This window comes from Macrosteles quadrilineatus, unplaced genomic scaffold (genome assembly GCF_028750875.1).
Source record: "Macrosteles quadrilineatus isolate MER2022 unplaced genomic scaffold, UCM_ALF_1.0 Scaffold_6__1_contigs__length_79288215, whole genome shotgun sequence".
NCBI classification, from domain to species: Eukaryota; Metazoa; Arthropoda; class Insecta; order Hemiptera; family Cicadellidae; genus Macrosteles; species Macrosteles quadrilineatus.
This window is the reverse complement of record NW_026542599.1, coordinates 58,858,421-59,146,778: the sequence shown is the minus strand read 5'-3', so window position 1 is coordinate 59,146,778 and position 288,358 is coordinate 58,858,421. Positions and strand designations below refer to the sequence as shown.

At 31.3% G+C, this 288,358-nt stretch overlaps 1 protein-coding gene across 1 annotated transcript; it reads left to right on the top strand.

Moving 5' to 3' along the window:
* The first annotated feature begins 229,605 nt into the window (after window positions 1–229,605).
* Window positions 229,606–230,105, top strand: LOC128997353 (leupaxin-like). The gene has a single exon (XM_054422991.1). The coding sequence runs from the start codon at window positions 229,691–229,693 to the stop codon at window positions 230,078–230,080; it is 390 nt and encodes a 129-aa protein (XP_054278966.1). The 5' UTR covers window positions 229,606–229,690; the 3' UTR covers window positions 230,081–230,105.
* The last annotated feature ends 58,253 nt before the right edge of the window (window positions 230,106–288,358 follow it).

Genomic DNA, 288,358 nt, shown 5'->3' with positions numbered 1-288,358 from the left:
ATCGGAGAGCAAAACTGTTAGCAGAATTGTTATTTCTGCCAAATATATCAAATAATGTCAACTAACCTAATGTTATACGTAACATTTAGTCTGTGAACTTTATACTAAAAAAAAAATAGTGATGAGTAGAGGTTTTAACTCAAAGTGGTTCTGTTATTTTATAGATACTGAAACTAAGTTGTAATTAACCTTATTACAAGAGAGCGTTCGTTTATTCTGAGATAGTGTTACTTAATTAACCTTATTAAGGATGAGAGATATTATGAATACCTTTAGACATAAAGAGACTAATTCATTCCGGTATGTTTTTTTCTTGATGGTATTATTTATGTTAATCTTGATTTGTTGGCTACTCATCATATAAATAAATTTATACACAATTTACAAAAAATGTCTAGGTATATTTCGAGTTAACTTCTAAACCCATCGTCAGCCTCTGTTAACAACATAAGTCAAATATATCAAATATGTTATGTTGTTAACAGAGGCTGACGATGGGTTTAGAAGTAAACTCTAAATATACCTACACATTTTTTTGTAAATTGTGAATACATTTATTTATATGATGAGTAGCCAACAAATCAAGATTAACATAAAGAGACTAGTTTTAAAAGTCACAATGTAATAATTTACTTTGGAATCACTTTCGAGGTTCATCAAACTCAACGGAAGCATCGATTGACAAATGATATTGAACTAGTAAAACAAAGCCACAAACAATTAAGCACACATGCGCTTCTGATTGCTTTGAGGATTCAGCGATTAGTTGAATGTTTGCTAGTGATTATGTTTTAAACATTGACTACTGTATTTTTTGTAAATATTCCTTATTCATGAGAAATATTAAATTAAATGATTAGAGAGGAGGGAATCAGAGTGGTTTAGAATAAAATTTAGCACCAGGCTTGAGTAGTGCGTTTATGATATTTGTTAATAAAGAGATTGTACCTTAAACTATTTTATTTTTTTTATCTTTATGTGTCTTGAAGTTATATATTTTTAGTTATAGTGAGAAGAGAAAAAAAAATGTTACATACTTTGATGTATAATTACTAAATAATCAAGAACAAACATAATAATTATTTTGTTCTTGATTATTTAGTGGTTTTTCTAAAATTGTACTAAATTTAGTACAACAGAGTATATTTTATAAACATCAACACACAACATTAAAACCAACAATAATACAAAAGCACATGTTAATATTCAAAAACCCAAGACATGTGTTAGAGCCAGACCAGAGACAAAAAAAGTTTGAATGTTAAAATATATTGTGTCTTGGAGACAGACAAATGGCAAACAAATAAATCAAGAGAATACTTAACATTAAATCTTATGAAACTATTAAGGCATTTAGGACCAACTGGTTATGGCTGTGTCATACATAGCTGATTATTTATATAAATAAAAAAGGAAATGTTAGCAGTACGAATCAATTCTTTGAACTAAAGATGGTAGTTTAAATGTACCCAAAGTGACGTAAATTCTCTGTATTGCATGGAGTACCAAAATAAAAAACGCCTATAATTTTCTGCTATGCATATATAGAGATACAAATAACCCTTTTTAATACTGGCCTATCTGTAATGAGAATGGTCTATAAAATGGTCTGATCGCACACAATCTCTGCAATCAGTATAGGAAGCTTGATGATCGTTAAATTAAATTGATTGGAAATGGTTGTATTGATTACAGTCAATTAATGGGCATTGAAAGAGTTAAATTATGGTCGCAGAAAAGAGAGAGAAACTCGTCAAACTGGACTACAAGGCCGAATGAGCCGAATATATAATTTTCCCGTAACATGTAAAAACAAATTAATAACAATATATCAACGCTAAATAAATTTGTAATATGGATGTAAAATCAGCTAATAGGTAGTTTTAAAGGTGTTTTCCTATCAATTACATTACTAAACTGTGTTTAATGTTCTTACTATTTGTTTACCAGTGATTTATTTTAATCTCATAAACCAATAGTTTTAAGTACATTTTGTTGGTAAACTGCACTCATTGCAGTGTTATTTAATGGTAAATGTTAGTTAATCTTGATAGTGCCGAGATTACCGTCAGAGCTTTAGTAAACCAATAATAATTAATAAATAGCCATTTATGGAATAGCTGAGTATAAAACACCGTGCCAGATGTTTGAAGATATAACGTTGTTGTACAGGGTGAGTTTAAAGTACCTTCCCCCTTATTTTTTTTACAGTATAAGTTGTAATGTTTAAACTCTGCACATCTTTTAAGACCTAAATATCTTGTTTTCAATGGGTTCATTGACTCTACACCTCCGTTGGGGGACGGTCAACGGGGCGGAGCGGTAACGAGGATTAAGCCAAGATTATTAAAGGTAAACATAGGATGGCGACAACACCAAATTAAAGGTTTCTGTTAGTAGAATACAATGCCGTAAACCGGACCTCAAATTAACATTTGAGTAAAACATTACAGCTGTTCAAACATTCATTGAATTTGCATTGCTATTATTAGGAGGACACCCACTAGAAGACGGAAAATCATAAGTTAGAAAATCATAAATGTAAGTATAAGGTGATAAGTATATCAAATTAAAGGTATTTATTAGTAGAATACGTTGCCATAAATTAAAGCTCAAAAGAACTGAGTAAAAATTGACAGCTGTTTATAGATTCAAAATGGCAGATTCAAGATATTTTTGAACGGCTGCCTATTTTGACTTTGTTGCCCCTTTAAGTTCAAATTTGCGGCATTGTATTTTACCTTATAAAGACCTTTAATTTGATTTACATGTCAACCTATGCTCACATTTAAGGGTCTTGGCAATACCCCTCGTGGACTGTCACCCATTGGAGGTGGACAGTCAATGAACCCATGAAAAATTAGATATTTAGGTCTGACAAAGATGTGTGGAAGTTCATCATTCTAGCTTAAAATGGTTTAAAAAAAACAGGGGGTAAGGGACTTGTTAATTAATTAATTGACGCTATTACATTTACATCTAATTACATGAGTGTTTAGTTTCAAACTATTTTTCAAATTTGTTTTGTAAAAAATTTCAATGTTGATCTAATAGTTACTGATCCAATATATATATAGTAAAAATGAATCGTATAAAGTTCTCATAGTTTTCTCATATCTTTCTGGGAACGACACAAACATTTAATTATTACCGTTAAGGGAATAACAATTTAATAGATCGACATTAATACATAAGGCCAGTTATTATTTACCAAACTATCCAAACCTTATATTTTTGTATTTATAATTTCTTTTTGAAAATGTGTATTAAGTTTCAGGTTAGTTTAAACATATTATTTACATTCAAAATAAATGTAAAAACAAAAAAGACAATTATGCAGGTTTGCATATTATTCCAAGTAATACAGTTCTTTAATTTTCAAAACACAATGTTGATTGTTGATTGTGCGTTTTTCTTTAGTAATTTTTCTTCGGTCAAATTTCACTTAAAATCTAAACAATTAAAGTTTTACTACATCCAGATATCCTTAATAAGACATGTACGCAGCATTTCCGTTTATTCTAACCTCTTTTACATTCAAATAAAATATTATTAATAAATTTAAACAAGTAAATTTGCAATTTATCATTAATTTAGAAAATTAAGCTAGATACATTCAACAATTCCCTTCCATTTAACCTATAAAAATAAATATGGCTGATTAACAGGATTTTCCAATATTGCCACCACGTTGCCGTAATCTGTTGATTTAATTTTAACATCTTTTAAATATAATAAACCGAAATGCACTTTTTACTTACAATTTATTTTATAAATGTTTCTTCCTGGAATACTATGAAAACTAAGTAAACATAATCCTTACCTCATAAACGATGGTGAAATGTATACCATATGCTCTCGGCACAAGAATAGACAAAATGAGACCCATCCGGCTCATTCCACCTACACTTATAACCTCTCCCCCTTTCTGGAAGTTTCCTTACGTCAAACACGCATATCTTCGCATTGCTTGAGCAACAAATGGACAGCTGATCTAGTCCCCCACCTCTCTCTCAATGTCAAAACTTCTAGCCATTAAAATATCAAATAGATAATTTATATTTAAAAAAAAAGACGCTATTTTTTTCTCGTTATTTCATCACAACTGTGAAAACTTCATGATGAAAACATTTCAAATATTTACATGTAAATATTGCCTACTATTTTACAATGGAGATGAAACCTCTACACATCTGCTACCAACGACAGCTGTGTTATGTGATGCATTCAAATCAGCCTCATTCACTTACATATTGTGATTTATGCTGGGACGATCAGAAAATGTTAATTACCAAGTAAACGGCGTATATAATTTAATTAGTTTTAAAAACAGTTTCAAAGAGTTCTACTTGGTCCAATATCAATCAAGTTAATGGTACTACTTTTGATAGTATATGAAAAAGTACTGACGTTAGCTAATAATGCTCACTAAACAATACAATATATCTGTAACATTGTTAATTTTATTTGTTATTTGTAGTTTAAAAACGTTATTCATGTCAAAATTAACACACTAAATTTGCTTGAAGTAGGATAGCAAATAGGGAAATAGTTCCATAGGTATTTGCTGGATATCCTTAATAATTTTCAAGAGTCTACATGAAAAGCATAAAGTTTTAATAAGCAGGAAGTATTTCTAGAATGCCTTATGGGCCATCTCAAAGGAAGGAGGGAAGTATTCCTAAAGTTTCCTTACCCGCCGCTCATAATTATAGCGGTTAAATAAGGATAGTCTAGTTTATTGTCCGTCTTATCGTTTAAAATTCCCTTAGCCTTAAAAACCGTTCCATAAAATGTAATTACATAAGTTGTTTATCTAGAAAGTCTATGAAGACTTTGTACGTAAAAGTATTATTACATTATTATTACATTAATACATGTTTATATAACATACATGTTTAATTAACACTGTCTATTTAAACATTCATGTAAACCAATACAAATATGCACTATTTTGTTTTACATTCTTTTGTTTTTGTATTGTTAGGGTATTGTAGTAAATACCCCCAAATAACACCCAATTTTAATCTAATATCGTAAACAGTTTTAAAGAAATGAGATATTTTATATCACAGAACATACTTTAATTTAGATATTGTCAACTTTAAAGATTTTATGTTTTGGATATTAAAAAATTACGACTTATATAACTAATTCTCGTTGGTTGAAAAATACTTTTCATATCTGACGATTCTAACGAATATGTAGACATTCACAATGTATGGTAATCTCAGATGTATTTTCTTACGTTACCACAACATGTGGACAAGTTTTTAATACATTGAAGGATTGAAAAGTTAATAATTTACTTGAGTTCCGTTAGCATTTACAGGAAGACGTAAATATCTTAGCTATAGGCATTATACTTAAATATCACATTTATCTAGAACATTAGAAAGGATAATAGCCAATAAAGGAATGAAAGCTTTTGCATGTTAGTAGTAACATAGAATAACTGCCCAGTAAATCTTGTGTGATTCTTTGTGGGGTAACAGAAAATATCAAAATATCAATCCATTAGAATTTTGAGGGTTACAATAGAGTAAATATTGTAACAATTGAAAACCTTTAACGATAGAGGATCGAATATGCATTTATTGTAAGTTACATAGATAAAATCAAATGTTGGTGAAAAAACCTTTTTTTTAATTCTCTATTATGTGTTTATTTCTGTCATTTTGATCTATTTGTGGGCGATTTATAATAAGTTAGAGACCAAAATTATTGTTCGATAATATTTGATGAAAAATAAAGAATCTTACATCTTAGTAAAGAAACCTTAAACCAGAAAGTAATAAAGTTTACTTGCTGCAGGCAAATTTAAGAAATTACAGTAACCTATTAGTAATGTTTTTTTTCGTTGCATCTAGTGATGCAATGACAACGACGTTATCTAGTGATTTATTGAACAGTTATTTTTTACAATAAGATTATATTTTAACAGTAACAGTTAACCACAAAACTCAAATATAACGTCCATGATTCTTACACAAAAAAAATGTAATGTGGGAAAGAATTTTTAGCGATGAAAGACTTTGTATTCGAATCGAGTTTAACTTACAGAGCTCTTAATCCTAATACAATAATCTTACAGCCTCAATCATATTTCTTTGTTGCCCTCTGTTACGTATGGCGTTCCTAAAAATTTACCCCACTTAGTCACTGCAATATCTGTAAAACAGTTTGTAAGTGCCTTTTACTATATTTTAAACTAACAAACTACCTTAAGATTGAAATAAAGTAAAAGTGATAAATACCCCCGCCGCAGCAAACCTGCCGACTAAGCGAATTTCCATTTGTCTGAATTGATTTTCAGTTAAATATATTTTAATAACATTAGGTTTAACGAGTACCTAGGTTTGCTGCTACAAGGAGACTAATAACGTTTTTTTTTAGTAAAATATTGATAGCTTAGTACAAAATAAATAAATTTGCCAAGTTAGATCAAAATATATCCATAAACAAGCAAACTACAACATTTGACAATATTCTTTATAAGAATAACATGGGAATTTTAAATTGACAATTTTTTTAATTTTCTCCGTTACTTATAATCGAACGAAAATACTTTCATATACTAAATTATTTGTATTTTTAAGCTCTTTATGCAAGGTCTAAAGAGAAATCGGGAAATTTTGTGTTTTGAGGGTCAAAAGTGAGAAAAACCAATTTTTACCCCATAAAACCCCCCGTAAAGCCCCGATCCCATGGTCCGATCGTGCTGGTTCGCGAACTCATTCAAGTTTATCCTGCTTTACACCTTTAAACCAAATTTCATCAAAATCGGACAAAAATTACTCAAGTTATCGCGTTCACGGACGTATATATATATATATATATATATATATATATATATATATATATATATATTGCGAGTCCCATGAACTTTAAGTTTAAGTTTCCTAAAATGATTCACTCGCTTAGCTTAGTCAAGAGGTGTTAGGTTAATGAGACATAAGACTGCTTAAGGGTGTTACTCAACGTGTAATGAACAAAAATTTAAATTTAGAAAACAACAAAAGTTACTAAGTGATACAACAGCAAAAGAAAACTTGGAAAAGGCAAAAATCAACAATAATAAGATAAATTAATTTACGACGTTAAATTTACAAGAAAAGAAAATCAATTGAAAATTTAAAAGAATTAGTTACTGACAAATTACATGACTTGTATGTTTGACAAAGCTTTAGTTATATATTTTATTCTTTTTACATACTGTTAATTGTCCCAGAAGCACACGCACCGATACACGCACTCCCAAACTCCCGATCTTCTTTCTCCGGTGGCCCGTGGTGATCCCCTCGATGTTTTCCTTCAGATCCTCCAGCTCCAAGAGTCTTGACCCCTCCATCTTCTTCATTAGCCCTTCTCATTGGCTGATTACCGATAGGGTGTGTGGCTTATGGGTTAACGGTGTTTCTTGGAAGTCAGCCCTACCGGTCATCGCCTAGCTCACATCAGCTGGGAAAGGAATTTGTAAATCGATGCTCATGCTACTGTTCAACTCTGTTCACACCAACTGGTCGACTAAGTGTAATGTGAACAGAGTGTCTGCATAGATGAGCACCGTGGGTACGGGGTTAATCTCCTTTCTTACACCCCCCTGGTTAAAACGTCAACCTACCACCGGTTGACAATAAAAAGGAAAAAAAAACAACTTAAGGAGATACGCGGAAACATCAATCGCGAAGGTGGGGATCGAACGGATATCTTGATGTGCGTTCCGACTCTTCTTCCCCCCTTCCTGCGACGCGACGCGATCTTGAGGATCGGCGCATTTGCTTGTTTCGCGACCCTTCCAGCGACGCGGTAGAATGAGCTGGTGGTGTATAGCTCATAGTCGCTCACGTCTTCTTTCGCCCCATCGAGTCTCCTTAAGTTAATTGATTGTTTCATTAATTTTGAACTATTTAAATATTAGCTGTTTGTTAAGATGTTTTATTTTTTAAATTATTATTATGAATTATTTTTTGATGTTGAGATTATTAATGGTTTATTCTGGGTAACACTTTGTTACATTAATAGTCTTTTTGAGGGGTTTGAGGTTTTGTGATTAGATTTATTTTAATATTGAGTATGTGGATGAAATATGCTGAAATAATGAGTAAGATTGTTAATATTACAATCCAGACTAATAAAATGTTTGATGAGATTTAGGGATCGATTGGGTTATTTTAGTAGCGCGACAGAATGATATGTAGTTACGAATTATGAGACTTCATTAAATTATTCCGGTCACGATATGCGTTGGAATTTCCGCGCCAGCTGATAGAGTAGGTTGCCATATGAGAAGGATAGCAGCGAGCACAGCTGGGACGGTGAAATGGGCAGCATCACGGCGTCGGGGTTGAATGGACGGCGAGTGCTGACCATGCGATGACGATGAAGTCATGTAGTGTTGCGGTGACCTTGGACTTGGTGTTGGCTTCAGGGACTCTTTAACTGCTGAAACTTACTTAACAGTGGAATTATTACATGTTGTAATAGTTTTATTCACAAATGTTGGTACTTGGTAACATACAATTTTAATTGATTCATATGCTTTCCCTACTAACACTATCTATCTACTTATTGTAATGAATATTTAGTTGTTTGAAATTTATGTTACATGGAACTTAAAATATGACACTTATATGATACCTGATGTTGTTAGACACATTATGTTCAAAATGGTATTTGGTTCACAATTACTTTATGACGACACTTTGTTATAAGAGTTTTGAACATAAATGTTTTATTTTAATTATTTATTAATTATTTATGAATTCTTGCGTGAAAGTCCTTTCTTTCCTTAATAATCTAGAGAGTTGTAAAGAAAATTTTTTGAGTGAATAATTAAGGGTGATCAATCCTTAATAACTTTTCGTTGAGTGGAGTTTGTCCTTGTGCTGTACACCAAAGCAGCTTGTATGTCACTGAATGTCACTAACTATTATTCTTCTTACGCGCACTAGTAAAATCTCTAAGTGTCCAACGTGTAAGTTAGTTGCTCGTTACAAGAACTAAAAATTCAGTTACAATGGTAAACTTGATTACGATTGTCTGTGTGTGTCTGCGTGGCCACGCGATATCTTTGTATTAAAAGTCGACTTAACACTTGAGTTTTGTGTAGCTACACATTATTTACATAATATTTACACGAGTTTGCGGGAGTGCGTGTGCTTCGGGAATAGACGTACTAATTGTTTCTTAGAATACACATTGCGTACGTATGACTAACTAAACCTAAGTGAATACTAGCTAAGGTCAAAGCATATGAATCATATATGTATTGTGGTTAATTATTTTGTGTAGCAATAAATCAAAATCAGTTAAATAGGTAACTTGTGAAATATATTTATGAATTATTGTATGTTACCAAAATTATCTTATAAAATAAACATAGTATCTATTGACCTAAAGTAACTAAATATTTTTATTTTACAAGTCTTGTTTGAAAAACTTTCATTCGGGAGACATGAATTACTTCTTTGACAAGTTTTCCATTTTTTAAGATTTCCACTAGATATGAGACTGGTGTAACTTGTTTTAATACAGTATACGGACCTTTGTAGCGGTAAGAAAATTTGGTTTGATTTTCCCTCAAATTTTTAGGGTACCATATGAGAGCTTGGTCTCCTGGGTGTAAGATTAAGTCTCTCCTATTCCTATCGTAATACATTTTTTGTTTCTTTTGTTCACTAGCTATGATAGAAGGTATTGTGTCCCTAATTTCATTTACAATTCTTAAGTTTTCTAACAGGTCTTTTTCTACATTTGGATTTACAAACAAAGTATCACTTGGAAAGCTTGGCTCAAAGCCTAAAAATAAGTACGAAGGTTTGTACTTGGTTGTCTGGTGTTTACTGTTATTGTAAGCAAAAAGTACATAGTCAATGTATTGTGACCATGCGTTTGGTTTTTCAGCTACATAATGAGAAATCATATTTATCAACGTGTTATTAAAGTTTTCTACTTGTCCATTTACTTGTGGTGTGAAAGCACTACTTAGAATTTGGCATGTACCTATTGCTGTGGTTAAGTCACGAATAAAATTGTTGTTAAATTCAGTACCTCTATCTGATCGTATAATAGAAGGTGTTCCATAAGTACAAATTAGTTTTAAGAGACATTTTACGATTGATTTACCATCTGCAACTACAAGTGGGAAAGCAAATGCAAATCGACTACAGGCATCAGTTACTGTTAAAATGTATTTATATCTATTGCTAGGATTTAATGGACCAATTATGTCAAGTTGGATTCGTTCAAATATTTTGTTAGTGGGAGGGATAGGATTAAGGAAGCCATACTTCTTCTTCGGAGAGTTCTTTCTTTTCTGACAACTTTCGCAGGTTTTCACGTAGTTTTCGACATCTGTTGACATACCAATCCAATGATATCTTTCTTTGATTTTTCCGAGAGTCTTGAATGTACTTAGATGTCCTCCTGATAACGGTGAATTGTGGTACTCCTGAAGGATGTTGTTGACGAGTTTTCGTGGTATTGCTATAACATGTCTGTGAGGATCAGAATCGTTGTACATTCGGTAGAGTACACCATTCTCCGTCTTGTAATACGTGGCCATTTTCCTGTACTTTTGTTCCACAAGATCAGGATTTTCCAAAGCAAGTAAGATGCATTTTAGGTCATCGTCCTGAGCTTGCAATTTCATCAAGTCCACGAGATGAAGGGCATTTACTGAAGTAAGGTTGAAAGTGAAATCCTCTTCTATAGTCTTGTCAACCGGATTTCTGCTTAAGAAGTCAGGCAAGACTAAGGATTTACCTGCCTTGTGAGTAATTTCCAGGTCGTAGTCACATATTAAATTCGAGAGTCTGGTGAGTCTAGATGAAGCTCCTTTAAATGATTTATAATATTGCAATGCAGAATGATCAGTGAAAACCTTTACTTTTCTTCCAAATAAAAATTCTCTCCATTTTACCAATGCATAGACTAAGGATAAGAATTCTTTTTCTGAAACGCTGTAGTTAACTTCATTTGGTTTTAGTTTTCTACTTAAATACTGAATAGGATGTTCTGTAGATGTTTCTGGATCATACTGGGTCATTACTGCTCCTATAGCATAATTTGATGCGTCTGTGTACACTCTGGTCTCTCTGTGTTCTACGAAGTGGCTGAGAAGTGGCGGTGAGGTGAGAATCGTCTTGAGTTCCTGGAATGAAGTCTCACAGTCGTTTGTCCATTGAAACTTCTTCGTTGCGTTGAATTCCTTTATGAGTGTTGTTAAGGGCATGGCTATTTTTGCAAAGTTTTTAACAAATCTACGGAAGTAATTTGCAGCTCCAAGAAACGATCTTACTTGTTTAATGGTAGTTGGGGTTTTAAATTTAATTATGGATTCTATATTTGTTTTTAATGGCAAACAGCCTTTAGAACTTACTTCATGTCCAAGTATGTTTATTTTATCGTACATGAATTGACACTTTTTTGAGTTTAGCTTTAGGTTAACATTGTTTAGCTCTTGTAAAATAATTTCTATGTTTTCCAACTGTTCGTCAAATGATTTTCCTAACACGGTGATGTCATCAATGAATGGTATGCATCTGCTATACAAATGTTTTGCTAAAATTCTAGTTATGGCTCTTTGGAAAGCTACTGTAGCAATGGATAGCCCTTGTGGCATTCTTCTAAACTGATACTTTCCCGTTTGTGTGATAACGGTTAAATATTTTCTGTCTTCTGGGGCTATCTCTAACTGGAAGAATGCGTTTTTCAAATCAAAGTGAGTAAAATAAGTCATTTCAGATAAACAAGACAAGACCAAATCTACTGAGACTATGGGGAAATTTTGTTGTTCTAAACATTTGTTAACTGATCTCAAATCAGATATTACACGCGATGAGCTGTCAGAGTTGGTTATTACGAACATTGGGCTGGCGAACTCTGTGTATTCGGGCGATTCTTCGAGTATACCTGCCTTTGTTAGTTTTTCGATTTCTTCTTGAAGGATTTTGCGTTCTTTTAGGCTTTGCCTATAAGGAGGATGATATAACTGGTTTAGCATCTGATTTTAGGTTAAGTTTAACTGGTGGTAGTTTAGCTGGACCTAAATCTTCTGTCTTGTTAGTAAACATGTGGCTAAATTTAGATAATATTTCTGCTAACTTATTATGCTGATTGACTGTCAATTTTGGATTTATGTCAAGTGGGTTGCCATTTCTGTCAAGTGCAATTGTTTTAGAAGGATGAAGTGGTTTTATTTTAGGTGGATATGTGCATGTTCTTGTTTTTACTTCGGCATTTGGTTTTAAATAACCTAATATTACGTTTTGTTTTAACCATTTTGGAGATTTACTTGCATTGTAAGCGTAAATAAACTTTTGTGAATTTTCGTTTTCTGATGTGATATAAAAGTGGAGGTTCTTTTTGTCTCGGTAATTTAAATCTATATCAAGTTCATATTGATGATGTTCTGGCAAGATTTCCATTAATTTGTAGTGTTGTTGGGGAGCAATAACTGTGTCTGTAGGAACTTTAATTTCAACCATCTCATTACTAGACTCCGCTATTGTTGTTAGAACAAACGTTTTTAAATTAAGTAACCAAGATTTGTCCATTGTGATGCAATGAACTTTATCTTTATTCGTTAGTCTGATTTCCTGTTTCTTAAAATCCAATTCCATGCAGTTTTGGAATAAAAACCAATTTCCCAAGATTACGTCAGTTGCCAAATCTTCAATTACGTAAAAGTCGGTTGGATACACGTAGCCATTAATTGTTATTGGTAGTAAAAGTTTTCCTAATACTTTGACTGGTTGGTCGTTAGCAGCTACAATTAAGGGTAAGTTATCTGTTTGAAAGGATAGGTTATTTACAATTGATGATTTTATCAGGCAATAGTTGCAACCAGTATCTAAGGTAGCTGAATAAGTCTGTCCATTTTCTGGTATATCAATATTTAGTGTCAATGTAGGGAATGTTTTTGTTTGCTTAACATTAAAAATTAAGTCATAAATATCCGATAGTGTGCATTTAGATTGTCTTTTATTACATTTAATTAGGGTTCTCAAATTTAGGTGTTTTGAACTTTGTTGGAAAACTTCTTTGTCGATTTGATTCTGGAGGATTGTTGCTTCGCTAGCTGTTAAACAAACTCCTGCAGTTGATGAATCCACGTGTCTATCCGTAGAGGTTCCTGGAAGTGATGTACTCGTACTGAAGCTGTTGTTGTCATCCGACGTTGAAGGTCGTGAAGAGTTAACAGATGTACGTGCCACATCTTGAGTCTTGGGCTGATCAGCTGTGCGGTGCTGTGACGTCAGTTGCTGAGTCGGTGTTCCTAGGCAGCAGTGGGTCGACGCTTGTGACGTAGGCGTTTGTTGTGGTGCGTTATCTTCTCCATCAGCTGGCTGCAAGGTCGTCTTAGGTTCAGCCGTAGCTGTAGGAATGATGTTGGTCTGGTTCTCGAGTTGTGTGTGTTGAATATTTCTTGATGTTATTGTGGTTCTTGGAGGAAGTGATTTAGTTATTGGGGTTACTTTAACTTTATGTTTTACACGAAACGAATCCTCAATTGTTGGAAAGTTGTATTGGTATTGAGGGCTTAATGGTGAAAATATATTACATTTTGAATTATTGGATGCTTCTAAGATTGATGATTTGTTGAAATGTGGGAAACGTTTAGTTGTGTTCCAGAAATATCTCGTTTGTATTTGTTTATCTTGGGAAGCCAAATATCTATTTTGTGGTAGTTGACTTCCCTGCTTTAGAAGTTTTTTGAAAACTGTTCCCTTTTAGCAGGACGCCTAAAGCACTGGTCAATGGTGTGGTTATTTCTTTTGCAATATGCACAAAATTTGGAAGGTGTATTTGAGTATTTTGGATTCCTACGGTTAGCTTTAGCATTGTACCAACAATTTTCTGTGGCGTGATTGTTTATGTTACATATGTGACAAAAGAGTGGAGTGTTTTGTGATCGGTGTGGTGATCTATAATCTAATCTGGTTCTTGGGATAGGTTGTCTGTTGGAGTGATGTGAATTGTGAGGTGAAGAGCTTCTCGATAAATTTTGTGAGTTTCGAGAAGTGCTTCTGGGCCTATATTTTTCAGCTGACCTGTCATATCTGGGATGAGGGGAAATGTCTCTTCTTTGTGTGGATCTTGAACGATGATAAGTTTCTTTGTGTGGGTTGTCCCTAGGGTAGTTTGTTTCATCAGGTTTGACCTTGAGGCTTAATAATGTATCTTTTATGTCCCTAAGTTCTAATTTTAAGTTGTCTAATTCGTCAGTTTCATACGTTACCGATTTTGGTTTAGGTTTTATTAGGGTAACGCGTTCAGCTGAGGTTTGGTATTTTCTCTGATTTTTATTCCTAATAGCTCTTTGAGATTCAATTTTTAGCAGATTTTCGTTTAGCTGTTTATGTGAGTTGTTTTCCATTCTCACTAGGTCATTACAAATCTCCGGTTTTATTCCCTGAATTACGAATTTTATTATTTTTGCATCATTCATATTGGGATCTATTCTGTGGGAAAGGTGAATGATTTCGTATAGGAATTGCATTGGAGATTCATTTTCTCCTTGTGTTCGATTTTCAAGGACCGTCTGTAAGTCATCAATTAATGCAACTGGGCTGAATGCTTTAATAAATTCAGACTCTAGGTTTGCCCAACTAGTTTCATTGTTTTCATGTTTGTAGAGTGCAAACCATTTATACGGGGTAGACGTTAAGTGTGTGGGGAAAAGTTCAATTTTAGTTTTTTCGGACCAATGGTTGCACCTTGATGCAATATTGAATTTTTTAATAAATTCATGTACATCTTCTGAAGGAAGACCTGAGTATGTGCCTGCTTTTATTAGGGGAAGTTTCTCTTTTGACTCATCAGCCATGTTTTTGTTGGTTATATATGATTTAGGTTGAGATACGATTTGTGTTGATGTGTTAGGGGTTTCTGGTTGGTTGTGATTTTGATGGGTTTCTTGATTTAAGTTTAACGAATTAAAGCTATGTAACAATTGTTCGTGTTCTATTATTGACCTGTTTTCATAAAGGTTTTGTGAATGTTCAGGTTCAGGTTGTGTTTGGTCGTCAGAAGTGTTTATAGTGTCATATGTTGGTTCTTGAAGTATTTTCTTGAATTTTAGCAAATCTCTAAACTGTTCTTTTGTTTTGTCTTCTAGTATGTTGTTAAAGAACAAGTCTGTTAATGCTTCAGCAAAACTAGGATGTCTAAATGCAGTCTTGAAAACATCTTTGGTGAAAGCTAATTTTGTTCTTAGATTGGCTAGGGTTTCGGTTTCAGGGATGGGTGGGAGTTGTATTTTATATTGACAAGCTAGTTGTAAAGCCTCAGTTTTGTTTAAGCTATATATGTCAATGTTAACAATTTCAAAATCTAAATCCATAAATTATCTTTTAAGTTTTAGTAATGTGACAAACCTACATAAGCTATTGTTACATTAGGTGGTTTTATTAAGGTTATGGGCCTAGCTAAGCTACGTGTTTTTATTTGAGTTAGTGGCCTATATTGTTTTGTTTCATAATCTTAAACTAACACCCTATACATTTTACGATACGTGAGTCTGATATTAACTTAAGTGACTATAATTGACTATAAATAAACTAAAATAATTCACAAGTCACATAATTTGTTTCAAGATAATTTATTAAAATAAATGTAGGATCGTTACTGTTTAGTTAAAATGCAAAGACAGCCTTCGCCGTGCGGCTGCCTCCACCATGCGAGTCCCATGCCTCACTTTAAGTTTAAGTTTCCTAAAATGATTCACTCGCTTAGCTTAGTCAAGAGGTGTTAGGTTAATGAGACATAAGACTGCTTAAGGGTGTTACTCAACGTGTAATGAACAAAAATTTAAATTTAGAAAAACAACAAAAGTTACTAAGTGATACAACAGCAAAAGAAAACTTGGAAAAGGCAAAAATCAACAATAATAAGATAAATTAATTTACGACGTTAAATTTACAAGAAAAGAAAATCAATTGAAAATTTAAAAGAATTAGTTACTGACAAATTACATGACTTGTATGTTTGACAAAGCTTTAGTTATATATTTTATTCTTTTTACATACTGTTAATTGTCCCAGAAGCACACGCACCGATACACGCACTCCCAAACTCCCGATCTTCTTTCTCCGGTGGCCCGTGGTGATCCCCTCGATGTTTTCCTTCAGATCCTCCAGCTCCAAGAGTCTTGACCCCTCCATCTTCTTCATTAGCCCTTCTCATTGGCTGATTACCGATAGGGTGTGTGGCTTATGGGTTAACGGTGTTTCTTGGAAGTCAGCCCTACCGGTCATCGCCTAGCTCACATCAGCTGGGAAAGGAATTTGTAAATCGATGCTCATGCTACTGTTCAACTCTGTTCACACCAACTGGTCGACTAAGTGTAATGTGAACAGAGTGTCTGCATAGATGAGCACCGTGGGTACGGGGTTAATCTCCTTTCTTACAATATATATATATACATATATAAAAAATTTAACGAATGGTGTTTTTGGCCTCTGGGGACATCAAAATGAAAAAGTAAATTGGTCTCGGGTCTAGGTCTTACCGTGCCACCTACGGTAATAGCTACTTCCCTATAGGGAAATTCGCTAATAACAAAAATACAAAAAACTGCATAATGTTTTAGGAAGAATTTTCGCTATGAGTGGTTTTCAATTACGGTGGAATATTTTGAATTCACTAGTAAATGGGATGTAATAGTAAATAGTTTTAATTTAATTTTTGCTATGCCTATAATATTATATAACATTACAAGGTAAAGAGCTCATGCTTCATTGTTTTTCTAAATAAATAGATGCCAAGAGGAGCTTATAGTGCAAAAACATCACACTAACTTCAATCCAACCTAAACTAAGTCTGACAACTCATTCGGCCAAGAAATGAACCTTCCCTCGTAGTTACTTTATCTATTTTAAACCCTACGAGAGTATGTAAAAGCTATTAGTTATAGGAATAGAATATTTAAAGGGGTTTAACCCATAAATACGAAAAAAAAATAAAAATAAAAAGTAATCGCTGTACGTTCATTAGGAAGGTGTATCAATTTGTTTAGGGATTTCCATAATGACGACTATAAAGTTTAACATAATAATTTTTATAACCATTGAAGATTGAGGTCTATCATTTGAAGATGAGTTTTATTGTAATATATTTTTATGTAGATAAATTTATCAATTAGTTGTTACGTTTTAACTGTGTTATTTAAATGTTATTCTGATAAGACCCACTGAACAAAATGGTTCATTAAGATATCAAAAGTTAGATACACCAGTGATCATGCTGAGTTTTTTTCAGTCCTCTTGTCGATCACAAGGGCTCTAAAGTACTTTTTCAGGTTTGTTTTTGCAATGGCACCGTTAATATTTTTCAAAATATAATCTTATAAGCGCAAAAAAACTAACAAGAATTCTAACCAGTAAACTTATTCCATACACACATTGTCAAGAGTTACAGTGTATATTCGCCGTACCAAACGTTACATGTTGACATTTATTGTTCGTATTTTGCAAAGCAATGTATTTGATTTCCTTTTGTTTCCACTGACGCTCGTGAAAACGGCGTGACTTGTTTTAAAATTCTTTTATGCTATGCAAATACGTTTTCTAATAAATTTACAAAATATACATTAATTCAATGTTATGTATAATCCTCTTTTTTATGCGATTATTCTAAATATTGTGTTGGACACAAGAAAGTCAGTTGGGCCTCAAGGGGCAACCCCGTCACCATATTACAAGCCTCATGTATAATATAGTGCTGACCTTTATGACAGTGTAACAAATGTTTACATATTAATTAAAATACTATCGAAACGTTGATCCAAACACTTCATTCAAATACGGTACCTAATCAAAATGTTTATAAAAAGGCTTAAAACATCATTGTACATAATCTATATTCTTACGTAAGACGATCACGTTCACTTGAGACTCATTATAGTGAGGTGTTATTTAATTAAATCATAAACGGGGTTTTATTGAACTGAGGATCCCAACGATTTAAAATATTACGTTTTTGGTAAACGGGACAAAGGGACCAAAATATCAAAGGTTTTGTAAAATATTAGAGGTAATATTAATGTATGGTATTACTTTGGTATTATTAAGTAATTCCAAAATTTGTTTTACCTGTGCCAAATAAATCATCACCAATTCATAAAACTGTCTTACGCGTCTTGTAGCAATGAGTAAAATAACGTTTATTTATGTTTTGAACAAAAACGTTTGGGAAGTTTTAATTTGTTGACATTAAACAACTTTTGAAAGTTGATGTTTGGTAAAGAAACAGCAAACTTAAATATAACGAGGTAAAACTCTTGCTTTCATCAGAAGAGTGGAGAGTTAATTTAATCCCACTGTTGTTTATTATTTATCGACATCAGTGTACTCATCTCTACAAATTATAACCACAGTTTCATGGTCAATTACAGTTTAGTATTTTCAACTTTTTAAATACGGTGATTAATTTTTATAAATGACAATATTTTGCAACGCTATGTTTAGCTATCAAATAATAACTGTAACTTAGTAAAAGAGTCTATATAAATAACATTTTGAAGGAGTATTATTCGCAGTATAAAGATGATGGAAAATCGTTAGACTAAACAATAATTAAATTGGTTAACTTGGATTTATATAGGAGCATATTTAAACTTATTTCTTATTAACAGATGTGAAAGAATACATGAATAATACATTATGCACCAACAGAATAATTTCAGAAGGCTTTCATAGTAATAGTAATAGGTTAAAGTTAATTTAATTGTGTTAAACATTGAAAGAATAGTTTGTAGAAGGGAAAATCTGAAATAACAACACATACAGATATACAACTGATGGTGTATTAAACAGACACTACCGGATTATGGATAAAGCAAACCATATTTGTGTTTTAGATTTCCTTTGTTTGCTAAAACTTCATTTTACAATATGCTGCTCCCCATCGCTACAATCAATTTGCTTTGGTAACATTTGTTTTTAAGAGTCCTTGGATGCTAGGTGCCATCTTCAAAAATTTTAAACTGTTAGTTATTTAGTTATTAGTTAATTAAAGAGTTATGTAGTTCAATTTTTTTTATTGTATTTAATAGTATTTATTTATTTTTTTAATATGTTGGCAGCTTAACCATACATTTACCCATCCACATAGACTAACCACCCGTGCGTGGATCGTTTCCGGCAAATAAGGAGTGAGCCGGTACAGTACAAAGGTAAACTGTACTGCTAAAATGTTTTCGGCAGTGAACAGGATCCGAACCTATGACATCGCTGCCTTGGGCTACCGACTGAGTCACCGACTCACTATAATCCAATCTGAAGTCCAATGAAAATTTGTTCTCCAAAGTAATTAGAATATAAATATCTAGTAGCCTATACTGTGAGATTAGAATAATTGTTCTTTGTAGTTTTGAATTTGTTCTACAGGGGAGTCCATGGAAGCTAACGGCCATTTTGGGTTTGCCTGACATAAGAGCAATGTTAATTTTGTTAGTTTCAAACGGACGTGAAGAGTTATTCACCACCTCAAAATATGTTTTAAAACATCAGAGTGATTTTAAAATAAATATCTAGTATACTGTGAGATAGCAAGTTTTCTTTGTAGTTTTTTTTTTTTTTATTGTTTTACGAGTTAGAACGTCTAGGCTCCAAGGACTCTTTATTCATGTATATTTTTAAAGCATATTGATTAGTTAAAATTGAGAACAACAGGATCAAAGTAGGCTTACCTGTATATTGGATTTATTGGAAACAGTAATTTATATACATTTATTTATTGTACTTGTGTATACATATTGTAATATAAACACTACAATTTTGTTAAAGTAGAGTTTAGGATAGTTTTACGGTTGGAAAGAGTCACAAATTAACAGATCTGTTATCTTAACATCTCGCTCCAACATAACTTATGTTAAAGTTGATGCTGAGTTGGACATAAGCTTGTAAATAAGTTATGTTGATCCTCACCATAGTTTTGAGTAAATATTTTTTTAATGCTATTATTTGTGTGTGTCAAAATGTGTAATCTATTAATAACATACCCATTCTTGTGTTTTTACTAATGTGATCAACTCGTTTTTATTCAAAAAGTTACTCTCAAAAATGTTATAATACTTCGTGTTATTGCAAGGAATACGACATGTGTTACTGTATTGTACATTGATTAGAAACTGTCGTGGCGATCTAGCATTAGTTGAAACCAAGTATCTTATGCATAACCTTTATTCATAGACAAAACACTCTTTTCTTTTTTCTACTTTCTAACCTCAATCATTTTTCAGTCCTAGAAGGAAGTGCAGAGTCATCGATGCTCCAAACTAAAAAATATGCGACCCAAAATTGGAGGAGTCGCTCCTGTAATTACTATGCAGTTTTTAAAATATTTCACATTTCCTCTTAATATCTGGAATAACATAGAAACATATATCGATAGTTAAATGTAAACGTTAAATATAATTATTCTTCTTATTAAAGCTTCTATTATTTCTGGGTAGCGGAGAAGGCACAGGCTTCACATACAAATCTGAATATCCCTGATTTTGTTCCAAAAAAGATCTGTTACAGATCCTTAAACCGTTTATAATTGGTTATCAGATTGCAATGCTTTCTAACAAAAGGTCAATTTCACAAAGTTACAAGACTAGATTTTCCACTGTTTCTTCCAACAATCCGTTAACAAATTCCAATATTGTCTAAATACAAAAATGTCCCATAGTTGGTAAACCAACTCAAGCATTAATTTAGAGTGAACCAAAATGAAGAGGAGTGAAGAGGAGAAAAAGATTAAGCATGTGACTTTATGGTTCAGTTCATGGTGTTCGATATGAGTTAATTAAATGTTAATAAAATTAATGATTAATGATTAAACTACTAATTAACATATTTACAAAACCATACTGAACATCATGGTAATCAGCTATTGAAAGAAAGACGTTGAAATATGTTTGGTGTGGTGTGCGTGTGTGTATGTGTAATGGAAAATTAACAAGTTAGTTCCATCAAAATGCTAGTTTTTAACTTTTCGTTGTATGAAAGAATAATGTATGCGAACAGTGACGAAGTTTTTTCTCTGTTAGGCGATCACTGTAGCAGGAGTTGTTAAATAAAAAAACTGCTTTCTCGTTTCATCACTGTATTCTAAACTCAAATGTACAATGCGTCACACATAGGCCTCCAGATTATGTTGGCATTCAAGTTATATAAATATACTAAATACATTTTAATCAGGCTATATTATGCTTTCCAACGTGTTTATTACTATAAAAAAAACACATCTGCTTAAACTTTTTTGATCAAACAATTAAAATGATAATTATCAGGTAAGTATGAATGAATCGTATGATTAGTCTTATTGTGAAAAGGAATATAAATACAAATAGTGAACGATATTTACCTATTTTCTTTTCCTTTAGGATGTTGTCAAGATCAAACAATCGGTAACAAGTTCAGAACAAAAGCGTTCAATCAATAACTGAGTTAACCGAGAAGCTATTGTTTCCTGTTTATATCCAACTTCCTTGTTCTTTATATCGCTACTTTTGAGCAGCTAAGGTTTGAAATAACATTTGCCACCATTTTCACTATGGATAAACACTGTTGAGTTTTGAAGTATTACACAGTGTGTAAATTAAGTCTTGAAACAAATCTGTATTTTAAAATCCGAAATATATTAAAATAGTCTGTTTGTGGCATTGATTCTTAACAAAGGTCCAAAAATGGGTACAACAAAAATAGTTTAACCACCCTAACAGGGTAGGAGGTAGGTGGTGACTTATTTTTTCAAAAAAGCAACCCCTATTGAATGACCCCTCATTTCGAAGGGCTTGTCATAAAGAACACAATGACAACAACCCGAGGCGAATATCTCACCCATAGCCAAAATGGCTGGTATTCCAAAATAGGCGCTTTTTCACATAAATCAAATTTTGGAATACCCGCAATTTTGGCTAGGAATGAAATATCGGGTTTGCTTGATTTTCTTTCTTTTGACAAACCCTTCAAAATGATGGGTCGATCAATAGGGGTTGTTGATAAAGAATCACCTCCAACCCCTACCCTGTTAAAGGGGTTAACAAATATTGTTGATGTAAAAATTGCGGAACCTCATATGTTAACAATCAATTTAATAAATAGAATATTTCTATCTATTTTGGTTTTAAAAATACAGGTGTGATTCCATATTTGTGAAATTGGTGCTCTTTTACATACATACTTGCCATTTTGGTCAATGGTGAGAGATATGAACCTCGGGTTTGCGTTAATGTGTTTCTTTTGACAAATCATTCAGAATGAGGGGTCACTCAATAGGGGTTGATATTTGAAAAAAAAGTCACCCCCTACCCTCTGCCCTGTTTGGGAGGATAAAAAAAATTAAATATAAAAAATACCAAACCTTTGTTAACAATCAATAACTTCTTGATCAGCATTGTACGTGTTATTAAATTTACGGAAAGTAAATAAAAGAAACGTCTTATAACACTTAAAACATATATTTACGATTATACTGTTACTCACAAGACGGTAAATATACAAAAAAGATGGCAAGTGGTGATCAATTTAAATTGTACACTCCAATCATCATCAGACCCAATAGGCGAATGACGAAATCAATAGGTCATTCGCCTAGGTTAGATTTGGGTCTGATGATGATTGGAGTGTCCAATCGAAATCGATCACCACTTACCATCTTTTTTGTATATTTACCGTTTTGTGAGTAACAGTATAAGCGTAAATATATGTTTTAAGTGTTATAAGACGTTTCTTTTATTTACTTTACGTTAACAATCAACTCTACAAACAGAATATTTCTATCTGTTTTGGTTTAAAAAATACAGATTTGTGTCAAGACTTAATTTACACACTGTATTTAAATAGGGCATATTCCATTGGTCAACGCTGTAATTAATTTCTAAAAAGCGGATATATAATTTTTACACGTGATCAAGGTTATGATTCATGATACTATAGTTCCTAACATTTATCTAGTTTGTTTTAACTGTGACTTTGAGTTGAGTAATATTAACTTTTGTAGAATGGCTTATAAAACCACCTTTGTTGATTGGTTTACCACTTAGAAGGGACAGTTTATTTAATTCAAGGTATCTTATCGACGTATATTTGAGAAGAGTTACATACAAGAGAGTCTCCGAGGCAATAAAGCTCAGCCAATGTCCAATATTGCGGCTTGTGACACAGTTCGTTGACACTCTGTGTATTGTTTTTTTCCCAAATAACTGTACACTACTTTTTTAAGTAATCTTTTGAATGGATGTACCATAAAAAAACTTGCATTTCAGTGTTCTTTCTACATTCGTATATGTTTCCTGTAAAAATTACAAATCAACAAAGTTTTAAGGTGATAGACTGAATCGATCAGTTTGTGAAGCAATCAATTTTATCAGCCAACAAAATATGAATACAAGACCAATATGTATTGATTTAGTTCATTAGAAAACGTTATGCTTTATTTTGGAAATAAAACTTCCATTATATTTAACCTATAAATATTAAATAAATACCTTATTCAAACTAAAGCATTTAATCTCCAGCAGAACTTATAAATGAAGGACAACAAAGGTTAAATTAATAAAAGCACGCGTTTAAATGCATGAGAAGATGACTTTTCCCTTAGTAAATTTAAATAGGATTTTTCTTTTGAATTTCCCGTTAACGCGTTTGTTCTCCCGAAGATGGCCTCGCATACTAATAGAGTAGGCACAAGTCAAAAATCAATATTTTAAGAAAATAAATAAATACAATTTAAAGACATTTTTACTTGTTTTTTCCAGTTTTGTTATACATAAATAATATGTTTTAAGCAGTATTTTTCCAGTCATTGATAATCATTTAACCTAACCAAAGTGAAAATAAAAGCGCTTTCATCTAAGATATTATATTATTTTAACATTTTTGTTATCCATGACCTCCATGACCTTGTTGTTTACCATGATCAGTGTTAGGTTCTTGTAAACACAATGCGTTTAGTATAACAACTATTACTGCATACACAACCCTTAGTCTCTAGCGGGTTTTCTAACGACAGTTAAGACATTTGAGCTCTTTCCAATAAAAAAATGAAACCATTATGGTAATTCCATTCTAACAACTCAACTACTCTCTTACAGTATACATAATGGTCCTGTAGGAACTCTAACAACAGTTGTTAGCTGCCGTAGAAATTGCAATTTGGAAATATTTTATCAGGGTTCATATGCATTTATTAAGACCACATTCTTTGTTGTAAAGTAATATTTATTGTAATTACAAATTAGCTTGGATGAAAAGTGTGTAAAGAACAAACTTAGTGTAATATATTGCGAGCTCCTGTCTTTATTTTTAGCCCTTCCCCTAAAAACAATGACCCTCAGAAATGAGTAATCTTAGACCCGTGTGCGTGCTTAAGCCTTGGTCTCGTCGTGCCTCGTTACTCTTCAAGCTGCAACTTATACATTCATTGAGTACAAAAACCAACCTCTTCAGATTTTTGTTCTATGAATATTTATTATAAAAAGTGCAATGTTAATTAAATGCAATAGTAATAGTAATACAGTGCAAAGGTAATGGTATACAAATATTAATGTCGTCAAACAAATATTAAAGTAATCGTTGGTTATATGAACGATTATACAGGTTAGGCAAAGTCTGGAACCCCCCAGTTAATTTTTTAACGCGTTGCAGTAGGAAGACCAAACTCGGCAGATATTTACTACATGAGGAATTGCACTTTTTCATCAAAGTTACAGCTTTGCCCCAGCCCCCAAAATGGGGTATTTTGGGGGGCAGCCATGAATCTTCAAATAAAATCCTTATCATGTGACACCCCATTTTAAAGGGTTTATCAAGAGAAATCAAATGGTGCATACTAGAGATCAATATCGCACCACTAATTAAAATTGCAGCCATTTTAATTATTTAAGATGAGCAATAATTCTACTAACGTTTAAATATATTTGTTTAAATCACCTCTCCAATAAACATCCCTTTTATTGACATTCTGTAAGTTTAAAAAATCCAAAATCGTGCAACGTAAAGCATTTCAGTAATGCTTTATGGGTCGCTCACCCCTTTTGAGCCAAAGCATTCTTTTTCAGATCTCGAACATTCAGCTTTTAAAAAGGTGTCACACTAAAGAATTCCGGAGGAATGACGTATAGAAGACAAAGCCAAAAGACTTAAGGATATTTTGTTATAATCTGTGCTATGAAAGTTACACAAAAAATGAAATAATGAGTAAATGCAGCATATATGATGACAAAATGTGGTTTAGGATATAAGTCTTGGAATAATTTTCAAGCAACAATCACTGAGATTTCAAAAAATGTTACACACATGTCGCACGAAAGAAATTGAAAGTTTATTGTAACATAACTAAAACGGTTTGGGTTGAAATATCTTTTGGCATTTTTTAGGGGTTCATAATAAATAAAGTGTGAATGTGGTACAAACTAAATGTGGTAGCTTTATAGAGTTTAGTGAGAAAGTAATAAAGTATATAAACTGACTAAATACTGTAGTTTTTTTATTTCACAAATCTATACAACCTCTCTCTTTTTGTTTTAATTATATTTTAGCGATTTAAACACGATTTAAAACAATTTTAAATCACGAAACATTAATTTATACATTTAAAAAGATGTGAATAGTTGCAAAATTATAGGTTCAATAGTCATAAGTAGACAATTATTGTTAAGAAATACTTTTAGATCAGTAAGATCAGTCTATGACTATTTCAGTGTTTTTCAGTTCCAATTTTAAAATTAATGTTTGTAAAAAAAGTTTATAGTATATATATTATAAATAAATAACGTTAAAACCTGCAATATTCATGTATTTTGTAGATTGAAGTCTATTTTGGGTTTTCTCTCGTCTTGTAAAGCTTTTTGTAAGACTCTCGCAGAAGAACTTGAATGCTCTTGAAGGGTTGTTGGAGAGATTTACTGCAGATACCCAAGAGTTGTTTAACCAAGTTTTGAACAATCTCTCCACTAACATCTTGAAGAGTGTTTAAAGAAACATTATTTGCGTAACGTTTTAACTGAAAACGAATACAACATGGATTGGGAAAACTATATTTTATATATAAGCGTTGCTTGTGAGGTCTTATTCCTCTGAGATTTCGGAGTGTTTTTTAATATATTAATTATATTAATTTTGTATTTTTGATACTTTAAAAATCTATCAGATTGTAGGGCCTAATAAATAAACAATTTACTGTAAAACGTTAAAGTTTATCCATGGTCAACAATGAATCATTGTTTTATAAGCTTAAATTTTGTTTGTTGCCTAGGGTTACAAGCGTCAATTTCGGCTTAAAATTTAAGGAAAATCTATCAATATTAAGTAATTCTATTACTTATATGCTTTATAATTACGTAGGATGGCTTCGTCCAACAATTAGTCAGAACTTTATTTTGCTGAAATATATGTAAATTGTAAGTATATATAATAATTTGTGTTTTTTGTGTTTTATAAAGATAATTGTTGGTTAAGATAATTATCGAAGCGTTGAGGCTACTAATTGTAAATGATTTTCAATGGTTATTACTCTTTGTACTTTAATTAATACTGTCAAAGAATATATCCTCACTATTATATACGCAAAATAGCGTTAGAATATAAAATAAATCTTTATAAATAAATAGAATATGGAAAGTCGAAAAATTACATACATGGTGTTACTATGGTGTTATATGTATGGTACATAGGCTTTGCCTATGTAGGGATCATCCATTTTCAGAATTATTATAATTTCTGTAAATCATTAAATGTTCATGGAATAAATTATATTTGATTTGATTTGACTGCTCATTGTTATAAGTGGAATAGTAATGTTAAATCTTTTACTATTGATTTATTTTGTAATTTTACCCAAATAGTAGTATGCTATATTTCAATAATTTTCTATACATTTTCCATCTAAACATCTCAAAGTATTTAATCACCACTTTTGGAACGAACAACATCCAAGCTGATGTGGTAGCCATTGTTTGTCTACGTCATCAGTTAGTCTGTTTGAACAGCTGACATGTTTGGTACACCCATCACGAGGATAAATATATCCGAGGAATGGCATCTTTATCTTACATTCGATCTTGATATACATAACCACGTTGATATTATAATATTTATGCTAGTTTATAAATATTTTTAAATATTTCAGTTTTTTTAGAAAGTACATAGAATATGTTGATGATTTACAATGCTTTTATGTATCTTTAAAAGATAATTTAAATATGTATTGCTTCTATTATTCTATTACTGTCGGTGATAACTACAACAAAAAAAGCAATAACAAACAATAAATTACAAATACGAACGAGTACGATGCCTCAAAACAACAAGGCGGACAAATTAAAATATAATTTTAATTAATCAATTAAACAGGAAATTAAGTTTTAAATAATGACGTAAATGTAAACAAAACAAAGAATCATAGCATATTATGTTAAAATATAGACACAAAATAAAAATAGTAGAAGGGGAATTCCATAAAAATTCGTATAATAACCACTTATCAAATTAAACATACATTTAAGTCGTAATGTGGAAACGACCATTGGTCGAATGGATACAGTATTTTACAGATTAGATTTACGTAGCTAAATAAGATTATAACAGATAACATTTATCTTATGTTATTGGGAATCAAAACAACTACATGATTCTGCAGTTTTAAATAACTAGATAGTCTCAAATCAATATTAATATTTAAATAGACTATTATGAACATACTTTCTTATTATTCACTTTGAAATATTTTTTGACGATATTATCGTGTTGGCGACACACTAGTTGTATTGATTGTTGTGTTGGCAACGACTTGGCCAAGAAGGGTAGCTCGATTGCAAGAAGTATTTTTTTGCCTTTTTGTTTTACTAGAAAATACCATATTCACATAAGAGTGTAATATAACAGAAAATGTCAGAAAGCATTCTTAAAAAAAAAAAAAAAACTGCCTGATATTTGTAGAAAATGAAGACGAGCTATACTTACAAACAAATACTTCTGGCAATGTTTTTGGATAGTTCAATGTAGAACACTTGCTCGAAAACAATGCTTTTTATAATTATGTCAAATGTACAAAATTTAAGAAAAAAGCTCATAAGGTATGGTCATCTATTTGTGCAATTTTCTCAAAGCAGGCAAGTCTTTTAAGTTCACATCTGGTAATCGTATGGATCCATGCAAGATAATTTCTGCCTGAATTGCAAAATCTGGTAAATATTGAGAAAATGTTGATTGGTTAAGGTTCAAGGTCAGGTTCAACCAGAACTGAGGGTTAACTAGATGGCATTAGCATGCAAACACAGGAAAAATACCGATACAAAGGATATGTATGTAATGTTTACAACTTATGTAACTTTTTATAGATGTTGATAGTGGAACTGAAAAGGTAAATTGATGAAATAGTTGTACTCGTTGTACTTTCTTTTATATTCTTAAACATTTATGTAGTTATTGCTTTACTAAAAACTATAAAACCTGATCGCTCCGTCCAACTGCCTTTCATTGTTATGAAAGCAATCCTAGTGTCATAATGTGCAATTATGTAATACTAAATAACAATACCTTTTGACAACGTGATTACGTTGTGTAGGGAAAAGAACAAACAAATAGTAATGCTTGAAATTATTTTAAAACATGGTTCATTGCTATCCTATAATCGACTCTTTATGGAACAAATAATAATAGTTTGAATGGAAGAAAACGTTTAAAGCTACAACAGTTTTTCTTTGAGGAAAGACTTCAACACGATGTCCTAAGAAACCTGGTTATTTTTTCATTTAATTTCGTGTTAATTCTGTTGAAAGTGTTGATGGAAACATGTCTTTAATTATTATCGCATAACAGCATTGTATTAGGAGCCTGAATCAGCATAAAACTCGTATTTTATTGTCTAAAAAATGTAAACTATTTATGTAGCTTGTGATTGCCAACCACAATGATACCGTGGAGGAAAGGTAATCATGTGCAAAAACTGATTATTTTGTTTTTAAAACAATAATTTTTAGATAAAAAGGTAAGGGTTATAGTACAACCTATTAAAAACATTTTCTTGATACATTTGTATTAATTTAATTTCGTCTAAAAATACTGAACCCCATCTTCGATATATTGTAGTGCAGTGAAATAAATGAGTGTTGGCTGTGTAAGGGGTAGGCCTACTATTCAAAGATAATGTAAAAGGTCATAATGCCTTGAGATCCTGCACAGATATTGTAACGTTGCCTTTAAGTGATCGAGCTTGTTCGAAGATAGCAACGATTTACGACTCACAGTGATTAAGTGTTTTAATATCAGCAACAATAAAGATACATGCTTCATGGTAGGGTCTATTGTTTTGTGGTGCTTACTGTTACAACAGTTGATTTACGACGAGTTAGTTATTATTTTGTATTACACACAAATATCATGTATACCTCATAGATATACTTTTCGATTTGAGCTATACGTGTTTAGAATAACACTTTTAACATCATTTTAACACTGATAATACCTTATTACCTTACAAAACCAATTAAAAAGGAAAATAAAACACAATAATAGTGAATTTACATATAAAACCATTTGTAAAATTTTCCAAATCCGCTATCGTAAAGGTGCGTATAAAAACAAGTAATATCGACATTATCATCGTTGGGTGATACATACAAATCATCAATTTATATCACGCACTGTAATTTGTGTTGTGACTTGGTTGCAAAGTTATGATTGACGATTTTGATAACTCGTCTCAATACCCGTTTAAAAATACTATAAAAGTAAAATAAATTATGTTGTGGGATTTTTAAAGCTCACGTTAACCAATTTCAGTATGAAAATAATGCCAAATATTAAATTTGGTTTCAAGTATGTACCACATAATTTTACACAATAATATTTTGTTAACAAAGTCTTTTTGCTTTCACCTCACCTTGACAACATGACGACACAACATTGTGTGCAGTAAAGAAGTTCTTGGTCAATCAGTATTTTTCGTAAAAAGAAAGTATCTTTATAGAATATTTAACCTACTAACATTTTTTATTTTAGCGCAATAAAGTATATTTTTATTCAGATTATAATAGGTCTCTCTCCCCACTCTCCACCCCAAATTCACCGCAGATGTAGCACGGGTGGATTGAAGTTGATATCTAAGTACCTTACTTAAGCACGTGCATTTTCCCCCTTTGTTTTTAAAAAAGTAAAGAAGATTCTCTAGGTTACACAATCAAAAACATTTGTATCGTTACTTAAAATAGTAAACTATGATCTAGTTTAGATTGCAATTGTGAGACGTAAAATGTGGCTCAGTCTTAATGTTTCATTCGCGTTTTTATTATTTTTTATTTTTTTAGGTTTATTGGCAGTTTATGGGCTATTATTTCATACTGCAGTGGATCGGCATATACGAAATACACACTATAAAACTAAAAGTATGAGAGCGAAATGCTCACAAATCACATTACTTAAACAACGTCATATGCTAAGATCTAATTCACTTAGCCCAACACCTTTTGTGAAAATCATTACCAAGTTAACGTAATTATGCAAATGGGCCGCTGACAGCTAAGTTGTTTAACTACTTAACTTGTTCATGACACATTTTCAACAGTTTCTGAGTAATAACGATAGTTAATGTGGTTATGCTGGTATTCACGTAAGTCTCACCATCACATTAACATGTCGGATGATTATAAATAAAATTTTAACGGGTTTGTATCGTAAAACCCTATAATTTCTCAAACTTACATAAGTATATTGCTAGAGGCAACAACAGATATTTCTAGGTTCTATATAAAAGTAAGAGTTATAAAATTTTAAATCCCATGAACCAATAATATTTTTTGAATTCGTTTGTATTGCATTTTGTTTCTAAGTTTGTATTTAACTTCACCGCTTACTATACGTATACAAATCATACGTATTAATATCATATAACTTATTTTAAAAAGCTTAGTTAAACAATTCAAGTAATTTAAGAACATGTGGAATAGAACCACCAGTTTTATGATACATGAAATCTAATGAATAATTCTTTAAACTAATAATTTATAATTTCCGAAATGTATATATCCTCGCGTCATATAACATTAGTTATAAATTGAGGTCTTTACCATCATACTCCATTTATCTGAGCCATTATCCAAGATTACAGACAATAACAGTATGAAAGCTTCTGCATATCCGCAATAAACTAAGTAAACGTTTGTAATATATTGGTGGAATCCCTTAGACTGCTTCCTTAACCGCTATGTTGTCTTAAAATTAAAATATCTAGCCAACAATGAACGGAAATATCTTCCACTAATAAAAACTAATTATTTTGTCTACTAAAGATTTATACCCTGTAAAATAATTGTTTTTGCAAATAGTCCATAACTTGTTTGGATATGCTTAGGTTTAAATGTAACACACATGCATTACCTCAATAAAAATGTGGCTTCGCTCTATAATATTTTAGGATCGTTATGAACTTAAATATCATTGCCTAAAACGTTGCTTTTCATGAAAGTACTGCATAAGATGTTGTTGTACAATTTAATATTCCAATGCAATCACAAAAAAAGTATTTATTAATCTGTAAGTCCATAAAAATTTATGCTGTACTCAAAATATACTAGAACTATTATAAAACGTGTTTAGCTACACAATCTTGATACTAAAAACATTAATGTTAACATTTAGGTATGCTACATTATAATAAAAACTTATTTTTAAATTGACTGTATAATGTAACCATTAGAATACTATATGCTAAACATTTTCAATTCAAACTCTTCATTGCTGAGTAAACAAACTAGACTTTATAGAAAAAATTACAACTTTGGTACACAGTCTCTACGCTATTATTATCATTATCTGAATGGAAACTTAATTATGGTGTCGCTAGTTTTTTATGATAAAACTTGTAGTGATTACTTTGGTGAGATGCAGTCAGCACAATGTTCATCTCTGGTGTCTTCCAATATAAGTTATAGGAAGGTTCCGAAAACCAATTATGTGGTTCATCCCTCAGGCATTTCGCTGAGATATCTTTTTTACTTCTCTGTAGTTTATGTTACTTATTTAAAACCAAATATTAGTAATTTTATATGCGTTTATAAAATTTATTTTTGGACCCTCGTTTGTAGATATTTAAAAGTTGTATAGGCTACTACCACTTACGATTGTTGATTTTTTTCCGTGTAAGCAACGTAAACAAATATCAATTGTCTAAAAAAATAAATGATATAAATAATATACTACAGCATTAAAACAATTAAAAATTAGTATACAAATCATATGGATGTGTCTAATACATTTAGTGAACAGAATTAATTATGTGTTAAAAATTAAAAATGTGTTGAATGCGCACATATTTCTCTAGCATATCGTCGATTCTCATCGATATATTTTGAAATTAATTTCACCAATCGCTTAGTAACTAATATAAATACAAAAAAATATAGAAAGATTCTTCTGATTTTTTCACGTGGATAATTCTTCGCCTGTCTCAGTTGAATAAAACAGCATCATAATATCTTGAAACAAGTTCTGCAATTTGAAAACCTATAAAACCATCATCAGTCAAAGTTTTGCTTTCAGCTAGACAAGATTGTTATGTATGTTTTGAAACAATCTGTGCTATTATCAAATATAGACATTAAGTTTACTATTTAATTTTTAAATACGTATATTTTGGGACACAAGTGAATAACCAGTACCCAGTTCCTACTTAAAGTTGTATCCTTCCAATCGATGACAAGTTTAAAAAAGTATTGACCCTGAAGATTTAATGTAAGAAAAAGGCCTAGAAACATTCGAAGAAATTCCCCCTTCCCGGTGATTCAAATAACAAACAGGAAACCCCTAACCAATTGGATTTGTTGTACTCAGCGAGTTGCAAGAGAAATATAACAATGAAGAGTGGCCAAACACACATTGTATACGTCCTTTGTGCCCTCTTAAGGGCACAAGAGGCTCTCCTATTTGGCAAAGAGCCTTATGACATTGTTAACCTGTTTCGCATGCCCTTCACAACTAAGATTTGCTTTTCTAACACAGTAAAAAAGTTTGCTATGACTGACCAAAATTAGGTTTAAGATTTATTATTTTAAAGCATTTAAACTATTTGGAATTTGGTAATTGTATGTTTGAAAATGATCATTATCTTTGACGTTACGAGCTTTTGTCAAATTTTTACAATTTGAGCATTTGATTCGGATAAAACAAAAGAGTCTGATTTTTAAATTCATTAGAAAAACAAGATATAAACAATTAACTCAAATAAAACAAAACCTAAATTGTATAGGTTTTGATACTTTGTAGCACATCTTTTGTTTATTTTAGACTGATAAACGTTTCTAAAAAAAATATTTTGTATATGTCTGTATATACACGTGAGGCGTTAAGTATCACAGCTCTGAACCGTGATGATATATTTTAGTAACATAACGGTAAAATTAATATTTCCTCGTTTATAGTTATTTTTGCTTTGGGGCTTTCATACAGATACAAATTGTGTTGCTTTAATTATATTTTATAAATACATACAGTAATAATAATACGTAGTATACCACTGCTAACAAAATGCAGTTTTAGTTTGAAGGAAAATTGCGTTGTTAAATGTAATAACCATTTTGTGGCTACTCGATTGTGGATGGTATAGAGCGATTCGCGTTCAAAAACTTAAAAACAACCGTTGGAACTGTAATTAACAGCTTATGTTAAATAATAGTTGTTGTTTCGTAACAACTTAATATCCGTTTTTACTTTTATAAATCTACACGTGGAAGATGGGAGGTTCAACACCCCAGAGTAGCCTCATTCGTCGTTGTTTCTCTCTGATAACTCATCTGGTTCCAGGAAATGATTTCCCAGTTTTCATCTCCCGATGGTTAAAAGAAAAAAATACCATTGGTTTTTGTTTAGGGTAAAAATAATTTATTTCACTTTTTTATGCCGATCAGTATTAGTCTAAATGGAAGTAGGCCTAAACGATTCCAAAGAGTTATATTGGCTATTCATAAAAGGTAAAGTATATTTCACATGTGTTTTAATAAGCTATAAATCATTTATCACAGGTATAAATCAAAAAATATTTACACTATTAATTTAGTATACCAAATCATATTGATTAAATAGAGAACACTCTTATTAACCCTCAAAATATTACATTGAAACATAATATAAAAATCATACTTACGAATGGTTATAATGTTGAAGATTATATTTCTTTAACAACATATGCTGCACGTAGATTAATGTAATTTAAAGGTTTTATGATTTAGTGCAAATACATACCAGTATTTATTACATTACTAAATGCAGAAATTTAGCTTGGTTTCGCATTGTGAAAACCATACGAGAGTTTTAGTACAGACTTAATCAAATAAAACAACAGAAAACGTTTATAAAGAACATGATTTCATAACAGAAATGACAGTTAGAGTTTTTGGCCACATATAACACATGCAAGTTGATTAGGCATGATTATATGATTTTACATATTGTTTAGGAAGATATACAACATTTTACAACAATAATATAAACAAATGTAGTGTTTTATAAGCACTATACTACAAAATAAAAAGTTATAAACAACGTTTTTAAATAGGATTATTTTACAAAGTAAATTATAATGTAAAATTCAAATAACTTAATACTAAATTACATACCGTTTGAGTATTTCCACTCAAACCCCGTATATTTGACAGTTGTTTCCAGTTTCTCTGGTTAAGGTCGGTGACTTCCTGAAATTGAATTTCTTCGCCTTACATTTAAAGATGGGCCAGAAGATGCTTTTTAGATAGCGGAGCGATGTACGATGCCGCAAAAAATTTACTTTATTCCTATAAGAAACAAGGAGGTAACATAACGTGCGAATCATGAGGAAAATTCGTGATGTCCCTATTTTTATTGAAAAATTAAGTTCCCTATCCTTTGGGTTCTTGTTCAGTATGGACACTTTCAACATGCCTCGTACCGTTATGGCCAAATAAAGGATATATTTCGTTCTCAAATCCACAGCAGATTAATAAAATATATTTCAGTATGGCAAAAAAAACATTATTTAAAAACCATTGGTCATTTGGCCATTATTTTTTTTATATTGCAAAAGAAATACTTTTTTTACTATAGCTTATACTTAACACTTTTACTTATACTGTTTTACATAAAATTAACTTTTCACATTTATACATATATAACATTCAGCTAAATTTTGCTACGGTTTTTAAGAAACCTTTTCTATAAGAAATGCTGAAATTAGTAAGCCTTTACATTTGATTTTTTAAGGTTTGTTAGTACTATTTCATGATTTACATTTATTATGCAGGTCTATGTGCAGTTTTAAGTAATTACAAAATTGTTAGTCCCTTAACACAGAAAAACATGACATTTATTTTAAAATTAGTTTAAGGTAATCGAATCAACAACGTAAAACATATAGTTAACAGTAATTTGCTTAAGCTAGACCGTGATTAAATTCCTTAGATTATTCGAATTCCAATCTTGACATAAACCCTTGTTTGGTGTTTTAAATATATTCCTGTAAAGTGATAGTTTAAGGCGTTTTTATTCTCTTAATTAATTATGTTATTTATCAGCTTGGATATTTTTATTTACATGACCAACAAGTGAATGACATAGTTGTTGTTTTACGTCTACGATTTTTACTTTTGTAAAATATTACCTACTATGCATTTAACTGCTAATACCAATTGTACTATAAAACACATTAGAATTATAATTAAGAATATGTTATTTTGACAACCATATTTATAATGAATCCAAGCTCGTTAATTAAACAATAAGGTAAAATTGGAATAGCCCTGTTTATACATCACTAGATACAATTGCAGCATTGGAAAAATAATAGATGAGTAATTTAACAGTTTTACTGGCCTAAGTATAAATTATATCACGAGAACGTAACAATAACTTTACCTAACCTGTTGTGTGTAAATGTATATTTACCTGCACTGAGTCCGTTATAACCATGTAAAAATGAATATTTATATCTATTAAATAAACCTTAAACATGTTATATGATAAAAACATATGAGTTACAACTATAAGTTCTCCAAGATACATTTTATATTTTTTGTTTAAAATAAAAAAGCATAATACTTACTAGGGATAGGATATAACAAGATATATATTTATTTAAATTGAGAGGGCCAGCCTATACCAAACTTTTGCCAAAACAAAATATTCACAGTGAATTCGTTTGTACTTCGTTGAATATAACACGTACTGTATATTTGATTTCTTTCCCTCAATACTAAAGGTTCTTGAAGTATTTATGCCATGGAATCAAATCTACTAAATTACTGTATGTCGTTTTTTACATTTATTTCCCTAGAAAAAAAACCTGCAGCATATTTTGTAAATGCATTTTCGGAAAATAACTGGAACAGCCCAAAACACGAGATTGGAAAAGTTCGACGTGGTGATATTCCATTCCCCTAGCTAACAAAACGCATACAAGTTATGTGTGTTTTAACAAATAATTTTTTGCTTTTGACTTTCCTTCGTCAAAAGTGAGCGTTGTCACACACCATAAACTCTCATGTTTTAACTATAACTAGCAGGTAAGTAAGATGTTTGTTATGAAATTATAACTTTGTATAAGTTGCAATTGTCATTCTAATAACAATCAACGAAATAGTGAAATGCAATTTTATTATAATTTTACCCAAAAATGCTTATGTTTTGAATACCTAACCGTAAAGTTCTAAGAAATTATTTACTCGTTGTTTTCGGTGTTGGAGCCAACAGATGTCTTTGAACAACCCTATAACATTCTTTAGATTTATTAGAATTATTTTTCAATAAGAATTCGGTTCTTAACAGTGTAAAATAGTTTTTGTTACTTTTCCACCAGGTTAGTAAAAAATAATAATTTATAACTCAAGTTTTAGTAAAATTTTATGTTTTTTAAGATCAATGTATAAAATATTCTGACTAGAGATTACTTAACACCATTAATATGTTTTAGGATATGATAATTTGTAATGAACACAGTACTGTATGACTTTCGATTACTGGTGTAAATAAATGTATTACATTTGTTAATGACTAATAGACCTGGCTGTAATTTATGGTAGGGATGTTATTGCGTGCTTAAGTCGTCAGACAGACATCAAGTCAAATGGTATTACTAAAATTGTTTTTTTGTTTGAGACAAATTAAACTATGGTAATTGATAAAGTAACAAAAATCTTTGGAAAGACTTTTTAAATCATGGCAAAATAGTCAAATTCTTTATTAAACAATTATAACACGAAGCTGCTCTGCGCATAGTTCGATGTTCATTCCAACATTTCATTATGCACTTTGCCATATTTTACACAAAGTATATTTATTTCAAAATGATAATAATGTGTTGGTTTTTTAGATACTGACAATTATAGAATGTAGTTATTTAATTATATTTAAAAACTAAATATTATTTTGTATTAATTAACAGAGAAGTTAAGATCCTTTTATACTTTACGCATATAAAATATATTTACAAACTACAAACCTTCGGCATATAGCAAAATAAAAAAATAATATCACAGAATCTCTCAATTGTGGATTAGGATAGAATGATTTTGTACCAGTTTTCTTTACAGCTATAAGCTGGGTACCCGAGCCTTATCGATATACGATGTTGATAATATTAAAAATATTAAGCCTTTTCAAGCTCTCGCGTATTCCAGGTCGCTTAATGTTTGTCCTGTATTATTCCTTTTGTTTGTAGCCTGAGAGACAAAAGTCACACATTCTCTTCCTATACACAAGTCATTAAACTGGTTAATGTCCCGTGCTCAAACAATGCCATTTCTGCTCTCTTTGCTTGCATCTCACATTCATATACCACTTTAAGCTATAAAGTGGTACCTGATTTTGTTTGATGTTTAATAGTTTACTACAATATATTTGTTTATACAAACATAATAACATTAAACTAATAATGGAAAAATTGGGCTATAGTGATTCATTATGTTTTAGTATTTAAAAAACTAAAGCCGCATTAAATATAGGATGGTGAATGGTTAAACTAGTAGAAATGTCGAAACGCATAAAAAATTCACATGTAGTGTACGATACATGAAAATTTTTGCAAGGCTTTTAAAATTAAAAAGTCTTATGGACGGGAAAAATTTAGAATATACGTTCACAATGTCTTTGCCTTGTTAAATTTTACTCTAACCATGTTATCGGTTAATGGGTATGATCGCAAATGGTTTCTTAGACAAATATAATAATTGTTTTCAGTTGTTTTTTTCCTAACTTCAGTTATTAGTGCAAAATCCATTCTGTATACCACATAAGCTTCAAGATTTTGAATAAAACAAAGCTATGGAATATAACGCAGAGAATAATATGCAAGAATTTGCTCGGGAGCCACTCGTTTTAAAACGTTTTAAATACCAGCTTAAAGCACTCTCTAGTTTTTCAATTTATTAAGTTGAATTATATGAAATTTCCAAGAAGCAGATAACTAAGTTGAATGTTTTAAGTGACTCAAAGGAAGCGATTGATTAGGTTATCTCTTGTTTTGCTAGTCGTGCTTTGCAGCTGGCCTCGTTACTTAGGTCTGGTTTTATACGGGCTCCGTAATTATTGTTATTTCTACTTGGAAGAAATCATAATGTTAGTAGCTAAATGTGTCATTTACATGATAAAATACTCTGATTTAAATTATTGTAACTTACTAAAAAGAGCGTTCAGACTTTTAGTACAAGTGTAATGTCCGTACACGAAAAAATAATTTAAAATTAGGTTCACATTTCTTACAAGAAAATCATATAAGTATAAAAAGAATCTTTAATATAATGATATAAAACTAATTGATGACTTATGACCATCGATATATAACTAGTACATATCGATGCTTATGACTGTAAACATTATCGTTTAAGGTCACCCATATAAAGATTGAGACATTAACTATACAGTATTATTGGTAAAGTACTTTGATAAACAAAGCATCTGATAAATTACTTTAAAAAGGAACCACCTCAGGTGTTTCAATTAACGTTAAGTATGAATTTATATTGACTATAAAATGTATGATAATTCCCTATCAAGTTTTATTAAAAATAAAATACGATAGTTTTGAGCAGGATATTTTATAAAATAACTTAGTGACTAAGTGGCCTACATATGCACAAACTCCAACAATTTGTATATTACAAAGTTCGTGGCCCTTAAAGGGAAATTTATCGGTACCGAGAAACCACTTATATAAAAATCCACCACTATCGAGAGTGTTATTGCTAAAAATCTTACTTTTTAGTGTATTGGTATAGCCTCATAAATATTGTGTATCTTTACACACTTTCTTACACACCCAAAAAGTCAACAACAAGTAAAATTACGAAATAATGGTGGTTAAGTAAAAGTTACATGTATCGTTTATTATAAAGTAACAGCGTGTCTGAAAATAATATCGATTCAATATTACTTGGTAAGATGATGTGATGTTAAAGACCAAAACGTCACGTGATTTATTGACTATAACGTGGTTGGTTTCCGGGCATAAACTGAGGTCTAGAATATTTACAATACTAATTTAATAATTATAAAACTTTTCTTTGTGAGTTGAAAACAGTTTGAAAACTGTACAATCTAATACATATCAATATGTCTGTTACGAATAAAACTGACAAAAATATTGAGTATTCAGTGAAAGTAGTGAATAACAATATTTTATTTTAACCATTTAACATCTTCTTTAAAAAACGACATAAACCCTACTAACTTTTGTTAAAATTCTTTCATAAAAATTAATTAACATGTTTTTAATAATTATTATCAAGCATTCTAATACACATTAATATTAACATTTGCTAACAGCTAGCTGGCAATTTAAAACCAGTATAAGTTAGCCATAGATTAAAAGAAGTAACCAACTCAGCATATATAACAATGTTCTCAGATATGTTTACCAGGTGCATTTATATAATATAGAAGGATATAAAATTCATTCTATAACTGTTAATAAATCTTTAGCTTTCAACAGTGTATTGTTTTGATTCTTTGGTTGAAAAAAATGTCATTTACATTATTCAATGATGTTTTTTTTTTAAATTTGCTCAGTGCCATAAATGACGATTTGATGCAGGTTAAAGTGATAAAATTGTTATAGCAGTGAGTAAAAATGCCATTTAATTATTTAAGTATAATTTTTTATAGTGAAATATGTATATTTAAACTAAACTAGAACTATTATTTATAAATTTAAATTTTTTTTTACCGGTTAAACGATTTTTATTTTCTATTAATACATAGGTTTAAGTGCAAAAAGAAATATATATCGAAGCTTCTGTGAATTTGAAAAAAAATTCTATTGTGGTTGTTAAGGTGATCATTTTTTTCATAGGAAACTAACCTTCACATCAAAACGGACAAAGTAGATTCATTAATCAAACATAGCTTTTGATCGGAAAAGGGTAGATGTCGTTGGTTGATGAATTGGATGAATTTGGAATAGCTTTGCCTTTATATTGGATATGGAAATATTATGCAAATATGTATCCAATATTGCCTAAGATAATAATGGACTATACTGCTTTTTCATGCTTTGCTTAGGGAACTAAAATCCCATTATTGACATAAAATGCTATGGTTTTGATGAGATTTAAAAAAGACCTCAAACTTTGGTTCTTATTCAGACATATATTTTGCTAAGACCAATACTTAACTATTTTATTCTCGTATCTGCATTTCGCTAAATGTAAACCCAAAAGATTTTCCTCGCACACTAAAATGATCACGAAATAATTCCTATGTTGAGTATATTTTTACCACTATCCTCCAAAGAACCAGTAATATCTATGAGAAAATTCCTTAGATTTTATGAGTTGACACCATCAGATTACACAATCAACTCCTCATCCCGAGTTTGAACTCTCCTGATAGAATCTGTTTGAGTTGTCCAAGCACGGTCTTGCCATTAGCCAAGTTTGAGACAAGTACAACAATGGTCCTGGAGCAATCATGACTTCAACCTTAACTGTTGATGATTTGTTGGGCTGTATAGACATTTGAGATAATTTTTAATAATGGATTGTGTATTTTACAACTTGGTTTTAAAACCGCCTTCTAATATACAGTATATCTTGAAGCGTTAGCTAGTAATATTGTTTGTGAAAGAAATAGTAAGAACAATATCTCGATTTTTTCCCCAATCAAATCTACAGTCTTACAACTGTCTACGAATTTTTCTTGATAATTGTTATAACACATTTTATGATAATCCAATAACTCGTTTTAGGTAATTATTAATACCCTTTGAAACTATGGATTTAAAAACAAACTGTTTTTAGTATAGGTGAATGCTTGTTGAGTTTTATATTGTTTCGTTGTTAGTCAGCTTAACAAATAAATTAAATATTTAAATAATGTAAAATGAAAATAAAGATATTCATAATCGCATCATACAAGTGAACATGTTGCTCATTTTGAGTGGAAAGGCTTTGTTTATTTTAGCGTAATCGCAAGCTCGTGTTGGGATTATGCTATGTTTACACTTAAGAATAAATTAATACCTTGTTAGAATAGTTTTTTTACTAAACCACTATTTTACAATATACTAACATACTATGTATATCAGTTGGATAAGCTGTATTTGTCTTTAAAAATATGAAGAATATATAGGATAACTTTTGAAAAAAAAAACTAAAAACACGTTGTTTAAACCTATTTATAAATCATTCCGGCAAATAATATAAACTAACACCGTCTCGAACAAAAATTGTTCTCTTTATTAGACCTACAGAATATTTTTTTAACATATTTTTAAATTACTATATGATTTACTTTCTAGATTAAGGCTTGAATTATTTAACCAATTCACCTACAACAGTACAACATAAAATGAAAAGAAATGATAAGGTTGTATAATTGCAGATTAGGTCTGTAATAAATTGGAAGGAGACCTTAAAAAATCATTGCACAGAATTGAGCTAGAACATCCCGAAAATTATTATTATTATTTTAGTTTTCTACAAATATTCTTTTTACGGAAGAACAGACCACACAACATTTATGATTGATAAAATACATTTAGTTAACATAGTTAACATTTATCTCATTTACAACATAGACATGCATAACCTTTTTTATAAATTACTAATTTCAATTTATTTGTTCATGGACATACATTATATTTGTAATTTAAAGAAGCAAAGCATTATAAATGTAATAAAACTAAAATGTAAACTCTTAGCCAATCATCTTGTCTCGCTTGTTATATAATATTGACAAACATTTGAAATGTGAGTATTTTAACTTTTAAGAAGGAGTATAACCAAGTTTGCTGGTGCCAATTAGGAAGCTTACGTCGCATACATTTTTAAACTCCATTGGCTCAGTAAATTCGTCTGTTTAAAACATAAAATGTTAACACTAGATTTATATCAATATCAAAGGAACAGTCAATTATTCTAGTTATCTTTTTCTAAACCATTGAGTCTGCTTTTCCACCCCTTTCATTTATAATTTATAAAATTCAAGACAGAACATAATAGATTTTTGAGATCATTGGCAAACATGTTTATGATTTTGCAATAACTGTTCGATTGTGTCATACATCAAAAAAATATGCAAGTGCAGAAGTGTACGTTGCCAATATGACCTGTGTCTATGTTTTGGAGAATTAAATTTCCATTAATTTTGATTGAATACATTTTTATAATTTGTATTTATTTATATTTCCTTGCAGAACCGAGTACAGGATTTGGGAATGAAAGTGTCTTCAAGCAGAAAGGTTGCATTTTACTGAAGATTTCACGGGGCTTAAGCTGTATACAATCACCTTGATGAAAACATAAGCATACTTTGAGAATCTAAATCTCTTAGAGAACACAACATTTTAAATTTTATTTTAGAGTTCCAGTTCTTATTATATTAGATTAACACAAAAAGTAATGCCAAATTACTTTTTGGTAATGCATTACTCGAAAAACCCCAGTAACGGAATGTTTAAAAACATACGTTGAAAGTGTGTCTGGTAGCAAAAAAAAAAAAAAAAAAAATGTAATCTCACCTAGATAGGTATTTAAAAAATCTCAAACTCAAAAGGTTACTATGGTAAAGACCAGACCTACCAAACGTACTTGGATAGCGACATTTATAATATGTCATACAATGCTTTTTGGTCGATAGTTTCTTCTTCTTCTAATTCTAAAAAAGGTTATTGCTCCTATATGAACTCCTTTATAAAACTAAGGAAAGTAATGCTTCCTTGAAACACATCCCATCATCCCTTATTCGAGATTTTGATTAACAAAATCGTATCTAAACGTCGCTATCCATGTAAATTTTGGAAATGCAAAACTTTTATTGCATTTGCATAATTTTTGCCAACAAAGCTGTGGTACCCTTTAGGCATTGCCCCTTACAGTTCAAGATTAATTTTCTGGATTTGGTTCACTACAAGTACGATTCACTCCACTCAGAAAATACCAAAGATAAATTATATTCATAACTTTATGTAAGCAATAAAGTTGAGACAGCTAACATCCGCAATACGCATGTCATGGAATCTCAACTTAAACAGTAACTTCATGGCCAAATCTCACAAAATGGTACTAGAGGTTAATCCATTAACGCAGCAGAACAGGATTATGACTGAGGTGGAGAGGAAAGAAATCAAACTGTTAAAGATTGAGAGTAAACCTCTATTTGAAGTAAGGTTGCTACTGCTTCAGGGCAAACAGAAAAATTTGATCATGTATAAAGTAATTGAATCTGCCTACTTATATTAATTGTATTTACCAACAATGATGCTCCACCGTTATGATTCGAATACTATCTGAAGGATTTTCTAAAATGGGATTGAACCGCTGTATGATGATGCAATGCTGGAAATATTGTATGCCATGAAATGATCAACCACATTTTATGACCATTCCACGCAATGGTCGTTATTGTTCTACCATTTATTTTTACCCATTAAATAAATTTACTTTTTTATATTTTTATAATGTTGCTCTATTTAACTGAGTTAGTTGTATATCCATAAACTCTGAAAGAAACCATCGATTTCGATAGTGTTCACCTAATTTATTAAATCAGACTTGAATCATAAACTAGAACCAGGATATCAATAATATTATCGTAAATCCTCTTCTTGAAACTTCATAAAACTTGTTTTCATTGGAATATTATAATTCGTACTATTGCAGCATAGAGCGTTTCGATAAAATTATTTACTTGTGTTAAGTAGTAAATGTTATACCCTCGGTATGTATTTTTACTAAGCGACATGATATTTTTGTATATCATTTAGCACAAGTTAGTAGATACAATAGGACAATATGACCCCACTTTCGGCGTTTTAGAGGCACTTTTAGGGCACTTTTTATAAGGGAAAAATGAGAAAAAAATGGAAGAGCTTTTTTTGGCCACTTTTTTAAAGACCCAGCTCTCGACCTATACACCCCTATATAAATTTTCTACTTTTGTTAATACTAAAAATCACGTCTGGAATATGGCTCATTTTTTGGCCACTTTTTTAAAAGACCTGGATCTCGTCCAATACAAGCCTATATAAATGTTCAAACTCTATTAAAATTTCAAATCCACATCCATTCCCATGTATATTTTCAAAATCATGTGAGGTTTGTGCGTGAACTCGGGCATGCTCCCGGCTTATGACGTGCTCCCTTGGACATCCTTAGTGGAAATCCATGAGTTCTGGCTACTTGGGAACCCAAGCCATTTGACATACAACGAATCACCTTTTTTCCTAATTATCTTCTCTACCAAATACATGTCCTTATACTTGGTCTTTAACAACTCCTCTGTATAGAAGCCTCCCCTGATTATATTGCCATTTTCATCTTTCAAGATATAAGTCACAGGCTTTGTATTCTTAACTTCTGCTATTGTAAATAGTTCCCCTGTCCAATTTGGAGTATAACCTTTACTAAAAACATGTTTATACTTGGAAATCCTTACGCTATCACCTACCTTATATCTTGGCTTTTTAACTTGCTCTACTTTAGAAGTCAACCTCTCATGTACATATTTACTATTCTTAACATTTACTTGGTTAGGCTTCATTCCTATAGATCTATGCACTTTATTATTATATTTTCGAATTAACTTTGGAAGTAAATCCAACCATTTATAACTCCCCTGAGCACTAAATTCCCTATATAACCAATTCTTTAAAGTTCTCTGAAACCTCTCCACAATTGCAGCCTTAGTTGTAGAAAATGTGTGATAGTGATTAATATTTAATTTTTTCATTAGTTTGCTAAAATATTGATTAAAAAATTCTTTTCCATTGTCAGATTGAATGTTTTTAACCCCCTTTGGTAGAATGGTTTTAATGGCTTCTGTAACCACTAACCCTGTCTTATTCTTTAGTGGAGCAGCATAAGCTTTTTTAGAAAATGTATCTATTAAAGTTAAAATATATTTATTGCCAGAATTTTCTCTAGCATAGTTTTGCATATCAATTAAATCTATTTGTACGGTTTCATTTATACCTAATACTTTGAAAGACCTTCTAATGAAATTCTTTCTTGCAGGCTTATGAAGCTCGTATGCAATTTCATTCATTTTTTATAACATCATCCTTTCCTGTAACTCTAAATACATCACCATTAGCCCCAATCAATAGATTATCTTCCATTCTTTTAAATACATAGTTTTCTGGTATATATGGTCTATTATCTATATACTTAAATCCACTCAAAGATGTGGGGTCAGCAACTAATAAATCAGGATTATATTCCATCAAATTAAAATTTTTTTCTCCATATACAAATTTTGATCCATCGTAATGCATAGATTGTGACATTAGACAAATATCATCCAAATGTTCCCCCTCTGGTAGATTTCTTATAAATTGTTTTTTGGCATCCCAACATTTTTCTTTTTTATCAAAAGTTATAGTCTGTTCTTTTATAACACAGTCAGTGTCATCAATGGCAGGTTTAACACGTACTAACCTTTTACTATTAAAACTCCAATAGCCTGCTTCCATTTTTGGAACTTGTGAAACATTCACAGCATCTTTACTATCTGTACCTTCCATCAAATTACTAATTTTCTGTTTCTTTGCATTCCAAACACCATTCTCTGATTCTAAAAATTCATAATTATTATCGTCTTGTACAAATTTACCATCTTCTTTTCGTATTAAAGTCTGTTGTAAAGTGGGCACATCATCTAAACTTTCACCCTTTTCTACATTAGTAATTTTCCGTTTCTTAGCATTCCAAATACCATTCTCTGATTCTAAAAATTCATAATTATTATTGTCTTGTACAAATGTACCACCATCTGTTCGTATTAAAGTCTGTTGTAAAGTGGGCACATCATCTAAACTTTCACCCTTTTCCACATTAGTAATTTTCTGTTTTTTAGCATTCCAATTTTTATTCTTAGATTCTAAAAACTCATATTTAGTTCTACCTTGTAAGAAGACATCACCTTTTCTAGTTAATGTCTGTCCCAAAGTTGATACATCATCTACAAACTCCCCATCTTTAACGTTACCAATTTTACGGTTTAAACCATTCCAACTATCGTCTTGTAAATTTAAAGTAGGTTCACTACTAGCCCTGGGTTCTGCAGGCTTATTATATGGATTATATAAACGATAAAATTTATCTATAAACATATTTTTATTTAGTAAATAATTCCACTTTCTCTCAATTCCTCAATAATGGAATCTATTTCATTATCCACTCCTGAGTTACCGGCTTGGCGACTTAGCCAAAGAAGTCTTAACCTATCTACAAGCTCATTAGGATCATCCCAATAAATATAGTCTATTTTATTACCAGTCACTTGTCTCAAACCTTCACCAACAGACTTAAATAGAGGTTTAATTATATTAAGATATTTAGTATGTCTATTACTTGAAATTGGTGCACCATCTTTGTAACTCTTTAAATGTCCATTTGTAGCTTCCAAAATTTCTTTATAATTTTGCAAATCAGCCGGAGTATAATCCTCAGGTTCTTTTAAAGTTAACAATTGCCACAAACCTTTTGTCCCCTTGTAGGTTTTATTTGCAATTGTAACATCATCATTGGCAATGTCAACTTCCTTATTTCCAATAAAAAATTTATTTGCTTCTCGTCTAATACCATATGTAGTGTCTGTCATACTACTTTTACTGAGATAATTTCCTAAATAGTCTGATGCTAAAAGACCAAAATCTAATTTCTGTGGGGTGGATTGCTGTAATGGTTGTAATCTTGGTATTATTGGTATTCTAGATGGAGTCATTGGGAGAATCTCCATTCGAGGCCTCTCTGTTTTGGCGATTTTTTTTAATTCTTGTAATGGCTCTATTAAAGGTTGGAATGTTTGGAACCTCTCTTCAGCCTCTAGAAACTTGCCACGTTTTAAAGCTCTATATTTCTCTCGTATTTGATTTGCAGAGTCAACCAATTCTTGTTGAATGTTTTTCATCTTTTATTTACATTTTATTTATCTCATTTGACAAAGGATTGTACTCAAACACTTTATCATGTATTATCAAACAATATGCAGATGTATTTGCTGGCACATTTTCTGCAGTTTCAATCTCTAATTTAATATCAACAATTCCTTCCTTCACTGTTTCGTTCTGTCTAGAACAGTCTATTACAATTAGTGGATATTTCTTCATAAACTCAGCCCTACTAATCATAGGATCTGGGATAGTATTATAGTAAGTCTCTCTAAACCTCATAAACATCTCATAAGCTTTAGAGACATCTCCATTTTCAAAGTCGAGATTTAAATCACTATAAGGATAATATTCAGAGTTTAGAAATACTTTGAGATTTTTTAACTTACAGTGATCAAATTCATCAGTTCTTTTTCGTGCACTATTATCCCTAGCTGTTTGGAAACCAAATATAATATACCTAGGCTTCTCCAAACTTGAAGATGTCTTTACTGACCATGTATGTCTTGTAGTATTGGGATATGATGGAAGTTCATGCAGCTCTAAACTTCTAAATGCAATTTGCAAATTTTTATTTTGCAATAACATCTTTTGTAATTGTAACTTCTCCCCATCTGATGGTATCACATGTGGCATCACCCATTGAATTGAGTTAAGTGTAATTTTAGGAATCATATCAGCAGTACCACTGGCTGGAGCACTAGTGGTTGTTAATATACAATTCAAATCATTTTTGGATCTTTTCAACACCAATTCTTGTTTGACATTTACTAATACCTTATTAAAATCCTCAAATACACCCATTAACAGTTCTAATGGCAAACAAGTACTAAACTTGCCACTTTTATGGAACTCTTTTAAATTCGTGTCAGAATCAAATGCCACATTTGACAATTTAGTAGTTTTATTGTAAGAGCTCAATATTTTCATAAGACTAGAAATTCCTGGGTTTCTTACAATGTCTATTTCTTTACCTGCGACTTCATATCTAATTTCATCAAATAAGAATGCAAATGCATTATTTATAAAATGACCTTTATCATGATTTTCAATTTCTCCCTTAATATACAGATAACTCCTACACGGGAGAGTTAGCAAATCTTGATTATTAATACATATTCGAATTTCATCGGAATTATTTATTGCTAAAGTGTTGTGGGGAACATAGGAGTGATTTGTAATTTTAACCACACTATCGTCGAATTGGGATTTCCCTGTAACGTCTAGAAAATCTTCCATTTTTATTAATAGAAAATTTTAACTTTAGTCCTATTGATCGTAGGAACCTAGCATTTTGTACACTTATAGATAAATTCTTATAAATTCTCATATCTTTTTTATATGACAAGTAATTGTAGTTTCTTCTCCATTAAAGTCAATTGCCTTGTCATGCTGATCGGCAAATGTAATACTGACAACATCTAAACTTCTCTTATTTACAGGAAAATATATAATATTTCTTGGAACTTCAATAATTTTGTAGCCAGGAGGAGCTTCTGGATAAAAGCTATGTATGGTGTGTGATTTGTTTCCGTTTAAATAGGACCCGTTTGCAATATTACATTTTACTCTAATCACATTTACATTATTAATGTTTATTTTATTTGTAGATTCAAACTGAACACCAGGAGTAGAAACACCTTTAAATCCCAATAAAACAGACCCTAAACATGGTTTTGTAAAATCAAACACGTGGCTAGAAAGTAATGTCGCTTTCATAGTTTTATTATTAGCTGTAAGGAAAAAGTCTGGGATTTGCTTTTGAATTTCCTTTGCAAGCTCAACCACCTCATATGTTCCTTCAGAAATTTCTATTGTAACTGGAGCTTTGTGGTCATAATAGAAAACATCATCACCTTCTTCAATGGTTAATTTGTTGCCTTTAAGTTGATTTAATTTTGGAATAAGCCCTTTGAATAAAAGTTTGACTTTAGTATTAATTAATGCTTCTCCATTCTTATGTATTATAACTTTAAGTTTACCATCTAATAACTGGTTTAAATCATCAACTAAGATCTCTCCCTTTGGTAATGTTTTTTTCTCTACTTTGTAATATGTTAAAGTATTAAGTGGTTTTTTTACATTAAATATAGAATTATAACTTTGAAAATCTACTAATCCAATTACATAATCATCATTTAATTCTATGGGAGGAAAGAACACTGACTTTAGCTCTGGCTCTGTACCCGAAAATGTTATAGTAAATGAATCCATTTTTATAAACAAAAATTTTTTATGAATGATAAACATAAAATTCCACAAATAGAACTATTTAAATCTTGTATTTGATCGGTTGTATAGAATATTTTATGTCCCTCAAAATATTTAATTACTTCTTTTGGAGGTTGGATTCCAAATGGGTCAAAATAAATTACAATATCTTTATTTTTACGATATGCTGTCCAATGTGTGCCAGATGAACTGTCTAAATTAACTATTCCGCACTCTTTTACTTTTGGTGTTAGATTTTTTAGCTCGTTTTTTAGGTACACCCCCCGGAAGTGAGGCACGTCTTTTGCGGCCTCTAACAGCTGGTAGTTGTCCATCTTTTTTATTAAATTTTAATCCCATTCCCATTTTTGCTTTTGCCTTCATCAAATTTGTCACCGCATAAGCTGCAGCTCTTTCAGCAAGATTTGCGTCATTTGCCGTTACTCTAGTCCAAGCTAAGTCTGCTAATCTCATGTCTGCTTTGTTCCGAGCAGCGGTATCGGGATTATTCATGTAGAATATGTCATGCTCTTTACAATAAGAGTCTAGCTTATTTTTTGGAGGTACATTTTTGGCTAAATTTTGACGTATATTCGTTCCAGGTCCACAGTACCGATATGATGGTATGTGAAGTGGAAATGGAAGATTATTTATAAGAGTATTCAATAACCCTCGACCCCTGTAAGGCTTTAAGAATAAACCTTTGCCCTTTTTACATGTTTTCTTATTATTTTTCACCATTTTTATTATATAAAAAATGTCTTTTATTCAACAAAAACATAAATTTAAAATAGTACATACTAAGGAAAATATACCAAAGAAGTTGGGTCTATTTCCTACCAATATTCGATGTGTTATTTGTGGTCCAAGTGGAAGTGGGAAGACGGTTGTAATTTACAATTTAATTGTGAAAAAGGAAGGATTAAAATTTACAAACTTATATTTAATATCTAAATCTTTAGAACAAGAAAAATATAAAAAAATAATTGAAATATTTAGTTTGTGTGACGAAGTGAAATTACACACGTTTACTGACTGTGAAATCACACCAAATGATGTAAAATCACAGTCAGTTGTTGTATTTGATGACATAAATAGTCAAAATATTACACAATTTTTTTCAATGGGTCGACATAAAAATATTAACTGTTTTTACTTGTGTCAATCTTACAGCAAAGTACATAAACATTTACGTGATAATGTAAATTTCCTAATATTATTTAAACAAGATGATTTAAATTTAAAACATGTATATAACAATCATGTTGGTAATGACTTTTCATTTAACCAATTTAGAAATCTCTGTCATCAATGTTGGGATAAAACTAAATATGGCTTTTTTGTAATAGACAAAGAAAGGTCAAAGAATAATGGCAAATATAGATTTATGTTTGATCAATTTTATAATGACCAAGCGCAAGAGTATTGATGCCATCTTCCAGAATAAACCTCTTGTCATCGTCAAACGATAGTACTTTCTTATTCATAGTTAAGGTTTGAAGATGATGATTTGTAGATTTAATTCTTGTCACATTCTCATGATAATCTTGCCCAGTTGCAAGACAGTTTAAATAATGTTGATGTCTGAGGAGATGTTTAACTGTAGCACCATCAGCTCCTTTAGCTTTTTTGACCTCTAAAGCTTGCTTGTCTTCTTCATATAACCATTTTAGAGGAATATAAGAATATAACTTTGGTCTTAAACCACAATATTCATACATAATATGACCATCTAATTCGTCTTTAAACTTGCCAGTGACTTTTTTATTTTTATCAGAGTATAAGAAATGGTCTTTACTATATCCAGAGGTATCAAAAAAGTGCAAGTCACATTCTATTTCCTTGTAAAAGTCCTCTGTAACTATAGAATACATTAAAGAATCTGTATCTGTCATAAGAAATCTTTTGTTCTTAAATTTTGACATATAATTATAGTGGAAATCATACATTATTACTTTACTGATATCTAAAATGGTCATTCCTAAATATATCGGCTTATTAAACTTTACAACTAATTTATTTAAATGTATAGCATGTAAATTGTTATCGAACTTTTTGCTACAGTCGAACCTTGGATTAGTGACATATTTAGTTAATAGTGACTCATCCTTGAGATATATATCACGAAACTTGCGTTGGTTCATAATTGTTCGACCAAAGAGACTATTATTTAACAATTTGTAAAAGTCTTTTTCAAAATCATTTTTAGCACATTTGCGTTTTTCAATATTAAAATTAATATAGGGCGCAAGCCATTTAGACTGTCTAAATTTTAAAATTCTATGGTATTTTGTAACAATCAAACCCAATTCTTCATATTTTTGTAATGCTTTATAATGTAAAATATATTTAGTTTTGTCATTTAAATTAGGTATTAATTTGCCATTCATTTTCTCAGGTGCTAATGGATAGTCATTATGTAAATCATGTAAGCTTTTATCATATTTTAAATCAACTTCTAAAATGTATCCAAACTCATCATTTTGATTGTTTTTGTATATTTTGTAGTCTATCTCATTCGTCCAACGAAATCCATCCACGGGTAGTGTCTCACACATAGCTGTGGAGTATAGCGAGTTACAATCTAAATATACTAAATACACACTCTCTTGTTTGGGGTCATAATGTTCACCCATATATCTATTATTGGCTTTAGCGTAACGTGTGGAAATCATACTGACTCCTCCTCTGATTGCACTTTCTATGAACAAATGCATGTCAATATCTTGAAATAATTGTAATTTTATGCCAGTCATTCTAAGACAGGCTTCCCATGTTAGTCCTGGAAGTGAATACATGTGTACGGGGTCAAGTTTGTAATCCTTTAAACACAGGTCTCTAAATGTCTCAAACACATCAGCCAGTAGCAATACATCTGTTTTAAAATATAAATCATGATATTCTTGTAAATTATGTATATTAAAATGGGTCCAGATATGTTTTGCATGTTCATATTCGATGGGAGAGATATGTTCTTTAGTTAAAGTACTGTAAAATTTTTCAATTGGAGGTAGAGACTCTGCAAACTTATCTGGTCCTGTCATATATTCATAGGGAAATACGCCTTTGCGTTGTAGTAGTGGATTGTCTATAAATCTAAATGTATTTAAATTGGAAGCTAATTTGTATAATGGAAGGGACAGAAAGTTATAGGAATCTAAAAATACTAAATCATCAACAGAGAATGAAATGTACTTTTCCATATCTTTGGCTATGCAATTTAATTTACGATTATATTTTCCCAAGTGTTGCATTATTAAATGTCCATCGTAATTTTTCAAGTTATGGAAGAATACTGGTATTTTCTTTGTTACTTTATAGTTTAAATTACAATCATTGTGGGCAGCTCCACGGTATTGGCCATTTGAATGACAATGTTCTCGTACCCTATCAAAATATAGAGGCTTTTCACAAATATGACAATGTGTTGAGTTTTGGAAAGATGCCTCTTGCTCAGGAGTCATTACAAGGGGAATATATATCGCCATTTGACTTTTAATAAAATCATAAGTCTCAAATAATCTTTCAAAAAACACATCCATAACATTTGCACCACTATATAACTCTTCAGAAATAATCTTAGAATCTTTTACTACGACAAATGCAAATCCCGATGGAATATGTATATTGGAGTTTATAAAGCACTCAAAATCAGCATAAATCACAAATGGGGCTTTAAGTTGATATTTATAATTTTTAAATTGTAATGTATCTTGTTTAGACATTTCCACTCTTTGTGCATCAAAGTTCTTACAATATGTTATATGACATTCTAATTTATCTTTGGTGTAAAAATGTTGTAAACAAAACTTGCAAAAATACTTCTTGTGGTCTTGTTTCGTAGACCGTAGCATTAACCTATCAAAATCACGAATTAAACAGTAATGTGATTTACGACCTTGTAGTAATAATAATAGATCTATGTGAGCATTACTATTCAGTTTGGTTCTTCTTAATGGATATATAAATTTTTGGTCTTCAACTCCAAATACATTAACACTTATATTATTTTGTCTTTCAAATTTATCTATATCAGATATTTTAACAGGATACTTTATGTTTGTCATATTTAACTGATTTTCATAGGGTGCATATTTCGATACCCTTTCAGCATGTTTAGCATTCCTTGGATGTAAAGCTGCTAAAATTGACCAAAGGAAGCATTTATTATCAACATTCTTTATATTTAAAACTGCTTTTGTCAATTTAATACTTTTTGGTGTGGGGATATATGACTTTGGAGTTAGGGGCTTATACTTGTAAACGTGCAACTGCCAATATTTAGTATGGTCATAAATCCATCCACTGCCTTCGGCTTGATATTTGTGTATGGAAGCATCAATCTTTAAAAGAGCATTTTCAATTTGAGGCTTTAAATCTCTCTTCTCAATGGTTAAGGTAGTAAGGCTTCTAAAATCTGCAATACATTCTTTCTCATTAACTAATTTTCCATTTTGATCTATTGTATATTTTATAAATTTGATTCTCCTTACTAAAGTCCATTTTATCGGTAGAGGACAAGACTGAAGAGTACTTTTAAGTTCAGTTTTAATCGATTCACCAACAAATTTAATCATTGTATATGGACATTTGTTACAAGAATTGATGTGTCTTTTAAAATGACCAACAACATTTCTTTTACAGAAATTACAAGTCTTATGAGTTTGTAATATATGAGATTTTAGAGCCATGTTATTATCACAGATTATATCACAAACTTTGCACAGTTTCACCTTCATTTTATGTATTACCTTGTAGTGGCGAATCAGGTTGCTTTTTTTGGAGAGCGATGCAAAACAATGTTGACATGTAGTCTTCATTTTTATATATGTAATTAAAAAATAGGTTGGCATCTTCTATATAGTAGAAATTACATTTTGACAATTTCAATTAATGAGAAATAATAATTTGAATTAGAATTTTATATTTTAATATTCAAAACAATTTCATACAATAAGATTTGGCAATTGTAATTTTCTAAATCAAAACTAAATCCAAAATCTTAAATAAAAAATACTTTTTAGCAATTCAGATTGCTGAGTCTACATATATACAGAGTGAGTGTTACCTATTTTAAAGGGGACTTGACAAAATTATATAGTATAAATTCAGCTAAGTTTTTAAATAATAACTTGTACACACTTTAGACTCAAAGTCCCCCGGTGCATAAAATTTGGCTATGTTTTTAAATAATAACTTGTGCACACTTTTGACTCAAAGTCCCCCCGTGAGTGAGTTTGGCTAAGTTTTTAAATAATAACTTGTGCACACTTTTGACTCAAAGTTCCCCCCGTGAGTAAATTTGGCTAAGTTTTAAAAAAATAACGTGTACAAACTTTTGACTCAAAGTTCCCCCGTGAGTGAATTTGGCTAAGTTTTAAAAAATAACTTGTATATATTTTTGACTCACTTAAAAATAGTAATAACAAAATAAGTTACTTTTTTGGATAGAGAAGCAGCACACAGTTGACATGTAACTAAAAAAACTAAGTTAGCATGTTCTATATGGTGGAAATTACATTTTAGACAATTTCAATTAATGGGAAATAATAATTTAAATCAAAATTTTAAATTTTAATATTCAAAACAATTTAATACAATAAGATTTGGCAATTGTAATTTTCTAAATCAAAACTAAATCCAAAATCTTAAATAAAAATACTTTTTAGCAATTCAGAATACTGAGTCTACATATATACAGAGTGAGTGTTAGTTATAGAGAAGACTATGTTACCTATGTTAAAAGGGACTTGACAAAATTATATAGTGAGTATAATTCGGCTAAGTTTTTTAATAATAACTTGTACACATTTTGACTCAAAGTTCCCCAGTGCGTGAAGTTTGGCTAAGTTTTTAAATAATAACTTGTGCAAACTTTTGACTCAAAGTCCCCCTCATGAGTGAATTTGGCTAAGTTTTTTAAAATAGACTTATATACATTTTAAGTTCCTTAGTGACTGTTCAAAATACTCTAAGTGTTTAAAAATAGATTTATATACATTTTTATAAGTTCCTTAGTGACTCAATTCGGCTAAGTTTTTAAAAATGGACTCGGGAAATTAGCTACACTCCTAAGTTAAAAGAAATACAGAGTATGAGTAGCCTACAAGCATCAATTACATCACCAATTGATCCCATGACCCGACACGCGACAACATATTACATTAGTCTAGCTTAGATGTCAAAGACTTACCATAACAAGAAGATCCAGGTGGAAGAGTTAGTGATGATTCCGTAGAATGCCCCCCTTATATACCACAAAATTGTCTAAATTAATTTAGAACTTAACAATGGAAATTGAACAAACTGAAATTGAACAATTGAATAATTGAGGTCAATCAATCAAACATATTTGGCAATTGTCTAAACCTGCCCCAGACAGACTGGCGCCAGACAGGCAGAGAATGTTGACAATTGGTTTTGATTGGGGTCATTAGGTTACACTCACAGTCATTCATTTGAGTCAGGCATAGTTTACGCATAGCCATAAGCATGCCCGAGTTCACGCACAAACCTCACATGATTTTGAAAATATACATGGGAATGGATGTGGATTTGAAATTTTAATAGAGTTTGAACATTTATAGGCTTGTATTGGACGAGATCCAGGTCTTTTAAAAAAGTGGCCAAAAAATGAGCCATATTCCAGACGTGATTTTTAGTATTAACAAAAGTAGAAAATTTATATAGGGGTGTATAGGTCGAGAGCTGGATCTTTAAAAAAAGTGGCCAAAAAAAGCTCTTCCATTTTTTTCTCATTTTTCCCCTATAAAAAGTGCCCTAAAAGTGCCTCTAAAACGCCGAAAGTGGGGTCATATTGTCCTATTATATCTACTCAAGTTACCAAGTGGGTCGCTGTTGGTAAACATAAAATTCTTGACCTAGTTTTTGGCTTTTGTAACTTTACTGGTCTATAAAACAGAGCTCTTTAAATGTGATGGGTGAACACTTTGATCGTCATTATTTTACACTCCACAGCCTTAAATATTTTTTTTTTTTTTGATTTCTTTGTATAAGTTACAATAACCATTGGAAATAGGTAAAACATTGTAAATATTTTACAAAGATTACACGTTAGTATCTAGTTTGACGTAAATACTTATTAACCATTTTGCAAATTATGTATACACACTCTACTGTTTTCGTTTAAACTAAAAAAATGTGTAGCATTTAGTGAAAAAAAACCCAGTTTTTATTTATAATACATTAAAAGCAAAAATTGAATGGTAAAAATCCACCTTTTAAAAAATCATTAAGTGGCGTTCATTTAAATTTTCTTTGGGGGGGGGGGTGTTTTGATTTCAAAGTGTAATTTATCCATAATAACACATTTCATAGAGATAAAACTTATTTTCAAAAAGACCACTCGACCGATGATTTTTTTTTTTAGAAATTTGGTACCATTAAAGTACCAATTGTTAACCTTAACAAAAGCACTGCCCCCATTTCATTCGTATAGTTTTTGCCATGAAAACCATATCTTCACCACCTATAATATTGTTTTTCTCTTAAATGATTGATATATTTCTAATTTTGAATCTCATGTCCACGTCGTTACCGTTTGTTTATATTACAAAACTTGGGGTTTCAATATAAAAATGTTTGTAAATGAATATTTACGCTAATTGATTATTTAAGGCGTATAATGTCATAAAGGTCTGATTTTAAACTGAACCTGCCTCATCAATCTCTAATCTAGACCAACGGTGAACTCAAGTGAAAAATTAAACCGAGTAGCTTCGTTAAAACTCAATTTTTATCTCGTCCTAATTTAAACCTTTTATAGTTTTTTTTACGTTTTAAGGATAGACTCAGTAGTTTGTTAAGCAAAGTTACATTATAATGAGGCTAAACTGAAAATTAAAAACCCTGTTTATCTTGTTTTTACAGACAGCTTCGCCATAAAAAATCCTTAACTGTAATGTAAGTAACAACTTTCTGTGTATGTGTGTGTTTATGCTTATAGATGATTTTATATATCACTTTACAAGACATCTACCATCAATCTCATATTTAACCAGTTGATAGATAGATTATTAATAAGCTTTTTTATGTTAACAATTAAAGTATGTTTTCTGACTATACTGCTGATAATACTACCCCACGCAAAGCTCGTCATCATGTAGTTTTTTTTTTGTTTTTTTTTTTTGTAAACAGTAGGCTATATTGATGGTTTCGTAAAACAATTATAAAATTTTTTTTATTATTGTCATAAGAGTAATATGGTACACTTTTACAATTATATTTAAATTACAACGGTTTTATTCGACTGGACTAGACTGTAAAACCAACAACCAAACGAGGCATCGTTAAAAGCAACACTAACGATAACGATAACTACTATGTCTGAACTGACAACGTTTGAAGTCGTTAAGGTGCAATTTTAACACACTTACAAAACCTTGGTTAATTTGCTCCAAGTCTAAAACATGCAGTTCTATTGTCATATTAAATATTTATACCTCTGATTTTTTTTTATATACTTTAAAATTAATACATCCATAAAGGTAAAATATAAAATAATTAGGTAGATAAGTTGTGATTTAAATATATAAAAATACACACGTAAGGTTTTATGATTATTGTTCACGTTATAACGAATAACTAATGAAGAGCTTACGGTTGTACTAGATGGTGTTTAACAACATAGATACTGCCTGGACAACATACATTAGCTTGGTTAGTCCATGACTAGTGTTTGCAGAATCCAAAACCTCCACTTGAGCAAGTTCACCGTTGTTTTTTTTATTTGAAAAACCAGAATAATAACGAGTTGAAACTTTACAAAATGGTGAAGTGCATTTTGCCATAAGTTTTACTTTAACAGTTTAGTAAAGTTATTTACGTTGTTTCTAAAGTTTTTATGTCATCATTCCTATTTAGGAACAGTAATAGGACTTTTGGTAAACGGGTGTTTTTTTTTGTTTTTTTTTTTGTTTTTTTTTGTGGTTGGTGGCCTCTTTTAACCTTGCATTCCCCCGTCCACATAGACTACAGATCTGTGCGTGGAACGCATCCAGCAAAGCAAGGGGAAGAGCCGGTACAGTACAAATAAAAAAAAAACCAATTACACAACACAATTACAACAACAATTAAAACACAACAATTATTGGGTTGGAGTGTGGGGAGTTCTCCCTGGAACTTCAATTGAGCAAAGGGTGTCGCCACCTTTGGTGGATAGGTTCATCCGGGTGGGACCCACTTCTATTCCTGTCTCCTTTTGGGAAACCCTGATGACCTAGCAGTGATGTTGGGCTGGACGGGCAAACGAAGTAGATCGGGAACTGGGTTCAAGCCCGCTAGGGGTGTTCAGGGATCTATCGCCTTGGTCACCTCAGGTTTCCCAGCAACTGGGAAAGGCCTCGATCGGGTAGTGGTGTAAATAGGTGGTTGGGGTTCCCCCCATCAGCTTGCTGGTGGTCCCCTTCTTCCTGGCTTTGATGGCGGGCTCTGCCTGTCAGGGATTGGATAGGTCCAAAATGGCCTCAAAAATGGTACCAAAGGTTGGTGCATAAGCTTCGGCCTACATCATGGGGCCCGGGTATGTTTAATTATAGGTACCGGGCTTGCGGTCAGGGAGCTTCATGCTCTCATGACAAAACAAAAATGGAATGGAATGGAATGGTACAGTACAAAGGTAAACTGTACTGATTAACGTTTGTGGCAGTGACCAGGATCCGAACCCACGACACTACTGCATTGGGCCCGAAGTCCGCGACACTACCAACTGAGCCACCGACTCACCAATACGTTAAATACGTTATTCAAAAAGTACAATTGTTTATATGATGTTTAAGAGTTAATCAATCGTAAGTTCAATTTGCCTAGGCTATTCTAAACTTATTGGAAACAATAAAGTAGACCTATTATTTCAGTTTTAAGTGATTAAAGAAGATAATTAATACAAAACGGTTTCAATGTAACACTGTTTAGGTTGCGTATTAATAAAAAGGAAAAAATAAATAAATAATTACGTGCATTTGATATGTATCAAATATTATTTTATGGGCCAAGATTTTTTTAGGATTTTCCGCTTAAGTGTACAGTAAACTATATAGTGCCTTGTAATGATGGTATGGTAGTTGAAACAATACTTCTTAGAGAAAAAATTAGTTTAAAGTGAATATACTAAAAGAAGGATTTTGTATTCAACACATTATTCTATATCGCTGCATAAATCACAATGTGTAAGTGAATGTATATTGCCAGACAGCTGACGTTGGTAGCAGATGTGTAGAAATCTCATCTCCGTTGTAAAGTTTAAGATAAAATCATTTCTCACAGTCACTCTAGCATCATCACGATAATTGAATAATTATAATTGTATATAACATAATTGTATTTAGTAATCTTTACTAGCTACTTTTTTCATCTTCGGGTCATAAGACAACAAATATCAATTGTTTTTGTTTAATATTTAGCCCTTTCTTAAAAGAAAAAAAACATTTAATTTAACTTCATACACATGAGTTAATTGATCAATATACAACGATAATTTACACTTTTACATGTACTTTCATCCAAATCCTTAAAGAGAAGTAAGGACATTTGGGGTTTAATACAAATAACTCGGTAACATAATTATTTATATAAAAAATGTATTCCTGTGTAAAATATGTTTTGAGAATTTATAGTAAACTTCTATGGAAAACAACTGTTACGAAAGTAACACTCTTTTATTTTTAAAGCAAAGGTAGGTTAAAAAATAATTACAGTTATATTTATTGATCGTGTTCGAAGTTTTACGCTTGCGATATTTTTCTTGTTAATATGGAAAGTTAAAAAGCATTTCCTACAATGTCGTTTTACAATATATGTACTTCGATTGAGTTACGAGAATCCAAATATTTATTTTTCATAATTAAAATAGCTCAATCATTACAAGTTTATGTCAATTATTGTTTTAAAGTCAATTATTTAGTGTCATATAAATGGATGATTTTTTATGGAACTTCAAATCCTCATCGGCCTGAATGAAATTTACGTTTTATGAATCTTAATAAACCATTCAAGACAATGACTTAAAATTTTTAAATAAATCCAAGCGGACATTTTTTACCAACTCATCCATCATTTGTAGTTTGTCGATATTAACTAACCAGCCTAGTAAGTCTCATTTAAAGCAGTAAGATATATGTCAATGTATGAACATTAGGCCCAACTCTCCAGGTGTTACGCCCACCCTACGAGCGACTGGGCAAGTCAGTCGTCACTTATTCTTCCAGTATATTTTTTCAGTTAAGTCAAGTAAAAAAAACTATTTTAACAAAGTCAACTTCTAGTGGAGGACTATATTATACCTTGTACTTTGGTCGTATTAGAAATACAAAACACATTTCTGTAAACAGAGCTTTTTCAAAACGGTAACAAGTTCACATAGGGCTTTAAACAAGTTTCTAATGGGAATGGATTTTTATAATTATTTAGAAGAAAGGTTTTAAATTAAAAATATATATGCGGGTTGGCCTTTAGAGAGACTTGTTGAAAAGCTTAAATCGTGTCTAAACAAAATGTATTGTTGTTTTGACCAGTACGCAAATCTCACGTGTGCAGTTTTCGAAAAATACTGCAGACGTGGATGCCAAGAAGCATAAGAAAATAACTAACATTGCAAGATTATGACATACACAAAAAAAAATCATCAAAGAAAGTTTCCCATAATCACACAATCATAACACATTGCATAATGAACAGAAATGATGCAGTTAAAAGAGAAGGCGGTTAAAGAAGTTTATTGACAGTAAAAAACAACGAGTGTCAACGAACTGTGTCACAAGCCGCGATATTGGACATTGGCTGAGCTTTATTGCCTTAGAGACTCTCCGTCTTCTATTTAACTCTTCCGAATCATTGACTAAGAAGTAAAAGAGATTTTAGCCCCCTATGGAGAGAAAGTGTACTTAAGCCCCTCAACTCATTTACTGCAGGACGGAGAAAAGAATTAATAGTACTTAGGAAGTATAATTTTTATAGATATTAGTTATTAATCGAGACATATGCCTTGATATGTTCGTTCTTAAGTTCCGATGTATATATAAACATACATTTTAATAAATTACGGTGTTTTTACATGAATGTAACCGAAATAAAAGTAAGTCGCTATCAACAATTAACATTTATGTCATTAAAATGGGGTTGGGTTTAAATCATAGCAATATATCAAAAACACTCCCGTTTATTTGCATTTATGTGACAAATGTCATTGAACAATTTTGAAAATGTTAGTCCTTACCAAAGGATTCAAACTTCTTACACAGGTAGGGCCTATAACTTATAAGAATATTATAATTGATAAGAAAACTAGTCTTAATCCTGCAAGGATTATCGTAGGTTGTAATTCTTTAATTCCGGAATGATCTTAATTATATTTTCACTTTATTTACCGTACTTTTTCCACTGTGATCATAGATGGCCATAAAAACCTACTTTATTATGTTTGCTTGGTATTAGTAGGTGTTCAGTGTTACTGAAAAAAGTACAATATAGTTTAACGGCACAGTATAATGAAGATAACCAGGATTATATTTATATTAAAAGTTCAAATGTATATTTTTTAAATTTTTTTCCTAGAGGTGAAGGTACACATAAATTTAAAACAGTATGATTCAATTTATTAAACCGGGTGAAGCTAGAGCCGTGTCGGTTTATAAGCCTCCCAATCAAAGTAATTGAGGGATTTTGTGCCATGCTTGAATTAAATAAATACATATGAAAAATTACAAAATGGCTGATCGAGGTTATACCATAGACTCTTAAAAACACATTTGCGTTGATTAGTCTATGGTTAGCCATTGTTGTTACACTTAAAATAATTAATTAAGAACCTTTATATATTTACAATAGAATCTAAAGGAGTGTGTTTGATCTATGTTAGACTCTTCTTTATCTATCTAATCTTTCTTTTCCTATGCATTAAGTAATTTCACTTTTTTTATTTGACATGCACACCAGCCTATTCTAAGGCAATGTAATGGAGAAGGTATTGAATATATACTCCATGGTTTGAGGATGATTAACTCGCAATCTACATATAAAAAAAAATAATTTGCTATTAACAACATATTATCTTTAAAACATAATAGTTAGATATCTATATAGGCAAGGAATGGAGTTAAGACCAACTATCCTGACAGAGTCGTAGCACCAGGTTTTACTATCGTTACATTAATGTAGCCTAATCGTGATTAAAATTAGCAAGAAAAAGAAAAAAAATCTCACTAGGTAGCCTCAGCAGATTTCCTTTCCAGAATTACCTGTTAAATAGTCGTTATATATTTAAATACTTAAGTATATTTAGTTATTCTTAATCTTTACAAGAATAACTGAATGAAAAGTTAAGAAAACAAATTCTGGTGAAAAGAATATTTTTGGAGGCACTGTTTGTTACCAGTTTGATTATCAATTAGACTTCAATACACACACTGTAGTATCTAAATAGAACATGATAAGTAAAAGAGGGTTTTTTGTACATTGTACTGCGTTTTCACTCAAACCATCTAGCACGACTTCTCAATCTTGGGATGCACGAATCTATTTAACTATTTCTTAAATAACCTTCAGTAATGTTGCTAAATATTACTAAATTGATTAAAATTACTTTAACAATGCCCATGAATTGAACTCGCCCCCACCCCCGCCGCCCAACCAACAATATATAATCTTTAAAGCATAATAGTTTGCTATCTAAATAGAACATGACAAGTAAGAGGGCTTGTTGTACATTGTACTGCGTTTTCACTCAAACCATCTAGCACGACTTCTCAATCTTGGGATGCACAAATCTATTTAACTATTTCTTAAATAATACTTTTAAGAGGCGGTTCACGAGTACGGGGTTTCGTGGCCCGCGGTTATCGTTGATCTCGACCAATTTTAACCAACGGTCAAAAAATGGGTTCACGACATAGAGCGTTAGCCGAGATCAAGCTTAGCCGAGACCAACGCTGGCCGTCGATCAAGAGCAGGGATTAACTGGGAATTTTCGTTGGGAGGTTGGCAACAGCCACCTGCCGCGCCGCTGCTCGCGGTCGACGAGCCCCAAAACAAGAGGATGACATTGCGTCATAATGATTGGTTCATAAATTATTATAATTAAACAGAGTATTTACTGATATCGTATAAAAGGTTGTGGACTTGCACTTGAATTCATTATATACTAAAGTTTAAGGTTACTCAATTTATCATTGAATTATGAATAATACACTTTTACTGAATACATTGAATCGGGAAAATGCAATTATGTTTTTAAAAAAGTTTATACAAATCTTGGTAATGTTTGCAATAAAATTCGATTACCAATTATGATCAAAAATAAGACATACTTTATCAGGTTTGCAGTTGTATCCAAACGTTCAAATTATTTAATAGAATGACTGCTCTTTTCAAAGATTTATGAATATCTTTTATGTATCAGTAATTTGTATAAAAAATAAATTTCTAGCAACAACTGGCTATTATAGGAGCAGAGATGCCTTCATACGGACACAGTAACAAACGTAAATATAAAATGGCAAACCTACATAACATTTTATGACACCAAGATCTTTTAAATCGGTTCACAAAATTGGGGCTACAAACAGCACAGGCCTAAGAACTAAGCCCCTAAGAACATTTGCGCGTGCTAGACGGGCAGAGCGCAGCCCTAAGCATGAGAAAACAGGTTATAAACTAAAAAAAATATTTTGTTGTAATACAAAGTTTTGTATATTTAACTATATAATTTATCTTTTACCTCAGCAAACTGAAGCAATTTATTGTAAATCCCGATATGACAAATATTAAGACATTGTCAGATGAAAAGGTCTTTCTTTAACAAATCTAAAATCATAAACATCTTACTAATATTAGATAGTAGGTTTGCTGCGGCGGGGGTATTAAGTTAGAAGCTGAACCATAAAATTCTGACCATAAAATTTAGAATTAAAGTTAATCCCATTAACTATCCAAATATGTAAACATTATAAACCACTTATGTCAGCGAAAAAGTAATAAATGTAAAATCTGATCGAGTATTATTACACATTAAATATACTCCCTTATGTTTAATCTATGGTATTATTTAGTGGTTGAAAGTGGATTATTGAAAAACACGATGCCTATTTCTCGCACCATTCAAACGTTACCCTAGTATGGTTTCATTTGATACATCTGCTATTGGATTACATTAATAACTGGATTTAAATGAACTAATATTATTACCTTAAATCAAATAATCCTACACCGATATTTTAATGGATTTTTTATACGGCTAATCATTGAGTCGTGATATTTAATCACTTTTGTACTACTTGTGTACCGTAGACTTGCTCACTTGACCTGATAGTTTAAAAGTGAGTTTGGGTTCCTTGAGACCCATTCATAAACAGATTATTTTATGATACACATGCTAAGTCAAAGACGTAGGCTATGTTTTAAAAACAAATTTACATGGGTACGATTTTATCAATAAACGTAAATAACTGAAGCTTTTGTACTTGACTCTACGGTGTAAAAATTCACCCAAAACAAAAGAATCTAAAAACAAAAGAACGACTAAGAATACCCTAAGGTTGACCAGCTTAATTGGGACTTGTATTCTTAATTGGGTTATCACTCATTCTATGGACATCATCCTTTGTTTTAATTCAGGGATATTTTTATTTTTCGGTAAACAAGTATTATGAGTTCGAGGCATGAACTATACTTATATGGATTGCATTTACGACGAAACATGATTATACGTATTTGAGATATTTAATTAGAAATTATATATTTCCTGAAATTTCAAATTCTTTATGGTAGGAAAAAAATTAAAGTTAAATTGTGTGTGGGCAAACTCCAATGGTCGATATTTTTTGTAAACAAACAACTTGTAACATAATTATTTCAATGACAGTTTGGGACTATTTGTTTGTAAAACCAGCACTGAAATGGCTTTAAATTGTTAGCGTCGGCCACTGGACATTAAAAATATTAAAAATTAATTGCTAACAAATTAATTCCTGAACTAAAATTATTGCTAAGACCTCCTTGCTTTTCTTTCTTTCAAAATGATCTTTCTTTATACCCAAAAATCTGTCAAGTGGTTGATTCAGAGTCGTTAAAAATGTGAAAACATTCCGTATATGTGTGTATATATAAGAAGATTCGTGTTTGGAAAAATCTGTTTAATCTGAAGTAATTAAATTATTTTCTCAAAACTAAATAACAATAAACTTCAAATAACAGTAAATATTTCCCTTTGTTTACATTGTTTACTATAAATACGCTGTTTTAAAATAATATATAAGCAGCCCTATTTTGTGATAACAAAAATTAAACATAAGTAAGTAACCATACAAATATTAATATTTGTAATACCGGTATCTCAAATCATTAGTATTGTTGTTAATTAATTATTTATTATTGTTGTTAATTTAATTATTTATTATTGTTGTTCATTTCTTTATTATTACTGTTACGTATTTCATTGTCTATTATTGTTATCAATTTCGTTTTTATTATTGTTAATCTAGTCAAAAGCACATATATTCACTTTTGAACCTGTCAAACTACTGATTATCTTTGTAAATTGGTGTATTGCCGTTGGTAAATAAATAAATAAATAAATATTAAATATTAAGAAGAACTATCGGTATGAATACTGGAAAATGATCTTGATTGCTAATAAAATAAATTAACAAGAATAGCAGGTATTTCGTTAAGTAACGTTTAGTGCAAAAGCTGCCCACATGTCATAATCAATGACAAAGGGCTTGGTACGCTGGACAAGAATTAATCCAAACCAACTTTGAGTAAAAATACTTTACTGGTTGAGAAGCCCAGTTCTGAATGGGGAGTTTTCGAGGAAGTCCAACGTTTGGACAACCCATAACAAGGCTTCACTAACAATGCCATTGTTGAGAAGCTCAATTCTACATGTAGAGAAGTCGAGTTGGTCCGGAGTTTGGATAACTCGAATAAATATAACAAGGGCTCACTAACAATGTAATTTTTCCATAGATAAGTCCCATATGGGGATTGGTGAGTTGTTATAGGGTAAAAACATATTACGGTAAAAGTTCATGAAGTATGTGTTAAAGTAGGAGCAAAGTAGGAGCATTATGCCTGTATTACGTCCGAAACTTGCCAAGCGCTACTCTACCAGCAAAATATATACACGGTAAGTAAAATATAACGCATACATACATCCAATCAAAACACTATTGGTCCTCATGACGTTCATGCTCCTTTGAAAACATGGAATACTCCACTCTTTTTTTAGGGGATTTTTCTGTCCGTAAATGATCACACTAATCTACACAATGGCGTTCATCAAACGTCCTTGACTTAATTCATTTCGTTCCCTCGTTCCAATTGGAACATAGGAAATCCACAAAATGGTTCCACTTGGCAGAAGGCATACACGTTTAAACTAACAATAATATATTAGCATAATAATATATACGCATTGTCGTGGTGGAGGAGTCTATTACGGGAGGGGGGTGGTAGCTTCGAACAGACTTTTGCATAGTTGTAGCCCATTGTAAAACTGACCGAAAAATACTGGGTGTCCAAAAAAGAACTCCCTCGTTTTAAAAATACTTCACGATATAAACATCCCAAGAACGAAACAACCTGCGCAGAAACGAAAAGATCCCGTAAGATGGCGTACCCTTCAAACCTTTGCGGCGCTAGAAATGGCCCAGGGTTCTTTTGTTTCTGGGATGTCTATAGTATTAGTTTAAATGGATGAGTAGTAATCCTTTTCAGATTTAGAGTATACTTGTAAGTTTTAGTTTCGTACGTTAGTAATAAGTTCGGGACACCTGTTTGACTTTGAGCGTAGTTTTGGCAATAAAAAACTAGAAAAGAAATAAAAAATAATTATAAAAACTAGTGGAAATTGCTTGGATATCTACAGGGCTACAAATGGTACAATATCGAGGTGTACTAGTGTAAAAAAATTGGTATTTCATTTCAGTCATTGTAATTTGTACGTTGCAAAATAACTAAATATTTGAAACTAAGGAGTTTTTTCGGACACCCTGGTATACTACTCAAGCCGATGTTATTGTGTTCAAGCTGACTTTATCGATCCTTGTTTGTAAACAAAGATTTACTGGTCCAAAAAGAATACAGGGAGCAGAATGCTTATTGTGTAGTCCGGCGAAAATCCATTTCTTGTTCACGTCATTTATTCATTTAATTATCATATAAAACAAACTCTTTCATTATAAAATGGCTTTTCACCATGATAACGCTATCCTTGAATGTAAGTTAGTTGTGTATGTAAAGCTGACTAGTCAGGCTTGAGCTAAGTCATCCCAATTCCTGTATAACGAGGTTTTACTAACAATGCCTTTGTTGAGAAGCTCAGTATCCCATGTAGAGTTTGTGAGTTAGACCAGAGGTTGTTCAATGTTACTCTGCATAACAAGACTCCTATTAACGATGCCATTGTTGTTAGAAACAACCCTTAAACTGTCCAATCACTTGTTTGTTTTTCATTAGCTTAATAATAAGTAAAAAAAAAATAATAATAATAAAATATAATGTTATATGTTAAAATATCCCCCAAGGTACATTTATATTCGCACCTTGTTTACAATTTTGTATATTATTTTTGATGTTGCTAATATTCCACCAAACTTGTTTTTTTGTAAGTGACCCATATAGGGAATAATCTATAAACGTAGGTCTCATGGTAATCCCTAGGCTTGGGGCAGTTTTACCGTTTTACTCTTTCATTTAGATTTCTCCAGAAGTCAACAACACCATCCGCTTCAATTGATATGCATTTCATGTCATAATTGTTAAACAAATATTTATAAAACCACATATTAACGTTGATTGAATTATGCCTGTTTCGTTTGAGGTTCTCAACTCAAACAGTATGAGTGTAGAGATAAAATCAAGACAAAAAAGAAATAGTTGCCATTGTCATGAAAATGTTATATTGTCATCTACGAATGGCAATAATTGTCACATAATTTACAGTACGAAATGTACATAAACATTGGGCGTTGTATGAAATTATACTTTAATCGTAAACGTAACAAATTTTTACCGAAAACAACAAAATTCAAAAAATAGCAAGACTATTATTTATAAGCTGCAGAGTTATACTGAAGTATTAAAAGATTTTAGCAAAAGCTTTCTCGTCTAATAAGCTTCAAAACGATGTACAATGACAATGTAATTGCTGTTACATAGCGTAATTCAATTTAAACATAGTTATGAAAAAAATAGTCTTTATTTGTAAGATAATGATCGAATGACCAAACATGGGTTTGGGTTGCATGTAAATAGAGATATTTTTAGAATTTCCATTTGGTCAGAATAGAAGTACAAATGTAACGACTTGGAAAATGTTTGTAAGCTTAAAATCTACAATACAAATATCTGTAGTAGATTGCTATTGAACGACTCATAACGCATTTTAACACCTGGGTTCTTTACAAGAACCCATCATAATCAGTTGGATGGTAGACGGTTGTCATTACAAACATGTAGAAACTATTAGGTGTCAAAATAAAATAAAGTTATTAGTTATTGTAGTGTATTTGTTCTACTCTCACTTTTTCCCCATTAACTAACAATGGATGCTCCAAGTTGGAAGAAATTCCGCGTTTGGGATATTTTTCAAGTAAACATGATTCCCCTGACCATATTCGTGTTTAGCTTTATAAGCATTATTTGGATAAACAGCCTTGATTTCAGAATTATATGTTATAAGCAACAATAATCGTTACTTTATCTTTGGTTGGCAACCATTATCGCAGCATTTATGTAAACAGTAACCATGATTGTAGCATTATTTGTGGACACCAACAATGATTGCAGCACTATAAGTGACTAGCAGAAAATCCGCCCTTTGTACTGAGTTGGCGTATGTATAAAATGTTCATAGTAGTTATTTACGTGCTCTGCGTTTGTAATGTGGAGGATAAGGTTAAGAAAATTAGGTTTTTTTATTTATAGTATACTATTGCATAATGCATCTACCATAGCCATAATGTCCTACCACTGCACCTAAACAATAGAAAAAAGTAAATTATCAAACATTCGCACAATATCACAATAGTATATTTCGTACCTAGGGCCGAAAATGAGGTTTTGCCGGCTCGAGATAGTTTTTAAGTTCGAGACGAAGTCGAGAACTTAAATCGATCGAGAGCTGCAAAACCATTTCTGCCCGTGGTACGAACGCTATTTTTCACCACACTATACCCTATTACCACTATTCACCACTATAATAATGCACACTGATAGTCAACACAACTACAACATTAAAGTTATGTAAAGAAATAATTTGAGGAATCAGCAAAAATAAAAATAAATAGTTGCTAGGCAACGGTGACAATAACACAATTCTATTGCAATGCTATGGATTTTGATTGTGTATTTAAAATGCATTCATGTTTTAAGTAAGCAAGCGGACAGCTGATTTTGCGGCCCCGGCCTGTAAAAACCTGCTCGGTCCCCAAATTTCGATGACAGCTGGCATGGCCAGCAAAACGTAACTTTCACCCACCAATTGACGTATGTAATACAGCCAAAAACATCATAGTGTGGTGAAAATCATATTAAACCGTGACAGGTTTTTTTTTGTTTCACGATTCTGAAAAAGCCACTTGAAAGATTTTTATGAATTTTGTGTTGAAAGAAAGATGATTTTGAGAAGTAGGAAATTTCAAAGCCATATTTTTCAGTCTTATGTTTAGAGTTTCAGTTTTTAGAAATGAAGATTGTATTTTAAACAAGTCTAGCAGACAACGCTAACATTCTAGACAAGCCCTTGGTATAATACAATTTGCTTAACACGTATGTGACAAAAATTCAGCATTTTGAGAAAAATTAAGGGACAAACGTAGGACTTACTTATTTTTACAATGTGTAATGCTACAATCATTGATACGGCCATTTATTTGGTAAGAGCATGACAGATTTCTAAAATATACATAGTAAAATACTGGATGTTTAATTTATTTTTTAAAGCCGTCTTTAAAATCTTAGTTTTTTTTTGTGCAATACAGTTATATGTGCAATATAGTTTGTCTGGATGGATATAAAAATATTCTATAAAACTATGAGGTTATTTTATTTAGTCTATAATTATGTCATCGATTATAGGAAATAAGTAAGATAAACAGACCACAGAGATAAATAAGACTATTTATGTATACAAATCGGAGCTCTGACCACGAGTCTCCAAAGAAAATCCAATGCAAATTATTTTACTGCTTGACCTTTTGAGGAAAGAGTAGGATTCAAAACAACATGAGATATAAATATAAATAAAAACAATAAAAGTTATAGTAGTCACACTAACTTATACCTTATTCACGCTTATTATGTAGCTAACACACTGTCTGAATAAAATAAACGTAATGCATGTGCGTTTGCAGTGATAACTACAATGTAAATAAACTAAGTTGATCTGTTTGTATCAGACATTTCAAATTCCCTTTGACAACCTCCAGGATGACAGTAGGAGCAGACACTGCTGAAGCTAAATTATTTATAGTGAATCCAATCTAAACATCTCCTCACAGTTATAATCATCATGGATCAATTATTAAAGATAATGTAATTTTCACTCTGTTCTGGAAGGATGGTAGCGTGTTCAATATCGGCATACTAAAACAAACCAGAAATTAAACACTTCAAAGGCTCAATGGCTTTTGGGAAAAAACCGGATTGGTGTATTTGATCTTTTTTCATTATCCAAAGTAAAGTATTCTACTCCTACAGTGGTATTAAACAAATATGGAAATACTAATTGCAACATATTATTTACACAAGTAAGGTATACTACAGGATGGTCAATGTAAACATTAGACGCTAATACGTAATCGATTTAGATTGTACTTATAATCAATCATCATGATTCATAATCATATCACGTAGGAATAATCTTTTTCAGGAAATTCCCCGTCACGAAATACGCTATTACCGAAAGTCTCATTTGAAAAACCTAGACTCGGATCAGTTTAATTTAAGTCCCCCCCCTCCCCCGCGATAAAAAAACCCATCCAACCAAATACATATTAATTCTTTTTATTTGTAAGTTAGCACGATAACTTGACTAAATAACGTAAGTTTTTTTAGGAATTCGGTACAAACATGTAAACGTAACGATTTCGTGAAATGACCTTCACAATGACCTTCCCAATGACCTTAAATAAAATGAATAATTGAATAAATTGAAGCGTTTGGGGTACCTAAAGTTTGCGGAGCAATATACGCGATACTCTAAATTAAAATTAATATGTTATCTTTATGAATAAAAGCTGTTGTAGTTTGCTTGCTTATGATTATATTCCGAGAAAATGGCAAACTCATAAACGTTATCATAAGCACCATTAAAAAAACTCTTATTACTTTCCCAGTAGCAGGCAATCAGAGTACTCGTTTAACCAAATTTTATTTTAGTAGAAAATTAATCTGAGATGCATATGTCATTAAAGGAAAACTTCAAAAGACAAAATGGTAGTTTGCTTTGTCCGCAGGTTTCCTGTGGCGGGCTTATTGGAGTAAATGTCGTAAATACAACACCTCACCACACAGCTTAATTGGTGACGCTACTGTGTTATTTGCATTAGTTTATTATAGTCTTCATAACTAAGAGAAGATAAAAAAAAACAAGTATTCCAGCAGTAAAAAGGTATCATGAAGGAAATTAGTGATCTGTAATAAAATTGGTATACCGAATTAACATGAACTATTCTGTGTCATTTACAGTTTTTCAAGCTGAATAAAAAGATAATCTTATTTACCAGGAAAAGTCCTAGGTGTCGGAAAAAGAAACCAAATACTACAAATTCACGTGTTAGAGGGCGGTTTTAATGTATCATAGTAGCTTTGATGAGTCTAAGATCTATATGTTAAGAAATTAGAGAAGAGCGAACAGCTATATGGTTTGCAAAACAAACAAAACCACTACATGCGATTCCATTTACGTTTAAATCGTAGGTTCATTGATGAGGACGTATATAGTATATATTGTTCCTTTACAGCATAAAATAAAGGCCAAAAATAAAATAAAGAGAGCCTTGTTGTATTTAAATTGGGTTTTAAGGCACAACCTTAGTGCTAGTCAACGGTATTCTAGGCCTAAAACTAAAAGTCTATATACTAAAAGTGTAAAGTCCGCACAATGATTTTAAACACAACCTTGTTATTTAGAGTTTGTCATAATACGAGCGGTATTGAAAAATGCGGATTGTGGTTATAATCACTTAATCGGTTCAAATAAAACTATTTATATGAATATGGTTAACGATGAAACTTGTTACAAAATGTCAATTTAAACGTGGTTTAATCTTTGTGATGTGTATAACGTTTGCTTAATGTTTTAGAATTTTCCATACGAATAATATACAACAGTTTTGAATTTAAAGAAATTGAATGGATCGAAAACACGTTATTGTAGTTATTGTTATGTAGGCCCTAAATCCAAAAGTAATTGCTTATAAAATTTTAATAAGTTAAAAACAATAATAATTTACAATTCATAAGGTGTATGTAGTTGCAGGAAAATTGCAGTGTACAAAAATTAAACTTTTCTGTTATCAGAATGTGAGCAATGAGATATAGTCAACCTTTTCCCTGAACATCGTATGACCTAGAGTTTGTTTGTACTACAGTAATTAGTGAATCAAATACCAATCAGAACTCTGATCAAATCCGAGCCAACTTCACTTCCGAGCTTTCTATCACCAGGACATTCCGTTTGACTTTCCTCTTAGTTTATATCAATCTGTTATTTTGGTAAGTAGAACTAACTTTTCTCAATGGTTTGGCACTAAAATATGGTATGATTATTGTTCACAGGTAAACAAAGTTCTTGGTAATAAGAAAATTAAATTAAATCTTTCACCATTTTTATTTACCTAATCTTCGAAAATAAAAAGTATCAAAACGTTTGAGAATAAAACGGAATAGTTTAAAAATATTGTAGTTTAAACAGTATTTTATTTTAACCTATTTTTTATTTTTTTTATCCGTAACAGTAGGAGATAAAGATTATTTTAATTTAAATTAATCTCCTACTCTTACGGATTAAATTTAGCATGAAATTATTCAACCTCTTTGCGTAGAGTTACATCAATGTTATTGTCAAACATAAGACATACTGTATAAATGCTTAAAATATAAATGTAGATAACTATACGTGATCGGAATTGTTATAGGACAGCAATAATCTTAAGTGCTACTGAAATATTGAGCCGTCTTCTTCTGTGAATTATGGCTACCACGGATAAGTCCCTCGAACAGCGTAGATTATTGGTGTATTTACTTTAGAAGTAATTCAATGTGTTTCAGCTTTAGTGATGATAATACTACATCGTATGATACAACATGTAGTAATATAACTTTTTTTTATATCTGATACAGTTCTTAAGTAAACGTCAAGAAATGCCATATGAAATTATATGATAATTTTAGTAGACAAGTTTACATCATCCTCCTAAACATTATGCAGTATCATTAAAGCCGGCTCCACTAATACTGATGGTATTAATAATATTCAGATTCAAAATGTACGATTGTAACTAATCCGTTAAAATCTGAAACAGAAATTACTATTGCAAAGTGGTCTGATTGCAGCAGAGGTGTGATAGAGGAAAGTTAATTATCATTCCACAAAGGAAGCTTAACCATGTAGAAACCAGTGGTAGGCTATAGCTAAATCCATTCATAGTAAAGTATTCATAGTATAGTAACTAGATACTAATACTTAACTTAGTAAATTATTCAAAAATTTATTGCTAGTTTAAAATATTAAAAATACCTTACCTCGTGCTATTTTCATATTGAAATAATTAATTTTATCACAAACCTGATTATCACCCTGTTAACCCTGATCTGTTTATTTTTTAAAGAAACTATACCTTTATATTGGAAATATTGAAATTGAGTATGCTTAGCATTATAATTAAACATTATAATATTTTGAAATATGGTGCTCTATAAAAAAAAACAACATTGAAATAAGTAAGTCATTCTAGTAGTTCAGTCAGAATATCCCTAAGTAGGCAACTGCACAAAATTATTACACTACATTAACAACGACTCGCTGTACTCCAATAAACCTCATTCGAATAGTTAAACAAAATCTATAAGTCAATAGGCAATCTATAGTAGTAATGAAAATATTTGCGCTCAAAACGAAAGTGAGGCTCGATTAAAAAACATCTTAAGTCTCCCCATTCAACCTTGAATTCAACTAAAAGAGGACACTAATACCTTATGTAGCCTTTAGGTCACCATTCACAGAATTATGTCTCCAAATACAGGGTGATTCTAAATTATTGATACATTTTTGAAACTCTATAAATAAGAAAATTATTGAACGATCTATCATCACGCTATGAGAATCAATTGAAAGAGCAGATTCTTAAGATTTGTTAGGTACCACTCTGGTAACATAGTTGCAAAATTAGCCCCTACATACATTTTTAGATTTTAATTAAGTGTAATTTTGTTAACTAGTTTTTCATTAATAGAGTTTCAAAAGCGTAACAATAATTTAGAATCATCCTGTATATGGAGACATTATTCTGTGAATTGGGACCTTAAGGCTGGATAAGGTATTAGTGCATGCTTTCATTAGTATTCAAGGCTGAATTGGAAAACTTGAGATTTTCTTTTAAACGAGTCTCACTTGCGTTTTGAACGTAAATATTTTCATTATTACTATAGACTGCCTATTGACTTATAGATTTTGTTTAACTATTCGAATGAGGTTTATTGGAGTAGTATTTAAATATAATTAGAATTAAACAGTTTTAATGACTTAAATACACACTTGTACAAAGGTTTTCACCCAGTGAGAGTAAAGATTATTCTGACGAGATAAAACTTAGCATTTCAGCAGAAAGGTAAAAGTTATCGAAGTCTGCAACTTGTACTGCATTATTCATGGGCTACTGAGGCTGTTACGATTCCAATAATATTGGTCACCCAATCTCATTCTTAAAGTTTGCATTCACTTACACTCTATGTCGTTTAAACTAACTAATATCAGAATACAAGCTTGCTCAGGTGTAAAAAATGAAAAGTTTTTAACGAATTAATACTACCTTTAGTATCGAAAATTCAATGACACTACTCAAAAGATTTCTATTCTACCTAAATTGGCTTTTATGTAAATAATGGATATACTTTAACATAATATGTGCACTATAATACCATAGTATAATACCATACTCTGGATAATTAAATCAACATTTATTATGTTTACAAATATTGATATAATTGTTAAATGTAAAAATCATATTCAAAGTGTTTTTGTCAGATTTTCGTAGAGTTGGATTCACATATCCATTTAAAACAAATACATATCACGTATTTTACTAATAATACTAAAATAAATTCTAAATGATTATTTTGTTTACAAAATGTTTTACTTATCTTTATTTGTCTTAACCGAAAGTATAAGTAAATAATAGAATCACAGGCCGTAGAACATGTATTCAATGTTTTCTCAATCAATTCAATAATGGCTGTATATCAAGAAATCATAAGTATGATGCATCATTCATATTTGGTTACAGTCAAAGGTCATAACAATCAGGCAGAGACCGAAAAACGTATTTGACCTGGAAAAACCTCTTCGGCAACATTGTATACCAAACATGTTGTTACTGTTAAACATATTGCAATACCGTAAACATGTTTTATACCAAAAACAATGTTCATATAAAATAATACGTCATGGTAAATAATTAAATGCTGTAAAGGCTCAAAAAATTATTCAAATAAATAAATAATGTGGTCTAAATATAAAAGTAGCAAATATAGCAGAAATATAGAAAAATGTTAGTCAGGAAATGAATAAAAAAGTAAATAAATAAATTTTTTTGGAAGGTAATTTTTTTTTTTAAGTTGGCGGCCTCTTTAACCTTGCATTTGCCCGTCCACATAGACTAAGCGCCCGTGCGTGGATCGTTAACAGCAAAGCAAGGAGTGAGCCGATACAGTACAAAGGTGAACTGTACTGATAAATTTTAGTGGCAGTGACCAGGATCCGAACCCACGACATCGCTGCCTTGGGCCCGAAGTCCGCGACGCTACCGACTGAGCCACCGACTCATACTTTTTTGTAATTAACTACCAATTTGAAAATTTTCTCTGATAATGATAAATAAGGCTACGAATTATCTAACAGACTACTACTTTACTCATCTGTTTAGGTTTTATAAATTGTATATTAACACCTAACGTTCATCTGATCATTTTTATCTAAACGTGTTTAACAGATGGTATATGGAATGGGCACACGGAAGGGACTAAGGCTAAAGGTGTAGTGACGTCATATCTCTAGTGGTCAATGTCTTCTCTTGAGGCGACACGATTATCGTAACGAAATTATGTGATTTCAGCGGCATCCGTGGCATAGTTAGTAGCGACTCGGATTGGTATTCAAGAGGTGTGGGGTTCGAATATCGCTGGCAGCACTAACTTTTTGTCAACAAATTTTTCATATGAGCATGTTTGGTTGGTTAGGTTAGGTTATGACGGTTTAATTTTATAATACTAAATTTTAAAATTAATTTTATAATTAATTAAAAATTATAAGTAATCATTAATTAAATTTTTATCTTATATAGTTTTTATATTTATATTATCAGCAAGTCTGGTTGGTTAGGTTATGTTATGACAGTTTATTTTTAAAAATTAAAAATTTATTTTATAATTTTAAAACAATATTTTATAATTAAAAAGTTAATTTTATAACAAAAAATAAAGAATTAATTTAAATTTTTCAACTTAGCAGTCCTAGTGGCGAACGCTGACACTACAAGATATGTTAGCCTTAGTCCCTCCCGTGTGCCCCACCGGATAGTATATGACCTATATACTTATTATATTTATGACACTCTGTTTTTACTCTGCTTTCTTAGTATTTTTATTAAATGAAACTATTTTCTTTTTTAAGTTGATCTGAGTTTAATAAAATCATTACATGCCTAAAACTAATACAACGTAATGTCTTCTAGTTTTGGTTTACAGTATGATGGCTTCTAGTATGATATATAGTATTAGTGTAAAAATATTGATACATTATGAAAAAATATAATCGCCAGTGAGTGTTATTATGATGATCAAATGTTAGATAACAATCGCATCTCTAAGAAATGTTTGTCGTCTTGATGGGTCTACAAACCATGCCAGCTGTACAAACAGACTCATTGATGACGTAGACTAACACAGCCAACACCTTAGCTCAGATGTTTGTTACCAACGTGATGAATCAATACATCGAGATTTTGTGTTTGGCATGTTAGTTTCATGTAAACGAAAAATCTTAGTAATCACATGAAATGATGATCACCTGAAAAAATAAATATATATACGTCTAATACACTTGTAATGATACATTTACACTTATACGGTTAATTGGACGTATTCCTATTTATTTATATTTTTAGGTAATTTAATAACACGTGCGATGCTGATCAAGAAGTTTTTTCAATATAAAACAATAACGTTTGTTCCATAATATCAGACAAGTCAAAAATAGGTTTTAGAAACAATATATTGGTATTTGGTAATGTTAATAGAAAAATGATTACTTGGGGAGCTTGTAATATATTGCATGCATTTTAAAGATTGTATATTTATTCAACCACACTAAATAAAAAACATACTTACTCATAGTTAAAGTAGGGGGCTTCTGTTTTTAATTAAAATCCCACTAACCGGCGAAGACTTATTGTATATAATATTTTGTAGATATATTCATATATATTTTAATATTAGCAGAAATATTGTATTTACGTTCGCCAAACAATACGTGGAATTGATCCTATTTACAGACTGACTGTAACCACTGATCTGTTTGTAACATGTCAAGCTTTGACTGTGGTTTTGTATTCTCTTTGATACTGAGCTCAGCTTGTAGCGTTTGCGAAAACAATCGCTCGCATCCCCTCCCTTTTTACTTGATAGTGACCAAAAAGGCTATAAACAGACTGCATGGACTAAAATTTTAAGGATATAGACTTTGTAACTGTGCATTGTTGCAGTTGTAATTGAAGTTAAAACATTAACTACAGCTAACTCCAGGTATCATTAATGTTTTGTATTGCATATTAAATGCAATGCCTCATTATTCTCACAACATTTAGAAATACCTCAACTAGTTTTACATAGTAATTGCGGTTGCAATCCATTTCAATGGGATGCATTAAAAATTGATATTTTATCACCCTTGTACTGTGCTAGATTGATTTTTAGAATGTAAAAATGATATTGTTCATTGTTTGTTGATTCCTTTAATCTTGAATTATCTCAAATTTAACACATATTAACACATACAAACCAAATAAATATATCTTTACATGAAAAAGAGAGTTTTTTTACAGTACGAGTGTTGGAACTAATATTATTAAATAATATAACAAAATAAGGTAACTATAGAACAATGTAACTTGTTGGTTGAGTATAACAACCAAATCATCCTGATTTAATTATTAGGAGGATGATTTATTTGTTATTTTTTATATTACAATAACTGTCCTTGTTGCAACTTTATTGGGGTTTATTGATGTATATCGAAGTAATATCGATGTACCCATATATCCTTAGATTAGTTACAAAGATTTTGGTTACGTTAGTTAAAATATTGGTTACGAACGGAAAAATAGATGTAAAAAAGAAGACACTAAGCTATTAATATTTTATGAAAACACACTTTATTACCCTCCCTGTAGCAGTAAACCTTAATACCCATTAAACATAATTATATTGAATTATTTTAAGGTGAAAATACCATCAGGCAAATGGAAATTCGCTTAGTCTGCAGATTTGCTATGGTAATGTGTCATTGCTTTTAAAAATTTGAGTCCATATTTGCATAAATTTTGTTGCAGGGTATATAGTGTTACTTGGATAAATATATTATGCAGGAGTAGTCAAATCAATGCACAGGTAACTAAAACTTATTTCTTTTCTACAGGGCAGAACCTACTAAAATGGTAATACAAGCTTATAACGTTTTTTGATCAATATACACTTTGGCATACGATTTGCTAAACTAAGAGGAAAGTCAAACGGAATGCCCTGATGATAAAGTAGCTCCAAGTTAGCAGGGTTTGATTGCAGTCCTGATTTGTGTTTGAATTGGTAATTATGCTGGAACTCACTAACTGCACGTCTGATAATGTTTTGGGAAAGGGTTTTATCACTAATTTACTAAACACATTTGTTCAAGGAAATGTGAATTAATTTGTTAGGTCAAAATCCATCTAAAACCGCATATGTATATTGGTACATTTAAATAATATTTTTCATGTCTCCGCTGTAAAGTTTTCCTCTAAGTAAACATACCAAACTATGAATCTTTTCATTGAAATATAAATGCTAAATAACTCTTAACAAAGTATTCAATCTTTCGACGAGTAATTTAAATTTAAATCGCGACCTAGATTTGTTCTATAAGTATCCGATTATTGGAATGCATTGAAGCATATAATTGTCTTATATCTCCTCTAGTATTACTATTTGTATTCGTTCTTTTTGCATATAATGTAATAACGTAGCAAAATAGTTTCAATTTGTTTTCCCCCCATAGATCAATAAAATTAGAACGAATCAGTATGGCTAACACAATTTTTAGAGTGAGTTGGTAAAAAAAATATCTCGAAAAGTCAAGGTATGACTTTTTATTGAACTTTCTTATAAAAAATCTCTTAAAAGCATTAAAATGTTTATAGTACTTTTACATTTAACGCACTGCGCAACGTTACAAGGGAATTTTTTATTATATAATAATTCTTTGATACGATCAGAGAGAATATCCACCTTATAGACACCATCAATATTTCATGTTTTTTTTAATTAAAAGCAAAACTACGAAAATTAGAAAACCATATTAAAAGCTAAACTTGTTTAATGTTTGAAAAATGGGACGATTAATTAAATGATGCGATCCTTTGAACAAATGCAGGTTCTAATTAAAAAACTGGCCTTAGCGAACCGTTTAACTGTAGACTTCGTTTCTACATATACATTTATACAAGAGTAAAATAAGGTCTCCCCTAAATACTTTTTCGTTTAGCTCTATAGGCCTAAAATGATATTAAATGATTTTAATTTAGTAGTTTGCCTCGACAGAAGATAAACTGGCAGAAAATAATAGTGTTAAGATAATTATTAATTTACAGACTGATAATAAATATTTTAATGTTATTTTTGAATGAAAATATTCGATCTGATGAACTTTTTTGGAAACACTACATTTCCACAAATTAAACAAACTGTTTTTCACAGTTTTAAGATATTAATAGGGTTAGTATTTAAACCGTTACATTCGATTTAGATAAATTTAGTGAGACAATTGTGCAAAAACATACATTTTTGTTGAATATAATACATTTTCTTTGTATAAAAAGTCAAGAAAGAGTAAAGATTATTCCGATGAGATAAAGTTCTTTTGTTTTCAGCAGAAATGTAAAAGTTATCGAACTCTGCAATGAGTACTGCATTATTCATGCGATTCTGAATCTTTTTCGATTCCAATGATATTGGTTACCTCATCGATCATATTAAAATTGTATTTACTTACCAAAATTATTATTGAAATAAAATACTCCAAAGCAAAACGTTAAACGGGTTGATTCCATAAACATGTGGTTAGCATTTTCCGGAATCTCTTTTAGTTTAGCTATACCGAATACTAAAAGCTTGGTAATTAGTTTTATATTTTATAGTTAGCCTTGTGACGGTAATACAGTATACGTATTTTTTGTACACATTTATGGTGATTCGATTTGATAACTTAAAAAACTTTTTATAAACAACGTATTTAACGTTTAAGATAGTTTACTTTTTAGTCTATAAAAGTTTGATTACAATTTAAAATCAGATAATCTCGTGTAATAAAATATTGCTTACCTTTACTTATATTGTTGTGTGTACTTAAATTATATGTGTGTGAAAAATATGCTTACAATCGATTTATTATTTATAACTCGTATAAATTATTACTATCTTGCTGTATTAAGCACTTTTAAAATGCCACATTTTGCTTATACAATATTAAAAAGGTTAAAAAACACACGCTGTTGGGTTTTTACTCTAGACACGTATAATTTGCTGTCTGAGCAGTAACGAGGCACGACAAGACCAAGGCTTGAGCACGCACACAAGTATGAGATGACTTCATGTCTTGAGAGAACTCGCCGTCCAAGGGGGGAGGAATACAAAATATAGCTTTAACTGGGAATAGTTTTCACAAAAAAACTATAATCTGTGCAAAATACATGTAATTTTGGAGCCAAATTTGGAATTTAAATTATCGAGACACTAGATGGGATTTAATAATTCAAAATTCTTACAATGATGTTTTAGTACACCTTTTAATACCCACTAAAGACTAAGAACAACTGTTAAATTCCGATCGTATACCTCTCGCAAATTGTAACATGTTTGTTGTAGTTAGGCATTAGTTATTTAAATAAAACTTCCATACTATTTTAAATACCTTTTGATTACAAAGAGACTGAATGGAGAAAACATTTTTTTTTTCTTAAGACATGTGATATACCTTGGCCAAGGGTTGTGTTGCTTGGAATTAAATGACATAATTACATGTTTAATTTATTGAAGAATTGTGAACAATGATGGTTTATAATAAGCTAAAAAGAGTAAATAAAAAAAACAAAGTGATATCCAGTTCCTCAGGTGATTTTATTGCAAAATATACAATAAAATACTGGTCTCTAAAGGGGAAAAAACAAACCTCTTATTTTGGAGGGGTGAGTACTTAAGGTTAAAGGAATTGTGTAAACAGCTTATAAAACAACTTTAAAATTTAGAAGAAAACGAAAATGGCGGTAAAATCCAATTTATTGACTTTATAAAACCACTTCGTGACTCTTCCATCAGTGCGCAAGGCGGTCTTCGTGACAAGAAACGCGTTAACAGGACTAATGGAATTTTCAAATAATTACCTTCTTAAATTTACTTACGGAATGCTCTATTTTCTCAAAGATCACTTGTTAGTAACATTTCAACGGTGATATATGTTATATATATAATTAAATCACAAAATGAATGTAATATAGTTATCAGAAGATTTTTAAATTTGTTTTAGCAAAAAACTAATTAACTAAACTATAATTTTTTTTATTTACATTTCAGATTTTTAAACAATTAAATTTGGTTTAGTATATTTGTAATACACGTGTATAATTCTTTATATTCTTGTGTGTTATGTACGAGCATTGTAGAATTAAATAGGTATTTTTAATGCTATTATTTGTAGAAATGCATGTTTTGGCTGTATAAAGTTGTTTTATTCCGTATAAATAATTTAGTTCGATTAATTTATTTAATAACTACACAGACTCTTAAAACATTTTGATTTATAATATATAGATTTTGAAAATTCTATGCAAGAGTAGAAAATTAATACTGAACTACAGATTTGCTACCAAAATAATGGATGTTTCATTCCCATGTAACTCAACAATATTGCATGAGATAATAGTAAGAGAATAACTTTTGACAAAATATACAATAAACATAGGGTCACAAGGCGCAATATTGACGTTGGCTGGGCTTTATTACTTTAGAGACTCTCTATTCTGTATTAAGCTCTAAAAATAGTCTTAAAATCTAATGTTAAATTTTGTTTAGGTATTACACAATATTAATCAAGTAAAGATGTTTATTTGACAAAAAGAAGAATACGTTAGTTTTTTTTAAGAGGTTGGTGGCCTCTTTTAACCTTGCATTTGCCCGTCCACATAGACAACAGATCTGTGCGTGGAACGTATCTAGCAAAGCAAGGGGTGAGCCGGTACAGTACGAAGGTGAACTGTACTGATATATTTTAGTGGCAGTGACCAAGATCCGAACCCACGACATTGCTGCCTTGGGCCGAAGTCCGCGACGCTACCGACTCACCTAATGTCTTTTGAATAGACTTTGTCAATAGATCGAACCACATTTTAACATAAAGACAACACCTAGGTGGTTTTATATCACTCAAATAACTAATTTGGTTGCAAAAAGCAAGATTGAAGTAGCAAACAATAACAATAAGCATTTCAATATTTAGAACTACGGTTTATGGGATGGTTTGAATAATTATTTTCTTAAATAATTTGTAAATACCATAAAGTGGTTGTAATCGATATAGCCACCCATAATTTTTACTACATTTCTTTACCTATAATTATCCTTTATAATATGTCTTTTGGTAGTCCTGGTTAATTTGCTTGTTTTTTTTTTAAATTATACCTCTTAATTGTATATATTCAACCATCATTATGTAATTGACTTTTTCAAAATTGGATCTTAGCCCAAGACAAATAGGGCGCGAGCTGTTCAAGTGGTAAAGCTAGGGGCTTTGGTGCCCGAGGTCCCAGTCCCAAATCTCACCAATCACCAATGGAATCTATCTATGTGATAATACCGTGGCCCTCTATAACGAGCCTGAAGTAATTTTTGTAAATACTGTTAGATACTGTTCAATGAAATGGCGAACATACATAGTAGGTATTTAAGTATGAATGGAGATGAGTGTAGGATGAGTGTCGCGATCTTGTAGTCTTGTTAGTGACTAAGGCCGACATTCCTTAGACACAGCTGTTAATAAATAGCCCATACAGCTAATGGCAACTAAGGGACCTACAGTTTATAGTGTAATCCGAACCAAATTTTTCCTTGGTATATACGAATTGGTCTAATTATCATAATATGTACTGCGGATAGCCGTAGTACTCACTCGTGCGGACGTTAATCCACACCATGGAGTATCGCATCCACAGTGCATGCGTATAAATATCCACAATTCGTACTTCCTAGTAGCTGGATTATAGGACGACGCCACCCAACCCAGTCATTTTTCCTGCCTAGAACCTAGTGTACTGGACATATAACTACATATATATAGTGTACTGGATAGTGTGCTGGACACATGGGACATAAAAAAGTCTAAAACAAAATCCAACTTGGGATAGGTACAGTAACTACTAAGTTTTATAGCAAGGATTGTAACCACTACCAAGAAAATTCTGAATAGATGATTTTTTTATTTAAACCTGAAGGTTCTAAAAGTAGTAAAGTAAAGAACCAGAGAGGATCTAAACATAAAACAATGGCTTCTGCGGTTGACTGAGTCATTGATTGAACGCTTTTGTTCTTAACTTGTTACTGATTCTTTGATCTCTTACAACTTCTAGAAGTTAAAGAAAACAGATTAACGTCAGATTGTTTACCTCTTTACAAGAAAAAGCTGACTAAACTTAAAAATTTTTATCTTAAATATATCGATTATTTTGTTTGATATTTTAATAAAATTTCTTTGTTTTTTGTAATAATATAAATATTTGTTTCAATTGATCGTATTTGTAATTACTTTAAATAATAAGAAAGCAGACGCCTATTATTGTAAAGGCTATTGCTTCAAATGTAAAGCGAGTTATGGAGAAACTCCAACCGAATTTTCGAGTGTTATAAGTTTTCACAAATAGTAATGTTCCACAGTTAATAAAGAAACGTAGGACGAATACAGCAGAGAGCACTAAATAGAAAAAAAAAACACTGTGTATATTTGGCTAAGAAAATGGAGACTAGTCCTTACTGTATATGTAAGTATTCATCAAAAAGGGACTATGCCTTGTCTTACAGATTATAATTTGTAAATGTGACAACTAATTAAGAATTTAGAAAATTAAAATGTCCCATCCTTTATTCTAAAGAATGTCAATATTGTTAAATCAAAGGTAGAAGTAATTAGCATGGTAAATGTCTTGTTAAATTCGCTGATTAAATTGTATTGCACCTAATTAACCATAAATGGTTCTATTTTCAAAGACATGCAAATTGTGAAAACCATTAAAATATCATTATGAACTTTGTGAAAATATAATAAAGGCTCTAGAACTGCTATGATCTTTTTTCCCTTCGATGTATTGAAACAATTTTTAATGGTTGAACTATATTTAGTGAAGTGAATTCTTTAGTCTAAAATATATCCTTTTAAAATTATATAAAATTTATTTGATCCGTGCCCCAAGCTTGAAAGTCACAAGCATGTATAGAAATTAATACATATTTCAGCGCGTTAAGCTTATTATTACTCGTTAAGGTAGTTTACTCAAGTATGTGTAATATTAGAAACAGCCAGTTTTAATCACTATTAATCAAAAATAACTATATACATTTTTTTAATTATCTTCACTCAGATTTAAGGTAGAGGAAATGTGAGCGCTTTCAATTGTTCCATAGTAATTAAGAGATGGTCTTCTGGAATTGTGGGTCGCATCATTTCCGGTTTGGAGCAACAATGGCACTCCACTTCCTTCCGGGACTGAGAAAGGATTGAGCTTGGAACGTAGAAACAGGATGAAAACTTGTATTTACAGTATATTAGGCCTGAAAAATGTAGTTTTAACGAAATCTGGATGTATAATTTTCATTCTAATATCCCCTTGACTACGTAAATGTTACTTTGTTGGCTTACCTGAAGTCAGTAATCGAAATTGCGGGAAACTTCAATTATTTAAAGCTTAGTTTCGTTGCAATATCTTTGGAACTTAATACACGTCAAAAACATCAACATGTCATTTATACACAAAACAGCACATGCACAATAGACATTTATACACAAAACAACACGATAAAGTTATCTTCTTTGGACTAATGTATAAATAACGTTAAAAGTATTTCCATACTGCCATTCATTATATGTAATTGTACGATGGATTTGTTTATTGCTTTGGAATGAAACAACATAAGGCACAATATTAAAACAATTGAGTAAAACCTTATAAAATTATTGTTGAAAAATGTAAATATGTAAGTAAAATAATTAAATTACATTTATGTACAAAATATATTATTCTTATATTTTAAGTCAAAATATTTCTATATACATTATTTTTCTCAACCTATAAGAATTATTCAATGTTAAGTAATGTTAGACTAAAAATATGTATAACACTTTCGGGGAAAATATTATTGCAAATACATTTTAGCAAGATGAGGCAATATAGTGGAAAATGTTTGACAAACAAAGATAATCTAAAAGAAAACATGGTTTGCTACATCCAGAATCTGACAATAATATTTTGTTGTCAGTTGTTGTTTCCTTTAGTGTTTCCCGTTTTACTATTTATTCTAAGTTTCCCTAAACATTGTATTACTAATATCGCATTTAATAACATCTCTTTTATATTATTCGGTTTGAATAAATGTTTACGTATATATTCCTTCAGACTTGTTATGTAACAGTGTGTATACTTCTTTTGATGATTAAGTTAACCAACTTATACCCGTTTTTAGTTGGATGATTTATTATACATGTATGTTTTAAAATGAAACTATTACTATATCTAATTTATTATATTTTCCTAAAATATATTATTGACTTGTACTTTTCAGTGATTCCATGTTTTCAACATCAAACAATAAATTAACCTCTTCTAAAATAGTTATTTCTTAACAAAAATATTTTACACCATTAATACTATAATAACTTTGGGTAGTCATATTTGGATGACGTGTACTTAAGTGTTAACAAACTAAATAAATAACCATTCAACTAAGGATCTTAGGGTTCAAAACTCACATATATGAAACTTAGATTGTAATTATTAAATCGTATTCTTTATTCTAACAACTAATCATAGTGCTGCTAACCATGTGTTGTGAAATACAATTTTCTAAACGTAAAATATAAATAAAATTTACAATAAAACTATATTTACGATTTGATTATAAACTCTTGAAGTTGATGAATAATTGCCGACAATGATAAATAAACTATTGAAGGTCATAAATAAATTAAATTTGCTCTAGAAACCAAGAGTTTACCTCATTAAGTTTATCTTTACTCTTAACTAAACTTTGACTTGTAAAAGTTGTTAAATAACGAGAAATTTATTATTATCATACTCATCAAATTAGAACGTTTAAAACGCTAGCAATTATATGTTTTTTTTTTTTTTTACCAATAGCCTTAAATTTGGTACCAAGGATATCCTATCAAAAGTACAGTATTTGTATTTAAGCCTGTCCAGTGTCCAGCCCCTTTAAAGACGATCATATAAAACGGAAGGTGGTCATCAAAACTCTAATTGGTCATTTTCCTATTGAGTTCTTTTGAGAAAAACGGCATTAAATAACTTTTTTTAAGAGGGTAGCTATCAAAGACAATATTTACACATTGTTTGTCAAAATTTGGGAAGAAACTATATATCAAGGAAATGTAAATAACAAATAATAACTTGACACAAGTGTGTAAATGTTGATTAAATTGTGGTTGTTCATCACGTTGTATCTTGATGTATGTGTTCAGGGTGAAATCATATCATACAAATGCTGTTCTTATCACCAGAGGTTGAACGTGAAATAAAACTTTTTAATTAAATTAAAATAATAGTAAACAACGGGAAAGACCTATTTCCTAGTGGTTGGAAATTGTTACAGTGACAGGGTGGTAAAGTTTAATTTCCTGGTTGAATGCGCTGTCAGACTTAGTTTGGTTGGTCTGAAGTAAGTACGATTGTTTTTAATATGCTCTCATATACATTTAGCAATAAATGTTTTCAGTCCAGATAATGAGTAAAGCTACGCAATGTATGTTTTTCAAACGTATATGTAGTTATAGTATTAAAAAGAATAATTCGTTAAAGTAATAGAAAAGAATAAAACTAAATATAAAAAATTTCTAACCAAATTAAACGTACATATTGCATATGTAAATATTTACATATTATGACATAACTAATAATATTTACTGAATGATTACTTTATTGATATTAAAAAGTCATATTTATGTAAATTTGTTTTTAAATAATTTTTCTTACACAACTTTAAAGAAAATTTATTTTTTTGTTAATATGAAATTGTTTTGCATTTATAAGTTAAAGAATTTCTACATATTTTTTCTGTAACACCACTAAGATATTTACCAAATGTATTGGACAGTTATCGTAAGTAACTGCTTACATGCAAAAGCTTTTATTCTATTATTGGCTATTACCCTCGATAATGGCCAATATAAACGCGATATAAAACGAAACTTATGATATTTACGTTGCCCCTTGAATGTTTGACTAAAGTATTATTGAACATTTGCATTTCAATTCTTCAATGCGCTGAGAATAAGAACATGTGTTGCAGTGATGTAAGAAAATCTAAGTTCATCTAAAATTACCATTATTCTTTGTACTGTACTTTCAAAATACGTAAGAATTCTCATGTAAAATGTTTATATGTATATACACATGAAATTAAATATTTACTAATCAAAGTTTTTCATAAGTATAATTAATTGTTCATAACTACCTTTTTTATTACATCTAACTTGTCTTTTATTTCCCTATAACGTAAACATTAAAATCCATCTTATAAAACACGTATTGTTAACTTGGATTTGATATTTATTATCATAACAATGAGTAGTTTTATGAGTCAAAGTATTGATGAATACCACCAAGAAATAAATCTTCCCATGTTATACTCGAAGAGTTTTACTAACCCATAGTGTTATGTTACCATGATGTTTCAATGTTACATTTATGTTATAAATTCCTTTACAGTGTTGTAACATTTTAGTATACATAGTTAAACATAATTGTTGTGTTATAAGCCAGAATTTTAAATGATTGAACTCTGTTTACTGTAGACTGTAGAGATCCGCCACTAGAAGTTACGTCTGAATGCAAATCAAATTATAACTAATATTACTAATGTCTCTGAACTTCCCGGCAAAGTTTCGACCCAAATGATAGTTCAAATTTATGACTTAATATGCTAAAAGACAAGATCTATAAATTATATCGTTTATATTTGATCCCTTTCAGATTGTTAACTATAGTAAAGATAATTTTCAGGCTTATGTTTCATTATTGTCTATTAAGCAAAACGGGTTGTGAAACCCAGATTTTCTTCAGATTATATCTGTTTTTATGGCTATAAAAAAGAACCATTTTGAGATTCTATAGAGAATTTTAAATAAGATATATTATTTTTTGAATTCTTATTTGGTTGTACCGTTATAGTTTTCACCAAACCATCCCGTCTGTATTTTACCCAATACTAAGAAATACAAAAGGGTGACTAAAAATTAACTTACACCCACCCACTCTTAACGTGTTAACCTTGATTGAGCGGAGCGAGCGAAGCGAGCGAAGCTCTTATACGTCGACTTTTATGCATTTCGTAATACGCAAACTCCTCCTAGACGGCTGAATCAATCGTTTTCAAATTTTGGATGGTGATAAATACCATATCGGTGAGTGCCAACATCTATATGGCGTTAAAAATAACTCTCAGGAATCCGCCCCACTGGGTCTCAAAGTTTCAATGTAATCCTTATGGAAGCAGTATTTGACACATAAACAAAGACATATGATCAGCTGTTGACTTTTGAATGCAGCAGATGAAGAAATAGCTGATAGCATAATTCCACAGATATTAGAACAGAAACGGTATGAATCATAAATATAATCAAATGACGACACTAGCTTGAGGTCCGTGACGTAGGAAGTGCTAAAGGAAGTACTAAGGTGAGCAGTCTGGAGTGTGGAAACTGTTTATGACGATTAGATTTAGGTATCTGCATTTCTATAATTCTATGGGAAGGGAGAAAAACGGGTCCACGACGTAGGAAGTGGTGAAGGAAGTACGAAAGGTGAGCAGTCTGGAGTGTGGGAACTGTTTATGACCATTAGATTAAGGCATTTGCAATCATAAAATGTTATGGAAAGTGAGGGAAACAGGTCCGTGGCGTTAAAAGTGGCGAAGGAAGTAGTAAAGGTGAGCGGTCGGGAGTGTTGGAACTGTTTATGACCATTAGATTAAGGCATTTGCAATCCTATGATGCTATGGGAAGGGAGGGAAACAGGTCCGCTACGTAGGAAGTGGTAAAGGAAGTAGTAAATACGAGCTGTCCGGAGTGTGGGAACTGTTTATGACCATTAGATTAAGGTATCTGCAATCATAAAATGCTATGGGAAGGAAGGTAAACAGGTCTGTGACGTAGGAAGTGGTGAAGGAAGTAGTAAATGCGAGCAGTCCGGAGTGTGGGAACTGTTTATGACCATTAGATTAAGGCATTGCAATCCTATGATGCTATGGGAAGGGAGGGAAACAGGTCTGCTACGTAGGAAGTGGTGAAGGAAGTAGTAAAGGCGAGCAGTCCGGAGTGTGGGAACCGTTTATCACGATTAGATTTAGGTATCTGCATTCTAAATATTATAAGGGAAGGGAGGTAAACAGGGTTGTGGCGTAAGAAGTAGCGAAGGAAGTAGTAAAGGCGAGCAGTCCGGAGTGTTGGAACTGTTTATGACGATTAGATTAAGGTATCTGCAATCATAAAATGCTATGGGAAGGGAGGTAAACAGGTCCGTGACGTAGGAAGTGGTGAAGGAAGTAGTAAATACGAGTAGTCTGGAGAGTGGGAACTGTTTATGACCATTAGATTAAGGTATTTACAATCCTATGGTGCTATTGGTAGGGAGGGAAACAGGTCCGCGACGTCAGAAGTGGTGAAGGAAGTAGTAAAGGCGAGCAGTCCGGAGTGTGAAAACTGGTTAGGACGATTAGATTAAGGTATCTGCAATCTTAAAATGCTATTGGAAGGGAGGAAAACGGGTCCGCGACGTAGGAAGTGATGAAGGAACTAGTCAAGGCGAGCTGTCCGGAGTGTGGGAACTGGTTATGACGATTAGATTGAGGTATCTGCAATCATAAAATGCCATGGGAAGGGAGGAAAACAGGTCCACGATGTAGGAAGTGGTGAAGGAAGTAGTCAAGGCAAGCTGTCCGGAGTGTGGGAACTGTTTATGACCATTAGATTAAGGTATTTACAATCCTATGATGCTATGGGAACGGAGGGAAACAGGTCCGTGACGTCAGAAGTGGTGAAGGAAGTAGTAAAGGCGAGCAGTCCGGAGTGTGGGAACTGGAAACCGTTTGTAGCAGTTAGATTAACGTATCTGCAATGCTGAAATGCTATGAGAAGGGATGGAAGCATCCCCACGACATAGAAAATGGTGAAAGAAGTAGTAAAGGCTAGCAGTGCGGAGTGTGGGGAATGTTTGTGGCAATTAGATTAACGTATCTAAAACACTAAATTGCTATGGAAAGTGGTGAAAACAGGTCCACGATGTAGGAAATGGCTTAGAAAGTAGTAAAGTATGAGCATAGTGTGAAAACTGTCTGTGGTAGTTAGATTGATGGATCTTTAATCCAAAAATGCTATGAGAAGGGAAGGAAACAAGTCCACGACGTTGAGAGTGGTGAAGGAAGTAGTAAAGGTGAGCGTGTTGAGTGTGGGAATGGATTAATGTATCTGCAATGCTAAAAGGCTATGGGAAGAGACTGTAGACTGTAGGTTAAAATAACTACGAAGCACGAATCGATACATATTTCGATTCATGCAATCGTTTACAATATAGAAATTTACAACTGAGTTGACAACAGCTGATTTTTACTCCATAGAGGATACAATCTATTTTTACTTCCTAAAGAATAAAAATGCTACTTTAGACCCGCAACGCATGCTTTAAAAACAACTGGTATTACTGTAGTATGACCAAAACAATATAATATAAACTCTTGATGGCTCCGCTCAATTTTGTGGATGCCTCTGCAAACGCCACCTAGTATATTTGAATTCAGTTTAAATAAGAGAGGCCACAATTATGATGATTAATTTGGCCCTAAGGCTTTAGTTAACAATTCAAGTTTTATAAAAGGATTGTAATGTTTGCGTTTAGTAGGAAATGAAAGACCAGTTAGATGCAATTTAAATAAATTGTCTAGAACAATAAATTATTACTGTTAGGCGTCAGCTCAAAATGTTCAAATGGTAATTATGGTTTAGATTGGTATTATTTTATAGTTTATATTTTACAGTTATATTATATCATGTTATATGTTATGTTATATTTTAGTCTTGATAACACTAAACAATTGACATAAAGTAAAAAAAAATCAGCCCACTTATAACAAAATAGTGTTCTAAATATGATTCGCCATAAAACGGCATCATTGCTGATAACAGCAATTAATTATAGGGAATTAAGGATGGATGGTCAGATAGCTAAAAAAAATCGACAGATAATTAAGAATCTATTTTTTTTGTGTTCTAATAACAATTAATTTATTCAATAGACTAAGAAACATTCATGAATTAAGTAATTTAAGATAAATGTTGGTTTATCTTTTATAGTACTTTTAGATATTGTATTCCATGTCCAGATTAGTAGACATATTAGAGGTATTAGGTGTATCTGTTGTATTATGTTGAATTTAATATTTGTTGAATTTGTAGCAGCTAATTATGATTATTGTTTATGATTTTGATGCTAGGTTGAGAATCATTCTGAAAGTCAATTAATTCGTTTTACTGAATTTTTGCTTATTATTTGTTAAATAATTAACAGGGGGGCAGAATAACTTGTGAGATTGGATTGTAAACCTGCACCTCTTGATTTGTGTAATACATCCACAGCCAACGAAGAATGGAGAGTATTTATGAAGCAATGGGGAAAATACCTGGTACTAGCAGAGGCAGGAGCAGTATGTGGTACAATGCTTAGCACACTGACTCGCTCTACGGCTATCTCAGTCAGTGACGGGTCGTGATAGTACTGTACTTCACTTATAAACTGCACGTGACATGGACATTGATCGAATTAATTAACATGAAGAACAAATGCTTAATCAACTATCAGATTGCCTTGGACAATACGGTGAAGGATCGTAATTATATTCTCTGCGTTCTCTTCACGTGGCGAGGGACAAACAGAACAACTAGTTTTTAACAGAATAAATTTCTCACTACTCCCTTCGTCAACGGGAAAAGTTCAAATAAAAACATCCGCTAAATGAAGCTAAAAATAGCAATAGAATAACCAATTCATGGTCTATATACAAGATAAACTGCTTGAAGCGTCAACAGATTGGATCAATAATGGATATAGAAGTATGCCAGCCACGGGCTGATATAAATTTCCGCTCCATTAAGTTTTGTCTTTATCATACATTTTTATACGCAATTCTCTAGTTAAGCTCGTGTCTTAATGTGATCTCGACATTTAATTGGGTTTTAGTAGGAAACTCTTTTGAATACTCTTTGAAAACTCTTTTTTATATACGGGAAATCCGTACCCCTAAAACCTTTCCACCCTGAACATGGCCTACATGCACAATTACCAAAACAGCTCAATTCAATGTATGGCTTAGATCCTGCTTCTTTATTTATTCCGGGAAATGTAACCAGGAAGTGGTGTTTTGATTCTCCAGGGAAATTCCTTGGTTATAAAACACGTTTCTAATTAACAAACACACGTGACACTTAATACAATCCCGAAGGAAAACCAAAGGTTTTAAGCAAATCAAAAGTCAAAAAGTTACAAGAAAGAATGTGATGTAGTAGATATTGTTTCTCTGTATTCATAGCTCATTGAACTTAACTAAATACCAATTCCTCAAAACATAACAAAATAAAAAAAAAATCTAATCCTCAATAAAAAAAAACTTTAATTTTTTAACGCTTGCATCAAATAAAATCAACATACTAATTTATAAGCATGACATAAAAAAAACATGTCGCGACAATTTTATTGGCTGGCCGAAATTAGTCAAATTGTGTTACGTCTTTAATTTTGATCAGCACTCAATTGCATGTTATGTAATTCAATTAATTATATAACATATAATTTCTTGTCGATCAATGTCTTTTGTTTTAATTGCTCAATTTAGATAGTTTTTACTCATGAAAATAAGTAGAATTCGTTTAAGAAAACAAATATCTATTGTAAGCACAACTGGCGTGTACTGCAAAGTAGAAAATGCATTTAAATAATCTAAAACATTGCTAAAAAACTATAATTTGTCATATATTTAGCTGATCATTAGGTCTCTTTAAAAATATTCTTAATTAGTTAGTGAATGAAAATTATTTAAAGTAACTACTTATCAAATCTCAACCCTACTGTGCTAACTAAATTAAAATGTTCCATCCCATATTAGTGTAATGGGTTTGAAAGTAATCCTACTAGACGCTGAACTCAGAATAATAGCGTGATAAAGACGAAGCTCAAGATTTAATTTGACTTTCACCAGAGAAACTAATCCAAGCCTAAAGTCATTAGAAGACAGTTTACGAGCTTCCACATATTAAACTTGTAATTGTGTTGACTATTTTGAGTAAACTAAACATCATTCGAGGGTCTTAACATCGTATTCCAAACTTATATAGCTGTGTATTTTTACCTAATTGGGACATTTTATGTATGTAAACGAGTTAAATAATTGACATTTAACTTCTTTCTTAAAAGTTAAGAATGACATTAATATTCATTATAATTGTTTATAATTTTAAGTACGAAGTGGCCAAGATGATTATCTTTTTACAAAGCAATATGTGGCTTAATCCTTCATAGGTCTTAAATTCTGGACTAGAATGACAAAATGATATTTTAAATACAAAAGAAACATTTGATTTAATTCTCAAACACATCAACTTAAACGGAATATTTACTTTCAAACCCAATAATAATAAATCAGCTGATGAATTATTCACTTACAAGCCCTTAGCCATTTTTGGTCCTTCGACCTTTTTGGCCCTTAACCCGTTGTCCTTTTTAAACTTTCGCCCCTTTTTAAGCCCTTTGCCCCTTTTGTAGAAAGAAAGGGTAAAAGGAAAAAAGGGCGAAGGGCAAATTAAGGGCGAAGAGCAAATAAAGGGCGAAGGGCTAAAAAGGGCAAATGGCTAAAAGGGCAAAGGCCTTTAAAATGGCGAAGGGCTTAATAATGGGAAAGGAATAAATATGGCACAGGGCTAAAAAGGGCAAGGGACTTAAAAGGGCAAAGGGCTAAATAAGGGTAAAAAGTTAAAAAAGGGCGAAGCACCGGATTGTCCTTTTTAAGCTGTTCACCCTTTTGAGCCGTCGCCCATATTTGGCCTACCGCCCTTATTTGGCCTGTTGCCCTTCGTCCTTATTTGGCCCTTCACCTTTTTTAGCCCTTGGCCTTTTTTCATACCTACGCCCCTATTAAGCCATTCGTCTTTTTTTTAACTTCGCCCTTTTTTAGCCCTTTGACCTTATATGACTTATCGCCCTTTTTTACCCCATCACCCCTTTATTAGCCCCTTTCCCTTTTAGCAATTCGCCCTTTTTATCCTTCGCCCTTTTTTACCTAACCTAACATAACATAACATAACCTAACCCAACCAAACCTAACCTAACCTAGCCTTTGCCCTTATTTGGTCCTTCGCCCTTTTTAAGCCTTTCACCATTTTAGCCCTTTACCCTTGTTTAGCCCTATGACAATTTAGCCCTTTGCCCTTATTTGGCCCTTCGCCCTTTTTTAACCCTTCGCCGTTTTTAGCCCCTTGACCTTATTTGTCTTTCGCCCTTTATTAAATCTTCGCCTTTTTAACCCTTCGCCCTTTTTTGGCCGTTTGCCATTCATTAGCCCTTTGCCCTTTTTAGCCCTTCGCCCTTTTTTACCCTCTCGCCCTTTGCCCTTTTTTAGCTCTTTGCTCTTTGCTCTTGATCTCATCCTTCGCCCTTTTTAAACCTTTCGCCCTTTTTAACCCTTTGCCTTTTTTAGACTTTTGCCCTTTTTAGCAATTTGCACTTATTTGGCCCTTCCTTTTTTTAGCCTTTTGCTTGCAAAGTTTATGTGTAATTAGACTAGTTATGGTCCGTCCTCAATACAGCCTTACCAGGATAAACTTTATAAACTGATAATTTTTTTATTATTGATTTATTACCAAGTTGTAAGAATGAAACATTTTAAATAATCTAAATATCTAGTGCAAATATTCTATTCTCGATTATTGTTAGAAATAATATATCTTGTATATTTTGCTTATTTCTCCTTACTGCAATGAGCGTGATATCATACGTGTTTTACCATTTAGTTTAGGTAATTCATCAATCATGGGCAGTAAGAATTATATGTTTGCTTAGTGTTTGTAGCATAGTTTTACAAATTCATTGCTATATTTTTAACATAAAGTAACAGAAACCTCAATATATTTACGAAAGATATTATTACTTTATTAATTTTACAGCTACATTAATACGGTGTATTAAATTATTTCCATATAATGTAACTTGTATAAAAGAACAAGTTAAAACTCTTTTAAATTTGGACGAGTGTTCTTCTTTCCCAACAAGATTTAAGTAAACTTCGTTTCAGCATCTATCAAAAAGCTCCTCGCTTAGCGTTAAATGTTCCAATGAAAACTTTACTTCAACATATATTTATTAGGATAAATGTTACGTAAGCCAAGTGTCAATAGGTAGGATGGTATTGGTTTAATTTGGATAGCAGAACTAACAGTTCTACTGTCGAATGAATAATGTATGCAACTCTAGGGACTTTGCTAACTTTGCCTTACCTGACCTTTAATTAAACCACAATACAACTTCTCAACCGAATTGGTAAATCATAGATCATAAGCCATAAGTTATATTTCAAGGGTTTTCAGAAATATGGTGAGAGAAAGTATTTTATTAGTACAAATGTAATTATAACTTATTAGTATGAAAGATAATACAATAAAAACAGACATTTGTTTTATGAATATCAAAAGATAACTAATTTAGTTAAACGCATAATTATTTTGTAAAATTGTTTGGTACAAAAAACGTAAAAGTACGTAAATATTAACTAAGAAGGCAGTTCACAAATGGTAGGTAAAAATCTATCCTAAATATAAGGCATTGCCCAAAAGGTTTAAACGCGGTATAATAATGTTAGGATGTAACTTCGATTTAGTCATTATATATATAATTAAATTTTACTAAATAGATAAGTCTTGTGTAAATGGAATATTCAAAACATTGAAACAATCTCAATTTATAAATAATATTTTACAAAGAAAAATTAGTATTGAGTTGAAAAAATATTTTTAATAAAAAATATGTTTAATAGTATTTTTTTGACTGAGTTGTAGTGCTATAACGCTTTATGGTGTGGAAGATTGGTATAAAACATGTCTTGTGTTTGTGAATTTACGACCGACAACTCATTACTTTCAAAAGTGCAGAAGATAAAAGGAACAAAAGAGTTAACATTTTATTAATACGTTTAAACTAAATGACTGTCCTAAAAACCAACTCGTTGCTTCTTAAACTCTCGCAATTCTTCATACGTTTATTTACTGTACAATCTTGGGATAAAGTAAATATTAATCGGACTTGTTGTAGAATTACTATACACATTTTAATATTTTAATACCCTAAGCTATAACCTGCAAGTAAAAACATGCAAGTAAAAATATTCAAAGATTTTCTTGAAAACCAAAAGAAATAAGACTTTATTCAGTAAAAGGCTAGAAATGTTTTACCACGATAACACGTTTTATCAAAGAATCCCTTTAAAAATTTTTAACTAAAATAGATGACCTTGACTCAGTCCTTGATAAAATTTAAAGTGGCTTCTTTCTTTCTATTTCAAGCGATAACAGTAACGTTTGTATCATATGTTAAAGTCATAAGCAGTTTGTATTGAGGAATTTTAATTTTAATTTATCAACAATCCAATTCGGATATTGAGAACTATCGTACGACTCACGACATATCGAATCTTTGAATCAATATCGAGGTTGGTTATAGATGATTTACCAAAAATTAAGAATTAGGTAGTGACAAATGCTAAGATCATGGATTAGTAGTTGGTAACCCACTTAAATCATATAACTGGCGGAAATGAGTAGAAGATTGTTCATTCCTAAAAATAATTTAATGTAATAAACCAGTCCAAACCAGTGTAAAAAAACAGTCTCAAATGAGGTATGATTGGTTTGTTCAAAAACTGAACTTTTCATATAACATAAAATATAAAATTGAGAACTGATAAAACACATTTAAATTACAAACATTCAACAGTGCTATTCATAAACACTCTTTGATTATCTGTTCAAACAAGATATTCCATCACTAAAGTGATTTCACGAAAAAAACTTATATTTTTATATCTGCTTATCTAGCTATCAAAACATTTCGTGCCATACAAATAAACAACTGTTTTGGATGCATCCAACAAGTTTGTGTGATTTAGCCCCCAAAGAAATTTTAGATGCAACGTGTTAACTGCTAAAGCAATACACCATTTAGATAGTTAATTTGGTAATTTAACTTGTCAATCAGTTTTTTTAACTATTTAAGATGTTTTTGTTGAATGAAAATAAACCGCATGACGATAAATAGTTATTTGTTTAGTAAAAAGAGAAATGTCCATCATATTTTTACTTCAGTCACTATAATGTATATCAATTCTTTCAAACATTGTACACCACTTTTTTAGGTTAGGTTAAAATCAAGCGTTGAACGGAATGGGTAACACTGCCCGAGCTGATTGTATTCATAATATATTTAAGTGTTACTTATTATCAATAGTACAGGTATAAACAGTAATAATCGGTATGAACAGAATAAACAAGTATGTAAACATGTATTACTTAAAATAACTTCCTTATCATAACTTATAACTTGTTTTACTGACAATTTTGTAACTTTCTTACTTACGCACCAAGAGTAAAACAGTGCGTAAGCTCGTTTATACTTCTTTCTTGACTTTTAAGGTTTTAATGAAACATGTTTTGCAGTTTTTACTATTTCTTATAGTGTACACAAATATTCACAATCACTTTCACTGAGTTCATTATTTTGAAACATGTTAGGCCCACTATTCTTTCAAATACTACACATTTGGTTATGTTCAAACCAGGCGTTGAACAAAAATAGAATAAAAAGACGAAATGACAGGTTAAATATTGTAGTATCAATAGTCAATCATCTGATCATAAGTAGTAGTTGTTTGGTTGGAATACCGGTGTACGCCAATATATAAACGGTGTGACAAATTAAGAAAATGCATAAATTACAGCCTTCTGTATTATTATCAGTGCAAGGAAGCCAACTTTGTCGGGTGACTGTTGGTGAAAAGTACTTTTTACAAGGATGTGAATGTATTTAAAATATTCGATTAGATCACGTTAAAAATTTCCAGGCTATATATTCAAATCCCACTATATCCTTTTTCCCAAGTATATAAATATCAGCTTTAGCAACGCTTCTTATGTACTTGTTTTAATAGAATGGTTTTGCTGTAGTATGAAGCGAAAGTTTCAATATATTTTCAGAAACTTAGCCAGGGGTTATTGTTTCGAGAAAAATAAACTGCATGAACTTAACAGCCCTTGTAAGCTCTTCGGTAGGTAGTAAAGTTTTTGCAGTCGTCAACAGTTTCCTTAAGTTATGGGCTAAGTTTACAGACCCTTACAAAGTCTTGGGCTAGAAACGTGTTAATATAAACAGTTAAGTTTATGATTTAAAACTCAATAAACTCTTTAAGACCTAATCTTTAGTTGGAAATTGGAAAACTTCTTCCAGTTTAAATCAGCTGGAAAACCTACAACTAAGCGATAATTCTTTTATTTTCAATGCTATACTTGAAATCTTGAGTTCAGTTCAACTATGTATAGAGTATAGTTGATATGAAAGCTGTTCCTACGTTGTTTATTGATCTTCGATGTTTTGGGGGTCAAACATTAACTGTTTGAATCATAGTTGGTTCCATTTATGTCATATTAAGGATTTTGCATCAATGTTAGGATTTAAGGCCAGAATACATCATTATTTTAAGTATTTGGTTTTATTTTAATACGAATTTAAGTTAAGGATGTCAGGTCTTCCTGGTTAACGGTCTATAGCCATTGGCCCTAAATAGGTAATAACGAATGGATTTGAAAAACTACCTTAAACCTATGTTGGAAAAACTACCTGCTACCAATTGATCCGACTTCGTTTACAGCTCAAACTCTTAATGCATCATAGTTATTCATGATGAGATCCACACTGAGCTTTGCTCTTGTAAAAAATTTACCACCAAAGAAGGACGCACTGGACTGTACGCATCAAGAGCCTTCTACAGCTGGACCAAGAACCCACAAAATTAGCCACAAGCTCACTAATAACAGCAACACTTATAAACAGCCTTGTCCTCCATACGGAAGATCTGGACCCTCCAACGCAGCTTGTTGACAACCACGACACCAAGGTACTTGGCGGTTCACGTGGTTTGGACAACCACTAATTTCTCACTCGTGATGGAATGACTTTTCTGATATTTTTTCCTTAAGAATGATAATCTCTGTCTTCTTGAGCTCAGTTCTTTTAGGTGAGTGACAAACCCTAAACAGCCATCCAAGGTTTTCCTGCCCACATTACCTGGTTCAGTTTCTATAGGGCCAGATCAAAGTTATGTGCAGAAATGTCATGACATAACCCAAAAAAACGGTCTCTTTTGGCATCTCAGGTCCAAAGTAGTATAAAGACAGCGTTCCCTAAAATCTGGATTTAGTATAAAAACTTGCATGGCACCGGAAGTGACATACAACCAAGAGTGCGTCAATATGTCCGACATATTATCATAAATAAATGCATTTTTGGCATCTAGCGTTAGAACAAGTTAAACCTAACGAGATAAAACATCTAAGAATCTTCGACTACACGTTGCACCTCGGATATAATTTATTTTGTTGGTATTCACTTTCTGAGGCCGTTCAGACTCCGAGACTATAAGTCTCCACTCCGGCATAATAGTTAAGGTATTATTTTAAATATCTACCGTGCTTAGCACAAATGCTTATTACATCATATTTGGACAAATACTCTAGGTTTTGTAGCATACTATTCATTACATTATTCAAAATTAATTATAACAGATTTATTTGTCTCTGAAGTTCCATATAATAATAACAAACTAATAGGTAATCGACAAACTCAAAATAGTTAATCTTATACATACGCTTATGAGTATCATAAATATTTAAAAGCCGGAAAAATGACTTTGTGCATGTATAAGTTTAAGAGTTAAATAACGTGAAATGTTTTAATTTCTTCAGAGTAAAACAACGTTCGCTAACAGGGTTTTATTTCCAGTTTTAATATAGTAAAGAGACGCTAAGCCAAGGTTTTGATAGTTATAATTGCATAAATATTTTGCTTGTAAATATTAAATTATTAAATGGTTTCAAACATAATGAAAACGTTCAATTGTACTGATGTTTTGCTGTAAACAAAAGGTGATGTGCTTGAATTCTGACATTGATATTCTGGTATTCTTTGTAATACTTAGTACACAATTATTCCGTGTAATGTGGAACAAAGAGTTTTAAGAAATCGGAATGATAATTAAAAAGTTTTAATAAATGTTTATGCTGGTGAGTTGAAAACATAATTTCGAGTAATCTTCCAAAAAGAATTGACATAACGAAATCATATGGTCTTATTTTCTTCTTTGTTAAACCAAAAAGCATGGAATGAAATTTAATAAAAATAACAACAATGGACAATCTCCATAGAATGTGTAAGAGACCAATTAAAAATACAAGTCCCAATTAGACTTGTCAACCTTAGGGTATTTTTCACCGGGACTTTGTTTCAGGTTTCTTATTTTGCAAAAGTGGTTTCAAGATTTTGTAGCAGACATGTCAGAGTTGTTCAGGAGCTCAATTACTAAACATATATTTTTTTAACCATTTATCAGTGCATTTATAAATATAATATATTTATAAAGGTATACATTTTTACCGGAAGTTTACTCTGTATTATGATTTTTTTTGTTAAAAGTCCGATATAAAAAGGAGTATGTAGCAATAACACTATGTAACATTATCAACATAACAGCCTGCATAATGAAACAAAATGTTTATTTATTATTTAAACACCCCTTTGTAAAGGCACTGTCCGTTTATTGAACAAATTATTATCACATTATTCATATACCAAGTGATCAAATCAGTTGAGTATCGTTTGAAAAATTCTTGTTCTTACCACTGCATGGAAACTATCACTTTGCCGTACATACTTGTCTTGTGATGTTAAAAAAAGATGTTGAAGTACGTCTGTTTCCATGTTTGCTAATTCCTTTAGAAATGATTCATACATTTTTTTGCTGAATTACCTTGTATACTTTTTTAACCTTGATATTACACATTACATTTTTATTTTGATTGATGATGATTTTAATTTTTTTTTTTATTGATATTACATTTTTAGCTAAAATCCCGATGTTTCATTTTGACAAATATTTGTAAATATATCGAGGCTAATGTAATGTTTTTGTTGTAAATTTTATAATTTCAAATGGATAACGTTTAGGATAGTAGTGTTTATAAGATATAAATTGATCTTATCTTGTGTCATAATTAATTGTGTTGGCAATAGGACGAGACTGGAGGTTTCTTCGCTTGGTTGGTGTCCGGCTGGGTTTTGCCTATCTTGATGTGCCTGTGGAGGAATTGTCCATCAATCTGAACTTGTCACCTCTTGCCCTGCGACGTGACGTGGCTGATGTTGTTCTTCTCGAGAAGATAGTGAATGGTCACATGAACTGTCCAGATCTCCTAGCTGAAATCGACCTCAGTGTCCCTACAAACACAAGATCTCGAGATCTGCTGGGTCGAAGATGCCACTCAACCAACTTTGACTTCAACAGTCCTTTTGCAAGGTTTATTCGCCTGGGAAATCAAGTTGCGTCTGGGTGTGACCTGTTCTTCGATGGACTTCACCAGGTTCGTCGGCAGGCCTTCTTTCTTCTTCTCTCTGTGAAAGACTAGAAATTAAGGACTAGTTAGCTTTAAGCTGTGTTAAGTGCATGATCATTGTATTGTATGCTGTATTTATTGAATTTCTACTGTTATTTGTTAATTATTATATATTATATTTTAATTTATTATTCTACAGTTGTTGATATCTACCTATACTTTAGTTGTTTTTTATGTAAAGAACATTTTATTTAAATCAATTTTCTGAGTTGTCTCCATCTTTGAGTAATTATTGTTGTTTGTTAATCTTCATTTTTTGTTGTTGTTATGTTTTGGATATTTATAACTTGTTAAATCTTTGTAAACTTATTATTTATTATCAAATTTTTGTATACCTATTTTGTTACTTTATGTAGATTTTTTATCTGATTGTATTAATTTTAATTTTCCGCTGTATTCTACCATCTATGTTTGTCTTTGTAAATTGGCTGCTGCCGTTGGAAATAAATAAATAAATAATTGATATAATAACAAAAATACTTATATTTTTTACAGCTTAGTTAAAGTCTAGATTTTTACAGGGAACGTATCTGCCTTATGTCTGATTAGGTGTAAATAAAATTTCGAAATGGTTATCAGTAGTTAATAATAATGTAGTTATAACAGTGTGCATTGTTGCATATTTGATTTTGTCTTTTAATCCTAAACAGATGCATTTAGTACTGGTAAAAGAACAAAGAGTGTCATACATTTACTTTTACACATTTACTAATCTAGCTTTTTTTTAATTCAAACAAAATCACAGGATTAAATAAGATCTATGATTGATCTATGATCCATCTATGATGCATCTATGATCCATCTATGATGCATCTATGTTCCATCTATGATGCATCTACGACGCATCTATGATCCGTCTATGATCTATCTAGGATGCATCTATGATCCATCTAGGATGCATCTATGTTCCATCTATGATCCATCTATGATGTATCTATGATCCATCTATGGTTAATAGATGCATCTATGATCCATCGATGATGCATTTATTATGCATTTATGATGCATCTATAATCCATCTATGATCCATCTACCATGCATCTACGATCCATCTATGATGCATCTATGATGCATCTTTGATCCATCTAGGATGCATCTTTGATCCATCTAGGATGCATCTATGATCCATTAAGGATGCATCTATGATCCATCTATGATCCATCCATAATGCATCTATGATGCATCTTTGGTCCATCTATGATGCATATATGATGCATATATGATGCATATATGATGCATATATGATCCATATGTAATGCATCTATGATCCATCTATGATGCATCTATGACCCAACTATGATGCATCTATGATGCATCTATGATCCATATTTGATGAATCTATGATGCATCTATGATGCATTCTTGATGCATCTATGATCCATCTATGATGCATCTATGATCCATCTATGATGCATCTATGATCCATATTTGATGCATCTATGATCCATATTTGATGCATCTATGATCCATATTTGATGCATCTATGATTCATATTTGATGCATCTATGATCCATATTTGATGCATCTATGATCCATATTTGATGCATCTATGACCCAACTATGATGCATCTGTGATGCATCTATGATCCATATTTGATGAATCTATGATGCATCTATGATGCAATCTTGATGCATCTATGATCCATCTATGATGCATCTATGATCCATCTATGATGCATCTATGATCCATATTTGATGCATCTATGATCCATATTTGATGCTTCTATGATCCATATTTGATGCATCTATGATCCATATTTGATGCATCTATGATCCATCTATGATGCATCTATGATGCATTCTTGATGATCATGATGATCATTGATGATCATGATGCATCTATGATCCATAGATGCATAGATGCATCAAGAATGCATCACAGATGCATCAAGAATGCATCATAGATGCATCAAGAATGCATCATAGATGCATCAAGAATGCATCATAGATGCATCAAGAATGTATCATAGATGCATCAAGAATGCATCATAGATGCATCATAGATGGACCAAAGATGCATCATAGATGCATTATGGATGGATCATAGATGCATCCTAGATGGATCATAGATGCATCCTAGATGGATCAAAGATTCATCATAGATGCATCATAGATGGATCGTAGATGCATGGTAGATGGATTATAGATGCTCCATAAATGCATAATAAATGCATCATTAATGGATCATAGATGCATCATAGATGGATCATAGATGGAACATAGATGCATTCTAGATGAATCATTGATGCATCCTAGATGGATCATAGACGGATCATAGATGCATCCTAGATGCATCATAGACGGATCATAGATGCATCCTAGATGGATCAAAGATGCATACTAGATGGATCAAAGATGCATCATAGATGGATCGTAGATGCATGGTAGATGGATCATAGATGGATTATAGATGCATCAAATATGGATCATAGATGGATCATAGATGCATCAAATATGGATCAGGAATGCATCATAGATGCATCAAGAATGCATCATAGATGCATCATGGATGGATCATATATGCATCAAATATGGATCATAGATGCATCATAGATGGATCATAGATGCATCAAGAATGCATCATAGATGGATCATAGATGCATCAAGAATGCATCATAGATGCATCAAGAATGCATCATAGATGCATCAAGAATGCATCATAGATGCATTATAGATGCATCAAGAATGAATCATAGATGGATCATAGATGCATCAAGAATGCATCATAGATGGATCATAGATGCATCATAGATGCATCATATATGCATCATATATGCATCATATACGCATCATATGCGCATCATATGTGCATCATATATGCATCATAGAAGGACCAAAGATGCATCATAGATGCATTATGAATGGATCATAGATGGATCATAGATGCATCCTAGATGGATCAAAGATGCATCATAGATGCATCATGGATGGATCGTAGATGCATGGTAGATGGATCGTAGATGGATCATAGATGGATTATAGATGCATGGATCATAGACGCATCATAGAATAGATGCATCCTAGATGGATCAGAGATGCATGATAGATGGATAATAGATGCATGATAGATGGATCAAAGATGCATCATAGATGCATCATAGATGCATCATAGATGGATCGTAGATGCATGGTGGATGGATCGTAGATGGATCATAGATGGATTATAGATGCATGGATCATAGACGCATCATAGAATAGATGCATCCTAGATGGATCAGAGATGCATGATAGATGGATCAAAGATGCATCATAGATGGATTATAGATGCATGATTGATCATAGATGCATCAAGAATGCATCATAGATGCATCAAGAATGCATCATAGATGCATCAAGAATGCACAATAGATGGATCATAGATGCATCAAGAATGCATCATAGATGGATCATAGATGCATCAAGAATGCATCATAGATGCATCATAGATGGATCATAGATGGATCATAGATGCATCAAGAATGGATCATAGATGCATCAAGAATGGATCATAGATGCATCAAGAATGGATCATAGATGCATCAAGAATGGATCATAGATGCATCATAGATGGATCATAGATGCATCAAGAATGCATCATAGATGCATCATAGATGGATCATAGATGCATCAAATATGGATCAAAGATGCATCAAATATGGATCATAGATGCATCACAGATGGATCATAGATGCATCAAGAATGCATCATAGATGGAGCATAGATGCATCAAGAATGCATCATAGATGCATCAAGAATGCATCATAGATGCATCAAGAATGCATCTTAGATGCATCAAGAATGCATCATAGATGCATCAAGATTGCATCATAGATGCATCATAGATTCATCAAATATGGATCATAGATGCATCATGATCATCAAGAATGCATCATAGATGCATCATAGATGGATCATAGATGCATCAAATATGGATCATAGATGCATCAAATATGGATCATAGATGCATCATAGATGGATCATAGATGCATCAAGAATGCATCATAGATGCATTATAGATGGATCATAGATGCATCAATGATGCAATCTTGATGCATCTATGATCCATCTATGATGCATCTATGATGCATTCTTGATGCATCTATGATCCATCTATGATGCATCTATGATCCATCTATAATGCATCTATGATCCATATTTGATGCATCTATGATCCATATTTGATGCATCTATGATCCATATTTGATGCATCTATGATCCATATTTGATGCATCTATGATCCATATTTGATGCATTAATGATCCATCTATGATGCATCTATGATGCATTCTTGATGATCATGATGATCATTGATGATCATGATGCATCTATGATCCATATTTGATGAATCTATGATGCATCTATGATGCAATCTTGATGCATCTATGATGCATTCTTGATGCATCTATGCTCCATCTATGATGCATCTATGATGCATTCTTGATGCATCTATGATCCATCTATGATGCATCTATGATCCATATTTGATGCATCTATGATCCATATTTGATGCATCTATGATCCATATTTGATGCATCTATGATCCATATTTGATGCATCTATGATCCATATTTGATGCATCTATGATCCATCTATGATGCATCTATGATGCATCTATGATGCATCTATGATGCATCTATGATGCATCTATGATGCATTCTTGATGCATCTATGATCCATTCTTGATGCATCTATGATCCATTCTTGATGCATCTATGATCCATTCTTGATGCATCTATGATCCATTCTTGATGCATCTATGATCCATTCTTGATGCATCTATGATCCATTCTTGATGCATCTATGATCCATTCTTGATGCATCTATGATCCATTCTTGATGCATCTATGATCCATCTATGATCCATCTATGATGCATTCTTGATGCATCTATGATCCATCTATGGTGCATTCTTGATGCATCTATGATGCATTCTTGATGCATCTATGATGCATTCTTGATGCATCTATGATGCATTCTTGATGCATCTATGATCAATCATGCATCTATAATCCATCTATGATGCATCTATGATCCATCTATCATGCATCTCTGATCCATCTAGGATGCATCTATTCTATGATGCGTCTATGATCCATGCATCTATAATCCATCTATGATCCATCTACGATCCATCTACCATGCATCTACGATCCATCTATGATGCATCTATGATGCATCTTTGATCCATCTATGATGCATCTTTGATCCATCTATGATGCATCTTTGATCCATCTAGGATGCATCTATGATCCATCTATGATCCATTCATAATGCATCTATGATGCATTTTTGGTCCATCTATGATGCATATATGATGCACATATGATGCGCATATGATGCGTATATGATGCATATATGATGCATATATGATGCATCTATGATCCATCTATGATGCATTCTTGATGCATCTATGATCCATCTATGATGCATTCTTGATGCATCTATAATGAATCTATGATCCATCCATGATGCATTCTTGATGCATCTATAATGCATCTATGATCCATCTATGATGCATTCTTGATGCATCTATGATGCATTCTTGATGCATCTATGATCCATCTATGATGCATTCTTGATGCATCTATGATCCATCTATGATGCATCTATGATCCATATTTGATGCATATATGATCCATCCATGATGCATCTATGATGCATTCTTGATGCATCTATGATGCATTCCTGATCCATATTTGATGCATCTATGATCCATCTATGATCCATATTTGATGCATATATGATCCGTCTATGATGCATCTAGGATGCATCTATGATCCGTCTATGATCCATCTAGGATGCATCAATGATTCATCTAGAATGCATCTATGTTCCATCTATGATCCATCTATGATGCATCTATGATCCATTAATGATGCATTTATTATGCATTTATGGAGCATCTATAATCCATCTACCATGCATCTACGATCCATCTATGATGCATTCTTGATGCATCTATGATACATTCTTGATGCATCTATGATGCATTCTTGATGCATCTATGATGCATTCTTGATGCATCTGTGATGCATTCTTGATGCATCTGTGATGCATTCTTGATGCATCTATGATGCATTCTTGATGCATCTACGATGCATTCTTGATGCATTCTTGATGCATCTATGATGCATATTTGATGCATCTATGATCCATCTATGATCCATATTTGATGCATCTATGATCCATCTATGATATATATTTGATGTATCTATGATCCATCTATGATATATATTTGATGCATCTATGATCCATATATGATGCATATATGATGCAATCTTGATGCATCTATGATCCATCTATGATGCATCTATGATGCATTCTTGATGCATCTATGATCCATCTATGATTAATCTATGATCCATCTATGATGCATCTACGATCTATCTATGATGCATCTACGATGCTTCCATGATCCGTCTATGATGCATCTATGATCCATCTACGAGGCCTACATGATCCGTCTATGATGCATCTATGATCCATCATGCATCTATGATCCATCATGCGTCTATGATCCATCTATGATGCATCTATGATCCATCTATGATGCATCTATGATGCATCTATGATCCATCTATGATGCATCTATGATCCATCTATGATCCATCTATCATGTATCTATCATGCATCTACGATCCATCTATGATGCATCTCTGATCCATCTAGGATGCATCTCTGATCCATCTAGGATACATCTCTGATCCATCTACGATGCATCTATGATCCGTCTATGATCTATCTAGGATGCATCAATGATCCATCTAGGATGCATCTATGATCCATCTATGATGCATCTATGATCCATCTAGGATGCATCTATGATTCATCCAGGATGCATCTATGTTCCATCTATGATCCATCTATGATGTATCTATGATCCATCTATGATCCGTCTATGATCCATCTAGGATGCATCTATGATTCATCTAGGATGCATCTATGTTCCATCTATGATCCATCTATGATGTATCTATGATCCATCTATGGATAATAGATGCATCTATGATCCATTAATGATGCATTTATTATGCATTTATGGAGCATCTATAATCTATCTATGATCCATTTACCATGCATCTATGATCCATTTACCATGCATCTACGATCCATCTATGATGCATCTATGATGCATCTTTGATCCATCTAGGATGCATCTATAATGCATCTATGATGCATCTTTGGTCCATCTATGATGCATATATGATGCATCTTTGGTCCATCTATGATGCATATATGATGCATTTATGATGCATATATGATGCATATATGATGCATCTATGATGCATATATGATGCATCTATGATGCATATATGTTGCATATATGATCCATCTATGATGCATCTATGATCCATCTATGATGCATCTATGATCCATCTATGATCCATATTTGATGCATCTATGATCCATCTATGATGCATCTATGATGCAATCTTGATGCATCTATGATCCATCTATGATGCATCTATGATGCATTCTTGATGCATCTGTGATGCATCAATGATCTATCTATCATGCATCTATGATCCATCTATGATCCATCTATGATGCATCTATGATCCATCTATGATCCATCTATGATGCATCTATGATCCATCTATGATGCATCTATGATCCATCTATGATACACAACCACAGTTAAAGCTTTCTTTGTTACAAACAGATCAGTAGTCACAGTGAATCTGTAAATTGGATTTATTTCATAATTATTACGTTTTTTGTGAGTGCGAATAACATATCTCAGTTACAATATACATTTGAATCATTGCAGTTGCTCTATAGAACAGTTGTTTATCATAGTCAAATAGTAATATGCTGAAATATTTATTTTTGTTAACAAATAATTATAGTTTCCGCTTCTGGTATATTGGCTAGCATTAACAAGCTAGCATTTACTTCTACGGGTCAGCAGTTGGAACTTAAATAACGTGTTGAGAAAATAATGTTTTCATATTCTTCCATCTATGATGCATCTATGATGCATCCATGATGCATTCTTGATGCATTCTCGATGCATCTATGATGCATCATTTATGATGCAACACAGCCAACACCTTAGCTCAAATTTTTGTTACCAACGTGATGAATCAATACATCGAGATTTTGTGTTTGGCGTGTGAGCTTCGTGTAAACGAAAATCTTGGTAATCACATAAAATAATGAGAACTTTCAAAAATAAACACATATACGTCTAATAATATGCTTGTAATAATATATTTACACTTATACGTTAAATTGGACGTATTTCTATATATTTATAATTCCAGGTAATTTAATAACGCATACGATGCTGATCAAGAAGTTTTTCAATATAAAACAATAACTTTTGTTCCATAATATCAGACAAGCCTTAAATAGATTTTAGAAACAATATATTGGTATTTGGTAATGTTAATAGAAAAATGATTACTCGGGGTGCTTGTAATATATTGCATGCATTTTAGAGATTGTATATTTATTCAACCACACTAAATAAAAAACATAATTACTAGTAGTTAAAGTAGAGGGGTTCTGTTTTTTCATTAAAATCCCACTAACCGGCAATGACTTATAATTTATAAGGTATTGCATTTTCATAGCAGAATAGAACCCACATTAAGTTACTAAAATAAAATGGAGGTGTTCTCTGAACTTCAACTTTTATTGACAATCCATGCATTATTGTATTTTCAGTTAATAATTATAACATCAAATAACAATTCAAACGTGAATAAATCATCGGATAATAACTATTAGTTTAAGTTAGCGTTTGAGATCAATTACAGTGTACATTAAAGGACTACAAATAATTGAAGAGTATGAATATGCTATTATAGTAAATACGATATAAACTATGCCAACAGATTAATTTTCTCGCAACGGAACTTCAGATATAAGGGATTGGGGTAAGATAATGCTAAATAATGTCCATTAAAATATTGTATATCATATTTTGTAGTTATATTCATATATATATTTTAATATTAGCAGAAATATTGTATTTACGTTTGCCAAACAATACGTAGAAGTGATCCTATTTGAAGACTGACCTAAACTCTGCCCTTATTTGGTTCTTCGCCCTTTTTAAGCCCTTCACCATTTTTAGCCCTTTTCCCTTGTTTAGCCCTATGACCATTTAGCCCTTTGCCCTTATTTGGCCCTTCGCCCTTTTTTTAACCCTCCACCATTTTTAGCTGCTTGATCTTAATTGTCTATCGCCCTTTAATTAACCCTTCGCCTTTTTTTACCCTTCACCCTTTTTTGGCCGTTCGCCCTTTATTAGCCCTTTACCCTTTTTAGCCCTTAGCCCTTCTTAGCCCTTCGCCCTTTTTTACCCTCTCGCCCTTTTTAAGCCCTTTGCCCTTTTTAGCTCTTTACTCTTTGCTTTTGATCTCATCATTTGCCCTTTTTAAACCGTTCGTCCTTTTTAACCCTTTGCCCTTTTTTAGCCTTTTGCCCTTTTTAGTCCTTTGCAATTATTTGGCCCTTTCTTTTTTGAGCCTTTTGCTTGAAAAGTTTATGTGTAATTAGACTAACTTATGGTCCGCCCTCAATACAGCTTTACCATTTTTTGTATTATTGATTTATTACCAAGTTGTAAGAATGAAACATTTAAATAATCTAAATATCTAGCGCAAATATTCTATTCTCGATTATTGTTAGAAATAATATATCTTGTATTTTTTGCTTATTTCTCCTTACTGCAATGAGCGTGATATCATACGTGTTTTACCATTTAGTTTAGGTAATTCATCAATCATGGGGCAATAAGAATTTTATGTTTGCTTAGTGTTTGTAGCATAGTTTTACAAATTCATTGCTATGTTTTTAATATAAAGTAACAGAAACCTCAATATATTTACGAAAGATATTATTACTTTATAAATTTTACTGCTAAATTAGTACAGTGTATTAAATTATTTCCATACAATGTAACTTGTATAAAAGAACAAGATAAAACTCTTTTAAATTTGAACGAGTGCTCTTCTTTCCCATCAAGATTTAAGTAAACTTCGTTTCAGCATCTATCAAAAAAGCTCCTCGCTTAGCGTTAAATGTTCCATCAAATGAAAACTTTACTTCAAAATATATTTATTAGGATAAATGTTACGTAAGCTAAGTGTCAATAGGTAGGATGGTATTGGTTGAATTTAGATAGCAGAACTAACAGTTCTACTGTCGAATGAATAATGTATGCAACTCTAGGGACTTTACTAACTTTGCCTTACCTGACCTTTAATTAAACCACAATACAACTTATCAACCAAATTGGTAAATCATAGATTATAAGCTATAAGTTATATTTCAACAGTTTTCAGAAATTTGGTGAGAGAAAGTATTTCCGTACTACAAATGTAATTATAACGTATTAGTATGAACGATAATACAATAAAAACAGACATTTGTTTTATGCATATTAAAAGATAACTAATTTAGTTGAACGCATAATTATTTTGTAAAATGTTTGATACAAAAATAACGTATGAATACATAAATATTAACTAAGGAGGCAGTAAACAGATGGTAGGTAAAAACCAATCCTAAATATGAGGTATTGCCCAGGAGGTTTAAACGTGGTATAATAATGTAAGGATTTAACTTCGAATAAATCATTAAAGTTAACTTAATAGATAAGTCTTGTGTGAATGGAATACTCAAAACATAAAACAATTTCAACGTATAAATTATATTTTACAAAGAAACATTAATATTGAGTTGAAAAAATATTTTTTATAAAATATATGTTGAATAATATTTTTTGAGTGAGTTGTAGTGCTATAACGCTTTATGGTGCAGAAAATTTGTATAAAACATGTCTCGTGTTTGCGAATTTACGACCGACAACTCATTACTTTCAAAAGTGCAGAAGATAAAAGGAACAAAAGAGTAAACATTTTATTAAAACCTTTAAACTAAATGACTGTTCTACAAAATAACTCGTTGCTTCTTAAACTCTCGCAATTCTTCATAAGTTTTTTTACTGTACAACCTTGGGATAAAGTAAATAATAATCGGGCTTGTTGTAGAATTACTATACATATTTTGTTATTTTTTTACCCTAAGCTATAACCTGCAAGTAAAAAGATTCAAAAATTTTTTTGAAAACCAAAAGAAATAATCTTTTATTCAGCAAAAGGTTAAAAATGTTTTACCACCATAACACATTTTATCAAAGAATCAATTTAAAAAACGTTTAACTAAAATATATGACCTTGACTCAGTCCTTGATAAAATCTCAAGTGCCTTTTTGTTTTTATTTGAAGCAATAACAGTAACGTTTGTATCATATGTTAAAGTCATAAGCAGTTTGTATTGAGTAACTTTAATTTTAATTTATTAACAATCCAATTCGGATATTGAGAACTATCGTACGATTTAAGACGTATCGAATCTTTGAATCAAACATATCGAGACTGGTTATAGATGATTTACCAAAAATTAAGAATTAGGTAGTGACAAATGGTAAGATCATGGATTAGTAGTTGGTAACTCACTTTAATCATATAACTGGCGGAAATGAGTAGAAAATTGTTCATTCCTAAAAATAATTTAATGTAAAAAACCTCAGGGATAATTAATTTAAAAAACTTGTATAAAATAAGGTATGATTGGTTTGTTCAGAAATTAAACTTTTCATAAAATATAAAATTAAGAACTGATAAAAAATATTTAAATTAGAAACATTCAACAGCGCTATTCATTAACACTCTTTGATTACCTGTTCAAACAAGATATTCCATCATTAAAGCGATTTGACGAAAATAAATCTTATATTTTTCTAGTTAGCTATCAAAACAATTCGTACCATACAAATAAACAACTGTTTTGGATGCATCCAACAAATTCGTGTGATTTAGCCTCTAAAGAAATCTTAGGTGCAACGTGTTAACTGCTAAAGCAATACACCATTTCGATTGAAATATTTGGTAATTTAACTTGTCAATCAGTTTATTTTACTATATAAGATGTTTTTTTATGAAAATTAACCGCATGACGATAAATAGTTATTTGTGTAATAAGTGAGAAAGGGCCATTATATTTTTACTTCAGTCACTATAAAACATATAAATTCTTTCAAACACTATACAACACGTTTTTAGGTTAGGTTAAACAAACCCAAGCGTTGAACGGAACGGGAAACACTGCCCTAGCTGATCGTAGTCATAGTATATTTAAGTATCACTTATTATGAAGAGTACACGTATAAACAGTAATAATCGGTATAAACATAATAAACAAGTATGTAAACAGGTTATTACTTAAAATAACTTACTTATCATAACTTATAATTTGTTTTACTGACAATTTTGTAACTTTCTTACTTACGCACCAAGAGTAAAACAGTTCGTAAGCTCGTTTATACTTCTTTCTTGATTTTTCAGGTAACAGTTTTAATGAAACATGTTTTGCAGTTTTTGCTATTTCTTCTGGTGTACACAAAAATTCACAATCACTTTCACTGAGTTCATTATTTTCAAACATGTTAGGCCCACTATTCTTTCAAATACTACACATTTGGTTATGTTCAAACAAGGCGTTGAACTAAAATAGAATACAAAGACGAAATGACAGGTTAAATATTGTAGCATCAATAGTCAATCATCTGATCATAGTAGTTGTTTGGTTGGAATACTGGCGAGCGTCAATATATAAACGGTGCGACAGAGTAAGTAAATGCATAAATTAGCAGCTTTCTAAATTATTATCAATGCAAAGAAGCCAACTTTGTCGGGTGACTGTAGGGAAAAGTAATTTGTACAAGGATGTCATTGTATTTAAAATATTTGATTAGATCAGGATAAAAATTTCCAGGCTATATAATATATATATCTTTTATCCCAAGAATATAAATATCAGCTTTAGCCACGCTTCTTATGTACTTGTATTAATAGAATGGTTTTGCTGTAGTATGAAGCGAAAGTTTTAATTTAATTTCTGAAACTTAGCCAGGGGTTATTGTTTCCAGGAATTAAATAAACTGCACGAACTTAACGACCCTCGTAAGCTCTTCGAAAGGTAGTAAAATTTGTGTAGTCGTCAACAGTTTCTTTAAGTTATGGGCTAAGTTTACAGACCCTTAAAAAGTGTTGCACTAGAAGCGTGTTAATATAAACAGTTTGTGATTTAAAACTCAATAAACTCTATAAGACCCAATTTTAATCTTTAGTTGGAAATTGGAAAACCTAAAACTAAGCGATAATTTATTTTATTTTCAATGGTATACTTGAAAACTTGAGTTCAGTTCAACTATGTATAGAGTATAGTTGATATGAAAGCTACTCCTACGTTGTTTATTGATCTTCGATGTTTTGGGGGTCAAACATTAACTGTTTGAATCATAGTTGGTTCCATTTATGTCATATTAAGGATTTTGCATCAATGTTAGGATTTTGGTTTTATTTTAATACAAATTTAAGTTAAGGATGTCAGTTCTTCCTGGTTGACGGTCTATAGCCATTGGCCCTAACTAGGTAATAACGAATGGATTTGAAAAACTACCTTAAACCTATGTTGGAAAAACTACCTGCTACCAATTGATCCGACTTCGTTTACAGCTCAAACTCTTAATGCATCATAGTTATTCATGTTGAGATCCACACTGAGCTTTGCTCTAGTAAACAATTTACCACCATGTAAGATTGGTGAGAATTCTTGTGTGATAGAGAATCCTTGGCCTGCAAACTGCAACTCTTTTACTTTGTTGAGGTTTCTAGTTATCAGTCTACAGCTTGAGTTATGTCTCGAAATAATGCATCTTCATATCCACAGAGATATAGTAAATCACTGCTACAGATAGTTCACAATCTTGCCATTTAACAGTTCCACCCACAGTTGAACCTGTCTGATGATTCTGGCAGACCGTTGTCCTCGAGTCTCATATTCCAAACTCTGGACATATCTGGAAAGTGCGGTGTTCCATTCTTGAAGCGTCCTTACCAATGAAGCCTAGTCTTTGGTAGACTGCCTTACTTTCCGTTGCTAAGAGTTTGACAGAGACGACTCCAGCAATTAACAAAACATCCGTGGGGTTAAAATATAAAAATTAAATTGAAATTAAAATAATGCATGGGTCAGAAGTCAACCGTGCGATTCAGAAGTGTCCCTGAGTGCCGCCTGATTTGTTCAAGCGTCTGCCCACACCTCATAGTCGAAAAGAAGGACGTACTGGAGTGTACGCATCAAGAACCTTCTACAACTGGACTAAGAACCCACAAAATAAGCCACAAGCTCACTAATAACAGCAACACTTATAACAGCCTTGTCCTCCATACGGAAGATCTGGACCCTCCAACGCAGCTTGTTGACATCCATGACACCAAGGTACTTGGTGGTTCACGTGGTTTAGACAGCTACTAATTTCTCACTCGTAATTGAATGACGGTTCTGATCTTTCTTTCTTAAGGATGATGATCTCTGACTTCTTTGAGCATGAATCTTTAAGGCGAGGGACAATCCGTGAACAACCATCCAAGGTTTTCCATACCACATTATCTGGTTCAGTTTCTGTTGGGTTAGATCAAAGTTATGTGCGGAAATGTCATGACATCTTCCAACAAAAATGTCTCCTTTGGCATCTCAGGTCCAAAGCTGTATAAAGACAGCGTTCCCTAAAATATGAATTGAGTATAAAAACTTGCACGGCACCGGCATTGAAGTGACATACAATCAAAAACGCGTCAATGCGTAAAACATATTAGCATAACAAAATAAATGGAATTTTAAGCATCTAGCGTTACAATATGCAGAACCTGGCGGGATAAAACATCTAGGAATCTTCGACTACACGTTGTACATCGGATATCATGTCTATTGTTGGTATTCACTTTCTGAGGCCGTACAGACTATGTGACAAGTCTCTGGCAGCTTATAATTTCAAATATCTACCGCGCTTTGCACAAATTCTCATTGAATCGTATTTGGAAAACATACTTGTGCGGTTTGTAGCATACTATTCATTACATTATTCAAAACAAATTAAAAAAGATTTATTTGTGACTGAAATTTTCTTTATATTACTTATTATGTATAAGTTGAAGAGTTAAATAACGTAAAATGTTTTAATTTCTTTAGAGTAAAACTACGTTCAATAACAGGGTTTCATTTGCAGTTTTAATAAAGAAATGGGACGCTAAGCCAAGGTTTTGAAAGTTATGATTGCATAAATATTTTAAACAATTGCCTAAAATGTGGATTTTGCTTGTATATTTTAAAATATTTAATTGTTTCATGTTTCAAACATAATGAAAATGTTCAATTGTATCCGATGTTATGCTGTAAACAAAAGGTGATGTGCTTGAATTCTGACATTGATATTCTGGTATTCTTTGTAATTTATCGTTAATTCATTAGTTTTAGTTAGTACACAATTATTCCGTGTAATGTAGAGCAATCATTTTTGAGAGGTCGGAATGATAAATAAAAAGTTTTAATAAATGATTTATGCTAGTAAGTTGAAAACATAATTTTGAGTAATCTTCCAAAAAAAATTGGAACAACGAAATCATACGGTCTTATTTTCATCTTTGTTAAACCAAAAAGCATGGAATGAAATTTAATAAAAACAACAACAATGGACAATCTCCATAGAATGTGTAGGAGTCCAATTAAAAATACAAGTCCCAATTAGACTTGTTAACCTTAGGGTATTTTTCACCGGGACTTTGTTTCAGGTTTCTTATTTTGCAAAAGTGGTTTCAAGATTTTGTGGCAGACAAGTCAGAGTTGTTTAGGAGCTCAATTACTAAACATATATTTACAAATAATTTTTCAGTGCATTTAGAATTATAATGTATATATATATATATATATATATATATATTAAGGAATAGATTTTTACCAGAGGTTTGCCCGATATTATGGTTTTTTTAAGTTAAAAGTCCGATAAAAATAGGAGTAAGTGGCAATAACTATACATAGTGTTAATACTATGTAACATTGTCAAACTTGCATAGTGAAACAAAATGTCCATTTATTATTTAAACACCCCGTTGTAAAGCACTGTACGTTTATTCAACAAATTATTATCACATTCATATATCAAGGGATCGAATCAGTTGAGTATCGTTTGAAAAATTCTTGTTCTTACCACTGCATGGAAACTATTACATTTTTAGGTAAAATCCCAATGTTTCATTTTGACAAATATTTGAAAATATATCGATGCTAATGTAATGTTTTTGTTATAAATCTTATAATTTCAAATGGATTACGCTTACAATAGTAGTGTTTATAAGATATAAATTGATCTTAGCTTGTGTCATAATTGATATGATAAAAAAATAATTATATTTGTTACAGCTTAGTTAAAGTCTTGATTATTTATAGGTAACGTATCTGCCTTATGTCTGATTGGGTGGAAATAAAATGTCAAAATAGTTATCAGTAATTAATAATAGTTATAACAGAGTGCATTCTTGCATATTTGATTTTGTCTTTTAATTCTAAACAGATGCATTTAGTACTGGTAAAAGGACAAAGAGTGTTATACATTTACTTTTACATATTTACTAATCTAGCTTTTTTTAATCAAACAAAATCACAGGATCAAATAAAAACAGATAACATATTTTTAATCAGGGGTTGATATTTTCAGAGGTAGTTAGCAAATAGTAGTCAGATAAATTCGTGATAATAATCTTTCTACACTTTCTGTTTCGTCTTAAGGTATTTATAAGAGATTTCTTAAAAAAAGATTTTAAATTGTACTGTGCCGACTACACAGGCCATTAAAAGTCCAGACATAGTAGTTATCGTTATCGTTAGAGTTGCTGATAACGATGCCTCGTTTGGTGGTTGGTTCACCAGCCTGCTTCAGTTGTAAAAGAGGCTTGTGTAATTTAATTACAATTTTAAAGTTATTATCAATCGCTCTCATTTTAATCATTGAAATGCTTCACAAATATTTGTTTGTAAACCACCGGCATGCTGTTTAGCATTGAAATTTTGTGGAACCTGAGCTTTAATCATGAAAAGTTATTCGGCTAAAACAAATATTTGTTTAGTTATATTGATCCTACACTTCGTAGTAATTTATCTATAAACTGCTAGGATAGTAGACAGGTTTCCAGCCAATTCATTCCCGCGAACAGTTAGTTATAAGTCTTTTCTCACATATTTTAGCTTTTTTAGTCTAAGAAATTACTAATCATTATAGTTGTATATATTTTCGATAGCCTCAGATAATACGTTTCAAGCTAGTAGGCTTAACGTACATTTAAGCATTGACTTTATATCTTCACGGTTTAGATGTAAAGTCAATGATTTATTTGCCATGGTATACGATTACCACTTATTTTTTAACACTTTAATAATTTTATACTTTTATATTTTAATAAGATTAAAATAAAATTAACATTTATATTAGATACTTTATTAATATAATATCTACTGTAAAAATACAGAAATCAAATGCATTTTGTAAAAGAAATATGGAAAGATTATATTCTATAATATTTAAACTGTTGTCTAAACCTTTAATTATACTCTAAAAGAATTCATACAAATGCTAAAGGTGGTTAGATAATAATATGTGCTTTTAACAAATCCTCCAAATAATGCTTACATAATATTTAAGTTTCAGTTTAACCTATTAGTCAAGTATAAACTTAGTTAAGATTAATAAGTCTATTCCCATGACGTAAAAATAAACCAAAAGTGTATATAAATAAAAAATAAAAATTAGATTTCAACGAAGTAACAAGGTTTAATTTCTTGCTTGAGTTCACCGTTGGTCTATATTAGAGATTAATGAAGCAGCCTCAGGTTATAATCAGTGGCTATCTGACGTAATATGTCCACAGTAATCACTTGTGCTGATCTCTAGTGTCGGAATTGTGTAAACTCAACTATAGTTTTGTGAAAATTATTAGTTTTATGGTCTTTGTAGAGTTTGTGTACAGTTGAATGATGTTATAATGCTTACACCTCCCATTTTCATTATTAGATTGTTTTCGGTTAGATCATATACACAATAATATGAAATAATATTTGAACAATAGATTGACCGTAGTCCCGCCACCTAACCTCTGACATCAGCACGGCATTGCTTTGCAAACAGTTTAACTGGGTGACGTCAAACAGTAACATGGCAAAACACATACTATACAAAAACAACTTGAACACAGAAACAGAAAATGAGTCGTACATTCGTCGGCGGAAAGTAGTCACGGCTCAATCTCAACTAGCGATTTCAACGAAACAAGAGTCTTACTAAAAATATCTCTGCGATGTAAGCTTCTTAATTGGGACAAAGATTTTAACTAATTTTAGTAATTAAAATATTAACTTTCCAGACTATTCATGAATGTTTTAACGACCAAGGAAAAAAATAACCAACCAAAACTTAAATGTTTACGGGTCAAGACAGTGGTGACCTTTTGGTAAACCACCAGGAGAATGCCTTTTCATAGACAACTCATAATTTAAACAATTCATTATTGATAACATAAGTTACTAGTTTATTGTTATTAAGACATTGCGTGAGTGTACTATACCAATCATAGTTACCCTAGGATAATAAACGGTAAAAGTTACACACTTAACCAATGATATTTTTTTGTTTTATATTCATAAATCTTTGTCATAAGCATTTTGCAATTTTTTTTAAGAATATGCAATTAAAGAATTTAACTCCAAATGCATTATATTAAAGTTATATTACCCGTTTTCGTATACTTCGTGCCTAATTTTTCAATCGTATAGGGCCCTCTATCAGAGGATTACAAGCTTTAGCTGCAATAATAGATTCAGTTTCCCGTCTGGACAGATTTGGTTTGATTAGTTAGTTATACGTACTCTAAATTCAAAGCAATTTTTTTTTTAACTTCAAAGTTGTTGTTAGATTTTCAAATAAATTCCATGATAAAATATGAGTTTTACGCTTGGTGGTTTTTTGTTTTCAACGTGTTTCGTACATTTTTAACGAGGTGATAATTGTTACATCTATTTTGTATAAACATAAAATTTATTCTCGTATACATTAAGATACGGTAATTATTGTATTACACTGATTTATTACGGGTTACTTTGATATAGTGTTAGCAAGTTACCACCTTATAGTGTCAAGCAAATTATTTCACAAAATGCATTCTAAAACCTAAAAAATAATACAACATCAACAAAGCACGAGCCTGTCTCTGCACTAAAATAATTGAAGAATTTCGTCTCAAAATAAGCAACGTGTTCACTTGCAAGATTCTATTATGAAGAACTTAATTTTCACCTCTTATAAATTGATATAATGATTAATGAGCTAACTTGACTATGAACAAAGGTTTTATGAAACTTAATAATAAATTAAAATAAACTGCATTCTGTTTACCAATATTTACCTCAAATGTGTGTATGGCCGCACAAATAATAAACAGTTATAGCCTAAGTTGTGATTGTTCCAGAACCATTGTTGTACTTGCCTCAAACTTGTTTAATGTTAAGACGGTGCTTTGACAACTCTAACTGAGTCCATCAGGAGAGTTCAAGTTGTAAATGATGGTTGCGTGGCATATTGCTATTTACATTGAAAGTAACTCGAATACAATTCCCAATAGAATTAAAAACTTCCTTATCTCAAGGTTAGCGTAAAAATGTATTACTCAACATTCAGTAATTTATATTGTATGCCCTTTCAAGTGAATTATTACATGAATTCAACTCGAAATTGTTTTCCCTAAAGGCATTTATTTGAAAAACAATATTTGTAAATGTGTGAATTTTCTCATACCAATAGTATAAAACGAAATACGTTATACAATTGTTCGTTATAGTAAAGTCGGGTCGCCGGATGACTGCCCCCCGGAAAACTACCCCCCCAAGCAGGTTCCTACGTCATATTGACGTCAGAGACCGGGGGGGCAGTTTTCCAGTCACGGACACTCAAATTTAGTTGTCAAACAGTTCTAATCTAACCTAACCTAACCAACCAAACTTGGTGTAACATTTCGAAAATCTGTTTTATATTCACCACATGCCTTTTCTATTATCCAACGGAATTACTCGAATTAAAATTAAAATTACATAGCATGATTTGTCTAGGGGGGGGGGTAGTATTCCAGTCGCGGACACGGCTTCCATATTGGTTAGTTGGCCGATTTTGTGACGTCACGTTTCACCTGGGGGGGGTAGTTTTCCGGGGGATAGTATTCCGCATCCCCGTAAAGTCGTTGTCATTTGATATAAGCCAATGGCTAGATTATATAACAGTTATTGAATAACACTTGCTTGTTAGGAGATCTCCAAAACTTGATGAGATTATGTGATATTGGAGACTAACATCAAGTCACGAGTCTCTATAATGGTGCCCTATCCGTTAATTTGTCTTCAGTTGAGAGCTGGTTTTCGTAAAATTGATTGTAGGATTTACATTAAGGCCTGCGCCTTGCTCAATTATTATTAAATACAACCCAAGTTTATTGATTTTTTTAGGTTTTATATATTTATGTAAGAAACAAGTCCACAATAATTATGCTGGACATGTTTATAAGTCTTTGAACACCCAGACTAATGAAAGTTACCATGTTGCAATACATTAAGTAGTGAAATGTAAAATTTTCAAGAAGAAGGTAACAAAGTAATTTAAATGCCTCAAAGGGAGCGCACGGATCTGATATCTAATGTTTTGCTTCACGTACTTTGAAGCTGGCCTCATTAATTCAATTTATATCTGATGTACGGGTTTCTTAACTTTGTATATTTGACGAAATTAAATATTTCAGCTACATATGTCTTTTATGTGAAAGAAAGAAGTAACCAGTGTTTAAATAAAATTATAGCAATATTACAGCAATGTGTTTTTCAAATTTTGTTTTCAATTTCCATAATAATACAAGAGAAGATAAGTAGGCTTCATCGAAAAAACTCAAGCATGAATAAAAACAAAAAATTTAAAACAACAAATACCAATGTAAAATAAAAACTACGTCAAAATATGTGTAGGCCTACAGCTGTTCCAATATAACAGTAGAAAGGAGCGATAATTACAGTGTATGATATATTAAAAATTTCCTTTATGCCATTGGATATCTAGAATGAAAGCTAAGAACCTAAGCTAAGCTAGAAGGAAAGTTCGCGAACCAGCATGATCAGACCATGGGAGCGGATTTTTATGAGGTAAAAATTGGGCTTATTTTTGACAATCAAAACATAACATTTTCTCTAGACAATTTTCGAGAGTAAAATGCAGGTTCGCTATGGCGGAGGTAATGTGGGTGGATTAATCCATACATTCTACATTTTGTTTAAATATTTAAAGAATATCCTTATTACATCTAACCTTTTATAGCTCAAAGCTATTCATGAATGTGCGCTGTAACCAAAGAGAGCAGAAATTACGCTTTTTGCTCACGGAACATTAAGAGGATTAATGACTCGTGAAGAAAAAGGTAATGTGTTTGCCGCTTAAGCTAGAAAATTTTAACCATGGGGGGAAATGAGGGGACCTAGATACATAACATACTGTAAAAGTGGTGTACATTCTAAAAATTCATTTATAAAATAAAATAAAACCTATAGACTAATAAGGTATATGTTTTCCCTACAAAATACATTACATATTTAGGTAAATATGCAATTTCTATTGCAATTGTATCATTAGGCACATATCTGTAATGGAAACCCGTAACAAGGAAAGCAGTAAACAATTTGTAGTTTTTATAATGCATTTTAGATCATGGAGAATTCTGTTTAGCTTTGGTATGTAATGTAATTTAAGAAGATAAGGATTCATGACTAATATTTCTTTTAACATTAAAATATAATAGTATTTATAACAATACTTAGTTTTAAATATCCATAACGACTTGAAAATTAATACTAAACGGAGGTAATTGAATTCTTTATTCATCATAATCAAAAATAACATTATGGTGTAAAACTTTGCGATAACTTTGCTTTGTGTTCTAAATGAAGTTGTGAAATAAGAACAGTGTTTTTCCTGATTTCATTGTTGTAATGTATGTTAAAAAACCTTTCTCATAATTGTTAATATCTCAGTGATGATGGACTTTGATTTATATGCTTAGTTTTGCTTAGATGGAACTTTGACAAAGTAACTATTTAATTTTTAAGCATCAATAATTAATATCTATGAATACCAGCTGGGTTGATTAGTTTTTTATAATAAACAATGAAACAGTATATACAGGGTTATTACAAATGATGTTCCTGATTTTGATTATAAATATTAATGGGTTAATTTGTTTCAAGACTATTTTAGTTGGTACCATTGGAAAGAAAAACTCATAAATTTTCATTTACATTGGTTTAGGTGCATATCAGCTGTTTGTCAAGTCAATTGTTGTAAGTGTTGTGTAATGGCTGAATTTGAAGGCAGGAAAGCTTTTTGCCAGTTGGAATATTACATTAACCAATCTGTTATTAGTGTGCAACGACACTTTAGAACCAGGTTTAACGATTATCCTCCTAGTAACCACTATATTGGCAAGTGACAGTTGATATTTAAGAGAAATGGCTGCATTTGAATGTTACTTGTGGTAGGGCTGAACTTAACAATGTGCTGCCTGAGATATGGAACGAGCTCGGTGGTCCGAATAATGACACACCCCTGAACTTTCCTACAAGATCTCCGGACACCCCCTGATTTTTTTCTTGTGGGGACACATCAAAGATAAGGCGTACACACCACTATTATCAGATAGCATACTTGAGATCCAGCAACGGATTACCAATGCTATCGAAACAATAGACCTAGACACACTTTTCAAAGTCTAGCAAGAGCTTGACTACTTTATTGTCATCTGTCATCAGAAGGGGTTCCCGTATCGAGCATTTACAGTTCTGTGTATCTGTGTCGAAACTTTTTGAGTTTTTCAAAAGTTGTAACCATTTTATTTCTTTGTATAACAAATATAACTATATTTTATGTATGTATGAAATCATGAACATCATTTGTAATAACCCTGTGTAGTTTACACTTCTTATATATTCTGGATTTCAAAAAGAAGTACAAAACAGGATCACTTTTATAGGTTTATGCTAAAACACAGTCATCGAATTAAAAAACAAAATTGTATGAACCGTAGCTGCATAAAGAGTAAGGCCTGAAAGAACCACAATGAACCAGAATTATCTTAGGAATTCTTCATGGGTCTTTTCGGTATTGGAACCAATCATGGATTTTGGGCGACCCTTTAACATTCTTGAACTTTTCTTAAATAATGGCAGTTCTATATTATGATTGGTCCCTCAATTTTTTACAGTGTACAATTAAGGTGACTAAAACATTTGTTCTGACGTCGTTTTTTTTTATTAATAAAATAATTAACCTAGTTAAATTAATGATGTTCGTTTTAAAGTTGTATAAATAGAAATTACTAATGACAATGGCTTACTGAGTTATAAGGCGTCATTTGACTGGATTTTCCTATTAAAGAAACCCTAGCAGGAAGATAAAATAAAGACCAAATATTCGTTAAGAGTTTGCTAAGCCTACTTAGGTTGTATAGTGTGTATATCATTTTGTGGACGTTATTATTTTTAATAAGTTGATATTGCTACAGCAAACTTGATTGGGGATTATTCTTGTTAGAGCTAACTAACTGACTGGTAGGCCTACCTTTTATTATAGATCCATTTTACAACTAATCTTGTATTTATTCACAGAAATAATATATTTGTATTTATACAATTTATTTATAAACACGTAAAAACGTGTAAAAATGTATACATTTGTTTGGTGAACAATCGTACCAGAAGTAAAAGAAAGTTTTCAAAGGCAAAACGTTGTTTTAAAGGTTTTCAAGAATTAATAGACATTTCAAATTACTCTTTAAACTAGATCTAATGATAGCTGATGGCAGTATTTTTTCATTCAATTGAATTAAGTATACAATTAAGATGTTAACCAGCTGAAATATTAAATTTATAATCTTACTACACTGTCAACATCAGCAGTGAAGTTTAAATAGAAGAGAAATTATACATGAATTAAGAGTAATGGCTTCACCATGAAAAACTTAAATTGCATACAAGTGTATATCATCACATAAAAAATACAGGGCCATAATACCTGCAAAGAGTCTATGTATTCCTTAAGTCAAAATTAAAAAAAAAAACAACAACATATAAATTGGGGCTAAAATGCATAGTTTTCTGTCAGTGTGCATGATATAGTTACACATGTATGCATAGCTTTAGAATTCTTTAGGCGATTGACTTCAAACTTTCTACATACAGGGTGAGTTTTAATTGTCCCCCCCCCCCCCAACTTTTTTCTACATGTTTCAAAATATCAATGCCAGACCACTTCCAAACATTGTTGGGTAGTAAGTACTTCATTTTGACAAGGTGGCCATTTCCGGCCGCCATCTTGGATCCGCCATATTGGATGCAAAATTTTTTTTTCAAATGTAAAGGTAGGGTTGTGACCCATTATTTCGAACTAGATTTTTACCCTGATTTTAATGCCGCAAACTGTTTTTAAAATCTTGATTCATTCTAAAGTTATGAGGGCTTTTTAAAACTTTATTTTTGGCCCATTTTAACATTGCGCATTTACAAACTAATACCATAATCTCAAAATAGTGCCAGATAAAGATAAGTATACACTACCAGTAATTGTCGACCTATTTTCACTTGGTTATGACTGATGTATTGTTTTCGGCCGCCATCTTGGATCCGCCATTTTGAAATGTGATAAATTATTTTAAATATGAAGGGGGTGTTGTGACCCATCATATCGAACTACTTTTTTAAGTTAAACTCAATGCCGCAATCCGTTTTTTGTTATCAAGTTTTATTTATGAAATATTGCAATTTTTTTGTAAAAAATGTCAAAATTTAAAAATCAAAAAATGAAAATGAAAAACGAATTATGGAATTAAGTTCAGCTTAAAAAAGTAGTTAGAAATGATGGGTCACAACACCCCCTTCATATTTAAAATAATTTATCACATTTCAAAATGGCGGATCCAAGATGGTGGCCGAAAAAGATACATCAGTCATAACCAAGTGAAAATAGGTCGACAATTACTGGTAGTGTATACTTATCTTTATCTAGCACTATTTTGAGATTATGGTCTTATTTTGTAAATGCGCAATGTTAAAATGGGCCAAAAATAAAGTTTTAAAAAGCCCTCATAACTTTAGAATGAATCAAGATTTTTAAAAACAGTTTGCGGCATTGTAATCAGGGTAAAAATCTAGTTCGAAATAATGGGTCACAACCCCACCTTTACTTTAGAAAAAAAAATTTTGCATCCAATATGGCGGATCCAAGATGGCGGCCGGAAATGACCACCTTGTCAAAATGAAGTACTTACTACCCAACAATGTTTGGAAGTGGTCTGGGATTGATATTTGAAAAAATGTAGAAAAAAGTTGGGGGGGGGGGGACAATTAAAACTCACCCTGTATAAGACTAAACGTTTCACAAAGTATCAGATTTCTTCAATTTACTAATTTAAAATTTTAACGTTTAAGTTTCCACCTTAAATATCTTAAAATTAGCGACTTTTTAAAACTACTTGAAAAATAAATTGTTCTAACATTTTATATTTAACCCAACGATACCTTAATTGTAATAATTGTTTAATAAACAACTAGGATATTATTTATTTACCTTGCATGGCCCAGACCTAAGCCAAGTACCTCAACGACGAGACAGGTCACTTTGCAACAATGGGAAACATTTGAAACACCATCAAATTTATATACACGGTCTCACATAAAGGTAATGTCTTGGCTCTTTATCAAAGAGACCTTGGTACTATTAAATTTGCCATTGAGCTTGTTAAAATCAAATACTCCTAGTTGTTTTTAGTATAATCATTTGGTTAGAAGATATTTAAGAGAAACAACTTTATTGGCCACCAGTTTAAATTGCCAAAGTTAAGAAATTAAATATGTCATGCATAAATTGAGTATATTCGTTCTTAGGTATCATATACATACTTACGTACCAGGTTTGAAGTTAATCGCCTTAGGGATTTACAAGATATGAATACAATTTAAAATCACATACGCACAGACAGATGGAATACCATGCACTTTAGACCTATGTGTTTGTATTGTTTTCACCTAAGGGAAAAAATGCACAAAATCATTCCAGGGAGTTTGTATACACGCTGTATTATTACTTAGATTTACAACGTTATGTGGTTAATCTTCCAATATGAGCAACATTAAGGCATGTGCCTCATCTAAGCATCCATTGTCTAGAGTGTGTTATTGTTCAAATAAACAATAGGTTTGCACTAAGCTTCATTCAATTAAGTTCTAGGAGTATCATTAAACGAAAGTAGTTACCTCACACGAGCAAGTTATTCTATAAAGTTCTTTATCTTTTTACATCAAGGTAAGACTAAGAATCAAAAGCTGTATGCAGGAATTTTTTTTTACTCAATTATCGTAAGACATTTTGAAACTTAATCAAGAGAAAACCCTTATCTGCTCTAGTCAAGAGTAGTTAAATAAATATAAGCCATTTGCAAGGAAAAACAAAACACAAGAAAACCCTTTGATGTATACTATAAATGAGCGTTAAGAAATGTTGTATCATGTGTTTAAAATTATCGTTCACACAACAACTAAGATTTTTATGTAAAATACTGTGTGTCTTTTAAACAAAGTTAAATAATAAACAAAGAGAAAATTTTAGTTTCTTAAAAGCCCCTGAATAAATTACTCAGAGTAAAAATATTCTAGGAAAACAATGATTTTTCAACTTTGTAATTAAAACCTGTGTAAAATTCATTACTTGTAAAAATATATTTGTCATATAAATATAAAAATACACAGAAAAATTGCTACTCTAGATTTATATCTAGTGCTAAAAAAGAATCTTAAATTAATAGAGGTTTTTATAACTAGTGATACTAATATATTACGTATAGTGTCTTTGAAATATGCGATTAAAACGAATCAAAGACTTACTCTTATATACGTTTTGTTAGCTAGTGGAATGTAATGTCACCGCGTGTAACTTTTCCAATCTCGTTTTGGGCTGTTTCAGTTATTTCCCAATGTTGTTGTTTTTGGGGAGATTTTTTACAGCCGATTTAACATTGTACTTTTTTCATATTGTCTAGTTTTTTTTTTCAAATAGTGTTACAGTAGCACCAATCGATAGATCTGGAGTTAGTTTGATGAAATTAGCAACTGGGGTAGCAATTATCTGTTGTCGATATTGACGTACAAATTGTCTCCTTATTTGATGGACACTATGAGGAATCAAAAACTACTGACTTATAATTAATATTATGATTAAATTGTCACTAATTCTTAGGAGTCCAGGGTTTGACGTTCAACGCTGAGTATTTGGTACCTTTGGAACGGCTGTTGGAGGAAATTACTAAACTAGTATTATAAAATGATAACCTTGAAAACCTAAATAATATTTTGAATGCTGTTTTAATGGTAGTTGTGCAAACAATTATCTCTGCAATCTATTGTAACAATCAAAAAAATATTTCAAAATTGTTTCTAGTTGCTGTACAGGGAAGTAATGAACAACTAAAGTCTTTACGATGATACTAGTGAGGAAATCAGATCACCTGTCATTAAGTATTTTGTGAATGAGTTATAATTGGCTTTAAATAATTATAGGGCCACATAAGTGGTTAATCTTGGATGGATTTCATACAGGCCACTTTTTTTTATTTGACCTGTTTTCTTTTTTTTTAGTTCGAAAATAACATTTAGTTTGTTTCATTGCAGAGAAAACCAAATATTTTCCTAGCAAAGGAAAAATATATGTTTAAATAGGCAAATATATTACACATGTGCTAGTAATGCTTAGTTTGTCATCAATGTAAAACCGTTTGTGCCAATTGAATTTTAAATATATTTTTACAAAGTAGGTGACAGTTGGTAAGGTAAAGTCATGGAAACTCTCCAGAGAAATTAATAATTCATTGGCCATAGAAATCATTAGTTTTATCAGATTTTTTAAAGATGTTTACTACCTGTTGTTAAAGAAATATTGAAGGTTGTCAAATAGTAAGCTATGTTTTATGACAATAAAACATAATTATAAATAAAACCAAAACTTGCAAGCTAGTTGAAAATAAATATTTTTATACTTTGCCAAAAGTGAGTTCGTAAAAAATCATTTTTTTACTTTTTTTACTGATTATATTATTATTATTATATAAGGGAAAATATAGCGAAAGGCGTAAATAGCTTAAGTACTTAACATACTTGTAAACAGCCAAAAGTAAAAAAAAATGTCATTGGACATTTTTACGATTGCAAACATTTTCACTTAAGATACATTACTAAAGACTAATGATACATTTTGTTTCACTTTAAATTTATATGACAGTGTATTAAATGTAGGCTTTTAACCTGACATTTTTTTAAAACAGGTATCACATCAATACTTGTGATTTAATAAGATTCAGTCTGATATTCAATACCAAATTAAATGAATAAAAAAAAAACTCTGTCGTAATATAGCTTGAAAATCCTATTAAAACGTAAACATAAAAAATCATTTAGGTTTAAAAAAAAAAAATACAAAAGTTATAATCGTAAAAACTGGACTGAAGTGTGAGTATTAAATTCTGTGTTCTCAGTTCGGGAGATATTTTATATCCAGTGTTACTAGGTTTTAAAATAATAAATTATGGTGATAGTGTAATAAGTTCATGCATGACTTTACTTTCCAGGTGAACCTGTAAACCCCGGTCCCTGGTTTATTCTTGCTAAATAAGGGATTTAAAAGCTAATCCACAATATGCAAGTGTTTTTGTGAACCCTCGTCACCACTTGCACTTATATTTACATGCTTTACGTTCTTAAATAATATAACTTATCCATCATATGAACAGAGATAATAAACATTTTTACTTCGTTATAATCGGCAGACTTTTGTACGCATTTTAATCTTTGGCAACACCAAAACCAATAATTACTAAGTAAAGGTTAATATTATGGTTGCCTTATTAATATTAGGTTAAGCTAACTTCAAATTATATAAAATATAAGTTGTTATAAAAAATTATTATTTATATTTCAATTAGATAATAACACATTTTAAATTTAAATCGTACCTGTAACATACGAATCAACAGAAAACAATCAAAGAATAATGTCAAGAGTGGATATCGAATGGTCTTAGGAATTTAATCAAAGCCCAGCTTCAAAAAAATTCTTGAAACAATATTCTTTACTTTGTAGATACGATGAACTGAAACTGCTTTTAAAATAAATTTTAGGTTTATTTCGTAAGAAAAAACACGTGACATTATCGTCAAGTGAAAAACTTTTGAGGTTTGATATGAATAGGAAAATAGTACTAAGTTACGTCCTTAAAAAAAGTTAAGGTTTATTTAAATTTATTTTAATGTTTTCCTAAAATCAAGAAAGTTTTAAATAGTATATTTTAGGAACCGTGCTGTAACAAGTAAAATAAAGTAAGACTTGTGGTTTCAAATATTAAAAATTTTTACATGTACAAATAATGCTCCAACTTTCTAATTTGACAGTACAGTTTTTATAGGAAAATATGTTTACTATAACAATGTTATTGCAATGTTTTATTAATTAGCTGCACGTTAGAGAAAATACTTGCTTGTGTTGCCTTTACTTTATGAGGCTTGGTAAAGCTGTGTAGTTGACAGGTATAGTTTAGGTTTCAATCCAGGTTGGTTAACCTAACCTGCCAATACCAACAACACCATAGAGCTTTGGTGAACCAATGGGATACACAGAGCTTTTGGTGTACCAAAGGTAGTATTAGTAATACATCATGTGAATCACTAACGTATTTTCCATTTGGCACATACGGCAAACCATGTAAATATTTCTTATAAAAGCATCTTTTAGGCACAATAAATAATAGCGTTAAAAATTATTTTAAAAATCCTTACCAATGGCTTTTACAAAATGTGGTTTTTTATCAGATTAGTTTACAAATATCCGAGTTTAGTTGTATAGTGTTTTATTAGATCATCAAATAATATGTTTATTGTTGTATTAAGTCTGTTCTTAAAGTCATATGATTTATTTGTGTTTAAATATCTTTTGTTGACAGATGATTTTTGTAAACATGTTTTTGTAAACATTGGTTTAGTTTGGAAATAGAGTTTGTTGAAACAAGATGTGTGTTTAATATTCTTAAATTAGAAATAGAACACGGTGGCAGCTTAGTGGATTTTTATCGAACAAAGTCTAAAACCACACATAATGTCAAGTAAGGGCAGAAAAAAACGAAATACTCGGAGGCAAAGGTATGAGGACAACGGTGAGGACGACACCCAAAGTGAACTCAACTACGTTTCAGAAAGGAACTCTGGAAAGACTAAAGATGAGGCACGAGGATTTGCATTGGTACATACGAACTGAGAAAATAATGCAGTTATGTGTACTACTACTCCGATGATCAATATCACGTTACCAACTCCGGAAACGTTATCTTTTACTCCGAATGAGTGGCATTCCTGGAGGAATCGCTTTCAAAGGTACAGACGGGGCTGCAGTCTGGATAGCACTTCTGACGCTCGGCAAATCGATGTACTTTTGTTTACAATGGGTAGTATTAGTGAATATATTTTCGATTCGTTTTCACCAAAACCTAATACTTATGACGAGGCTCTTCGGGCCTTTGATGAATACTTTGTGCCAAGACGGAATATAATTTATGAGAGATCAAAATTTTTGAGACACAAACTTGCACACCGGGTTTATTCTTGCTGAATAAGGGATTCAAAAGCTAAATTACAATATGCAAGTGTTTTTGCGACCCTCGTCACCACTTGCACTTACTTGCTTAACGTTTGTAAATAATATTACTTATCCATCTTACGAACAGAGATAAAAAAACATTGTTACTTCCTTATAATCGGCAGTCTTTTGCACGCATTTTAATCTTTTTCAAAACCCAAACCAATAATTACTAAGTAAAGGTTAATATTGTGGTTGCCTTATTCATATTAGTTTAAGCTAACTTAAGACTATATAAAATATAAGTTGTTATATAAAATAATTATTTATATTTCAACTAAATAATAAAACATTTTAGTTTTAAATCATTACATACGAATCAAAAGAAAACAATCCAAGAATAATGTCAAGAGTGGATATCGAATGGTCTTAGGAATTTAATCAAAGCCCAGCTTAAAAAAAATACTGGAAACAAGATACTTTACTTTGTTGAGCTATGAACTGAAACTGCTTTCAAAATAAGTGTAATGTTTATTTTGTTAAGTTGGAAAGGAAACGTTTGTCATTATCGTAAAGTACAAAAATATTAAGGATCGATATGAATAGGAAAATAGTGTTAAGCTATGTGGATAAAAGAATTAATGTTTATTTTAATTTAAGTAGAGTATTTTTCTGTTTTCCTAAAATCAAGAAATTCTTTAGAAGTATATAAAGTAACCGTGCTATAACAAGGAAAATAAAGTGAGACTTGTTGTTTCAAATGTAAAAAAATTCACCATGCATAATCATGTTCCAGCTCTCTGGTTTGACAATAACAATTTGTATAGGAAATAGTTATTTGTGCAACTAGTGAGCAATTGCACTTTGCACTCGAGTTGCACATTATATTTTTCCTACAATTACCATAAAACAAATAAATTGGTAAAGAAACGTAGCATATTTCTACACAGAAGTGAACTTTTAATAATGACATTCAATGTGAAGTAACAAATACAACAGTACAACAGCTGACCAGCTGATTTACAGCCAGTGCTGCCAACGTATTTCGCGCGTATACGACCTTGTCTGCATGTTACGCGCTCACTATTTCGTGCCTTCACGTTGCAAATCTGGAGTGAGACAAAGTATTTAGAGTGAGACAATGTTAACATTGTCTCACTGATGAGCGAAATGGCCACTTTGCTTTCTTAAATCAGTGAGAGAACATGTACATTGTTAGGTAACTGTAGGAAAATATGTTTACTACAACATAGTTACAGCAATGATTTATTAATTAGCTGCACGTTAGAGGAAATACTAACTTGCTTGTGTGGCCTTTACTTTATGAGGCATGGTAAAGCTGTTTAGTTGACAGGTATAGTTTAGGTTTCAATCCAGGTTTGGTTAACCTAACCTGACCCACAATACCAACAACACCATAGAGATTTGGTGAACCAATGGGATACACAGAGCTTTTGGTAAACCAAAGATAGTATTAGTAATACATCATGTGAATCACTAACGTATTTTCCATTTGGCACATACGGCAAACCATGTATGTAACTCTTATAAAAGCATCTTATAGGCACAATAAATAATAGCGTTTAAATTGTTTATTTATTTTTATTCTTACCAATGGCTTTTACAAAATGTGGCTTTTTATCAGATTTTTTTACAAATCTCCCCGTTTATTTTTATAGTGTTTTATTAGATCATCCAATAATATGTATATATATAAAGTAGCACTTGAAAAGGTCTTTACAATGATTTATTAATAACATCTCAGTTGATGTTTTCAAAATAATTCCTATTATATAAAAATTATATTGTTTCACGTAAATAACATCATCCATAATTTGTAAACAAAATGAAGACTCTGTTTTCCTCAAAATTGTTTGAGTTATAAGATTATGTGATATTGTGAAAAAAAGTTTAGGTATTTCCATGAAATATAGCATAGGATTCTTCTTTCCAAGGTAACTGTCCAACTTGCAAACTGTTCCTTAAGTATTCACCGGATATCCCCAAACATTTTGCAAGAGCCTGAAAGCATGTAAATCGTAAAGTATGAAAGGGCAGGAAGTATTTCTGGAACGCCTTTTGACACATCTTTAAAAGGAAGAAATTCCTTTTCAGGAAGCCTTTGTTCTGGCCATAGCCACAGGGGTTACAAATAAAAGATTAATTTACAGTGTTTGGGGTTTCATAAGCCAATTTAATGATATACAGTAATAGTCTAAGGCTTGAATGTCCACTAACTGAGTGATTAAAATCTTACTCTTAACTTATGCATAGACAATTATAATAACTAATACCTTACTCTGATTTTGTTGTTGTTGTAATATGCATAAATCTGTAGAAATATATTTTAGGCATAATTTTCTATAAAGGCAATACTATTCCCGTAGGTTTCATGGTAAGATCTGGGACCGGGACCGGGACCGATTCACCTTTTCGTTTTGAGGTCCCTAGATGTCAAAAACGCCATCCTTTAATGACATTTGGTACAAACGTGTAAAATTTTACATTTACACTTACGAACTTACAGTGCGTGTCATATTCAATTTATTTTACGTATTGTCTGATGTCGGTGATTTAAAAGTCTGTGCATATTATTTCGTTAATTTATTTTATATGTATACATAATGTAAATAAATAAACATTTTTTTTATATTTTTCATCAAATAAAATGTAAATCCGTTTTATTTTTTTATACTTACAATGTACATACATATTAAACATGCGAAAAAATAGATCCGCTTAGTTCATGCAAGACCTGTGTGTGTAATGAAACTCGCGATTAAGCACGTTCTAATTATTTTTGGAAAATGCTTTTGTGTTTGAAAACGTGCTAGTGTGTATGTTACAGTATTGATATTCAATTCGTTATGTGCAGAATGTACAAAATGTACAGTTCGTACCGATGTGTTGCAGAATTTACCGAAGCACACTTTAAGTTTATGACTGTATTTTATGACTATACCGTAAAATAATGTAAAATTGTTACTTTGATTACTTTCAGCACTTTGCTCACTTAAATGAATAACTTAATGAATTACTCTTATGTTGGTGCTTAGTTAGGGAGTTCCTACAAATTGAGATTCCCTTAATATCAAAACTATCCATCATAATACTATATCTCCACTCACACGAAATACCACCAAACGTCTTATACTGTAGTACAAATTAGTATGGTGAAAAATTAAATTATTTTGTCGTCCCCTAGTTTTTAAGTATCCAAATAAACTAAACATACATACACTATTACCAAAAATATAGTTAGATTTTATCATGAAGGTTTTTGCTTGATCTTTTAATGAAATCCCATACATAAAACCGTAACAATAAAAAAAATATATTATTTCATATACTTCCTTTACAACGAGTTTATGGAAACTACCTGGTATTTTCAAAGGTAACAAAAATAAGATACGAACTCAATAACCCCTATATTCGTGTATACAAAAATATAAAATGCATATTAGCTAACTGATTATGAGGAAGCAGGGCTGCCAATGTGTAAGCTTCGTTTTACTGTAAAGAAGTATTCGTTTTTACTGTATAAGTATTTTGGGTGCTGTAAAAAAATCCAGCATAAAAAAATAAAACAGTTTGGAGATTAATAGGTTTGACCTTGATTTGATTGTAATATATGTAGGAAAAAGGTAGAAAATTTTGGTCTAGTAAATAACTTTTTCGGTAATTTAGTTACGTCACGTGAAACTGTATCCGCCGCCTCAAGAGACTCGTTTATCAATCTAATTATACTTGATACAAGACACCCCCTGCGAGATGAGGAAAAACATTGGAGTTTGAAATGACGCGTCGACCAGTTACTATTTTTACTTGTATTTGTTACCGGTGCGTATAATTTTCAATACCACACAATTCGCTCAGTATTCTTTCGCTTTTAAGCGTAGCAGCACATTTTTATATACCAAAGTAAAAGGTTGAGGTACCTAAGATGCTAAGTGCGTGAATATTATAAAGTAATTACATTTAGTTTATTTCTCCCTCACAGTTGAGTGCGGTAGTGAGTAAAGTAGAGCGCAAAGCAAAACATAGGTTTAGCAATTGGGCAGTAAGCTGTGTTGCAAACAAAGGAAAATCAGCTATTTTTCGAACTAATTTAAATTAACAAAATGCCTAGTACTCACATGAATGCTTTACCATAATGACTGTTTTTTATGTATGAAGAAAAACTGTATTACAAATAAATGGAAACATAAAATAGCTGAAAGTAATTTGTTTGTAGAAAAGTACATCTCAACGAATTTAAAATATATGTATCCTAAGAATCTGTCCATCCGAATGAAACTTTTTTTTAATAGTAGATTACTATAATGGTCAATAAAAGTGGAAGATTTGGTTGTCAAATAAGTTTATATGCATTTACATCCAGTAAACCTCCACTGCACAACGTCAACCGCTTTGTTGTAGTCTTACGGGCATAAGATAAAAAATTTTAGTTTTTTTTACTACCATTATTTATTAAGGGGTGAGCGGGTACAGTACAAGAGTGAACAGTACTGATAAAAAGCAGAAACAGGTACCAGGACTCCAGGAAGTTTTATAGATGATGAATTGTACTTTGTTTCAATCAGCAACCACTACTTTAACCAAATCATTGACAGAGTATGCAAAAGAAATTACATGAGACAAAACGAAAACCTAACATCTATATACTTATTTAATACGCAATCATGATTTTTGTGACAATTACTCCTCCGAAACTACTGAACCGATTGTCATAATTTTGGTGTCATTGGAAAGAGAGTAACGTGGAGTTGTGCTGGAAACTTTCTTTTTAGATAAAAGAGTAGAGAGCGAGCCCCTTGGGCCCTTTAAAGTTTCGTATTTCTCCATAAGATTAACATGGGAAACAAACATTGTTTTGAAACTCCAGCTGTTGACAGAAATTAAATATTTATAATTGGTCTCCATAGAAGCATGAGAAAATTTTCAATGTTTACATTTTGCTTTGACATTTAAAATTAAACAGCCAGAACTGTCAAATGCCTATTTCACAATTTCAGACAGCTGATCCAAAAAAATAAAACAACTATGTGGTAGGCTTATTATCTTAAACTTTATGATAGGTTATCTAAATATATTTAATTATAAATCTATTTCAATGATTATGAAACAGATTTTTCCCGTTGCGAAACAAAAATTAAAAGGTGAGAATAAGAACATAATATGTTAATTTTAAACAGTCAATGTGTAAATAATTATCTATGTTGTATTACAAATGTGTATAGTTTTGGATGTTGGTTCGTGTTTAGTGATATAAGTTATTAATAATTATTGAATTTTTATTTTAAGAATTTGCCATATGAGTATGCCTATGATAAATAACACAATTTTAGAGTTCTGCCAGTTTTTGCCTAACTCTGTTCTGTAGAGTTTAAAGTAGCCTACACCTTATTGTCTACAAATTGGCTAAATACCTTAGGTACGGTACTTTATAAAAGCTTACAGCATTTTTATGTTGACTTAAATTGTAAGCTTACCTTTTCCCGTCCATGGGCAGTTTGATTGTTATAAATTAACCCTTAAAACTGGAATAGGACTGTTATGTAAATTGTGAGTATTTCCATTATTTAATAATCTTTTAGTTGACTCTTTTAAAATCATCGGAAATTATGACTGTTATTAGTTTTTAAACACGTTACCGGTATTTGTTTATAAATAACTCCTGTACTTCTTTGCAATTGCTCGATTTCGAGCAACATGTACACTAGTTTTCTTTATTCCCACAACCATCAGTAGATCGAAAGACGAGAAACCATTTCCTAGAACCAGATGAGTTATCAGAGTGTAACGACGTAGAATGAGGCCCCTCTCAGCTGGTGAACCTGCTTTTTAGCCACGTGTTGATTTCACAATGTACCAAAAGAACCCTGTTTTAAATTTTTTGGTGTTTATTTACTACTACGGTTTTAAAGGTTGTAAAGGAAATGAGAATTGTATGTTCCATGTTAACCAAAAATATGTGTTCATACATATGTGATAAACAGTAACTAATATATTTACTCAAATGTGGCCAATTTATTTTAAAACCTCTCTTAATATGACTGATTATGTATACTGCCATTAATGTATACAGAAAATAATGTACATAATAATGTACATGTATAAGTAAGAATAATGTGTACAAGAATCAAGCTACTACGTTAGTGTATAAAGTTCAAAGTATAACCAATTAACTAAAAAAAAATACTTTGTAATCACAAATATTCTATACAAAAAAAATATTACAGATTTTGGCATCATTACGTTATATAAAAAGTAAAAATACCCCTTATAAAATAAAAACCTTTTTTTGTAAAAAAAAAACTCATCCTACCTCGACAATCATAAAGTCATCATACTTACTTAAGTATATATATCTGCTTCCTACATGGCATAACGTAAGGCAGTTTAATTTTATATCTCTAAGTTTATAAGCCATTAGGTAATATTATAGTCAATAACGGAAAAAGAGCTCTTACATAGGTAATAACCAGGATATCTGCGCAGTAAATCTTATGTTTATATCTTTGGAGCATAAATAAAATAAAGAAGTAGGTGTTTTATTCCCTCTTCACGCTGCATGGAGGTAACATTTTTCATTCTATATTATTATTTTATTTCATTATATTTATACAAGTATTTTAATGTCAAAATGTCATTTTTAAATATTAAAACTCCAACAAAAAATTAGTTTGCATTGGAAATAAATGTTTTCTTTTCAAGGATTCAAAAACATTTCAACTTCTATATGAATAAGAAATATGGATACGCCAGTTTTATAAGCACACATGATTTGCTTTTCACTTATTATTAGTCATGTAATACATTTTTTATTCCATACTAAACATAGATTAAAATAAGGTCTTGCATACAAGATAAAAGTATAAACAATTTTAACCAAGTATTTTACCATATATTGTTTTCGCGCTACAGCACTACCATATTGATGCTACCAAATAATAACAATTCGTTTAAAAAACAAAATCTCCTTAAACTAATCTAAAGTTCACCCTTAGGTTAGGTTGGATTATTAGGTATAGTCGGTATAATAGGCCTACTAAAGTACAAAATATTTAATTATTTATGTAAAATATAGTTATGTTAAGGTGAAAGTTCGTCTGCAAACAGCCTTAACATAAAGTTTCAAAACACAAAACGTAACTGCAATAAATCTTAAGTTAAAATATTATAAAGACGTAAAAATATACTAATTAATAAAGAAAAGCAGCAGCCAGGTAATGTAAATGTAACATGTTCACCATATACGTAGCGAATAAATTTTTTACATGTTAGTTTTACATGAAAACATCTATATTCGTTACATGACTTCATAACAACTCATTTCTATAGGAAATATGTGTTAAATTAAATTATTTACGACCTAAACATCAAAATATTCATTTAAAATTATTCATTATTTCAAACAATATTCTCCCCGGGTATAAGCAAAATGCACGTATTATTGTGGTGCTAGAAGAGACCAAATTAGTTTTGATTCACATGAGAGGCATAAAAACAGTATTAACATCCTTTGCCAAATAGGCTCTTGTAGTCTTAAGAAAGAGACACAGAGAACCATACAATATGTGTTTGGCTATTGCTTGTTGTTATATCTGTTTTATATCTCTTTAAGCACAGTAACTAAGCCCAATTGGTCAGTGTTTTACATGTTTGCTTGTATTGTAACAGTTGGGTCTATCTTCCCAAGGTCTTAGGTATTCCTTTAGATAAAAATCCTTCTAGATTCAATAAACTTTTATATTTAACACCGCATCGTTGTTAAAAGATGTAAAGCTTTAAAACATGTTTCTATACTGCAATTGTTAACTATTAAACTTGAATAACCACGATTTAGTGAATAATACCAAATTCATATAACTGTTAAGAAAAGTAAGACAATAAAAGTATATATGGATATATTTTGCCTTTACAATTCAAACAACAACTAACTTCTTAGCATTCTAATTGCTTATTTAACCTAACAGGCTATGCTATTGGATCAAATTATTTAGTAGTTAAAATCATATTGATAATTATGGCAACTAAGGGTGGTTTGTTAAGAAATTGTAAGACATTTTTATCTTAGTACATCATTGGGTTTAAGGCAGAAATGTATAGGGATTTTGCCAATTTATTACAAACATTTACTTGGATTATTGCGGAAATGCTGAAGTTTGCATACTGCTATTGTCTTTAATCTTGGCAAATGGCTCAGATAAATGAAATATGGTAGTTAAGACCTCTATTTATAAACATTGTTAAAATGAGATTACAATTAATTTACGTAAACTACAGTATATAATGGTAATAAATATACCTGATCTTATTGGACTTAACTTATTGGATTTGATGTCCACAACATGAATTGTAATAGACTATTCCACTTGTAACTATAGATTTGTTGTTAGTTACTACACACATGTTCTAGTGAAATAATAAACGTTGAATGTGAATGCTCTGTAAAGGTATAACGAAACGGTATGAACATCTAAAGCTAAACCTAAAAAAACTGGTTACATTAAAATAGTATGAACATATTTTTTCATTAAAAAGGTTTATTGTATTTGATTTGCCCTAACTCATCTTCTGTAAAAGCCTTGAGATATAATATTTCATGTTCAGCATCAGTTTAACATTTATAGTAAGAACTTTTTTTTTTAATCCATCGGTTATTCGGGTGGATGGAACTAAAAGATTTACTTGTTTTTTTAATTTAGTATAACCATGTTAACTTATCACATAAAGTATGTTCTAAAACATTTATTTCCATGACCATTTGCTATAATAATGTTAGCTTGTGAAAATTGTTTACGAATGCTTTAACACGTGACGTAATGGAGCGATAGTTCAAGAAAGATACCGTCTTGTAAAATCATGTCTACTTATTATAATTGATACTGAGTTAAAATTTGTAATTAGAGTAATTATTATGAGAGCATATTTATGTGTAAGCGGGGAGAACTCCAACCTCTCTAATGACTGAGGAAAAGAGAGGATGAGGAAAATACGGCGTGCTTAAGTAAGATGCTTATGTCCCAACACCACTCCGCCTGTACTCGATGCCTGTGGTAAGGGTGGGCTGGATGGATGGTGTAAAAAGTGATAAACCACCATCAAACACCTTACGCATATTATCACTATCACCATCTTATCATTATGTTATTGTGAGAAGACGGTACTTTATATCTACTGTGTGCAAATATACATTTGTATTATATCGTAAGGTTGTCAAAGCGCAGCAACAACTTACTAGAGAACCTTGATGTTTATATGTGTTTTCTTAATTCTAAAGTTTTAGTTTACGCAATGATCGCCTAAAGACTATTTACACGAGCTGCGTACACTACTTTACCTATGACCGTTATTTTAATTACTAAAAATCACTACACATAACTTCTAAGGGTTATTTTTTCGTTTATAATATCTCATTGCCACTGATAGTGATGCGACGACTCGTTGTACCAACCACTCATTGCACTCATGAACAATTAAATTGGTCTTGACAGCTGATAAATTAACATTCAAAGCATTACAAATCAACCTCTTTTCTCTCAATCCTTGTACCTCATTTGTCTATTGTTAGTAGTGTAAAGTTAAAAAAAAAAAAAAAAAAAAAAAAAAACGAATGCAGGGTCAATTACGAAGAATAGCCTCTTCAGATTGAATATTAAATTAAACAATAATGCCAAACCAATAATAATCTAAACAATTACTCAACCAATAATACTCTAAAAAGATACACAAGCAATAGGCCTAATACTCTAAAAAGATAGGGTGTATTTTATACAAATATACCTGCCGTAGCAAACTTCCAATCTACGTTAGTTCCTAGGTGCTTAATCTTTATTGAAATATGTCCTTAAACATATCAGGTCTATTCCCAATAAAAAAAATTAATTTAATGAATACAGTGGTGCTGCTACAGCAGAGAGTAAAAAGGTTGTACGCAAAACGTTATTAGTAAATAAAAATTATAAATGCAATTAATAAATATATTTAGTTGAATTGTATCGATAAACAAGCAAAATTTAATAGTTTTTTATTCGTAAGAATAAAATAGGTAGTTTAAATGTGCAGTTTTTCTATAATCGCCTTTGTTACATTTAATTATTTTACCAAGCTTCTTTTTAATAATATATTGGCTTATTTCAACTCTTTAATGTCAGTAATGCAAATTGGGATTTTTATTTTTAAAGATTAATGATTTTGTAACCGATAAAAAAAATATTTTTGTACACTGAACAATCAAATTGTAGACCCAATCCTGCTGCTTCGCAAACTCATTTAAGTGTGTATCCAGCCCTACATGTAAAGTATAATGTCATCAGAATTTACCGAAAATAGTTAGAGTAATCGTGTTTACTCGCACGCGCGTTTATGCACAAAGAGAGGGAGAAAGATTTCATGGAAATATTTCCTAATAATTTCATTTTAGTATTTTACTTTAATTTAGAAACTGTTGAAGGTAAAGTTTCCGGTGAATATCATACATGATAAAAAAAATCTACCATAACCATTATGAAATTTGATGTATCTAACATACACGATTTTAAAAGCGATTTCCTACAATTATTTTTATACACATTAATATATCTTAACATACAAAGAAAATGTATCATTGACATGATTTTTTTTTTTTAATTCGTAAATTAAAAAATATTATATAGGACACATAAATGTAAAAGTAAATCTTAATAAAAATTAAAATATTTATGCCAATCCAATACAAAAATTTCGTTTGTATTCATATTAAGAACTTTATTTAAATATAAACTTGAATATTTATAAATTAAATTCAGGAAAAACAATCAACATTTCAACGAAAACCTTGCAGGCCTCTGTCAAAACTCAAATTACGATGCTAAGCAAATTCCTATTTAAATGCATTGCTTGACGTAGATAACGTTAATATAATCTGTATGCTCAAACTCATCTGCATTTAAAAACAGTTGTGTAGCTAAAGCATAGTATAAAAAAAATTTTTTTTTGAAAATAGTTGTTAACATTAGATTGTTTAAAGTTTTACCAGTGTTTTATGGTTTATAGCTTTTTGATTGTTCGAACCTGGACCCAGCTGTCAGTTTGAGGTTGGTCGATAGTCTTTTACTAAGCAGTACTGGCTCATGAAACAGCTGATTTTAGTCATTCAAAACAATAATACTACAGTATAAGATAAGTAGATCCAAACGATGAATCAACAAAGTCTTATCAAGTAAAGCAACATTAGTGATACATGTATAAATATATGTCATGTTTAAGTGAAAAATTAACAGATTAATCAATGCGAAAGAACAATAAATCCCAATTCATTTAACCTATAGTTTCACCAGAGGAAATGAAATATACAAAGCAAGATAAATTAAAGACAGGTTTAATTGAACTTTAATAATACAAGAATTACATCTTAAATAAAAATATACAGTATCACCCAAGAATAAGTCTTAGGCGTACAGTAACTTGAGCTCACTTTAGGGTTTGCACTATTTCAGATTGAGCTCTTTAAAATTAATCAGAATGAGCTATTTAAAATAACACCAAAAATGTCAATATCGGTTAAGAACTCGAAGAGGAGCCCTAATCACATAATTGCCCATTTCATATGAATTATGTTTAGATGGATTTTTAATTTTGTTTTGTGGCAATTTAATTCGATGTTATTTGTTTTGACGTCCAGTGTATTTAAATTTGTTCTTTGTAATTTTAAAGGAACTAATCTATTTACATTTTTATTTTATTATTGCTAAACTACAAAATGAGACAATTAGTTTACACCTAAAACGTTTAAATTAGTCCATAAATAAGGAAGGAGTAGTGTTCACAAAAACGGCATCACGTATAATATAGATTTAAACTTTTTCATAAGTTATAATCAATAATATTGTTGGATAAAATTGTATTTTTTGCTTTACAAATAATAGGCTATGTAAAATGTTTTTATTTCCTGTAGGTAGCCAATTTTCTTTTTGTAGATTTAGTGCTCTAACATTTTATGGAGTAGATGTTTGGCCGAAACAATTTCTTGTATTTGTGGATTTACGACCGACAACTCATTACTTGCAAAATTGTCGAAGATAAAATGACGAAAGGAGTAAAAACTGTATTAAAACCCTTAAACTGGATAGCTGCCCTACAAAATAACTCGTTGTTAACACCTGAAACCTTCGCATTTCCTTATATTTTTTCCAGCATGAACCATATTGTAAAGATCGATATTAATTTAATGATTACCAGTCAGTCAGGTTTTCAGTACACGCATTACCATAAATGTAATTATTTTGTACCCTTCTCCAAAGCTAAACCTGCAGGTACAATAAACGAAACTATATTGTTAACAGCAAAAGACTTCAAGTGAAGGTAACACATTTCTTCAAGCAATCAATCTAACAAAGGGAAACTCAAATTAATGTTCTCGACTCAGTTCTTGATCAAATCTCAAGTTACTCCGATCACTCTTTTTGAAGACAGAAAAGTTCTGTTTGTTGCAATCCTTAGAGGTCTGAATCTCACCAAGTTAATTAGTATTTAGCTTGGTTTTTAACTTGAAAAGAATATTTTTACGAGTCTAATATTAAAAGTATTGAACAAAGCACGACTTATTAAAGTAAAATATAACTAGAAATTTTATTATTAGATTCTTGGTTTCGATGTACTGCAATGGATACGTGTAAAATGCGTGTCAATTGAACTAAAAAATTGTATAAGGGATATCTATTGTACCAAAATATAAATCGTAAAATGTTATTGGTAGAAATGATAAAAAGGTATTTGAACTATTAAATAACCGAGGTAGAATATGCTCTGGCAATATTCTCGTACCTATTTGATTTTAGGAATAAAGATATTATCAAATACTAAAGCCTTATTGCTGAAAAAATCTTTTTTCGCTAAAGTATAAAGAAAAAAGTTTTGATAAGTTTACATAAATAGAGCGACTGTTTATTGTTTTGAGTAAAATTAATAGAAATTAAAAGCCCTCGCGAGTTATTTTTGAAGCAGTAAAGTTTTGACGATGAAAAACTTTGTCGTCCACATTTTCTTTAAGTTATGGGCTAAATTTACAACCCTTTACAATGCATTACCCAAGAGAGTTATTATAAAGTTTTCATTCAAATATTTTATGGTTTATTTGTAGCTAAACAACTAGCAGTTTAATTAAATAGTCACTAAATAGAAGACAGCTTAAATTAGCTTGAATAACATATTTAAATATACTGTTGTCGAGGAATCATTTACAAAAAAAAAAAAAAAAATAAATAAATAAAAAAACAGTTAATTACTGTAAGCAAAATAAAAGTATGCTAATACTTTATGCAATGTTCATACGGTTAAGTAAGTTTGAGAAATTAGTAGGGCACAGCTTTTTACTATAAAATAATAATTTCTACACCATTATACTTGAAATAACAAATTTGTTGTGTGTAAGGGTCAAATATATAAATATTTGAAAACCATGCAAACTAAAATTAACCATATCAGCAAACCGACTGTAACCATCTCCTATCAGTTTAACATTAAAATAAACCATCCTACTACCTTTCTAAGCATTAAGTTAAAACAATTATATTGGAGGTGGTTTTAAGGAAGGACCACAAGAATTTAAATGACTTTTGAACCGAAATTTGTTCAGCATTTTTTCAAATTAAAGGGACTATAAATATAGTCTTCTACCGTATCCATGTCAGTGTCTAGGTTAAGCAAGCCTACAACAGCTTAAAGATTTTCATTAAACCAACCTGCATAGTGTTATTACGTACCAAAAAGGCATTGCTGAGTTGAGGATGTCTTAAGTTACTGAATGGTCTGAAATGTATGAAAATATATGGCCAGTACTAATTACCTTTGATTACCTTGTTTCTTCATAATATTGCCAAACGGCTTAATCATTTTCAAAATAAACTTATCACACACTTTTATAGAAATTTCTATATTTCGGCATTAGCCTTCTTCAGGAACAAACACAATAACAAATAGAAGTGTTTACCACTCTGAATCATATGGTTTTAGCAAAAATCCAAAATACATATAATTTATGAAGAAGTAAAAAAGAAAATGTTTTGATAGAAAGAAAGAAAAAATTATATATATATATATATATATATATATATGTATATATATACTATCTCAAATTTAGACCGGAAGGTGTTTTAGATTTAAGTATTAATTGATGAGCTTGCTCAAGCTGTCTTAATTTCAAGTCTGGTGCGTCTTTTGCCAATTTTCTTATTCCTTTTAATGAATAACATTGTTCAAAATTTTGAGAATGCTCTCTCGCATGAATAGCCACAGGTTTTTGTTTATCAGGATGGTTTACATCATATCTGTGGCCATTCATACGAACTCTTAGAGCATTGGTGGTTTTGCCAATGTAGTCTTTAGGACAATTTTTGCATGAAATTTGGTAAATTACATTAGTAGACTCACAGGTGATGTTACTATTTATGTTATAACATCTTTTTGTTTGCCTGCTTGTGAAAGTTTTTGATGGGATGATTAATTTGCAAGTGGCACATCGTGGTTTGTTGCATTGATTACAGCCCGAAGGTTTTGCTGAGGGTTGGGAAGTGGGAGGTAGTTTGGGTTTTGAAAGAATGTCTTTTAAGTTAGGAGCTTTTTTGTATATTAGTCTTGGGGGTTTGGAAAACAAATTATGGGTCAGAGGTGAATTTGAAAGAATATTATGTGCCACTCTTAAAACATTATTAACTTTGTAAAGGCCAGGAAAGTATTGGGTGATGAATTTTGGATCTTTTTTGAAATTATCTGTGTTAGGATTTTTTGAGCTTTTTATTTGACTGTCTATTAAATTTTTAGGATAACCTCTTCTGTTAAGTGAATTGCTGAGTTTTTCAATATAATTTTGGTAATCACGATTTTCAGAACAAAGGTTTTTTGCTCGTATTGATAGGCTTTTTGGTATGGATTTTTTAATGTGTGCAGGATGACAGCTTGAGTAAGTTAAGTAATCCATTGTATTCGTATCCTTTACATGGATTTTGGATTTTAATATACCATCTCTAACAAAAACGTCAACATCCAAAAAAGTAACAATATCTTCTGAGAAGTTCCAGGTAAATTTAAGGATTGAGAATTGATTTAGATTTTCAAGGAAAGTTTGCAGGTTTTCTAGTCCATGTTCCCAAACCATGAAAATGTCATCAATAAACCTATACCAAATTGAAGGTTTCAACATTTGTGAATTTAGAAAAAGTTCTTCAACATGCCCAACAAATAAGTTTGCAAAAGAAGGTGCCATACGTGTGCCCATAGCTGTCCCTTTCACTTGAAGGTAATTTTGATCAAGGAATTTAAAATTGTTCATGGTTAAAACAAAATGAATTAAGTTTATAATAAAATTTGCACTAGGTTTGGAGTTAACTGGACGTTTTTCTAGGTATTTCTTTACAGATTTTTCTCCTTCTTCATGTGGGATGTTAGTATATAGTGAAACTACATCAATTGTCACCAATATAGTATTGTCCGTTAGTGGGGTGTTTAAGTTCTTAATTTTATTAAGGAAGTCTTTGGAGTCTCTTATATATGACGGTAAAGTTTTCACTAATGGTTGGAGGGTGTCATCAACGAATGCCGAAATCCTTTCAGTGGGTGATCCATATCCAGATACGATAGGTCTTCCAGGTGGTGGTCGAATGGGTTTGTGGACTTTAGGTAAAAGATAAAAAATTGGTGTTCTTGGATTTAGAGGGCTCAAAAGTTTTATAGTTTCTTGACTTAGGTCTTCATTTGGTCCATATTTTTGCAAAAATTTAGAAATGTCATCATTGAAAGTTAAGGTAGGGTCATTTGGGATTTTTTTGTAGAATTCAGCGTCATTCAGTTGTCTTTCTGCTTCTTTTATATAATCTTCACGATTCAAGATTACTGTACTGTTGCCTTTATCTGCTTTTACAATTATTATGGAAGAATTTTCTTTCAATGAACGTATAGCTTTTCTTTCATTTTTTGTAAGATTATCCTTTGAATGTAGTGAGGATTCAAATTTAGGATCAGAAATGTTGGAGATTACAGTATTAATGAATTGCTCTACTGGATGGTCAGGAGGAAGAGGATCAGGTTCCCAATTTGATTTAGGTTTGAATTTATCCAAGCAATTGGGCGTTGAACAATTTGGACTGTGAATTTGGACTGTGTTTGGCTGTTGTTTAATATAATATTGTATTCTGACATTTCTAGCAAAAGAGAGACCATCTGCGACAAAATCAAAGTGATTAAACTTGGGACGTGGAGAGAAAGTGAGACCTTTATTGAGGACAGAGATTTCATCTACATTCAGAACATATTTAGATAGATTCATTACATTTCCCTCAGTTTTAATTTGTTCTTCATTTAGGTTAGGAGTACTGTTTATCTGTAGGTTGTTTACAAGTTCATTTTGGACAATGGGATGCTGAAAATTTGTTGTATTAGGTTGCTGGAAATTTGATTACCTTAATTAGTATTAATTAATTAATAACCTTTTAACCATTAATTACCTTTGGATTAATTACCTTTGTAACCCATATATTTTAATTAAATATTATAACGATTTACTGAGAATTTATTCCATACCAATCGATACAAATGCTGAAAAGCTTTATTTTAAGATAGAGATATTTATACGGTATCTTTTAGAAATGGTCAATTATCAATGATTTAAAATGGGGACTACACTAAGTGCGTTTTTTTTACCCAAATATGAGTGAATGATGAGTGTCTGATGAGTGGTAACAACTTATAACAACCAAGTTGCATTCTGAGCATAAAAACGTTAACACATTGAAATTAAACTTTCTGACAAATTTAAAGGTGTTTGAAAAGTGGGTGAACGTATAATCAGTTTCCTTTCTGTATTACGAAAATATGAATATAATCAAATACATTAGGATGTGATTATGACGATCAATAATTCGATGACATTTTGATTGGTGACGTCAAGTAAGGTTGACATAGGTTATGCATGATCGACAGATTTCAGTAGCAATCGGTAGACGTTATTTCCGATCGGAAAATGTTACGTATGTTTGACAGACGTGTTTTAAGATAGGATAACTTCAATTTATGGACGTAATTTTCTATCGGGAAACGTTGTTTGCAGACGGATGACGAGATTCTAGATCGGCAGACTTCGGGAGCAATCGGCTAACACCAACAGCGATCGGCAAACAACAGCCGATGTCGCCATGCGTAATTTTCTGTCGGAAAAGGCTTTGTCCTTTCAGAGTGCACCATTTAAGGTTGGCAGACTTTATGAGCAGCCTACATACTGCAAGTGCGGTCGGAAAACATTGGCAGAGGTTATGCATAGCTGGAGTATTCATAGAATTTGGAAGCAAACGGTATGTCATTTGGAATCAGCAAACAGTGGGTGACGTTATGCAGTGGGGGGAAGTATTTGGTTGCACTTGGGAGACGTCATCCATGATCCGCAGAATTAGTAGGAATCTGTTTCAAAAATTCGTTTTAATTTAGAAATATGATAATTTAATATATTACTGTACCCTAATAAAATAAATGTTGAGCTTAGCTTAAAGTATTTAGTGTTGCAGATTAAATTCAACTATGTCACGTTAAGTTTAAAATAAAGTTTGCAATGTCCATCCCCATCATTACCAGTTCAATGGAATATTCTTTGGGAAAGAAACTATAGCTATACCAATTTATTTAAGGCATGGAACTTAAGTTTACCGGCCATAGGATGTTTACTTTGCATGTCACAGGAAAATATCGCGCTATCCTTATCAGTTATGAAAATAAAGATCTATTTATGATAAATAGTTTGTCTAATATGTAAACAATCAATGTGTAAACAATCAATCCATATATATAAATATTTAATTTAACACGTTAAGGTAATACGTCATAATGAATAGTAAATTTTAAAACGTGGAATTTTTGCATTTAATTCGTACAGTTAAATTGTAAAAAAATAGTATTTTTTCATTTCTTATAAACCTATAGGATAGCGAAGAAGAAAGGGAGACAAAAGGCAATATCTTTAACTCAATCTATCTCTTGTGTTATGTTTGGCAGCATTGTATGTATAACAAGACTGTTATGTTGGCAACACTGCTTGTTATAACTTATCTCGAGGCGATAGTGAAGTATTCTTGAGAAAATTTCCGAGGCTTATATAATATAGCGTATACATTAAATCAAACTGTATATGTTCATAGATCAGATTCTGATGTGTATATTGTCTATCAAGTCACACTAAATACGGTGATTTTGATTGCTACTGTAGCCTATTATTAATTAACAATACTGTATTAGCTGTGTGGGCTATTAATTAACAGCTGTGTCTAAGGAATGTCGGCCTTAGTCACTAACAAGACTACAAGATCGCGCCGCTCATCCTACACTCATCTCCATTCATACTTGGCTTAAAATACCTACTTTGTATGATTGCCATTAATTAAGAAAGTATTAAACAAATTATTATTTGTATGCTATTATTGTTGATATGTTGTTTATATTGTTAGTCGTTGAGGCTTTTTACTTCCTTTATTTTAAATTTATGTATCTGATTTTCTATAATATTGTATGTATAAATTAAACAAAGTCGACTACATCAGTAACATTTAGGGAGGGTTATTATAGTACAGAAGTGTATATCATTTTTTGTTTACATTTCATCAAAGCTTAGGTTGGCTAAAACCGGTTAAAACTGTGATACGATTTTAGAAACAACACAGTTAAACGTAATTATTCCTCTCATTACTCATGTAAATGAATCAGAGGTTTGCCATTTATTTACGTTCATCTATTAATATTTCGTGAAATAAACATTTATTATTTAGAGTTCACTGAGAATTCATATATGAGAATTAGAAATATACAAAATATTAAATATACAAAATATATGAGAAATTGTGTAAGATCGATGAAAATAATCATTGTCAGATTAAAGAAAATCAGATTCAAAAATCTTAGGTGAACAAGTATTATATTTTTTCAATAGGCTATTTTCCTAAAAAAATTAGAATTAGTTAATATTTTTTATGAACTTTCTCGATTTATAAAGTGAAAAGTAAAAACAATTAGTGATGACATCTAATTTACATTTAAATGACATTATATTATTTAATGGTACACACTTTTAACAAAACATTATAACTACTTAAAAGTTAAAAACAAAGATATTATGTCCTACAGTTATGAATATATTATCAATGTCAATGTACTACATAGGTATTTTTGTTATCGAATATAGTTTTTTAGCACTACATTGTTAAATAAAAATAACCGAAGGTGGCGTCATAGGTGCTAAATATGACTCTCCCTTTGTTTAAATTGTAAGTATTTTATAGGAATAAATTTACTTCAGTCAGCTAATTGAGTAAAAAATATAAATAAAATAAAACAGGACGGATACAAAGAAATTAATTAAAGTACACTCTCCCTTTATATTTAATGAGATTTTAAAAAACTATCTTATTGTGGTATATAAATAAGCCTTTACTAGACTTCATTAAAACAATGGAATGTATTACATTTTTCATACTACAATAGTTCCGGCACATTAAACACTTATCTTCGTGTAAATTATTATTTCGTGTGTACAGAATATGAATGTTACTTATTAAAAATTTAAAACAATATTCAAATAAAGTCATTTATCTGACAATATACATTCTAACAAGTAAAAACCCATAGAAAAATGAGAAAATAATGAAAGCAAACAATGTATTGATCAAGCATTGCATAGGAGTCAAAGTGGAACTGAAGGTATGCCATGATTCTTTATGTATACCAAATCGTAATAATCTCTTATGCAGCGTCAAGTTTTATGCAATTGTTTTCTTAAAGATTAATAGACTACTTCACCAATTATATTTTACTACAGTATGTATAATACTACAGATGTTTACTTATATTGAGTAAATTAACAAACTAAAACTACTCACTCTGATATTCATTTGGCTATAATTTACACCACATTTGTTTTACTCTAACTTTAAGCTGCAATATTTCCCTAAACAAATTGATGATTAGTTATTATGTATCCTAGTAATCCTATTATCTACGAATTATACAAATGTTGACTTCAGTAGGATTCCTCTAAGTTCTTTTCTCTGGCCTGTTAATTCTTTCATAAGAATGCTAATCTCACACGTCTAGAGAAATTTTTTTACTCTAATCAGACCCGGTTTTGGTGACTTGTAAAATTATTTCAGTTTTTTTCGTACAGTATTTAAAAAAACCTTGTCTTTGAAAAGTTTCAGAACACCTACCCAATAATGCTATTGGTCTCATTATGTGTTTTATCTGTGCTCACTTTGGTAGATATACTATTATTTTTACAGTTTGTTTTAGACTTCTATTTCGATCAATATCTGTGCTTGTTTGCTGTCGCGATAACTTGTGCTTGCTTAGAAGTATTACCCTTCATTGTAATATTTACAATGGTGCAAAACACAATTTTAAATATCGCTGTCATATTTATTAATTTTTATTACGAAACACTGTTGGAAAAGTGTAGGACAACAAGCGTCTGTTACTCTCGTTGTGGTATGTTTCGTGTGAATGATCAATCCACACTCTGAAATCATTGGTTAGATTAGATTAATATGTCCCAGTAACCTCCCAACCTACTAACCAATACTTGGGGTTCATAGTGAACAATAAATTTAGAAACTTATAAAAATACAAAAGGGTCATACACTTTTGAACAGAATTTAAGAATACACTTTTGATTTAAGAATGTTATCTTTAAAATAAGATAAAAAATCTTAATTGTAGGTAACATTATTATAAAAGTTGAAATAATAAAATTTTGACTAAATAAAGATTAGTTTGTGTAGTTAGGTTGTGTCTAAAATTTTTAAAAGAGTTGTTGAAAACAAGGTAAAAGTTTTATTATGTTTATTTAATCAGCATTTTCCTAATTTAATAGATCAAAAAGTTTTCACTATTCAAGATTGACATAAAGTGCTAAAGGAAGAATAGGTTTTATGTTTAGTAATTTTAGTAGGAACGTATTAAAGACAAACAGGTTCACAAATTAGACAAAGGAAACTCTGAAATCTAACATGAGATTGATCAGATTGCCACTAATTAAGAAACTCTTGAGTTAAATTGCCTTCTCTGGGATTCGTTACTAGAAATTTGTCTCATCTAATTTACGATACTTTCGGATTGTTTGACAGATCAATTTTTTGTGGAAAGAAACTTTTTGGGTAATTTACATGTAATAAAAAATAATCCGTCCACAAATTATAATATAAGAGAAATTAAATAAACATTTGGAGTATAGGCATAAGATATTTTGCATAAAATATATTAATTCTAGAAGGGAGAGTTTGCAAAGAATAGAATATTTTGCTAAAAGCAAAATTCATTAAAATTATCTAAACATGTAAATGCCGGAATATAACTTTTTTCAATCATACACAATGATTTATCTGGCAATTTCAAGTATTTGACTATATGCACCTAGCCAAAAATAGTTGCTTCCCTATAGAGAAATTCGCTAAAAACAAGGAATATAATTTAAAACAGAAAGAAATTTCAACAACAGTATCCTAAACTCATACTAGACAAAAGTACATACATTGAAAACTAAAATTTGCCGAATCATTAAGCGAGTAATTTAATTTTACACAAGAGAATATTTAAGCAATGCTAGATCAATAATGTATTTACATTTTTGTCAGTGAACTATTCCGTCCTGGGGGTAATCAAAGGGAATTCGGAACTTGGTATACAAACAGAGCAGATTAGTGTATTTACAATCCCTATGTCACAGAAATTCGTAGGTGTTGGTGTATTTCAAGATTTAACACATCTCCCTGGAACTGACACTTGTTAACTTGTATATTTCTTAAGCATGTTAAATATCACATAGTTTAACAATTTAAAATCTTAAACATAGTTTGAGGCTCTTGAATACGAATAAAATATTAAAGTAAAATATGTTTAATGCTAATTAAAATCTATGTCTATTGTCTACAATAATCATGCTGTAACATGTAATAAACATAGCTTATCTTCATGTAGAGTTAACAGTGAGTTACTATGCAAGTAGGACATAGTAGCTTAACCAGAATAGATGTATGTGATTATGTAGATGAGATGATTATGCATAGATATCTGACAAGTGCAATCAAACTTAACGTGTTTCAAGTGCATTCATTGTTAGGTTTGTGCTCCTTTGGAAACACGAGTTTAAGAAATTGTTTAATTGGATATGATTTGATGACTTTACGCTTTAGGTGGTGTTTATAGTTAAATTGTTATTTTTGCGTGTTTAGAAGGATATTGCTACAATTTTTCTATGAGGTGGATTTTATCATTAGGCGTTTATCTTGACAAAAATATTCTTGATATAAAAATATATAAAATACAAAAGAAGTGTCTTAGAAAAAAAAAAAATAAAAGTTCTAGGATTCTAGGAACAAAATAACGCTGGGTTGCATGAGAATAAATAGTTTAATACTTAATTTAAGGGTACTGCTTTGAAATATTTCCGGAAATGTTTCTTTATTCAGTTTAATCATTTAATTAAATCTGTTTCATTTAAATGCTATGGAAAGGACAATACGTTTGCATATAGAAAAATTGACTCCCTTCAGTCACAGAGTCTAAATCCAATATAATCTAAGTCAACAATAGATTTCATCTGATCAATTTAGAACGTTAACTGACAGGACGGCATTTAGTCTTACTGGTGTGAGTGGTAAAGTGTGAATTAAAAACAAATAGATAATATTAGAAAAGTAATTCACCTTGTCTTAGTGTGATGTAAGCAGGACTAGTAAAGCAGGACTAGTCCTTTTCATAATTACATTGATACGATGTTATTGAATTAATCGAAAACTTAAAACGATATCAGCACAAGGTATATAAAAATTCATATTTAAATTACAATTGCATAATGCATATGGTTTAATTTGCTAATGGTCGTATTTTGTTGTTTCAAATGATTTAGATAAAGCATACATACTTATTGTTGTACAGATTCTCCTTGCTTTAAATAAAAAAACCTACAAATCTGTGTTCAATCACTTCTCCTTTCTAGAGAGGAAATTACCTATTTCGCGTATATTTTACAGGTGTAGCAATGTATTCATTTCCATGCAGTGGTAGGAGAAAAATGAATCTAAGTTGGATAAAACCAGTCATGTAAGACTGCAAACCCATAAAGAAACATGTAACCTTTCACACGGCTGACACATTTAATATAGCAATCAATCTGATAAAGGGAAATCTAAGTAATGATCTCGACTAAGTTCTTTATTAAAACCCAAGTTAATCTGATCATTCACTTTGACTTCATCACAGCTCCGCAGTTTTTTATTATTCAAAGCTCGAATTTATACTAAGTTGAAAATAAAATAGTTTCGTGTACCTGATTGTACCAAAGAAACATAATTTTCAAAATAATAATAAAAAATAATAATAAATAGTTATTATTTAATGTTACGATTAATTGTATACAATGTATTTATGTACACATCACTCCTTTAGCGATTTAAAACAATAATGAGTGTATTGCTTTATTATATAGTAATCTATGTGGGGCTAGAAATTATAACTATATGATTGTTCTGCATTTAGCTTATAATCTATAAGAATCTGTTTAATTAGCATCAACCATGCAATTTAAATTTTTATCCATGGTTAAATATGAAATAAAAACATAATAAAATATTCATACTAACATAAAGAAAACTAATTAGCTAGAGTATGTAACGATGTTCTTTCAAATAAATAAATGTAATGCGTAACTAATTTAACCGTATAAAGTTTAATGTAGTCCAAAAAAAACACCATTAAATCTAAATCAAAGTATTTATTCCAAATAGGAACGAGTTACACTAAAATAACAATGTTTCAGTTCCTAGTTCCTACTGTAACCTATATCAAATATATCACAATTTTGAAGTCACGAAGTGACGCAGACAGCCAGTAAAAACCTAATATTAACATAATAAAATATTCAGAATTTTTTTGATTGATCCTTATTATAATGATATAAATATTTATATTGAAATGGCAACACACTACGGCTTCATTTACCAATTCATAAAATAAAACATTACTTTTATAAAAAAAAACTACTGCATGAGAAAATAAAAATCATTGTCGTCCATATAAGAACAGTGTTTATTTGAATAGATTGCGCCCTAATTTCATGTAGAACATCTGATCGAGCCTCTCACAAAATGGGCTCAATTCAAAATTAAATTTCCGTTGATAAACAGTGATACTAAAACATAATGATTAGTAAATTATAGTATCAGATATGCATAAAATTTAGTGTAATTGATTTCGTCGGAACTTACCTCCTTATTTTCCTTTACAACCGTTCTACTGTAATAATACACAAGAATTCTGCTTGATCACTAAATAAATCTTTATATGAATACATTGTCACTTTAAACTGAATAGGTAACAGATTGTTCAACATATGTTTTGAAATAGTGTAAAAGGATTGTTTATAAACAGTATTTTGGTGACTATCGGGAAACTCCACCATATAAGTGCATAAAAGATGTAACGATCCAACGACTCAAGGTAGTGATGAGTTTATAATTGTAACGCCTAAAGTAATTTAAAATCTGTTATCCGTTGTCATGAACATTTTAAAATGTAAAGTAAAAAAGCATTCAAAACATAATCTTATATCCTCATGACGTCATACAATGAAGGAAGCATGCAATACTATACTATTTGACAGCCCCAATTTTAACAAGATGTTCAAGATTACAATACATGAACAAGATACTGAATCCGTGAACGTACACGAAACATAATAATGTCAAACAGTGAAGGATAATTACTTTTGGTTGAGATTTCTGATTAAAACTTTGTTAAACTTTTGTTGACTCTGATTGCTATTGTGTTTTAAGTAGGATTGAGTATAAGGAGCAAGTTTGGTACGGAAACAATGTTTAACGTAAAACCTTTGTATATATATTTTGTTATTGTAAAATTAATTTTACTGATTCAAAATTTTTTAAGTTACATTCCTGCATAATGTTTCCAGTGATTAACTGAATTCCTTGTAGCGTAATTGCGTGTAGGTATCAAAATTTTAAAACACCAGTGTAAAAATTATATTGTTTTTTGTCTAATTTTCTATAGTAGATTAAACATAATTAAATAATGGTACTGAATTATTATTGAAATGTACTAGCGTATCCAATGTTGGTTAAAGACAGTTGGTTAAATTTACAATATAAAATTATTTAAGGAACAATTATTTTTAATATATGTGGTTTCAAAGTCTGTTAAGTATGAACTAGAGGACCTACTGCTTGGTAGGCTAGCCCAACATATATTCCAGTGTAGCTTTGTTACTGACTTTGATCAGGTGTTTCTTTAGTCAGGACCATTTATTAAATGCCAATGATCAAGGACAAATAGGTCCAGTTTCGACCTGTTTTTAAAGGTACACCCTTTTTAAGGCCAGAAAAGCAATTTAAAAAACTAAGCAAATATAAATGTACATATATAAATAATAAACATAAATAAAACTGCAGAACCAAAAAAAATTGTCATAATTTGTGTTCACACAGGTAAGTAGGATGTCTACGTCAAACCCATTATTTCAATGATATTATACACAACTTCTTGGCTATTTTTAAATAAACAATTTGTAATATTATGTTAATTTAAATAATATCATTGTTTTGAAGCTGTGCTTGTACAAAAATGCTATGTAAACAAGATAATATGATTAAATTGGAAATAGGATTAACAAGCCTAGTTTAAAGAATGTGGTATCTAACTTAAGATAAGATACCATAATCCCCTCTAATACAAGGTCGCGGTTTAAGTGTGTGGCAACGTCTGACGTCACACAAAATGGTCATTGCCATGGTAACAACAGAAATAAAAAACCTGCAAACAGGTCATATGCTCCATTATAATTTACTGCAACAGCTGTTTTCAGCATTGCCACTTTTGTCTCGGCCTTGTATTATAAGCGGCTATGAAGAGAAGAATCTATGATCCATTAATGATCCATCTATGATCCATCAATGATCCATCTATGATCCATATATGATCAATCCATGATCCATCTATGATCCATCATAATCCATCTATGATCCACCATGATCCATCTATGATCCATCATAATCCATCTATGATCCATCTATGTTCCATCATTATCTATCTACGATCCATCTATGATCTATCATAATCCATCTATGACCCATCAATGATCCATCAATGATCAATTATGATTCATCATGATCCTTCATGATCCATCATGACCCATCAATGACCCATCTATGATCGATATATGATCCATCTATGATCCTTCATGATCCATATATGATCCATCTTTGATTCAATATGATCCAGCTATGATCCATATATGATCCATCCATGATCCATCTATGATCCACCATGATCCATTCATGATCCATCAATGATCCATCTATGATCCATCATAATCCAACTACGATCCATCTATGATCCATCATAATCCACTTACGATCCATCTATGATCCATCATGACCCATCTATGATCCATTCATGATCCATCAATGATCCATCTATGATCCATCATAATCCACCTACGATCCATCTATGATCCATCATAATCCACTTACGATCCATCTATGATCCACCATGATCCATTCATGATCCATCAATGATCCATCTATGATCCATCATAATCCACCTACGATCCATCTATGATCCATCATAATTCACTTACGATCCATCTTTGATCCATCCATGATCCATCTATGATCCATCTATGATCCATCCATGATCCATCTATGATCAATCTATGATCCATCTCTGATCCACCAAGATCCATCTATGATCCATCATAATCCATCTTTGATCCATCCATGATCCATCTATGATCCATCTATGATCCATCCATGATCCATCTATGATCCATCTATGATCCATCTATGATCCATCTCTGATCCACCAAGGTCCATCTATGATCCATCATAATCCATTAATGATCCATCTATGATCCATCTAAGTAATGAGTCCATCTAAAGTTTTCTAAGGAGGATAATAATATGTTTTTATCTAGTGTATTTTTTTCACTAATACTTCCCTCACCAACTGTAGTGATTATTTAAACTATTGAGGGCAAGTCAATTTACAAAACATTATTAGGAAATTACCTGTCTATTATTCAATTAAATCGAACATTAATATAGGTGTTAATAATAAGTGCATTTTCTAGTATCATACTGTTTAGTACCTTGCTATTGTTTGAAAATGTATATAGGTTCTAGTCTATAAACTTCCTGGACGAGACAACGTTTTAATCAACAATGCGACTGGCTAAAGGGACAAAGAAACCTTTTTCATTTAGCTCGAATTCAACAACAGCTATACTGAAACTACAAAATACTTTTTGAACAGTTTTTATAAAAAGTATTGGATGCTATTCATAAGGTTTAGCACACTAATGATTAATTTCGTTGTATTAGGTATTTTTTTTTAGTTTATTTATAGTTATTTGGATCATATATAAACTTTAGGCCTATAATGTAATAACTGTCATAAATTTTGGCATTCTAAAGAGAAACTTTGATAATTTTGAATTGAGTTACAACGTTTGATTAAGAGTACAAGATTGTAGCCTGCGTTGTTATGAATAGTTTAAAATAACAACAGTTAATAGCTTTTTTGAATCAAACATTAGTTTTCAAGTGTAGTAAAGTATATTTTTTACAAAATGTAAAACACAGATTTAGGCAGTTTAGAATCTTTAAACTAATTTTATACTTAACTACCCACCAGTTCCTAAAAAAATCGAAAAACTTTATTGGTATCCAATCTGGTGGAAATTAAATAAAATACGTCTAATAACAAGCTTGAAAAATATTTTTACGCTTTGACTGTTAACTCAAAAGACGCTAAATTACAAAAAAGACGATAAGTGGTGATCAATGATATTCAACGATATAATAGTCATTATATGATTAACATTTTGTTCTTGGACGTATTATATTTACGTTTTGCAAATCTACTAACCCCTACAATGCTGATGAATGTTTAGTAAACTTGGTTCATATGGTATTTTCTTACACCTCTTCTATGTCATCAAACGGATTTTGTAATAAGTCATAAACAAAATAAATAAAATTGATGGGACTTTATTTTAACAAATAATCTTACTCAATAGCATACAAATAGTTGTATAACACTCGTCTTATCATTTCATCGTCTGTGCGCTTCAAATGATAGAAATTATGAAAGAGTGCTCCTGACTTTATTCTTTTTCTTTATATTTTTGGTGGTAGGCTGTGCTAAAGTTGTATGAATAAATTACTACTCAGTTTAAATCCCTGAATGGAGTAAAAACAGTAGATATTAAATTATATAAATATGTTGAGTTCCTCAGGATCTTTTAATTAAGTAATCCAAGTTGTTTTGAATGTGGAGTCGTAAAGTCGTTGTTAAATTTGAGTAACTAACTAAATATGTATTGATAAACCCTAAGAATCAAAGGAAATTCCAAATAACTAAGACTATTTATAAGTTAAACATGTTCATAATGGGACAAATATTTCTGATGCAAAAAAAATAGAATGAACCTAATAAGCGGGATTATTTGGAATACATAGTTATATAAAATATTTTCATTGTAAAATAATCATGAAACATGAAGATCTGAGAACTAGATAAATGTGCAGGAAGATCTCAATATTATAAAAACAATTTTTGCATGAAGCTTGACGGCATCGCTATACTATGACGTAACAAAACTTACGACTTCACTTTTAACTTATGTCGCCGCAGGTTAAAACCTATCGTAGAAATAGTGATGATTGCCTTAAAATACTATCATCATCAGAAATATATTTATTTACCCTCAAGAAATATGGTTTTTTTATCTGTAGCGTTAAAACACAAATGTAAATTAATACCAACCAAAACTAAAGATAATTGTTTCATCGTTTCGTTTGTTTTCGTCTGATTTAGGTATCTCGTTTATCTAATGCGGTTTTTGTTTCAAACTCTTTCCATGGTAAATGACTCGCCATTATGAGTGATAAAATGTTTATGCTGAGCCAATAAATAATTTACTTTGCAACTAAGCATCTTGTATGTGTCACGACTTTGCAGCCAAGTTTAACTTACAATCGTTCTGCACCTGTTACGACCAGACTGAGTATTGTGAGCCAAACACTAAACATTACAGTTAAGTGTTAGTGTTTATTGTGGCCTGTTTGTAGGGTGGATGCACTATGGCATTGCTTCTTTTCTCAAATTATTGCACTTGTACTAAACATTTGAAATATTATTAGTTGTATACAGTTCATATTGCCATACTGTGTAGTAAGTAATTATTATACATAAATTTTGACACGTGTTCACACAAAGTATGTACTGTATTATGAGTATTTGTACTGCGCTGCAATGTAATTGGACGTAAGTCTGTATTGTAGCATTTAAATAAATAAATAAAAAAATACTTTTTTTACTGCGGAGATTTTTCTAAAATCAACATAGGTCATTCATATTATCTTTCATAATATAGTTTGGAAACTGTATTTAGAGTAACCACTGTATCCTTAGAGTATTTTGAAACAAAATATAGTATTTTACATTGTAATATACTAGTTAACGAAAATAATATTAAAAAGGTGTTCCTCTGTTGTATATGGTAGAATTCATTGTATGAAGTAAATACATCAGATACACCTTAGTTCGATAAACAAATTAATGATATTAGTATGTGCACATTCATCTTGTCGCGTTGCTTAGCTGGTGTTTTCGTGTAACTTTAAAATGGAAAACATTGACATCCTCATGTCATCATAAACAATAAGCGCAATATACGAGTAAAAAATGTTAATGGCGTAATATAAAAACAAATGCGGGTTCTTTTCAGTTAATTTACTACCACTCATTTTTTGATATTTCAATTCCGTTTATTCACTATCAGAATTGTATCATAATCAGCAAGTTTGGTAGGTTAGGTTGATTTATAATAGTTCGATGTTATACTAGATATATTCAACTAGGCTAACTGTTAAAATATCGGAACTGTAATAAAAAGCAGTGATATGGAATTAACGTAAAATAACCAAATGCGGCATTTTCGATTATTCTATTTTAATATGTCCAGATGTCTGTTGAAATAAATCTAGTTACGTCTCCACTTTTACTTGATTATTAATTATAAAAATATTACAAACCGATTGATACTCCAAAAAAACATTGAAAAGTTAGTAAATACATTAGGTTTTCGTTTAGACTAAAACAAAATGAAAATAAGTTTACAAATTCAATGCGAGTTAAACATTGCTGATTATGATGGTTTTGTACTGCTTTTATACGTGTTAGGGCTTAATATCAAGTGTCACAGGGTTTCAGGTAATTGTATTATGTGCAATGACTGGCCCGGTGTGGGTGATTGTCATCGTTATAAGCATATGGTTCAATATTATTGGCAATAACACAAACACAGTATACGTTATAGTTGCTAGAGATGCACGTCATATTATTAACAACAAGGGTTACGTAATAATATTGCTCTTTAGTTTGTAGCATTATCCATGCTTCACAACGTTCACAACAGGTTATTTACCCAGATAAAATTCATGTTCGTCCAAGTAACTACCCATGTTCTACACCGATGCTATCACCATATGATAAATTAACCTATTCCCCTTATGCGTACAGGGTATACAACCAGATAGCACCAGTAATATTGGGTAAAATATGAAGTTGTAACAATATGAGATTTATTACGGATGCATTTTTTAAAATCCTATTTTTGTGCTTTGTTTCAGTAATGTTTACGTTAATATGACATACAAAGAAAGTGAAAGCCACCTTATTTTTTATAATTAAATAAATTAAACAACTAAGTTCCATAACAGTTGAATCTTTGAGTCTCATCCTTAGGTAAATGCATTCAATTACAAAAAGAAGGTTAGTTTGAACGAACATTAAAAACCACACAATGAAACTGTTTCAGACAAGCTAGAAGCAGACAATTAAAGTGACAAAAGAGTCCAGGATCAACATGCTACAAACAGATCATTGGATCTTTTAGTCTAGTACTAGTCTAAAAAAAAAAGGTTGCCGGGTCGATTTTGCTTGAGAGCTTTAGTTATCACTAAGCTGATTCAACATATAGAAGATTAAATTAAGAATCATTTTGAAACTAATGAATCTTTCATAAATCTTTTCACAAAAGTATTCACTTACACAAGTATTTATATTTTTTTAGATACCAAAAAAGTTTATAAACATAGTGAAAATAAAATTACATTTATCTGCCCAAACCAGTTACGTATTGTAAGCCACTAGTGTTGTATTTTACTAACCGCTTACCCATTTTAATTAAATAACTTATTGATCACCAATCAAATATAGCATATATTGTGGGTTCTCCATTCAATGGGGTTATTCTCATCATGTACTATGCTAAGTATTAACTCTACAAATTTAAAGACTACAACGAAATACATTTTAAATACCTACTACAAAAGCTAAAAAGCTAAGAACGTGATTGCCTAAAGTCCACTAGAATAGGTAAATAGTAAATGTATTATAAAAAATTTAAATTTGTATAATCAACAGATATTCATCACACAAATGTCTCTAACGGGAAAATGCTCAATTAATTCATGTACTAGTAATGTAATGTAGATTCTGCGTAATGTAAATCCATAAACAAGATACAGATGAGTCCAACGTTTTGCAAAATGTTGATTTGCAACGCTTTTACTAAACCGATAGAACGTTTTATCATTTGGTAACTTGATAATAGAATCATTTCATTATTGGATCAGCAAACAATGCTTTTCCGTTGAGTTCATAAAATAAAATTCCAATTTATGTGCTTTTTGTTTACACGCATTGGACAATTAATTGAATAAATAAAAAATATTAAATTTATGTAATTACATTAATTAATTAAATTACATTTATCAGGAAAATACAAATAATGTTTTGATAGAAGGAATATCAAACTACCAATCACTGTGTAGCTTATCAATTCGTATTGATTTTAATGACGTAAACAAAACTATGATTAAGATTCATACATAGCTGAAATGGATAAAGCTTAGAATGATAGAAATTTAAACAAAATGTTTATAAAAAGCGATTGTAAAAATATTTAACAGTTGGCATTTATTCTTAATTGGGTTCAAACTCATCCAACGAAATACGTCCATTTGTTTTAATTGTCGCAAAGTTTTAGTATTAGTTTAGCGAGGAAATCACACAACCGGTTACATTATTTTTACTTTCAATTATACCTAACATACTTACCTTGACACATATACAGCACTTTTATATAGAAAAGCTGCAGGAAATCGTACAGTACGAATAGAGTATACTTCAATGAGCAGCCTCCACTTGGTTATTAACTTTACAAACTCTATTTAATATTTATTGATACAGCAATAGTTTATTTAAGAGACGTTTAAGATAGCAATACTGTTTTTTTACGGGTTTTAAAGCATTGGTGAATACTATGGTAAGTCTAATACTTAATCATCAGAAGCGAACACTGACGAAGCATATACTTTACTTTGTTTACTATTGTCCTAAAGTGGCTTAACATTTCAGATAAGAATTGAATGTCTAGTTATACTAATGGGCAAAGTTTAAGGGTTGGTACAATCAAAGGTTGTTTAATAAAAATAGATCAGTGCCATATGTCATGGTTCTGTTATCTGATTACTCGTATTTTTTATACAACCTAAATTTATATGATAGGGATGTCATTAATGTAAAAACATGTATACTTTTAGTTTCAAACTGCAAAACATTACTTGAAACGGCATTAACAATCAAGTTCCTAGGATGAGATAACGAAGTAGCATTAGCTAAATGCGTCAAAGGGAGCGACAGATTCTGTTATCTCGTGTTTGCCTAACATGCTTTGAAGCTGGCCTCGTTATTTAAATGTCAACTGTTTTCCCCATTACTGTTAGTCTTATAACTGTGAAGCTTTAAGATAAGATTTTAATTGGACATGTGTTTTCAAAGTTCAACAGTTATAGAATATAGATCTTTAATATCTTGAAACTTTAGTATTAGTAAGTAACGATATAAATTTACCTAAAGGTTTTAGACATACGGGGGTATATAAAAGTATATTAAACTGTGGCAGGGGCCACAGAAAACCTTTAGTCTTAGTAAATTTATTTTTGCCTAATTGGATTATTTTTTTAAATGTCCTTAGACATGTTTTTTTTTTTTTTTTAGGGTGAGGAGGGAAATGTGTTTACGCACACAGGTAGCCAGCCTTAGACATGTTGGAAATATTCCTTTTGAAATAATGTTCAGTTTTACGAGCAATTAGGTTTGCAGCTACAGAAAGGGTTGTGAAGTGTTATTTTATTTTAGTCAAATATTATTATATTATTATAAAATAAATATATTTGCCAAGTTAGATCAAAATATCCATTAAAAACAAACTACAAAAGTTTATTTATTCTTCATAAATAATACTTGGGAATTTTAAATTCAAACTTTTCTCCTAACCCAATAATTAAAAAAAAAATCTTCAAAATGTCATTTTTTCTAAACATTAAACGAGAAATTGATAAATTATATGTTTAACGCATAAAAGGACAGAAACCCCAATTTTTCTATAAATCCCCTACCGCATACTCCGATAATGCTGTTTTGCGAAATCGTGTACCACGTTTAATCGAAATAGGATGATTTTTACTCGAGTTATAGTGCTGGTGGACACATAAAAATAAGTAGAAAATTATAGGGCGAATAAAAAGTCATGACCCCAACACTTCGAACACTTCAAGATGAGATGTCACTTAAACGAGTTTTACATTTAAAATTTTTGAGTTGCCCCCAAATCCCCATTTTTGGTAGACACTCAAAAGTTTTAAAATCATAAAATGAAACTTCCTGCTAAGGTTGCATGACCACCAAAAGGATAATTCTGTATTATTTACTTGGGAACAAATTAGAGAGAGGGGTCTTGGCTTTTTGTTCACCCTGATAGTATATACTATCCATTTATCCAAATGAACTTTATCGGTTGGTGTTTTTGGCCTCTGGGAACATCATAACGAAATATTAAATCGGTCCCGGTTCCGGATCTTTATAAAGAGACCTACAGTAATAGCTTATTCTTTCTGGAAAAATCTCTAAAAACTACAATGTCAAATTCGTACTCCAAAACTATATTTACCTAATGTGATATAATATCTTCCAAATATCACCATTTTGGAACGTGTTGTAACGTTTTCTCACTGAAAATGAATAATTTTGTAAATCCTTAAGTGGTACTTTCTTTATTTTTTTTAGCTGTTTAATTGTAACAGCGTTACTAGAAAAACATTTTGCGAACAATTACATTACAAGAATGATTGGTTTTAAGTATTGATTCCAGAATATATGGATAAACAGCACCTCTGCATTTGCTTAATTGTCTTGTTATGGACTTAGAAACCGACTCACTAATTATGATTATTGGTTTTACACTATAATTATTTTTTTATCAGGTTCCAATTTAAACCATTTACTATTTTAATTGTATTCCTCGTCTATGAGTTATTTATACATTTAATGTATACCGATTGTATTCTAGAACCAAGAACAGCAGAACATCACAGTGTTATTTTATATGTTTGAATCACCTGCAGTATATCTTTTTTCAAAGTGCTCATTGTTACTTTCACTCAAATTATTATTTTATGATTGTTACCCTTGTTTACCTGCATTTAGCTTATAATTTCTTATCACCAGGATTATCATATACTTTACAAAATATAAATAAAACCTTTGTTATTAATATTAAAATATTAACCTAACATTTATATAATTTATGAAAGTATCAACCATAGTATGTTCTATATTTGCAAATGGTTTTGGGTTATAAAAACACCTGTAGTTTGCTGGTTTATTTATAACTTTAAAAAGTTCTCATAATAATGCGAATCATTCTTACTTTGGATGGTATAAACTTCCGTTCAGTGATAACCCGTTTAAATAACAACTTACAAAGCAGATGGCAATTTTCAAAAGCAAAATGCTTGCTGTATATAAGAGATTCTTAAAAAAAACTAAAGATTATTTTCATTGTGATAAAGAAAACAATCAATTACGTAGCTAATATATGCAAACTTACCAAGTAAAAGGTGACAAAATGAAGAAATATGAACTCAAATAGTTGAAAATCTGTAACAAAGGACCTTAGAAAAGATCAAGATATGAAAAGTCGTGGAAACATCTAAACTGAAATACCACTATGAATAATGCAGTTCAAGTTTTCGCTTCGATTGCTTCACCACTTTGAAACGGACGGGTTTGTCCTCCATAACGATCATTGCAGTACTTTGGCTCTTTCAGTGTGATTTTTGTTTTAAGTCAAATAGATAAGGAGTTTTAACTTATTTCATCAATCCTTATAGATTAAGTGGCTGTGTGTTTTGCTAAGTTCCTCGACTGTTACCCACAAAAATGCATATAGGTACGTATTTAAAAATAATAGATTAAGTAAAAAAAGAATTAAAATATATTTGTTTAACAATAAGTTTGTCGTTTATGAGTTCAAGTATATTTTTAGATATTTTCATTAACAGGATGCAAAGACTTATTTCATGCTCCTTAAACATGTAAAACTTTTTGATCTCCACAACAAATAGGTTACCATTTTAGTTAATAATCCTTATCCAATATAACAGTTTCGGGAGGCATTGCGATAGAAAGAAATCCGAACAGAAGGCCTCTACTGTATCATGTTGCAATACAGACCCACCCATGTATTGCAGGTGTTGCATCAGAAAATTGTCACGGCACGGACTTATAACGGTATATAACGTAATAATGCATTTGAATGACTGTTACATAGCGAGTTTTGACACTATAAATCGCCTAATTTAATATTTATATATATTTTTTTGATATTTTTAGATATTTTTTTACAATTTGGTTCTATATTCTTTCATCCTGTAAACAAATCTTATACAAATTAATTGCTATCAAACAGTGGTAATAGATAATGCTAATCTGTTTTGCTATTGAAATATTGATTAAAACATTAAAAATATTAAAACCTAGATAAGTTAAATGAAATATTATATAAGGTGCATAACATGAACCAATTATTTATTATATTCATGGTTTGTAGTCTTAATCAACTCATTGTGTAATGTGTACATAATGATTTACAATTTTCAACTCAGATACAAATTTTAAATAACATTTAAATACATTATTCTATATTTATTTAAGCGTTTATTTGCGATTATTTCAAATAGAAAAATTAGCCTTGCTATGGCTTGCCTAATGATTTACCCTAGAGTAATTCAAGTAATCCTCCGTTTTTATGTTATATTCCTGTTCTTTCTGGTAAAATAAAAGCCTGAATAAATATTTTTGTAGGTGAAAATATTATTCATGATTACACTAACTGAAGTTTCTCATCTCTAACATTACAATAACATAGGTTGAATTTATAACAAATATTTAATTTTGTCTAACAAATATCATTTATTTTTGGCATTTCAGATGCTAATTCAAAGGTTTTGTTTGGACGTTTGGATATTGTGTTTGTGAAATTATTATTTTGATAAGTTTCGAAGGATAATCTTCATTGTGAATGTCCTTTTAAGTTTAACCTTACATTATGTTGTTGCAATTGCTTGATTAAATTTTACTGCCTATTTTTGTACCATTTACCTTTGTTAATTTGGTTTGGAAAATTAAGGTGTCTCGCATCATGCAAACGGAATATCTATTCGAGGCTTCCCTTAACGGTAAAGGAATGTCATAAAACATTTGCTACCACCAAATAATTTCGTTGTATTCAAGTAAGATTGTAGATGATTTTAAACCACAAACATTTTCCACATCATGAGTGATATTAAGATAAGACAACGTCGTGTGAATAAATATTATATATGCAAGGAAAATATAAATTATCTACTAATTGAACAAGCGAAAATAATTTCCCCTTCAAAAGTATTATATTTTTGTATTTTAAATCATTAAAAAACAAATACTTGTTAACTCGCAACACACAACTGAACATAATTAAGTCACTCGCTTTATGAACAATACAATCGTTCCTTGTGTCGTGGTAACTATATAGTTACTATGTGTAACTATACATTGTTCTATAGTAACTATATAGAACTCTAGACAATGGGTTGTTGTCTATAGCTAAGCTACTTAGCTTTGCCAGCATACCTTGACGTGATAAGCTAAGCTTTCAAACTATTGCATACACTTTGTATTAAAATACATTATCTCTACATATCCTATGATTGTATGGAATTATTTTAAATCAATTTTATTGTTATACCATCATGTATGATTGTATATATTGAATCTACTAGCTATGGGAACAACCTAAATAGGTGTCAATTGAACATGCTCTTAAATATAATTAGAACAAGGAAGCAGCTTTTATAAACAATTTTTACTCACCGCAAAAGTATTAACACCTCCAGGAATAGAAATTCCCTCGAAAAGACGGATAAAAAATTGTATGGCTACTCTGAATAAAGTTTCTATTCACTAGCTTTAGGTTACACATAATAATATGCTGTAACATACGTTTTTGATAGATGAAATATTTTTTGATAGTTTTGTCAACCAGGAATTTATGTAAGTGTTTAATATTTAATTAATATTAGTTTGGCTAAACAAAAATAAAAAAACCCTCGTTTGGGTATTCTATTTCATACAAAACATTGTTTTTAGAAATTTTTATTTAGTAAAAACAAAACGAAAATTAAAACACCGGTGCCGTTTCAAATTAAAAAAAAAAAATAAATCTTACATCTCAGTCTGATGATTAAAAGTTTCATAAATATTCTATGTAATTTCCTTCAATTAACGATATATTTAATATTACTCGTAGAACTTGTGTTTACCAATTTTGTTAATTCAATACTTTGTAAAGCAATCAAATACATGGCTATACATCCATAATGTTTTTTAGAGTTGTATACAATTTTTACATGTCAGTTTTAATATTTATTTATATATAATATTTATTTAGTATTCATGATGAAAGTAAACTTGAAAGTAAGTTAACTTGATCAAATGTGTTCAGTCAAGTTATCTTTATATTTTTATATTATTTTAAATGTCTTTGTTCCTAAAAGTATTACAAAACATATACATTGCATTTGGAGAAAGAAAACATTTACCAAATGATATTATTAACTACCATCAAAGAGACTGAGCTATCTATAAGTAAAAAGTATTGTGATAGCGAAGAATTTCTACACAATTATTCTGAGGAAGTCAAATACAAGATGGAGAGTCTCTGAGGCAATAAAGCTAAGCCAATGTCCAATATTGCGGCTTGTGACACAGTTCGTTGACACCCGTTGTTTATTACTGTCAATAAACTTCTTCTTCTTCTCTCTGTTTGACTCCATTAATTCGATTAAGTGGTAAGTAATTCGATTAAGTAATCTATTATACGTGAAGAGGTAATGGTAGAGTTTTCTTGTAAATGTCATCAATATTTGAATCGTAATATTAACACGTTATGCATCTAAGTAAGGGGCCTGGTGATAAGGTAACTGGTACTCGGTTCTACGTCTATAATTATTTTTTTTTTAGATCCTATTTTCTTATACTAAACAACAGTCCCAATTAACATGTAAATTGGTCTGCATCTGATGATAGTCCTTGTTATTTTGTTATCCAAAATGTGAATGGTAAATATCTTCTTGCCATTTATTTGTCGATAGTTTCTGACTATTTGTTATATCAGTAGACCCATATAAATTTATCTTTCAAACAATCGCTATAATTTATTTTAGTTAATAAAGTTATAGTTTTTACCGACATAAGACATTTTTAATTAAAATTATTTTGCATGTAAATGACATTTTGCTGAAGAGTTTTAGTTTTGCAAGGTAAAATGGATTTGGTGTATATCCTAGGTCACTGAAGGACCTATATAGAACTCTAGAATTCATTTGGCTTTGAGACGGTTGTAAAAATAACAGTACTATGTGGCTGTAAGCATATATTTGAAAACAGATGTATGATGTTTTTGGAGCTTATCTAAATGATACAATGGTAAATTGCTTAGCAATTATGTACCCATCAGGTACACAGATCTGTTTCATGGGCTATATTTACAATATTTTACAGCACTCGAACTCCGATGTTTAAATACGCTATTAGTATTTGATGACTTGACAAATATTAATTATAAACGACATGATACATTTGTTAAAGTTTCATAAGTGAACGGACAAACCACCTATTCCATAAATACGAATCTTAGCAAGTGTAAACAAAACACCGACATAGGTTCTAACCTAAGATTATTGTCTCTTGAGTATATTGTATCTTTCTGATTGTACATTGTATTAAAAATGAACAGTAAAATTTTCTTAAAAAATTCCTTTTAGATTAGATAAAACTTTCACTTCCAAGTAACTTATTTAATCCACAGTAATTAAAAGTAGAAAATGTAGTTTTATGTTCAGACTTTTATTTTAAAATTTTAGTAAAAATCTATAGAAAACCTTGAATGGCAAAGACCTTAAATACTTTTCTCAACCACGTTTAACATAAGAGAAGATAAGAGAAGCTGCTGCTCACTTTGACAAGTTTAACTAACGTCAGTTGCTTATCTTGTCTTTTACATTGGTCTTTACATTCTAGTGCTCTGATTTCCTAATTTATCTGTGACGAAAAGAGTTATATTGTCGTTATACATGTAGCTATACTTTATACTAATCTATGATATAGTTACCGTCATTGTTACATACATATATTTTTTTTAACGTAATAGTGGAAGTTTAATTTATTGCCAACCGGTTTTATTGAAGCCAATATATTTAAAGCGATAATTTATATTTTGATATTAATTATAACTTACTGCTTATAATAAATAGTTGCCCTGCGCGTGTTTCGCAAAGTTGTAAGAATATGGAATACAATAATTTGTTTAATTAAATTTACCATAAAACATCATTGCACGATCAGCACAGTTTGTACGACATAACTCAACCGTACTAATAATTGTATATTTAATGAAATTATCTGTGATTTATGAATGAGATGTGCAGAACAATCAAAACTAATAACTTTTTTTTAAATGGAAAATGTATAAGAATCAAAATGTCATTCATGCCAATTTATGAAAAAACAATTTAATAAAATAAAACAGTATAATTTATTTTATTAAATAAAATTTATTTTATTTAATAAAATAAAATAAAATATATCAGTACGTTATGCGTGATTAAATACGATCCTTTAATTATGGTATGTGACTTAAGGAAATGTGTTTTGGAAAAATATATTTTTTGAAACATCCCACATCTCATTCTGGTAAGCGGCTGACGCATGCGAGGCTACGGTTTTGTCAAAAGTTAGTGTTCCTAAATAACGCTTTCAGAATAACATGATGTCAGTTGGTTCTTACATCATTCTAATGATGAAAAATCAAGCACATGGTATAACAATTATGACAAAAACTCTTTGGCAGATAAGGGACGGCAGTTAACGTCAACACATGTGTCAGTTGCGCTGTATATCCAAGTGACATAGTACAGTTTGATTATTAATTCACACACACAACACTGAGCTTCATCCTACAGTGACATCTGTATAATCGTATGAACACTTTGCATTTGGTGGTGAAAATGTTAAGCAAGTATGGCGTATGTAGGTTAAGAATTAAAATTGAGTGGAGTAATGGCTACATTTATATCTGATCAGTAAAAGACTTATAAACGTTATTTGTAAATGATATGGAAAATTTATCAAAGGTTTTACCCCCCCCCCCCCATAACACTAAATTAGTTTGATCTTACAATTTATTTTAATTTATCATCAATGTACACGATTATTAAACCATAAAACTTAGTTAAATTATACATTACCGCAAAGATATTACGTAATTCAATCTCATACCGTAAAAAGAAAACCAAATTTTTTCGTCTGATGCAAGCTATTTTGTGAATATCTTTGAATTCTTCCCATCCAGATCCTTAGAATGTATTTATAGGCGCTGAATTGGTTTTTTGTTCTCAACGCCTAATATCTCAACAGATATGAGCTAAAAATATCCATATGCACCTCTATGTTTATATCTCATGAAATTCGTAGTTGCGTATAACGTAAAGGAAAATTCGTTTTTATGCATTTCACTTCTAAACTGTTGTAACCTGCTAGTTTTTGTTGATGTCGTTTGCCTCGCCAATTATAAAATAATTTTAATGCTCCCGACAAAGACGTTAGTTAAACAAAAAAATTAGGTAATATTTAAACTTCCAATAACAAATTAAATACATCCTTTGAATATACAGGATATTTGAAAACTTTCCATATTTCTTTGTACTTACGTGAGACTTTAAACACTTGTTCGTTCTAATTTCCCCCTAATTTGGACGTGCCGAATCCAATGTCGAACAAATCAAAAATATTTTCGATTTAAAAAAAGGCCTAAAACGGACCAGTTTGAGGGGTAGGGGTGCTTTTTGATAAATATTCAAACGGGTACATCGGTTGGGTGATACATCAATTTAAAAGTCTAATTACCTAGATAATTTTGTTTCAAAAAAGTTAATTATCTTTAAACCGTATTTATAGGGTGGGTTAAACGTTTTATGAAAGGACTTTGAGGTTAGGTACTAGGTTAGGTTAGGTTAGGTCTATTACCCTAAATATTGAACGGAATAGTACCAGATTTTTTTCCAAGCTTATTGTTGAGCTACTCTTTAAGATAACTTGTAAGAAGGGCATTTTTCGTGTTGTTTTCCAATATAAAAAAATCACAAATTTGAAGAATAAAAGAAAACTCGAAGCTCAAAATTCTTAAATGGAAAGGTATAACAAATGTCTTATCATGTGAAATGTTCTTTTTGAACAAACATTTTATGTATTTAAGTTTATTTTTATCTCTTACCGTTTAAAAATTACAGAAAAAAAACATAATTTCGTATGGTAAAATTATTACTAGTGTTTTAAAACCAGCAGCAAATGTGTGTAGAAGCGAGTTTTTGGCGGATTTTTTAGAAAACTAGAGTCTATACAATTGGGTTACAAATTGTGTTTTAACAATAGGGTTAAAACAATTAACTTATTTTTCTTAGCCTAAAAATTGATTAATCCTGAAAAAAAGGCATTAACATAAAAATACTATGTTGTATAGTGACAAAGTGTTTCAATATTAGCAACGATCTCGAATACCATACTTCATCACAGCCTTTATTGTCTTGGGTTGGTTATTGCATCAATAAACAATGTTTTAATGAGCAAGATGGCAATGTTTCATCCATCGAAGTATAATAAGCACCGTGGAAGGTTAGTCTTATAGTTATACTAGTTAAGATATCTAACAAATGTTGAAGGTAATTTTTTTTATCAAGAACTGACATTTCTCTGTATATATTGTTAAGGTAAAACAACATGAGTCGTGTAAAAACAATCGCTTGAATTGAATAAATACAAATTATTCCCCAAAGGCCTTCCATATACAAAATATACAAAACTTCAACTTAAAATGAAATAATGCAAACATTAAAAATACGAGTTTAAGGTGATGTATCTACTTAAATATTAGGTTTTAATAAATATTAGATTTTTTATTCGTTTGGATTATATTGCTTAAGTTTCCCCTTAACAGGTTGTATGTGTTTTTTTTAATACGATATTAACAATTTATAATATTTCTTAATAATTCAGTCATAATTATAAAAATAAATTATACAAAATGAACAGACAATAAATCTACTCTACCAATCATATTATTTTATATGTTTTACAAATCCATACTCTAACATAACTCAAGTAGCTGTGTGAAAAAAAAAAACTGTTTCTAGAGATGTTAAACGTCCACGCAACAGAAATATTTCAAAGACCGCTTTATGGGTTGTCTTTCTTCTCATATTATAAGGGTTCCTTATCTGGTTTAATTAGCCTTTACGGTCTTAAATTGCATTATAATAATTCTCACCAAGTATGTTCATTATAAAAAAAAAGAATCTAGTAAAGGATATGTCCTATGAATATATAGAAAAGGTTTTTGGAAGATTTGTTCGTCTTAAATAACAGCAGAGTGACAATATTTATAAAAGAAATTGGGAATTATAACCCCGAAATTTTCCAGAGTAACTATATTCTTTATAAAGGTACTCATTTCAAATTAAAATAAATGAAATTAAAGATCAAATATATTGTTAACATTAGTTATATTACGCTATTTAAATCTATATTATACAGTAAATTCTTAGATTGTCTTCTAGTATTTCACCTTTACTGTTATAACAAGCCATACCCGATATAAAACATAATAATTATTATTATATGAGAAAAGGGGAAATAGAAGATTTGCAGTTGAAAACACCAAAAATATCTTATTAAATATAATTAAATATTAAATATCTAAAATATAAACATAAAAAACTAAAATAACACTACTAGGTTAATGAAAGTTAGGAAAAGTTTAAAACTACCAAAAGAGATTTAAGAAAAACACTAACAAATTACATGAATTATTAAAAATATAATCTTTTGGCCTTCACACTTAACAGTCCCTATTATCTACTGCGGTGATATTGAGGTACATTAGTACAACTAAAAGATAGATTCTATTGTAAATAACTAATTAACGTAACAACAGAACGTGATATATTTTGCTTGGGATAATTTATTCATTAAGTTGTAAAAAAAATATAGTAAAATAATTTCACATCCAAATAACTCTGTATTATTAAAAAAGCTGTATATTAAAAAACAAATCATGTAACAGTAATACGTTTTACAAAGGCTACATAGTTATATCCTCTTGTTTCAAGCCATAATTGTCCACTGTGTAACACAAGGCTTAAACAACAAGCTTGTAATTATTATTATGAGAGGGTAGCTTTTAGCTAAGAGAATCATGTTTTACTATAAAAGTGGATCTTATGGCTTACGTGTTTGGGATGGCAGAATCATTACACAACATAAATTTACTGGATCGAGAGGAGAATCACGTAAAATATTTAACTATTGTGTTAGTTGTAAATGTCGTTATTTTACAAAAAACTTATTGTGTAACTGTATTACATGGACAATGCTAGTTAAAAATCCACTGGTGTTCTGGTGTAAACATCCTAAGATTGAAGTCGTAGAAGTGGTTCCCACTATAAATTCTATTACACTGGTAAAAATGTGTTTAATTTCTAGGCGAAACCGATATTTAAATCTCTTTACAAATCAAAAGGTTTCCATGATTAAAATGATAGTACTAAGTTAACAATAAATAATGTATATTCAAGAAATATAGTGGCTTTCCTTGACAGGAAATAAAATTAGACGATTCTACTCGAGTATCCTCTAGGTAGGAATTCTAAATAGAGAATACTCTTGATAATTCTATATTTTTCCATTCTATATGGAATTATGAGTATTTAAATCTATAAATTTACAATTTCTCTACAGGTGTAATTATTATTACTAAAAGAATGATTTAAAATGTAAAAAATTTTATAAAACCGCCTAAACTGTACAAAGGATGAAGAGAGTCAGGGGGATGATTAATTACATTTAAAGTAATTAGCTGTTTACGAATAGCTGTTTCGTTATTTTTGCAATACAAAGACAGAGTGAGGAAAATGGTATATACGACACAATCGATATTAATAATGTTTTTTTTTATTAGGAACACATGTGAATAAACTGCTTCTAACGTGTATTTATACATAAACCTTTGAAAGCTTGAAACACGACATTTTGAATTTATTTAATGAAATAAAAACGTAAGTTTATGCATAAAGCATTACTTTTACAGGATAAATGTTTCATGTATGTCCATAAACGTAATTCATAGGGTAATATGGGTGAGGTTCATAATGTCCAAATTTCACAAACTCCAACGTCTAAAATATTAAATAAACAGTGCGTTTCATAACCTCCAAACTTCATAAACTCCAAAACTATAACTTTCAAATAAGCACAGTTTCACAATGTCCAAATTTCACAAACTCCAACGTTAATATGTTAAATAAACAGTGCGTTTCATAACCTCCAAATTTCATAAACTCCAACTTTCAAGTAATCACTGATTCACAATGTCCAAATTTCACAAACTCCAACGTTTAAATATCAAATAAACAGAGCGGTTCATAACCTCCAAGTTTCATAAGCTCCAACGGTACAGTCTCTGCCAGAAGTCGCTGCAGAGGTTGCCGTGGTTCTGCCTGCTATCTGACTGTGGCAACCACTGTAGAGACTTCTGGCCCAGACTGTACCGTTGGAGGTTATGAAATTTGGACATTATGAACCGCACTGTTTATTTGGTATCAACGTTGGAGTTTGTGAAATTTGGACATTGTGAAACAGTGATTATTTTAATGTTATAGATTTGGAGCTTATGAAATTTGGAGGTTATGAACCGCTCTGTTTATTTAATATTTAAACGTTGGAGTTTGTGAAACTTGGACATTGTGAAACAGTGATTATTTTAATGTTATTGATTTGGAGCTTATGAAATTTGGAGGTTATGAACCGCTCTGTTCATTTAATATTTTAAGCGTTGGAGTTTGTGAAATTTGGAGTTTATGAAACGCTCCCGGTAATATTTTAGACGCACTCCAGTTCCCTATACAACCGTTGTTTTATATTAATAAGTAGATATAATATAGCAATATGACCTCACTTTCGGCGTTTTAGAGGCACTTTTAGGGCACTTTTTATAGGGGAAAAATGAGAAAAAAATGGAAGAGCTTTTTTTGGCCACTTTTTTAAAGACCCAGCTCTCGACCTATACACCCCTATATAAATTTTATACTTTTTAATACTGAAAAACACGTCTGGAATATGGCTCATTTTTTTGGCCACTTTTTTAAAGACCCGGCTCTCGGCACGCGAACTCGGGCGCGCTCCCAGCTTATGATGTGCTCCCTTGGACATCCTTAGTGTAAATCCATGAGTTCTGACTACTTGGAAACCCAAGCCATTTGACATACAACGAATCACCCTTTCTCCTAATTACCTTCTCTACCAAATACATGTCCTTATACTTGGTCTTTAACAACTCCTCTGTATAGAAGCCTCCCCTGATTATATTGCCATTTTCATCTTTCAAGATATAAGTCACAGGCTTTGTATTCTTAACTTCTGCTATTGTAAATAGTTCCCCTGTCCAATTTGGAGTATAACCTTTACTAAAAACATGTTTATACTTGGAAATCCTTACGCTATCGCCTACCTTATATCTTGGTTTTTTAACTTGCTCTACTTTAGAAGTCAACCTCTCATGCACATATTTACTATTCTTAACATTCACTTGGTTAGGCTTCATTCCTATAGATCTATGCACCTTATTATTATATTTTCGAATTAACTTTGGAAGTAAATCCAACCATTTATAACTCCCCTGAGCACTAAATTCCCTATATAACAAATTCTTTAAAGTTCTCTGAAACCTCTCTACAATTGCAGCCTTAGTTGTAGAAAATGTGTGATAGTGATTAATATTTAAATTTTTCATTAGTTTGTTAAAATATTGATTAAAAAATTCTTTTCCATTGTCAGATTGAATGTTTTTAACCCCCTTTGGTAGAATGGTTTTAATGGCTTCTGTAACCACTAACCCTGTCTTATTCTTTAGTGGAGCAGCATAAGCTTTTTTAGAAAATGTATCTATTAAAGTTAAAATATATTTATTGCCAGAATTTTCTCTAGCATAGTTTTGCATATCAATTAAATCTATTTGTACGGTTTCATTTATACCTAATACTTTGAAAGACCTTCTTATGAAATTCTTTCTTGCATGTTTATGAAGTTCGTATGCAATTTCATTCATTTTTTATAACATCATCCTTTCCTGTAACTCTAAATACATTACCATTAGCCCCAATCAATAGATTATCTTCCATTCTTTTAAATACATAGTTTTCTGGTATATATGGTCTATTATCTATATACTTAAATCCACTCAAAGATGTGGGGTCAGCAACTAATAAATCAGGATTATATTCCATCAAATTAAACTTTTTTTCTCCATATACAAATTTTGATCCATCGTAATGCATAGCTTGTGACATTAGACAAATATCATCCAAATGTTTCCCCTCTGGTAGATTTCTTATGCATTGATTTTTGGCATCACAACAATATAGTTTTTTATTATAAGTTATAGTCTGTTCTTTTGTAACACAGTCAGGGTCATCAATGGCAGGTTTAACACGTACTAACCTTTTATTATTAAAATTCCAATAGCCTACTTCCATTTTAAGAACTTGTGAAACATTCACAGCATCTTTACTATATGTACCTTCCATCAAATTGCTAAGTTTCTGTTTCTTAGCATTCCAAACACCATTCTCTGATTCTAAAAATTCATAATTACTATCGTCTTGTACAAATTTACCATCTTCTTTTCGTATTAAAGTCTGTTGTAAAGTGGGCACATCATTTAAACTTTCACCCTTTTCCACATTAGTAATTTTCCGTTTCTTAGCATTCCAAACACCATTCTCTGATTCTAAAAATTCATTATTATTATTGTCTTGTACAAATTTACCATCTGTTCGTATTAAAGTCTGTTGTAAAGTGGGCACATCATCTAAACTTTCACCCTTTTCCACATTAGTAATTTTCTGTTTTTTAGCATTCCAATTTTTATTCTTAGATTCTAAAAACTCATATTTAGTTTTACCTTGTAAGAAGACATCACCTTTTCTAGTTAATGTCTGTCCCAAAGTTGATACATCATCTACAAACTCCCCATCTTTAACATTACCAATTTTACGGTTTAAACCATTCCAACTATCGTCTTGTAAATTTAAAGTAGGTTCACTACTAGCCCTAGGTTCTGCAGGCTTATTATATGGATTATATAAACGATAAAATTTATCTATAAACATATTTTTATTTAATAAATAATTCCACTTTCTCTCAATTCCTCAATAATGGAATCTATTTCATTATCCACTCCTGAGTTACCGGCTTGGCGACTTAGCCAAAGAAGTCTTAACCTATCTACAAGCTCATTAGGATCATCCCAATAAATATAGTCTATTTTATTACCAGTCACTTGTCTCAAACCTTCACCAACAGATTTAAAAAAGAGGTTTAATTATATTAAGATATTTAGTATGTCTATTACTTGAAATTGGTGCACCATCTTTGTAACTCTTTAAATGTCCATTTGTAGCTTCCAAAATCTCTTTATAATTTTGCAAATCAGCCGGAGTATAATCCTCAGGTTCTTTTAAAGTAACAATTGCCACAAACCTTTTGTCCCCTTGTAGGTTTTATTTGCAATTGTAACATCATCATTGGCAATATCAACTTCCTTATTTCCAATAAAAAATTTATTTGCTTCTCGTCTAATACCATATGTAGTGTCTGTCATACTACTTTTACTGAGGTAATTTCCTAAATAGTCTGATGCTAAAAGACCAAAATCTAATTTCTGTGGAGTGTGTGGTTGTAATGGTTGCAATCTTAGTATTATTGGTATTCTAGATGGAGTCATTGGGAGAATCTCCATTCGAGGCCTCTCTGTTTTGGCAATTTTTTTTAATTCTTGTAATGGCTCTATTAAAGGTTGGAATGATTGAAACCTCTCTTCAGCCTCTAGAAACTTGCCACGTTTTAAAGCTCTATATTTCTCTCGTATTTGATTTGCAGAGTCAACCAATTCTTGTTAAATGTTTTTCATCTTTTATTTACATTTTATTTATCTCATTTGACAAAGGATTGTACTCAAACACTTTATCATGTATTATCAAACAATATGCAGATGTATTTGCTGGTACATTTTCTGCAGTTTCAATCTCTAATTTAATATCAACAATTCCTTCCTTCACTGTTTCGTTCTGTCTAGAACAGTCTATTACAATTAGTGGATATTTCTTCATAAACTCAGCCCTACTAATCATAGGATCTGGGATAGTATTATAGTAAGTCTCTCTAAATCTCATAAACATCTCATAAGCTTTAGAGACATCTCCATTTTCAAAGTCGAGATTTAAATCACTATAAGGATAATATTCAGAGTTTAGAAATACTTTGAGATTTTTTAATTTACAGTGATCAAATTCATCAGTTCTTTTTCGTGCACTATTATCCCTAGCTGTTTGGAAACCAAATATAATATACCTAGGCTTCTCCAAACTGGAAGATGTCTTTACTGACCATGTATGTCTTGTAGTATTGGGATATGATGGAAGTTCATGCAGCTCTAAACTTCTAAATGCAATTTGCAAATTTTTATTTTGCAATAACATCTTTTGTAATTGTAACTTTTCCCCATCTGATGGTATCACGTGTGGCATCACCCATTGAATTGAGTTAAGTGTAATTTTAGGAATCGTATCAGCAGTGCCACTGGCTGGAGCACTAGCGGTTGTTAATATACAATTCAAATCATTTTTGGATCTTTTCAACACCAATTCTTGTTTGACATTTACTAATACCTTATTAAAGTCCTCGAATACACCCATTAACAGCTCTAATGGCAAACATGTACTAAACTTGCCACCTTTATGGAACTCTTTTAAATTTGTGTCAGAATCAAATGCTACATTTGACAATTTAGTAGTTTTATTGTAAGAGCTCAATATTTTCATAAGACTAGAAATTCCTGGGTTTCTTACAATGTCTATTTCTTTACCTGCAACTTCATATCTAATTTCATCAAATTAGAACGCAAATGCATTATTTATAAAATGACCTTTATCATGATTCTCAATTTCTCCTTTAATATACAGATAACTCCTACACGGGAGAGTTAGCAAATCTTGATTATTAATACATATTCGAATTTCATCAGAATTATTTATTGCCAAACTGTTGTAGGGAACATAGGAGTGATTTGTAATTTTAACCACACTATCGTCGAATTGGGATTTCCCTGTAACGTCTAGAAAATCTTCCATTTTTATTAATAGAAAATTTTAACTTTAGTCCTATTGACTTTAGGAACCTAGCATTTTGTGCACTTATAGATAAATTCTTATAAATTCTCATATCTTTTTTATATGACAAGTAATTGTAGTTTCTTCTCCGTTAAAGTCAATTGCCTTGTCGTGCTGATCGGCAAATGTAATACTGACAACATCTAAACTTCTCTTATTTACAGGAAAATATATAATATTTCTTGGAACTTCAATAATTTTGTAGCCAGGAGGAGCTTCTGGATAAAAGCTATGTATGGTGTGTGATTTGTTTCCGTTTAAATAGGACCCGTTTGCAATATTACATTTTACTCTAATCACATTTACATTATTAATGTTTATTTTATTTGTAGATTCAAACTGAACACCAGGAGTAGAAACACCTTTAAATCCCAATAAAACAGACCCTAAACATGGTTTTGTAAAATCAAACACGTGGCTAGAAAGTAATGTCGCTTTCATAGTTTTATTATTAGCTGTAAGGAAAAAGTTTGGAATTTGCTTTTGAATTTCCTTTGCAAGCTCAACCACCTCATATGTTCCTTCAGAAATTTCTATTGTAACTGGAGCATTGTGGTCATAAAAGAAAACATCATCACCTTCTCCAATGGTTAATTTGTTGCCTTTAAGTTGATTTAATTTTGGAATAAGCCCTTTAAATAAAAGTTTGGATTTAGTATTAATTAATGCTTCTCCATTTTTATCTATTATAACTTTAAGTTTACCATTTAATAATTGGTTTAAATCATCAACTAAGATCTCTCCCTTTGGTAATGTTATTTTCTCTACTTTGTAATATGTTAAAGTATTTAGTGGTTTTTTAACATTAAATATAGAATTATAACTTTGAAAATCTACTAATCCAATTACATAATCATCATTTAATTCAATGGGAGGAAAGAACACTGACTTAAGCTCTGGCTCTGTACCCGAAAATGCTATAGTAAATGAATCCATTTTTATAAACAAAAATTTTTTATGAATGATAAACATAAAATTCCACAAATGGAACTATTTAAATCTTGTATTTGATCAGTAGTATAGAAGATTTTATGTCCCTCAAAATATTTAATTACTTCTTTTGGAGGTTGGATTCCAAATGGGTCAAAATAAATTACAATATCTTTATTTTTACGATATGCTGTCCAATGTGTGCCAGATAAACTGTCTAAATTAACTATTCCGCACTCTTTTACTCTTGGTGTTAGATTTTATAGCTCGTTTTTTAGGTACACCCCCCGGAAGTGAGGCACGTCTTTTGCGGCCTCTAACAGCTGGTAGTTGTCCATATTTTTTATTAAATTTTAATCCCATTCCCATCTTTGCTTTTGCCTTCATCAAATTTGTCACCGCATAAGCTGCAGCTCTTTCAGCAAGATTTGCATCCTTGGCCGTTACTCTAGTCCAAGCTAAGTCTGCTAATCTCATGTCTGCTTTGTTCCGAGCAGCGGTATCGGGATTATTCATGTAGAATATGTCATGCTCTTTACAATAAGAGTCTAGTTTATTTTTTGGAGGTACATTTTTAGCTAAATTCTCGCGTATATTCGTTCCAGGTCCACAGTACCGATATGATGGTATGTGAAGTGGAAATGGAAGGTTATTTATAAGAGTATTCAATAACCCTCGACCCCTGTAAGGCTTTAGGAATAAACCTTTGCCCTTTTTACATGTTTTCTTATTATTTTTTACCATTTTTATTATATAAAAAATGTCTTTTATTCAACAAAAACACAAATTTAAAATAGTACATACTAAGGAAAATATACCAAAGAAGTTGGGTCTTTTTCCTACCAATATTCGATGTGTTATTTGTGGTCCCAGTGGAAGTGGGAAAACGGTTGTAATTTATAATTTAATTGTAAGAAAGGAAGGATTAAAATTTACAAACCTATATTTAATATCAAAATCTTTAGAACAAGAAAAATATAAAAAAAATATTTGAAATATTTAGTTTGTGTGACGAAGTGAAATTGTACACGTTTACTGACTGTGAAATCACACCAAATGATGTAAAATCACAGTCAGTTGTTGTATTTGATGATATAAATAGTCCAAATATTACACAATTTTTCTCAATGGGTCGACATAAAAATATTAACAGTTTTTACTTGTGTCAATCTTACAGCAAAGTACACAAACATTTATGTGATAATGTAAATTTCCTAATATTATTTAAACAAGATGATTTGAATTTAAAACATGTATATAACAATCATGTTGGTAATGATTTTTCATTTAACCAATTTAGAAATCTCTGTCATCAATGTTGGCATAAAACTAAATATGGCTTTTTTGTAATAGACAAAGAAAGGTTAAAGAATAATGGCAAATATAGATTTATGTTTGATCAATTTTATAATGACCAAGTGCAAGAGTATTGATACCATCTTCCAGAATAAACCTCTTGTCATCGTCAAACGATAGTACTTTCTTATTCATAGTTAAGGTTTGAAGATGATGATTTGTAGATTTAATTCTTGTCACATTCTCACAGTAATCTTGCCCAGTGGCAAGACAGTTCAAATAATGTTGATGTCTAAGGAGATGTTTAACTGTAGCACCATCAGCTCCTTTAGCTTTCTTCACCTCTAAAGCTTGTTTGTCTTCTTCATATAACCATTTTAGAGGAATTTAAGAATATAACTTTGGTCTTAAACCACAATATTCATACATAATATGACCATCTAATTCGTCTTTAAACTTGCCAGTGACTTTTTTATTTTTATCAGAGTATAAGAAATGGTCTTTACTATATCCAGAGGTATCAAAATAGTGCAAGTCACATTCTATTTCTTTGTAAAAGTCCTCTGTAACTATAGAATACATTAAAGAATCTGTATCTGTCATAAGAAATCTTTTGTTCTTAAATTTTGACATATAATTATAGTGGAAATCGTACATTATTACTTTACTAATATCCAAAATGGTCATTCCCAAATATATCGGCTTATTAAACTTTACAACTAATTTATTTAAATGTATAGCATGTAAATTGTTATCGAACTTTTTGCTACAGTCGAACCTTGGATTAGTGACATATTTAGTTAATAGTGACTCATCCTTGAGATATATATCACGAAACTTGCGTTGGTTCATAATTGTTCGACCAAAGAGACTATTATTTAACAATTTGTAAAAGTCTTTTTCGAAATCATTTTTAGCACATTTGCGTTTTTCAATATTAAAATTAATATAGGGCGCAAGCCATTTGGACTGTCTAAATTTTAAAATTCTATGGTATTTTGTAGCAACCAAACCCAATTCCTCATATTTTTGTAATGCTTTATAATGTAAAATATATTTAGTTTTGTCATTTAAATTAGGTATTAATTTGCCATTCATTTTCTCAGGTGCTAATGGATAGTCATTATGTAAATCATGTAAGCTTTTATCATATTTTAAATCAACTTCTAAAATGTATCCAAACTCATCATTTTGATTGTTTTTGTATATTTTGTAGTCTACCTCATTAGTCCAACGAAATCCATCCACGGGCAGTGTCTCACACATCGCTGTTGAGTATAGCGAGTTACAATCTAAATATATTAAATAGACACTCTCTTGATTGGGGTCATAGTGTTCGCCCATATATTTATTATTGGCTTTAGCGTAACGTGTGGAAATCATACTGACTCCTCCTCTGATTGCACTTTCTATGAACAAATGCATGTCAATATCTTGAAATAATTGTAATTTTATACCAGTCATTCTAAGACAGGCCTCCCATGTTAATCCAGGAAGTGAATACATATGTACGGGGTCAAGTTTATAATCTTTTAAACACAGGTCTCTAAATGTCTCAAACACATCAGCCAGTAGCAATACATCTGTTTTAAGATATAAATCATGATATTCTTGTAAATTGTTGATATTAAAATGGGTCCAGACATTTTTAGCATGTTCATATTCATTGGGAGAAATATGTTCTTTAGTTAAAGTACTGTAAAATTTTTCAATTGGAGGTAGAGACTCTGCAAACTTATCTGGTCCTGTCATATATTCATAGGGAAATACGCCTTTGCGTTGTAGTAGTGGATTGTCTATGAATCTAAATGTATTTAAATTGGAAGCTAATTTGTATAATGGAAGGGACAGAAAGTTATAGGAATCTAAAAATACTAAATCATCAACAGAGAATGAAATGTACTTTTCCATATCTTTGGCTATGCAATTTAATTTACGATTAAACTTTCCCAAGTGTTGCATAATTAAATGTCCATCGTAATTTTTTAAGTTATGAAAGAATACTGGTATTTTCTTTGTTACTTTATAGTTTAAATTGCAATCATTGTGGGAAGCTCCACGGTATTGGCCATTTGAATGACAATGTTCCCGTACCCTATCAAAATATAGGGGCTTTTCGCAAATGTGACAATGTGTTGAGTTTTGGAAAGATGCCTCTTGCTCAGGAGTCATTACAAGGGGAATATATATCGCCATTTGACTTTTAATGAAGTCATAAGTCTCAAATAACCTTTTGAAAAACACGTCCATAACATTTTCGCCACTATATAACTCTTCAGAAATAATCTTAGAATCTTTTACTACAACAAATGCAAAACCCGATGGAATATGCTTGTTTGAGTTTATAAAGCACTCAAAATCAGCATCAATTACAAATGGGGCTTTAAGTTGATATTTATAATTTTTAAATTGTAATGTATCTTGTTTAGACATTTCCACTCGTTGGGCATCAAAGTTTTTACAATATGTTGCATGACGTTCTAATATATCATTAGTGTAAAAATGTTGTAAACACAACTTACAAAAATACTTCTTATGGTCATCTTTTGTAGACCGCAGCATTAACCTATTAAAATCACGAATTAAACAGTAATGTGATTTACGACCTTGTTGTAATAATAATAGATCTATATGAGTATTACTATTCAGTTTGGTTCTTCTTAATGGATATATAAATTTTCGGTCTTCAACTCCAAATACATTAACACTTATATTATTCTTTCTTTCAAATTGATCTATGTCAGATATTTTTACGGGATATTTTATGTTTGTCATATTTAACTGATTTTCATAGGGTGCATATTTCGATACCCTTTCAGCATGTTCATTGGAGTTCCTTGGATGTAAAGCTGCTAAAATTGACCAAAGGAAGAATTTATTATCAGCATTCTTTATATTTAAAACTGCTTTTGTCAATTTAATACTTTTTGGTGTGGGGATATATGACTTTGGAGTTAGGGGCTTATACTTGTAAACGTGCAACTGCCAATATTTAGTATAGTCATATATCCATCCACTACCTTCGGCTTGGTATTTGTGCATGGAAGTGTCAATCTTTAAAAGAGCATTTTCAATTTGATGCTTTAAATCTCTCTTCTCAATGGTTAGGAAAGTAAGGCTTCTAAAATCTGCAATACATTCTTTCTCATTAACTAATTTTCCGTTTTGATCCATTGAATATTTTATAAATTTTATTCTCCTTACTAAAGTCCATTTTATCGGTAGAGGACAAGACTGAAGAGTACTTTTAAGTTCAGTTTTAATCGATTCACCGACAAATTTAATCATTGTATATGGACATTTGTTACAAGAATTTACGTGTCTTTTAAAATGACCAACAACATTTCTTTTACAGAAATTACAAGTCTTATGAGTTTGTAATATATGAGATTTTAGAGCTATGTTACTATCACAGATTAAATCACAAACTTTGCACAGTTTCACCTTCATTTTATTTATTACCTTGTAGTGGCGAATAAGGTTGCTTTTTTTGGAGAGCGATGCAAAACAATGTTGACATGTGGTCTTCATTTTTATATATGAAATTAAAAAATAGGTTGGCATCTTCTATATAGTAGAAATTACATTTTTACAATTTAAATTAATGAGAAGTAATAATTCAAATCATAATTCAAAATTTTAATATTCAAAACAATTTTATACAATAATATTTGGCAATTAAAATTTTCTAAATCAAAACTAAATTTTAAATCTTAAATAAAAACTCTTTTTAGCAGAATGCTGAGTCTACATTTATACAGAGTTAGTGTTAGTTATATAGAGAAGACTACCTATGAAAAAATTATATAGAGATTGAGATTTGGCTAAGTTTAAAAAAAATAACTTGTACACTTTTGACTCAAAGTCCCCAGTGATTGAGATTCGGCTAAGTTTAAAAAAAATAACTTGTACACTTTTGACTCAAAGTCCCCAGTGATTGAGATTCGGCTAAGTTTTAAAAAAATAACTTGTACACTTTTGACTCAAAGTCCCCAGTGATTGAGATTCGGCTAAGTTTAAAAAAAATAACTTGTACACTTTTGACTCGCTTAAAAATAGTAATAACAAAATAAGGTCACATTTTGGATAGAGAAGCAGCATACAATTGACATATAACTAAAAAACTAGGTTGACATCTTCTATATATAGTAGAAATTACATTTTAAAAATTTCATTTAATAAAAATAATAATTTTGAATATTAATTTTATATTTTTAATATTCAAAATTATTTCACACAATTAGATTTGGCAATTATAATTTTCTAAATCAAAACTAAATTCAACTAAAAGAACTAAAAGAAACTAAACTTCAAACTAAAAGAAATACAGAGTATGAATACAAGCATCAATTGGTCACAACCAATTGATCCCATGACCCGACACGCGACAATATATTAGGCCTACACTAGTCTAGCTTACATGTTAAAACAAGAAGATTCAGGTGATGAGCAAAGTGGTCCAGGCGGGCGAGGTAGTCCAGGCGGATGAGGTGGTCCAGGCGGGTGAGGTAGTCCAGGCGGGCGAGGTAGTCCAGGCGGGCGAGGTAGTCCAGGCGGGCGAGGTAGTCCAGGCGGGTGAGGTGGTCCAGGCGGGCGAGGTAGTCCAGGCGGGTGAGGTGGTCCAGGCGGGCGAGGTGGTCCAGGCGGGCGAGGTAGTCCAGGCGGGCGAGGTAGTCCAGGCGGGTGAGGTGGTCCAGGCGGGCGAGGTAGTCCAGGTGGGCGAGGTGGTCCAAGTGAGTGAGGATACGATAGAATCTCCCCCTTTTATACCCAAAAATTGTCAAAAAAACCTGCCCCAGACAGACTGACGCCAGACAGGCAGAGAAAATTAACAATTAGTTTTGATTGGGGTCATTGGGTTACACTCAGTCATTCATTAGAGTCAGGAGCGGGAGCATGGGGCAGGAGCCCGACCATAGCATGGAGCACGGCATGGGTCAAGAGCATGCCAAGAGCACACCCGCGACCGGGAGCACGCCATGGGTCGAGAGCATGCCTAGAGCACACCTGCAACCAGGAGCGCCCGAGTTCGCGTGCCGAGAGCCGGGTCTTTAAAAAAGTGGCCAAAAAAATGAGCCATATTCCAGACGTGTTTTTCAGTATTAAAAAAGTAGAAAATTTATATAGGGGTGTATAGGTCGAGAGCTGGGTCTTTAAAAAAGTGGCCAAAAAAAGCTCTTCCATTTTTTTCTCATTTTTCCCCTATAAAAAGTGCCCTAAAAGTGCCTCTAAAATGCCGAAAGTGGGGTCATATTGTGGGTTCACCACTACTTTAATACTATCAGAAAATGTACTGTAGCTGTGAATGCTTTATAGCCTTGACTGCTTTGTAAACGGTATACTTATTCAATTGACTGCATCATGTATTATTGTCATATGATATCATTTATTCATTCTTGAATAAAATGAAATTATTGACATTATAACTTTATCATATTTATTTCAAAGCTGTGGAGCAGCTCGGATCCTCTAGTTAGAAATTAATTTTCCACTTCAGGACTTCGGGTTGCAATTCATTAAAAACATTTTGTACAACGTCTATTTGTGTGAACTATATTTGTGGCGTTGTATAGTATTATTATTTTGTGATTGTTGCGACAAGAATTTGTTATGGAAAACATTGTTAAAAGTAAATGTAGATAATGATTATGAAATCAACATAAACATTAATCAAGGCTTAATGTTTTAAACAACGCCACAATTCTTAACCGTATCAATGAAAACTGACATGATAGAACAAACCAACAAACCAAATTCTTGCGTGACACATTATGCCTGATTACTAATTCGTGTAAATTTTAAAATAAATTCCTTGTCATCTTACAGAAAAAAACATCTTTCAGCAGCAAACGTTAATTAGAAATAACAAGATACACTACTAGCCCTTAACACATGCTCCGTGTCCTATTAGATGTTGCAAAATAAAGGGCCTTTCTAACAGCATTATATATTTTACATTTGATGAAGTTTTCAATCACCTACATAAATTAAGTTTTATTCAGTTAAAGGATTTTAAAATTTTGAATTTTGATGAAAATGTTAATTTTTTATAGCTACCTAGGACCATTACCTTCAATAAAAGAAAAATGGATAATGCTACAACCAAATTTATAATACTGTAAATGTGTTATTACGAACCATCCATACAGATCTCATTTTTTATATGTAAAAGAGTATGTCAATGCCTACATGCTGTTTATTCTTTTTGCTTCTAAATGGTAAGATATAACCCCTCATATGGGTGAAGGTAATTTTAAATAAATTTCTTAAATAAATGACCGCCATTCCACTAATTCGCAGTTGTGAAAGTTTAATTGCCAAAGTTCTTTCCCTTTATTGCTTCTTAATTGATTGTAATTATGTCAAATATAACTTGGTATGATTATACCGTATCAGTTCCCAACCAAACAAAATAAATAAAAAATAATTGGCATATATTAAATTGTAAATAGTGAACGTTTTTCTCGCTTAAAATAAAAATCATGTTTTCGTAAGGTTGACATTCTGACCTTAGTGGGTTACAAGCCAGTTTTACTTTTATAGACATAGTTTATAGCATTTAGTATCTAACATAATTTGAACCCGGTTCTTCTGGTAAACATCATTATGGTCTGGGAACTAGGCAGGCCTTGACTGCATGGCAGTTGAATACTAATGTACATAGATTTGCTAAATATCTTACTGTAGGCCCACTTAAAATAATCACCGATATTAATCAACGTTGTGGGTGTAAAACATTAGCGAATTACGTCACTAGCTGTAAAACAATCATGTTTGTACAGTACTCTATTGTCAAAATGCATTACATTACATTAACACCATTCTCAGTATGTTGATAAATAATTCAAATTTGAACGATTTACACTTTTAAACATGGATCATAAGCGTGTAATCTATGTAAATTCGTATAATTTTCGATACGCTTGTTTGTTTTGATTGGTATTTAAATTTAAGTATATTTAGTCCACTAAAGTAATTTAAGCTCTTTTCCTGATCACAAAGGGTTTAAATGATTCTCTTAACCATACAATAATTTTAGTGTAAAGACAAGCATTTAAGCTCTTTTTCTTAACAAAAAGTATTTAAGAACCAAGAGATTTTTTAATTACGTCTCTTAGAAACCGCTGGTAAAGCTTCTTAATTTACACCTCGATACTTCAATGTACATTTCGTTTAGCAATTATTAATTTCATTTATCAGCACTTTCATCAATTTCAAGCTTGTCCTACAAATAATTTACTTCATTTTCATGATTTTAAATAGTTACATCGAATTTAGTAAAATAATTTATCCAACACCAATATTGAGTGTACCTAACTAAAGTAAACACATAAGGCCTTTACTTTAGGAAATACAGATATATTTTCTGTATTTCCTTAGATCAAGTTTCCTTATATTTGAGCTCTGTTCTGGGTAATGATCATTAGTGTTCCTCTATCAAGCTTACAGGCTTTACCTGCAATCAGAGCACTTTGTCACCAGTCCCAATTTTAGGTAGAAGCAATTTGGATGGATTTGTCACAATCATCCGCATCTAAATGTTTAAACGGAATTTTGTCGATAATAACCTCATTACTTCACTTAAACATAGTTTTCAGTAACTAAGGAATTTTAAAAACATCAAGGTCTACATGAATAATTAATTCCTAATGTTTAACACAACTCGAAATGACAAACTAAAACGCCGCTTGAAATTTAGAAGGAACAAAGCTATAAACATTGAAAAAGCTACTGGTATTGCACTTTGAATTATATGTATAAAGAATAAAAAAGAACATTTATTTTGTTTAATCACCTATGGTAATGTCGAACGCTAAAGGTACAGAACCCAAATCCACTTTATTTTCAGACCACCTTATCGCTTATCGTTCGCCACAGACAGTTTAACTGGTCATTCTCTCTCCGTCTACAGCCCTTTGAATATGGTTTAGTACCGGTCAGCTCTTTCAATCTCATCGTCATAATTAATTAAATCTAGTTTTTTTTGTTTTTATTTTTATTTCAATTTATATTGCCCAATGACTCAATTTTGATCTCATTGTTTCTGTTGAAGAGTATTAATTATTTTGTGATTTTTTTAACTTATGAGCCACGCACCATCAATATATCAGTGTCATGTGTGGTGTCACGAATTCCGTGATATTTAAGTGGCCATGAACAATAAGGGCTTTGTTTTGCGTGCGAACATAAAGACTTCACACGAAAAAGAAAACCGTGCATCCAACCAAGGTTCGTTACACCACTGGCACAAATCTGGGAACTAAATACACCAAATACTCCAAATACACCAAATACCCTTCCCATTATGTCTGGACTGGATTTTTTAGGTACACGATTCAAGTTTCTTATTTTTTCCGCGATGCAATTCGTGGTGGTACTTCGTTGGTGGTAAATATTTACCTATGAACATTTATCAATTTTAATATTCAATACGAAACTATCAAATGTTACAAACTCAATCCTTATTGTTTTGTTATATCATAGATTTAAGGATTAGACATTAAAGATTAGATGTATACTCCTTTAATCTATGGTTATTTCCTGTACTTCTTGTTACAGTATGTGTGACTTTAGAACGAAAAAAAAATTTATCAGAAGAATTTACTCTCAACAGGAGTGCCGTTTTTACTCGCTGTTGGCTTATATGAATAAATCAAATTTTGAACTCTCATTATATAAGGTAACTGTTTATATCTCTTTTTGAGTTCAGGCGTGTCCGCCATGCAATCTATGTCGGCCGTTGCCTTGTTTAAATGTGGCTGTCTTCTGTTATTTATTTATTGTTTTTTTTTTTTTTTTTTTTTTTTTTTTGTTAAATGTGAACTGTATGTGTAGACGTATGTTTAAACATTAACAAAGACTTTCGCCAAATTCATGGACCAACAAATTTTATTTGGTTTTGAAAATAAGTCTTTGACTCAGAACTTATTACATTCTAGACTTAAAGACTGAACATTGACAAAAGGTACGTAATCTATCATACCATTCGTACAATCAGTCTTGGTAGAAAAATGTTTAAGATAAATTGCCAAACAAGTAGTAATATTCCATAGCCTTTTTTACTACTAGAGTGAATCCATTTTCATATTCTCCATTAAACAATTAAACTGTATTTAAATGGAAACGATAAAAGTGAACCACTATACAAGGACGTAACCTTGACTTAGCTTTGATTTTTACCATGTCAATAGGTTAAGCTCAGTAAATTAGAATGTTACCTTCATTTAATGGAGATCTTTAAATCACCAACTTTTAATCACTGAGGTTTGTACACAGACATATAACTTAATAATTTACTTAAAATAGTTAGTATATTCAATTAAAGTTGAGACTTATCAAGACGCTAAATAAGTAATACTGCCCACAAATATTTTAAAACCGTTCTAAATTAAATTGGTTATGCCTTAAACAATAACATTGAACAATGCATCTCTTGTGTAACACGCTATTTACTTTAGAGGTTTAATTTTATCTTTTAAGTCGAAACAAGAACTCCGTTTTACCTCAGGGCGCCCGCATAAGTTTTTTTTTTTCTTTCAAGATTTTCATTGGCGTCTTATTTCGAGCAAACTGGGTACTAACGATACGAATAGTGTCGTGAATTATCAAATTAGAGTAAGAGGAAACTTTATAGAATAAAATATTTTGTCAAGTTTAAAATTTTCAACTAAATACACGACACTTGTTTTATGCTGGGAAAGTAACCTCGTTTGGTTTGAGCCAGTTTTTTTTTTTTTAAACATTGTATAAAGACTCATTGGATAAATACATTATTTTCTAGTCGTATTAGTAAAACAAGAAATCTCCTTTCTACACCTATCTTACTTTCGTATTCAGGTTGTGAAATACGCAGCATTGTATCCGTCTCTTAATGTACTGCTGATATACAAAGATCAATATACAATAACGTTCTTTATGTAAGCCGAATATAGAATAACCATGCAATTGTTTAAAAATTTGCACTTATTTACTTACAGCCAATCAAATCATCCATGGTTACATTCCAAGTTGTGATTGCTCCAGAACCATTGTTGTACTTGTCTCAAACTAGGCTAATGGCAAGACCGTGCTTGGAAAACTGAAACTGATTCTATCAGGAGAGTTCAAACTCCAAAATACGACCAGGTTGTGTGGTCAATTGGAGTCTACACTACTGTTTATAAATTTACTATTAACAATGTATGAGATCTTTTCTGCCTGAAATAATGAGAAGAGAAAACATTTAATGAGCCTCTAAAACCAGTTAATCAAATTAACAGGAAATAGCATTATCGTAATATTGTTTGTTAACATAATTTGTCCCGTTTTTATGCAGATCAGCTGTGAGGAAGGCGAAGAACTCTAAGGGATTACAGCCCTCACACACACACACACACACACAATGTGTCACGTGTCTGGGGTAGGTAGGGTCCTGCTGGCGAATGCACGTGCGTTTGTGGTTATATGGACGTTAATCCCATAGAGTCCTTCCTCACATCCTATAGAAGGAACACCTATAGTTTTTATACATATAAGTCTACGTACGGCATTACCAGCCCTGATTTGTTTCTCGCCTGGTAAGCAAATTAATACTGGTTATCCTATAAACATTATCATTAGTATTAATTAGTAATATGATCTACCTGTCCTTGAAATTAAAATAATGGTAATAAGCTAGAACTAATGGATTTTAGCCATTAGCCACTCAGTTTTAGCTAAAATTTCATGAGTGAAATAATTTGTTAGTTGTTTTGATCGCAGAATATATACAAAAGTTAAACATCACAGTTAATTTATTTTATGCATTGCTTATTCCTTAATATGGTGTCATTGTTATGTATAACCTTAAAATGGTATAAACACATACAGAATATGAACTCTAAATGGCATAATAGTACTAATGAAATAAACTCTTTACTATTGTAATTGGCATAATGTGTATGTGTTATCATTTAAAATTTTAAAAATTTAATAATCAGCCTATAATACACCGTGTAAGTTCTAAAAAAAAAATTAAATCAGTTACCTTTTTATAAAAACCCCTAAAAACCATAGATTTATAAATATATGGTATGTTTTATAATATATAGGTTTTATAATCGGAAACCAAATTAAACTTACGGCTGCATGACATTTACAAAACGATCCTGAATTCATTCAATTCATCAATGTTTGACGGCGCGTCGTCCACTTTCCGATCGGAAGCCATGTTTGATTAATGAAACTACTTTGTCAGTTTTGACATGAAAATTGGCATCCCATGTCAAACGTTCCGCCAAAACAGTTATCACAGGAAAAAATTTGCTTGTTCTAATCTTAATTTAGCTTGTGGATATTTCTTTTTTTGCACATTATTGTTGTTGTAAACAATGGAAACCTTATTAAATCTTTGCTTGCTAATAGTTTTACCTGTAGGTATATATAGTCAATGCTACTATTTAATTACCTTAGCTTATGCCAGGTGATTGAAAGAATATTCAAAGAGTTTGAAGGTGTATGTAATCAACTAAAAAAAAGTAATAGGAGGGTTTTAAGCGTATTGTTACATGGGAGAAAATCTTCAAGGCAAAAACCACAAATGTTATGATAGTGATTTATTGTTGTTCTGTAAAATGGTTTTATATTTCAGTGACAATATGAGTTCACTCTTTACCTTCTAAAAGGAGTTTCATATTGGTTTTATAGCAGCATTTATGAAATAATCCAAAACAAATAGTTCTATTTGCAGGGATATCAAATATTTATCCTTGATGTGCACATTTTATTCACATAAAAAATACAAAATTGTAATAGTTTAACGGAAAAATTCCAGTTATAGGCCTACTGGTGTTGATAATACAAAATAATTTCATATTAGTCCCGGACATATAATATTTTGTATTATATATAAACTTCTAACTCAATACTATATAACCCTGGAAGGAAGCGGAACATCATTATTCCTCCAAACCGGAACAGTCCGGACCCACAATTTCAGCGGTTGTTTGGATGCTTACAACAAATTGGCTAAACTATTTATCTGTTACGATATGTCGTAATTTAAATAATAAAACCGACTCAATTATTAGCTGTGATTGAGTTTTAGATTCAAGACCAATAAATAACACGCTACTAGAATTTGAATTTTAAATTTAAAACTTAAAAAACCGTGAGTTATATGGACAAATATGTTCCAGGCAACAATATATCCAAACGAACCGTTGTATCTTGGTTTTAAAAGAACAATTATCCTAATTGTTACATAAAGATGAACACAAGTAATGAAATATACTATCATCGAGAAGTTATTAAATATATTTAAGTTTCTTATGAATTGTGTACATTGCTTAAACTTTTTTGACTAAGAATGAAATCTCTAATTTATAATCAAATATCTTTGTGAAATTCTAATCATAAAAGTTGAAACTTGCTTATTCTGCAGGATTCCTGTGAAGAGGTATCTTACATTTACGACTATTAATATTGTTTGTACCTTTCACCTAAACAATAGAGAAGCAGGCCACGAGTTTAATGTGAGGTGGCGGGGAGACCGTCTTCAGCATTGTCCTACACCCAAATATCTGGGTGTCATACTGGACCACACTGACATTTAAGGCGCATTGTATTGCGACAAGAGGTAAAGTCTCAGCGAGGAACAATATCATCAGGAAGCTCACCAGCAGATGCTGGGGTGCTAACCATAAAGAACCTCAGCTTTAGCGCTCAGTGTTGTCGGCAGCGGAGTACGCTGCACCAGTATCGAATGAATCGTCACATGCAAAAAATGTTGACATTGCAGTCAATGACATGGCTCGGATTGTAACTGGGTGTTTGAAACCAACCCCACTACACAAACTCTATCCTATCATAGGGATCGCCCCTCCATCAATCCGACGTGATGTCGCTGCCGACGCAGAAAGGACTAAGTCAGAGACAGACCCTCGTCACCCATTACACGGCCACCAACCTGCAGAGCGACGGCTTCGGTCCAGAAAGAGCTTTTTATCACGGACACGAGTCCTGGATGGAATACTCTCAAGCAATCAGGTGGCAAGGTGGAGGCCACGTTGACTAACCCTCCCATACCAGCCAGGGAGGAACTGGCTCCTGGTGGAGGCCTTTATTACACGGTGTGGAAGACCCTAAATCGAATTATTGTCGAGGTACCAAAATGCAAGACAAACATGCAGAAATGGGGTCTCTTACCAGACGAAAAAAAACATCTTGTGCGCGTGTGGTGCTGTTCAGGATCCTGGCCATCTGCTGATCTGCCCACGCCTAGACCAATCTTGCACATTAGATGATGTTTTACATGCGAATGACAAAGCCATATCGGTAGCTAATTTTTAGAAAAGCGAAGTCCGATTTCCGGACACGGAAAGTAAGTTAGTATTAATATTGTTTTAAATTTATATGGGTGGATTTTCTACTGAATAGCAACAATTTATGTTACAATTATAAAGATCAACCATGTTAAATACAGGTGATAAAAGTTAAATATTTAAACAGGGTGGTTTTATTACTTTTTTACTAACGGAATGACCATCTTTGTTCTTGTTAAGCTTCACCAATACTGCTTATATCGGGGTTTAACTGTGTATTTAACTAAAAACATGAAATAAAAGCTAGAAGTTATACTAAAAGAACATTATCTATAAAATAAAATGAAAATACCTTACATTATTTTGCAAAGAAATTGCAGAGACTCATAAAATCCAGTTATAACTTTGTTATAGACGCTGCAAGTTGGCGATAGCCTAGGAATAAGAGCGTAAAATGAAAACGTAACACCTTAAGCCCTTCTTACTTAGCCGAGATAATATTGCAAAGAAGCACATTTTCTACGTCAGCAGGGATTAAACGTTTTATGAAACAAGTAAAAATAAACATGGTGTGAAAAATTGACTTGTCTTATCTCCCAATCTGTAACATATTATATTGTGTCTAAATTAAATAAACTTTAAACATTTGAGAAATATATTTGAAGATTGTAAAATGTACAAACACTGAAACAAAAACATTAAATTGTACAACTGACTCACAACAGAAAACAACAATTAATTAATTAACCAATCAGCTGGTATTAAAATATAGGAAAATATAAATGTATTAATCGACACTATATTGAATATATATCATATTGTGAAAACAATTGTTGGGTTAAAAGTAATGGGAGTAAACATGTAACTAATTTCAAGCCTGGCTAATTTCTCTTGTATATTTATCTTAAAGAAAAAAATGGGTTTAGTAATAACACTTTGAAATCCAGGAAATGGCAAGTAGTTTAAAGAACGGGTGTATCCATCAATATTTTAACTTTAACCTTCCACTATTAGTTTTAGGCAGGCTTCTCCCTTAAACCTTGTCACAGACTCATAAACTTCTAGTGAGTTTTTCACCAGACCTTATCATAACTGTATTTTCAGACTTTAATAATGATTCAATAATAATTATTGTATTCACATCCCCTCATCCTAATCTGACATTATTCTTTTCCAAATATGGTAGGAGTTCTTGTTGTTATACCAGCTTGCTATATTTGATTCTAAATTGAACATAAATTAAGGTGCTTATTCTGTAGTAGTGATGTGTAGCAAAATAGACTAAATCAAAGTGCCCATTGATCTTTTAGGGAAAAAAACATCATAAACAATCTTATAAACCCCCTTTAAGGAATTTAGAATGCCTATTTCTTTCCTTAATAAACAAATGATTCGTAAAAATCCTTTAATATAGTCTAGTTTAAAATCCACTAGTTTCATTACTCTACTTAAACTGTATAAAAAAATTGGTTCTATAATAATATATTAAAGTTAAATTTAAAATATGATTTTGTATCAATAAAAAACTTCATTATAGTTTTAGTTAGAGTTTTAGGTATGAGAAAACCCAACACATAAAGTAATTTACGTTTGTATTGCATTTATCTAAGCTAATAGTCAGTGTTATAGCTAATAATAGAATGGGAGCACTCATATATTAGTAATAACGAAGATAACTGCTCAATAAATCTTATGTTTATATCTTGGAGCTTAACTGAATGTATGAGACTGAATGTTTTTTTTTTCATTTACCTTAAGGAAAGTAATTCTAATATTGTGTATATCATATGGCCTTTATGACGTGTATAAATTTAGGTTTCAGCTTCAATAAAATTAAACAACAATTGATAAAATGTGTTTTACTTCCGTTTTAAATCAATTAAATCAATAAGTTATCAGTTGTCTGAATTTATGTTATTACATGGTTTCACGTAAATAAAAGGCCAATCTCTGGGAAATGGTTCAATGAGTTGATATAAAAAGAAAACAACGAATATTTTTCCCAAAATCGCCTAGTAAACGGAACGTCTGGCATTTTGTGTTTTTACATAAACATGTTTAGCTTTAGATTCTTCTAATTGATGTTTGTAAAACTTAATTAGTATGTTATAGTAAACGAGACCTGTTTTAGGTAAAAAAGTCCAATTTACAAATTCAAAATTTGTTGTTCACATTCACACTACGAACGTTTAAGTATAATATTGTACCAGCACTAAAAGGAAACATACCCAATGCCCTAAATTTAATACAATCGTTTACTTGGATTATTGTGGATATGCAGAAGCTTTCATACTGTTATGGCTTGTAATCCTGGCTAATGGCTCAGATAATTGGAATATGGTAGTTAAGACCTCTATTTATTACCATTGTTAAACGGGAAGGTCATATAAAGCTTACTAAAAATTGTTCATCTAATCATCCAAAGAATATTGATACAATAAGAAATGCAGTTACAATTTTATTTAAAATTTTATATTTCCTATAAAATGATAGTTCAAAAATATCGTTACAAATTATCATGGGACATATTGTAAACTATGAATTATGTAATTTAAGCTTAATCTATTAGGCTATAAACATGTGGTTTTATATGGATGTTTTCTTTTGTAATAATAAAGATATTCTCATTTTAAGTTGGAGAAGAGTAACATAATTATTGTTCACTTGTGGAGAAGCAGAATAACAAAGTCAAAAAGTCCTTTTGCCAAATTGGAGAGGCTCTTGTAGTCTTAGAAAACAGAGAACAAAGAACATGTATCTTGTGTTTTGGCCACATAAGAATATAAATAAAAAAATATTCCAATTAATCAAGAAAGCAAGCAGTAATAGTCAATCGTTTTAACTAAAAAGAGGGCTTCTTTTGAAACACCTTATAAACAACAGTTTTTAACTAACCCATTAAATAAAATATCGATTCTTATTTAAATAACACACTGCTACAGGGAGGGTAGAAAGTATTGGTTTATTTAAAATATAAATAGTTTAGTATAAATAAAATAATTTTGCTGAGTTTTAAAAACACAATATCCATGAACTAGCACAGTACAACAGTTTACTTATTCTCCTTAAGAATAAGATGGAGATTTATTTTTTTTATTTTCTCTGTAACCATTAAATATACAAAAAACGTCAATATACTAAACAATTTGTTTTTAAGCCTTTTAATATGGTTAGAGAGAAATAAGAAATGATATGTTTTGAGGGTCAAAAATAATAAAACCTAATTTTTACCCCATAAAACCCAATTCCCATGGACGGACCATACTGATTCGTAAACTCGTAAAAAATTTAAATATTCACGTATTTATCAAATTTAATTAAATTTGGTGATATTTGCTCGAGTTATTGTGCTAGGTAATTACTCTTAAACATAAAAAATATCAGAAGGTGCTTTTGGCTTCTAGGGACATAAAAAGGAAATAAGGGAAAAACCCAATGCCCTAAATTTAATACAACCGTTTACTTGGATTATTGTGGATATGCAGAAGCTTTCATACTGTTATGGCTTGTAATCCTGGCTAATGGCTCAGATAAATGGAGTATGGTAGTTAAGACCTCTATTTATTACCATTGTTAAACGGGAAGGTCATATAAAGCTTATTAAAATTGTTGATTTAGTCATCCAATTATCTTTGAATGTTTATGTTATAATGAAAGCGCCTAAGAACTTTCTGATTACATGCATTAAGATTATTCATATCTAGAGGAATTAGAAGGATAATACAAATATAAGAGTGATTATAAAATTTAAGCTGTTAATTAGTATTGTTACCACTTAATATGTTTTCAAGGAATATCATTATCTAAAATACATAAAAACCAGAACATAAAACTTTGTACTTGTTTTAAATTAAGAATCTGTGTTTAATAGTAGCATAGATTAAAGGTGAACGATCATAGTATATTGTGCCAATGAGCAAAATACACTTAAATATTCAGGAATCCGTTTAACCACGCCAAGCTTATACAACTTAGCTGTCGGAGGTACATTAGCATAATTGCTTAAACTTAGTGAACATTTACACAATAGTGTAAAACTAAATTCAGGTCTTCAAACAGTAGGAACGCATTTTTTATAAATTGTTTTATGTGTATTAAAACATTAATCAATCATTTTATCTTGTTTGGAAAAAAAATAAATTGATTAACAGTAATAAGAAAGTTTTTACTGCAAACGTTATTGCAGTACTTGAAAATATATTGAGGGAAATGCGACTTTAAGTATTATACTTAGACATTTACACCTATGTAGTACATATATGTGAAGTGTGGGGGGAGGGGAAGTGTTAAGTGTTAGAAAAAAATATATAAATTGCATAAACAGTTAAATTCCGGTTTACCTTTGTTTGCACTAAATATAGAGCGAAAACTTATTTGTCAAGTCTTAACAATCAAATATATCTTAAATACCTTTATAGGAAATTACCTGAAAAAGTCACCGTTTGTTCCTAACACGATGACAGCACTTGAATAAATTCGCTGGCTTAACAGTACAATTCTGCTCACCTTAACTACAACACTATATAGAAAAAACGCCATATTAAAAAAAATGTGATTTATGAACTTGCCCGTACACTGGACTACCTATATTTTAAATTAAAACCATTAAATCATTACTCGTATAGAAACTTTTAACGATACATTCAGATCAAACTATTTCTTTACTGAAATCATAATTTAAATTGCAAAATAAGTAGTTATTTAAATATTCTTCACAAACTTTACAACAATCTGTCGATGCAAATCACAATGTGTGTAAATTAACCTACTTTAAATGCATCAAAAGCCAGCGCCTCCTGGTGTCAGATGTGTAGAAGTCTCATCTCAATTGTAAAATAAGAGCATACAGCTGATTGCTTAAGCGATTTCTGCTTCTGAACTAATGTTTTGAACTCATATAAAAACAAATAAAAAACGTTTACTTGTTACATCTACACATTCAAATTCGCAAAAACTTTTAAGCTGGTCAAAAGTTTTATAACACTTCTCACAGTCGAGTCCGTTTTAGATTTTTTCCATTCATGTTGTTTTCATCAAGGGTTTAAAATAAATAGTAATTTTGAAATCACCTACTTATCCCCACAATAATCTACATAATTTATATTTCAATATTTACAAAGTACACGAATGTCTTTCTGTATTTGAATTTCTCTACTTTACACTGTGTAGCTAAAGAGCCCCTATTCCTCCTTCAGACTGTCAGGGCTACTTCACAAGACAAAGAGAATGGACGTGCTTTTGGCGCGTAACCTGCTTTGTATAATGAGGCACTTTGAAAATTATTCAAGTTCTTACTTAACAAAAGAATTTTTCTTCAATGTTTCTAAATTTTTTTCTTCAGTAATATTCCTAAATGTGTATACTTCAATGTGAACATAACTATAAGCCTAATAATTTGTTGATAAATATTTTTATTCAACTACGATGTAAACCAAGACTAAGCTTAGTAATCATTTTGACAGTATTTCGGATTACAAAAACAATCCCGGACCTACGACCGTAAATTTATACATAACATGTTAATAAAATGCTTGTTTAGCAACTGTGAATTAAATAAACATAATTTTTTTATAAAATAATATTTTGTTTTATCTTGAATTGCACTTGTTTTTTTTCTATATTAATGAGTAACACAGCACGAATACGTTCCCTAACAATAGCCAACTCAAGACAATACTGGCTCAGATGAACCATGTGTCCTTATTGTTCCTGATATTGAATCACTTTATCACTTTATGTCATAAATTGATGATATTTCTGAACAAACTTGTTCAAATGAAAAGGAATCAGAGAGAGGTTATAGTTGGCACATTTTTTTATAATTACATTTTATAATGCATTCAATTGGAAATTATTTCAATATATATATTCTACGTTTTTCCAGTCTTGGTTTATCTTGGTAGAACTTACGGTAGTTTTTTGTTCATTCCTCTGATTCTCGACGTAAATATATATTTTTCAATATTGCTTCTAAAAGTTTTTTGAAATATTTAAAACTGAAAATATTTTGAATATTTTGAAATATTTTGAAATATTTGAAATATTTATTATTATTTAAGTTTATGGTGTGAAATTTGTCTTAGGGGTAAGCTTAATGATATTATGACCACTACGAAAAGTGATTTGTCGAAGGGTATGAAGAGCCAGTGAAACTTAAAACCACAGATAATGAGATCCCTTGAGTAGCTGATAAATAATAATTGCAGTATCATGTGTGAGGCCTAAATCCCATAAAATAGATTTTAGAACGCATGTATGGATTTACGTATTTAGTCAAGAAGTTTAGCTCGAAAAATAATCTGAAACACTTTTTTAAGAGGTTTTCCGTAATCGTAAAAGGAGCTTCCGTCACATCAAACACTTTCATCAGACACCACATCAAACATAGTGTAGCGTTTGGTGAGTCGGGGGCTCAGTCTGTAGCATACAGACTTCGGGCCCAAAACAGCGATATTTCGTGGGTTCAGATCCTGGTTGCCGCCCGTACCTTTTATTAGTACTGTTCACCCTTGTACTGTACCAGCTCGCCCCTACCTTTACTGTATAGGTTCCATGCACAGGTCGATAACCTATGTGGACGGGCATATGCAAAGGTTAAAAGAGGCTGCCAACCTCTTAATAAAAGTGAACTACCTCAAGTCTATGACCAATTCTGTGTTTCTCATAATGTCCACTGACTAATATTTAAGCCCATTTTCACACACATGGTACTATTATAATCATCATAGTGAACAATCCGAATCAGCGTGAAAGGAAGTTGCCAAATAGAATCGTTCGGTGATTAGGTTTCTATGGGATGGAGGTCAATCCCTGTCGATTGATGATATTGCTGCAAGTTTACAGATGTTTATAATGTATGCGAAACTGTTTTTATGTTGGCTTAGGGAGCTTGCAAAATGCTGTATATATAAACAGCTAGGTTGGCAGTGCTATACGAAATCAGCGCTATATACATTGATTTGCACAGTATGTTAAAATGATGTGACCAATCTCATCTACAATTCGATGTTATTTGTGTTCTTTGGAAGGCTGGCTTGGCAATGAAACCTTCCAACCGCACTTTTGGGGTTTTATATTGGGCTGACTTATTTGTCGTTTATTTGATTAGTTGTAGTTAAAAACGAAGTGGTTGATGACCAGTTAGGCTTGTGTTTCTTTCCGAATCATTGGAGTGCATTGTATTGTACCATACATTTTCAGTCTCATCATCTGAAAGTATTCTCTCTTGTTTCCATCCGATAAACACCCTGATAGTTTTATATTCGAAAATAATCTAAAACGCTTATTTTTCTACTTTACCTTACCTATTACTTTTGCTTTCGAAATGTTTCTTACCCCAATCACAAAAGTATTATTTATACTTATTTAATATTTAAAAACGGTATTAACTAGACAAAAAAGAACGAACAATCTCAAACTCACACTGAGAATAAAATAGTGTTTGCATTACACCCAGTTGTAAGTAATTATGTATGCAGCACGATATACTTTCTAGCACAAAGAATCTGTATACTACTTAAACAACATTCTTGCTCTAACGCAGGAAAGCTGTGAGTTCGTGGACTAAGTTGCAGCGAAGTGACAAGTATTGGAGCTTTGGAGGTAAAATGAAAATTTAATGTCATAAGACTTTCAGACTTTTCGCCAATATTACTTTTCTAAGGCTTATTGCACTTTATGAGTTTGGCTTAAAGGGCTTACGTTTTCAATCACGTTCCTTAGTTAAATTTGATGTTAAATCTATGTTTACCTCGGCCAAAACACACATGAACATTATTCATATAACTTTTAAAATTTGTTAACGAGCAAACGTGTATGATTTGTTTTATATTAGAGGTATTTATAATATAGTATTTGTATTTGACCACCAACGTTCGTTATGGAACAGTTAATGGAACGTGTCAAGTGAATCAAGTGGTGAACCGATACGAAACATAGTCACGAATAGTTATAGTAGTGCAGGAAGCAAAGCTACAAAATCATTGCCATGGGTTCAAAGTCCGAACTACATTGGACACACAGAATCATTGACATACTAATATTTGCAACGAGTTTTTCGAATAATTTATCAAGCGTAAATGCACTCAAGCATATATATATATATAAATTGTTATGCGAATAAACACAATGCACCTAAACGGAACGGTCCAAACTATGAGCGAACTTAAAACGAGGTTGATGAAAAATCTTTTGATGTTCCGTAATATGCAGTTTATTTATAACGCATCTTAAATCACTAGTAACTAATGACAATGTTTATGGGTAGAAGTTACTAATTAAGTTGGTACAACTGTGTCCTTTAGTTCATTGCCGATCAACTGATATGTTTTATTGTATACTGAAATCATACCTTGATACATAAACTTGTCTGGCCATAAAGCAATTATCTACTTATTATGCACTATCCTACAAAACTAACTGTTTCTGCTTGCGAAAACATTATATTTAGTCTTATTCACAATGAATTCATAATAACAGTCAACCTCGTAGACAAGAATGAAACAAAATCTGTACAGCAATACAATGTTTAATAAACTATAATATATGCTCTATTGAACTCATCTGAAAGCAGTGTTTAATATGGATCCTACGTTTACTATTGTTATCGGCATTTTAAAGAATGCTTTTGAAAGTGCCTCGGTCTACATATGGAGAAATCCAAAACCTTCCTTTGTAATTCGATATCGTTTACACACTTTTTCACTCTCCTGTTTTTGTTCCAAGTCCTTTTTCATTGACTTTACCTACCAACGAACAATTGAATTCATGGTCCTAAAATATTGACAGTTATACGAACTATTCATAAATTTTACCCAAATGCAAATCATATTTTAGATCAAACACGAAAAATCCTAATATGATCCATATAGTTATCATACGTTACCATCAAGTGAGAGATGTTATTCCATTACGGACTTTAAAACAATTCTCAAGTTTGTCGATAACCAGTTTAACATGTATTTTGGCTACTGTACAATTTCAACAAGTCATTAAGTAATATTACATTTCTACTCAATTTTATTATATTTTATTTTATTATTTTTAAACTATTTTGTTTACTAAAACTATGAAAAAAGGTACCATTATTTTTTGTAACATATATTGTAAAACAAAGTTGTATCAATGTAATGTTACAAACAAGGAAAATAAAAATTCTATATCAATAGGAAGAAGTTGTTTTGCGGGATTCCAGAAAAGAATAGTATTAATTAATTTGTAGTTCTGAACTTGGTTTTAAACAAACTTGACCATAAGTTCAACTTTTATCTTGACCAAGTTCTCTTGTAAACAGAATCAGACGTTAAGTTCATTTTTAATCTCTATACGAAACATTACAATAAAATAGACAGGAATTCATAATATATTATTATATTCAACATAAGGAATTTGGAAATATTTCCAGGTATATTTTACTCAATACTTATTCAAGCACAAACATGAAGTTGTATCGTGTGTTCAACGTCAAAGGCAATATGAATTACAGATTTTGCCACTACAGTTGTTAAAGTGAAGAATACACAGTCTATATTTTTCCACGGAAGTGGTAGACTTCCTAAAACGTAACATATTGCATGCAATTATATCGCTATAATACAAAAGACATACATTAACATAGGCCAAGGATTAAACTGCATAACTTTATATTTCAATTTTAATAAGCTATTTTTTTTTTAAGTACATGATACACCTGTGAATAGTAGATAAAATTATAAAAAGTTACGTGGGGAATGTTCTCGAAATTATATTTCTTGTTGATCAAAGTAGCATGTTAAAGTAGGGTCAAATGTTTTTTTTTTTTTTAATAGAGGGCCAGGCTTCAAGTACCATGGGATTGCATCGCAGCTAGAACAGCTTATTGTGCACCCTCATTCACAGGTCCTCATTCTTTGTCAAATCCCAGGTCCTTTGTGAACCGTGAGATCCTTTTGACAATGGTGACCCGTTCTTCCCTTTGATCTCCAGTCGATAGGCCAAGGGATCTCATGCGCAGACCTTGTAGGGCTGGGCACATAAATATCACGTGGAATGCTGTCTCCTCCTCCTCTCCACATTTCCTACATAAGAGGCTTTCAACTTGAATTCCCATCTTGTGTAAATGTCCACGGAATACCCAATGGCCGCTAATAAAGCCAAACACCTTCCGCAGGGTCTTCCTACTCAGCCCAAGGGCTTCTGCCGCTATCGCACCTGTAGGTGCCTTCAGCATTCTCTTTGACTGTACATTTCCTTCTGTTCTTTCCCAGTTCCTTTGATGTTCTATGCCCATCCACTGGCGAACAGCTCTCCGTGCTGTGCTGTAAGCAATACCACACGTCGGCTCTGGACCCATGAGCGGGCTTTCAGCTCCTTTGTTTGCCCACTTGTCAGCTCCCTCATTGCCAGCAGTGACCTATAAGACCGCGCTTCAAACACACTCTCGCACACTCAGACAGGGCCACTACTTCTGCCTGGAATACAGTGGCAATTTTCCCCAAACTTACGCAGAACTGCGCCTTGGGTCTGACTCCATATATTCCAGCCCCCGTGCCCGTTGGCTTTTTCGAGCCATCCGTATACCAGGTGATCCCCCTTTTATGTTAATGTTGATCGTATGATTATACTTTGATAATTTATAAATATTGAGCCAGACACCAGCCTCGACCGCACCCAAAACTGGAAGCGCGCTACCAATGTGCCGATTGGTTGCCCAGACCAAAGGTACGAATAAAAGAGTGGATTTGGCATGCAAGAAAAATTATATTAAAGCTCGAAAAAAAATATGTGAGAGATATCACAAAATGCTAACAAGTCAAAAATTGTATTAATTAGTTTAAGAATCAAAACTTGCAGGGTATTTAAAAAATACTGATCAAAGGAATTCCAGTTGTAAAAGGTTGGGGGCACCCATAAAAATAAAATATAAAAAATGTTATGGTTTGGAATATGTATTTTAAGGAAATTATTTGTATGCCAAAATTTAGAACAATTGGGCTGAATTCCACCCGGAGGCCTCTGGCAAAGGTCGAGCTCCTAAGGAAATACACTTCCAGCTTAAAACTTACTAACAATAAATAGAATATAATAAAAAATACAATAACAGCTGAAGTAAACATATTTTCAACAAGAGATAAAGTTTTTCTTTTTTGTGGCTAAAAATCACAGATAAAAAATATCACGCTTAATGTACAGGGCTCATCACAAGCGTTGGTGACCCTGGCGTAGGAGCAGGCCGAATGCGCAGGTTGGTCAGCGGTCCATCCTGGGGCAGCCGCAGTCAGCTGCAGTTCTAGAAGGACGAATTAGCCACTCATTGTAAACGACAGAACGGAATAAATAAAATAATTAATCAAAACTTGGTACGTATAAATACCTTGACCAAAATTGACAACGAGTAGGACGAAGTTCGTAGGATGTAGGACGAAGTTTATTGTTAGGCGAAGACGTTCTGACGTTCTGCCCATTGACTTCCAAAGCCTGACAGCACACAGCAAACAAGATAACAAACACACTCAACACACTTTAAAAAAATGAGTCGGGGATATGAGAGTGGCGACACGAGCATTCACCCGGCTCAGTATAATGTAAATTAATTATGAAAGTCAATTATCGTTGAAGTTCATTATTTGTTATTAAGTGACTAACACAGTCACAGGGTGGTTGTCTAATATTTAATTAGACAACTTTTTACCGATTGAAACAAGTAATAACAACTTCGGTGACAGATAAAGGTTACGTTAGCTCGGTTCCCTTTCCAATTTCCCCTGCAAAGTGTACGATTTGTAACTACACTTTTTGTTTTATATAGGTGGATTTTTCCTTTCTAAATTTTATTTCAAGTATTTATGAGTCATAATGAAACTTAATTTTGAGTCTGATATTATGGTTTCCAAACATAAACATACTCTTATCAATGTTTTGTACTACAATACAATGTTTGATCGTGTTTTGGAGGAAAGAGGGACAACTTTATTTTTTTGTAACAGATGTTATGAGTAAAAATTTGAAAATGTTGTTCATATTTAAGCCCGAAGTATTATGAGACTATAATCAAGAAATAATTTGTAATAAGTAAATTGTAGTTTGCAAGAAGAATTTGTAATAAGGCCAACTGGTTTTTAGGGGCCATATTTCGGAGGAGGATCTCTTTCAGTACCAACATTTAAAGTACTGTATGTAACATTGGTTCGACCTATACTTGAATATTGTTATGTTAAGTCTTATACCGGATAGGCCACATCAATACCATAGTAGAAATCCAAAGGTGGATTGTTTGTTTGGTTGTTGTAAGATCTGGCATCAAATACACTGATGTAATCGTTGAGTAAAGTACAAGATCGGCCACAACTACTGTCTTTATCAACCAGAAAAACAGCATTAGACCTGTTTTTTTTTTTTTTAAGATTACTATCAGTATGGTGGACTGCTCTGAAATTCTCGCAAAGCTACGCTTTTATATACCTCAAGAATCTGGAAAGCAGCATATTTTCTCCAGTCAGCATTACCCAACCTCATACTTCTACCACAGCATGATTTCTTGTTTGATGCGATTGGGAAATGCAGCACATGTGGATTTCTTCAGAGCTGTGGATATTTATAAGAATGCACTGTGTATGCGATACTCCGTGTAGTGGATTAACATCCTTACTAGTGAGTACTACTACTATCCGCAGAATTATCCTGATAATTAGACCAGTTTGTTAATTAATTAAGGCAAACATTTGGTTCGGATTCCACTATTAACCGTAGGTCCCCTGTCGCAGCACTAAAATCGTTCGGTTCGCATGGCTGCCCTTGCGGACCCAGGCTTAACCAGGTCAAATTTAGTCCTGTTGTTACCATACCACCTAGTTTGCCATTGACTGTATGGGATTTTAATTAACAGCTGTGTCTAAGGAACATGTCGGCCTAAGTCACTAACAAGACCATAAGATCGTCCTACTTATCCTACACTCATCTCCATTCATGCTTGGCTTAAAATTCCTATATTAGTATGGTCACTATTTCAATTTATTGTATTTAAATAGTATTAAAAGTATTGAGACTCATTCAATGTGGTCCAATCCGCTTTTGTATACCATTTGCACTCAAAGGGTAAACACAAGATGGCTCTATTATAAAAATATCCATAATTTACCAATAATTTAACTAATTATAATTCCTTAAAATATTTATACCTAAAGTAATATACCGCAAAACAAGATTATTAAGAAAAACTTTAGTATGTTGCATGTATAATTTGATTGTTACCTTAACACCAACATATAAAGGGATTTCTAGTTTATATTGAATACTAATTTAATATAGACTCTAAAAAACTAATTTTAAGACTACAGTAGCAATGCAATTGAAGTTTTTAAAAAAGTATAGTAGGATGAATTGTTTTGTCATACTCATACTGTCACATTACCATTGAAAGTGTTGCATAAAAGTATTAAAATATATATGTGAAAATATAGACAGCTAAAGAATATGTGAGTGTTTGTGCTATCTGTTATTTACACATTCATATCGATGAAAGGTTGATTCAACACAATCTCATTGTGTTTGCAGAGCTCTCCGTCGCTCCCCACGAAACTATTACCTTATAAAGGACTGATATAAATATTTCACGGCTGATGTAAGGTGAAATATTTGTAATAATTATTGCTTTAATTGCTGTAATAGTTGCATAACTACTGCAATCTGAAAAGTAGTTTTGTAAGATTCTATATTAAATTAGTATTGAATATAAGATAATTATATTTTTAAGTCTGTATTATTAATTTGCTCCGAAATCCTTTACTTTTATTTACTACGATACAGTAGAAACGTTTAACGAGCCATGAAATGTTTAAATCTGTAAGACTCAAATAATCAAAGCGGATAAGCTAAATTGTTGAGTGCAATTTAATATATGCCACATGTATGAATTTAATGTTATACTTCATTGATAAATACCAGATGGGTGAATTGTTAAATGTGTTGTTATGAACAATAATAGTCTGATCTATGTCTTTACTTAGTTGGTTCAGTTAAATGTGTTAAATGTAATTCAGTTTGCCCTTTTATTTTAATGAGCTAGGTTTATAATTTAGTGTCAGGGAAAACACATATTTACATAAATATTTCATTTAATATCCATTACAGCGTAAGACTTTAACAAATGTTTGATATAATGGAACATTACTAGCAAAACGTAAAATACGCAAACTCCATAAGATCAAGAATACTTGTTTAAGCTGCGAAAAAAACTGAACGATAAGAACTTAATTAGCTTAGATTTGATACCGAATAAATTACTGTTCGAAGTTAAAGTTTGCCAAGTAATATTCTAAGAGCGTAATTACTTTTAAATCAGTTCAATAACGATAAAATTAGAAGATATTACACCTAATGAGATAGCAAAAGAATGGCTAAACTAATTTATGTTAAATCAATTGTTTTGAAAAATTTTAAATTTATTATATCTCATAAAAATTATAAAAACAATTATAATTATTTATACTCCCTAATACAACGACACGAATAATTATTAATAATAACATTTTGATTATAGGAGTGGACAAAATAGATTGTATCACAAAAGTCAAATATATATATCATCTGCGCAAACGTTTGCAAGGTTACGTAAAAAAAATCCAGTTGCAGCCTTGGCACAAGTGTGATGAGCTTGATCTCCCCCGGTAATCCCTTTGTCAAGGTGCATCCCTAGAATTTTACGGAATGGGTAACCTCCAGTGGTACATCATCCACCATAACCACATGCTGTATATCTGATTCGTGCTGCCAAAAAACGAAATGATACTACTTTAGATATAGAATTGTTTGTTTTTAAATCATTCTCAGAAAATGTTTGGATATACGTCGTGATATTATTCACCACGGTCGTGTGAATAGTTTTGATAGGATTAACTCAATTTTGACATTATGTCGACAGACAAATTATGTTATCATATTCGAAAGTATTAAATAATAAAAGTTTTAATTTGAAATCATAACGAACTACCCATCTAATAATATTGAATATGCGTTTTGTAAAGTACAAAGTTTATCTTGAAAAACGAACGGAGGGTGAAGAGTAAAGTTTGAAATAACCGGAAGAATTTCAAGAATGTTTTATGGGTAGTTTCCGGTGTCAGATCCCAGAATTGCCTTTGCGCGACTTACATTCAAAAGATTCTTTTAAAATTGGAGTTATAAGTCATGTTGAAACAGTTTAAACGGAAAAGGCTTCTTTATGTTGATATTTAAAGGATCATCATAGTATGTAAAATTGTGTGGTTTTGTTTAAATTTGTGATTGGGTTTGATAATTATAAAAACAAATAATTGCATACAGGAAAAGGATTTTATAAGTCGTATAATACACAAAGTCAATTTGTCATATAATACACAAAGAAGTCATTTTTAACAGGTTTTTTTACGAGAAAATATTTCTTATATTTTTATGCAATATCAATAATTCATGTTAGATTTCTAAGAACATCTTTTGACTATTTAAAAAGATTACTTAATTCAAGTTATACAAACGTTTCCAGCATCCCTAAATATTGTTATATCGCCTATATTACCTAAAGACACAGCCTAGAGATGTACTACTAATTCTTTTTGTACTTGAATTGTTATGACGTAAGTAAGGTTAATATTTACTGCCAATTATAAATTATATCTAACTACGTAGATATTATCTTCAGAAAATACTTCCCTAAAGCTACTAAATTCCTCAAAACCTATAACCCACCTGATAGTGAAAGTATACATTTGAAGGTTATTATTAATGTCGTATATATTTACTCTTTGAGGCGACTTGACAATACAAATTTATAAACCACAACATAAAAGACAAAGCATGGAATTATCATTGAATGCATATACAGTTTTTAAGACATGTCGGATGCCACAAATTTGTCAAATGTGGTCAGGGCCCTGTTTCATAAAAGGTTACAAGTGTGACGGATAACAGGTGACAGGACAGGTATATAAGACATATCTACAATTAATTCTAAAAGTTAGTGTTTCATTTAAGTTTTAAAATTTAAAATTTAATGTTAAAAATTTTTTACAAATATGCCAACGGCTTGACAAATTTGTGTTTCATGAAACTTGTATTGTGAGAGGTGAATTTAAACAAAATATCGAGAAAAATGTTGACAATTATGTTTATGAAATTCCACAAAATCATCATTCTGTTTATAGCATTGATTCTTCACAAAGGTTCCACAATTTTACACAAAAAAATGTGTAGCCCCCATAACATGGCAGGGGGTAGGGGGTGACTTATTTTTTTCAAATAGCAACCCCTCGAGTGACCCTTCCTTTTGAAGTCCTTATCAAAAGAAACACAATGACGCAAATCCGAGGTAAATATCACACCCCTAGCCAAAATGGCGGGTGTTTCAAAATGGGTGCTTTTTCACATAAATAAAATATTTGAATACCCGCTATTTAGGCTAGGGATGAAATATCTACCTCGGGTTAGCGTCATTGTATTTCTTTTGACAAACCCTTCTAAATGAATGGTCACTCGATAGGGGTTGTTATTAAAAAAAAATCACCCCCACCCCTTACCACGTTAAAGGGGTTAAAAAATATTGTTAATGTAAAAAATTGCAGAACCTATGTTAATAATCAATTAAACAGACAGAATATTTCTATATGTTTCGGTTAAAAAAAATACAGATTTGTTTCAATATTTGTAAAATTTGTGCTTTTTTACATACAGTAAATCAAATTTTGGAATAACTGCCATTTTGGTTAGGGGTGATATATCTACCTCGGGTTTGTTTCATTGTGTTTCTTTTGACAAATCCCTCAAAATGAGGGGTCACTCAATAGGGGTTGCTATTTGAAAAAAATAAGTTACCCCCTACCCCCTACCCTAATAAGGGGGTTAAAAATATTTGTTATGTAAAAAATTACGGAACCTTTGTTTAAAATCGACGTTACAGACAGAATATTTCTATCTATTTCGGTTTAAAAATTCAGAATTGTTTCAAGACTTAATTTACACACTGTATGATCTTGTAACTTCAAGTGTTAGCTGAATTCGATTATGTAGTGTGTGTAGGCCTACAAGCATTTAAACAAATGTTTAGTTCATATTTATTGCATACGCATTCAAACCCACAATAACAATGTCAAACACTACATTAACGTCTGGCTCACACACATTTATAATGACTTGTCAGTTGTAGTGACAGATGTGTCAGCTCTGGCCACAAGTGTCAGTGTCGGTCAACACTCATCCCTACATATTTAGTATAATTTAAGTTGATAAATAAAAGTTAAGGTAACATTATAAAATTAAATTTATCTGTTTGCCAGAAATATGCCCATTTACGTATCCCCCATTTAAAATTTGCATTTCCTTACTTACCAATAGTCTAAATGAGATGCATGGATCAGCTTTTCTTTTTAAAATGCACGTTAAAACTGTTCATCCTTTTTGACAAAAGCAATATGGGTATTTTTAGTAAAACCTTTGGTAAGTATACACGCTCACAGTATTAGGTTTTCATTTTCATGTTTTACGCTTAGTTCTTAGTAAAAAAAAAACGTTTAGCCACTTACTGAGAATAAAGACATTTTGCATCATACTTCGACTACAGTTTAAGTTTTGCTTAAAAGATGTTATGAACTAACCTTTACCATTAGTTCACAGCTATGGCAATGCTTAGGGTTTTTGTATTGATTCAAACGTATATGACTCATACTTTTAGATATAAAGAAATCTTAATACAGTACTATAATATATGTGTTGACATTTATAGGGTAATATTTATAAGAAATATTTTTAACATTATAAACGTTAAGCTTCAGTAATTATAATAACAAAGGTTGTTATGACAAATTATTATTACTCCTGTATCAATCTCAAGTATAATTAATTGATATAAGTATTTTTTAAACAAGTATTTATTGTCATATTATAAAGCTCTTACGTAAGCATCGTAAAAATGTATTTCAAAAATATTTTCACTGTATTAAATTTGTCGTTCGTAAAGGAGATAAATTTAGTACGAGGATTTGCCTATTTTAAGTGATAAGATAGTAAAAAAACTTACCAATTCTTTATAGGCCTACTTCAGGGAATTGTTCCAATACATAATTTTAACATTTCACTCATACGTAAAATTTTTTTAAGTGAAGTTTTATAAAACTAAATCCCAAAACTTTCCATTTTTCTATTATTATCTATAAAAAATGCACAGAAGAAATTAAGAGCGTCAGTTTTATTGACGGTATAAATAATATGTAAGAATATTTCAGATTTCTTTTCCCATCATTTTGAAGTCAAAGATGGCAGTAAGTGGTGTAAGAATAAAAATATTACAGTTTTAAAATAGGCAACCAAATTTATTTATACTCTTGATGTGGACTTTACATATTGTATGAAAATGTGTTATTAAAATAACACAATACAAAGTGCATTAATGAGAAAATGTGTTACGCTTTAAAGAAAACATTGCCTCTTCTCGCTAACGAGATACAGAGATGAATTTGCTTTCGAGCTGGTAACAAAAAATAAATGTATAATTTTTTTGAATTAAAACCCCACTGATTATGTCGGTTATGTTCCGTCCTGAAGGATATGTGTCATTATACAGATTTAGTGTACAAGTCTTAAGGAAATGTATAACTTTCACTGTGAGAATACCGTACAAGTATACAAAGGCGACGGAACTGTTTGATTTAAATTTTTATGGATTCATTAGACTTTGAGGAATAATGTACAACACATGGCATATAGTTTTTCTTACCTTTATGCGTCTCCAGAAATACCTTGTTAAGCTTTAAAAGTTAATTTATTAAGTAACCCGCACCAAAGAATGTTATTTAACATCCATACATAACATTGTAAACAAAGCTACTACAAGCAGAATCAGAGCGGAACAATATTGTTTAGAATCTATGATGCATGTGGCAGTGTTTCATACACAACACATTTATTTTGACTCAAGTAATTATTCCATTGTTTACATTGGGATTATTTGTTGGTAATTGACTTATTAATCTCTCGTGTAGCATTTTTGTCCTTAACACTATTTGGCTTTCAAAGGTCGCATGTATGACCAATATAGTTTTTTTTTAATACTACTGCTTTTTAGTTTAATCAAAGCCCATAATTGGTCAAACTAAAATAACTATAGGATACGACTAAGGAAAATATGTTAAGTTTATTTCTGGTTTACCTTAATAAAATACATAATACCATAGAGCAGCGATTTATGGTAAATTTAATGTTTGAAAAATTGAAACGGTATAATATAACAAAGTTCTCTTGTTGCTACTCTATGGTGTATTGTTAACAATACAGGAGACGATGTCATACACTCTCTTCCTCTTCACAAGTAATTAAACTTGTTAATGTTCCTTGAACGAAGAATGTAATTTCTTTTATTTCTCTCTGGCATGAAAAAACACGATTTTATTAAATTAATATAGCAAACTTTGCATGTATTTCTTTCCGTGTGATTCTAAACTACAGTTTATTCTTCCGTAAGAAATACATCTATAACTATCACTCTCCAACTATCGTAGTATCCAATGATTTTTTTGTTAAGTGTAAAACAATAGTCAGCAATTAATAGTTGTAAGCTCTTTCTAGCGCTTTCGCTATTTTAGATAAATCCTCTTTGATTACATACATATTTATAAATTAAAATGTTATAAGTTTTGTTTTTTACCCAATTTCCCATATAGGGAATGCGCTGTTATTGTAGGATTCATAGTAAGAATTTCCCCCAGGACCGACTTACTTTTTTATTTTGAAGTCCCAAAAAACCAAAAACACTATTTTTGTTTGTATTTATATGTATGTATGTATGTATGTATATATATATATATATATATATATATATATATATATATATATATATATTATGTATTCGTAGCATTATGGTTTATTTGTACATGAATGTATTTATTTATATATGTGCCTGTTAGAACGATAACTTTGAGTAAAAATCACCCGATTTCAATGAGATATGTTAAAAACGGGTAAATCTACATTTATTAAAATTGGTTTACTGAAGGAAATATTTTTGTGAAAATCCAACTAGGCAACTGGAATTTGCTTAGTCTGAAGTTTTGCTAGGGCTGGGGTATTTTATTTATACATTTTAGTTTGGTTTGGAACCAGCATACACACATTTTAATATACACAAACCATTCTGAATGGTTACTCATTGATATCTTAGATCATAAAATATTGTAGATTTCAACTAAACTTGATCTATGTACTAAAAACAAGATGACGCAAATATTATTTGTTTGATAAAATACGTGAAGGAATCGCAAACGTAGTGTTTTGTCTATTCAATAAATACAAATGTGTTAACATATTTTATCCTGGGATAAAAAGAAGTAATTATAAATAGGCAAATATTATAAATGAAGACAAAGCGTGATATTACTCACGCGTTAGAATCAAAAACATGTTTTACATGTAGCCTACCTAGTTTACATTGTTTTCATTCAAGCTATTTTTTATTAGTTCAAAGTTATGGAAGCATTGAGGACAATAACTAATCGAGGAATAGGAGGTATTGAAGTTTGGTTCGTTACATATAATTAAAAAGTGCATTAGTAGTATTTGGTTTTATTGGTCTTTTGTGTAACTCTAGGAGTTAGGAATTATGGATCAATAGAATATAGGTACATATTCTGCAATATATATATATACATATCAATAGAACATATGAATATTCAATTTTCTTCCCTCCAAAGTAACACTCTGAATCATTATATAGGATTTTCATCTTGAATAGTTATACACTTCTTGAATCAGATAAAATTAAATGATTTTTCATAGATATAACATGAAATATTGAGACATAGAAAACTCTCAAACCTATCTATTCTTGTAATTAACAGACTGACTTCTGGAATTGTGGGCTACGTCATTTCCGGTTTGGAGCAACAAAGGCACCCCACTTCCTTCCGGTGTTAAGACAGAAATGTAGTGAGGACTTGAAAATCATACCAAGATTCTCCTCTCTTTATATTACAGTATATAGTAGGCATATATACTATGATTTTTTACTATGAAGTAAAATGCAGGATTTTTGTTGCACAAAGCGAATAAGCATTTATTTAAAACTGAAGTGTACTTTAAAACCTAGGCACACACTTTACAATATTTTTCAAACGGAGAAAAATCTAACATATTTAAGGGAATATTTCAATGTAAATCCGATTAGTAAATGCAAACTCAACTAGTCGAAAGGTTTTCTGCATGGAGGTATTTTATCATTTCCATATATTTGCAAGCTAAAAAAAACGATAATTACTATTAAAAGTACACATATTATTGGTTTAAAGTATTTTTATTAAACCAATACACAGTTTGCTTAAATAGGTATTTTTAGCTTTTGTAAGCTGTACCTTTAGAGAGTTAGGTATTCACTTGACGCTGCTTTATTTGGTATTGGTGCTTAAATTGTTTCGTTGCCAAAGGAAGATTAACCAGAAACTACATACAAAGTGCAAAGTTAATTCCAAAATTTGTTATGCCATATTTAAATGATTAAAAATCTAATAAAAATGTTATACACTTTTACATACAAATATGTGGGAATCTTTAATCATGCTAACTGATTCCAGTACACCTTTTTGTTTGGTAATATTGTTTAAGAAATAGCTGTACTGGGTAAATTTGGCCCAAGGTCATTAGTTAGGAATTAGTATTCAAATATTTTAATGTAGTGTTTCTTCGACTTAAAATACAGAAAATATTATGTTTCCATTTTAAGAAAATCTAAAATCTAAAAAAACACCTTCCTCTTCTAATTTTAACTATACAAAACCACTGTTATATTATATATATTTTTTAAATACAGTTAATAAACTCTGAATAATTTTAGAACTTTAAAAAAAGAAAACAGAAAATGCAGTTCGTGACAGTTTAGGCAACTAAACACATTATGCAGATTACAACGAGTTCTGACAGTAATTCATTCACACGAAATTAACCACGGAAGTGAGGAGTCAACAATAGTATCCCGTCTAAAACGTTACACTGCTTTGTTACATTTGAAATTATTAGGTTTGGTAATACAAAGTTTATTGGACACGTGTAATAAATTGAATATAAAACTTTTATCTATTTAAGGGAATTTATATTTTTGCTTATTGTACTTTGATGGCCACGATAATTGTAACAAATAAATAGGTCTACAGTTATCCATTATTTCTTAGTTATATTATAAAACAGATGCAGTTAACGAAACAATTTTGCGGTCCAACCGTTTTTAAAACGAGCTTCTTGTTAAACAAATCTAGGGTGAAATTATAGTTTAAATTACCTTAATGAATGATGACTTGTCGATTAGGTAGAGTACTATAGCTTAAAATGAATTACATATTTTTTTCTTGATATGTTTGATAAAACTAACTGTTCAAACTGATTATTCAGAATCATAAAATTGAATTATATTAAATCTAATTAGATTAGATCTGATTAAATAAGATTTTAACTTTAACTTAGGAATCCATACTAAAAAAAGTCATCCATTTTGGTGACTTAACGAATCACAATGAAAATCTTCAGTGCATTGATAGCTCAGAATAAACAGGTTTACTTTGTTTTTTTGTTTTTTTTTTAAATACATATATATATGTAGACACCTTGATTTTGGTTATCAATTACTACTCATGAAAATGAGTTGCGTATGTTATATTTCCATTTAATAATAATAAAGATTACTAAGCTTTTTTTATGGATTGCACTTTATCATGGCAAATTAAGGACAGTATAATTTTCGTGCAACATGTAGTACTGATTTTGGGTTTCCTAAGGTAAGATAGTAACACTTTCTTTTATATTTGAGGAATGAAATTTAACTTCAGTATATTTAATGTTACGATTTCTTTACTCATATGGTTCTTATAACATATGGTCTTACTTTAGTATTTTGCAAACTTTGAACGTGGGAGTTTTTAGGTTTTGGAAAATTATTTTACGAGTATATAGCGGACCGACTTGAGGGTTGATCATGACAGCCTGATGAGATGTGATATTGGAGGCCGAGATGAAGTCACGTTCCTGTTTGATGACGTCATCGTTAGATACATGACGTAAACTGAGGTCATGGACCAATAACATTTACTCTCTCCAACATACTTGCGAGTTTCCTGTTCAACCTGATAATATTATCTGTTGTTAATCCTAACTTGTTGATGATGACTTTGTTCAATCCCTTATATTTGGCTAGGTCATGTAGTGTTCGTTATATTACACTTACGTTAATGCTGTTCACCACAACTTTATAAGAGTATAGATATTTGAGGTAAAAAATAGAGTCATATATATTCGATACAATTTCATTGTGCAATTAAATGTACAGAAAGTGCTTGTCAAGTTTTCATCCAATCTCATTTATTGCAGCAGAGTAAAAATATATTGTTAAGATAAAATATATAAAAAGTGCCACTATGCATTTGCATAACCATGCAATATATACTATTACGTTTCATACTTTAAATTTGAAAGGGGCAAATCAATTAACTACAATGCTATTAGAAATTTGTATGTCGTAACTTTGCCAAAGAACTAATGTTCATAGCTATAATTGATTACCAACAATTAGGTTCAACCAATACTGATATGAAAACTGCACTCTGTAAAAATTTTTTAATTGTATCTATTTACGAATTCCTTATAATAATCATATAAGAAACGTATAAATTGTGATGGTTAGGTACGAATGATAGAAGACTAACAAGAAACTTAAATATTTTTTTTATCCATAATATTGTAAAAAAGTAAAAAAACTACTAGGGGCCTATATATTGATTCAGGCAAAAATGTGCTAAACAATAAACTCTAGGCTTTAGATGAATGTCATAAAACATTGGATTGCTGCAATAATGGTTTTGGTGGAATATTTATCAAGGGACGAGACCAACATGTCAAAACTGACAAAGTAGTTTCATTAATCAAACATGGCTTCCGATCGGAAAGTGGACGACGTAAAAAATAATGGATTGACCAAATATGGAATTGATTTGACTTTAGATTGCATTCGTAAATGTAATGCATAAATACTACCAAAACGATTTAGTTTTAAAATTGAATAGTATTTATGATATTTTTATTTTATATTACGAGTATTTCCTATTGAAATCCCATCATTGATGTAATACAAATTCAATCAATGTTTATGAACAATGATTTTAGTTTATATAAAGCAGAATTTGAAGTAAATCAATTTAATCAAATGTTTAATTTTTTCTGTGAATGTATATTATTTCTTTCATCATTTGTATACGGTAAAGTAAAATTACTTTTTATTTGACGGTAGGATTTATTGAAATAATATTAATTTGGTTCTATGGTCTGCTGATTTTTATGGAATTTGTAACATTTTATTATTTTATTTCAGTGACTAAAAGAAGACACGGTTAGGTGCACTCAGTCACATACATAATGCATATTTTGGATTCTGATTTCCAATACTTAGTGCTTGCCATTGGTTATTCCGAACGTAAACTTGCCATAGAATCAGTTTGAGTTGTCGCAGGCACGCTAAGTTGTCATCAGCCAAGTTTGAGGCAAGTACAACAATGGTTCTGGAGCAATCACAGATTGCAACTGTTGGAGGTTTGTTGAACAAAACATAAATTGTAACATGATTGGTTATAACTAATTCTGGTATTTAAGATTTTTCGTCAGCATAGTTTTCTATTTTTTTTCTGTAAGTATTGTAGTTGGGAATGAAATATAACAAAATATATTTTTAAGCTTTATGTTAATTTTTATGAGTTTCAATTTCATAAAAACTTTATAAAATGTGCCAATCGTTTAGTTTTTGCTAATAAATTGCTGCTACAACAAATTGATCCTGCCGTTCATAGCGGCCTGAAAATTCTTAGTAGTTATTTTATATAAGTTTATAGTAGTCATTATAGTAGGTAGTTATTATAGTATTATAAAAATCAGTAGTTACTTTTTATAGTAGTATTATACTAGTTAGTAGTTAGTTTTAAAGTAGTTATATTTTTGGGTAGGAAGGTGAGAAGTAGTTGAGATCAGGCACGAAACACATCAGGCATGGTTTATCTTTAGAGAGATAACTCTTTGCTAATTCCACTGTTCCAAGCTGTGACCTGATTATATAAAGACTATTGAAATAATTTTTTTATCTATTTAAGTATTTAGTTTATAGTATATCCATACAACAAAAAATTATAAAATTATAACTTAATTATCCGCTAAAGGAAAATCTAACATATATTTTTAATAAAACATAGTATACAGTTTCTTTGGTCTTATACATTTTATAACAGGGCTTTGTCCATGTTTATATTTGGCTTGAGCTGCTGAATTACAGTTGGTTTGATTTACGTAAATATTTTGTCAGTGAAGCTCAAAAATATCCAGCAAGATCAACAAGGATTTTTAGTATTAATACTAGAAGTATACTAAATTAATTGAATAGGAAATTCTAAGATTATAGTTATTTTTTTTAAATTTGAATAAAATTTTATGAATTTAAGAGTAATAATCATACGCTATTTTTAAGCAGGGAGATTTAGACGTAAATTCAACAGACATTACGCTATAGACTGAAAATCATTAGCTTTTCTTATAACTTAGAGGGGAAATTGCTAAGTATTGTACAAACAAGAAAAGTTGATTCAAGATGTTTCAAATGTCTTAAGGTAACTAGTAGTAATTGATTTTAGTTCGAGAAGATCTAAGGACGTAGCAGAACTCTTGCTTATAAAAATGAGAGTAAAAAAGTAAAAACGGTAGAATTTTAATTACATGCTTGGAGAGAATTCCTGTCCTAATTAAAAATCCGCCCTGGAGACAAGTTTGGAGGGTTTCTGTGTCCCTTAAATATTTTCGTTACAGAAAACAGAACATTTATCTCCTATTTTGGGTAATCATAACACAAATAAAACCTATAGCTCGTTGTTAGTTATAATTACACTGGCCAGCCCCAATAATAATTGTTCAAAACCTAATATTTTCTATAATGCTTTTAGTTTTCTGCATCAATGAGCTTTTTCTTTCCTAAAATAAACACATTGCCGAATTCAGCATTAACAATTAATTGAACGTTTCTGCATTCCAAACTAAATTTATAGAAGTGGACTTAACTCCTTCTTATCCTAGGACTTCATATACAAATTTTATTATAGGTTATAGTTATAAGTAATAACATCGTATAACTGCAACCACAAAAACAGTAGTTATAATATCTTAAATTTACATTTTAGGATAACTTACAGCGAGGTTCTGCTTAACAAATAGGCCGAGATCGAAAACATCTTTGAATTGAATACATGCCGTAATCCATTAACTCCTTTTCACTAATAAATACATTACTGCTGTACACGACGTTTTATGTTATCATCAATTTAGATATTTACATAAGTTATGCAGCATATAAAATTGGTGTAACCTTTTTACTAAAAACACGAAGCATGTTTAATAAATTGTGCAGAACGGGAAAACTAATACCTCCAAGACTACTTAAATATACCACAGATATCTGGGACGGGCACGTAAGAAGCTAAGATATTAAGTATACAGTATAACCCAAGCGGATAAGTAAAGTAGTCTGGCTAAATCCAACCCTACGTCCAAACTCATTTAGAATTTATGAGAAAGCGTTTGCACTTGACTTAGGATAAAGGGAAACCATTTTTTTAAATATTGAGAGTATTTATGCATTTCACTTTTTATTTTTTATATTTTTTAAATTTAGATATTATATAAAGACTGTTTGGTTACAAGTTTAGCCTTAAACTGCACTTGAACTATGGTACTTAGTAAGAATTTAAATTTTGATCATGACGCAAAAAACAACAAAAATGAACTATAGTATCAAATAAATTAAATTAATTGAAATAATTGAGATAAAAACAACTTCAGGACTAGTTTCTAACTGGAAGTAAATAGTGTTGAAGTCTGATTTTAGCTGTCCAACAAAGCGTAGGAGTGGAACCAAGACCAGAGTTATTTCAGTCCCGGACAAGTGTTTGTCAATCCCATAACTGTACTTAAGCACGTAGGTTTTATATTCCTAAGGATTGGAGCCCACCACATCTAGTCCATCTACTTAGACAAGAAGACGTAGGTTTAAAAAACGTGTAATAGCTTTTTTTAGTAAGAAATCTGGCTCCACTACAAGACTCATAGTTAACCGGGGTTGGGGAACGCGTTAAGGCGATAACCAATCTGAAGTTGAAATATTACTTTCTTAGCATTACCTTTGTGTTTGTTTTAAATCCGCAATACGTATTTTATCAAATGTTTTCAAACTTGGTTAAATTTAATTTATTTTAGTGGTGCCATTTGTTATATATAATACATATTAGTCAATGTTTGTAGTACTGTGTACTTTGACTTTGTACATTTACGTAGAAGATAAAAATTTTATTTTCTCAACACGTTATTATAGTACTAACTGTTGACACATAGAAATAAAATCTAGCTTGTTAACGCTAGCCAATATTTAAAAAGCTGGAACTATAATGATTTTACAATGATATACAACTGCCCCCCCCCCTCACCAGTAACTGCATGATTCTCGTTAGTTTCTGGTTCTCGTTAGTAACTGCATGATTTAAATATATATTGTAACTGAGAAATGTTATTCAAAATCACAAAAATACATAATAATTATGAAATAAATCCTATTTACAGACTTACTGTGACTACTGATCTGTTTTTAACATAGAACTCTTTAACCGTCATTTTTTATGAATATAATACTGAGCTCAGTTCTTAGCGTTTGCGAAAACATATTTGTTAGTCATTTTTAAAGAACACATTTTAAAAATGTGTGCAATAAAACGTATTTTATTTTGTATAAAGTGCATGAACTAATTTTTTAAGTCCACTGCAATATTTATTTGGTTATTTTATAAACAGATTTTGAAACCTGAGAGTTTTGTTATGTGAAGTATCTGTACCGTAAGTATTTCAACTTCCCTCAAGAACGCTGGAGATGTTTGTGGAGAGATTGTTCAAAACTTGAGATGTTTAATGGCCTAACAGCTCCGGTGTATCTGCAAGTAAATCTCTTGAACAACCCTTCAAGTGGAGTTAGTTCTGCATCGGGGGTCTTAGGGAAATCTGTACAAGGAATTGTTAGACTTTAGTCATTATATTAAACAATAAATGCTTAACAATGATGTATATCATACTACAACATTTAATTGGTCATTTACCTACATACAGGGGCTAAATAAATCAATTTCTAACTTCAATTTACTAAACTATCTTATTATTTTACTCATGATAATAGTTAAACATTATATCAATAAATGATTGTTTATTAATCAACAAAATTATAAAAATTAAATTGTACGCAACCATTGTTTTGACGTGAATGGACTGCCATTATCTGTGAGAAGACATCGTGGATAACCATAACGACTAAAGACCTCTGCTCGTAGGATCTGTAGGATTCTTCCCGAAGTAGCTTCAGGAATGGCAAATGCTTCGACCCCCTGGTAATAAGGTCTGTCACTACCAAAATTCCAATCTTCCCTCGAGATGTTCTGGGATATGGTCCCATAAGATCTAGAGCAACAACCTCCCACGTCTGTTGTGGCCGACGTCCTCTCAAGCTTGTACTAGTTTTTGGTTGTTAGCTTTGGTAAAGGCACAGACAGTGCAGAATTGGACGTAGTTCTTGATGTCCCGATACATATTTACCCAGAAGAACCGAAACCGAATCGAAGTGTAGGTCTCGTCTTGTCCTGGATGGCCAGCTTCAGGGCTGTCGCGGCACTTCTCTAGAATCCTTACAGCTTGAGACTTCAGAACTACAATCACAGGAGAAGATTCTGATAGATGAGATTTGTACATAAGTAAACTGTCTTCCATGCTAAGGTTCTTATAGCATGTCTTGAACTGAAATGGGACAGCTTCGGAATTAGTGTAAACGTTTGGTTATCCAGGATTTCATTCTAGTACAAGCTGCATCTTCATTCTGCCATTTCTTTATCAGTTCTAAGTCAATATCAAAATTTTCCCGTTGTGCCACCATAAGAACAGGCTCAATCTGTCTTAATTTCATTGGGACTGGAACTTCCTTCTCCATGAGTTCTTTGGATATCTCACCACTGTCTACCGGGTTTCTTGACAAGCTATTAGCAGCTTGATTTAACTCTCTTGGGACGTGATGTATTTCAAAGTCAAAATCGGCCAAAATTAAGGACCATCGCATTAGTTTTGACTTGGTCCCGGATACTGGGACTTCAAGAGCTTAATGCTGAATTTATAACTTAATTAAATCACTGAATTAGATTATTAGAATTAAAACTGAATCACCCATTAAATCCAGGGGTTGTTTAACTTCAATGTTTTTTTTTCTTTTTGCAAATAGCTTACGATATAGACCAAAGTGGACGGTGATATTCTAAAAGATATAACATACATCTCATATATATATATATATATATATATTTATATATATACGTACTTATCAGATTCATCTAATATGTATGAGACTAAAAATAAGGAACTATTAGCCTCACCATGCGGATCTTTTTCAGAGATTAGCTTAGCATAGTTCATTATGTCCAGTAATAGAAAGAAAAAAAACTATTTGAAATGAAACAACAACATTTATTTAATCGTTTCACGCTTAGACAAAATTAAGATAATTAATAATTAGAATTGTACCACTTTCAATCATTCATAAGTAAAATATATAAAGCAAAATACATATTACGATTTTTAAACGGGACGATACTTGAGAGCCAGTATAAATCCTAACATTTATGCATTGCTTATTGTTTCAATGTATTACATAAGACAATGGAGGTTTAGATGAAGCATGGTTTATTGTTACTGATATTGAGGCACTTCATCACAATACAAGGGAGCATTTCACTCTTAATAACCTTACCGTATTTCAACAACACCTTTGTTTATCTATATAGAAACTATTAGGTTAAAATTTCAACTTTAAAAATAAAACTGCAATTTGTTTAATTAGTTTTTTCGTTTTCATATATTATTAAATAAATAAAATGATTGGTAAGTCAGTACCTCAATCAGTAGCGCCGTAGACTTAAAACCCAATGCACTTTTGCAATAGGTTTTTTCTTTTATAAAAGTATAATATAAATATAGAAGCAAATTCAATTTTTTTTTGGATTTCAAAAATGATTGTGAGTCGGTGGCTCATTCAATAGCGCTACGGACGTGAAATTTGGGCCCGAGGCCGACATGTGTGTTCCTGGAATCTGCCACTACTTTTTTATAAGTAGAGTACAGTTAATCTTCACTGTACCGGCTCACCCCTTGTGTTGCTGGATATGACCCACGCACACAGGCATCTGTAGTCCATGTAGATAATGCAAGGTAAAAAGAGGCCGCCAGACTCTTTTTTCATAAAAAAGTTTTTCTTCAGCTTTTTTTGTATAGGAAGTGTAATTTTATCTAGTTGTTGAGCAAATAATGTTTTTTACTTTCTTAACTTGATGATAAATCGAAATTTGAAAGATGTTTATTATTCTAACCCTATCTATGATCATTTATAACATTCAAACTACCAAATGGTCAAAGAATATACGTTGGATAAGAAAATTAAGTAACTGCTAGAATGGTAGGTGTGTAAATACTTTTTACTAACAGTTTCCACAGTAACAAAGTCTCAAGAGACAACAAGGGAAATTCCAGTAAACTTTCACGATGATTAATCTCACCCACTGATACTTCACGATCAACAGACTTTCACATCCAAAATGTCCGCCCGTACCTCCCAGATATACAAGGTGTCCGAGGTGACCCCTAACTGTGCCCAATGCAACAAACCCATCACAGACACTGTGGTAGCTGCACTGGGCAAGACCTGGCATCCTGAACACTTTACCTGCGCACACTGCAAAAAACCCATAAGGGAACCGACATTCCGTGAGCAGAGTGGCCAACCCTACTGTGAGGCAGATTATATGCAGCTTTATGGTAAATCCTGCTCTGGTTGTGGCCAGCCTATCAAAAACACCATACTGACCGCGTTGAATAAAACCTGGCATCAAGAGTGCTTCAAGTGTACGAAATGTCAGAAAGTGATCGCTCTTAAAGAGTTCACGGAGAAGCATGGGAATCCTTTTTGTATGGGTTGTGGAAAATAATGGACCATTAATGTGTCCAGTAAACAATTACTCGAGTGATAAAAATACTTTTTTATTTGCAGATTTTTTAAGTTGTCGATTATGCACGATTTATGAAAGTAAACATTTTTAGAAAAGGTTTTTGGGGCTTATTAATGTTTAATGATGATATTTGTTAATTTTTATTATCATTAGCTTACTTTAATACTATTTACGTTTAAAGGGTAAGGCTTTTATTGGGAGTTTGAGTTATACTGAGTTTGCTTCAGGATGTGTGTAAGTAAAATTAATCAGGTCGATAGCCAACCGTTTTATTTTTCTCTAGAAATATTTTTGAATCTTGAAGCTAACCGACAGTATCTCTAACGCAGCCATTATTAGGATATTTGACTAGACTTGAACTGTTATTTGACTGTGTCGTACATCTAAAACGAACCTATTTAATAATTGTATGCATGTTACGTGTGATTTAAGATCCCATATTCAGTTTAATAATGTTACATAACAAAGATAGAAATTAAAAAGCTTTTCCTAGATTCAGAGAATCAATAAAGAAATAGTTTTTAAATAAAAATTTACTTCGTTTTCTAAACACACTTTGCGGCTCTTCCATCAGTATTCAAAGCTGACTTCGTGACAAGAAACGCGTTAACAGGACTAATGGAATTTTCAAAGAATTACCTTCCTAAATTTACTTACGGAAAGTCCCATCTTCTTAATGCATTTAACATTGTTCGAAGTTGGAATAGACATTTAAAGAATAAAGTATGAATTTATTTGGAGTAGTTTTGTACAGTACTATTAATTTATTTTTCTTTTTACTTAGATTTGTATGAACATTATAAAAGTTCACAACAACAATTATGGTTAGATACTCGAAGTAAGAAAACAATTTTAAATAAAAAAATGTTCATTGGTAACTAATTATGGTACTTTGATATCATACCAACCACGCCTAATAATTATAACCTAACCTAACCTAAGGGTAGACTATGTTTACTACTATGTAGACTAGGTTATGCCGAAGTAGATTTTTTGTGTGATCGGTATAATACCAAAGTAGCCAATAACTCTTGTCTAAAAAATATCAACAGCTCAGGGTCACGAGTTCAAGTAGCTCAAACTAATGACAATGTGCGTATAGCGGGGATCGAAGCGTCCCTCTGGCACCGAAGTCTGAGGCGCTAAAAGTTAGGCTACCAACACACCCGAACACTGGTTTTATTCTGGATAGCAGTTAGTTTGTTAAATAATTATAAGAGTATAAAAAAAAGAAAACAAAAAAACAACGAATGTCGACGAACTGAGTCACAAGCAGCAATATTGGAACTTGGCTGGGGTTTATTGCCTTAGAGACTCTCCATCTTGTATTTACTTTCTCCAAAAACATTTTCTATCGAGAGATCTGGGCTTAATTTCTTATGTCAAGATGTTATTTTATTTGCAAAGCTAGCCAAGAATGAAAAACATTCAACAAATAAATGTTTATTGAATTATTTCATCACAAAAAAGATCAATCCTATTTATTTTATTCGTGTAAAATAGGAAGCCCAGTTCAAGATCCTTGGTAAGCACATATACAGGGTGTACATAAAAACGTTTCAGGACTTTGGGAAATGAATCCTCATACTAAAAGGTAGAAAAAAGTTTATTTGAAGGTATGTCCGAAAATGCATATTTACCTATTTATCCGCCATTTTGTTATTTATATAAAAATATTTTTAACTGTGGAGTTTTTTATTCTATGATTATTTAATTTGGTAACCATGTTAAAATACACAAGACATATTATGGAAAAAAATAATAAAGTTGTTCCGATTGTAAACTTCAAAATGGCGGTCGTTTGAATTTGAATAACTTATATAACTCAAAAACGGCTAATTCTATAAACAAATTTCAACCCTACTTTTTTAGCTTCCTATCAAACGACACCAAAGTCAAGTAAAAATAACTTTGACTTATTTTTACACCAAAACCAGTTATTTCAGTTATCTGTTGTCCAATCTTTTTGATCTTGGTATCATTTATTAGGGAATTTAAAATGCTAAACAAAGCATTCTTGACATTATTTCATAGAATTAGCCGTTTTTGAGTTATTTAAGTTATAAAAATTCAAACGGCCGCTATTTTGAAATTTACAAAAATTTACTTCATAGTCCGTTTCAACTCTGCTACAGCTAGTTATTTTTATATCGTTGATAAATATTTTTTGTCTGCATTTTCAATAATTGTACTATATATTTTTTCTTTAGTGTCGCTTTATAGGTAACAGTTTAAATATTGAAGAATAATTTTTGTATTTATGTGAATGACGAATACTGACACAAATCTAAGAACGATGTTTATTTTTTTATATTTTACAATGAGATGTTATTTAACTGATAAAATTAAAACTGTTTAAACATCAAAACATTAAAAAATTACATTTACTGAAATACGGACGTATATTATATAATATATCTTACATGATATATATATAAAAACGATGCTAATCTATTACTCATCGTGTTGGATTATGATTAAATTTATTTGAAACAAGTATCATTTAAACAACCAATGTAGTACAACACTACCTAACCCTTATTAAGAGGTGCTTAATAGAAAGCCAAATCTTTGTATTCAGCAGTGTAAAAATGCTTTTAATCATAAAAATAACAGGTTCCATATTTAATCTAAGATACCCACAAATGGAATAATAATACAGTGGAAAATAAAGCTTTGGCAAATAAAGCTAATAAAAAATCCAATATGGTTTGCTCGGCAGCCCAACAATAATAATATGAACTCTCTAGCTCTTTTTTGTTACTCCTCATGTGTGAAACAACATTTTATGTTTCACAAAATATGATCAACCTTATACTTTGCACACGATATTTTTTATTAAACAATGTATATATTAATATACTACTTGAATATACTTATTGAAACAATCCCAATTAAAACAAAACTCTCTGGCACCTATCGTGCATTTTGTACTTTCTTCTCTAAAAATGTAGAACTTATGTAGTTTTAAATTTTATCATCAAATTAAAACTCCTAAAATAGGTTATTTTTATATTGATTTTTTATACGGGTTTGACATTATTCTATTAGCCTCACATATTAATACATAACTTAGAAAATAGGAATTTATTTATTATAAATAACTAGAGAACCCGTGCGGCTCAATGAGCCGCATAGTATGAAACATAACGCCTAGGAAAACCTTATGCTTAAATTTGAGTAACTTAAGTTACATCTTAGAGTTGCTTGAAAACTTGTTAGAAACTAATTTTAAATATCTCTATTGGCGTCGTCAAGGTTCACCTACATTATTTCTTCTCTAAGTTTTAAGTAATTGAAGTTGGTTCATTTTATTTCTTTGATTTGAGACATCCCCCTGATCAAACGAATTTTCTCCGTAGAGTAACCTGAAAAGTGGGGTGATATCAACCTTTTAATGTGCTCCATTTTTTACCCACAAACTCTGGGTTACCAACTGGACAGCCATAATCTGCTTTGAATAGGCTAAAGCAGCAACACCATTGAACGCGTAATTTGACGTGTTGTTTGTCAGTCACAGTATATGTACCTTCAGTACAGTATGCCCCGCATCAGAACATGCTCACATTGTTCAGTGCAGTTTCTCTTAATACCTTTCCCAAAGTTTTGAAAGTATGGATACATTTGTCGAAATAGGTTGGTTCTTGCAGCTATAATATTTGGATAGCAATTTTACTTTTCTCTTTTTGAACAGCGTATATTATTTCTCTCCTGAATCATAAAAATAATCTTGACCGTAACTACTCGATCGTTTAATATATAAACACTAATTCCATCACTTATGTATGGTCTAATATTGCCACTTAATCTTTCAATAGCAAATGAGTTTTTGAAACTTCTTATTTTTGACTTGAAATGTCTGGATTTTGTTGGTGAATTCAGTCAAAAAAACGTAGGCCTATAAGTTTGTCCGAGGAACTGGCAACATAGTAGTAAACAATCCATTTACGTTTTTTTCTCAATTGAAGTAGAGCGAGTAATACAAAAGTTAACGATAAAAACATAAGGTCCGCCAAGATTTGGGATAAACTTACTACTTGAACTTATCATAGTCAAGGCATTATTATAGTTTCTACTAAATGTTTTGAAATGTCCCGATCTGTTAGTGTCTGAAGTAAACATTTCTTGTATGCATTAATTTGATCTGACATTAGGCAAGTTTATTTTCCCACCATGACAACACTAAGTTGCATAGCAGTGGCAATTTGTATTCAGCTTACCAAGTGAATGTGTGTCTGGATGGGTATCTGTTAGACCAGGCCTCTATTTTTCTACTCTCCTCAGTCCTCATACGCACAAGATATCTTATTATTAATTGTGTCCTCCTCCCGTGTTCAATATTTCTTCTTTGAACTTGAGACATTTTCTGTTCTTCCAACAAAACTGACTTAACTGTTTAACTTGGTCTTAACCTAATAAATATTACAAACATCAATATTTACTCCCAAAAAGCTAATGAGTTTCTTTTTATAAACAGCTGTTTTTTGTTTTTAAATTTGTTCTATGTATTTCTTATGGGGAAACCCCGACCTTTGAGAGGGTCTCCCGCCCTTAAGAGCAAGAGTTTTAAAATTCTAAAACCTTATTGCATAACTACATATTGAGACGAATCTTTTGACACCTCAAACGTTGAAATTGGTCCACAAATAAGGGAGGAGTTGCGTTAACAAAAAACGGCTTCACGTATTATATATATAGATTTTACCATCAACTACAAATATTCTTACTGTTATTGGAAAATAATATTCCGATTTTCTAGTGGAGTTAGGTGGTGACAGGATGATGTGGGATGGTTTAATTTCCTTACTAAATGCGCTGTCAGGCTGGGTAAAGAGACTTGGTGCTGTCAGATCTTGGAGTGCAGTTATTACTACGTTTTTAAATACACCATTAAAACTGCACATTGTAATAATTTTTTTTTCTAATAATGAATATATTAAATTAATTTATCATACAAGCAAAGTGTTAAATTAATCTAAGGTATTGAATAATAGTGACATGAAAGTAGTAAAAAAAATAACTGTAATATCAAATTAGATTCGAAGGAAATTAATATTTTTTTTCTTTTGCAAAATTATGCATAATCTTTTTAAATATTTTCGAAAAATATTCCTTCAATATTTCTTGATCATCCGCATTTCCGTAAACATAGAGTTTGTTTTATATGGTTTGTTAAATACGTCACTTCTTAAATAATATTGTTACCAGAATATCTATCATAACCCGGTTGGGCCTGTTGATCTGTGAATGGTCCAAAGTTATCACCATAGTAACGTTATTTATTTTATGAAATATTTTCGGAGTAACACATTAGTAAACATTTGCAGAGTAGGTTTAGGTGTATCAAAATATTTGAAAGACGCTATTTATTATATTCGTACAATAGACCCGACAGGTTAAATGCTAATAAGTAGTTTTTTTTTTTTTAAACTACAATACCTTACCTTTTTCTACTTGTTCATTTATTAATTTTAACAAAAACCCGGGATGCAAGAAGGTGATAAGGGACCGGTAATTTGGGGTTAAAATATTATTAATACATTTAGTAGTATTTACATAATTAAAACATGTAAAACATACCTATCTAAACATTAGCCTGACATCATTGGAAAAGACTCGTTGTTTTTTTTTCTTCACCCTACAGAGAAAGTGTATCTTGTTTCTGGTCTCATTATTTTGATGAATGAGTCTCTGGAGATCAAGCGTAGAGTTACATGTGAAGTGAGAACTTTTAAAATGTATTTTATTAACTGATCAGTCAACTGGCAATGGCTCACTGATTTAATTGATTTAGAAAAATATATAAATCCAATTAAATATTTTATGGAAAAAACTATCTATATACTCAACATTTCCACCAATATATCAAATACACCATATCGCGCTATTTATGATTGTTTTTTAACACTCACAAAATGTTAGGGAAATATTTAAGCCTAGCGATTTAGTAACATATGAACTTATATTGAATCAGAAACCTTTGAAGGAGCAACTAAATTATAAAGCTGAAAATTACAATAGTTAAATCATTCGCTATCTGGATTTTGATTACGATGTTTCAAGCGTCATAGACTCGATCGATAATAGGTTTAAATATGGATATTTGAAATGATAATAACAGTTTCTGTCAACTTAAACGTCCATCTCCATCAAATCATTTGTTTTTATTTTTACCCTTTAAAGTCTAATATTTAATTGCACTTTTATGTGTTCATCGAAGACACATGAACTTCACAATGATTTCATCAGGAATCGTTTACTACACAGGAAACACCTAACCTATGTTGTTAGGAAATTACCTAATTTTTCGTCTCTAAGAATGTACCTCACTTTAAAATTACTTATTCGTCCAAAAAATATGACGTCATTAGATGTAGAGCTTAGAGCTTCTGCAGGTTTAATTTTGTTATGGGTAAACTTATAAATAAAATTAGCAATATTTCAACCAGGACCCAATACAATTTCAAAACTATTTTTGTAAATAATATTTATTTGGCTACTTTTACAGCCAATAAGTATTAGGCTATACTATTTGTTTATTTTTGGCAATAAGCTATATAATATTTATATATAATGTTCAAGACATTATATTAACCCGACAAGGAAATACCCGCTGAACCTGAGAGGATCAAGTAATTGGAATATGGTAAAAAAATCTACTCAATATACGAGGAAATGTTAAAATAACCATTTGATTGTTAAACTTTCTGTTCTGTGATTGTTGACACATACAACTTTTTATAAAATAATCTTTTTATAGAAGTTTTATTTTGTTTTCTTAGTGAAATTGCAAAATAAAAATATTCTGCAGTTTAACAAAACGAAAAAAAACTAGTATGATATTATCATCGATTTATTGCATCTTGATACCCCCATTCAATGGACCGTATGTACGAAAATGTAACGTTTTAAATCAATTTGTGGGGCTTAAATAGAATAAAATAAATAAATAAAGACGAAATCTACTTTAATATGAAGGTTTATTTTGCATTAAAGATGGCTACTAGGAAAATTACAAAATATTTTTACAGTTTTAAAATTCATATTACTCTTTATAGAGAATATCCACCAGATTTAGTCGTAAAAAATTACTTTATATTTAATGCTGAAAATTCTTTATAAAATTATATGTAAGTATCTTTATGTTTCAATTGTTAATAGAATACTTTCACATTTACCCTGCTTGGTTTTAGAATTTTTAGCAAAAAATCACTTCTGAATGCTTATTTAATGAAAGCTGGCATTCAGTAGAGTTCTTAGCGTTAAGCAGCTCTGTTATTTAATTAATGTTTAAAAGAAAGTTTGAAATAATCCCATTAGGAAAGAACACTCGTTCATTCTGAAGGACGGTTCTTTGATAAGGTTTAACTATTATGGAATCGTTTAAAGCGTTGTTAGAAAAGTAAATTTAAGTTTAACCATCTTATTTGGAATAATCTATGTAGACATTTTCCTACAGTTATTTAATTTCCAAAATTCTATGTAAGTTTTAAACTAGTAGATTATTAAAAGGGAAATATTACATATAAAGAGAACCTTTAAAATTATGTTTAACCATCATTATCTTCCCTCTTTTTATACCAACCACTTGGCAATTCTGTTGTATGGGTAATAAATTCCACTTTTATGTTGTTTTATGAATTATAATAATATAAAAATCGTTATCTATACTTCATTAACTTGTAACATATTGAAAATTAAAACCATAACAAGAACATAATAGGCTAAGCCTAGCTGTAATGGAAACGGGATACGAATGCAGCTTTATCCAGTAATCTATCAGTCAGAATATGGCGTTTGATGATCGTTAAATTAAATGGGCTAGAAGTGCATGAACAGATAAAGTTGGAGACTGCGGAATGAAATTAATAGGATACGCAAAAATACTAGCGAGCGTAAATAATTGGTCAATTACTAAAACTTTTACGAGAACTTAAGATAAAAATCTATTCTATATATTATTCAGTTTTAAAAATCTGTGTACAACTAAATCTAGAGTTCTACTGGACCGATTTTATTAATTAATGGATCGTTGGAAAGGTTAAGTCGTGTATATTTGCAAATAATTATGAAAGTTTGTTTTTGTTATGATTTATGGTGAAAAGTTTAAAAAAACATGTTTTCCATAAAAAATACATTTAAAACGGTGTTTTTCACACTTTTTATTTGCGTGCGACTTTTAGCTGCCATTTTTGAATATTTCCAAGAAGTGCATGGTATCAATTTGAAGGAAATTTCATTCTCTTTCAGAATATCACCTTCCACTTTGGTCGATTTCCTCACCTTTAAAAGTTTCTTTAAAAGTTATTTACAAAATATCTAAGCAAACTCCGAATTTATATTAATGAGAAAATATTGAGTTTGGGATATTTTTGTTAAACTTTGTACAACTAAATCTAGACTTCTACTGGACCGATTTTGTTATTTAATGGGTCATTAGAAAGCCTAACTCATGTAGATTTGCGAATAATTATAAAATTGTGATTTTATTAAATATTTGTGGGGGAAAAGTAAAATTAACAAAAATACATTAAAAACAGCTTTTTTCAAGTTTCTGTTTTCAAGATTCTATTTGTTGCCAGATTTTGGCTGCCTTTATTAAGTATTTTCAAGAAATGCATAGTAGTTATTTGTAGTAAATTTTATTCTCTTTCAGAATATCACATTCAGTTTGGTCGATTTCCCCTCCATTTAAAAGATATTGGCAATAAACTCAAAATTCTCCAAATTTATAGTGGTGAGAAAATACTGAATTAGATATATTTTTGTTAAACTTTGTACAACTAAATCTAGACTTCTACCGGACCGATTTTGTTACTTAATGGGTCGTTGGAAAGCCTAATTTGTGTAGATTTGCAAATAATTATGAAAGTTTAATTTAATTAGATATTTGAGGTGAAAAAAATAAAAATAAAAAATAATACATTTAAAGCTCCTTTTTTCAAAGTTTATATTTCCAATTTTATATTTGTAGCCAACATTAGGCTGCCTTTATTGAGTATTTTCAAGAAGTACATGATAGTAATTTGTAGAAAATTTTATTCTCTTTCAGAATATCACCTTCCACTTTGGTCGATTTCCTCACCATTTCAAAGTTATTTGCAAAAACGTTAAGCAACCTCCAAATTTATAGTAGTGAGAAAATACTGAATTGAAGATGTTGTTGTTAAGCTTTGTACAATTAAATCTACAGTTCTACTGAACCGATTTTATTGATTAGTAGGTCATTGGATAGCCTAAATTGTGAGAATTCGCAAATAATTATGAAAGTACTGTTGAGGTTGCAAGCAAGATCGTTTGGCTATAAATCGATGATAAATAACTCCATTTTTTGAACAATTTGGAATGGTTGTGATTTAGCTGTGTGCTTTAATGAAATGGAAGCTGGTATTCAATGAAAATTCTTAGGTCAAAACAAATAGAATAACGTAATTAGAATTAAGTAAATCTATATATCTATAAAACTAAATTCCATATTCAAGATATAATCAAATTTATATTTTCTGATTGACCGATACAGTATCTTGAACTTAACTGATTAAAACTATCAATATCTCAAGTGAAAGCCTTTGAAGTATTTTAAGACAACGACATATAAAATAACTTAAATAAAAATAGAGTTACGGATCATTGATTTCAGATAAGTATTAAAACGATTATAATTATTGTTGATTCGTGATTCAGCAGTGTGCTTTAGGTAGTCCGATCGTAATAATCAATAGCTCAAATGAGAGCTGGTATTTCACTTAAGGTTTTTAGATCAAAATGTATAATGTAATTAGAACTGTTAGAATACATCGTTAATTGAAGTAAAAAAGAAAAATGCTTTCGTCGAGTACATTATATAAATTAATGATGATGTTTGATGACAAATATGTGCTTGCATAGCTAAGACCAAAATTATGAAAATCGGGAGGGTAGAAGAGCCCTCCTGTAAACCATCGCCCACCTGCGAAACATTGAACTCGAAAAAAACCAAATTTAACTCCCATAAGATATGTACAGGGAGGCAGTTTGTGCATAACTTGAAATATACGTCAAAATGAATGCCGATGCTTGATGGCAAATCTGCGGTACGTCCATACCTTTTTAAGGCCAAAATTATGAAAATCGGTCGGGTAGAAGAGCTAACACGACTCGGAAAAGAAAAACCATTTATTTTCATAGATGGCAATAATTAGTTTACCAGTATGCATAATCTAATCATACGAAACATGTGTTAATAGTTCAACAGCTTATTGTTATATTGTTATCTAATTAATTTTTCTTTGATTAAATGTTGTTGTTAACAATTTGCATTTGTGTTTAAAGTGTGTTCCTTATGTTAATTGTGTGATTCTAATGTTGTGTGCTTAAACTGTACCTTTTTTTTGTGTGAGTAAAGTGGTGTATGGATTTCATAACCATTATTTTACTAGAGACAGTTGTATTTAACCACAACGGGCACTGTTGCTAGTACCAAATAAATGTCAATTTCTAAGGAACCAGTATGAAATATTTAATGAGTATGGTAGATAAAAAATTATGTCAATTATGAAAGAACAAACCTTTGGACCCCTATCGATCAAGTAAATAATTATGGTTGGTATAATGTTTTACTTATTTGTGCGTTAACTTAAAATAATCAGTTATAACGCTGAAGAAAGTAACAACTAAAGCTCTAAAATCCAAAATTAAGCATCTGTAGCCTTTAGTGTGCAAGATTTAAATTAAGTCTATGATAAAAACACTGTACGTTTGCCAATGTTTATGTAAAATTAAAGTTTGCTAAAATCATCAATAGACTGCTACTTCTTTAGCCAAGTGTAACCCAAACAAACCTTGTTCATGGTTTCAAAATCAGAATAAACTTGTTTCAAAAGGTGAAAAAAGAAATTGGTTTCATATCGTTACAGTAAAATAGTTCTATATGCATTTCCATAATAATTGGTTCACGTAAACATTTGTAATTAACAAAAAAAAAAGTTCTTTTATACAAATTGTATAGTTTTTCTTTAACAATTTCATAAACGTGGAAATACTAATTTAAGATTATAATGATTCTACAAATTGTTAGTAGAATCCTTTCATATACGGATGGAAAAAGCTTTCCTAAACACAATACCAAAACAAAATACCGTCTATTATTATAAAAGCTGTAACTGGCGTTTAAAAGTTTTTCTGTGTAAAAAAATAATATTTTTATAACCTAGAAGCTATAGATTGTTAATCTGCGATGTATTAAATGGTTAATGTTCCTCACAAAGATAAGCTCGATGATACAGTGATTGATTGACCATTACTGATATCAGTTCTGTAGTGATCCATTAATCCTTGGATAGAATCGCTGAGTCCATCCCAGATTGTCAGATATGTGAGGATTTTATCTTTAGTCTAGTTCAGATTTTTTAGTTGGTTTATATTTTTATTAAAGAAATTTAATTAACAAAAACTTAAAATACTCGTAATCAAAGGTAAAAATGCATCTTGTCAATAATCTATTTATAGAATATTAACAACATTATAATTTTAGCAAAACTATCTGTTTTTGGTTCAACGCTGAAATATCTGCCTTTGCTAATTAATAAAAAACATGGTTTTGAAGATGCTTGTTCTAGTCATAAACAGGACACACAAATATTACACTCAACTTGTTTAATATTTTCAGTCCAAAATATGCACACAAAGAACTTAGTAAGTTTCATGCAGTTATGTAGATTCTTCCATGTTTATCTAAAATCAAGTTTATTTTTATCCACAGAAACTACAATCGCTTTTTAAGCCGAAACAAAATGGTGTAAGCATTTATTGGTGAAAACATTACTCTAAAATGAAACTCAAGTTTTGACTCATAAAACCTTCATCTTGCTATTCGTCGAGCCAGACTAAGATAATTACTAGGGCTGTGTGGCAGCACACAAACTGTCTCTGCCTAATGAAATTAAGCTCGGATTAATTAATTTGACGAAAGTAAAACTAAATCTTGAGATGCGTCTTTAGCACCTCGTAATTTTAAATTCAGTACTTGGTTAAATTATTCGGTGAAAATGGAAATAATTATTATATAGGTGGCCAATTCATACAGTGATAATTTTGATGTATCAAAATTACGAGGGGTTAACTTTTCATTTTGTTAATCGAAACTTTTGTATTTATTAATTATTTTCTTGGTAAGCATTGTACGTGTTATTAAATTTGCGGAAAGTAAATAAAGAAATATCTTATAACACTTATAACAATATTTACGCGTATACTGTTACTCACGAGACGGTAAAAATACATAAAAGATGGTAAGTGGCAAGTGGTGATCGATTTCGATTGGACACTCCATTCATCATCAGACTTACCAGGGTTATTAATTCTACACCGCATGAGGAATCATCTGACCCGGGGCTACAAAACCAGGTGAGTTGACACCAAGCGTAGGACAAAATGGTGGGCGGAGACCAAACTTGGCCACGCATGGTGTTAAAAGGTTGACCCCATAGAACTATTAACACTAAAAACACTATAAATATAAATGCTATAAATATATATAAACTATATATACTTGTTGAAGTTCTATACTTGACCCCCGTGGTGGTTGCCAATGGCAGCTATTTCAGCATCGAACCAAAACAAATAGTTTTACTAAAATTACGATGTTGTTAATATTCTATAAATATATCCTTGATTAGATGCATTTTTACCTTTGATTACGAGTATTTTCTATTTTTGTAAATAAAATTGCTCTAATGAAAATCTGAACCAACTAAAATATCTGATCCATCCTAAAGACATAAAATCCTCACATATCTGACAATCTGGGATGGACTCAGCGATTCTATCCAAGGATTAATGGATCACTACAGAACTGATATCAGTAATGGTCAATCAATCACTGTATCATCGAGCTTATCTTTGTGAGGAACATTAACCTTTTAATACCTCGTAGATTAGTAATCTATAGCTTCCAGGTTTTTAAATATTCCTTCGACACATAAAAATGTTTGAACGTCATTATACTACGTCATCAACTTTTATACTAATAGACTATATATATATATTTTTGTAATGTTCTAGGAAAGCTTATTCCGGCCGTATTTTAAAGGGTTTTACCACCAATATATAGTGATCTTAAAATTATATATTCAAGTTCATCAAATCGTTAAAGACAAAGAAGCAATTTGTGTGTACAAACTTAAATTGTATGTTTTTTTCTAGATGACAAATATTTACGAAAATGATTATGAAAATGATGATAGAACCTTTTTACTGCAACGATATGAATCCATCTTTCTCTTGTCTTTTGAAACAAGTTGATTATGATATTTAAAACCAATAACAAGGTTTTTAAACTACACTTGGCTAAAATAGTATCATAAGTCATAAGGGTATTTAGCCAAAATAACCAAATATAATCAGTGTTAGCCCTGTCAAAATTAACTAAAATACAAAACTTCTTATGTAGTACATTTGTAAAACTATTTACAAGCAGTTATGACTACCAGCCAAAAATCCCGGACGCTGTAGTAAACCTCATTCAAGAGCAGTCTCTTCACTGCTCTTTTGAAAGTCAGGTGATCCTGCTCGGTCTTCAACCCCAGAGGAAGGCTATTCATTCTATTAATGATTTTAGCAAAGTTAAAATTCACATTAATATTGACTTTCTTTATATCTTGCACAGCAGAGGCTACAGATGCGTAATTTTGGATTCAAGAGCTTTTCTTGTTGCTTTAATTGATAATTATAGGTTATTACACAAATATATACAACATTTTACTCACCATATTTGAGTGAACAAAAGGGCACCAAAGGGTTATTCTTTAAAATTTCCACATAATTTAAGTTATCATATTTATTGAATATTCTATACTGGTTCATTAGAAATAACCACTTATCAACTGTTTTCATCTAAGTTCTCGTCAAACCTTTAGTAATTGATCAATTGGATACACATGATAATGTCTGCGTATTCAATTACATTCATTCCACAGCCATCAACAGTAATCGCTTCAGGCACTTCTAGTCCATTTAATTTAACGATCATCAAATGTTCTATTCTGACTGATAGATTACTGGATAAAGCTGCATTCGCATTTATAGCCCGTTCCCATTACAGCTAGGCTCAGATTTAATATGTTTGTGATGGTTTAAGGTCCCAATATGCAAAAATTAAATGAAGTATACATCACGATTTTGTTATTAATATAATTTATAGAACAACATAAAAGTGGATTATATTACCCATCAAATAGAATCACCAGGCGATTGGCATAAAATAAGGAAGATAATGATAGTTAAACATAATTTTAAAGTTCCTCTTTATATTAGTTGAAACCTCACATGGCATTTTGGAAATAAAATAACTGTAGGAACATTTCTACATATATTATTCCAAATTAGACGGTTAAACTTATATTAACTTTTCTAACAACGCCTTAAACGATTCCATAATAGTTAAACTTTATCAAAGAACCCTCCTTCAGAATGAACGAGTGTTCTTTCCTAATGGGATTCTTTCAAACTTTCTTTTAAACATTAATTAAATAACAGAGCTGCTTAACGCTAAGAACTCTACTGAATGCCAGCTTTCATTAAATAATATTAACCATTCAGAAGTGATTTTAAATTTTTCCCCTAAAAAATCTTAAGGCAAATAAGGTATATAAAATATGTCATTTAAAATATTGAAACATAAAGTTACTTACAAATAATCTTATGTAAAACGTTCTGAATAAACTATTAAATTGTTTTATTTAATGACTTAATACCTGGTGGTGTTTCTTCCTAAAGATTAATATTAATTTTAAAATTACAATGATATTTTGTAAATTTTCTATTAGCCTTCATTATTGCAAGTTTTCCTTTATAGTAAAGTAGATTCTAAATTCATCAAGATCTTTTATTCTATTTAAGCCCCATAATATTATTCAAAAGGTAAATGTTTCGTATATAATGCCCATTAGGTAGGGGTTTCAAGCTGTATTGCACGTTCATAATAGCATACTTTAATAGTTTTTTTTTCTTTGTTTGACTGTAGAATATTTTTATTTATGGAATTTCTCTACGAAAACAAAATGAAACATTTATAAAAATATTGTTTTATAAAATGTTGTATGCGTCATATTAAAGTACTAGTTTGAACAACATAATACGCCTTGTTAAATCTATTGAATATAATAGTGTTCTGTTTTACGGTAATGCATTTTGTTAATCCCATTAATTCATATTACACGCAACATAGAATTTGACAGTGAATCATTTATAGGACACTGGTTTTCAATTGAGATGACAACATTAATTTCCTGTTGATGATACTAGCTGATTAAAATTCTATTATGGTATGTTTTCGTAGTTTGTTATATGAGGTTCCCAATTTGTCATCATTTGGATTTCCCAAGCTTTCACTACTATTAATGTTTAGTGAAAGCAGCACTTTGCAAGAGGTTTTCTTTGAATATTCGTAAAATTATTTAACATAATGTCTTTTAAAATATACTTGACTTCGTCTAGCACGGGAACGACCACAATCGTCCGGTAAACACCTATATTTAGGACTAGTAACGTAATATACTATTAGGCTTCATATGAAACTAGGAACAGTGTGTAATGCAATGTATGCATGGTATGCAATGGCAGTGTGCAATGGTATGTATGTTTTATAAAGACTGAAATCAGCAAATTCTTCGTCAAATTTAAATAAATTGATCAAATGCAGGAGGACTCATTTTGGAACCTTATAAAGCTAAACAACAAGCAAACTAGGGCTTAAAGTACAACACTTTACAATATCCTCCACAAGAATAACATGGGAATTTTAAATTTAAATTTGTTTGAATTTTCTCCGTTACCAATAACCGTACAAAAACACTTTGATATACTATATTATTTGTTTGTTTTTTAGCTCTTTAAAAAAGTCAAGAGAGAAATTGGGAAATTTTGTTTTTGGGGGTGAAAAATTTGAAAAATAAATTTTTACCTCATAAAACTCCCTGTAAACCCCCGTTACCATGGTCCGATCATGCGGTTTCGCGAACTCGTCCACGTTTATCCCACCTTACATTACACTTAAAAAAACATTTAATCTCAACTTCTTTCTCGTAACAAAAACACTACCTATACTTAATATTTTAATACTTAGCCAATATTGTAAATTACTGCACCGTTTATTATCTTGATTTTGACAATAAATCATTCAATTAAAATTTAGAATTGGTTTCTTGATATATAACAGTAACAATCGATCATCAACTTTTACTGTTACAAATTTAGTTTTGAAGGTAAAGTACAATGCGAGAGGGAAAAAATCATAGTGCATATGGCTATATAACGGAAATAAGTTTATTTAAAATCTGAAAAATAAATTGGAGATGAACAATCAGTGACAATCGTAGCTTGTGACTGTCAGCAAAGTTCTTAATTGGACAAAAAGTTCTTGTTATTTGATTTAAATCTGCAAAAAAGAGAATTGTTCTTGACTGTTCCAATATTACATGTGCATTGATTAAGTAACAGATGCATTTTAACTCTCGTGGATAGTGTTTGTCGAGTTTATTTTTTATCATACAAGATCATGTTTATTTTTACATCTTCTGCAACATTAAAATTGAGATATTAATCATGTTTTAATAAGCCGTTTGTCTTTATACTATTAATAAGTATGTGCAGTATATAAAAAAGTAATAAGAAAAGTAATAAGTCGTTATTAAAGTATCGGTATTATATATTATACAAAACGTATATTTAGTATTCTACGTCTTTATTTCGTAAATAATTCGAAATAAATAAAATATCATTATTTTAATTACAAAATACGTTGGAAATCAAAAAGAGATCCGTCGTAGTCCTTGTCTTTGTCTTCACTCGTTCCTTGTGAAATAACGATTTGTACATACATTCCGTTTAAAAAGTCCACTTGACAAATAAAGTCTTATTGACAAATAAAAACGTCAGAAAACATTAATAATCCAGAAGACATCGTGTTATAAAAAGGGTGCTGTTGTATTAAGTCTGTTCTTTTTATCATGTGTTTAAATATGTTTGTTGTCAGATGTTTTTGTAAACATTGTTTTAGTTTGAAAATAGAGTTTGTTTAAGCAAGATGTGTGAATAATATTTTCGTATAAGAAATAGAACATGGTGGCAGCTTAGTGGATTTTTTATCATACAAAGTCTAAAACCACGCATGATGTCAAGTAAGGGCAGAAAAAAACGAAATACTCGTAGGCAAAGGTATGAGGACAATGAAGAGGATGCCCAAAGTGAATTCAACTACATGTCAGAAAGGGATTCTAGAAAGACTGAAGGTGAGTCACTAGGTTTTGCATTGGGACAGACAAACCGAGAAAATAATGCAGTAATGTGTACTCCTACTCCTATGATAAATCTGACGTTACCAACTCCAGATACCTTCTCTTTTACTCCGAATGAGTGGCATTCCTGGAGGAATCGCTTTCAAAGGTACAGACGGGGGTGCGGTCTAGATAGCACTTCCGACGCTCGGCAAGTCGATGTACTTTTGTTTACAATGGGTAGTAGGAGTGAAGATATTTTCGATTCGTTTTCACCAAAACCGAATACTTATGACGAGGCTCTTCGGGCCTTTGATGCATACTTTGTGCCAAGACGAAATATCATTTATGAGAGAACAAAATTTCTGAGACACAAGCAAGGGAGTGATCCATCTGAAAAATTCATAACAGATTTGCATGGTCTTGCAAAAACGTGTACATGGGGTGAACTGAACGATGAGATGGTGCTTCTGGTCCTCATTATTGGTATGAAAGATGAGGGTCTGAGTGATAGACTCCAGCTGGACTCTCAATTGACTCTGGAGAAGGCGATTAATACCTTGCGCCAACACGAGGAGCTAGAACGCCAAAAACGTGAGCTCGCCAATACTAATGTTTTTATGGTGAATCAAACGTCAATACAAGTTGGTAAAACAAATCTGTCTGAAAGAGCTGGTGAACAGAAATTCACCGAGGATGCTATGAGAAAAAAGTGCAGGAAATGTGGTTATAACTGGCACGGATCACTGGCCGAATGCCCTACTTTCTTACCGGACCTCACCTCTTGAAACCGGCTTTTCCCCATCTGAACTTATGTTTGGAAGGAAATTAAGAGACAATCTTCCATCTACTTTGGTTGGAAATCCTGTGGAAAATAAGAATTTTCTTGAGAGGGAGAATAAGTACCAGAATAAGTACAAGATACAATTTGATAAACGACATGGAGCGAGTGGTTTAAGTGAATTAGAAGTTGGAAGCATGGTATGGATCACAGATCTACGTCGACACGGTAAGGTAGTCAGGAAATTGAACGAACCACGTTCCTACCTTGTGGAAACTGACAAGAGAACTATTCGCCGAAACAGGAAGTTCTTAGTTCCTGCACCGTACTACGGAGGAGATGGAATTCTTTCAAACTGTTCATCCATGGTCCTTAATCGTCCATGCAACTCACGTGATCGTCCAGGAGCTGGCACAGTAACCCGTTACGGAAGGTCCATTAAGAAACCGAGGCGGTACTGAGGTTCATAAAGATGTGGACATCTTGAAGCGGGATGTTGTATTAAGTCTGTTCTTTTTATCATGTGTTTAAATATGTTTGTTGTCAGATGTTTTTGTAAACATTGTTTTAGTTTGAAAATAGAGTTTGTTCAAGCAAGATGTGTGAATAATATTCTCGTATAAGAAATAGAACAGGTGCCAAAAAAGATAATCGTGTCCAATTAATAATATGATTTTTAGTCAAATAAATGCATACTTTTACAATAAAATCTGATTTTAGAAATATAAAATCTTCAGTGATTTGTTTGTTGCAAATTAAATAAACCTGTTGTTTTAATTTGCATTTACAACCAGATAAATCATTTGCGTTTCGTTTCCGCACTGCTAATATTAGTACTGTACCGGCTCAAGTTTCGCTTTCTCTTATACGTTCGTTTCATGCTTATGCAAGAGGTTTATGTGCACGAGATATACAAGGAATAAAAATACGGCTGCCATTAAAAAATAGTGATCAAAAATCTTACTGCGTCAATGTTTAACTACTACAATTTATTTGTGGTTTTGAACACTCAAAACTACAAATTCGGGGTCATAATTGGCCATCATGTCAAAGCTGCCAACCGTTGACATTCAGCTAACGGACGAGAAGTACACAACTGATGGTTGATACACAAGTCAACGCTGTTGGCAGAACTGACAGTATTGTTTGACTTCACGGTTTGTAAACGCAACAAGTGTATACGACATTATACCGTACCGTTTTATAGGTTTTGGGATTCCGAATTGTTATTTTGGTTTTGAAAACATTGAAAACAATGTGATGTCAAAATTTATAACACAACGGGGGGCATTATAATTTCCATTTTATCACATTCACTTTCAATTCAAGTTATGAGGGAAATCTTTTGTGCTTCCCTGAAATAATCCATATAACGTATCGTGGAGATTTTATATTTAGCTTTACATTGCTTTTTATATGTCTATTCTTTTATTCTATTTATTACACAATTACAAAGTTTTTAGACATTTTTCTGCAGAGTGGTTGTTTAGCAAACTTTTTTGAAATATCAAGCAATATTTCATCATATACCGTTAAAAAAATAATGCCTCAATCATCCATCCACATACTGTCGCATAAAGCAAGAATTAAAAATTCTTTACTCGTGGTAGTTTTTGGCCGCCAATCTTTCTAATGTAAATATGTTTCTTTGAAACTAAGTGTTTCATTTGACTTTGTTTAGGTGTTAACAGATATATTTACTTATATTGTACACTAACGACAAATTTCGTTCAGATAAATATGTTTTTACATAGATCTCATGATCGTGCTATAATAGTCACGTTCTTTAGAATCTAATGTATTCAGGCAGTAATCGTACTTTTGTTTTGCAAAGTAAAATAATCCTACTCATAAATTCATGCTGACTACACTTTTAACAACACTCGACCGCGGTAAGTTTTATTTCACTAACTTAGTTATAAAATACTTAGACTGACAAAACTGCCTAACGAGATTAACGTGGAAAATAGAATTCTCTCTAAATTCCATTACGTCAGTTAACACCTTTCTTGCCACAGGATGAACTTTGCATACAAATGAAGGCAAGACGTGAATTCTTACCTCTGAACATTTAAAACTTTCATATCTACGGTATATTTCGTTTGAATTTTAAAACACTCTTGTACTTAGTTTTGCAACTTCCTTAGTGACACAGTTGGATTTATTTTAGTAAAATTGTTTTTAAATTAATATCATTTAATTGATCCATTAAACAATAATCAACGTTAACATTGAAAGTAAATACATAAACCACTCAAAATAATATTCCAATTAACAAATACAATAATAAGGATGTACTTTTGAGAACGGTTAAAATAGTCACAAAAACTATTTATAATTTGAGAAATTCTAGTCACATTTAGCAAAGAATTTTCAAATAAACTCTTGCATGCTACAAGTTTTAAGAGGAATATTTTTATGGACAGGTTTTTTCATATGACTGAGCAAATGAAAAAAATACCAGTTTTGTCTGCTAGTAGGAACCGTAATTAGATAAATAGTTTACTTACAATATGTCCTCTTTCTTGTTGCTACAACATTGTAAAAGTTTATCGTATGATTTAAATATAATTTTTTCCTAATATTTTAATATGGAAGGTATATTTTAAGCAGCATGACCTACAAAGCATCGTTTCATAATTACTAAAGAGAGTTGGCGATTAATACCAACGCTAGTTCCTCCCTCTAATACTGACCGAAGGTGTGCTGAAGCGGGAAATTGAACAGTGCCTCGTCATTAGGTATATTTTAATCGACTCCTAGAAAAGTAGTAGAACTTTTGCTAAAACAGCAGAGTTATCTTGTAACTATAAACAATTTTGTAATTATTTTAGGGAAAAGCATTATAAATTATAGAAATGTAAAAAAAAAAATGTTTAGTCATTATTTATAAAAGCAATGAATTCATTTTGGAGTTTTATAAAATAATAAATATTAACTATATTCATCGTTGATTATATTATTATTTTAATGTGCGTGTGAGATAATGTTTTTTTCGTACATTGAACATGTCTCTTGAGGATAATTACACTACCATATTTAGTGTTAGTAAACTAAAAGAAGGAATCACATTTTATTTTTTATTATGTAAAACTGTGTCCAACAGAGATAAGCACAGAAGAGCACACAAAGATTATTGTTCTGTTCCAAATGGTGTGGAGCAATATGTTTGATTCCAAAAATTCCAATGGAAACCCTCTTAACCAGTGATATTTGATGGTGGACCTACTTGATCAAACTATTAAGAAAACCAGCCCGAAAAACAAATAATTTACTTACAAACATTCAATGATGTGTATACTTAGTTTTCTAACAAATCCAGCTAGCTTTTCATAGCGTAAGGACAGAAAGGTTTGTTGACGGGGAGTTTTAGAAAAAGAATACCAAAATAAATGTTTGCTATCTAAACGATGACACATTTTATAATGAGTAACATACTTATGCTCTACATAAAAAACATTTTTGTATTTAGTGTATCAAAAATTCATAGGTGGCTTCCCCATCCCAATTGATGGTTGAAAAAATCATATTAATGTGAATCTTTGTGTGTTTGTTTGTTTAAAGTTCAATCACGCATTAACTACTGGTCGAATTGGATTGAAATTTGTTACGATAATAGCTCGCATACCCAATTAAAATATAGACATATTCCTATCTCAAAAATCCTTTCAGGTTCTATCCCAGTGGCTCTGGAGTTTTCCAGGATATCCTTATGAGCATCCATATTTAAAAGGAATTAAAGAATTTTGTCAGCTGTTTCAACTACACAAGTTGGTTCTATGATATCCAATAGCATAAAAAGTTATAAGGCTTACCAACAGGGTGAACAACTTATAATATTTTTTGCGTGTATGACAAAAGCTAATTTTAACAAAGCAGCAACAAAAATCTGTGATACAGAGTGAGGACTTCACTTTTTTCCCATGTTTAGTTGCAGGGGTAGAACATGATAGGTATGGTAGATGATCTATACTAAAGCATACCATAAATTAAAAGAACCATATTTTCTTATATCATGTTCCCTCCAATTGCAAACGGAAAGCACGAGTATAACTGCAATAAGAATTTTATACATATACGCCAACCCCGTACGAAGGACGGGTACTCTGCTAGATAATAATGCGTGTTTTGTCTAGAACATTCTTTCAATTAAATCTAGGTACATAACTACCATTAAGGTAACGTTCATCCTCCCTTGACAAGTTTACAAGTCCTTTAAGTTTAATTTTACCATATCTTTATTTTAGATGTATTACGTTCCTACAGAGAAGCCTCTGGAAGTTTGGGCCTCACACTTGACACCACAATCAATTACTTATCCGTTACTCAAGGGATCTCATTCAACGTGGTTTCAGTTTCAAGGGTTCTACGTCGGATTCTTCGCCTACATTACTCTATATTTGGGTTATAATATAACAAGATAACAAGGGTTAAGTTCGATTCTATTACAAGTACAAAATGCAATGTATAAATTGTATGGTTCAAATTTCCAAGTCATGTAATGTTATAAACCATAATTAAAACTATTTCGGTGGTATTAACTCACTTTTTTTAGTAACAGAAAGTTTGATTCTAAGATTAGGATTAGGATTAAAAATAAATATTTCAATTATATCCTTTGATGCATTATTAATTTTACACATATTCACGTAAGGAAGTGGTCAGAGATCTGGCCAGTCATATATAAAATAATCAAAACAGGTAAAATATGAGTATATCAAAATTAAAACATTAGATAGTATTTAAACGTATACGTTTATATATATATATATATATATATATATATATATATATATATATATATATATATTCATTTTTTTACTAGATTAACAAAATAGAATGTAACTATTAAAATATTCAGTTACACGATTTAATGAAATGTATTAGTAATTTACTCACATTTTTTAACAAATAAGGAAATCTTAAAAATATTTTCAAAAATCTTGTTTTATTTGCTTAATAAATTATTGATAAACACTAATTGTCTTGGTTTCTTATATATTAAGGTTCAACTCACTCTGATTTCATGTTTTACTTCAAAGCCTTTCATTAACAAATAATAAGAATAATCTCTGTTACAGTCTCTATAAACATTTGGGTACATAAAAGCCAATATTTTTTAATGAGAATAAAAAGAAACAATGACAATCTTCCTGTTAAATTACAACCTGCATAATGTTCAAAGTACCTCATTATACAAAGCAGGTTACGCGCCAAAAGCACGTCCATTCTCTTTGTCTTGTGAAGTAGCCCTGACAGTCTGAAGGAGGAATAGGGGCTCTTTAGCTACACGGAGAAAAGCTGGAAAATTAAATAAATACTATAAAAAATAATGCAGTGTTATTCATTCGTGGCTGTGTTTTATATGCTATTAACATTTAAAACCCATCTGTTTTCTAGTTTTGCTGCCATTTAACGCTTTCTTTTATGTTTTGAAATAGAATGAATAATAGCTTTAGCCCAACGACAGAAGGCATCTGGGTCAGAATGGCCTCCTCTTGGGATCGAAAAAGCAATCATTAAATATGAAGGAGCGTCTTATACCCAATCGGTAGCTCAGGTAATAGTATATTGTACTATTATGTCATGTAAACATAATGTTGAAGTGTGTTGAAGTCTAATAATGCTAGATTGCATTTATGTCTTAAATACGTATTTTTATATTTACCGACTTTGAATTAGGTAAAACAAAATAAAAATTAACATTAATTGATGGGTGTAGCCTATATCTTATATTACTGCCAAAAAAAGAGTGCATGTTGTTTAATGTATTCATGTAATAAATTTCGACATCATAACACTTAAGCAGTGCCTTATGAAAAATATACAAACATCATTATAATAATTTTACAATAGTTAAAGAAGATTTTAAGAAAAATCCCTAAACAGGAGTTTAAACAACCTATTCAGTAGGTCCTATACATGTAAGTTCACACGTTTTATAAATACAATTCTTTTAACACCTTAGGACTCCATAATTTATTGAGGTAGATGTGTTTTTTTTTTTTTTTTTTTTTTTTTTTACAGAAACGATGTGATTGGCGTCTAGTATCACAGAGACACTCACCACCTTAATGTAGAAAAGTGTTAAACAGTTCAAACAATATTGAAACAAGTGATTCCTACACACAAAAATAATGTAATGCCAATTATATTTCTTTATATAAATTATCTTAATTTATGTAGTGCGTAGGCATATTGTTTGTGGTAAATTTAAATGTATAAACGGGAATAATATATATGTAATCTAAGTTAACCATGTAGCCTATACCTCCCATCATATTTTAAAATTGAGATGAGACTTCTACACATCTGATTCCAGCAGCAGCACGTGATGCATTTGAAGTAGATGAATTTGCACACATTGTGATTTGTAGAGTTAGAGTTTGCTACAAAGTTTATAATAAATATTTAGATCACTGATTTTGCAATTGTGACTGATGTAGACATTATAAATTATGTATCTTTAAATAAGTATACACAAAAACTAAAATTTAATTTTACTGCTTTACAATTGTACACTGTGGTTGCATGTAATTCACTATTACTTTTGTAATAAATTGTTATAGTGAATATTCTTTCAATTTAGAAATGTTAGGAAATTATTAGTACTGATTTTTTTTTTTTTGCAATTCAAACTATTAACCACAGTAAGGTATACAACTTAAAAGCTGATAATACAGTATATACGATACTAATCTTTGATCAACAACGAATCAATCATAAATGAATCAATCATCAATGAATCAATCAACAATGAATTAATCTTACTAATATTATAAATCTGAAAGTTTGTGCGTTTGTGTGTGTGTTGGTGTGCGTGTTTGTATGTGTGTTGCTCAATCACGCATAAACTACTGGACGGATTGGGCTGAAATTTGGCATGATGATAGCTCACATTCCCAATTAACATTAAGGCAAATTTTTTAATCTCAAAAATCCTTTTGGGCTCTGTCCCAGTGGCTATGTAGTTCCCCATGTTAATCTTATGAGTATTCATATTTAAAGGGAATTAAAGAATTTAGTCAGCTGTTTCAACTTTACAAGTTGGTTCTATAATATGCAATAGCATTAAAAAAATTATAAGGTTTCCCAACAGGGTGCAGCACTATTATTATTTTGTTTTTGCATATATGACAACAGATAATTTGAACTAAGCAGCAACAAAAAGCTGTGATACACAATGAGAACTGTCAAAGTAAGATTGTTTACAGTTAGGTTTGAGTTTTTAATTTAATGTATAATTTGTGATATTGTGCAAATGTTTGATAATTTTTTTTCTATTGTTTAGGTGCAGTGGTAGAACATTATGGCAATGGTAGATGTGTTTACTATATCAAACCGTAAATCTATGAACCAAATTTTATCAAACTGTGTCCTCCCCCCATTGCAAACGCAGAGCTTGAGTATAACTGCAATAAGCTTTTTATACTTATATATGCCAACCCCGTACGAAGGACGGGTGCTCTGCTAGTTATCAATAAATTAGGTCTAGCGTTACTTACCTCCTTCCTGCTGCCTTGAAACTTCTTTTATATTACATCTAAAAACAGGAAAAAACAATCAGGAACATTTCTGTAGAATCAATACTAGAAGGTAGGTTTGCTTATGCTAGAGCAAAGATTTTTTAAATTATTCATATCAGAGTTTTCTTGGATCCTAGAAGCTTTTACAGGAGCAATAACAAACCCATTGATAATTTATTGATAATACAATAAGTCAATACAAACTACAACTTCAACTGGGTGAATCCTGTTGAAATTATTGTATTTATCGAGGCATTATAAAACATACAACAACAAAGAGTGGTCAACAATCACATTGTGTACGTTCCTTGTACTCTCTGTCTTAAGGTTGAAAGAAGCTGTCCTATTTGACAAAGGGACTTGTTATATTGTTATCTTGTCTCTTTTCTATTACTATAATGCAATTTCTTATCAACTGATCGTAGAACAAAATGAATGTAGTGGCGTAAACACTCCTTTAAGTTCTGGTACAGCTTTATGTGTCATATAATGTGGTAAGTAACATGGTTTATTACTATATTTCATGAAGGAAAATGTTTTTTGTATTGTCTAAAATATATAGGCCTACTTAAGTTTTATTTTATTTGTTATATAATCCAAAATGTATTTCAGGTAAAATAAAACAATACATTTTACACGATATATTAGTGTATATGCCACAAACCAGATTGGCAAATCGTTGAAAAAGCAATATATAGAAACGGATGGATCACAACTGTTGATAAAAAAAAAATTATAAACAAGACATTTATGAATTTTATTCTGATGTTTAGTAAGGATTATTGGTAATGTTAAACACTTATGACCTATAAACTAGTTCCTCGGGGGAAATATTATAAACTAATCAATTAATTAATTGGATGTGATCTTTAATAATATTGAATATTTTTAAACATTACTAATTAATGACCTTAGTGTAAACATCTTAATGCCAGAGAGTAAAAAAATATTCTACGAATAGTATTCATTTTCTATTATTTCAAGGCCAGTAGGCCTCAATAGTTTTTGTTAAATTTAAAGGAGGGCTAACAAAATTAAAATACTCAATTGGAATAATAGTATTAATAAATTAAAAAATACTACGCATTTAAACACCTGTATTGTGTCAAAGGAACAAACGTAGATAGGGTACAACAATCATATACAAATATTGAAAGACATATAATCTATACAATGGAAATTCTAATCACATTATGTACATGGAAGTAGATACTTACTTTCATACTTTTAGCTATGTCCTAAAGATATACACATAAGTTTTATTGAGCAGTTACTTTGGTTATTTATTTATTTATTTATTTAAATGCTACAATACAGACTTACGTCCAATTACATTGCAGCATAGTACAAATACTCATAATACAGTACATACTTTGTGTGAACACGTGTCAAAATGTCTTTTCTTCATCATGTAGGCAACAACACAATATTAAATAAATAACACTTTACATAAGCAACAGCACAACAACAACAGAAAATGAGCAACTTAAATTAAATTGAAAGACAACAAATTGAATTCAGACATAAGCCATTGTACTATGAAATTATTCTTAAAATAAATTATCATTCAACAACTGATTTCTGTAAGAGGCTAGGGTCGAGTTGAATAAATCAATACCCCGGGGTAATGCATTATAAAGCCTCATTAAAACATTGGTAGGAGACTGGGCACCCAGGCAAGTCCGGGCGAATGTAGGAGCAAACAAAACACGGACTCTGGACGAGGGACGAGGCACGAGGAAAGATAACAGCGATAAGATCTCGCTATCATCAACTTTTCCATTGACCAATTTGTGGAGAAATGTCAGCATTAGTAAATCCCGTCGACTCTTTAAGCTCTTCATTTCGAACAGATCCAGTAATGTAGGATATGATATGTCATATGTGAAATAGCCGAATCTTTTGAAAAATAGATACCGTAGGAATTTTATTTGGATTTGTTCTATCATCTCAATGAGATAAGCATGATGTGGATACCACACTATTGAACCGAATTCAAGTCTAGACCTAACCAGGGAGAAATATAGTAGCTTGAGTCCATATATGCCTTTCAGGAAATTCCCAGATCTGAATATAAAACCCAAGTTACGATAAGCCATCTTACAGGATTCAGCAATATGGTCTGCATACGAAAACTTGTCATCAATTGTAATTCCAAGATCTTTGGTTTTAGAAAGAGATTGAAGGACAGCACCATTCATTGAGTAGCGAAAATTAATGATATTCTGCGTACGTCTTGTGTACCTCACAACAGCACATTTATCTGGATGAAATTTTAAGCCCTTATTACTCCAGCCTACTAAACGATCTAGGTCTTCCTGAAGAAGTATACAGAAATTAACAGTGTTTATTTCTTTGAAGACTTTTAAATCATCAGCATATAGAAGAACTTTACTATGATGAATACATTCAACAATGTCATTAATAAAAATTGTGAAAAGTAGAGGACCTAAATTAGAACCCTGCGGAACACCAGATGAAACAATGAATTCATTAGAATAATAGCCTTGGAATACGACATATTGCTTTCTATTAAATAAATAAGTGGAGAAAAATTTTAGTACATCATAAGAAAACCCGTAATAATTCAGTTTAGACAAAAGGATCAAATGACTGACTGTATCAAACGCTTTTTCAAAATCTGTGTAAATAACGTCAATCTGACCTCCCCTATCTAAAGAAGATATGCAGAAATTAGAAAAATTAAGAAGGTTGGTATTTATGGAACGACCCGGGAAAAAACCATGCTGAAAAGGAGTGATGTAGTTTTTTATATGAAGAAATATTCTATTGTACAACAAGGATTCCAAAATTTTCGCTGGGGTTGATAAAATGGCAACAGGTCTGTGATTCTTTAGGTCGTTTTTCTTTCCTTTCTTGTGAATAGGGACAACCTTCGTGCGTTTCCAGCGATCAGGAAAATATGAATTGCTAATAGAAAGATTAAAAATCTTTAATAAAGGTAGAACTAACAATTCAGCACAGCCTTTGAAGATGTACGAAGGTATGCCATCCGGACCAGAAGAACGTTTTGTCTTGAGCTTCTTAAAAGCCGAAATCAATTCATCCTCGGATATATCATGCAAAGTGAATTCGTCAATATAATTATGTACTGGAGAACAAACTGCCTGACGACATAACTCCTCACTATCAAGATTGGAAGGTACGTACACTGATTGGAAATAAGTGGCAAATGCCTGGGCCATCGCTTCACCCCCCTCCACCTCCTCCCCGTCCAGTGTCATTGTTGCGGAACCATTATTGCTCGACCTTAGCCTCTTTACAATTCCCCAGAAAGAATTCGGATTTTTTATAATACTATTTTCGATATCACACATATAATTTAAATAATCTTGTTTAATACTACGTTTGGACTGAGTGCGCAGGTCTTTGTAATCATCATAAAAATGAAATGGAATATTGTTTTTCTTCAATTTCCTTCTTATTTTTTATTAATTGAATCGAATGAATAGAGAACCATGGTGGATATTTGTGTTTCTTTTTAACATGCAGAGGAACAAGGCTATCAAAAACAGAGTATAACAATGAATAGAAATTATCTACAGCTAAATCAACATTAGAACATTGTAAAACTGATTCCCACTTGATACTTCTGATTGAATTGTAAAGCTTCAAGTAATCTACTTTATTAAAATTATACGATTTAGGTTTTCCGCTAGGAACATTATGATCAACTTTATTATACACCAATTGAAATTCAATGCCCAGTGGTGGATGATAACTATCAATTCGAACAAATGGAGATTCTTCATGCACACATAAATTGTTAATATTTGTTAATACTAAGTCTAGGGTTCTATCATTACAGTTAAGTATATCATTTTTCAACTCAAGGCCGTGCAACTCGCAAAAAAACATAAGTTGTCTACATGTATTATCACCAGACAGCAAATTAAAATTAGTGCCATAAATATGCAAATTGAAGTCCCCTATAATAATAATTTGTTGATTGTTAAGATCATAAGCTTCGAGTTTATCAAAAAATGCTTTATAAACTGAAGGACCAGAGTGCGGAGGGAAATAAACTAGGCCCAAGATAATTGACTTATTAACAGAAAAAGTAATTTTCAACCAAATATTTTCCCCACTATTCTCTAGAACATGTAACCGACTTACTTTAATTTGATCATTAACAGCAAGCAATACTCCCCCAACCACAACATTATCTCCCTCTCTATCTTTCCTGTAAACATTATAGCCAGGAGGAAACAATTCAGAACTATAAATGGATTCATTTAGCCAGGTTTCTGTGATTGCAATTATGTCAAAACTATGCTCAACAACAGCTAATCTAAACGGTAGGATTTTTGTTCTCAAGCCCCTAACGTTCTGGTAATAAATATTTACACTATTAAAACTGTTAAAAACTGACATTGGTGCAATATGACTTATTAAACAATTTAATAATAACAGCTATAAAATAAATTAACAAACTTAACAGTAATATAAATACAATCAAAAGTTTAGAACAATTAGTTACACCAAACATAGCGATAGGGACTAGTAAATTTAGGATCCATTGTAAATAAACAACACAGCAATAAACATTATCACAACAGACCTTTTTGTGAGTAGATACTGTACTGAAGTTATCCATTAGTGGGCGATATCAGTTTTCCCAGGCAGAGAGACGACAACATTTGAGGCGACTTCGGTGGAGGCGGCATTATTGGAGGCGGCGTTGTTGGAGGCGGCAATATTGGAGGCGGCGTTGTTGGAGGCGGCAATATTGGAGGCGGCAATATTGGAGGTGGAACCGGTGGAGGCGGCAATGTTTGAAGTAGTATCTGTGGAGGCGGCAATGTTTGAAGTAGTATCTGTGGAGGCGGCAATGTTGGAGGCGGCATCGGTGGTGGTGGCATCGGTGGAGGCGGCATCGGTGGAGGCGGCAATGTTGGAGGCGGCACCAGTGGAAGCGGCAATGTTCGAGTTGTCAATTTCAGAAGCAGGTGCAGTTAACTGGACAGGTGATATCGAAGGCCGTGAGCTGCGGGGTAAATCCGTCTTATCTTCAATCAAAATAGGCCGACTGTTATCAGTTCTACGGAGAAATATCTTCCCACTGCTCGTTATCCACGCGTATTTGTAATTGTTCTCATCTTTAAACTTACGCGTGTCTGACCACAAAATTCGAGTTTCACGAGTCATTGCCAGATTTATATAAACTAAATTATCACTGGTAAAGCCTAGATTAGAGGCAGAAAATCCCCTTTTAATCATAGCCTTCCGACGCATTGCCTCCATATCTATTCTACGGCAAAACTTAACAATTATGTTTCTCGGCATATTTTCATTTCTGTTTGGCGCTAGGCGGTGAACAGCGTCTATACATGAAGGTTGGAGGCGAATACCGAGTACCGATGCAATACGAATAATTATGCCCATTATATCTTCATGCGGTGTTTCAGGAACTCCTTGTATTTCCAGACAGTTGCTCCTGGAGTATTGCTCAGCAGCGTTCATTCTTTTTTTCATAACGCCAAGATCCTGTTGCAATTTTTTATTTTCCGACTTCAATCTATCAATTTCCTGATCATGTATCAATGATTTAGCATCAGTGTTAAGTAAACCAGTTTTGACACAATTTATCTCTTCAAAACACATATCTGTAGTACGGGTTACATCTTCCTTAAATTGTTGAAGCTCATTCTTTAGACCAACTATGTCCTCTTTAATTGATGAACTGTCAGACTTGACCTCACCAAGCTGTGCGATGATAAAATCAAGTTTTTTGTCCAAAGCCTGATAGTCACTGGCACTCTGAGATCGTGTGCGTATTGTTGTATTTGTAGTCGTGTTGTCCTGCGACGTTGGCGGTGGCGGTTGCGGCGACATCACGTTCGACGTCCAGATAGCAGCACTGTCCAGCGACGTGACCTCACGTGACCACTTGACCGACGACTTGGCCCTAACCTCACTCACTAAGTTATAATTTTATATGCACGAGATTTAAAAAATTAACATGCAAAACTAGTTTCACTATCACGAGTCGCTAGGTTAAACGATTGAAAATCACTATAAGCAATCACAATATTTAACTCGCGATAGTACTCGTACGATTACAAAGAAGCTGGAGCCGAAGTGACACGTGTCTAGCACACAAGCATGCTTCCCCCTCTTACTAACATGTGAGTGCTTCTATTATGATATTGACTATAATTCTCAGTAATGGCTGAGATAAATGCAATAAAAAAGTAAACGATCTAACGTTAAGTTTGTTATAGGTAACAGATGTGCCTTAAACGATAATGAAGTTTCCTGTGTAGTAAAGTATTCACCGTAAATTTCTTTGTCTAAAATAAAAACCATATACAGGTTTTTTATTTCAATATAAAAACCATATTGTATTGTGCAAAAACACACACTATTCTAAAAACACGACATCATTATTCTATATTTGTTTACCTTTAGGTTTGAAAAAATAAAAACATCAGATTGAAATTACGAAAGAAAATCATAAAGAAACATATCCATGGTAGTGTGCTGATGGAGAACTAAATAAGAGTACGGGAAAGTAAATTTAGAGAATGGCAAATTCAGCTAATGGTTTTCTCTTGGTCTAAGCGATTTGGGAAAAAGACTTTTATTTTTACATTAGCTTGTAGATGCCTTCGAAAATAGTTACTTACTTTACAGAGGGATGGTATTTTTATTTATTTTTTACAATGCTTTATTTTATAATGTTTTTAAAATAAAAATTTTAATAAAATATTACCGTTTGTCATATAAATTTACTTGAAAAAAAAAACATTCTGTTTACAGAGGAGATGGAGGAAAACAGACGGAAATCAAACGCAGACGGTTGCAAAATACGATCAGTAAATGTCGACAGCGTGGATTTGGTACGTCGCATACACACTGTTTTACTCGGCAGTCTGTGCACTGAATGGATACAACCATATATATATATAAAAAAATAGCTTTTTCGACATACTCCAGCAAAAACAGCCATTTTTAATACATTTAGAAATAAAAGTAAGTATTATAAGTAGGGAGTAAAAATAATTGTTTGTCCCTAGGGAGTAAAAATCTACTGTTGTAAATTTTGATTGTGGCAATTGTATCGATCAAAATTATTTATATATTGATAAGGTAAGGTATTGGCCTATTGTTGTTGATCGCTCGACATATCGATGGTATAATGTACTGTAACACAATCGTAATAGACGAAACGAATCAATGCCTGAACAGCTGATTATTTGCATTACCAGAATTGAAAACAAGCTGGAAGGCGTTTTGATAGGTTATCTTTACATACAAATAATTTATTTTTCTATCTTAGTTAATTATTGATGCAATATGGCAAGAAATATGGTTCATCACACAGGAAAAAAGTGTATTTTTTACTCTCGCTCATTTTCCAAACTTTGACTTTCAAGACCTTGGCTTCCCCTCGATCGTAAAACTTGGCATCGGGTTAAAAAATTCACTCTAGGCCCTAGTGATAATAATATAATATTACAAAACGTAGATTTTATTTAGGTTTTCAGTACCAAAATGTTAAAGTGGTTTTTTTTTGTGTTTTTACACAAACAAACCCCCCTCAGTCCAGGAGATTTGCTTAAACACTTCTCGTAGTTTTTCCGAAATACAGAAGCTTATTCTATTTAAGCCCTTGGAATAAAAAATCTAATATTTTAAAATGTATGTGATTTATGTGTCAATATTTTTTTGTATTTAATAGGATTTGTTTGTCTATTTACAAATCGTAAATGTTAAGATGTTTGTTAAAAGTTAACACTCTCTTAGTAAGGGAGGCAAAAAGGTATATGGGCTAAAATCATAAATTTTTCAGCGAATAGAATGTCAAAATAATGTTTAACTGTTTATCAAATAAATCCTTTACTACGGTTTTAGCCGGAATATATCAAAGATAACAATAAAAAAACGACCTCATATGCGGTGTTTATATGTCCTATTGTCGTTCACTATCTTTATAGCTTAAGCGTCCCTCAAAAAATAATTATTATCGTTTTATGCAATGTCTACCAACCTACGTTTTCATTTATTACAAAAATGTTTTCATCTAATCGGTAATGTGTATATCAAACAAGGACATGGGTAAACTTTAGTTTTTTTATCGTTTGTAGTAGCCTTACAATTAAACATGTAACAAAGCAAATCGACCTTCATCAACGAATCTAATCCTGCTTCTAAATAATTATATACCCAAACACCCCCAAATTAAATACGACAACAAAACATAAAAAGAAATTTAAAATTCATACATATCATTAATCATATTTTGTAAAAACTGCATTTTATAAATGAACACTCTTAGCATTCTATAATTAATTGATGTAAATCTTGATGATTGAAAAATCTTTTAACTGAAAAATACAAACCCCGTTTTACAAAACACTTGTAGAAAACAATTTTCTCTTGTGTTGAAATTGTACACAACAAGATGTTAACGTTTAATTTCCTGGATGAAAGCGTTGTCATGTGTAGTTTAGGTTGGATCGAAATACGTCATAGAATGTTTATGTCAGGAAGTACGTTTGGTATGAAGACTTTTAAATGCCCCATTGTACAATTTAGATATTATAAATTTGACTGAGCTATATTTTGTACACTATAAAATGAATTATGAAGGTTTAAATTTATAAATAACAATAACTTTAGGGGAAAAAATTTTATTTTTAGGCTGTACATAAAACATTTGTTCTCTTTTTAAAATGTTGAGAAAAATATATCTTATAAGTTATTTGTTTGCCTGGAAGTGAGTATAAATAATGATCGCAATAACACCTCTTTTTTAGTATTACGAGCATTATAGGCTACTTCCTTCCACAATACATCTTGCAAGTATTGACATAATTTGGTATTGTATAGCTTAGGTAGATAGGTTTTGGTTAGTTAAAAAAAAACTAAAAATGAATAAGTATTTTAACATTTTCTCAATTTTAATTGTCCAGATTTACGGACTGTAGTATTCATTTATTTGATGCTGAAAGCCTTACAGTGTAAGGGAATGCGTACTATGGTTTAGGATACTACTTAGTTAATATGTGTAAAAGCTTTAAACTAATGAGAACCTAGATCAACAAGTCCTTTTAATAACTAATGTTTATAATAGTGTACTATAGTGTCAACTTAACCTAACACATATTAAGGTAAAAATATCTGGCTTATGCCTATGTTATATATAATAGCTTAAAACAAATCATCTCAGGAATATATGCTTCACTTAACAAAGCTTGAATGAAACAACTTTGAAATATAGCAAACTCCTGATTTTCTTCCTAGATACAATGTCAGTGTCAGCTGCTTCCAGTTGCATTACAAGTTATGACAATACGTGGTTTTAGTCTGGAACAACGACGTGTAAGTCAGCATTGCAATTTTCTTATTATTTATGTTTAGGTAATTTATATATATTCTATTGTAAATATATCATATTTTGAAACCTGTTATGTCCCCAATATGAAAAAAAAACACGTTGGTAGATATCCAAAGGGCGATAACGTAGTTAAATTACACACATAAAATTACTGTAGCTTTTTCAGAGACTTAATGTCAAACTTATTTAAATTTTAAATTGCAACCTATGAGAAAATGAATCCGTATCTAAAAACAATCAAGCTATATTTAATGAATTAAAAACATGATGTAGGTGGAAGAACACCTTTTAGAAGAGGAATAAACACGAAACATCTCAACCCCTTAGTAGTCCAGAGAAGTTTTTAAAACATAACTACAAATCCAATATCTAAGAATCACTTTCCATTTCAATGATAATCATAATTACTGTGAACCTGTACCTGTAGTAAAATAGTGTTATGTAATTTAATCCTTTACCTCACAGAAGGTGGTTGAAATGTAATTAAATTCATAAACGAGCCTCTTGAGGCGGTGGATAAAGTAAGTGACGTCACTGTATCAGATACATTGGTAACCACTTCTGTTTAAATTGATTTTTTTATTGTAAAGTAAGTATTGTAAAAAATAATTTATTGAACTACTTTTGTAACTTTTATATTTCCCTACCTAGAATAACTCATTAAAATATTTAAAACTAAATTTCAAGCGGATTTCAGCAGTTTTATCAACGAAACATGTACACTAAGCAGTTGGTTTATAATATGCAGTTTTATTTACATAGTGGGGTAAAAAACTGCATAACACGAATATGACGCATTTCATCACTACAAATATGGTTATGGAAACATACAATTTTAAACTTAGTGTAAGGTCTCTTATAAAAGTATCATGATCCACGTAAAATGTTTATACCGTTTAAAAAATAATATAGAAATGACAAGTAATGCGTTTATTTATAATAGTTAGTTTCTTGCACGTACATATAAAATAATAGCCTAAGTTCAATGTAAAATTTTTTTTTACTTATTGTTGTATAAAGAGAGATTATAGCATATTCGAATATATGGTTAGGAATTTAGATTGTTTTTAGTTTCGGCATTATAAAGTATTTACAGGTCAGTTTGGACGATTACATATTGGTAATATTGCAGAGGAATTATTTATTTAAAACATGCCGTTAGAATGATAATAAAGTAGTTAATAAAATGATTTAGAGAATCTTTTTACGGAAATGTAAACAATTTATTCAATTAAATTTCGAATGTATTATTTTTATTTAAAATAACATTAAGACATAAGATGGTTAAGTGCTTTCTGTCGTATTTAATCCTACAATGTGGACATTTATGACGCATCATATAGTAACTCTAAAGACTCCGGGAAGTTTTCAGCCTAGTTTCAAAATTTACACAAAATGTACAAATCAATAAAGTACAGACATTCATAGAGGTATGAGTTCTATCTTATTAAAAGTTACAAACTAGGCGAATGAAAATACATACAAAATAAAGACTTAAAGGTTTAAACGAAGGCATTAAAAATCTACGTTGAAAATAAATTATGCATGTCTTATGTAATATTTCCAAAATGGCTTGAGAAACGTCTCAGCCAAGTTTCAACAAAAATTATTTATCAATTGATGGTGCAATATGCTAAAGGTCAGGAGAATCATGTTTAACATGATTATTTCCTGTTTATTGATGATCTCATCTTAAATGATAATGTTCAATTCTTCAAGTTTCTAATAAACAGTTATTTTTATTTATTTTTACACAAGCCGTTTACAGCCGTTTTCCTTCTTTTAAAACAGGGCAAACAATGTGTAAATAAAACCAACTCACTGTTGTTCTGGTCAAACGTGTTCATGAATTTGCAAGAGTCTACATTTACATATGTTTGTGATTTATATAGAGAGTGTAGATAAAACGTGTGTTTGTTTCAGCAAAATTTACCCTACGCGGAAAATATTATGATTCATATGTATTATTATGATTAAGCCAAACAAGTGTATTCTAAACCGACAGAAAATTTTGATCGTGTAAAATGTAAATCTAACAAAAGTAATTTTATTCGTAGAGGGGTAATGGTATGTGAATTCCAAATACTAAATATTACTACACAGTTTTCCATACTATAGTCTACAATCTTATGTATTATGATTCTCGCACTGATTAGCATGATAAGGTGTTACCAAATTACAAATTTACTACCTGTGAATTTTATGAATATAAAAGAGTGCTTTGTCAAAATGTAAATAACTTTTTGAATGGTAAATAGTTTTATTGTAACTAAATAAGTAGGCCTATTATAAACCAAAAAATAAAAACAATAAAAAATAGTTATCTCATTACTGTATAGGTTTTTTCTCTTTCATTTTTTTATATCCAAGCAAAGTAAAGGTTCTAAATAGGGACATGAAGATACGATTTTTAAACTAAACAAATATAAAGATGAGATAAAAATATATTTCAATTGATTTATATAGCAGAAGGATCAACTCATTCTTAAACTATTTTTAATCCAATATTTGAATTTCATTTGGTAATGTCCACAATAATTGATTGATGAATTTCTTTGCTTTATATAAAATATAACTTACAAGACATTCCAGGAACACTTCTAACCTTTCAAACTTAATGCGTTTCGCTCTTTTATCTCCTTACAAAACGTTATAGGGTATCCATTAAATACTTTAGGGCTTTAGTAACGACTACTTTACTAACAATTTCCAGGTTTGAACTTTACGCTTTAATTTCATTTACTGTGATGGGAATAAATTATTGTTAGACCCGACTGTCAAAATAACAATAAAGATACTTTGAAAAATGTATTTATACGTATTCATATACATATTAAGTATTACTTATTGATTGTTATCAGATATAAACATAAAACTAATGTAAGCTGACCTTAGGGTTAGTTATAATTGTTTTGACCCTTGTTTAGTGCTGTGAATACTTTCTTGCAAACAAAGTGATATTTTGTTATTCACTACCTTCTCGAAAAAAGCTTTATTAAACACACACTAAGCAATCCTAACTACTCGTTAAGCCAATTTTACTTATATAGGAAATACGAGGAGATATTTTAGTGAAAATCAAATCAGGCAAAAAGACATTCTTGTAGCCTGCAGGTAGGAGGTATTTTACATAAATAACTTCTTAATCAACATAATACGTGTTAATTATTTTACGGAGAGTAAATAAAAATACGTCTATTGAAACAAAGTGTTATTTATCGTATATTTATTTACTCTCTGTATTTAATATAAAAAGCGTTCCAATTGTTTTATATATTAAAAGTTTAATACAATTTGCCCTACACCTTTGTGTACACGTTTCCTAAGTTTGCGCAATTATGCTAATGTACCTCTGACAGCTGAGTTATTTAACAGCCTAGCTAGAATGGAACTAAGTTTTACAGTTTCCTGAGTATTTAAGTTATTTCGGTGTATGATGCTCATCGATACAACGTGTATGCTATTAACTACAGGGTCTTATTTTAAAACAATTGTTAAGTATACTTTACATCCAGATAATTAAATTATAATTATCATCTATCCGTATTAATTTGTATGCATATTCATACAAGGCATAAACATATTTTTACATCTCGTCTCATTCTTTGCCCGTTTCCTTAGTTCCCTAAGATAGGGAAGGCATAGGTTTAGTTTTTTTTATATAATCTACCTCTTAACAACGTAAAAAAGGATGTATTATATTTTAAAGCTAAAAACCGCTGTATTTACTTAATTACAACGAGTAAAATATCAAAGATGCTGACAAAGTCAGTATGGTAATTCATAATAGTACATTTTTATTTATTACTTATTTTCAGCTGCAACTTTATTCGCCAACCATTATTCCAGATGACTCAATTGACGAAACCATCTTTAAAGTTACATGCAGAAACGCATAGCATGGAAAACAGCTACCATAGTTTAACGGAAGAGAAATCACCGAGTAACGAAAACAGAAAAGCTTTATGCATAACAATGTCTGTCAGCCAATTAGTAGAGTAATGACATTAAAAGAATTAAACAGTCAATATCACAGACAAATGATGTTTAGCTTAGATATAAACGGCAACTCAGTCATTATCACTAATTACAAGAAACCTCTTGGCCAAGATTCAACACAAATGATTAATTCAATTAACGGTTCAATATGCTGAAAGCCAGAATCTTGAAAGTAATTAGTTCCTGTTTGTTGACGGTCTTATCTAAATTGCTTCTATTAAATACAAAACGTTTATAGGTATGGTTGATTTGGATTTGAGATTTTTATCATACGCCTTACAATATGTGAACTCATGCGCATGAAAATTGCTGGTGCTGTTAGTTCTCTTTAAATTTACAAGATTACATTTCGATGGGTATGTATTGAATAATGTGTATTTCTGCTTATGAATATTATTTGGTGGCTTTTGTTTGAAGCCAACCGTATTCAAATTAATTATTAGACACATGTATCAGAAAAAGGAATAAAAGACTAGAATATAGTTGCCTATATCCTTACCATTGTCAATCACTTTGAATACGTCGTAAAGATGTATGCGAGATATGTAACTTATAAAAAAATACTAAAGAATTAAAACACATATTTTAAAGCTGTAAACTACTTTAAAAATGTAATTTAGCATTGTAAATGCTAATTTGTGTAATATATAAAAATGTATAATTTAACTGCAGCAATATTTTATGTCGAGTTACATTAAGAACAAAAATGAAAACTTGTAATTGAAGAAAATACTATTTAATTAAATAAAATAATTTGGACTTGTTTATTTTTAATTGATAACGAATAATTAAGAAGTGCATCTCGTGTAAATGTTTTACATGCATTGTCTCTGTGACGTTTAAATGTAAGTCATTTGTATATTCCTGGAACTAAACTATTTAGCCCAATATACAAAGACGAGCTGAAAAAATTGACAACATTTACCAGAGAATAATTGTCTGAGGGAAATAATAAACTTATACAAGTACCTACAATCTTGCTAAGAAACTTAACTTAATTAGAAAATAAAGGAAGGAAATGTATAAATACATTTTTTTCTAACAAAATGTTCTTTTCAAAACTGCATTCCACGATGAAAGAGTACAGTAACAGTTTCAGTTAAAATTCATACATCATCAGTTACATTGGTTTGATAATTTCAAACATATATATGTTCATCAAAATGATTAGCAATAATGATTTCAATATTTTAAAATTAAATTCATCAGAAAATAAAGAATTGGTATAAATTTCTTTCTGAACAGATTGGTTTAATTTTTTTCAGGTGGAGACTACATACAATGGTTAGCGAAGATATAAACGACACCTTAGCTAATATCGCTAATGGAATCAGAAACTTTCCATCCAAGTTTCAACGCAATGATTAATTTAATTTATGGTTCAATAAACTGAAAAGGATAATTGTTAAAGTAATTGGTTCCTGATTATTGACGTTCTTATCTAAATTAATTAACAAACTAATCAAAATCATTTCCATGAAAGTGTTTGTCATGAGTAATATGTTATTCTACTTAGGTGAATTTATACGTACGTAATAAAAGATGCACATCATAGTTTTGACAGTACTTATTCATAAATTTGCAAAAGTGGGCTATAGGCTTACATGTACGTAAGTGAATATTTACTAGACAGTTTGTATTAAAAGTCCCGTTAGAAATGTGATTTTTTATTTAATTATACGCAAAAGTTATAAGAATGTTTTTAAAAAAATGTCTTAATGTAAAAAAAAAGAAGTGATTAGTTAGTTAAAACGTGTTCTTTGTAATTTTTAATGATATCAGGTTTAAAATGTACTATGAATTCATGAAATGTACAACTGGATTTGGTTTGCCTTCTGTGAGTCCCTTTGGTTCACCATGGTTCTATGGCGTTGTTGGTTTTTAGGTCAGTTAGTGGTTTACCTGAACCAGTTTACAAACCAAACCAAGCTTGTCAACCTTGTGGCTTCAACATTCCATGTAACATAGAATTGAATTTGGAAAGCCTACTGAGTGTATAATGGGACAAATTAATAAAAAACTATAATAGCATTTAACAATATTTTATCTTACTATAAGTTAGTCGTACATCTATAATTAATTTGATACATCATAATCCATTAAAATATAATTTACGTTATAGATATTTGAACAGTTATCCATCATAACGTCTATTGTAGTTTTATAATTATGTATCAAATAAAACTACCTCAAAAATAGCTAAAAATAATGTAAGCTATTTATATTTTCCAAAATTCATTTAAAATAAGTGCAGATCTACGAAGCGTTTATTAGATTCTTAGTTTGGAATTTAATAAAATAAAACTTTTCTTATGGTTTGAAATTGAAATTTTCAATACTCAAATTAATGGCCTTTTCAATCACATTTTTTATGTTTAACGTTCTTGTGTTAATTGTTTTCACTTTAGTAGTTTTAAACTCTTTAAGGCCCTTTAGGTTCGTCACCTCATAAACCCAAGTAAAAAAAAACTGTGTTATCATGTTGACGAGAGACATAAGCAGGGTCCAAGATCTCTTGGTTGTCTCTCACTTGGGCACCTACACTATCAAGGCGAGGTTGGCTGTCTTCGGCCAAACTATAATACTACGCAATAGTCCGTAATCCTTTCAAACTGAGTAAAAGAAGAAATTTCCTGTAAAAACTACCTCTGTGATGACTTAAATAAGGCATATGGACAGACTTTAACGATGGAAGGATTGCACGTGCCAGACTATGATCACCCCTATAGTTTATTATTTTGATAATATTTACCAGAGAAGGTTTCCTATTGTCTAGAAATACAATTTTTAATGATTATAAAAAAATCAGACAGATTCAGAAAACGTAAAAGATTCACATGAAACAAAATTTGAATAACTAAAACAACAACACGAAATTGAAAAAGTTAGAAGCGGTGACGTTCCATTCCCCAAAACTAATACTGGGTAAAGTGTACTTGGTTTTCGGCAAGTATATTGTTCAAAAACGCACATTTACATTTTTTTTAGTTTGAGATAATTATTATCTATGTTTATTACGCTGTAACTTGTTCATAAAGTCATTTAGGCTTTCTATGGAAGTAAATAGGAAAAACCTGAAACTACATTTACGCTCATTATATGTTTAAAAGCTTAGAGAACTTCCATTTATGGAGCACTCGTGTGGCACTAGATTGAGATTAATTATTATATGTAAAGGGTGCGCCAAAAAAAACCTGACGGTTTCTGTTTTGTAATAAGTCAGCTGTTATACTAGCTAGAGACCTCATTGTTGTAGTGAACGATTGCTTATGTTATGCCATTTTTAGGTTATGTTTGGTAAAACACCACGTCGTCAAAAGAAAGTTACTGTCTAGTGTGGTGCAGAGTGGTGTGGCACTGTTTGGAGTCATCGGACCATATGTTTTTGAGGACGAAAGCGGGAACACCCCCCTGTCACTGTAAACTCGGAACGCTATTTGGAAATACTGAGGGGGTTTTTGGTTCCACAACTGCGGATGTTATGAGGGATAGACACGACTCACGTGGTTTCAATAGGACGGCGCAACTTGTCATACAGCCAATTATTCAATGTCAGTTTTGCGTGAACTCTTTCCCGGTAAAGTGATCTCTTGGTTTGGTGATGTGCTGTGGTCAGCTCGATCCCCAGACTTAATTTTGTGTGACTGTTGGCTGTTGGGATACTTAAAAAACAAAATGTTTGTTTCGAAATTTCAAACCATCCCTGAACTCAAGCAGTGTGTCAGGGAAGAGATTGTTTCTATTCATCAGGCGAAGGTGACTGCAATTATGCAAAAAAAAATGGGAAGCCTGTGTTTAGGAGAAGGCGATATAAACTGAGTGATATAATTTTTCATAAATGAAAATGGCATAGTAGTGTGTACAATATAACGTTATTTAATACATGAAATTGTAGTTTGATCTTGAAATATTTAGTATTAAAAACCGTCAGGTTATTTTGGCGCACCCTTTATAAGTGGTTTTCTTTTTATAAGTCTAAACATGTTTAAAGGGTGGTAGCGGCATATCCGTGGCAATAATATAAAGAAATGAATAAAGTGATTTATATTCATGGGAAAAACATAGTTAAATCGTATGACAAAAATACTTCTTTCGCATTGAAGTATAAAAAAAGATTTCAAAATAAACATATACTCTAACATTAGCTTTTTCGGTGTTTTAAAACCTTTTAAAATACAATTTAGCGAACAGGATATCAATAAGCAAGAATATTTTTGGTTAAGGGAAAACCAAAATGAAGAAGTGTAAGATAGCAATATAATATTGCCTACAACAGTGATAAGAACTCATCTAAAAATGTTAGGGTAAAATATGTGAATACAGTCTGAAATATTAGTTAAAATAAGATGTGATACACGAATTAACTGCCTTGACCTTATTATGGCTGTTGAATGTATTAATTTCAACACTGTAAAGTTTTATAAAATGATAACTATTGAAGTATTTTCTTGCCCATTAATATTTGTTATGACAAATACAGTTTACTGTGTAAATAGTTTGTTTCAAATGCTAGGTTTCAAACAGTGATTCCAAATACCTTATCCCATATAGCTCATTTCACGCTATCAAACATAATGAATAACAAATGGTTTTGTAATGACTTGCTTATCACATATGCCTCATGATCATTTAACCTCCGGGACTCGATAAAACTAGCAGCTATTTACAGCTTCATGGAATATTTCATCATGTACAAAATGAAACTTTCGGAACCAAAGGTGTATAAAGATAAAAGTTTGAAACAACCGGAAGTATCTAAAGAATGCTTCATGGGTCGTTTCCGATGTCGAACCAAAAACCGCTTTTCTAGTGACTTTACAACATTTTTGGTCTATAATAGCGAAAGGTTGATACAGTTCAGAGTCTACTTGAACATTGTTATAAGCAAATCTTATGAATATCAAATGTTTCTGTGATTTTGTAGTCAACAACAAAGATCTATTATTATTATAACGTCACAATCTTGGTTGTGAAACAATTTCCCCTCCAGCCAAATTAAACAATTAAACATTCTCAATTGTTTATAATTTTTGTTTACAGCTATATTGCTATTGCTATTTTTTACAGCTAAACATAGGGTAATAGTGCTCAGAAACTAGTTATATATAAGATATTGACACACATTATAAGTGTTATATTTGTAGAGAAAATGTTACGTTTTCTAACGTAAAAATCTATATTACACGTAAATGTCAATATTTTGTAGACTTTAAAAACTTTTGCTCTAAACAAGTTGGTTTTGCACGATGCAAAAACTTGATAAAGCCCCTCCGTCTTTATTTAAATCTACCAATATGGATGGTAAAGTTTGAGACTTATACTATTCGATTAAAAGTTTCCACCAGCTTGCTTAGTTGCTTCTTTAGAAATCTAGTCCTTGCTGACGTGGTAAATAAGCTTATATGCAGTATTATCCATGCACAGTTTTATGGGCTTCGTTTAGCTACAAAAGTTTTAACACTGTTAAGAACAAATCATTCATTGATGGAACATTTAATTTGAATTTTAAAGTACACTGTTTCTTAAAACTAGTTTCTAAGGAATCAAACAGCGTCTTTCTACTTGAAAAGTTTTTTTGAAAGTCTAAATAACTTTGAATATCGTATTTTGTTTTTCTAGCGTTAAAGACAAAAGTCACACATTTTCTTTCTATCAAACCAGTAAACGCTCAGTGATCAATTGACATAACCCTACTCTGTCACCTCAGTATTTTTCAAATTAGATTGACAAACAGCTCTAAATATTTAGATTTTTTTTATTTTGAAAACTAAATTTATTTATAATTTCGTTTAAATTTTTTTAACAATAAAAAAAGGATAAAGCAACGGTATAGTTTTCGTTTTGAGTTTTCGTTGTAATAATTAATCCGAACATAGCTCGTAAATTAAGTAATACATTTGTTTGTATTTTTTTACATATACACGAAAATGGCATCTTTATATCGTGATCTTAGTTTGTAAATAAAGATTCTTCTTTTTCTAGAAAAGATATAAAACATTTGTATAATCTACATGGTGTTAACTAATATCCTTAATATATTAGGAAAAGTATGTTTTATTATGTCCGAATAACTTTGCCTCGTTACCTGCTGAATTATAAAGGTTGGAGTATTAAAAAATCTAAACTGAGTTTTGATTCGGTAACATTACGAACACACGTAATAGTTTAAATGTTGTTTACTATGGTTTTCTTTATGAGTGTATTTTCTTAATACTTTTGGCTAAACGTTTATAAAATACTGTTACTCACAAGACGGTAAATATACAAAAAAGTCGGTAAGTGGTGATCGATTTTGATTGGACACTCCAATCATCATCAGACCCAATAGGCGAATAACAGTATAAGCGTAAATATATGTTTTAAGGTTATAAAATTTAAATTTAATGCAAACACGTTTAAAATTTAATACATGCATTTATTGTAAGTTTAACGTTGTACTGAAACTAGCTATGTCCTCTACTTCATATATTCAATGAAGTCACAACCGTTTACCTTGTGTACCTAATTTATTGTACAAAACCAAACAACTGCTGAAATTGTGGTCCGATCCGTTCCTGTTGGAAGACCAATGTTGCCTTACATCCTTCCGGAGTTCATGAGTTGCGCTACAAGTTGGGACTAACACAAAATATCTCAAACTCTACCATTAGATAGGTATAAAATAATGAACTGTAGTCTAATGCTGACAGGAAATAGCTGTATTCTTAATTAATTGTATACTTTTGTTTTGTTTATACCAACTGAACAAAATACAACAGACACAATATTATTGAACAGTCACAAACATATAACACATAAAAGAACAACAACAACAACAACAACAACAACAAGCTAACACAAAGGTATGGCTCCAAACAGAAACAGGACACGAAAAATAACTGCAATCGTGATTTTGAAAATGCTTTGGTTCTTCGTAATAATAGTTTTCACAAAATGTTTGTGGTACACCGACACCCATGTCAAAATTGACAAAGTAGTCACATTAGTCAAACATGGCTTTCGGTAGGAAAGTGGGTGACGTCAAAAGTTGATTAACTGAATGAATTTTAAATCGTTTTGACTCTAAATTGGATTTATAATGGAAATGGATACGCAGTATAGACTAAAATGAAAAACTATATGAAACATCGAATAATAGCAAGACGTCATTGAAAGTTATGTACATTATTTAAGTTTATATTTCTGATGATTTTTTGTAATAAATAGACAAAAGTAAGTAAGTAAATATATATAAGTAATTCAGCTTATAATAATAGCAATGGATAAAAACTATTTTTAGGCAATGAATTGATTTACATAGTTCAGTGATCAATAAGCATATTTACAACAAACTCACGGAATTAAAACTTTGAACATCTGGTTACTGAATAGAATTTTCTTGCTATACCTTAAACATTATTTAGATTTAACAATCAGTTAAATCCATTTTGAACTACCTGAAAACTACAGACGTATTTAGGATATAACCGACTACCTCCATCTTACTTGGTGGTAGCTACATCCACCTAGCTAAACACCATGTCAAGTTAATATGTTTCTTCCTAATTTATTCTCCTCTATAATTTCATACACCTTTTACATTAGCGTTTTAATAAATTAGTTTCCTTCTATCAATTGTTTACGGACATGCCAAATGTATTTTTTTAAAGTGTTTAATACTCATTGTTTCAGTTAATAAGAGTTCTGCAAAAATAATTATGAGTTTCTTGGAGTTTAAATAAAAGAGTAGATTGTACAACCGACTCATTATTCTAAACTATCCTGATAGAATCAGTTTGAGTTGCCCAAGCACGGTCTTGCTATTAGCCAAGTTCAAGGCACGTACAACAATGGTTATGGAGCAATCACGATTTATATGAAATGAAATGAAATGAAATGAAATGAAATGAAATGAAATGAAATGAAATGAAATGAAATGAAATGAAATGAAATGAAATGAAATGAAATGAAATGAAATGAAATGAAATGAAATGAAATGAAATGAAATGAAATGAAATGAAATGAAATGAAATGAAATGAAATGAAATGAAATGAAATGGAATGAAATGAAATGAAATGAAATGAAATGAAATGAAATGAAATGAAATGAAATGAAATGAAATGAAATGAAATGAAATGAAATGAAATGAAATGAAATGAAATGAAATGAAATGAAATGAAATGAAATGAAATGAAATGAAATGAAATGAAATGAAATGAAATGAAATGAAATGAAATGAAATGAAATGAAATGAAATGAAATGAAATGAAATGAAATGAAATGAAATGAAATGAAATGAAATGAAATGAAATGAAATGAAATGAAATGAAATGAAATGAAATGAAATGAAATGAAATGAAATGAAATGAAATGAAATGAAATGAAATGAAATGAAATGAAATGAAATGAAATGAAATGAAATGAAATGAAATGAAATGAAATGAAATGAAATGAAATGAAATGAAATGAAATGAAATGAAATGAAATGAAATGAAATAAAATGAAATGAAATGAACACTTATACTGTAACTGTTGATGATTAGCGGTAAATGTATTAGAGATTATTGCTTAGTACATGGTTTAAACTTTATCCAATTCATATTAGAACAATCTTATATATTATCTCATTATTACACATTGAGACAGAGAGACACAACATAGCATATTTTAATTGTACACGTATATAATAACGATTTAATTATTGATAAGCTATGTGTATCTGCATTAATGACAAATGCTAATTTTTTACAGAACCATTTTTTAAACTCGATCAACGAAAATGAGTCCAGTTTTAAAAGACCTTTGACTTGGAATTGGACCAGAAAACTTATCATAACAAGGCAGGTATATCTTGTTTGTAACCTAAGAACTATCTTTTAACTATCTTTTAAGCTGTAATCAAGAGTATCAAGAGTATCAAGAGTATCAAGAGTATCAAGAGTATCAAGAGTATCAGGAGTATCAAGGGTATCAAGGGTATCAAGGGTATCAAGGGTATCAGAGTATCAAGAGTATCAAAGGTATCAAAAGTATCAAGAGTATCAAAGGTATCAAGAGTATCAAGAGTATCAAGGGTATCAAGGGTATCAAGGGTAACAAGAGTATCAAGAGTATCAAGGGTATCAGAGTATAAAGGGTATCAAGGGTATCAAAAGTATCAAGGGTAACAAAAGTACCAAGGGTATCAAGAGTATCAAGGGTATCAAGGGTATCAGAGTATCAAGAGTATCAAGGGTATCAAGAGTATCAAGGGTATCAAGAGTATCAAGGGTATCAAGGGTATCAGAGTATCAAGAGTATCAAGGGTATCAAAAGTATCAAGGGTATCAAGAGTATCAAGGGTATCAAGGGTATCAAGAGTATCAAGGGTATCAAGAGTATCAAGGTTATCAAGAGTATCAAGGGTATCAAGGGTATCAGAGTATCAAGAGTATCAAGGGTATCAAGAGTATCATGAGTATCAAGGATATCAAGAGTATCAAGAGTATCAAGGGTATCAAGGGTATCAGAGTATCAAGAGTATAAAGGGTATCAAGGGTATCAAAGTATCAAGGGTATCAAGAGTATCATGAGTATCAAGAGTATCAAGAGTATCAAGGGTATCAAGAGTATCAAGGGTATCAAGAGTATCAAGAGTATCAATAGTATCAAGGGTATCAAGAGTATCAAGAGTATCAAGAGTATCAAGGGTATCAAGAGTATCAAGAGTATCAAGGGTATCAAGGGTATCAAGGGTATCAGATTATCAAGAGAATCAAGAATATCAAGAGTATCAAGGGTATCAAGAGTATCAAGAGTATCAAGGGTATCAAGGGTATCAGAGTATCAAGAGTATCAAGGGTATCAAGAGTATCAATATTATCAAGGGTATTAAGAGTATCAAGAGTATCAAGAGTATCAAGGGTATCAATGGTATCAAGAGTATCAAGAGTATCAAGGGTATCAAGAGTATCAAGGGTATCAAGAGTATCAAGAGTGTCAAGGGTATCAAGGGTATCAGAGTATCAAGAGTATTAAGGGTATCAAGAGTATCAAGAGTATCAAGGGTATCAAGGGTATCAGAGTATCAAGAGTATCAAGGGTATCAAGGGTATTAGAGTATCAAGAGTATCAAGAGTATCAAGGGTATCAAGGGTATCAGAGTATCAAGAGTATCAAGGGTATCAAGGGTATCAGAGTATCAAGAGTATCAAGAGTATCAAGAGTATCAAGAGTATCAAGGGTATCAAAAGTATCAAGGGTATCAAGAGTATCAAGGGTATCAAGAGTATCAAGGGTATCAAGAGTATCAAAGTATCAAGGGTATCAAGAGTATCAAGAGTATCAAGGGTATCAAGAGTATCAAGAGTATCAAGGGTATCAAGAGTATCAAGAGTATCAAGGGTATCAGGGGTTCAGAGTATCAAGAGTATCAAGAGTATCAAGAGTATCAAGGGTATCAAGAGTATCAAAAGTATCAAGAGTATTAGAGTATAAAGAGTATCAAGGGTATTAAGAGTATCAAGAGTATCAAGAGTATTAAGGGTATTAAGAGTATCAAAAGTGTCAAGAGTATCAAAATCATCAAGAGTTACAAGAGTATCAAGGGTATCAAGGGTATCAAGAGTATCAAGAGTATCAAGGGTATCAAGGGTATCAGAGTATCAAGAGTATCAAGAGTATCAGAGTATCAAGAGTATCAAGGGTATCAAGAGTATCAAGGGTATCAAGGTTATCAAAAGTGTCAAGAGTATCAAAATCATCAAGAGTATCAAGAGTATCAAGGGTATCAAGGGTATCAAGAGTATCAAGGGTATCAAGGGTAACAAGAGTATCAAAAGTATCAAGAGTATAAATTGTATCAGAGTATCAAGAGTATCAAGAGTATCAAGGGTGTCAAGGATATCAAGGGTATTAGAGTATCAAGATTATCAAGGGTATCAAGGGTATCAGAGTATCAAGAGTATTAAGAGTATCAAGAGTAACAGAGTATCAAGAGTATCAACGGTATCAAGAGTATCAACGGTATCAAGAGTATCAAGAGTATTAAGAGTATCAAGAGTATCAAGGGTATCAAGGGTATCAAGAGTATCACGAGTATCAAGGGTATCAAGAGTATCAGAGTATCAAGAGTATCAAGAGTATCAAGGGTATCAAGAGTATCAAGAGTATCAAAGGTATCAAGGGTATCAAGGGTATCAGAGTATCAAGAGTATCAAGAGTATCAAGAGTATCAAGAGTATCAAGAGTATCAAGAGTATCAAGAGTATCAAGAGTATCAGGAGTATCAAGGGTATCAAGGGTATCAAGGGTATCAAGGGTATCAGAGTATCAAGAGTATCAAAGGTATCAAAAGTATCAAGAGTATCAAGGGTTTTAAGAGTATCAAGAGTATCAAGGGTATCAAGGGTATCAAGGGTATCAAGGGTAACAAGAGTATCAAGAGTATCAAGAGTATCAAGGGTATCAGAGTATCAAGGGTATCAAGGGTATCAAAAGTATCAAGGGTAACAAGAGTATCAAGGGTATCAAGAGTATCAAGGGTATCAAGGGTATCAGAGTATCAAGAGTATCAAGGGTATCAAGAGTATCAAGGGTATCAAGAGTATCAAGGGTATCAAGGGTATCAGAGTATCAAGAGTATCGAGGGTATCAAGAGTATCAAGGGTATCAAGAGTATCAAGGGTATCAAGGGTATCAAGAGTATCAAGGGTATCAAGAGTATCAATGGTATCAAGAGTATCAAGGGTATCAAGGGTATCAGAGTATCAAGAGTATCAAGGGTATCAAGAGTATCATGAGTATCAAGGGTATCAAGAGTATCAAGAGTATCAAGGGTATCAAGGGTATCAGAGTATCAAGAGTATCAAGGGTATCAAGGGTATCAAAGTATCAAGGGTATCAAGGGTATCAAGGGTAACAAGAGTATCAAGAGTATCAAGAGTATCAAGGGTATCAGAGTATCAAGGGTATCAAGGGTATCAAAAGTATCAAGGGTAACAAGAGTATCAAGGGTATCAAGGGTATCAGAGTATCAAGAGTATTAAAGGTATCAAAAGTATCAAGAGTATCAAGGGTATCAAGAGTATCAAGAGTATCAAGGGTATCAAGGGTAACAAGAGTATCAAGAGTATCAAGAGTATCAAGGGTATCAGAGTATCAAGGGTATCAAGGGTATCAAAAGTATCAAGGGTAACAAGAGTATCAAGGGTATCAAGAGTATCAAGGGTATCAAGGGTATCAGAGTATCAAGAGTATCAAGGGTATCAAGAGTATCAAGGGTATCAAGAGTATCAAGGGTATCAAGGGTATCAGAGTATCAAGAGTATCAAGGGTATCAAGAGTATCAAGGGTATCAAGAGTATCAAGGGTATCAAGAGTATCAAGGGTATCAAGGGTATCAGAGTATCAAGAGTATCAAGGGTATCAAGGGTATCAGAGTATCAAGAGTATCAAGAGTATCAAGGGTATCAAGGGTATCAGAGTATCAAGAGTATCAAGAGTATCAAGAGTATCAAGAGTATCAAGGGTATCAAAAGTATCAAGGGTATCAAGAGTATCAAGGGTATCAAGAGTATCAAGGGTATCAAGAGTATCAAAGTATCAAGGGTATCAGAGTATCAAGAGTATCAAGGGTATCAAGGGTATCAGAGTATCAAGAGTATCAAGAGTATCAAGGGTATCAAGGGTATCAGAGTATCAAGAGTATCAAGAGTATCAAGAGTATCAAGAGTATCAAGGGTATCAAAAGTATCAAGGGTATCAAGAGTATCAAGGGTATCAAGAGTATCAAGGGTATCAAGAGTATCAAAGTATCAAGGGTATCAAGAGTATCAAGAGTATCAAGGGTATCAAGAGTATCAAGAGTATCAAGGGTATCAAGAGTATCAAGAGTATCAAGGGTATCAGGGGTATCAGAGTATCAAGAGTATCAAGAGTATCAAGAGTATCAAGGGTATCAAGAGTATCAAAAGTATCAAGAGTATTAAAGTATAAAGAGTATCAAGGGTATTAAGAGTATCAAGAGTATCAAGAGTATTAAGGGTATTAAGAGTATCAAAAGTGTCAAGAGTATCAAAATCATCAAGAGTTACAAGAGTATCAAGGGTATCAAGGGTATCAAGAGTATCAAGAGTATCAAGGGTATCAAGGGTATCAGAGTATCAAGAGTATCAAGAGTATCAGAGTATCAAGAGTATCAAGGGTATCAAGAGTATCAAGGGTATCAAGGTTATCAAAAGTGTCAAGAGTATCAAAATCATCAAGAGTATCAAGAGTATCAAGGGTATCAAGGGTATCAAGAGTATCAAGGGTATCAAGGGTAACAAGAGTATCAAAAGTATCAAGAGTATAAATTGTATCAGAGTATCAAGAGTATCAAGAGTATCAAGGGTGTCAAGGATATCAAGGGTATTAGAGTATCAAGATTATCAAGGGTATCAAGGGTATCAGAGTATCAAGAGTATTAAGAGTATCAAGAGTAACAGAGTATCAAGAGTATCAACGGTATCAAGAGTATCAACGGTATCAAGAGTATCAAGAGTATTAAGAGTATCAAGAGTATCAAGGGTATCAAGGGTATCAAGAGTATCACGAGTATCAAGGGTATCAAGAGTATCAGAGTATCAAGAGTATCAAGAGTATCAAGGGTATCAAGAGTATCAAGAGTATCAAGAGTATCAAGGGTATCAGAGTATCAAGGGTATCAAGGGTATCAAAAGTATCAAGGGTAACAAGAGTATCAAGGGTATCAAGAGTATCAAGGGTATCAAGGGTATCAGAGTATCAAGAGTATCAAGGGTATCAAGAGTATCAAGGGTATCAAGAGTATCAAGGGTATCAAGGGTATCAGAGTATCAAGAGTATCGAGGGTATCAAGAGTATCAAGGGTATCAAGAGTATCAAGGGTATCAAGGGTATCAAGAGTATCAAGGGTATCAAGAGTATCAATGGTATCAAGAGTATCAAGGGTATCAAGGGTATCAGAGTATCAAGAGTATCAAGGGTATCAAGAGTATCATGAGTATCAAGGGTATCAAGAGTATCAAGAGTATCAAGGGTATCAAGGGTATCAGAGTATCAAGAGTATCAAGGGTATCAAGGGTATCAAAGTATCAAGGGTATCAAGGGTATCAAGGGTAACAAGAGTATCAAGAGTATCAAGAGTATCAAGGGTATCAGAGTATCAAGGGTATCAAGGGTATCAAAAGTATCAAGGGTAACAAGAGTATCAAGGGTATCAAGGGTATCAGAGTATCAAGAGTATTAAAGGTATCAAAAGTATCAAGAGTATCAAGATTATCAAGAGTATCAAGAGTATCAAGGGTATCAAGGGTAACAAGAGTATCAAGAGTATCAAGAGTATCAAGGGTATCAGAGTATCAAGGGTATCAAGGGTATCAAAAGTATCAAGGGTAACAAGAGTATCAAGGGTATCAAGAGTATCAAGGGTATCAAGGGTATCAGAGTATCAAGAGTATCAAGGGTATCAAGAGTATCAAGGGTATCAAGAGTATCAAGGGTATCAAGGGTATCAGAGTATCAAGAGTATCAAGGGTATCAAGAGTATCAAGGGTATCAAGAGTATCAAGGGTATCAAGAGTATCAAGGGTATCAAGGGTATCAGAGTATCAAGAGTATCAAGGGTATCAAGGGTATCAGAGTATCAAGAGTATCAAGAGTATCAAGGGTATCAAGGGTATCAGAGTATCAAGAGTATCAAGAGTATCAAGAGTATCAAGAGTATCAAGGGTATCAAAAGTATCAAGGGTATCAAGAGTATCAAGGGTATCAAGAGTATCAAGGGTATCAAGAGTATCAAAGTATCAAGGGTATCAAGAGTATCAAGAGTATCAAGGGTATCAAGAGTATCAAGAGTATCAAGGGTATCAAGAGTATCAAGAGTATCAAGGGTATCAGGGGTATCAGAGTATCAAGAGTATCAAGAGTATCAAGAGTATCAAGGGTATCAAGAGTATCAAAAGTATCAAGAGTATTAAAGTATAAAGAGTATCAAGGGTATTAAGAGTATCAAGAGTATCAAGAGTATTAAGGGTATTAAGAGTATCAAAAGTGTCAAGAGTATCAAAATCATCAAGAGTTACAAGAGTATCAAGGGTATCAAGGGTATCAAGAGTATCAAGAGTATCAAGGGTATCAAGGGTATCAGAGTATCAAGAGTATCAAGAGTATCAGAGTATCAAGAGTATCAAGGGTATCAAGAGTATCAAGGGTATCAAGGTTATCAAAAGTGTCAAGAGTATCAAAATCATCAAGAGTATCAAGAGTATCAAGGGTATCAAGGGTATCAAGAGTATCAAGGGTATCAAGGGTAACAAGAGTATCAAAAGTATCAAGAGTATAAATTGTATCAGAGTATCAAGAGTATCAAGAGTATCAAGGGTGTCAAGGATATCAAGGGTATTAGAGTATCAAGATTATCAAGGGTATCAAGGGTATCAGAGTATCAAGAGTATTAAGAGTATCAAGAGTAACAGAGTATCAAGAGTATCAACGGTATCAAGAGTATCAACGGTATCAAGAGTATCAAGAGTATTAAGAGTATCAAGAGTATCAAGGGTATCAAGGGTATCAAGAGTATCACGAGTATCAAGGGTATCAAGAGTATCAGAGTATCAAGAGTATCAAGAGTATCAAGGGTATCAAGAGTATCAAGAGTATCAAAGGTATCAAGGGTATCAAGGGTATCAGAGTATCAAGAGTATCAAGAGTATCAAGAGTATCAAGAGTATCAAGAGTATCAAGAGTATCAAGAGTATCAGGAGTATCAAGGGTATCAAGGGTATCAAGGGTATCAAGGGTATCAGAGTATCAAGAGTATCAAAGGTATCAAAAGTATCAAGAGTATCAAGGGTTTTAAGAGTATCAAGAGTATCAAGGGTATCAAGGGTATCAAGGGTATCAAGGGTAACAAGAGTATCAAGAGTATCAAGAGTATCAAGGGTATCAGAGTATCAAGGGTATCAAGGGTATCAAAAGTATCAAGGGTAACAAGAGTATCAAGGGTATCAAGAGTATCAAGGGTATCAAGGGTATCAGAGTATCAAGAGTATCAAGGGTATCAAGAGTATCAAGGGTATCAAGAGTATCAAGGGTATCAAGGGTATCAGAGTATCAAGAGTATCAAGGGTATCAAGAGTATCAAGGGTATCAAGAGTATCAAGGGTATCAAGGGTATCAAGAGTATCAAGGGTATCAAGAGTATCAATGGTATCAAGAGTATCAAGGGTATCAAGGGTATCAGAGTATCAAGAGTATCAAGGGTATCAAGAGTATCATGAGTATCAAGGGTATCAAGAGTATCAAGAGTATCAAGGGTATCAAGGGTATCAGAGTATCAAGAGTATCAAGGGTATCAAGGGTATCAAAGTATCAAGGGTATCAAGGGTATCAAGGGTAACAAGAGTATCAAGAGTATCAAGAGTATCAAGGGTATCAGAGTATCAAGGGTATCAAGGGTATCAAAAGTATCAAGGGTAACAAGAGTATCAAGGGTATCAAGGGTATCAGAGTATCAAGAGTATTAAAGGTATCAAAAGTATCAAGAGTATCAAGGGTATCAAGAGTATCAAGAGTATCAAGGGTATCAAGGGTATCAAGGGTAACAAGAGTATCAAGAGTATCAAGAGTATCAAGGGTATCAGAGTATCAAGGGTATCAAGGGTATCAAAAGTATCAAGGGTAACAAGAGTATCAAGGGTATCAAGAGTATCAAGGGTATCAAGGGTATCAGAGTATCAAGAGTATCAAGGGTATCAAGAGTATCAAGGGTATCAAGAGTATCAAGGGTATCAAGGGTATCAGAGTATCAAGAGTATCAAGGGTATCAAGAGTATCAAGGGTATCAAGAGTATCAAGGGTATCAAGGGTATCAAGAGTATCAAGGGTATCAAGAGTATCAAGGGTATCAAGAGTATCAAGGGTATCAAGGGTATCAGAGTATCAAGAGTATCAAGGGTATCAAGGGTATCAGAGTATCAAGAGTATCAAGAGTAACAAGGGTATCAAGGGTATCAGAGTATCAAGAGTATCAAGGGTATCAGAGTATCAAGAGTATCAAGGGTATCAAGGGTATCAAGAGTATCAAGAGTATCAAGAGTATCAAGGGTATCAAGGGTATCAAGGGTATCAAGAGTATTAAGAGTATCAAGAGTATCAAGGGTATCAAGAGTATTAAGAGTATCAAGGGTATCAAGGGTATCAAGGGTATCAGAGTATCTAGAGTATCAAGAGTATCAAGGGTATCAAGAGTATCAAGAGTATCAAGGGTATCAAGGGTATCAGAGTATCAAGAGTATCAAGGGTATCAAGAGTATCAAGAGTATCAAGGGTATCAAGAGTATCAAGAGTATCAAGGGTATCAAAGGTATCAAGAGTATCAAGAGTATCAAGGGTATCAAGAGTATCAAGGGTATCAAAAGTATCAAGGGTATCAAGAGTATCAAGAGTATAAAGGGTATCAAGGGTATCAGAGTATCAAGAGTATCAAGGGTACAAGAGTATCAAGAGTATCAAGGGTATCAAGGGTATCAGAGTATCAAGAGTATCAAGGGTATCAAGGGTATCAGAGTATCAAGAGTATCAAGAGTATCAAGGGTATCAAGGGTATCAGAGTATCAAGAGTATCAAGGGTATCAAGGGTATCAGAGTATCAAGAGTATCAAGAGTATCAAGAGTATCAAGAGTATCAAGGGTATCAAGAGTATCAAGGGTATCAAGAGTATTAAGGGTATCAAGAGTATCAAGGGTATCAAGAGTATCTAGAGTATCAAGGGTATCAAGAGTATCAAGAGTATTAAGGGTAACAAGTGTATCAAGAGTATCAAGAGTATCAAGGGTATCCAGGGTATCAAGGGTATCAGAGTATTAAGAGTATCAGGGGTATCAGAGTATCAAGAGTATCAAGAGTATCAAGAGTATCAAGAGTATCAAGGGTATCAGGGGTATCAGAGTATCAAGAGTATCAAGAGTATCAAGAGTATCAAGGGTATCAAGAGTATCAAAAGTATCAAGAGTATTAGAGTATCAAGAGTATCAAGGGTATTAAGAGTATCAAGAGTATCAAGAGTATCAAGGGTATCAAGGGTATCAAAAGTGTCAAGAGTATCAAAATCATCAAGAGTATCAAGAGTATCAAGGGTATCAAGGGTATCAGAGTATCAAGAGTATCAAGAGTATCAGAGTATCAAGAGTATCAAGGGTATCAAGAGTATCAAGGGTATCAAGGGTATCAAAAGTGTCAAGAGTATCAAAATCATCAAGAGTATCAAGAGTATCAAGGGTATCAAGGGTATCAAGAGAATCAAGGGTATCAAGGGTAACAAGAGTATCAAGAGTATCAAGAGTATCAAGGGTGTCAAGGGTATCAAGGGTATTAGAGTATCAAGGGTGTCAAGGGTATCAAGGGTATTAGAGTATCAATATTATCAAGGGTATCAGAGTATCAAGAGTATTAAGAGTATCAAGAGTAACAGAGTATCAAGAGTATCAACAGTATCAAGAGTATCAAGAGTATTAAGAGTATCAAGAGTATCAAGGGTATCAAGGGTATCAAGAGTATCAAGAGTATCAAGGGTATCAAGAGTATCAGAGTATCAAGAGTATCAAGAGTATCAAGAGTATCAAGAGTATCAAGAGTATCAGGAGTATCAAGAGTATCAAGAGTATCAGGAGTATCAGAGTATCAAGAGTATCAAGGGTATCAAGGGTAACAAGAGTATCAAGAGTATCAAGAGTACCAATGGTATCAGAGTATCAAGAGTATCAAGAGTATCACGGGTGTCAAGGGTATCAAGGGTATCAAGAGTATCAAGGGTATCAAGAGTATCAAGAATATCAAGGGTATCAAGAGTATCAAGAGTATCAAGGGTAACAAGTGTATCAAGAGTATCAAGAGTATCAAGGGTATCAAGAGTATCAGAGTATCAAGAGTATCAAGAGTATCAAGAGTATCAAGAGTATCAAGAGTATCAAGAGTATCAAGAGTATCAGGAGTATCAGAGTATCAAGAGTATCAAGGGTATCCAGGGTAACAAGAGTATCAAGAGTATCAAGAGTACCAATGGTATCAGAGTATCAAGAGTATCAAGAGTATCACGGGTGTCAAGGGTATCAAGAGTATCAAGAGTATCAAGGGTATCAAGAGTATCAAGAGTATCAAGGGTATCAAGGGTATCAAGAGTATCAAGGGTATCAAGGGTAACAAGAGTATCAAAAGTATCAAGAGTATAAATTGTATCAGAGTATCAAGAGTATCAAGAGTATCAAGGGTGTCAAGAATATCAAGGGTATTAGAGTATCAAGATTATCAAGGGTATCAAGGGTATCAGAGTATCAAGAGTATTAAGAGTATCAAG

Bases quoted from the DNA above. Each gene is read 5' to 3' on its own strand.
- LOC128997353 (XM_054422991.1), top strand. From the start codon at position 229,691: ATGTCCGCCCGTACCTCCCAGATATACAAGGTGTCCGAGGTGACCCCT.